This window comes from Erinaceus europaeus, chromosome 5, assembly GCF_950295315.1.
Source record: "Erinaceus europaeus chromosome 5, mEriEur2.1, whole genome shotgun sequence".
Classification (NCBI taxonomy): Eukaryota; Metazoa; Chordata; class Mammalia; order Eulipotyphla; family Erinaceidae; genus Erinaceus; species Erinaceus europaeus.
In genome coordinates this window covers 59345748-59634105 of record NC_080166.1, presented here as the reverse complement: position 1 = coordinate 59634105, position 288358 = coordinate 59345748, and the positions used below count along the sequence as shown (strand labels likewise).

Sequence of the window (288358 nt, the reverse complement as noted above, 5' to 3'; positions counted from 1 at the left end):
TACTGGCAAGATAAGAGTTGTGGGTTTGTTTTTTCCTGGGGTGGCAGGAGGGAGGGAAGTGTCACCTTGAAGTTCTACAAAGTATATACCTGACTTGCATCCTACTGAAAAGATGCTAGTTACCACACTATCCTAAGTTTAGGCTTATAAAAGTTCAGCAAGTGTTTCTTACAGGCAAACTTAGCATTGGAATGGTATCATTTCTGAAAGAATCCCATCTTATAGTTCCCTTTCCACTTGAAGATTCCACTTGAAGAATCAGCTATGTAACTCTGATCCCAAGACCCTCTGAGGAATCCTGAATATCACATGGAGAGGTTTTGGTTTTTTTTTTTTTAAGTCAGAATCTTGGCCCTACCCCAAATCTACTGAGTATTTGATATTCTCTTATCTCCTTTACTAGCTCATAAGAGACTATTAAAGGAAGCTCTCTGCCTCATACAGCTCTGGATCTTTCTCACACTGGCAGAGTACTTTGTACCTAATTTTTCTTGGTTAATAATGTTCTATGGGGCTATTTCAGATATGAAGTAAGTTCACAGTCTCAGACCATAAAAGGTCAATTATACTTGAAATAGTAGTGATGAATCCTCAGAAGCCAGGCAAAGTTATCGGTTATCAGAGACCTAAATTATAACATTATCTTGAAACCAGATACAAAAGCATAGGCCCACTTTTTTTTTTCTTTTCAAAAATCTGTGTGACAGTTTCCAATGGTGTAGACATTTTTTTTAAGTTAAGTATTTCTTTTTGTTGTCCTTTTTTTGTAGTTATTATTGTTGTTGATGTTGTCGTTGTTAGATAGGACAGAGAGAAATGAAGAGAGGAGGGGAAGACAGAAGGGGGAGAGAAAGAGAGACAACTGAAGACCTGCTTCACCGCTTGTGAAACGACTCCCCTGCAGATGGGGAGCCGGGGGCTGGAACCTGGATCCTTCCACTTGCCCTTGAGCTTTGTGCCACTTGGCTTAACCTGCTGTGCTACGGCCCAACCCCCAGCCTGTGGATATTCTAAGTACAAGAACATTATTTCCCAAGGGAATGGGGTGCACATGCTACCATGCACAAGGGCCTGAGTTCAAGCCCCTGGTCCACACCTGCAGGAAGGAAGTCATGGGGAAGAACTGCACCTGACAGGTGTCTTTCTCCCTCCACTGCATTTCTCTCTGTGAAAGAAAAAAGGGGGCCCAAAATGGGTTCCAAGAAACAGGGTAAAATCCTAAAAGCATCAAGCCTCAATGGTAACATTGATGTCAATAAATAAATAGTAAAGAGCATTATTTCCACATCCTGCCAGTAGTGAGTTCCTAAATAGAGAAAGTCGTTCAATAAATATTCACTGAAGAATGCTAGATGTGTGCAAAACTGACTGATGGATTTAGCAGTGGCAAAACATCTATCAGCAGGCTTACATAGTAGCATATGAGATAATTAAATAGTTATCTGATTATATTAAAATGAATTTTACAAAAGAGGTTCAGAGTGCAGTGAAGACATGGCAGGCAGGCTGGATGTAGTCTTAGCATCAAGGAAGCTACATTTGGACTGAGCTTTGAAGAACAGATATTAAATATGAGAAGACAAGACAGAACATATAAGCATAGAGCACAGTAAGTGAAAAGACCCTAGAGCCAGGGAAAAAGGGAAGAAAGAGAGAAAGAAAGATAGAAAAAAAGAAAGGAAGGAAGGAAGGAAGGAAAGAAGGAAGGAAGGAAGGAAGGAAGGAAGGAAGGGAGGAAGGAAGGAAGGAAGGGAGGAAAAAGGAAGGAAGGGAGAAAGAAAAGGTCCTTGGGCTGGGATGATAGCATGGTGTGAGGGGGTAGATAGCATAATGGTTATTCAAAGAGACTCTCATGCCTGAAGTTCCAAGTTCCAGGTTCAATCAACCCTAACCCTAACCCTAACCCTAACCCTAACCCTAACCCTAACCCTGCATAACCATAAACCAGAGCTGAGCAGTGCTGTAGTAAAGAAAAAACAGATCTTAAGGTAGTTATGCAAAAAGGCTTTTTTATGCCTCAGGCTCCAAAGTCCAGTCCCCAACACTACCATAAACCTGAGGTAAACAGTGCTTTGGAACAAAAAAAAAGGGGGGGGGTGAAAATGGGGGTAAGGTGGGGACATAAAGACAAAAAAGAGAAAAAGAAAGAAAGACAAAGAGAAAAAGAAAAAGAAAATAAAAAGAAGGACCTTGTGACTGAAGTTCAGACAGCAATCAGGTAAAAATGCAGCTGGGAATGGGGAAGAATGAAACCACCAAGAAGGCTATTAAAATCATCAAGATAGGGGTGACAGGCCGTAGCACACCTGGTTAAGCACACACACATTATAGTGTGCAAGGAGCCGGATTCAAGGCTCTGGTGCCCATCTACAGGGGGGAAAGCTTTGCAGGGCTGCACGTGTCTCTCTGTTTCTTTCTCTCACTATCTACCCTTCCCTCTCAATTTCTCTGTCTCTATCCAATAGTAAATAAAGAATTATTTTTTATTTTTTTTTCTCCTCAAAGATTATTGCTGGGCTTGGTGCCTGCACCATGAATCCACCACTCCTGGAGGCCATTTCCCCCCCCCCCCTTTTTGTTACCCTTGTTGTTGTAGCCTCCTTGTGGTTATTATTATTGCCATTGTTGATGTTGTTCGTTTATGGATAGGACAGAGAGAAATGGAGAGAGGAGGGGAAGACAGAGAGGGGGAGAGAAAGATAGACACCTGCAGACCTGCTTCACCGCCTGTGAAGCGACTCCCCTGCAGCTGGGGACCCGGGAGCTCATACCGGGATCCTTACGCTGGTCCCTGCGCTTTGCGCCACATGCACTTAACCCAATGCGCCACCGCCCGACCCCACAAAATGTTTTTTAAAAGTAGTCAAGATAGAAGATATTGTGTCAAGGGGTTGAGCCAAGATGGCGGATTGAAGACAACACCTGGCATATGCTCTAAAAGGAGGCAGCTTTAAACCTGGGAATTTCAGGTGAGGGCAGGATTCCCAGGCCAGTGGTGGAGGAAGTACGCAAGAGAGGTCAAGGTGGAACCAAAGCAGAGCCTTATAATCCACCCTGGGACTGGCACATGGAGGGTGAAAAAGGCAAAGAGGCACAGAGTTGTGACTTTTACTCTTTCCCTCTGCAACATGCCCCACCCAAGACCAACCCCCAGGACAGAGGGGTAAGGGAACCAGCTACAGACAAGGAGGCCCTCCTGTGGAGTTAATGTCATTACCAAGATTCCAGGCTCATGGTGAAGGGGGGTGGGGGGGCGGGGACACTTTCCCAAGCCAGGGACTTCCCTCACCTCTTTTTGTTGTTCTTGGAGGCTGAAACTCTGAGTGATTGACCTCCTGGATCATTTTCTGCCTCTGCTGGGGCTGTGAGAATAATCTCCTTAGGTTTTTCTCTTGGGTTAATTTACCTATCTTTCTTTCTTGAGATTGTTTCTTCTTGTAATTGCTTTTGCTTTGTTTACGAAGGTGGGGAGATTGTGTGCAGTCAATCTGGAATAGTTTAATTTCCAGACTGATTGTTAGGTATTTTTTCTTTTTCTTTTTCCTTCTTTTCTAACTTTCTTTTTGTCTTTCTTTCTTTCTTTTTTTCTTTTTTTTTTTTTTTTTTTTTGCTGTTGTCTGTATTCTGTTTTCTCTGGGTTGACCAAAATGAGTTATTGTTGTTTTTCCATTGATGGGTGATTAGATGAGCTCTATATTATGGGAAGAGATTGCTTTTCTTTCTCTCTTTTCTCTTTTCTCTTTTCTTTCCTTCCCTCCTCTCTGATGTGAAAAAATTTTTCCTTTTGCTTCTGTTTTGTCTGTATTCACTTGCATTCCTTTGTGAATTGTCTTGTGGAAGAAGTCTGATAAGGAGCCACAGGGTTAGTTCAATATGTCAGAGCATAGGATTAATAAGCCTCAAGCCACAGAGATTCCAGGTTCTGTCTCTAACATCTTCCTACGTCAGAGCTGGTCAGTGCTTTGGCATCTCCAATAAAAATTAAAAAATCCTTCGGGGGAGCAGCCAGTTGGTGGTACATCTTGTTAGTTGCACATATTGCGGTGTACAAAGACCCAGGTCCAACCCCCTGGTCCCCACCTGCAGGGGGAGAGCATCATGAGTGTGTGGCATAGGGCTGTAGGTGTCTCTCTGTCTCTCTCCCTCTCTATCTCCCCCTCCCTTCTCAATTTCTCCCTATCTCTATCCAACAATAAATAAAAATGAGTGCTTAGAAATATATATATATATATATATATTTGCCTCACACAACTCTGGATCCTTCTTACACCGACAGAGTACTTTTTAACTAATAGTTCTTAGCTAATAATATTCTATCAGGATATTTCAGATATGAACTAAATTCAAAATACATATGTTTATGTATGTATGCATTCACATATTTGTGTGTGTGTGTGTGTGTGTGTGTGTGTGTGTGTGTAGAAGTTGGGGAGGAAAATAAACTGGATCCCCGTGCTCTTTCTTGGGCTACTGGACCAGCCAAAGCAATTCACATTAGGAACACAGAGACTTGTCTGATTTGGGTGGTGGTGGTGGTGGAGTGAGGTAATAAAGCCATTGAAGTGATGACAATGTGAGAAATTATACGATAAGAGCTCTGCACCCTGTCCTGCTTGAGATGCTGCATAGATTCTATTCTCCAAAGGCCTCTCAGTAAATCTGCAAGATGCGCTGTTTATGCAAGCCCCAGGTTGCCAAGGAGAACAAAGAAGCACCAGGGAAGGGGACTGGATGAGTCACTGAGTCACAGAGCTAAGTAACTGTCAGAGTCACTCAGCCACTATATTCACCAGCACACCTGCAATAAGCTTGAGGTGTCAGCAAGCCATCTGAAAGGACTTATTCACCAGTAGAGATTCACAGTTCTGGAACGAGATTCACAGTTCTGGAACGAGATTCACAGTTCTGGAACGAGTCAAGGTCTGGATAGGATGCACTGTTAATGCAAGAGAACATAAGGTTGTACAGCAGAGATTTTTTAAAATTACTTTACTGGAGCTCAACCCTAGAGAACAAAAGGTAGGAAGGAAGGAAGGAAGGAAGGAAGGAAGGAAGGAAAGAAGGGAGGGAGGGAAGGAAGGAGGGAGGGAGGGAGAAAGGAAGGAAGGAAGGGAAAGGCAGGAAGAAAGGGGGGAAGGAAGGCAGGAAGGCAGAAAGAAAGAAAGAAAGAAAGAAAGAAAAAAAGAGAGAAAAAAGGAAAGGAATGCAGGAAGAAAGGAAGGAATGAAGAGAGGGAGGGAGGAAAAGAGGGAGGAGAGGGAGAGGGAGAGGGGAGGGGAAGGGAGAAGGAAAAAGAAAAAGGTGTTTGTGAGGATATGGTGAAAAAAAATCCTGTTGGGGGCCAGGTGGTGGCACACCTGGTTGAGCACACACAGTACAATGCACAAGGTCCCTGGATCAAGCCCCTGATTCCCACCTGCAGGGAAGCTTTGCAAGTGGTAAAGCAGAGCTGCAGGTATCTCTCTGTTTCTCTCCCTCTTTATCTCTCCCTTCCCTCTCAATTTCTCTCTGTCTCTATCCAATAATAAATACATACATAAATATATTTTTTAATCCTGTTATACTGTTGGGAGGAAGATAAATTGGCCCAATCCCTTTGTTAAACAGTCTCAAAATTCCACTGACATTTGGAAATGGTTGTCCAATGCCATCTGACAATTCCTCTCTAGGTATCTACCTCAAAGAACACAAGAAACTCATTTCTAAAGACATCCATATGTTCACTGAAGCCCTAATTGTATGAGCCCAAATTTGGAAGTCACAAAAATTCCCAAGGACAGGTGAGCAGTTAAGGAAAATGTGTAAATACACAATGAGACACTACTTCCTACCCTGCTGTAAGAAATGACCGAGTTGAGGGCCAGGCGGTAACACAGTGGATTAAGTGTACATGGCATGAAGCGCAAGGACCAAAGCAAGGCTCCTAGGTTCAAGCCTCTGGCTCCCCACCTGCATGGGGTGTCGCTTCACAAGTGGTGAAGCAGGTCTTTCTCTCCCCCTCTCTGTCTTCCTTTCCTCTATTTGGCTGTGTCCTATCCAACAACAACAGCAATGGCAATAATAACAACAGCAAGGGCAACAAAACAGGAAAAATGGCCTCCAGGAGCTGTGGATTTGTAGTGTAGGCACCAAGCCCCAGCAATAACCCTGGAGGCAAAAAGAAAAAAAAAAGAACAAAAAGAAATGACCAAGTCTCGTTTGCCACCATTTGGATGCAACTTGCAGGAACCCTGTTCAGTGAAAGGAACCAGATGGAGAAAGATGAATGCCCGATGATCTCATGTATAGGTGGTGAGACTGAAAAAGGAAACAGAGAAAGAACACAGCAATGATCTGTGACACAGATCCAAGGAGTCTAAAGATAAAGAGAAAGCACTGAGAACTCAGAGGTGGGGCCTGAGGAACCCAGTGTCCTATAGGGGAGAGAGGTAACAAGTTGATGCTAACACTCAGCACAGAGAGTTATGATATACACTTCACAGCAAAAATCTTAAAAATCAGTCTTCCCCTCCTATAAAGTGAAATTGATTTTTTAACATATTTATTTTCCCCTTCGTTCCCCTTATTGTTTTTTGTTGTTTTTATTGTTGTGTTGTTACTGATGTCATCTTTGTTAGATAGGACAGTGAGAAATAGAGAGAGGAGGGGAAGACAGAGGGGAGGAGAGAAAGACAGACACTTGGAGACCTGCTTCAGCACCCGTGAAGTGACTCCCCTGCAGGTGGGGATCCGGGGGCTGGAACCGGGATCCTTACTGCTCCTTGCACATTGCGCCACGTGTGCTTAACCTGCTGTACTACCACCCGACTCCCCAATGAAATTGATTTTCCACTTAAAATCTTAGATTACATAATTCATGGAGTGATAACTATATATATATATATATATATATATATATATATATATATATATATAGTCACTACTTTTTTTAGTCATTTAATAGTGATTGGCAAGATTGTAAGATTACAGGGGTACAATTCCACACGGTTCCCACCACCAGAGTTCCGTGTCCCATCCCTCTATTGGAAGCTTCCCTGCTTTTTATCCCTCTGGGCATATGGACCAAAATTCTTTATGGGGAGCAGAAATTAGGAGTTCTGGCTTCTGAAATTGCTCCTCCACTGCACATGGGTGTTGGCAGGTGGATTCCTACCTCCAGCCTGTTTCTATCTTTCCCTAGTGGGTTAGGGCTCTGGGGAGGTGAGGTTCCAGGACACATTGGTGAATCGTCTGCCCAGGGAAATCAGGATGGCATCATGGTAGCATCTGCAAATTGGTCGCTGAAAGGCAGTAAGAGGTAAAGCCAATTGTTAAATAAACAGGTATCCAAAGGTAGGAATAGAGTAGATTAAATTAGGTATCTTCCTATAGGAAGAAGCTAGGAAGTCTATTTTAGGTAATATTCCAAGGGACACATGACTAGTAATTCTTGCCTAAGCCTGATAGCTAATATGCAGGTGGACTAAAAGTATTATCTGGAAAGATGGTGTCAGAGTTGAGAATAGGACTAGAAATATTGAGGGGGCTAAATGCGTTACAGTGAAATAATTGACATCTACATACAGTTTCATTATGTACCAGGCCCTCTAAGTTTTCTTCCTCTCCTCCCTCCCCAGAGTCCTTTGCTCTGGTACAATACCCCATGTCCAGTCCATGTCTCACTCTGTGCTCTCCCTCCCTCCCCAGAGTCCTTTGCTCTGCTGCAATACCCCATGTCCAGTCCATGTCTCACCCTGTGCTCTCCCTCCCTCCCCAGAGTCCTTTGTTCTGGTGCAATACACCATGCCCAGTCCATGTGTCACTCGGTGTTCTCTCTTCCTCCCCAGAGTCCTTTGCTCTGGTGCAATACCCCATGTTCAGTCCATGTTTCACCCTGTGTTCTCCCTCCCTCTCCTGAGTTCTTTGTTTTGGTGCAGTATACCATGTCCAGTCCATGTTTCACTCTGTGCTCTCCCTCCCTGTCCCTATTTTACTAAGTCCTGCTAATGAGTGAGGTCACTTGGTATTCATCTTTCTCTTTTGGCTCATCTCACTCAACATGATGTCCTCAAGTTCCATCCAATGCAAAGAAGAAAACCTCATCATTTTTAACAGCTGAGTAGTATTCTATAACATGCATATATCAAGATTTTTTAGCCACTCATCTCATGTTGGACATCTGGGTTGCTTCCAAGTTCTGGCAATTACAAACTGCAGACACTACTTTTAAAAACTGTCCCCCCCCTTACACTCTCTGTCTAAGTGATCTCTGAAGACCATGATACAGCAACGCTGTCATGTAGTCATTCTTCCTGCCTTGCACAAGTGTGATGATGATGCAACTGTAATAGAACAGTGACTGTAAAGAGAGGTGAAAAGCTTCCACTCAGCATCCCAGAAGGGAGGTGGAGCAGTGGCAAGGAAAAAGTTCCATAATGAGGCAGTGTGTGACTTGACCAGCCTGGTTCTTAACGTTCAAATATTCAGAGTACTTAGATTCCTTTTATTAAGAAGATTGGGTATGTATTCTGCCTACTTCTCACCACATAAAGACTTAGAGGCATTTAGCCTGCACTGACTCATACCAGCCTATCTTGCTTGGACCTCTTATGGTAACATCAACCTTTCATGCAGGAGAAGCAAGTAGAGAGAGCAAGAGACTCTGCAGGAACCTCTTAAGTGCTTTTAAAGAAAACATTGCCATCTCAGTGTAGACACTCACTCTTTCAAAGTGGGGTTTTCCATTTGACTGTCCATTGAATGTTTACTCATAAGCATGTTAGAATTATAAGTTTTTGTCAAGTCCTAAAGTAATGCTAGGTCAGTGCCAACTATCCACCTAATGATATATTCTTGGATATAGGCATAGAAATTTAGAGAATAAGCATCTAGTAGCACAGCTATATACAAGATACTGGATACTGTACAGCAAACCATAACAAAAGGACTTTTCAAAGTTAACCCAATTAACAAATAATGTGATGATAACATTAACGATCGATTGTCATTTTTAACCCTAACTCAGCAGGAACCTCACATCTCCACTATAGAGCCCCTACTTCCCCCAGTCCTGGAACCCTTGGATAGGGCCCACTTTCCCGTATGCCTCTCCCAATCCATACCAAATAATATTGCATCCGCCGATCACAACCTAACCAACGCAACGATTGCCACCTCAAAATGCTTCACCTCAGACTGTGTCCAGAGACTTCACGTGTGGAATGACAACCCTTCAGCTTCATTACTCGGGTGAGACCTTTCCTTTTATAGTATACTCTAATTTCATCTCAGGTGGTTCACTTTCTAACAAAGTCCCATAACTTAGATATACACCAGTTTCTGTGAGAGAGAGCTTATATTCACACTTATCCATAAACTACTGCAAAATATATACCTGAAAGCATAAGTACACTAGAGTTTGCAGTGAGTACCTCCCTAACACTTCCTCTCCACTATTCCAAGCTTTGGGTCCATGATTGCTCAACAATTTGTTTGGCTTCGTATGTTAACTCTCTTTTCAATCACCAGGTTCCAGATGCCACCAGGATGCTGGCCAGGCTTCCCTGGATTGAAGACCCCACCAATGTGTCCTGGAGCTCAGCTTCCCCAGAGACACACCCTACTAGGGAAAGAGAGAGGCAAACTGGGAGTATGGACCGACCAGTCAACGCCCATGTTCAGCGGGGAAGCAATTACAGAAGCCAGACCTTCTACCTTCTGCAACCCTCAATGACCCTGGGTCCATGCTCCCAGAGGGATAGAGAATGGGAAAGCTATCAGGGGAGGGGGTGGGATATGGAGATTGGGTGGTGGGAATTGTGTGGAGTTGTACCCCTCCTACCCTATGGTTTTGTTAATTAATCCTCTCTTAAATAAAAAAAAAGAAAAAAAGAAATTTAGAGAATATCAGGTAATTTCTGAATGGCAAGGATTTTCCACGTGGAAGCAGAAATATTTAAAAAAAAAAAAAAGAAAGAAAAGGGGGGGACAGGGAAGGCCTCAGTCACTGAGAAAAACGGCCTTTTTCTTTTAACATACTATTATTTTCTTATTATTAATAACACATTATTAATTTCTTTATTATTATTAATAACACACTTTTAACACACTATTATTTTCTTTATTATTATTCCATTTGAAATGGAAACAGTCAGGGAAGGAAAAAGTAGAGGGACTGGAGAAACAAAAGAAGGAAAAGATTTATTCATCCTAGCACAATGACTATAGCCAGATTGAATCATTCTTCCTTGGAAAAAACATTCTAGAGTCCACACCCCAGACACACACACACACACACCTTGAAGGAAAAAAGAGAGTGGTTAACTTCTGTAAAAGTAATGCGTTCATCAAAACATTCATTATAGAAAAGATCAAAAAGGCTAACAAACACATGAAAAATTGCTCCAGGTCACTGATTGTCAGAGAAAATCAAATAAAGACAACATTGAGATACCACCTCACCCCTGTGAGAATGGCATACATCAAAAAGGACAGCAGCAACAAATGCTGGAGAGGCTGTGGGGACAAAGGAACCCTTCTGCACTGTTGGTGGGAATGTAAATTGGTACAGCCTCTGTGGGGAGCAGTCTGGAGAACTCTCACAAGGCTAGAAGTGGACCTATCCTTATGGCCCTGCAATTCCTTTCCTAGGGGTATACTCTCAGGACTCTGTAACATGCAACCAAAAAGATATGTGTACGCCTATGTTCTTAGCAGCACAATTCTTAATAGCTAAAACCTGGAAGCAACCCAGATGCCCAACAACAGATGAATGGCTGAGAAAGCTGTGGCATATATACACAATGGAATACTGTGCAGCAATGAAGAACAATGAGCCCACCTTCTCTGACCCATTTTGGATGGAACTAGAAGGAATTATGTTAAGTGAGCTAAGTCAGAAAGATAAAGATGGGTATGGGATGATCCCACTCATCAACAGAAGTTGAGAAAGAAGAACAAAAAAGGAAACTAAAAGCAGGATTTGACTGAATTTGGAGTAGGGCACCAAAGTAAAAACCTTGGGGTGAGGCTGGGTGTTTGGCTTTCTGGGATAGGGGTGGGGTGTGGTGGTGGATGGGATGGGACATAGTCTTTTGTGGTGGGAATGGTGTCCATGTACACTCCTATTAATTTGTACTCATATAAATCACTATTTAATTCATATGAAAGGGGAAAAAGTTGATTGTATGTCTCAAACTTTTTAATGCACATACCAAGTCTTTTTAAAACATAGGCTGAGTCTTTGATATGTTGACTCTTTTAAAAACCTAGACCAGGGAGAACAGAAGCAACCGGTGGCACAGCTATATACAAATAATATCAAAGGACATAAATTACGGTGATATTGTGTATGATACAGCAAATCCTAACCAAGGGGTTTTTCAAAGTTAACCAAATTGCCAAATAATGTGATTATAGCAATAACTATCTATTGCCTTCTTAAAACCTAAGACAGCAGGAACCTCCCACTTCCTCTATAGAGCCTATATTTCCCCAGTCCTGGAACCTCTACAGTGGGGCTCACTTTCCTGCATGCTTCTCTCAGTTCATACCAAATGATATCGCATCTGCTGATCCCAACCTAATCAACACAATGAATACCACCTCAGCATGCTTCACTTCAGACTGTGTCCAGAGATGTCAGGCATGAAATGTCAACCCTTCAGCCTCATTACTTGGGTGAGAACTTTCCTTTCATAGGATTCTCTAATTCCATTCCAGGTGGTTCACTTCCCAACAAAGTTTCAAAACCTAGATATAGACCAGGTCCTAAAAGACAGTGCAGATGTTCACATATATCCATAAATTAGGGCAAAATATATTCCTGAAAGCAAAAGTACACAATAGTCTGCAGTGAGTCAGTATGAAGTTCATAATGAAATAGTGTCTACTTAGACTTAGATACCCTCCTCACCTACTTCCTATTATACTTCCCTCACTCACTCCAAAGCTCACCTTATCAAAGCAAGGACTGCAAAAGCTGAATAAGGTCAAGAGACTGGCATACTTTAACAATGACTCTTTAGTCACTATCAGACCACCCCATCAGCTGGGGCCCTATTCAGGAAGTCCTGAGATTGTCTGACACTCATGATGGGCCAAGACCTCGAATAAATCCCTCTCTCCATTGTTACCAGTCATCTCTATCAGGAACAACAAAACAGGCCCCTTTGTGGATCCCCATAGGACCTTGCCCTCAACTGGATCAACAACAGTAGAGAATGTCCCATCCTCTGAAGGGAGGCTGGACAACATACTCTATGCTGCACCTGAGGAAGATGGGTCCTGATATTGGGGCAGCTTGGAATGTTCCTACTGATAACCACAGAATGTGAAGTCGTATCTACAGGGATGCAGAGGTCACATAGGCTCCTAAGCTGAATATGGGTCCTAGATCACATCAAATTGATGGAGTTTACAGTCAACAGTACTTTCCCATATCAGGGAGCTACTCTCTACCCAGATCCAGTTTTCTGGTCCTTTTTCAAGCCATGACATCATCTCCCTAGACAATACCTATGATCCACCTGAATATCAGATTTCAGGCTCAGGGGGAAAAAAAAGGAAAAAAATTAGTATAGCCACAGGCTCTTTGGAATATAACTAAAATATATCTACTAGTTATCTACAGAACAGAGACCCTCCCCCAACTCTTCATCTGCACTACTTTAGCCTTTAGGTTCATGATTAGTCAACAACTTGTTTGGCTTTCTATGTTAACTCTCTTTGCAGCCACCAGGTTCCAGATGCTACCATGATGCCAAGCAGACTTCCCTGGACAGACAACCCCAACAATGTGTCCTGGACCTCCGATTCCCCAGAACCCCATCCCACTAGGGAAAGAGAGAGACAGGCTAGGAGTGTGGATCGACCTGTCAAGGCCCATGTTCAGCAGGGAAGCAGTTACAGAAGCCAGACCTTCCACCTTCTGCATCCCACAATGGCCCTGGGTCCATACTCCCACAGGGATAAAGAATAGGAAAGCTATCAGGGGATGGGATGGGATACAGAGTTCTGGTGGTGGGAATTGTGTGGAGTTGTACCCCTCTTATCCTATGGTTTTGTCAGTGTTTCCTTTTTATAAATAAATAATAAAAAAAGAAAAAAGAAAAAAAAGTAATGCATTCATTACAAATTTTCCATAATACCTGGACATCGTTTAACATAGTTTAGTCCAATATATTCTGGAAGTTTGAAAAACTGTTCTATAAAAGTTGAGATCAACAATGTGGATCTATACTGGTTTCCATTATCAGAAACTATATACATTTGAAGTAACAATACTTGCTGAATACAGAGCAGCCAAAAAAAGAAAACAAATCCTGAGTTCATGGACTAAATTCTCAATTACAAACTTCAGAATCCCTACTTTCCTGCTTCTGAAGAACTCAGTTAAACAAAACAGAAATATAGTGGGGGCTGGTGGGGGTACACCCAGTTAAGCACACACATTGCCATGCACAAGGACCCTGGTTTGAGCTCCCTCTCCCCCACCTGCAAGGGGGGGGACTTTATAAGTTGTGAAGCAGGGCTGCGAGAGTCTCTTCCTCTTTACCTCTCTACCTTCCCCTCCCCTCTCAATTTCTATCTGTTGTATCAAATAAAATAAAGAAAAATGACTACCAGGAGCAGTGGATTTTTCATGAAGGCTTTATGCCCCAGTGATAACCATGGTGGTGGTAAAATTTTAAAAAAAGAGAGAGAGAGAGGAGGGGAAAAAGGAAACAGAAATTTGACAGGAACTATATGTGTTATTGACTTTTGTTTTTTTATTGAGGGTGTTCATGGTTGACAATGTATTAATGGACATGAGTTCATTTTTATGACCCCCCAAGTTCTCCCCCACTCCTCCCTCCCCAGTCTTCTGTTCTGATGCCATACACCTTATCTGGTCCACATTTCATGTGTACAGAACTGACTTTCAGTTAATGACTCACTCCCACTAATATGTAAACAACAGCAGAAATCACCACATCACACAGGTCCAAGATGGACTCCTCAGAATGACTAGTTTCCTTGCTGGAAGGTGATTAGGATGAAATTCCTGATCCTTTCAATTCTATGAGCAATTAGGCTTCTTGGATTAATCAAATGAAGGATTATCTTACAGCAGGGAGAAAAAAGGTTATTCAGGATCAATTTATTTTTTTTCAGGATCAATTTAATTTTAATAATAATTTTAAATGTCTTCTCTCCCTTAGTTGGTGTTGCAGAATATATTACAAATGCTTCATAAACCTCCCTTTTTTTTAAGCTTAAAATTTTTATTACCTTTATTTATTGGATTGAGGCAGCCAGAAATTGAGAAGGGAGGAGGAAGAGAGAGGGAAAGAGACAGAGAGACACCTTCAGCCCTGTTTCACCACTCACAAAACTTTCCCTCTGCAAGTAGGGACTGGGGGCTCAAACTTGGGTCCTTGTGCACTGTAAAATGTGCACTCAACCAGGTGCGCCACCACTTGGCCCCCTTATACCTCCTATTTTGTAGCCACCAATTGCCTTCAGTTCTAGATTTGGTCTCTTCCACTTCTGCCCCTTGTGCCTCACCAAGGGGCATTGGCTGTAGTTAAAGAATTATATTTCTAGAGCTCCTTTATCTTAAGTTCTGAGAACCCTGCAGAAAATATCCTTGTATACTTTCTACAGAAAAGGACAAGAGTAGCGGTGAATCACCGAAAAATATCCAAGAGTGGGTATAAATCACTCCATACCTCACCCCCTTTTTGCTGATGTAAAGTCCATTTCCATGGAAACAGGAATTAGAAATAGCAACCTGTGAGAAACATGGGGCTTATTGGAGCACATGAAAGTTTTCTTTTGGTTTCCAGCCAAGTCTTAAAAAAGCAAAACTTTGACTAATACCTACATGCTATTTTTATCACTTTTGAGAAGCAATGTTTGAATTATAGATTAAGGGAAAATCATCTTTTCCACTTAACAAGGCAATAAAAAAAACAACAGAAACTAATTTGGGAATTAGAGAGTATTATAAAATTTGAAACTCTTTCCTTGGCCATCCAAACAATTTTCTATCTCTACTCTGAAAAATGTGTGTGTGTGTGTGTGTGTGTGTGTGTGTGTGTGTGTGTGTGTGTGTGTGTGTTGTGTGGTAGTAAAATAATAATCTGTCTTTATTTGCAGATTTGTAAGCTAAATCCAGAGTTCTTTATTGATATCTGTCTCCAGGTATAAAGTCTCCAGTCTATTTCAGATTTCAGGCTCAGTAGAGGAAAAAAAAGCCTAGACCAAGTAGATTAGAAGCATCCAATAGCACAGCTATATACAAGATACTGGATACTGTACAGCAAACCATAACAAAAGGACTTTTCAAAGTTAACCCAATTAACAAATAATGTGATGATAACATTAACGATCGATTGTCATTTTTAACCCTAACTCAGCAGGAACCTCACATCTCCACTATAGAGCCCCTACTTCCCCCAGTCCTGGAACCCTTGGATAGGGCCCACTTTCCCGTATGCCTCTCCCAATCCAAACCAAATAATATTGCATCTGCTGATCACAACCTAACCAACACAACGATTGCCACCTCAAAATGCTTCACCTCAGACTGTGTCCAGAGACTTCACGTGTGGAATGACAACCCTTCAGCTTCATTACTCGGGTGAGACCTTTCCTTTTATAGTACACTCTAATTTCATCTCAGGTGGTTCACTTTCTAACAAAGTCCCATAACCTAGATATTCACCAGTTTCTGTGAGAGAGAGCTTATGTGCACACGTATCCATAAACTACTACAAAATATATACCTGAAAGCAGAAGTACACTAGAGTTTGTAGTGAGTACCTCCCTAACACTTCCTCTCCACTATTCCAAGCTTGGGATCCATGATTGCTCAACAATTTGTTTGGCTTCGTATGTTAACTTTCTTTTCAATCACCAGGTTCCAGATGCCACCAGGATGCTGGCCAGGCTTCCCTGGATTGAAGACCCCACCAATGTGTCCTGGAGCTCCACTTCCCCAGAGACACACCTTACTAGGGAAAGAGAGAGGCAGACTGGGAGTATGGATCGACCAGTCAATGCCCATGTTCAGCGGGGAAGCAATTACAGAAGCCAGACCTTCTACCTTCTGCAACCCTCAACGACCCTGGGTCTGTGCTCCCAGAGGGCTAGAGAATGGGAAAGCTATCATGGGAGGGGGTGGGTTATGGAGATTGGGTGGTGGGAATTGTGTGGAGTTGTACCCCTCCTACCTTATGTTTTTGTTCATTAATCCTTTCTTAAATAAAAAATTAAAAAAAAAAAACTAGTATAGCCACAGGCCCTTTGGAATATAACTAAAACATGCCTACTATCTGTCTACAAAACAGAGACCCTCCCCCAACTCTTCATCTGCACTATTCCAGCCTTTAGGTTCATAATTAGTCAACAATTTGTTTGGCTTTCTATGTTAACTCTCTTTTCAGCCATCAGGTTCCAGATGCTAGCATGATGCCGACCAGACTTCCCTGGACAGACAACCCCAACAATGTGTCCTGGAGCTCCGATTCCCCAGAGCCCCATCCCACTAGGGAGACAGGCAGGCTGGGGGTATGGATTTACCTGTCAGTGTCCATGTTCAGCAGGGAAGTAATTACAGAATCCAGACCTTCCACCTTCTGCATCCCACAATGACCTTGGGTCCATATTTGCAGATGTTTAAAGAATAGGGAAGCTATCAAGGGAGGGGATGGGATACAGAGTTCTGGTGGTGGGAATTGTGTGGAGTTGAACCCTCTTATCCTATGTTTTTTATCAGTGTTTCCTTTTTATAAATAAAATAAAAATAATAAATAAATAACAGAAAAATATAAAATGTGATTTAATAATGATTAAAAAGATTGTAAGACACAGGGATACAATTCCACACAGTACCCACCACCAGAGTTCTGTGTCCCATCCCCTCCACTGGAAGCTTTCTTATTCTTTATCTCTCTGGGAGTATGGGCCCAGGATCATTATGGGGTGCATAAAGTGGAAGGTCTGGCTTCTGTAACTGCTTCTCCACTGGACATGGATGTTGGCCGATGGATCCACACCCCCAGCCTGTTTCTATCTTTCCCTAGTGGGGCAGGGTCCTGGGGAGGGGAGGTTCCAGGACACATTGGTGAGGTCCTTTGCCCAGGGATCAAAGCTATTTTCATTCAAACAATAGTTTATTTTGCTATGGAGAGGCATCTCTTAATACTTTATTCTGTAAGTTAGATGCCTCCTTCCATTTGATTATTCAACTTTATTTAAGTATTAGTGATTTGCTAGTGGTTTATTAGATTGTAAGATGACAAGGGTATAGTTTTGTGCCCCCTTGGGCCATAACCAGCATAGTCATGCCAAAGTCTTAGAGACTCTTTTTTTAATAGGTAGGAAATTGCACACACACACACACACACACACACCCAAAAGATTCAACATGGGAAACTTTGGAATACTGAAAAGACCTGTGTTCAGGAAGAGTGTGCAGGTGTCTATCTTTCTCTCATCCTCTCTGTATTCCTATCTCAATTTCTCTCTGTCCTATCCAACAACAATAAGAGTGAAAGTTCTCTAGACTGCTCTCCAGAGGGGCTGGACAATTTACATTCCCAACAGCAGTGCAGAAGTGTTCTTTTGACTCTACAACCTCTCCAGCATTTGTTCCTGCTACCTTTTCTGATGTATGACATTCTCACAAGAGTGAAGTGAAGTGGTATCTCATTGTTGTCTTTATTTGCATTTCTCTGACAATCAAAGACTTGGAGCATTTTTTCATGTGTTTCTCAGCCTTTTGGATCTCTTCTGTGGTGAATATTCTCTCCATATCCACTCCCCATTTTTGGATGGGGTTATTTGTTTTCTTGTGGTTGAGTTTGGCAAGCTCTTTATATATTTTGGTTATTAAACTCTTGTCTGATGTACATGTAAAAGATCTTCTCCCATTCTGTGAGGGGTCTCTGTTTAAAATAATAATTTTTAAAAAGTTAATACCCAAAAACACTACAGGGATCCATGCTGTGACTATTGTCCATTTATCATTGGCTATAATTGCAAATTTGCTTGGATGTAGTTACCTTTCAACATACGTACCTACTAAAATGTATGTTTAGGGGTTGGAGTCAAGATAGAGACCTGAAAGCAGCAAGGAGACTCTCCCCCAAAATTGACTCATACCCTGGGAATTCTACGTGGAAACAGGGTATTCAGGCCTATAGGAGATAAAACTATAAATGAGGGGTCAAAAAAGGAATGTATGACTAAAATGGAAACACAGCAGTTGGACACTTTTCAGTCTTATGGGACTGTCCCTGTGATAGTATTATGCAGTAAAAGTTAATGAGGTCCCTGATTAAAAGGAGTCTGCTAGCTACTGATAATATCAGGGTTCTTGACTATTTTGTGTATTTTCCTCTTCAAATCAGAAAGTTTCATCAGTTCTCTGAAGAAAACCAGTTATAATTAAGACATGGGTATGTACTCTGAGCCATGTGCTATCTAAGCAATTTGCAATAATAACTAAATGAATCCTCAAGGCCATCTTCTGAAATCAATGTTATCTTCCTTTTAGAGCTGACAGCACTGAGCCCAAAAAGTGAAGTCACTTCCCCAGTCTCACCTGTTAAAAGAGGAAGCAGTTGAGATTCCAGTGCAAACCATTCTGTCTGCAGAACCTGGGGTTCTCTCAACCCTGTTACACTACTTTCTGCCAAAGGGTAGGCCTTCTCATTGTGTTTCTCTATACTGACAAAGGGCGACTCTGATTTTACTACAGAAGACATTAAGTTTCTGTGACCCCATCAGTTGTAAAAGGCCATAGACCTTTGAGAAACAGGAGTTAGTAATACAGGAGATGTTCTGCTTATCCTATAAATATGTGTTCAAACCAGGGCTCTGGTTTCTCCATTGCTGGCTGAGATGTGCATGGGCCAGAACAGAAGCTTCCAGAATCAAACAGAGTTACTGACTTGGTTCACTGCTGGGCGTTGGTCTAGCCCAACTTTGATTCTCAAAGCCACCTAAGTTTACTAGGTGTCAGGTGATTAAATCACCTTCGTGAGTCTTTTCTTTTACCCTCTCTTCTTAGAATAATTGCTAATTATTAATACTGCCCAGTTCACAGACTTGTTCTGAGAAATGAGAGCAAATACTAAAAAAAAAAAAAAAAAAAAAAAAAAAAAAAAAAAAAAACAAGCATAGCAAGCAAGAGGGAATCTATAAACATAGGTTCCTTTCCGCCACCATCTTTCAGGAGACCCTAATTCCTCTTTGTTTAGAATAGGACCCTGGAGATCAAGACTAACTCAGGCCATAGAGAAAATCCCCCCTTAAGAGTCTTGACTGATAGTCACAATACCACAGACCAAGTCCTGTCTAACTAGGAAGAATTACCCATCCCCTACACCTATGGACATCTAGTATTTGATAAGGGGGCCCAAAATATTAAATGGACAAAGGAGGCTCTCTTCAATAAATGGTGCTTGGAAAACTGGGTTGAAACATGCAGAAGAATGAAACTGACGCAATTCATCTCACCAGAAACAAAAGTCAACTCCAAATGGATCAAGGACCTGAATGTTAGACCAGTAACTATCAAATACTTAGAGGAAAACATTGGTGGAATACTTTCCCACCTAAACCTCAGGAACATCTTTGATGATTCAAACCCAATTGCAAGAAAGACTAAGACAAAAACAAATCAATGGGACTACATCAAATTGAAGAGTTTCTGCACAGCCAAAGAAACTATCACACATGTTCCATCCTCCGAAGGGAGGATGGACAACATACTCTATGCTACACATGAGGAAGATGGCTCCTGATACTGGGGCAGCTTGGAACATTCCTACCCATAACCACAGAATGTGAGCTCAGATCTATAGGGATGCAGAGGTCACATTGGCTCCTAGGCTGAATATGGGCCCCAGATCACATCAAATTGATGGGGTTTACAGTCAACAACATTCATATACCTCTCCCATATTTGGGAGCTACTCTCTTCCCAGATCCAGCTTTCTGGTCCTTTTTCCAGCCATGACATCATCTCCCCAGACAATAACTTGGATCCACCTGCATATCAGATTTCAGGCTCAAGGCAAAAAAAAAAAAAAAAAACTAGTATAGCCACAGGTCCTTTGGAATATAACTAAAATATGCCTACTATCTACCAAACAGAGACCCTCCCCCAATTCTTCATCTGCAGTACTCCAGCCTTTAGGTTCATGGTTAGTCAACTTGTTTGGCTTTATATGTTAACTCTCTTTGCAGCCACCAGGTTCCAGAAGCTAGCATAATGCCAACCAGACTTCCCTGGACAAACAACCCCACCAATGTGTCCTGGAGCTCTGATTCCCTAGAGCCCTTCCCCACTAGGGAAAGAGAAAGGCAGGCTAGGAGTATGGATCTACCAGTCAATGCCCATGTTCAGCGGGGAAGCAATTACAGAAGCCAGACCTTCCACCTTCTGCAGCCCACAATGACCCTGGGTCCATACTCCCAGAGGGATAAAGAATAGGAAAGCTCTCAGGGGAGGGGATGGGATTTGGAGTTCTGGTGGTGGGAATTGTGTGGAGTTGTACCCCTCTTATCCTACAGTTTAGTCAATGTTTCCTTTTTATAAATAAAAAATTTTTAAAAAGAAATTTATTCCATACTCCTAGAGGGGTAAATTATATGAGAAGTAAACCGGCTCCACCAGGACTGGAAGTGTTTGTCACCAGGACTCTTGTTTTTATACCATCACTTGAAAGGGAAGCAAACCTGGAAAACACCTGAGGAAGCCAGGCCCAGTTTTGCATATCTGAGAAAGGAGAGACAAATAGGCAAGACACTTGGAAGTAGTAATGGGTGTAGGGGTGACTTGGAAGGGAAGTGAAGGCAGGAATGTTGAAAATTGGGGCTGGGGAGGGCATATAGATATGGATATAGATATACAATTATAGAATCAGCCAACATCTATGACCCTGGGAGAACTACTGCAGTTTCCATTGGAGGGGATGGCACACAAAATGCTGATGGTGGGAACAGTGTGGACTTACACCCTTGTTATATTACAGTTTTGTAAATCAATATTAAGTCACTAATAAAAAGTTCAGACAAAAAAAACAGTATTTCTACATCCTAGAGTATGGTAGGAACTCTAGGTAGTTGTTCATGTCCTGTTGGCAGTGATTGTATAGTTCTTTTTGCCTGGGCTCTGTTCTTATTTACTGTGAGCAAGGACGCAGCTTACCACTTCACACATACTGACCATTGCATGGACCTGGGCCCCAACCTCTCTCCCCGAGAGCAGTCAGGACTGTGGTGGCAGCCGTGTGTCCACTGGTCACCTCAGCATGAGGAGAAGTGCATTATATCCCTCCCCATCTATCTGGTCCTTCTTCATTCTTTTTCTTATTCCTTTTTTTTCTCACTTTTTTTTGTCTTAAGGAAAGAGAGAGACAGACAGACCCTGTGGCACTGTTCAGCTCTGATTTTCTGATTTAGGGTGGTGTTGGAGATTGGTGTGTCAGACATGAAAGACTTTTTTATGTCCCCAGTCCCAATGCTAATTGACATAGTGACCTAGTCCCAGGTAACTCAATATACATGTTTATATTTATTCCCTGTGTCAGTAATCATGAACAACTGAAAACAACTCTAATATCCTCAATAAAGAAATGGTTAAACAGGGAGTCGAGCTGTAGCACAGCAGGTTAAGTGCAGGTGGCGCAAAGCACAAGGACAGGTGTAAGGATCCCAGTTGGAGCCTTGGCTCCCCACCTGCAGGGGAGTCTCTTCACAGGTGGTGAAGCAGGTCTGCAGGTGTCTATCTTTCTCTCCCCCTCTCTGTCTTCCCCCTCCTCTTTCCATTTTTCTGTCCTATCCAACAACGACGACAACAATAATAACTACAACAATAAAACAACAAGGGCAACAAAAGGGAATAAATAGATAAAAAATTAAAAGTTTATAAAAAAAGAAATGGTTAAACAAAAAAGGCACAATGAAACAGCATACAGCCGACAGGAGAAAGCCAGTAATGGCTCTGAAAGACATCCAAGATAAACCACTCAAGTGAAGAAGAGGGGGAAAAAAAGCCAGTCGCAAAGAAGACTATATAAGGTAAGTCTATTTTTATAAGTAGATATGCATACAAATATACACTCACCATAAGTACAATATGCACAGATAAATAGAGCTGTGAGGTGTGTGATCTTTGCATTGCCATGTATAGAGGGAAAATTGTAAGAATACCTTATAAATTAAAATTAAATTACAGGACACTTTTACTCTTTCGTGTGCTGATACCATAGCCTTCTTCTTACAAAAAAAAAAAAACAAAAACCCATAGTTTACTTTTTAAACAAAGAATTATGTCATCTTTTAATATAGCATACATGTTTTACCCTCCTTTTAGTCTCAAGACTTGCAGGAGTTAAATTATCTATTAAAGGTTTAAAAAAATACCTAGGATCATAGTGTCTTGCTTTATTTTATTTCATTTATTTAAAAATTCAAATTCACCAGCAGAGAATGAACATAATGTTCCTTCCACTCATGTGTCTCCATCCCCACATTCATATTAAGAAATCCAGAATTACTTTGCTGACATATTATTTCAGGATTTTTAGTGTCACCTTATTTAGTTGTTTAATTGGTCTTCTTAAAAATTTTTCTTTGTGACAGTGGGGTGGTAGCATCGGGTTAAGCGCATGTGGCATGAAGCAAGGACCGGTGTAAGGATCCTGGTTCAAGTCTAGGGCTCCCCACCTGCAGGGGAGTAGCTTCACAAGCGTTGAAGCAGGGCTGCAGGTGTCTTTCTCTCTCCCTCTCTGCCTTCCCCTCCTCTCTCCATTTCTCTCTGTCCTATCTAACCACGATGACATCAATAATAATAATAATAATAACTACAATAAAACAACAAGGGCAACAAAAGGAAATAAATAAATATTTTAAAAGAAGAAGAAGAAATTTTAATTATTCTTTGCTACACTATATGAAATACATGCATTTCCCGTTTACTTTTGGCACCCAACACTGCAGTGTTCCTGGTTAATGTTTGAATTATGCAATAACTCCAAGCAAATGAATTCACCACACAGCTGACAGCTTTTTGTGTCTAGTCTCTGCTTTCAAAAAATAATGTAATTTTTAAACAAAATTACAGGTCTGGTAAAGAACGATCAATTCATTTAATTCTCTGTGTAACTTTAATTTGTAAATGTGTGTGGTCGTTTCCCTCATATTAACATGAGTATCATCTTGTTAGATGCCAAGGGCTGGGAATAAGGAAGTATTTAGCAGGTGTATAAAGAGTTTTGGTCAGATTATGCAAGCTGGGTATATGGTTAGATTTTCTGTGCATGCAGTTTGGTATCTCGAAACAGCAGCACTGTGTTGAATGTCTGGACATCTGTCAGGAAGGTGGATCTGATATTAAGTGCTCTTACCACCACAACAACAACGATATGTTGTATTAACATAAAGAAGGCTGCAGGAAATTCTGTGACCAAAGATGTGTTTATGACATAGATTCTACCAATGACTTGACGGTTGCATACACTTAGCTTCAATTTCACCAAGCTGTACATGTTAAATATATAACAGTTGTACGTGTCAACCACACTTCAATCTATAGTTTAATAAAAATCAATTTTATTAAATGAAAATTTTTTAAAAATTCAATTTTAATAAAATTTAAAAATTTAAGTAGTATTCTCAGTTACTGTCAACAGGAGAAATTTTTATGTACTTCATTAAGTGATGTACTTTGATCTAAAACAAAAAAACCTGTTTGACGTATGATGGACCTAGACCTCGAATAAATCCCTCTCTCCATTGTTACTGGTCATCTCTATCAGGAACAAAATAATAGACCCCTTTGTGGTTCCCCATAGGACCTAGCCCTCAACTTGGATCAACAACAGTAGTGAATGTTCCATCCTTTGAAGGGAGGATGGACAACATACTCTATGCTAAACTTGAGGAAGATGGGTTCTGATATTGGGGCAGCTTGGAACATTCCTACTCATGGCCACAGAATGTGAGCTCAGACCTACAGGGATGCAGAGGTCACATAGGCTCCTAAACTGAATATGGGCGCCAGATCAGATCAAATCAGTGGGGTTTACAGTCAATAATATTTATACCCCTTTCCCATATTTGGGAGCTAGTCTCTTCCCTGATCCAGCTTTCTGATCCTTTTTCCAGCCATGACATCATCTCCCCAGACAATAACTTGGATCCACCTGCATATCAGATTTCAGGCTCAAGGGAGAAAAAAAAAAAAAACTAGTATAGCCACAGGTCCTTTGGAATATAACTAAAATATGCCTACTAGCTATCTACAAAAATGGAGGACCCCCCACCCCAACTCTTCATATTACAGCCTTTAGGTTTGTGATTAGTCAACAATTTCTTTGGCTTTATATGCTAACTCTCTTTTCAGCCACCAGGTTCTAGATGCTACCATGATGCCAACCAGACTTCCCTGGACAAACAACCCCACCAATGTGTCCTAGAGCTCCAATTCCCCAGAACTTTGCCTCACTAAGGAAAGAGAGAGGCAGGCTGGGAGTATGGATCTACCCATCAATGTCCATTTTCAGCAGGGAAGCAATTGCAGAAGCCAGACCTTCCACCTTCTGCATCCCACAATGGCCCTGGGTCCATACTCCCAGAGGGTTAAAGAATAGGAAAACTCTCAAGGGAGGGGATGGGATACAGAGTTCTGGTGGTGAGAATTATATGGAGTTGTACCCCCTCTTATCCTACTGTTTTGTCAGTGTTTCCTTTTTATAAATAAAATAAAATATAAGATAAAATACAAAAAATAAGCTGTTTGGAGGGTTTAATGATAAAAATACTAACTGGATAAAATCTAAGAGATGCAGACTCACTAATGAAAGCAAACATGTCTTTTAAGATGCTACCATAACACCATCCTGAGTTCCCTGGGCAGACAACCTAACCAATGTATATCCCAGAACCTTAATTCCCAAGAGTCCTACCCCAGGCTGGGGGTGTGGATCTACTTGCCAACACCCATGTCCAGCAGAGAAGCAATTACAGAAGCCAGAACTCCCACCTTCTGCTCCCCATAAGCAATTTGGGTCCATGCTCCCAGAAGGATAAAGAATAGGGAAGCTTCCAATGGAGGGGATGGGACAGGAAACTCTGGTGGTGGGGACTGTGTGGGAATATAGCCCTGTTATCTCACAATCTTGTTAATCATTATTAAGTCACTAATACAAAAAAAAAGACTCTACTGTAAACCATTAACCTTTAAATAAAACAAAAATGATAAATAAATAAATAAAATAAAACCAGCACCTCTCCCTGAGGAGTGAAGAATCTGTCCCTAACACTCAAACCTTCAAAGACCGGCTCCTGACAAGGACTCAAAAACACCTTGCTTTGCAAACTGACGGGTGATGGAACTTGGAGCTCAACTGACAGAGCTCAACATATACAACAGAGTGGTGTTCTCGTGTCTTTCTGTCTTTCTCTCTCTCTAGTAAGAAATATTTTATATAATATTTATTTATTTATCAGAGCATTGCTCAGCTCTGGTGAGGCTGAACCTGGGGCTCTGTAGCCTCAGGCTTAAAACTCTCTTTGCATAACTATTATTCTATCCCCCCCTACCCCCAAATACTATTTTTTTAATTTTTCAAAATCATTTTTATGTGATTAGTAGTTGTTGACAAGATTATAAGGTGACAAGGTATAATTTTGCACCACACCTAACACAAAGTTCTATGCCCCAACTCTCCCAAGGATAAACATTACAGTTCTCACAGTCTCAGAGACACTATGTTCACTTCTGGTTTCAAGCAAAAACAAACAAAACTTTTAACATGTGCACTCAACCTGGTGTGCCACCATCTGGTCCCTCAAACAAAACTTTTTTTAAAAATTTTTTTAATATTTATTTATTTTCCTTTTTGTTGCCCTTGTTTTATTGTTGTTGTAGTTATTATTGTTGTTGTTATTGATGTCATTGTTGTTGGATAGGACAGAGAGAAATGGAGAGAGGAGGGGAAGTCAGAGAGGAGGAGAGAAAGATAGACACCTGCAGGCCTGCTTCACCCCTTGTGAAGCGACTCCCCTGCAGGTGGGCAGCCGGGGGCTCAAACCAGGAGGGATATCTAGGCAGGCCCTTGTGCTTTGCACCATGTGCGCTTAACCTGCTGTGCTACCGCCCCACTCCCCCCCAAAAATTTTTATATTTATTTATTTTCCTTTTGTTGCCCTTGTTTTTTTATTGTTGTTGTAGTTATTATTGTTGTTATTGATGTCGTTGTTGTTGGATAGGACAGAGAGAAATGGAGAGTGGAAGCGAAGACAGAGAAGGGGAGAGAAAGACACCTGCAGACCTGCTTCACCCCTGCAGGTGTCTTTATGCCGGATCGTTATGCCGGTCCTTGTGCTTCACGGCATGTGGCTGAGAGACTTGTTCCCACATCATGCAGTTAAACAACTCATGGAAATCTGCCGGCTGACTATATCACAATGCCTCTATATTAACTTAAAGTTTAAGAAAATAATAATCTTTTCTTTCTTTTTAATATTTTATTTATTATTGGATTGAGACAGAGAAATTGAGAGGGAAGGGAGGATAGAAAGAGAGAGGGGGGGAGTCGGGCAATAGAGCAGCAGGCTAAGCTCACGTGACACCAAGCACAAGGACCAGCAGGAGGATGCCGGTTCCAGCCCCGCTCCCCACCTGAAGGGGAGTCGCTTCACAGGTGAAGCAGGTCTGCAGGTGTCTATCTTTCTCTCCCCCTCTCTGTCTTCCCCTCCTCTCTTCATTTCTCTCTGTCCTATTCAACAATGATGACATCAATAACAACAATAATAACTACAATGATAAAAATAACAAGGGCAACAAAATGGAATAAATAATTTTTTTAATAAAAAAAAAAAAAAAGAAAGAGGGGGGGGAAATACCTGCTTTCCTTCTGCAAGTGGGGACCAAGGGCTCGAACCTAGATCCTTGTGCACTGCAATGTGTGACCTTAACCAGGTGTACCACTGGGTGGCCCCTGTTCTCCTTTAAGTACTTCTTAATGAGAAAGAGAAAGAAGAGAGAGAACCGGAGTATCCGCCTGGCACATACATCTGCAGCCCTGCTTCACCACTTGTGAAGCTTCTCCTCTGCAATGTAAGGATCAGGGGATTGAACTCAGGCCCTTGTGAAATGTAATGTGTGGGCTTAACCAGATGTACCACTCTCTGGCCCCAGATTAAACTTTTCAAAGAGACTACAGATCAGAAATGGGAGGTGTGTGAGGGCTATAGCATAATGGTTATGCAAACAAGCTCTCATGCCTGAGGCTCCAAGGGTCCCAGGTTTAATCCCCCCAAAACACCTTAAGCCAGTGCTGAGCAGAGTTATGGTCTTTTTCTCTGTCTGTCTTTGTCTCTTTATCTCTCACTCATTAAAAAATATTTTTACAAGTTAAAAAGCAGGTACTTCTGGCACACTGATTTAGAAATTGCTTGACTTGGTTTTATATACTTTTATGACTTTATTTTATTTATTTTTTAAACTTTTAAAAAATATTTATTTATTCCCTTTTGTTGCCCTTGTTGTTTTATTGGTGCAGTTATTATTGTTGTTATTGATGATGGTGTTCTTGGATAAGACAGAGAGAAATGGAGAGAGGAGGGGAAGAGAAAGACACCTGCAGACCTACTTCACCACCTGTGAAGCGACCCCACTGTAGGTGGGGAGCCAGAGGCTCGAACCAGGATTCTTACGCAGGTCCTTGCACTTTGCACCACGTGTGCTTAACCCACTGGGCTACTGCCCGACTCCCATGACTTTATTTAAGAATATATAAATTTTATGTATCATTTGTTTACAGGGAGTTTCATGGAAAAACAAAATCTACATGGCTTTGTCTCACACCTTAGTGAACACAATAGTGGGTATAAATATACTGGTGAGTATGACCCCTGCTTGATAAAATGAGCAGAAGAGGCCAATGAAATACACAAATGAAACAGTCAAGCAAAAGCAGATATAGGTCAGTCAGACACATGCAGATACTGTTGGAAGCACTTCTGCTTGACGTGTCCACATAACATTTCGGCTGGGTAATGCTAGGTTCTAGATGTTAGATATGTGTGGGACAGAGGAATCTGTCAAAGAATGAAGAGAGACTTTATTTAAAAGCACACAAGTGGAAAAAGTCCTCACAATGGGCTTCCTTTACAGAAAGCAAGTGGGTTAAGTCTGTATGCCATCACACATGAATCTCTAGGCTTGACTCAGTGAACTCAAGCAGGAATAACAATTAGAGCACTGTGCAAAATAATGGCTTGCTGTGGCAATGATCATGTTCTGTCATTGAAGCAAAACTTACCTCCCTTCCTGGGAAGGGAACTTGGGCTATACAGAGTATGACTGACATCTTTGGCTACTATGTTTAGGCATAAGCAAATAAGGGCTAGGGGAGATAACATAATGGTTATGCAAAAAAGACTTTCCAGCCTGAGGCTCTGAAGTCCCAGGTTCAATCCCCAACACCACCATAAGCCAGAGTAGACCAGGACTCTGGTAAAATAATAGTAATAACAATAATAATAATTAGGCATAAGCCCTATTTCTATGTCTACTTCTGCAGTGTGCTTATTTAATCAAGGGAAACTAGAACAGGGCACACTGTAAAAAAGAATTTTACTCAGAATAAGCTTTTATTTTGAGGGTAAACAAAGCAGATAAATATCTATCAAGATAATTAATTCAGTACCTGGAATGAATGAAAGTACTCTCCATACAAACAAGAATAAATCCATAATGAAAGGAATATGTTGGAGATAAGATTGAAAACAAAAGAAAAATAATCTTTCTGTGCTACTGGAAAAATAATGAACTTATTTAGAAAAGACAGGATCTAAAATAAACTATAACTTAACATTAAGACAAAATCCATATGAAAATCACTTGTCAAGGTCAAAATCCAGCATAGGCATGTCTCCATGCCCATAAATTCTACTTCTGGGTGTATGGACAAGAAAAAAAATATATATACATATATAATGCTCATCAAATGATGTTTACAATAGCAGTTATAGCAGTACTGCAATAGAAAAAACATGCAATCCAAAAGTCCACTCAAGACTAGAGTGGATTAATAGTTTATCTGCCAATTAAGTACTTAATGTAGTAACAGTGAATTGGTTTTCTTACACACAACTAAAAGGACAAATCATGTGTATTCTGTATGATTTCATTATCCATTTATGTTAAGTTGAAAAATAAGTAAAATGTGGCTGGGTGGTGGCACACCCAATAGAGGGCATACATTATGATGCTTGGGGACCAGAGTTCAAGTCCCTACTCCTCACCTAGAGAGGGGGAAGCTTCACAAGCAGTGAAGCAGTGCTACATTTCAGGTTTCTCCATTCAGAACAGTGAAATCACACATATACAAATCCTCATGACACCACAAGAATGGAATAGGACAAAAAGAGAGCCATGGAAGAGAATAAAATAAAAAAAAAAAAAGATTCTTCTTTTTAAATGGAATATGAAGAAATAATAGACTGGTAACACAGGAAACAAAAAGATGAACAGAATGGGGTACTCACAGAGATGAAGAAAATAGAAGCCACAGCATGAGACAGAATCATCTTGAGCAGAAGAAAGGACATGACTTCCTATAGGTGAGGAGGAAAGGGCCAAAAGACCAGGGCAGCACTGCATCACTGGTAGTCTGGGAGGGAGGCTGCTAATACTCTCCCCAGATGAGTTCAGTGTTCTCAGTCAAGGGAAAGGCAGCCTCATCTCAGGTGGATGGGGTAAAAAGTTAATTTTATTCATAGATTTTTTTCAAGACTGAGAACTACTTTCTACCCTAATCCAACTTTCTTGCCCTATTCTTAATTCTAACACTATCTTCCCAGGCAATATGTTTGTCCACCTCCATGTTAGTTATCCAAGTCATAGGCCACTGGGGACATACCTGAATAGACTTTCTCATTTCTTTCCATTCTAAGATCCTTATTCTCATTTATTCTTTTCCTATGTTTTGTTCCTGTTCATTAATAATTTCATCCTGCTATGTATTTTATCGCCCTTAAGCCCACCAAGCTATAGATGTTGTCATGATTCCATCCTGTCTTCTGGGGCAGAAGACCTAATCAGTTGTTGGGAAATTGTGAGGATGTGGTTGAGCGTGGCAGAGCTTGACTTGAGGGGACATTCATCCTGTCAGTCTCTCTCTACTAAAAAGTCGAGCAAGGAGGGACACAACCCCCCAAGGTTTGCCTCATCTTATCAGACTCCCTGCCTCACAAAGCACCCTGCATTCCTGATACTATGGCCTGCCCCCTTATTATCTACATAATCATTGTTTTGCCTGAAAGATCCCCACCCATTTCATTCCTTTGATCTATCTTGTTTCTACCCTCAAGACCCTCCCTGCCTGCATGGTGTTATCAATGCTACCAGTTAAAACCCTTGCAACAGTTGCTAAGGAAGTTCCTACCTTTCCCAGCCCCTTATTCCTTTCTCTGCCCCTTTCCAAACTATGTCAAGCCATTTCTGTTTCCGACTTGCCACTTCCGGGTCCAACTCTTAAAAGCCTTGGCTCTATGATCAATAAAGAATTGAATCACCTTGCCACCACCAGCTCTATTCCTGGGTCATCTCTCTCCCATTTCTGAGTGAGTAGCAGCCCAGGCTGGCTCTGGTTATGATCTCTCCAGCCCAGAGAGTATGTGCCTGAGAAGAGGCACCCCCATGCTAGCCCAGCAATCAATATGTCCTGGAACCTCACCTCCCAGAGCCCTGCCCCACTAGGGAAAGACAGAAACAGGCTGGGGTTGTGGATCCACCTGCCAATGCCCATGTCCTGCAGAGAAGCAATTACAGAAGCCAAAACTCCCACTTTCTGCACCCCAGAAAGAATTTAGGTCTAGGAGGCCAGGTGGTGGCACACCTGGTTAAACACACACATTATAGTTTGCAAGGACCCAGGTTCAAGCCCCTGGTCCCTACCTGCAGGGGGAAAGCTTCACAAGTTGTGAAGCAGGGCTGCAGGTGTCTCTTGGTCTCTCTGTCTCTCTCCCTCTCTATCTCCCCTCTCCTCTCAATTCCTCTCTGTCTCTATCAAATAATAAATATATTTAAACAAAAAGAATTTGGGTTCATACTCCCAGAGGGGGAGAAATGTTAGATGACTACCAGAGGGCTCTGAACTACATCAGGTTCTGACGAGAGAAGAGGAAAAAAGAACAGACATTCAGAAGTACTAATAGGTGTAGGTGTGACTTAGAAAGAAAGAGAAGATGGGACCATGGGGAGAAAAAAAGGAATATATATATACAGTTATAGAAATAACAGACAACCCATATCTGTGACCTTAGGAGAACCACTGCAGTTTCCAGTGAAGGGAATGGGGACACAGGACTCTGGTGGTGGGAACAGTGTGGAATTCTACTCCTTTCATCTTATAATTTTTGTAGATCTTATAATTTTTGTAGATAACTATTAAGTTGATAATAAAATAAAATAAAATGTATAGAAAAGACAGTATCACTGACCAAGAGTGAAAGTGAAATTGGTAAGGTAGTAGGTATAGTGATATCAACTTACTGAGAACAAAGAGACAGAACGTAACCAGAGATATTATCCATAAATATGCTCATATGTGCACCTATACGTTGTGCCAAAGAATGTCAAGATTTCAAATGTGCTGCTTTGTAGTATCAACTTATAAACCCACACGATTATCACTGCCTAACAGTCCTTCCCCCCACACACACACACGCCACACCACCACCACCACCACCACCATAACCCAGAGCTGATCAGTGCTCTGGGGAAAAAAAGCATCAACAACAACTCAATTGATAGAGAATGAGAAATAGAGAGATACAGAGAAGGAGTGATACCTACAACACTGCCCTGCAGCTCATGAAGATGGCCCCGCCCAGCTGGAAGGAACATCCTCACACTTGGTAATTTGTGCTCTCTACTGGGTGAACTACCACCTAGTCCCTCTCTGAGTCATTCTTGCAAGGACTTTTTACAATTATTCTTAAAAATCCCAGCTACATAGATAAGACAAATAAATGAACCAAGTAAGGATCCAGGTTTAGGGGATTGTTTTGTTTCAACAAGGGTAGTAGAAAGGAAGAATTATTCGTGGTTTCAGATGACATAAATGGCAAAAAAAATTATTCCATATTTTTATTAATTTATTTATAAAATAAAAATATCGATAAGACAGTAAGATAAGAGGGGTACAATTCCACATAATTCCCATCACCAGAATTCTGTACCCCAGCCCCTCCTTTGAAAGCTTTTCTATTCTTTATCCCCCTGGGAGCCTGGATCCAGGATCATTTTAACCCATAAAGAAATGAATCTGGGTGGGGTAGATAACATAATGGTTATGCAAAGAGACTCTCATGCCTGAGGCTCCAAAGTACCAGGTTCAATCCCCATACCACCATAAGCCAGAGTTGAGTAGTGCTCTGGTTAAGAAAAAGAAAAAAAAAAAGAAGAGGGGAGTCAGGCGGGTTAAGAGCAGGTGGCACAAAGTGCAAGGACCTGCAGAAGGATCCCGGTTCCGGCCGGCCGGGGCTCCCCACCTGCAGGGGGAGTCGCTTCACAAGCAGTGAAGCAGGTCTGCAGGTGTCTTATCTTTCTCTCCCTCCCTCCGTCTTCCCCTCCTCTCTCCATTTCTCTCTGTCCTATCCAACAATGACAACATCAATAACAACAATAAAACAAGGGCAACAAATGAGAATAAATAAATAAAATAATAAAAGAAAGAAGCAAGAAATGAAATCAAGCTATGTAACTGGAAATTTCAAATTATGGCTGATTCTATTATAGGTGGTGAAGTGATGTCATTGGCAGTCTGTCTTTTTCTCTATTTTTTAATTCAGATTTCTACTTGGATAACTTCTTATTTAGGCTAATTCTTCCTGAAGAATTCAAGTGTCCAGAAGAGGACACTTGAATCTTAATTCATTTTTCCAGTAGGTATCTTTCCCCGTAAAAGCCATTTTCCCATTAACTTCAGAAATTATCACACCTTCTTGGTCTGCAGACCTATCTTTAAATCAATCACTGTAATGCAGAAAATGGAATGCTTTGATTGGCTGACCCAGAAAAGGAAATACTTTGATTGGCAAACCCAGAAAATGAGTACTTTGATTGGCCAGCCCAGAAAAAATGAATGCTTTAATGGGCTAACCCTGGAGCTAGTGGGTGGAGTCAGTTTCCCTCAAACCACTCCTGGCATTGCATGTGTCAGAGAGATGCTTCCTTTCTCTCTCCCTCTCCCTCTCCCTCTCCCTCTTGCACTCCCTCTCCCTTTCCCTCTCTATTTTAAAATCTTGCATAATGAAACATTTAGACATAGACCACTGCTTTGTCTAGTTATATGGTGTATAGTTAGTTATTTGTATGACAGCAGAAGTATATGTATAGCTTGGCATCAAAATTATTGTTGACACATTATTGATTCTCTGGGAAAAAACATATTTTTTACTTGGTAGCCCTGGGGACTAATATCTCCAGGGGCAGATGAAGATTTATAAATAAACTGATAATGGTCCTCTTTGCAAAATTAAAAATGTTGGCCAACTCCTGCTTGGGCAGCAGTCCAATTTGCATAATTCCATTTGATTTTCTAAGTTTCCCCTGGAGCTTCAGTGGAATAAGATGATCTCTTGCATTTGCATTTTGAAGGGGCTTAATTGTGCTGTGTGAAACAACTATCCCCCCCCCCACCCCCTCGCCAGCTGCTGTCTGAGAACTGGTTGATATTGGTGAATTTTCTGCTTATCCACAAATAAATATGGGAATTTTTCCAATCCAATGAATTATATTTGTGGGCTTATATAAACAAAATACTTAGGCTCCATGCACTGTCTTTTAACTGCAGAGAATATTCCCGAGGGGAACTTTGCTACAGCTCAGCTCAGCCAGAATTAATAGCCTTTTCAATAAAGGCTACTTAAGAAGGGGGTTGTGCTTAAAATGACACTTGACTGAAGAGTCAGATAACAGCATTGTGCGTAGGTTTCATTCCTCTTCTATCCACTACAGACTCTCATCTAATGTAGTGATCTCTAATATAAATCAATGGGTAGTTTGAACTGAAGAGCCTCTCAGTCTCCACACCTGCTAAATCCATAGCTACTGTCTGATAAAAACTTCCAGAAGTAACTCTTAGTCTAAGATTGGCCTGGTAATTAGACTACATAGACTTCAGCCAAAAAGCACTGCAAAACTTAACCAAGAGTCTCTCAGGTGATCTGAAATAGGAATTTTGAATGATGCCCATCATATTGGATGGTTGCCAGCAGTGCTATCTCACACGCTAGCGGAGGACATTTTTATCCACGCTGGATCAAGCACTGCACCAAGTGCACATGGGGTCTACCAGGGTGTAGTGAAGCAGTCACATGATCATCTAATCATCCGAATGAATATTTACATACATTGTAATGTATGTGATGTGGAGAAATAAAGCAGAATGTAATGAGGACCAGACCCAGTGTGGAAGATTTATCTGAAAGAAAAAAAAAAGGGGGGGTGAGGCTTAAGCTGAGGTGAGAACTGGAGGAGAAATAAAAACTATGAGCTGGGGGGTCGGGTGGTAGTGCAGTAGGTTCAGCACATGTGGCGCAAAGCTCAAGGACAGACAGAAGGATCCCGGTTCAAGCCCCCACTCCCCACCTGCAGGGGAGTCGCTTCACAGGCAGTGAAGCAGGTCTCCAGGTGTCTGTCTTTCTCTCCCCATCTCTGTCTTCCCCTCCTATCTCCATTTCTCTCTGTCCTATCCAACAACAACAACATCAATAACAATGATAATAATAACCACAATAATGGTAAAACAACCAGGGTAACAAAAAGAAAAAAAATGGCCTCCAGGAGCAGTGGATTCTGTTGTGTAGGCACTGAGCCCTGGCAATAACCCTGGAGGCAAAAAACAAACAAACAAACAAAACTATGAGTTGAAGAATAAGAGAAGAAAGAATGGGAGAGGAAATAAACCATTAGTAAGTAGTGTCACTACAATGTAGAGATTGAGGAAAACAGTAGAGTTCAGGCTAGAGATGCAGACCAGTGCAAAACCACAGATCTTGAGAATTATGTTCATGAGCTTGGTCTGTATCTAAAACAGCAATGAACCCTTGAAAGGATGAGTGGTAGGTATAGAGAGGAGAACACATACTCCCACCTTCTGCACCCCAAATAAGATTTTGAATCATACTGCCAGAGGGGGAGAAACACTGGAGGAAGATGACCAGAGGATTCTGAACTCCAACTTCCACCAGGGCCTGGAGAGCAAAGAGGAAAAAAAAAAATGGCATTTGCAAGTATTAATAGGTGTAGATGTGACACAGAAAGGAAGAAAAGGCAAGACCATAGGGAACATTTGGGCAAATATATATAAATACAGACAAATAGCTATAGAAATCATAGCCAACACATACCTGTGACCTTGGAAGAACCACTGCAATTTCCAATGGAGGGAAAGGGGCATACAACTCTGGTGGTGCAAACAGTGCAGAATTATACTCCTGTTAGCCCATAACTTTGTAAATCAATAACAAATCATGAATTAAAAAAAAAAGAAAAGAAATGAAATGAAATGAATAAACAAACAAATCAAAAAAAGGACAAAGCTTGGCCACTTCAAACCAGCAGTTGATAAAGCTGTGATTCAGCATGCTTCTACTGCCTGAGGATGTTTTGCTGAGTCTGCATCAAGGTTCAACTTGTTACCTGAACGGGAATTGGCACATTGCACCAAAGTAAAAGGCTCTGGGGTGGATGGGTGGGTGGGTGGGGGGGGGAGAATACAGGTCCAAGAAGGATGACAGAGGACCTAGTGGGCGTTGTATTGTTATATGGGAAACTGAGAAATGTGATGCATGTAGTTTGTAAGAGGAGGAAGAGTGGGGAGAGGGGGAAGAGGGGGAAGAAGAGGAAGGAAGGGGAAAAGGGGGAAGGAAGAAGGAGAAGAAGGGGGAGAAAAGGAAGAGGGACAGCATTGTATTTACTGTTGAATGTAAAACATTAATTTCCCAATAAAGAAATTAAAACATAAAAGAAACTTTAAAAAAAAAAAAAGTTCAACTTGGGAGTCAGATGGTGACACAGTGGGTTAAGTGCACGTGGTGCAAAGCGCAAGGACTGGCACAAGGATCCTGGTTCGAGCCCCAGGCTCCCCACCTGCAGGAGAGTTGTTTCACAAGCAGTGAAGCAGGTCTGCAGGTGTCTATCTTTCTCTCCTCTTCCCTGTCTTCCCCTCCTCTCTCCGTTTCTCTCTTTCCTATCCAACAACAATGACATCAATAACCACAACAATGTTAAACAACAAGGGCAACAAAAGAGAAAATAAATGAAATGTTTTTTTTTAAAAAAAAAAAAAGTTCAATTTGTTTTCCCACATCTTCACCTTCATTCCTAGATACTGACTTAACATTCTTTCCCCAAACTCCATCACAGCCTTTGAATACCCAATGGGAATAAATAAAGAAAAAAGAAAAGAAAAGAAAAAAAAATAATAAGAGTACTTGAACCAAATACTAGGAAGTACAAAGAAAAACCTGGCTAGTATATGGTGTCTTGGGAACCAAAATAAATACATGCTTTGTATAACAAAGATGGGACAAGAATGCTGGGAGAGAAGAAAAAGAAATTTCTGGGAAATGTCCATTGAATTCAAATCATGGAAATCACTGGTAACCTTAGTTACACCTGTTTTAGTCAGAGCTAGAAACAGCCACCACATTGGAGAAGGGTGGAGTGAGTCAGAGCTGTGTGTATGCATTCAGTAATTAGGACTTTTGAATTTTTTTTTTTAAAAATGGGAACAATAGAAAATATTTGGCAGAAGAATGTGACAGTAAAAATCATTTCAAAGGGGGCTGGGTGGTAGCGCAGTGGGTTAAGTGCACATGGTGTAAAGCCCAAGAACCAGCTTAGGGATCCCAGTTCGAGCCCCTAGTTCCCCACCTGCAGGGGAGTCGCTTCACAAGTGGTGAAGCAGGGCTGCAGGTATCTACCTTTCTCTCCCCCCTCTGTCTTCCCCTCCTCTCTCCATTTCTCTCCGTCCTATCCATCAATGACAACAATAACAACAACAACAATAATAACCACAACAATGATAAACAACAAGAGCAACAAAAGGAGAGAAATGGCCTCTAGGAGCAGTGGATTCGTAGTGCAGGCACCAAGCCCCAGCAATAACCCTGGAGGCACACAAAAAAATCATTTCAAGATGAAAGAGACATGAACACATCTAAATATAAGTTGAAAAAAAACCTGAGGATACATTTCATTAAAAAGAAAAAAAATAAGTGGAGATGGAGAGGAAACATCGATAATGAAAATTCTTCAGGTACCATGAGAGGATCCAAAACACAGATGGAGAGATTGACCTTAAATGAAAAGAATGCATTGCATATTTTAAAATAAGGAAAACTGTTGAGCCTGGGTGCAGATGGAACTCTGTGGACTTGGTAGCAGAAAACTGAAGGAGTTTCCATCTGATGCCTTCTATTTTCTTCAGGGAGTAGGAGGGAAAGTCATCTGCTGTGAATGAGGAGGAGTGAAGGATATTTGAGGCTTGAGTGAAGTGTCTAAAGCATCTGTAGAGAACAGGAAAGAAATTGCTATGGAAATATAAGAGAGAATCAGCAGGTTTAGAGGGTCCAATGTATTAACACAAATATGCCCTACCAGGTGACCTTTTTTTGTAGCTATGCCAGTCTGTTCAGTTGTAGACACAGAGAAGGCAAACAGACACATTCACTAGGTGCTAGGGTTGATTTAATTTTTTTTTTCTGATAATGAAGATGTACTTCAAAGACCAAGAAACAAAGTTATTGAGAGCAGTGGTTAGCATGACTTAACATGACAGACTGGGATTAAACCAAGTAGTAATGATGAAAGAATTTGAAAACAAGGAAAGTGGGTTGCTGGCGTATGGGAAGAAAATGAAGGAGCAAGCACATCAACACATCAATTCTTCACATCTAGAAATGCCTCTCCATACAGAATACAATCTATACCGAGTATATAGTGATGATCTGTACTTCCAACAGGCTCCCAGGCAATGTTGACATTATTGTCCTAAAAACTATGGGACCAGGTGGTGGTGTGCTCATGCTATAATGTGCAAGGACCCTGGCTCAAGCCACCCCCCCCCAGTCCCACCTGCAGGGAGAAGCTTCACAAGTGATCAAACAGGTCTGCAGGTATCTCTCTGTCTCTCTTCTTCTCCATCACCCATTCCCTCTCTATGCAACAAAGTTATTTGCATTTATATACTTTCTTTAAATTCGAGAGATACTCTCTGCCCTAATCTAGCCATCTAGTTTTATTCTCAACTCTAGCACCATCTTCTCAGACAATATATTTAGTCCACCTGAATGTTAACCATTAGAGCACTGGCTTATTGATACACGCCAGAAGCCTTAGAGGCCACCGTTTCAATTCTTTGCACCACCTTCTGCTGGAGCTGAGCAGTATTCTGAAAGCTCACTCTCTCTCATAATTAATAAATATGAATAACTGCTATGTCTACAAAAAATGATTTAATAAAGTGAATTATATGTATCTAATTATAACATTGTTTTAAAACTATTTTTTCTTAGTGAGTCACCAGACTTAGTACATAAAGTAGTTATATGTGACTATTAATAACATATTCTCAAGGACAAGTAGCAATACACTGGGTATTATAATAAAAAAATAACATGCAATATTTATTATTATTTTATCATTATATATTATTATTAGATATATTATCTAAGAATAGATCCAAAAAAAGATAAAATGGCAAAGGAATGAAATCTTTGAGAAGAGGAGAAAAGAAAGCAGATTAATTCTTGAGGAAAAGAAACAGAAATGGAGGCATAACACTCCCAGATCTCAAACTAGATTATAAGGCTATCATCATCAAAACAGCCTGGTACTGAAACAAAAATAGGCATACAGACCAATGGAACATAATCAAAAGCTTAGAACTAAACCCCATACCTATGGACATCTAATCTTTGATAAGTGGGCCCAAAGTATTAAATAGAGGAAGGACGTTCTCTTCAATCTGGGTTGAAATATGCAGAAGAATGAAACTGAACCACTTTATCTCACTAGAAACAAAAGTCAACTCCAAATGGAACAAAAACCTGCATGTAAGACCAGAAACTATCAAATACTTAGAGTAAAACATTGGTGGAACTCTTTCCCACCTAAACCTTAAGGACATCTTTGATGATTCAAATCCAATTGCAAGGAAGACTAAAACAAAAACAAATCAATGGGACTACATCAAATTGAAGAGCTTCTACAAAGCCAAAGAAACCATCACCCAAACAAAGAGACCCCTCACAGAATGGGAGAATAATTTCACATGCCATACATCACACAAGAGACTAATAACTAAAATATACAAAGAGCTCAGCAAACTTAGCAACAAAAAAGAAAATGACCCCATCCAAAAAATGGGCAGAGATATAAACAGAAAATTCACTACAGAGGAGATCCAAAAGGCTAGCAAACACATGAAAAATTGCTCCAGGTCACTGATTGTCAGAGAAATGCAAATAAAGACAACATTGAGATACCACCTCACCCCTGTGAGAATGGTATACATCAAAAAGGACAGCAGCAACAAATGCTGGAGAGGCTGTGGAGACAAAGGAACCATTCTGCACTGTTGGTGGGTATATAAGTTGGTCCAACCTCTGTGGAGAGCAGTCTGGAAGACCCTCACAAGGCTAGACATGGACCTTCCATATGACCCAGTAATTCCTCTCCTAGGGATATACCCCAAGGACTCCATAACACCCAACCAAAAAGATATGTTCATAGCAGCACAATTCCTAATAGCTAAATTCTGGAAGCAACCCAGGTGCTTAACAGCATATGAATGGCTAAGAAAGCTGTGGTATATATACACAATGGAATACTACACAGCTATTAAGAATATGAGCCTAACTTCTCTGACCCAGCTTGGATGGAGCTAGAAGGAATTATTTTTTTTTTAATTTTTTATTTAAGAAAGGATTAGTGAACAAAAGCATAAGGTAGGAGGGGTACAACTCCACACAATTCCCACCACCCGATCCCCATAACCCACTCCCTCCCATGGTAGCTTTCCCATTCTCTATCCCTCTGGGAGCATGGACCCAGGGTCGTTGAGGGTTGCAGAAGGTAGAAGGTCTGGCTTCTGTAGTTGCTTCCCCGCTGAACATGGGCGTTGACTGGTCGGTCCATATCCCCAGTCTGCCTCTCTCTTTCCCTAGTAGGGTGTGTCTCTGGGGAAGCTGAGCTCCAGGACACATTGGTGGGGTCTTCAATCCAGGGAAGCCTGGCCAGCATCCTGGTGGCATCTGGAACCTGGTGATTGAAAAGAGAGTTAACATATGAAGCCAAACAATTTGTTGAGCAATCATGGATCCCAAGCTTGGAATAGTGGAGAGGAAGTGTTAGGGAGGTACTCACTGCAAACTCTAGTGTAATCCTGCTTTCAGGTATATATTTTGCAGTAGTTTATGGATACGTGTGCACATAAGCTCTCTCTCACAGAAACTGGTGTATATCTAGGTTATGGGACTTTGTTAGAAAGTGAACTACCTGAGATGAAATTAGAGTGTACTATTAAAGGAAAGGTCTCACCCGAGTAATGAAGCTGAAGGGTTGTCATTCCACACGTGAAGTCTCTGGATACAGTCTGAGGTGAAGCATGTTGAGATGGCAATCGTTGCTTTGGTTAGGTTGTGATCGGCGGATGCAATATTATTTGGTTTGGATTGGGAGATGTATACGGGAAAGTGGGCCCTATCCAAGGGTTCCAGGACTGGGGGAAGTAGGGGCTCTATAGTGAAGATGTGAGGTTCCTGCTGTCTTAGGGTTCAAAAAGACAATCAATAGTTAATATTATCATCACATTATTTGTTAATTGGGTTAACTTTGAAAAGTCCCTTTGTTATGGTTTGCTGTACAGTACCCAGTATCTTGTATATAGCTGTGCTATTGGAAGCTTCTAATCTACTTGGTCTAGGCTTTTGAGAGAGTCCGTATATCAAATACATAGCCTATATATTAAAAAGATTCAGTTTGTGTTTTGAGAAACTTTGAGACATACAATTGATTTCCCCCTCTCATATTAATTAACTACTGATTTATATGTCTACATTTTGCTAGGAGTGTACATAAACACCATTCCCACCACCAAAGGACTGTGACCCATCCCTCCCGCCCACTCCCACCCCCCACTGGCCCAGGAAGCTACATGTCTACCCCTCACCACTGGGTTTTTACTTTGGTGCCCTACTTACAATTTGATCAGGTCCTGCTTTTAGTTTCCCTTTCAGATCTTCTAAGTCAGCTTCTGTTGATGAGTGGGATCATCCCATACTCATCTTTATCTTTCTGACTTAGTTCACTTAACATAATTCCTTCTAGCTCTGTCCAAGATGGGTCAGAGAAGGTGGGTTCATTGTTCTTCATAGCTGCATAGTATTCCATTGTGTATATATACCACAGCTTTCTCAGCCACTCATCTGGTGTTGGGCACCTGGGTTGCTTCCAGGTTTTAGCTATTATGAATTGTGCTGCTATGAACATAGGAGTACACACCTCTTTTTGGTTGGGTGTTATGGAGTCCTTGGGGTATAACCCCAGGAGAGGAATTATTGGGTCATATGGAAGGTCCATGTCTAGCCGCTAGAAGGAATTATTAAGTGAGCTAAGTCAGAAAGACAAAGACAAGTATGGAATGATCCCACTCATAAACAGAAGTTGAGAAAGAAGAACAGAAAGGGGAACTCAAAGCAGGATCTGACTGAGTTTGGAGTAGGGCACCAAAGTAAAAATCTCTGGGTGGAGGGTGAGGGTGGATGCTCAGCTTCACTGCAGGGTGGAGGGGGGGATTGGGACACAGTCCTTTGGTGGTGAGAATGGTGTTGATGTACACTCCTATTATCCTGTAGTCTCATAAACCACTATTTAATTAATATGAGAGGGGGAAAAACTGATTGAATGTCTCAAAAATTTTAATGCACAGACCATAGGCTGAGTATATGTTCCTTCAATCAGACTCAGTTTTAACAGTGTTATCAAATTGTTAATACATTTCTTTTTAAAAATTTTTATTTATAAAAAGTAAACACTGACAAAAAAAAAAAAACATAGGATAAGAGGGATGCAATCCTCCCCCCAACTCTTCATCTGCACTACTCCATCCTTTAGGTTCATGGTTAGTCAACAACTTGTTTGGCTTTATATTGTAACTCTCTTTTCTGACACCAGGTTCCAGATGCTAGCATGATGATAACCAGACTTCCCTGGACAGACAACCCCACCAATGTGTCCTGAAGCTCTGATTCCCCAGAACCCCACCCCACTAGGGAAAGAGAGAGGCAGGCTGGAAGTATGGATCGACCTGTCAAGGCCCATGTTCAGTGGGGAAGCAATTACAGAAGCCAGACCTTCAACCTTCTGCATCCCACAATGACCTTGAGTCCATACTCCCAGAGGGATAAAAAATAGGAAAGCTCTCAGGGGAGGGGAGGGGATTTGGAGTTCTGGTGGTAGGAATTGTGTGGAGTTGTACCCCTCTTATCCTATGGTTTTGTCAGTGTTTCCTTTTTGTAAATAAAAATTGGGAGGAAAAAGCAGATTACTTTCAGTGGAGTATAGGTTTTAAGAAGGAGTTCAGAAAGAGAGGAAAACAAACAAACTTGTGACCCAGGAGGTGGTACAATGGATGACATGATGTACCCTCAAGCACGAAATTCTAAATTCAATCCCAGAACCCCATGTTTTTTGGTGAAGTTCTAGTTCTAACAGCTCTCTTATTAACAATTTAAAAAAAAAATACTTGACCATATTAAAAAGAATTGCATCTTGCACACCATATAAAATTTTAAATCCCCAAAGTAAGGAATGAATGTAACAATTGGAAACTTAATCTGACACAAAGATCCATTGGTCTAAGCAGCCAGTCAGAGTTACAGCTGAATGTAATTATAACTCAACAGGTGGAAGTCAGAAAGTTATAGTCAACTCTTCCTGTGGAGATTTTTTATAGCCAGACCATTCCCAGCAAAGAGCGATATACGGGCCCTGGTCAAAATAAAAGGAAAGTCAATATTTTACATCTGTGTTTTTTTTCTCCTCTACAGTAAAACTGAAAAACAGAAATTGTTGCTACAGATAAAACACTGTTTGTCGCATAAGCTCTGCTTGGCCTCCATGTTTCCAATCAAATAATGGAACCATGAGTCACCCAGTGGACTGGTAGCTGACCAGCTCTTTTGTTCTGAGTAATTTTGGCATTTTGGAAAAAAATTATATGTGTGTGTGTGTGTGTGTGTGTGTGTGTGTGTGTGTGTGTATTAAAACTATCATTGTAATCATCGGCAAAATTTCATTACTAAAAAGGAGACTTCATGCCAGTTGCACAAAATTATAATGAAACCATGGTGAGAGAATGTAATCAGCTGGCAAGGGCTAAGCCACAGATGAAAGATTTCTTCATCAAATTTGGGTGTGAGTTTGACACTCGACAGGGAGTCTGTGTCTTCATTGGTCCGGTCTTTACTAAACAGAAGTGAATGTACGCAGGCCCTCCATTTTCTGACTTCCCAATAACATTTTCATTCACCAAATATTTCCTGGTCACCTGTGTTCTGTCAAGCTCTGTGCTATGTCCAGGGAGTGGGGCCAAGAACAAAGCAGATGCAGCACCAGCCAAGTCCAGGTTCACATTCCTGCCCGAATTCTCACTGCTGCTTTTGCCCACAGTACTCAAGGCACCAGCTCTCCCCACTCCCTGGAGTTTTCCCTCTCTCTCTCTTTCATCTCTCTCTTTCCTTTTTTCATATACCTACTGCCATGAATCTTTAGTCATCCTCTGTTCCAATATCTTCCCAGATAATATTTTTCTATTTTGTCTAGACAGCAAAACCATATAGATGGATATAGAGATGGATTACATGTGTGTTACTGAGGGCCAGGTCATATAGTCCTAACACTTTCCAAGTGTTAGCTAATGCAATCCTTTTAGCAGCCACTTGAGATAAAAACGCTCTTATTTTACTGATGTATAAGCCATGGTGTATACATACCATCTAGGAAAGTGACGGAATTGGGGAGACTGGCCAGTGGCCAAAGGCAGAATTTACATTGTATCTGCTGGAGCTGAATGATACTTTCAACTAATGCTCTCCCCCCTCCCCCCTTGTTTCCCTTTATCTTGTAAATTAAAAAAAACTTTATAAGAAAGTAATATAACTAGAATTTGAACCAAGGCAGGTAGATCATGCCCTAAACTGTCATCTCAGCCTATAGATGCAGATGTCTTTCTAATAATAGATAGCTCAGTCATGACTTTCTATGTAGTTTCATATTTTCTTCTCCTTAAATTGGAAACAGAGGGACGGGGGAGAGAGAAAGGGAGAGAGAGAAAAACATGAAAGAGACCCCGTATGGACCAACTTGCCAATGCCCATGCCCAGTGTAGAAGCAATTACAGAAGCCAGAACTCCCACCTTCTGCACCCCATAAAGAATGTTGGCCCATCCTTCCAGAAGGATAAAGAATAGGGAAGCTTCCAATGGAGGGGGTGGGACACAGAACTCTGGTGGTGGGAACTGTGTGGAATTGTACCCCTGTTATCTTACAATCTTGATAATCATTATTAAATCACTAATAAATGAGAAATACAACATATCATATGTTATATATTTGACTATTTGTAAATAAGAAAGAAGTTACTATTTGACAGAATTGATGTTAAAAATAACTTTTAAATGTTTACAATATAGTCTGAAGAATAAAGTTTCTACTTATTTAAAAGAGAGAAAGAGAAGAGAGAGAGAAGAAAGGAGAGAGAGAGACAGAGAAAGACTGAGACCCCAGCACTGAAATCTCCTTCACTGTGGTGGTGGCTGGGCTCAAACTTGGATTGTGCACATGGCAAAGCAACACACTAGACCAATGATCTATTTGCTGGCCTTATATTCCTATATTTTCTAATGACTGCCAAATTTTCTCTGCCTGAATTTTCACTGGCAACTCAGAATCAGAAATCAGCATCTCAGATCACTCCCTCCCTGCCCCATGCTTTAGACTCTATGTTAAGATCTCCTACAATAGCCTCTCACTAGTAACCTTCTCCCTACCCAGTAGTAACTGAAGAATGACATAAGACCATCTGAGAGATTCTGGGACTCTTTCCAGACGTCTGCAAGATCAAGATTACTTTTCTCATAATACTAGGATGTTATATGCCATATTCATTATGTTAGTATTTCCCTAGTGTTGCAGAAAAAAAAATCAGTCATCATAAAATTTTGAGAAACCTAACATGAATAAGACAGAAATAGCAAACTATACATGTTATTGCATCTTTCACCTCCATTATAAAAGCTTATCTTTGATGAAGTAGCAAAAAACACTGATTTTTCAAAATGTTGATTCGTGAGTGTATACCATTTGAGTAAAAGTAATCTGTTAAATGAATTGGTAAGTACATGTAAAACACTTCTACCCTACTGAAAAATGCTTGTTTCAGAGAAAATCAATTGTGTGACTATGTAAGTTGTACTCTGAATATTTAAAACAGTTTCCATAAAATATTAGAAAAACAGGGGGCCGGGTGGTGGCATATCTGGTTAAGTGCACATATTACCATGCAGAAGAACCTGGGTTCAAGCTCCAGCTCCCCACCTGCAGAAGAGAAGCTTCACAAGCAGTGAAGCAAGTCTGCAAGTGTCTCTCTTTCTCTCCCCCTCTTTACATCCCCCCCCTCTCAATTTCTTTCTGTCCTATCCAATAAATTAGGGAGAAAAAGTAGAATATTCATCCTAAATGGAACATTAGATACTGTGAACCCAATTTTGCTTACCAATAAGTATTGGTAAGCAAATAAGCAAAATACTGAGTTTCTATTCAGATTAGTGAGTACGCTAACAAACAAGATGTTTGCTATATTGTATACTGAAATACGTCAACATATGGAAGATTTACACTTAGGGATTTAATACTTTTCAAACTATATATATATGATGAAACAAAATGATGCATGAGTAAAAGATTGGCTCAAAATTCAAGACAAGCCAATGAATTCTGATGCAACACATCAGGTTTTGGATTCTACCTTATGATTAAGCCTCACGAATTGAGTGGTGAGATGTTCCTGTAAGGACTCGGGTTCAAGCCCCATTCCCCAACTGAAGGGGGAAAGCTTTGTAAGTGGTGAAGCAGAACTGCAGATGTCTGTCTGTCTGTCTCCCTCTCTATCTCTTCCTACCCTCTCTATTTCTGGCTATCTCTATCCAATAAATAAATAAAGATAATACAATTTTTTTTTAAAAATGCAGTCTCTGGTTTAAATCAGCTTGATATAAACGTGTGTGTGTGCGTGCGTGTGTGCGTGTGTGTGTGTGTGTGTGTGTGTGTGTGTGTGGTGTAACATTATAAAGGATTATCAGGTAGCCTGAGCTTCAAGTCTATCAGTAATGGCACAAGTCCATTGAAGCAGTAGCTAGGCTCCTCTGCATTCCCATCTTCCTAGACGAGGAAACTTAGGAAGCAGGTGTAACCAATGCAAAGTAAGAGCCCAGTGTGGCTTGCTGTGCTGTGAGCATCCTGTTATTTCATATCTGCTGCTAGCATCCTTAAAACTGTGATGGACTAATATGTTAGCTGGTGAGGTCAAAGGGCAGACTCCTTACAGGTCATGATGTACAATGAATGAGTGATGAGCAAGTCTCATCATGGGGTCAAGCAGTGGTGCACCTAACAGAGCACTAACAGGACCATGGACAAGGACCTGAGTTCAAGCCCCCGATCCTCACCTGCAGTGCTGCAGGTGCCTCTCCTTCTCTCTCCTTCTTTATCCCCCCCCTTCCCCTTTCAATTTTTCCCTGTGGAGATAGATAGACAGACATAGACGTAGACGTAGACGTAGACGTAGACAGACAGACATAGACGTAGACGTAGACGTAGACGTAGACGTAGACGTAGACGTAGACATAGACATAGACATATCTCCTCCTGGATCCACGAACTCATCATGCAAGCACTGACAGTCATAACTATAGCTGTGGTAACAAAAAAGAAAAAGAGGGAGTCGGGCTGTAGCGCAGCAGGTTAAGCGCAGGTGGCGCAAAGCACAAGGACCGGCATAAGGATCCCGGTTCGAACCCCGGCTCCCCACCTGCAGGGGAGTCACTTCACAGGCGGTGAAGCAGGTCTGCAGGTGTCTGTCTTTCTCTCCTCCTCTCTGTCTTCCCCTCCTCTCTCCATTTCTCTCTGTCCTATCCAACAACGACAACAACAATAATAACTACAACAATAAAAAAAAACAACAAGGGCAACAAAAGGGAATAAATAAAATAAATATTAAAAAAAAGAAAAAGATGTAGGCTGAGCTGGGCTGTGCCCCGTTGAGCACAAGTGTTACCATGTGCATGGATCTGGGTTTAAGCCCCCAGTCCCCATCTGCAAAGGGAAATCTTCATGAAAGGTGAAGTAGTGCTGCAGGTATCTATCTATCTGTCTGTCTGTCTGTCTATCATCTACCCATTTATCTATCTCTTCCCTCTTCCCTTTCCCTCTCTATTTCTGTCTCAAGCCAATAAAAAATAAATAAAAATATTAAAAAGTCAAGAGATCCAATTCAGCAGGGAAGCAATTAAAGAAGCCAGACCTTCCACCTTCTGCATCCCACAATGACCTTGGATCCATACTCCCAGAGAATTAAAGAATAGGAAAGCTATCAGGGGAGAGGATGGGATACAGAGTTCTGGTGGTAGGAACTGTATGGAGTTGTATCTCTTTTATCCTATGGTTTTGTCAGTGTTTCCAATAAAAAAATTTTTTTAAAATTTTAAAAATAAAGAAAAAATTAGTAAAGTTATTGACAATCTTTAGAAATAGATTTAAACAATTAGCACAGAATTGATCTATACAAGACCATTACCTACAGGCAATAGGCAGTTACTGAAGATATTTACCATTGAGTAAAATATTACAAAAGTCATCACCTTATTAAAATTAATTTGAGGGCAGGGGAAGGTAGCATAATGGTTATGCAAAAAGACTTCTCATGACTGAGGCTCTGAAGTCCTGGGTTCAACCCCCTACAACACCATAAGCCAGAGCTTATAATATATAATAATAATAATAATAATAATAATAATAATAATAATATGATAGATATCCCACCTGCCAGTATAGAATTGGAACTAAACCCAAATATCAACAGTCATGGCCAGAAAACACCTAGGGTCACCAACATTATCTTGGAAAAAATAGTAAAATAAATTTAAGAATTGAATATGATTTTAAAAAAAGAGCCCAAAAGGATTCAGTTTGCCTCACCCTGTGCCAGTCCTTATGAGAGCAGCCCTAGAGTAACCTAGGTTGGGTGGGGTAGGGATGCAGCTGGTAGAGTGCACATGTTATCATGCACAAGGACCTGTGTTCAAGCCCCCAGTCCCCACCTGCAGAGGGAAAGCTTCACAGATTGTGAAACAGGGCTACAGGTGTCTCTGTCTCTCTCCCTCTCTAGCTCCCCTTCCCATCTCAATTTCTCTCTGTCCTATCAAATAAAGGAAAAGGAAAGGTGGAAAAGGAGGAGGAGAAGGAAAAGAAGGAGGAGGAGGAGGAAGGGGAGAATGAAGAGGAGAAAGAGGAGGAGGAATAAGAGGGGGAAGAGGAGTAAGAGAAGGAAAGAGGAGAATGGGGAGGAAGAGGTGGGAGAGAAGAAAGAGGAAAAGGAGGAGGGAGGGTGGAGGAGGGGAAAATGAAGGAGGAGGAAGCGGGGAAAGAGAATGAGGAGGAAGGACCTAGTCACTTCTCCATGCCAAGGCAATGCAAGGGTTGGGAAGTGTAAGGACTGTGCCAGGAAATAATGGTTGGCAGAGTCTTCTGTAACCCTGTGATTGTATGTGAAGTACTTTTCCCCAGAGGAGGGAGCAGACAAGGAGGACAGCAGGCTTTGAAGTCAGAGCAATAGTGTCTGAACAGGGACTCTTCTGGTTTGGCTTTGGCATCCTTTACATTAGAAAGACATCAGGAGTTGGGCGGTAGCACGGCGCGGGTTAAGCGTAAAGGCCAGGCTTCCCTGGACTAAAGACCCCACCAATGTGTCCTGGAGCTCAGCTTCCCCAGAGACCCACCCTACTAGGGAAAGAGAGAGGCAGACTGGGAGTATGGACCTACCAGTCAACGCCCATGTTCAGCGGGGAAGCAATTACAGAAGCCAGATCTTCTACCTTCTGCAACCCTCAATGACCCTGGGTCCATGCTCCCAGAGGGATAGAGAATGGGAAAGCTATCAGGGGTGGGGGTGGGATATGGAGATTGGGTGGTGGGAATTGTGTGGAGTTGTACCCCTCCTACCCTATGGTTTTGTTAATTAATCCTTTCTTAAATACAAAAAATTAAAATAAAATTTAAAAAAAAGCGTAAAGGCCAAGCACCTGCGGAAGGATCCCCGTTCAAGAGCCTGGCTCCCCACCTGCAAGGGAGTCTCTTCGAAAGCGGTGAAGCAGGTCTGCAGGTGTCTATCTTTCTCTCCCCCTCTCCTTCTTCCCCTCCTCTCTCCATTTCTCTCTGTCCTATCCAACAACGACGACATTATCAACAACAACAATAATAACTGCAACAATTTAAAAAAGGGCAATAAAAGGGAAGAAATAAATAAATAAAAAGAAAGACATCTTAGAATTCAGGAAATAATTGAATCCAGTACAACGCTGGGCTTCACTGCTGTATTCATGGTTATACCTTGGTTTCGCTAATGAAACCTAGTCATCTCCTTCAAGAAAGGGACTGACTGACACAGGGTGTTTTCATTCACTTAGTGAATTCCTTTGATAACTATGTCCAGTCAGCCTTGGTTGCCACACTGGGAATTTGAAGACCCTTCTATGGTTCATGGCAGCTATAGTTTTAGGGAGTCTGTCACTGCCTGAAGCTCTTCCTCTTTGACTCAAAGCTAACACAGAACTTCTGCTCCCATGGAGGTGGCCCTCACATGATGCCTTTCTCTCCTCAGGCATTAACCCATTGTCACTCAACCACTGATCTCTGGCTCTCTGATGGTACTTGCCATGTTCCAAATATTTCTTTAGTTACGTTTATATCACATTCTAGCCATGGTCAGTTTTAAATGTAAAATGGAGAGGTGTATGTTTATTTTTTTTTTCTCAAGTAATCCTTTATTGAAGCATCTTCCTTTTTCAATTCTTAACTAGCTGGGCATTCCACAGCAACACTGTAGGTCTATGTTTATTCATTTTGGAGGGGTTGTTGGTTTTGGGGTTTAGGAAGAGGGTTTGCCTCCAGGGTTATTTGTGACTATGTAACAAATCCACTGCTCATGGTGGTCACATCTCTCTCTCTCTCTGTTTCTCTCTTTCTCTCTCTAGCACAGAGAGAAATTGACAGGGAATGGCTGAGATAGGGAGAGATAAAGAGAGACATCTGCAGCCCTGCTTCACTGCTTATGATACTTCCTTCTGCAGGTAGGCACAGGGGGCTTGAACCTGGGTCCTTGCACATGATAACATGTGCACTTAGCTCCAGTATTTAGTTTTTATTTAAAGCATTTGGTTAGGTGGTTTGATGTATCTAAGTTCACTAATGTTAGCATTCACATACATACAGAGAGAAGGAAAGAGAGAATGTGTGTGTGTGTGTGCGTGTGTGTGTGTGTGTGTGTGTGTGTGTGTGTGTGTGTGTGTGTAAAGGGGCCAGGTGATGGTGCACCTGGTTAAGCACACACATTACAATTCACAAGGACTGGGGTTCAAGCCCCTGGTCCCCACCTACAGAGGGAAATCTTCAGGAGTAGTGAAGCAGGGCTGCAGGTCTCTCTCTCTCTCTCTCTCTCTCTCTCTCTCTCTCTCAATCTCTCTCAATCTCTCTCTCTCTCTTTCCTTCTCCCTTCTCCATTTCTGTTTCTGTCCAATAAATAAATAATATTTGAAAAGAGAGAGAGTTAATATGGTGAAGAAAGTGAGGTCCTGAGAGCCTGAGAGATTAAAGAGTGTACCCAAGTGCATGGCTCATGTGGGTGCTGTGCAGCTAACATTCCATCCAGGTCAGTTCAACTTTCAGCAGTGACTAGAGGATCTTCCTACGTACATCATCACCTCCAAGTCCCTTCCTTAATTGTTAGACACTGGTGTTTCCTTTGCCAAGCATTAGCATGCATCTAGTCCAAGCAGAAGTATTCACTCCTAACACAATGACATTTTACCCTTCACACATTCAGCGTGGAATTTCCAAACATTCGTCATCCCCTGAACATGGCTCTACGTGTTTAGAGAAGTCCTTGTGAACACTTTGGACTGTCAATGACTAGGACAAGTTTGTCTTCTCATGAGACAGAGATGATTTTCTAAAATTATTTTCAGGGACACAATCATAACAAAGACTTTAGATGGTTGGGGGAAAAAAAGACTTCTTAAATTTTTTTTAATATATAAAATGGATTTTTCTCAAATGTTTTAAAAACCACCTTAGGTGAAGACAGAAATAAAAGTCCCTTTTAGTCAAGGGTATGAATAGGATGACATGAATAAGACCTGCCACCTGAAGTCTCAAGCACATCACTCCGGATCCAGCTCCTCTCTCTCTCTCTCTCTCTCTCTCTCTCTCTCTCTCTCTCTCTCTCTCTTTCTCATAGTTGTGTTGGTAAAGTCATCAAGAAAGGCCAAAGGGAAAAACAAAAAACTTAACTGAGTTATCTAAATCCAGTAGGAACCAATGAAGAGAATGGTGTGTTGGTGTCAGTTATCAGGATAATGGCAGAAAGAGAGCGGGAGAGCCAAGTGGTCTCATACAATGTTCTATTTTTATTATACCCCCGTGACTGTAGAATCATGTGACGTAAAACCCATTCGTTATCAAACAAGAAGATGCTTATACAACCTTAATTATAGGATAAATGGAATAAACATGATCTGAACCCAACAAGATTATATCATAGAGTAAAAAGCAATTCCCTATGTTCTCCATGGAGACTGGGAACCAAATGAGTTTTCAGACAGTAAATTGTACTGTTGTTTTCTTTTCTTTTCCTTCAACAAGCTGGAATGAACCAGCTGATGTCATTGGATGGAAAGAAGTTAAAAACAAAAGACAAAGAAATAGATTTAAATTGACATTCTTTTGACTTTGCCAGCTGCTGAAAAAAAAGGTCTTCCTTGTGGGGAAAGGTTCAGGTCTTGGAAGATGACGGCAGAGGAGGACCTAATGGGGGTTGTATTATTATGTGGAAATGTTATACATGTACAATTATATTTTATTGTCAACTATAAACCATTAATTCCCCCAAGAAATAAAAAAAGTCTTCCAAATAAACTAGAGGCAATTCATAGCCTAACAGTAATAGGAGGGAAGTCCTGTGATAGCTTAAAAAAAAATAACAGGGGTAGCAGAGTAGTACAGCAGAAGCATGCGGGGCCCATAAAAATTAACAGGATCTTACAAAAAATTGTAGGATTTGTTTTCCATTAGGCAAGTTATTTCCAAACCTTAGATATAAAATAAACACAAAGGAAGAGTATGATTCTGGACAAAAAGCATACAACATGAAAGAAATAGCCTTGCTACCGGGTGGTGGCGCACCTGCTTGAGTGCACATGTTACAGTGCTCAAGGGCCCAGGTTCAAACCCCCGTTCCCCACCTGCAGAGGGAAAGCTTTACAAGTGGTGAAGCAGTGCTGCAAGTGTCTCTCCTTCTCTCTGTCTCTCTATCTCCCCTACCCTCTCAATTTCTGGCTGTCTCTATCCAGTAAATAAAGATAATTTTTAAAAAAGAAAGGAAGGAAGGAAGGAAGGAAGGAAGGAAGGAAGGAAGGAAGGAAAGAAGGAAGGAAGGAAGAAATAGCCTTACTGCATATTTGACAGACAGGGAAAAAAATTCTCTGTTGTTAAAGCAATTTGCACCCTGCACATGGTCAGGCAGGGTGGGGTGGAGGGGATAACTGGAGCACTGGGAAAACATAGAATTAAATCGCTACAGACCACACGTTAATACATAAGGAAAGTGATGTTACAAGTTGTGTCAGACAGACCAATAAAGGGAGTGAGAAACTGGGTTGTCATTTGGAAAGAAAGTGTATTCTCTCCAGGTGCTAAATAAATTTTAGATGAGTAAATGATATAACACTGAATACTAAGATATAAAAGTAGAAATCATGGTAGATTTTTAAGTACATATGACCTTTAAGCATCTGGGAGACAGGGATCAAGCAATGGCACACCAGGTTAAACACACACATTACAGTGCACAAGGACGCAGGTTCAAGCCCCCAGTCCCCACCTGCAGGGGGAAAGCTTTGTGAATGGTGAAGCAGGTGTCTCTCAGTCTCTCTCCTTCTCTGTTTCCCATCTCACAACACTCACTGTCTCTATCCAATAATAAAATAAATAAAAATATTTTTGAAAGAGTCTGGGAGACTTCCTAATGTATTTTGAGCAAAATAGAAAAAATAAAAGCAAAATAGAGCAAATAAATATAACTTTAAGCAAGTTAAAAATAAGCTTGGAGGGAGTTGGGCAGTAGCACAACGGGTTAAGTGCACGTGGCACCAAGCACAAGGACCTGCGTAAGGATCCTGGTTCGAGCCCCCGGCTCCCCACCTGCAAGGGAATCCCTTCACAGGCAGTGAAGCAGGTTTGCAGGTGTCTGTCTTTCTCTTCCCTTCTCTGTTTTCCCCTCCTCTCTCCATTTCTCTCTGTCCTATCCAACAATGATAATAAAACAGCAAGGGCAGCAAAAGGGAATAAATAAAAATAAATAAATAAAATAAGCTTCGGTGGTGGTGTACCAAGTAGTGTGTACATGTTACCACAAGGACCCAGGTTCAAGCCCCCAGTCCCCACCTGTAGGGACTCTTCATAAGTAGTTAAGCCATGCTATGGGTCTATCTATCTCTCTCCCCTGATGCCTCCCTCTCCCCTTTCAATGTCTCTTTATCTCTATCCAAAAATGAAATAAAATGTATTAAGAAAAAAGTTTAAATTCTTCATAGCAAAAGACTTATCAGAAACAAGATGGAAACACAAATTAGAGATACGGAAAATGTAATTTCAGTATGTCACAAAGGGTTGTACTAAGCACTCCATTCAAACAGCAAAGCTATCCACCCAATGGGAAGAAGCAAAAAAGGGAAGGGCACAAAGAAGTCCCAGAGAAGGACATTGACAGAAGAGAATGTAAACAAACTCCACATAGAAGTACGAGCAGGAGAGATAGCATAATGATTCTACAAACAGACTCTCATATCTGAGGCTCCAAAGTCCCAGGTTCAACCCCCTGTGCTACCATATGCCAGAGCTGAACAAAAAAAAAAAATTCTTTTAACCTGTTTAACAGGCAAAGACCTAAAAGTTTGAATGCACACTCTGTTGGCAAATGTATGGGGAACAGGCGTTCTCTTGAGTGCATGTTGAATACAATTGTGGGTATTGATAAACCTTCTTCCTCATGTGAGCCAAGTCTCTCAAAGCTACAGGCATGGATTCCTTTTAGCTCCACAAAGGATGTAATGTAGATTTACTCACACATCCATGTGGACCATGAAAGCATATAGGTGTTCTTTTAATACTAGTCTTTGATACCACGAAAAGACAGGGTGTGTTCTCTGCTAAAATATATATATCCAACTCTAAGCTGGGTTCTAATTTTTTTTTTTTTTGGTCTCCAGGGTTATCTCTGGGGCTCAGTGCCTGCACCATGAATCACCACTCCTGGAGACCATTTTTTCCCCTTTTGTTGCCCCTGTTGTTTATCGTTGTTGTTCATTTCCCACGTCTACGCTCAACCGGACCTGCCAATATACGCAGATATCTTCACCCACCCTGTTCAACGCTTGATGTCTCGTCACCCAATCTGGTCCCCTGCGCCTACACTGAACTTCTCTGTTCCAGTCTCTTGGAAACAGAGCTGGCAGTCAGCTGAGGTAAAGAACAAACACCTCATCACAGACCCCTGCAAGCGTCAACCCGGCTTTGACCTAGCATGTTATGATTGGGCCCTCCTCAATCGCTATCAAACAGGCCATGGCCGGTGCGCCGCTATGTACCATCGCTGGGGAGCCAGAGACGACCCGAACTGCCCCTGCGGCTACAGACAGACTATGACCCACATAGTCAACGACTGCCACCTCTCCAGATTCAAAGGAGGTCTCGAAACTTTACATCAGGCTCAACCTGACGCTGTTGACTGGCTACGGAAGAAGGGCAAATGCTAGAAGAAGAAAAAGAAGTTGTTGTTATTATTATTGTTGCTATTACTGTCATTGTCATTGGATGGGACAGAGAGAAATGGAGAAAGGAGGGGAAGACAGAGGGAGAAAAAGATAGATACCTGCAGACCTGCTTCACCACCTGTGAAGTGACTCCCCTGCAGGTGGGGAGCCGGGAGCTCAAACCAGGATCCTTACACTGGTCCTTGTGCTTTGAACCATGTGCGCTTAACCCGCTGTGCTTACCACCCACCCGTTTCTATTTTTTTTAATATTTATTTATTTATTCCCTTTTGTTGCCCTTGTTTTTTTTTTTAATTGTTGTAGTTATTATTGATGTCCTCGTTGTTGGATAGGACAGAGAGAAATGGAAAGAGGAGGGGAAGACAGAGAGGGGGAGAGAAAGATAGACACCTGCAGACCTGCTTCACCGCCTGTGAAGCGACTCCCCTGCAGGGGGGAAGCCAGGGGCTCGAACTGGGATCCTTATGCTGGGCCTTGTGCTTTGCACCACGTGCGCTTAACCCGCTGTGCTACCACCCACCCCTGGTTCTATTTTTTTAACCAGAGCACTGCACAGTTCTGGATTATGGTGGTGCAGGGGGTTGAATCTGGAACTTCGGAGCCTCAGGCAAGAGAGCCTACTGGCATCATCTGTATTTCTCTGAATGAATGGTACCTATTTTTCTACCCTTATCACATCTTGTCTCCATGAATCTCCAAGCAAATAATACAAAAGATACTTTCTTTTTATTAGAACATTCAATATTTTAATGTATTTTCAGAAAAAAGGGGGAGGGGCCAGGTGGTGGTGCATCTGGCTAAGTGCACATTACAGTGCACAAGGACCCAGGTTCAAGTCCCTGGTCCCCACCTGCAGAGGAAAACTTCATACGTGGTGAAGCAGGGCTGCAGGTGTGTCTCTTTGGCTCTTCCCTTCTTTCTATCTCTCCCTCCCCTCCCAATTCCACTGTCTCTACCCAATAATAAAAATAAACAAATAAATAAGTTCAAAAAGAAGTTTTAAAGGACATTGGTTTGTTGATCTTTCTTAGCATAGGAATAAATATCAAGTCCACTGTAAGGAGTCATGTTTGCTTGATGATTTCTATGTTTCCTATTTGGGTGCGGCCCTGACCTAAAAAGACATAACTTCTTTTCTTTTTTTTTTTTGTATTATCTTTATTTATTGGATAGAGACAGCCAGAAATCAAAGAGTTGGAAGAGATAGAGGAGAGAGACAGAGAGACACCTGCAGCTGTGCTTCACCACTCACAAAGATTTCCCCCTGCAGGTGGAGACCAGGGGCTTGAATCCGGGTCCTTGTGCACTGTAATGTGTGTGCTCAACCAGGTGCACCACCACCACCACCCACATACACACTTTTTTTTAATATAAGACATAACTTCTTAACATCCTGTTATGATGACAGCAAATGAATAACCAACTAAAAAAGCCTCCTCCTCCTCCTTCTCCTCCTCCTGCAGAAACCACTTAGAATATTGGCTGAGGACACAGTGGAGATTCACTCATAAAGGACAGCTCCAAACTGCTCCCTTCAGCACATATCTATTGCACCAAAGCTTTATACACCATCTCCCTTACAACTACTTTCCAAGCCAAAAGAAAAAAAAAAAGGTTTTCCAAGTCTTTTACATTTGTAGGTTTTTCTCACTTTAGAGTACTGACACTGGAAGTAATAGAAGATTATCCTGGAAGCTTAAAATAAAATGTAGATGAATTACCGCTATTTATTAAAGTGCATATTGGGAATTTTAATGTCACGTGCCAATGTGAGGGGAGAAAAGCCTGTTTGAGAACTAAAAAGATTAGCTGAGAACTGAACTCTGAGGCAGGTATTTTTAGAAATCCTTGTGTTTCAATGTCAGCTTAAGAAACCAAGTCAAGTGTTTGTTTCTCAAAGCTGCTAAGCAACAAAGTGGATAAGATTTGGTTTCCAGTTGTTTAAAAGCAAAAAGACTGGGATAGCTCACCTGGTAAAACACAAACTTACCATGTATGAAGACCTGAGTTCAAGGCCCTGGCCACCACATGGGAATCCCTGAATCAGGGGAAGATTCATTAACAGTGGAGAAGTGTTGTGGCGTCTCTCTCTCTCTCTCTCTCTCTCTCTCACATCTCAATTTGACATCAGGAGGAAGAGAAGGCTCTGCAAAGCAATGGAGTCATACAGGCTTCAGTTCCTGTTGGCCAAGTTAACTAATTACATTTAAATTGATGAGAGCAAGTGAGAGACCAGTGAGGGCCAAGTGGTGGCCAGCTGGTTGAATGTACACATGACAGTGTGCAAGGAACCAGGTTCAAGCGCCCTGCTCCCTACTTGTAAAAGGAGAGCTTCACAAGTGGTGAAGCAGGGCTGCAGGTGTCTCTCTCCTTCTATTTCCCTCTCCCCTCTCAATTTCTCTCTGTCTCTGTCCAATTATATAAATAAATAAATATGGGGCCAGGTGGTGGCGCACCTGGTTGAGTGCACATGTTACAGTGCGCAAGGACCCAGGTTCAAGCCCCTGGTCCCCACCTGCAGGGAGAAAGCTTCACAAGTGGTGAAGTAGGGCTGCAGGTGTCTCTCTGTCTCCCTATCTCCCCTTCCTCCCAATTTCTGCCTGTCTCTATCCAAAAAATAAATAAAGATTAAAAAAAAAAATTTTTAAATAAATAAATATGCGGGAGTTGGGCGGTGGTACCATAGCGGGTTAAGCGCACATGGCACAAAGCGCAAGGACCGGCGTAGAGAAATAAATAAATAAATATATTAAAAAATAATTTAGAAAAAAAAAGAGATCTCCATGGATCAGGCTTTGGGTTCAATCTCTCACAAAACACAAGAGATGAGCAGAAGCAGAGCCGTGGAATTGCAGAGGTGATCCAGCAGTGCTAGAGGGTCTTGGTCAGTCGGTCCCTCTTTCCTAATAAAATAAAGTAGGTAAGGGAACAGCGTATATACCTCACATGCATGAATCCCTGGTGTGACTTCACACACGCACACGTGCACGCGCTTGCACGCAGACACGCACGCACACACCGAGGACCTGGAAGTTTTCATAGCTAGTTTTCATAGATAGTACACGGTACTTTCACACCTAAAGCAGTGGATTCATAGTGCAGGCACCCAGCCCCATCAATAACCCTGGAGGGGAAAAAGAAATCAAGAAAAGAAAACAAACAAAAAACATTTATATAAAGACCTAATACTTCAACCAAAGGAAATAATAGTTGTCACTAATAATGTATTATAATAAGGAATTTTTAACATAGCTTTTGTTGGGTCATCTGTTCTTCCTGAGCTAGTGTCTTGCACAAATACAATTTTACTCTCCTTGGACCATATAAAGAAAGTGTGAGAGAAAGAGAGAAAGCTGGGGAACCTCACAGTTTGATGAGGCTGTGAGCCTCCCATGAGACCAGGCTCACCCTGGGGCCACTCATGTGCCAAGGCCCTTGACCTAGATAGAGAGCTGTCTCTCCAGCACAGCTGATCTTTTTTTCATATAAAATTAGAATTTGGAAGAAATCAGGTTAAGTGAAATAACTCAGAAACAGAAGGATGAATATGGGATGATCTCACTCTCAGGCAGAAGTTGAAAAACAAGATCAGAAGAGAAAACACAAGTAGAACCTCAACTGGAATTGACGTGTTGCACCAAAGTAAAAGACTCTGGGGTGGGGCAGGGAAGAGAATATAGAGGACCTAGTGGGGGGTGCATTGTTATGTGGAAAACTAGGGAATGTTATGGATGTACAAACTATTGTATTTATTGTCAACTGTAAAACATTAATCCCCCAAGGAAAAAATAATTAATTAATTAAAAAGAAAAAAATAGAATTTGTCAAGGGCTGGCAGGCCACTCATCTGACAGGGCACACACTACATTGCAAGAGAACCTGGACTCAAGTCCCTGGCCACCACATACAAACGGGAAGCTTCATGAGTGGCAGAGCAGTGTTGTGCTGTCTGCCTCTGTGTCTGTCTCTTCCTCTCTATCAAAAAAAAAAGGGGGGAAGGGGGTAGTGTAGCAGTTAAGCGCATGTGGTGCAAAGCACAAGACATAAGGCATAAGGATCCCGCTTCGAGCCTCCAGCTCCCCACCTGCAAGGGAGTCCCTTCACAGGCGGTGAAGGTCTGCAGGTGTCTGTCTTTCTCTCCCCCTCCCTGTCTTCCCTCTTCTCTCCATTTCTCCCTGTCCTATCCAACAACCAATGATGACATCAACAATAATAAAAACAAGGGCAACAAAAAGTAAGTAAATAATTTTTTTTAAATCAGTAAATAGTAAGAGAGCAATATTCCTTGCAGAAACACCCCTGAGCAAAAACTCACCCAATTCGTTTTCTTCTTTTTTTTAAATACTTATTTATTTCTTTTTTGTTGCCCTTGTTCTTTTTATTGTTGTTTAATTGTTGTTGTTGTTGTTGTTATTGATGTCGTTGTTGGATAGGACAGAGAGAAATGGAGAGAGGAGGGGAAGACAGAGAAGGGGAGAGAAAGACAGACACCTGCAGACCTGCTTCACCGCCTGTGAAGCGACTCCCCTGCAGGTGGGGAGCGGGGGCTCGAACCGGGATCCATACGCTAGCCGCCCGACTCCTTGCCCAATTCTTTTTTAAAAAGCATTTTTTCCCACCCACGCCATACTAGACAACATGCATATATGTCCTGGTTCAAGGATACAGCTAACTTAGCATATAAATTGGAAATTGGAATGGGAAGTTTGGAATTTCTGAGTCTAGGTCGTAAAAGGTTAATGTTCCTTAAGTAGTTTTTCAGGACTTAGCTTTGTCTAAATGTACAGTCCCAGCTTCTCGGGGCTAGGCAGTGGCACAGTCCGTTGAGCACATGTTACCATATGCAGGACCTGCGTTCAAGCCCCCTGTAGAGGGGGAAGACTTCACAAGTGGTGGATGAGTACAGCAGAGGTCTCTCTTCTCTCTCCCCATTTCTTCCTTCTCTCCTGATTTCTGTCTCTCTGCCTCTCTCTCCAGTTTTCAAAATGTAAAATGCCAGCCTCTCTTCCCTCTCCCTTTCACTAACCCCCTCCTGCTTCACTCTCTTCTGGCCCCTTCCTACTCCTTTCCAGACTACTTTCCCAATAATTGCTTTCTTTCTACTAACTTGCTTTTGTTTTTTCGTTTTTATTGTTTAATCTCATTTATACTCTACATAACAGGTTGGAGGAATGGAATGTTCTGGGCTCCTTAGTGGTGAAAGAAACCCACTTTTCTCTCTTTCTCTCTCTCTCTCCCTTTCTTTCTTTCTTTCTTTCTTTCTTTCTCTCTTTCTTTCTTTCTTTCTTTTTAAACCAGAGAACTGATCAGCTCAGGCTTATGGGGGGGGGTGGTGTTGAACTTGGGAGCCTCAGGCTTAAGAGTCTCTTTGTATAACCATTATGCTATCTACCCGTAACCTCCTGCCCTCAAATTTATTTATTTATAGTATTGAATAATGACAGAAAAATTGAGAGGGGAGGGAGAGACAGAGAGGGAGAGAGACAGAGAGACACCTGCAGCCCTGCTACAGCAATCACAAAACTTTCACCCTGCAGGTGGAGACCAGGGGTTTGAACCAGGTCCTATAGTACTCACTATAATGTGAGTACATAACCAGGTGCACCACCACCTGCCCCCCTACCCTTCTCACTATATATACATACATATTATATAGGCATATATATGTATTCTCAAGCTAATGCTAGACTTAGAACTCAATAATAATAGTTATCTGACTCTTACCCACACATACATGTGTGTGTGTGTGCGTGTGCGTGTGCGTGTGCATGTGCGTGTGTGTGTGTACACTCACACACTTTAATCAGCAGGTATTCCTCCAGGTCCTGTCCTCCTCCCATTTTTTTATTTCTTGAGAATATAAACAAGTTCCATCCTCCCACCCTAAAACTCAGCCTACTGTTGCTCTTAGATCCATTTTTGGAATCTGGAAGATTACTTTCCTTCCTGTTTCTATCAGTTTCTATAAAGGGAATTCCCCCAAACACACACACACACACACACACACACACACACACACACACACACACTCCTCTCTCACACTCTCTGAACTTCTACCATAAGCTCTTTTTCTAAACTGTTTCTCAGCAACCACATTTCTGAATGATTTTCTGAATCAAAACCATCCTGGGTTTTCCATTTCCTGCTTGTCACCAATATATTTTGGGGAGCTTGCCCAGCTCCTACCCTCTCCTCTCAGCTGTTTATATCATACAACTTCATTCCTCCCTGACTAGCAACTGATTAGGTCAAAGAGGGGACATCATACTTTCAGGCTAGTCTGACCAGGCCTTCTACTTGAGAAACTGACTTAAGAGCTTCAGAAACTGGAAGTCAGCTCCAGCTAAGAAGGGCAGTACAGCCAGGGAGGAGGGTCACCATTATGATGTAATTGTGAAGTTGAGGAAGGCTCAGAAAGAGTCAGATTTCACAGTGGAAATAAAAGGAAAATAGCAGACATTCAGAAACATGCAGAGACATGAGGTTATGTGACAAGAGAAAGCAAAAAACAGGACCAAGAGCATAACAGAGAATAAATCTTTCTTAATTACTAACAGCTTTCCAGTACATGAAGCAACAGGTATATTTTCCTAGCCTGCATGCTTTAAGAGATCCCAGAACTCTTATTTTAAAACTCAGCTTGCTTTAAGCTAGCTTAACTGGGCCTTTATGTCCTATAATAAAAAGCAAAACCAAAATCCTAGTAATGATCTCTCTTATTCTCTTCCCTTCTCATTTTTTTATTTTCTTCTTTGATTCCTCTTACCCAAAATATTGTATCATCTGAATAATTTAGCTTTAAAAACTAGAACAATTAAAGAGTCAGAAACAAGCCAACAAGAGAATATAATTGATTATTTTTATCATAAGATGTTATATGTTCTAAATACAAAGGTATGGTTAATAGAATTGAAATGTATTACATAAAGAAGTCATTAACTAAACTGTTATATTCCATATAACTATTTGAACTCAGTTCATGTTTTGCAGGACATTCATTACATGTTGGCAGTATGTGAAATGAGTCATCAAACACTTTTCTCACAACAGCCATTCACAGTCAGCACTGTCAGTTCACTTTGTATAAGACAATCTGAGGGGATCTGAGCATGTGAGTAGCATCATGCTATCCAAGGGCATGTGACTGACAAGTTTAAAAGTCCAGACTGTCAGGTTGGGGGTAAGGATCCATCTGCCAATGCCCATTACAGAAGCCAGAACTTCCACCTTCTGCATCCCAAACAGAATTTTGGTCCATACTTTCAGAGGGGGAGAAATGTTAGGGGAAGATGACCAGAGGGCTCTGAACTCCAACCCATCAGGAACCAGAGAAAGAAGACAGAAAAGGACGGACAGTCGGAAGTAGTAACAGGTGTAGGTGCGAAGGTGAAAAGGAAGAGAAGATGGGACCATGGGGGAAAAATGGGCAAATCTATACAAATATAGACAGAGAGTTGTATAAATATTAGCCCATATCTGCAACCTTGGAAGAACTACTGCAGTTTCCAACAGAGGGAATGTGAGTACAGAACTCTGGTGGTAGAAACAGTGCAGAATTATATCTCTGTTGAGAACAGAAGCAACCAGTGGCATTACTCCATAAGACACAGCTATATACAAATAATATCAAAGGACATAAATTATAGTGATGTTGTGTATGAATCAGAAAATCCTAACAAAGGGATTTCCCCCCTTTTGTTTCCCTTGTTGTTTATCATTGTTATGGTTATTATTATTGTTGTAGTTATTGATGTCATTGTTGTTGGATAGGACAGAGAGAAATGGAGAGAGGAGGGGAAGACAAAGAGGGGGAGAGAAAGATAGACCCCTGTAGACCTGCTTCACCGCCTGTGAAGCGACCCCCCTGCAGGTGGGGAGCCGGGGGCTTGAACCGGGATCCTTATGCCAGTCCCTGCGCTTTGCACCATGTGCCCGACCCTCCTAACAAAGGGATTTTCAAAGTTAACCTAATTGCCAAATAATTTCATTACAGAAATAACTATCTATTGCCTTTTTAAACCCTAAGACAGCAAGAACCTCCTGCTTCCTCTATAAAGCCTATATTTCCCCCAGTCCTGGAACCTCTAGGGAAGGGCTCACTTTCCTGCATGCCTCTTTCAATTCATATCAAAGGATGTTGCATCTGCTGATCTCAACCTAACCACCTCAGCATACTTCACTTCAGACTGTGTCCAGAGATGTATGGCATGGAATGTCAACCCTTCACCCTCATTACTCGGGTGAGATTTTTCCTTTCATAGGATTTTCTAATTCATTCCAGGTGGTTAACTTCCTAACAAAGTCCCAAAATGTAGATACAGACCAGGTCTCATGAGATAGGGCATATGTTCACATGTATCCATAAATTAGGGCAAAATATATACCTGAAAGCAAAAGTGCACAATAGTCTGCAGTGAGTCAGTATATGCAGCAAGCAAGTAGAAAGACCTAAAAAGACACCAGAAAGTTCCTAATGAAAGTGTCTACTTAGAAGTAGATAACCTTCTTACCTACCTCCTATTACACTTCCCTCAGTCACTCCAAAGCTAAACTTATCAAAGTAAGGACTGCAAAAGCTGAATAAGGGCAAGAGTCTGGCATACTTTTAAGGATGACTCTTTAGTCACTACCAGGTTACCTCATCAGCTAGGACCCTAGTCAGAGAGTCCTGAGATTCCCAAACAAACAAGATGGGCCTAGACCTCGAATAAATCAGTCTCTCCATTGTTACCGGTCATCTCTATCAGGAACAACACAATAGACCCTTTTGTGGGCCCCCATAGGACCTTGCCCTCAACGTGGATAAACAATGGTAGGTAATGTTCCATCCTCTGAAGGGAGGCTGGACAACATACTCTATCTTCCATTTCAGGAAGATGGGTTCTGAAACTGGGGCAGGTTATAACATTGACCACAGAATGTAAGCTCAGATCTACAGGGATGCAGAGGTCACATAGGCTCCTAAGCTGAATATGGGCCCCAGATCACACCAAATCAGTGGGGTTTACAGTCAACAGCTTTCCTATATTTGGGAGCTAGTCTCTTCCCTGATCCAGATTTCTGGTCCTTTTTCCAGCCATGACATCATCTCCCTATACAATAACTTGGGTCCACCTGCATATCAGATTTCAGGCTCAGAGAAAAAAAAAGAAGAAGAAGAAAAAAAAAACTAGTATAGTCACAGGCCCTTTGGAATATAATTAAAATATGCCTACTAACTATTTACAAAACAGAGACACACCCCCAAAACCTTCATCTGCACTATTTCAGCTTTTACGTTCATGATTAGTCAATAATTTGTTTGGCTAACATATAGATGTTAACCCTTCTTTCAGCCACCTCCAGATGCTAGCATGATACCAACCTGACTTCCCTGGACAGACAGCCCCACCAATGTGTCCTGGAGCCCCGCTTCCTCAGAGTCCCACCCCACTAGGGAAAGAGAGAGGCAGCTGGGATTATGGATTGACCTGTCAATGCCCATGTTCAGTGGGGAAGCAATTACAGAAGCCAGATCTTCCACCTTCTGCACCCCATAATGACCCTGGGTTCATATTCCCAGAGGGTTAAAGAATAGGAAAGCTATCAGGGGAGGGGAGGGGATACAGAGTTCTGGTGATGGGAATTGTGTGGAGTTGTACCCCTCTTATCCTATGGTTTCTGTCAGTGTTTCCTTTTTATAAATCAAGATTTTGGGAGTCGGGCAGTAGTACAGCGGGTTAAGTGCACGTGGTGCAAAGTGCAAGGACCAGCATAAGGATCCCAGTTCCAGTCCCCGGCTCCCCACCTGCAGGGGAGTCGCTTCACAAGCGGTGAAGCAGGTCTACAGGTGTCTATCTTTCTCTCCCCCTCTCTGTCTTCCCCTCCTCTCTCCATTTCTCTCTGTCCTATCCAACAATGATGACATCAATAATAATTAGAACAATAAAACAACAAGGGCAACAAGAGGAATAAATAAATTAATTAATTAATTAAAAGTTGATAAATTAGAACAGAAAAGGAAAACACTAAGCAGAACTTGGACTGGGTTTGGTGTATTACATCACAGTAAAGGACTCTGAAGTGGGGAAAGGGGAAGCTGGGGACTTTCAGATCCTGGAGTATGATGGTGAAAGAGGACCTAGGCTAGGAGTGAGAGAGTTTTTTAGAAAACTGAGAAATTTTACCCATGTACCAACCCAATTAAAAAAAAAAGAAGAAGAATGTAGCAACTGTGTTCTCTTCAATAGAAAAGAAAGTGGGTGTTGCTTTGTTCCTTCCTCAGTGCTAATAGAGAATAGAAATCTCTCCCACATGGGAGTTGGGTGGCAGCACAGCGGGTTAAGCGCATGTGGCGTAAAGCACAAGGACCAGCATAAGGATGCCAGTTCAAGCCCCCGGCTCCCCACCTACAGGGGATTCGATTCACAAGTGGCGAAGCAGGTCTGTAGGTGTCTTTCTCTCCCCCTCTCTGGCTTCCCCTCCTCTCTCTATTTCTCTGTCCTATCCAACAACAGCAACATCAATAACAACAATAATGAAAAACAACAAGGGCAACAAAAGGGAAGATAAATAAATAAATAAATAAATAAGGGCCAGGTGGTGGTGCACCTGGTTGAATGTACATGTTACAGTATGCAAGGACCTGGGTTTGAGACCCTGGTCCTCACCTTCAGAGGGAAACAGTGTTGAAACAGGAGGAACAGGAAGGAGTGTTGAAACAGGACTATAGGAGTCTCTCTGTCTCTCTCCCTATCTTCCCATTCCTCTCAATTTCTGGCTGTCTTTATGCATTAAAAATAAAGATAATAAAATTAAAAAATAAATAAATAAATCTCTCCCACCTGTGGTGTATTTCACCAAAGTAGAGGACTCTGGGGAAAGAGGGAAAGGGTTCTGATGGAAGGGTTCTGGAGTCCTGGTGGTAGAAAAGAACCTGGGTCGCGGCCAGTGCCTTGCAGATGCTACTATGGGAAGGTGTGAGGTCAGAGGTCATGATTATGTGTCAGGAACTATGCTGTGAGCTTTTAAAAATATTTTTATTTTTTTTATTTATCAAAAGAAAACACTAACAAAAGCCATAGGATAAGAGGGGTACAAATCCACACAATTCCCACCACTAGAACTCCATATCCCATCCACTCCCCTGATAGCTTTCCTATTCTTTATCCCTCTGGGAGCATGGACCCAGGGTCATTGTGGGATGCAGAAGGTGGAAGGTCTGGCTTCTGTAATTGCTTTCCCTGCTGAACATGGGCATTGACTGGTCGATCCACACTCCCAGCCTGTCTCTCTCTTTCCCTAGTAAGGTGGGTCTCTAGGGAAGTGGAGCTCCAGGACACATTGGTGGGGTCGTCTGTCCAGGGAAGTCTGGTTGGCATCCTGCTGTCATCTGGAACCTGGTGGCTGAAAACAGACAAAAACCAAACATACAAAAACCAAACAAATTGTTGACCAATCATGGACCTAAAGGCTAGAATAGTGCAGATGAAGAGTTGGGGGGGGGGGGTCTCTGTTTTGTAGCTAGTTAGTAGGCCTATTTTAGTTATATTCCAAAGAGCCTGTGACTATTCTTTTTTTTTTTTTTTTTTTTTTTTGCCCCTGAGCCTGAAATCTGATATGCAGGTGGATCCTAGTTATTGTCTGGGGAGATGATGTCATGGCTGGAAAAAGCACCAGAAAGCTGGATCAGGAAAAAGAGTAGCTCCCTAATATGGGAAAGGGGTGTAAATATTGTTGACTGTAAATCCCATCGATTTGATGTGATCTGGGGCCCATATTCAGTTTAGGAGCCTATGTGACCTCTGCATCCCTGTAGATCTGAGCTGTGAGCTTTTAACCCACACACACCCAGTAAAGTGGAGGGGCGGGGAGAAGAAAACTGACATCATCAATACATCAGAGAACTGAACAAAGCAATTGTGTATGGAGAAATGCATTTCAGGGGGCCAGGCAATGGTTAAATACTCTCATTACAGAGTGCAAGGACCCAGGATCAAGGCCCTGGTCTCCACCTGCAGGAGGTGGAACCCGAGTCCTTGCAAAATGGTAATATGTGAGCTTAACCAGATGCACCACTGCCTGGCTTCCTGAATCAACAGGATTTGATGTAGACTTTACAAACTTCTTTGAATCTAATTTTGTATGTGATGTCAGATATCAAATCAGAGTCTCATGCATTTGCTCTGCTACTGAATCAACTCCCTATTTTTTTAATAAGTGACATACAGAGAGGAGAGATCCCATAACACTGTTTCACCATCCATGCAGCAACTGTGATGCCACTCAGTCACCCATGTGACTCTGGGGCTTGATTCAACCCAGGACTACAAGCATAGCAAAGCAGTCGCTCTACCGGGTGAGCTATTTCCTGACTCTTTATTTCAATAATTAACTTTTAGTGAGGGGCTAAGCTACAGAGAGAAAGATACAGATGACAAAAGCAAAGTATCTAGAGAGAGAATTGGGAAACTTAGAAACAGGCTGCCGGGGCCAGGTGGTGGCGCACCTGGTTAAGCGCACACATCACAGTGTGCAAGGGCCCAGGCTCAAGCCCCTCGTCCCCTCCTGCAGGGGGATAGCTTCACAAGTGGTGAGACAGGGTTGCAAGTGTCTCTCTGTCTCTCTCTCTCTATCTCCCTCTTTCCTCTCAATTTCTTACTGTCTCTATCTAATAAATAAAGATAATAAAAATTTACATTAAAAGATTTAAATAAAAAAAGAAAGAAACAGGCTGACAATGCCCACATCTAGTGGAGAAGTAATTACAGAAGCCAGAACTCCTACCCTCAAAACAACCTTGTTCCATACTCCCAGAGGGAGAGAAGTGATAGGAGGAAGAAGGTAAGAGGGCTCTGAACTCCAGCTCCAACAGCACCCAAAGAGAGAGAGAAGGAAAAGGAGAGGGACATACGGAGTTAGTTATGTTGTCATGAGTGGCTTGGAGGGGAAGAGAGGATTGAATCAGAAAAAAAGGGGCAACTATATATAAAAGTGGACAGATAGTTACAGAGATGATGGTTGGCCCATGTCTACAACCTTAGGGGAACTGTGGTGGACTTCAGTGGGGAGACTGAAGATTCATAACTCTGGTGGTGGGAATGGTGTGGATTCAAACCCCTGTTAACATGTAATTCTGTAATATAAAAGTAAATAAATATTTTTTTAAAAAAAGAAAGTTTTAAGAAGCTATGCAGAATCTTTTGGATTGATATTCTCTTTGGTTGATGTACGGGAATATTACCCTACATGGTTTGAACTGCAAACATCACTACAGTTGCCTAAGAATTCCTTTATTTATTTTTATTTATGTATTTATTCCCTTTTTGTTGCCCTTGTTGTTTTATTGCTGTAGTTATTATTGTTTTTGTTATTGATGTAGTTGTTGTTGGATAGGACAGAGAGAAATGGAGAGAGGAGGGGAAGACAGAGAGAGGGAGAGAAATATAGACTCCTGCAGACCTGCTTTACCGCCTGTGAACTGACTCCCCTTGCAGGTAAGGAGCCGGGGGCTCGAACTGGGATCCTTACACCAGTCCTTGCAATTTGTGCCTCCTGCGCTTAACCCGCAGCACTACCGTCTGACTCCCAAGAATTCCTTTTTGTTCCTTAGGTTGGGGGTGGGGGTTAATGGTTTCCAGTACAGTTATTGACACGTGAATAAAATTTCTCATCTCCCCATGATGGGTGTTTGCAAAACACTCTCACACTCAGCCTGGGTCCTCTTTCACCATCTTGCACCTGGACCCCAAAGCCCTCCTCATCACCAGCTCCAAAGTCCTTTATTTTGGTGCAATACACCAAACCCAGTCCAAGTTCTTTGTGTCTCCCCATCTGAGCCACATAATCTTTCCAACACTGATCTGTTATCACTTTGAATGGTATTTGTCACTGGGACCCTGTATACAGAAGTATAGTACTAACTCTCTGAAGATCTAGCTTTCTTTGGTCTCGCCAGCCTGTCTTCCTGATCTTTGCTTCACAAATGATCTTTGCCTTTTCCAGAAATGATAATTCCTTTTCGAAAGCACAGGCACTCTTCCTGGGGACAGAGAAAGTTCAGTTGGTAGAAAAATGGACTCTTTCAGTTGCTCTGCTTCCTAATCTGTGTGAGATTTCTCAGGGCCAAGTTCTTGTCACTGAGCTCCCTAGTACCAGTAACCCCAGGGAGAGGGGTCTCATATCCAGAGAGGTCAAGAGAAGCCCCCTGGCATCAGTTCACTTTCCTGAACTTCAGATCAATGTGCTGGTGTCACAGGGTACTCACATAGGCAAATCTTTGTTAGAAGACAGATTCATTTCTGTGTGAACCCACTCGCTGGAGAGTACCATTTTATTCTTTTTTTCCTTTTTCCTCAAAACTTTTTTTTTCTGTTCTTTTGAGAGAAAACCAGTTGATTACTTTTTGAATTCTTACTGCCTTGCTCTTTGCTTTCTTTCTATTAAGTGACTGTGACCTCTTCAAAATAGTCACTGACAGGATCCATGTAACAGGAATATTGTTTAAAATGTAAAGAAATAGTTTTTTTGTTTGTTGGGTTGGTTGTTTTGTTTTTTAGGAAATAGAAACAGAGGTGGAGAGTGAGAGTGAGAAAGGCCACAGCACCGAAGCTTCTTCCAGACGAGATTGGGTGTGTTCAGGGTGGTATGGCCATAGACCTGAAGCTTCTTTCAGTATGGTGGGGACTGAGCTCAAACCTGTGTCACACTCGTCTTGTGACAAAGTAGGGCATTATGCTAAGTGTAGCTAAGACTAGATAAAAATGTAGGTAAACTTACCAGGGATTTACCAGTCGTGTTTACCAGGAACCTGACTTGCTACACAGTGAGTGGAAATTTTACTTTGTAGTTGTCTGTGGCCCTCACATTTTTTTTATAAACTATTTGATCCATTTAATTTACTTATCTCTAACTATGCTTCAGGAATGGGCACTGCAGGAGAACATTATTAGTATATTTGGGTACTGTCTACATTGTCACAGAGAAATGATACTGTACTTATTTAAGGCCAGAATCCAAATATTCTGGAAAAGTTGAACCTCATAAATATAGAACAGCCTCACATTCTACACCAGTCACTACATAGCTGGGAAAGAATGCATCAGTTAAACAAAGAAATCAAACACATAGGGCCTGTTACATTTAAATATTTAAGTGCCATATTTTAAACAAATCATATTACTGTAGGCCAGAGAATTTTCAAGGCAAAATAAATAATTAAATAAAGTCTGAACCTTGTAGAGAACACCTTTTCCTCCTCCCTTCCCTGAGTTTTTGAACTTCACACAATAATGCCTTTCATTTCTGTACTTTTTGCAAATGTTTCAGCTTCTTAGAGGCTACATTGTTTCGTGAGGATAAACTGTAGGTTTCCCAGAGAGCTTCTCTCTCCCACACAGCTGCCCTGAGGGAGTAAGAGGCTTCTCTCACCCTTAAAAAAAAATGATCAAATAAGGACTGTTTCCCCCACCAATGATTTTAGGGCAAAGAGTCTCTAGCAAGTGCAAGCTTTCTCACCACAGATATCTTTTCTCTTTCCTGCCCTGGCATGTCCAAAGAGAAAGATTATTTAACATACACCAACTATGTTAGAAACAGCACCCCAGCAATGACACAGGAGAATCTAGAGTTTTAAACCCTAGGGAAGTCAATACACTGAACCCTCTTTGGAATTCTGCCACTAACAATTGGGAAGGCTCAATAAAAGTTACAACTTCCGTACTGACTCTTAAGACTGCCCCATTTGGGCCCCAAAATAGACAATGGCTGGCTACACAGTTCTCAGCATCCTGGTTCAAGTAAGGAGACAGATTGGTACCTATTCTTTGTTATTTTGCAGTTGCTATGGCAGAGAAGGAAGGGAAGACATATTTTTAATGCTGGAATGTCTCCTACCAGAGCTCCTTATTTTGTTCTTTGTATCTTTCAGAAACAGTTTTCACTGGACCTTAAAATCCTTCATGATTTTCTGCTATTGTTGTTGTTGTTTTCTTTTTCTTTTTAAATTGCTTGAAGCTGTCTATCTTCCAACATCCCAGGAAGAGTAGAACACTCCTTACTAAACATACAAGGAAATGGAGGACTGGATGCAGATAAGAAATAGAGATGAAAAGGATGAATAATATGTCCAAATTTTAATGAGCTCTTTAATTTGCAGTCTAAACTCCTCCTGGTCTTTCTCAGCTTCCTTTTCTTCCCATTAACTTTTCTTGCTACCTTACCATTTAAAAACAGAATAAGTAGATCAGATTAGACGAGGTTCTACTACAATATGAAAGACAATCTCAGTGGCTTAAGATAATAACACGTTTTCTTTTTTCACACAGTTCTTTTTTTTTTTTTTTTCCTTCACACACTGGAGATCTATTGATCATCTTTCAAGGGCTTTTTGCCCTGAGTTATCTCCTCCCTGGGAACCTGGTGTATGGAATACAGTCCCTCAGAAAGAAAGGCCCACAAGCAGATCTGATCTGCTTCTTGCCTTTGTTTGACCCAGGAACTGTGAAAATGATTCTTATTCTTCTGGTGCATGAAAATTATTATATAAACATGTATGCTAGAGTCCACATACAAAGTGTTAGGGTATAGCCAAGCTTGTTTGTGAAGCGTTGGTGGCTATTTTCACTCTAAACAGAGTCAAGCAGTTGCAACAGAAACCACATGGTCTACAAAGCCTGAAATGTCTTAAGATTTTCTCCTTCATATGTATTGACTCTTGAATGAGTATAAATGATCATTGCAACAGTCAAAGAAGACATGGAAACTCATACCTGACTCCTTGGAACTCTACCCAATAGACATAAACTTCTGTTCACCATTTACGACCCAAAGTCAATCACTTGGCTATGCGGAACTTTCTCTCCATTGTGACACCATCTTTCCAGACAATATTTTTAGTCCACCTGCATGTTAGCTATCAGGCTCAGGCAAAAATTAGTAAAGTCATGGACCCCTTGGAACATACCTAAAATAGACTTCCTAGCTTCTTCCCACACAAGGACTCCTAATTTCATCTGCTCTATTCCTGCCTTTGGGCACCTGTTTATTAAACAATTGTTCTGCTTTATATCTTACTGCCTTTTTGCCACCAAGTTGCAGATGCTACCATGAGGCCATCCTGACTTCCCTGGGCAGATGACCTCACCAATGTGTCCTGGAACCTCACTTCTCTAGAGCCCTGCCCCACTAGGGAAAGATAAAAACAGGCTTGGGGTATGGATCCACCTGCCAATGCTCATATCCAGCAGAGAAGTAATTACAGAATCCAGAACTCCCACCTTCTGCACCCCATAAACAATTTTGGCCCATACTATTAGAAGGATAAAGAATAGGGAAGCTTCCAGTGGAGGGGATGGGACATGGAGCTCTGGTGGTGGGAACTATGTAGAATTGTACCCAGGTTATCTTGCAATCTTGAGAATCATTACTAAATCACTAATAAAAAAAAAATTTTAAGTGTGGAGATGTGTAATTATATGATATTCTCAGGAAAATAAAAGCAAAAGAAATCTCATAACCAGCACTGATAACTATGAATTAAGAAAAAAAATTTCAAAAATGCTTCGTCATGTGGTAAATATTTTTTTTTAATTATCTTTATTGGATAGAGGCAGCCAGAAATATAGAGGGAAGGGGGAGATAGAAAACAAGAGAAAGAGACACCTGCAGCCCAGCTTCACCACTAGTAAAGCTTTCCTCCTGCAAGTGGGGATCAGGGGACCTAGGTCCTTGCACATTGTAACATGTGCACTCAACTAGGTGCACCATCACCCAGCCCCCACAAATAAATTCTCTATTTTACAAGTCATCTATCAATTTCCTTAGAAAAGATGATAAATTAGCAGTTTCTGCTTACATTCTTCAAGCCTAACACCAAAGATGCCAAGACATTAGATGGAAATTGAGAGATCTAATGTTTTGCACCAACGCTTAGAGATTAAAGTAAGGCAGCATTCAAATACAAAAGACTGAAATGTAGTGATGGGAGAGTCTGGCAAAGAGCTTTCTGATGACACGCATCTGTCTCCACCACAATGTGGCTTAACTGCCATGGCCCAGCTCTTTGTCAAAGTAAAATAGAGCCAGTCTAGAAGCAATGGAACCATAGCATCGGGAGAGCTCAGGAAGATAGTTAGGGTTAGGATGAAAAACTAAAGCAAGTAGATTAGACTCCAACCTAACTATTCCCTTCCCTACTAAGTTTCCTTTTCTGCCAAGCTTATAAGTACAGCCAAGGAAGCCAGGTCCTTTAAAAATTCTATGCTGGTAACTTGGACTGGAGTTGCTGTATTGCACCAAAGTAAAGAATTTAAAGACAGGTGCTGTCTTTGTTGATCTCACAGCAGCCTATGACACGGTCTGGCACCGTGGTCTCCTAGTCAAGATCTCAAGATGCCTGCCTCCATGGGTGGCCAACACTATATCGTTTCTTCTCCAAAACAGAAGATTCCAGGTGCATCTGGGTGACAAGTCTAGCAGATGGAGACTTGTCTCAAGTGGCCTCCCCCAGGGCTCTGTTCTGGCTCCTACGCTATTTAATATTTACATCAATGACCTTCCAGAAACTTCTTCAAGGAAGTTCATCTACGCCGATGACATCTGCTGTGCAACTCAGGCATCCAAGTTCGACATCCTCGAGGAAACACTCACGAAAGACATGTCTCTGATAGCTGATTACTGTAAAAAATGGCGACTAATCCCTAGCACTGCAAAAACGGTATCATCTGTTTTCCATCTACACCATGCCTCGGCCTCGCGTGAGCTTAATCTGCAGTTTGGCGATACGAGAATCCGGCATGAAGCCCAGCCAGTCTATCTTGGCGTTACTCTCGATCGCACCCTGTCATTTCACGAACATCTCATAAAAACTGCAGCAAAGGTGGGCGCGAGGAATCACATCATTGCAAGACTGGCCAGCTCCTCATGGGGCGCGAGCGCTTCCACACTACGATCATCATCTCTGGCATTATGCTATTCCACTGCAGAATACTGTGCCCCAGTATGGTTCCGTAGCCCCCATGTCCACTTGGTCGATTCCAAATTATATTCCTCCATGAGGATAATTTCTGGAACCATCCGTTCCACCCCGGTTCCATGGCTGCCAATTGTTAGCGACATCGCCCCGCCAGATATTCGTCGGGATGCGGCATCATCTAAATTCATTTCCCACGTCTACGCTCAACCGGACCTGCCAATATACGCAGATATCTTCACCCACCCTGTTCAACGCTTGACGTCTCGTCACCCAATCTGGTCCCCTACGCCTACACTGAACTTCTCTGTTCCAGTCTCTTGGAAAGAGAGCTGGCAGTCAGCTGAGGTAAAGAACAAGCACCTCATCACAGACCCCTGCAAGCGTCAACCCGGCTTTGACCTAGCATGTTATGATTGGGCCCTCCCCAATCGCTATGGAACAGGCCATGGCCGGTGTGCCGCTATGTTCCATCGCTGGGGAGCCAGAGACGACCCGAACTGCCCCTGCGGCTACAGACAGACTATGACCCACATAGTCAACGACTGCCACCTCTCCAGATTCAAAGGAGGTCTCGAAACTTTACATCAGGCTCAACCTGACGCTGTTGACTGGCTACGGAAGAAGGGCAAACGCTAGAAGAAGAAGAACCAAAGTAAAGGACTCTGGGGTTGGGTGAGGGGAGGGTTTGGGTCTTGGAACATGATGACAGAGGAGGACCTAGTGGGGGTTGTATTGTTATATGGAAATGTTATGCATGTACAAACTATTGTATTTTATTGTTGACTGAAAACCATTAATCCCCCAATAAAGTTTTTTTTTAATCCTATGCTGGGGTTGGGTGGTGGCGCACCTGGTTCAGTGCACATGTTACAATGCACAGATTCCTGGGTTCAAACTCCCCAGCCCCCACCTGCAGGGTGAAAGTTTCATGAGTGGTGAAGCAGGGCTGCAGGTATCTCTCTTGCTCCCCAGTCTCCTCTCAATTTCTCTCTGCCTCTGAGCAGATAAATAAACAAATAAATAAAATATTAAAATGGAAGAATGAGAAAACTGATCCAGGGGCAGTGGGGTGGAAGGTGGACACTGATAGGTGAAATCATACATTTGTGAGGCCCCAAAGCCATATTAAAAAATAATAAAATTATTCATGCCTGAGGTTCTGAAGTCTCAGGTTCTATTCCCCTATACCACTGTAAGCCAAAACTCATCAGTGCACTGGTAAATAATAATAATATAAATTTTTAGAAAAAAGAAGAGAAGTAATCCCAAACAACTGAAAGTTGGAAGAGTACTATAAGTAGGAATATACCACTCATATTAAAGAGAGAACAAAATTCATTTAAATTTAAAACTAGGATGCAAATGGAAATCTTGAATTAAGATGTATTTAATATGCTGAAATATTCACCAAAGACCTTAAAAAAACAAAATAACACGTGTAAATGATTTGGCATATCTCTGCTCACAAAATTTCAGTTTCTTTCTTGACTCTACAAAATTATTGCAAAAGGGGAGTCGGGTGGTAGCACAGCGGTTTAAGTGCAGGTGGTGCAAAGCACAAGGACCAGGGTGAGGATCCTGGTTCGAGCCTCCAGCTTCCCCACCTGCAGGGGAGTCACCTCACAAGCTATGAAGCAGGTCTGCAGGTGTCTATCTTTCTCTCCCCCTCTCTGTCTTCCCCTCCTCTCACCATTTCTCTCTGTCCTATCCAACAACGATGGCATCAATAACAACAACAATAATAACTACAACGATAAAAACAATAAGGGCCATAAAGGGAAAATAAATAAATATTAAAATTATTGCAAAAGAACTAAAATTCATTTTATTGTTAGAAAGCCAAATAAAAATACCCTCCCCAAATAGTCATTTGAGTTGATCTAAGAAGCAAGTATGTGATATATTTACTGCATATAAGCAGGAAAAACAATGTGCACAAAGAGTAGAACTTCATTACTTTTTTTTTTCAGGATTTCTTAGCATGAGAAAGAGAGAAGGCGATGAACTTTGTTCTTTTTTTAAATATTTCTTTTTTAATTATTTTTATTATTGGCTTTATTTATGTATTGGATAGAGATAGCTAGAAATCAAGCGAAAAGGGGTTAATAGAGAGAGAGGAGAGACAGAGAGAGACAGAAAGACACCTTCAGCACTGCTTCACTACTCATGAAGCTCTCCCCCTGCAGGTGGGGGCTGGGGGCTCAAACCTGGGTCCTTGCACACTGTAACATGTGCATTTAACCAGGTGTTCTACGGCCTGGCCCATAATTTTGTTGATTTCACTGAAAGTTCTCTATAAAATAACAAAAGCTAACATTATAGTTAATTATGAATATTTAGATACTATCATTGCTACATTTAATTTCAGTACTAGAAGTCCTACCAATATAATAAGGAAAAAAAATAGAAATGTGAGCTACAAAATAAGGACGAAATTGCTAAACTAGACTTAAAAATAACTACACACTTTCCACAAAAAAAAAAAACCCATAAAACTGTAAATATAGGTAGACTGGATGAAAGTAACTGGATGGAAAACATAGAAATGTAAATTATAAGCATGCGCTTAGAGAAACATAGTGATATCTGTCCAAACAGCCATCGAGATAAAGATTATTCACAGAGAAAATATCACATAACAACATCTCAACTCATCAGTAATGTGTCCTACTGACAAATGCTAATGGCAAGGCTTCTAAAATTATGAAATTTCAAACACTGACAAAACTAGTGGAAATATGTAGAAAGTCACAGTGGAAGTTTTAATATTCCTCTTTCAGCAAACAGAACACCTGTCAAAACACAGTGATTCAGTAAAAACAAAACAAAACAATCAAAAAAAAAAAAAACCCACAAAAGAATTAACTAAACAGTACTAACCTACTTAACATAAAGATATTTACACAATGCCCTACCCAACAAAAACAAACAACCACATTCTTCTCAAGTATACATGCTACACAGGTCAAAATAGAATATACTCTGAAAATTTAAACAAAACCTGGTAAATTTTAAAAATTTATTTATTTGTTTGTTTTTATTCGTGACCAGTGTGCTACATGTGCTGTTACCAGAGATTGAACCTGGGACTCGACGGCCTCAGGCATGCGTGTCCTGTGCTCTAGCACTGTTATGTCTCTAGACCACTTAATAAACTGCAGATAAGGGTAAAAAAAAATTGAAGTTCCAAATATACTATGCACTCTAGCCATAATAAGCACATTTAGAAATCAAGGATATATGGGAGTTGGGCGGTAGCGCAATGGGTTAAGCGCACATAGTCCGAAGCACAAGGACCTGCGTAAGGATCTGAGGAAGGATCTGTGTAAGGATGCCGGTTCGAGCCCCCAGCTCCCCACCTGCAGAGGAGTCGCTTCACAAGCGGTGAAGCAGGTCTGCTGGTGTCTATCTTTCTCTCCCCCTCTGTCTTCCCCTCCTCTATCCATTTCTCTCTGTCTTATCCAACAACGACATCAATAACAACAATAATAACTACAACAATAAAACAAGGACAAAAGGGAATAAATAAATAAATATTTTAAAAAAGAAATCAAGAATATATATATTTTATATATATACATATATATATTTAAAACCAAGATATTTAGAAGTTAGACATGTTTGAATAATTTATGTGTTGAGCCAGGGAGATAGTATAATGATGCTGCAAAAACATCAAGCAAACAAACAATCAAACAAACAAGCAAACAAAAAACACTTTCATGCCCCAGGTTCAATCCTCCGTATCACCACAGACCAGAGCTGAGCATTGCTCTAATCTCTCTATATATATATCTCTCTCTCACTGAAACAAAATATATTTTAAATAAATAAATCATGTTCATCAGTTAATTATAAGGGAAATAAAATATTTCAAAAATAATGCCAATCAAGAGGCCACATTTTGTGAGGTTTCAAGCAATCTGAAGGAAAATACTGTCTATCAAAACATTTTCAAAAGGAAACTATACAGCAGTCTATGTTTGTATTTTTAAAAAGTAGTAAAGGGGCCGGGCAATAACACAGCAGGTTAAGCGCATATGGCACAAAGTGTAAGGATGCCAGTTCAAACCCCAGCTCCTCACCTGCGGGGTGGGGGGTGGCTTTACAAGCGGTGAAGCAGGTCTGCAGGTATCTATCTTTCTCTCACCCTCTCTGTCTTCCCCTCCTCTCTCGATTTCTCACTATCTTATCTAAAAATAACAGCAATAACAATAACAACAACAAGGTCAACAAAAATGGGGAAAAATGGCCTCCAGGAGCAGTGGACTCATAGTGTGGGCATGAAACCCCAGCGATAATCCTGGAAGCAAAAAAAAAGTTGGAAGACTATATGGAGAGTCCTTAGACAAATGAAAATGAATGTACCTTACGATCCAGCAATACTACTCTTAGTCAGTTACCCAAAGGACATTCAAACACTAATTTGAAGGGACATATGCACCCCTATGTTCATAGCTGCATTGTTCACAGTAGCCAAAGAATTGAAGCAGCCTGCATGCCCATCATTAGGTGACTGGCTAAATACGTTATGGGATATATATTGCATGGAATACTACTCTGCAATCATTAAAGATGACATTGTGTCCTTTGGGACAAAATGAATGGGACTGGAGGTGATGATGTTTAGCAAAATAATTAGAGAGATGAAAGGCAACTACCAGATGGTTTCACTCATATGTGGAATCTGGAGAACTGATTCACGTGAACTTAAAAAAAAAAAAAGCAAGCAAAATGTAAGATTTGTAAGAGCTCTAGTGGTTCTTTTTGGGAGATGGGAGGGTGGAGATACAGAACTTTGATGGTGGGTATGGAACTATACACTGTAGTGTTGAAATCTTGTAACAAACTATTGATCACACACACACAAAGAATCATGAGCAGGATTACTTGGAGATTATACTGCCTTATATGAGGACAAAGTTACAATTTCAATCAAACTAGGGACAGGAAGACCCTGTGTCTTCTGTACTGGTGTACAAGTTTTGAAATACAAACACACTGCTGTGACATTGGCCATTTTCTATGAGAGAAATATTGCTTTCAGAAGTTTCCATGTGCCTAACTCACACTCAGGTGATTTCCACTAAATTTGCCTGGGTTTCCCTTTAAGACTCAAAACAAGTCCTATGTTCAGTCCCTGAATTTTATCCACTGCACCACCTCCCAGACCACACACTCCCTCAACAAGTTTATAGTTACTCTTCCCAGCAATATTATTTCACCTTCAACCCAAATGTGTGGAGGACACTAACATCCAGTGTTTGACAGATTTCATCTATCTTATAGAGCAAGGCACCCGTCTAGTATCCAGAGATTTCTTTTTCTTCTTCTGACACATTTTCTAACCTATGAAAACTGAGAAGAAAGAATAAAAATGTGTTTGGGTCCCTTGGAACATTCCCAAAATAGACTTCTTATCTTCTTCCCAAAGACCTCTAATTCCATCTGCTCTATTCCTACTTTCAGGTTCCTATTTATTAAACAAATTGTCCTGCCTTAAATCTTACTGCTTTTAACCACCAAGTTGCAGATGCTACCATGACTCCATCCTGACTTCCCTGGGTAGATGACTTCACCAATGTGTCTTGAAATTTCACCTCCCCAGAGCCCTGACCCACCAAGGGAAGTCAGAAACAGGTTAGGGGTATGGATCCACCTGCCAACATCCATGTTCAGCAGAGAAGCAGTTACAGAAACCAGAACTCCCACCTTCTGCATCCCATAAAAAATTTTGGTCCATACTCCCAGAGAGGGATAAAGAACATTAAAGCTTCCAGTGGAGGGGATAGGACACAGAACTCTGGTGGTGAGAACAGTACGAAATTGTACCCCTATTATCTTGTTTTTTAATTTTTTTATTTATGAAATGGAAACACTGACAAAAACCATAGGATAAGAGGGGTACAACTCCACACAATTCCCACCACCAGCACTCCATATTCCATCCCCCTCCCCTGATAGCTTTCCTATTCTTTAACCCTTTGGGATCATGGACCCAGGGTCATTGTGAGATGCAGAAGATGGAAGGTCTGGCTTCTGTAATTGCTTCCCCACTGAACATGGGTATTGACAGGTCGATCCATACTCCCAGCCTGTCTCTCTCTTTCCCTAGTGGGGCAGAGCTCTGGGGAAGTGGGGACACATTGGTAGGGTCGTCTGCCCAGGCAAGTCAGGTTAGCATCATGGTAGCATCTGGAACCTGGTGGCTGAAAAAGAGTTAAGATAGAAAGCAATTTGCAGAGCAAATTGTTGACTAATCATGAGCCTAAAGGATGGAATATTGCAGATGAAGATTTGGGGTCTCCATTTTGGAGAAAGCTAATAGGTCTATTTTAGGTATATTCTAAGGGGCCCATGACCCTACTAGTTTTTGCCTGCACCAGACTACTAATATGCAGGTGACCTAAGTTATTGTCTGGGGGGATGGTGTCATATTTGGAAAAAAGAACAGAAAGCTGGATCAGGGAAGAGAGTAGCTCCCAAATATGGGAAAAGTATATAAATATTGTTGACTGTAAACCCCATTGATTTGATTTGGGCCCATAGTCAGGAGCCTATGTGGCCTCTGCATCCCTGCAGGTCTGAGCTCATATTCTGTGGTCACAGTTAGGAACTGTACCCCTGTTATCTTATAATCTTGTTCATCATTATTAAATCACTGATAATTTTTTAATTTGTTCCTTGTGAATCAAGGATTGAGCGTGATTATCACCCTTACAGATAGATTCTCAAATAGAAATTTCTATTTTTTGTAAACATTCGAACACTCACTATGTAAATGTTCTCTATTATGCTTCTTTAATCTATGATTAGATGATTAAAGATTTTTTAAAAAAATAGATTTAAAAAAGAGTCATAAGGACCAGCAAAATAGCTCACTTGTACAGTGTGCTGCATTCCCAAGTGTGCCACCCAGGGTCAAGCCTGACCCCTATAGCATTGAAGGAAACTCACTGAAGGGAGGGAGGGTGGTGGTGGACCTGGTTGAACACACATGTTATAATGTACAGGGACCCAACTTTGAGCCCCTGGTCCCCACCTGAGGCGGGGGAAGCTTCATGAGTGGTGATGCAGGGCTGCAGGCGTCTCTATTTCTCTCCCTATTTCCCCCTTCCCTTTCAATAGCTGTCTCTAGCCAATAAATAAATAAAGATAATTTTAAAAAAATACGAAAAAGAAAGAAAGAAGAGTGGTTTGGGAGGTGGCGCAGTGGAGACAGAACTGGACTCTCAAGCATGAAGTCCTGAGTTCCATCCCTAGCAGCACATGCACCAGAGTGATGTCTGGGTTTTTTTCTCTCTCCTCCTCTTCTCTTTTTCATAAACAAACAAGTAAAATCTCAATAAAAATTAAAAAGTGTCACTAACATAATATCTATTAAGAAAGAAAGGAAGGAAAAAAGATAGAATGAGAGCACTAACTGGGTGCAAGGGAATGAAGGAGGGATAGAAAAAAATAGAAGATGGTAGTGGTGAACTCCTCATACAAGCACTGACCACCTCCAGCAATAACCCTGGGGACAAAAATAAATAAAACTACCAGTTAGAAAACAAATCATATCATATCATGCTTTATTAGGTTTCCCCCCCACACACACACACAATTTTATAGGAACAAGTAGCATGAACGATAATGGAGAAGTTTGTGTTAAAGAGAATTTAAAGTGTTATGAAAATGATATTCAGTCTTCACCATTACAGACTGCAAGGAGGTGATTGGTGTGTTAATACCATTTAATAGCTTTTCCTTTGTTAGAAAATCAAGCTAGTGTGTTCTGAAAACATTCCATTAAGCTATTCTTCCCAATCGGCCTTTGTTGGAAACAAACAAACAAAAGGAACAAGCCTAATAAGGTATACAAGGTTTCACTAGAAAACATTTGCCAAGCCTTCTAGCTATAGCAGAGTGAACACAGTTCATAACTGGGCACTGTAACAGTCCTCTTTGAAAAACACAACGGACTAGAAACTAGTATTTGCTTTGGATACAAGAGAAAGCATGTGCAATAATATTGCTTCAGCAAGAGTATCTCCATGTGACAGTATCAAATATGGAAGGAGTGACAAAGTATACTTTCAGCCTTTTCTAAAGGAAAAGGAAACGCTCATCTCGAGAAGAAAAAGACAGGCCCAAATGTAACTATTTCCATGCAAGTTTCTTCACCTCAAATAACCCAGGGTCAACTGTTTATACTGAAGCTGCAAGGCCCATCCATTCTACTCCAATCTGAGGTCTAACTTCCTCTAAACATTCTGTAGACAGAACTTTTGCTCATTTTCATTTGGCTCCCATAAACAATATGCAACCATCCAGGAGCCTTCAGCAACTTTAAACCAAGGCATCACTTGCTCTGGGGCAACAAGAGTCCTTAGTTCTATCTAGGAAGGGTCTCTAAGCAGCAGTCCAGTTGCAAAGGGAAATAGAAGTGGGCTCTTTAATTTTCTGATTTGAGTGGTGCTATACCTGGTTAAGCGCACAGGTTGCCATGTGGAAGGACCTGGGTTCAAGACCCCTGTCTCCACCTGTGGGGCGAAAAAGCTTCACAACTGGTGAAGCAGGACTGTAGGTGTCTCTCTGTCTCTCTCCCTCTCAGTCTCCCCCTTCCTCTCAATTTCTGGTTGTCTCCATGAAATAAGTAAAGATAATGAAAATAAATTTTGGTTAGAATATCAGTTAATTTGTGGTGTGTGTATATATATACACAATGGAATACTACTCAGTTATTAAAAATGGTGATTTCACCATTTTCAGCCAATCTTGGATGGACCTCGAAAAATTCATGTTAAGTGAAATAAGTCAGAAACAGAAGGATGAACATGGGATAAACTCACTCTCAGGCAGAAACTGAAAAACAAGATTAGAAGAGAAAACACAAGTAGAACCTGAACTAGAAATGGCATATTGCACCAAAGAAAAAGACTCTGGGGTGGGTGGGGGATGGGGTGGAGAATACAGGCCAAGAAGGATGACAGAGGACCTAGTGGGGGTTGTACTGTTATGTGGAAAACTGAGAAATGTTATGCATGTACAAACTATTGTATTTGCTGTTGAATGTAAAATATTCATTGCCTGATAGAGAAATTTTAAAAAAGAATACGAGTTAATGAAAATTGTTATTTATGATCCATTGTGGGCTACAAGACTGTAAGATTATAGGGTGTACTTTCACAAGGCACCCACCACCAAGATTCTGTATCCCCTATCTCCCACCTCCCAGAGATAACAGATAACCACCAGAGTTCTCACACAGTCTTAGAAACAGTTTGTTTGCTTCTGTATGAGTTTTTAAATACTGTGAAATCCCTCCCACATTTGGGCTAGGTGGTGGTGTACCTGGTTGAGCATACATGTTACCATACACAAGGACCTGGGTTCAAGCCTCTGATCCCCACCTGCAGGGAGGAAGTTCCACAAGTGGTGGAGCAGGGCTGCATGTGTCTCTTTTTCCCTCTTCTCTATCTCCCCCTCCTTCTCAATTTATTCATTTTTATTTTTATTTTCCCCTCTCAATTTCTATCTGTCTTTATCCAATAAATTAAAAAATGACATAAAGATATTTCTTTAAAAGGTAATAATCTAGTGATATGATTCTACCCTCATTTTCATTTAACTTTCATTTTAAAGACTTGAACAGATTCATCCTGAACAGCTTCTTTTTATTCTTGAATTTCATTTTCTTTATATTCTCTCACAGAGTCGTATGGTGTGTTTTATTCTGTTATTCATATATCAGTTGCCTCTATACTGTTTCTTTGTAATACATACAAATTGAAATTAACAGCTTCCCCCTATAATCACATCTACCCAAGAGCTGGATTAAAGGTCTTCTGGAAATCAGATGCACTATTATCAAATAATGAAGTTAGGGACCGGGCAAAGTGCGAAGCTCCAGGGCCAGCGTAAGGATTCTGGTTCGAGACCCCAGCTCCCCACCTGCAGGGGAGTGGCTTCACAGGCGGTGAAGCTGGTCTGCAGGTGTCTTTCTCTCCCCCCTCTTGTCTTCCCCTCCTGTCTCAATTTCTTTCTGTCCTATCTAACAATGATGACATAAATAGCAACAACAATAATAACTACTATGACAATAAAAAACAACAAGGGCAACAAAAAGGAAAAAAATAGCCTCCAGGAGCAGTGGATATGTAGTGCAGGCACCGAGCCCCAGTGATAACACTGGAGGCAAAAAAAAAAAAAAAAAAACTGCAATTATCACAGAGATTTGTTCAATTACAGTAAGTTAAGATCGGAGATCAGAGATCACAGGCTGCATTCAGTCAAATGGGAGAAGGGTAACTGAACAAAGAAAGGCATCAAAAGAAAAGTTCAATGACTCCTGATCATGCAATGTTCTCAAGTAGCTTGATTTTAGAAAGAATAAGACTAGGGACTGGGTGGTAGCACACCTGGCAGAGCATCCATGTTATCACGCACAAGGACCCAGGTTCAAGCCCCAGTCCCCACCTGCAGAGGGAAGCTTCACAATCAGTGAAGCCGAGCTTCAGGTGTCTCTCCTATCCCCCATTCCCTTCTCATGTCCTCTGTCCTATCCAGTAAATAAATGGAATATTTTTAAAAGAATAAGAGTAAATATTTAAGATGTGCAAATTCATTTTATTTTATTTTAAATGGTTTCTTTTTCTTTTTATTTGACAGGACACAGAGAAATGGGAGAGAGACTTAAAAAAAAAAAAAAAGGAAGAAAAGGAAGATAAATACCTGCAGCCTTGTGGTCCGGGAGGTGGTGCAGTGGCTAAGGCACGCATGAGGTCTCGAGTTCAATCCCCAGCAGCACATGTACCAGAGTGATGTCTAGTTCTTTCTCTCTCTACTATCTTTCTCATTGATAAATAAATAAAATCTTTTTTTTTAAAAATACCTGCAGCCTTGATTCATTGCCTGTGAAGTTTGTCCCTGCAGGTGAGGATCAGAAGTTTGAACTGAGGTCCTTATGCTTGGTGCTTTGTGCACTCAGTCAGATGCATGGTGACTCTCTTACTTTAGTCCAGCTGCCTATAGGGAAATCTTGTTTCACTCCAGGGATATCCTGTTTTCATTGAAACACCTTTGGGCTGGGTGAATTTACTTGAGGCTACATTCACATAGGAAGCATGTTCTTTTCATATAGTTTGTACCAATCAATTAAAAAAAAAGTTTTAGAATGGTGCTTTTATTGAACGTTGAAAAAAACTTACTTGAAAGCCTATTATTAGTCATATTTAGATTTGCTTTGGAGGCAGTTGGTAGAGACTAAGGAGGAGCTACAACTATCCTCTTGTGCCTCTAGCAGTGCATAGCCATCTTGTATCTCTGTTATGGTCTGGCCTAGAGAAATAACAGGTTCTCCCTGTTGTGATGCAGTATACCAGCTGACCTCGGCCTGGCTATAGAGCGCATTGCACAAACTCACAACGGATTGTGGCTAGACCGAATGGACTTAAAAGCACAGGCAGCCAGAAGTCAAGCCTTTCGGTCCCTGCTTTTCCTCCTGATCACACGAATCTCGACTGAGGTGACCTGTCTGCCATGGCTGCTTCTCTTGGGAACTGAACAAGTGTGTCTCAGCCAGTAAAGTCTAAGACTCCTCTGCCACTATATAAGTAACAAAGAGCCTATATCTCTGCTAATTGTTTATCTTGTGGGGCTGAAATCCATGGACTTTATGGGCCTAGTGTATTATTCTTAACCCCAGCTAATAACTGCTTATTTTATAGTACCTAAAATATATTTCATACTATTGTACCACGATAATAAAGCTTTGATTGTTTAAACCTGCTCCCAACCACCCACAGCAATGTCTATTATGCACCAAAGCCAAAGTCCTTTCTGTTAATTACACCATCTCCCAATTTTATCAGGACCAGAGAGAGAGAAGAGTTATAAAGGAAGGACATTAAGAAGTTGCAATAAGTGTAGGTGTGACTTTGAAAGGAAGAGAAGGCAGGGTTATAGGGGGGGAAATGGGCAAAAATATGTATAAATAGACAGTTATAGAAACAATAGTCAACCCATATCTGTGACCTTGGGAGAACTACTGCATTTTCCAATGGTGAGCATGGAGACACAGAACTCTGGTGGTGGGAATGGTGAGGAATTGTATCCCTGTTATTTTTAAATTTTGTAAATCCCTAACTACAATAATAAATGACAAAGAAATAATCATAAAGAATAAATAAATAATCATAAAGAATAAAGAAATAATTGGTTCTTTTTCTTTTTTTTAATTTATTTTTTTATTTAAGAAAGGATTAATTAACAAAACCATAGGGTAGGAGGGGTACAACTCCACACAATTACCACCACCCAATCTCCATATCCCACCCCCTCCCCCAATAGCTTTCCCATTCTCTAGCCCTCTGGGAGCATGGACCCAGGGTCATTGTGGGTTGCAGAAGGTAGAAGGTCTGGCTTCTGTAATTGCTTCCCCGCTGAACATGGACATTGACTGGTCAGTCCATACTCCCAGTCTGCCTCTCTCTTTCCCTGATAGGGTGGGTCTCTGGGGAAGCTGAGCTCCAGGGTACATTGGTGGGGTCTTCAGTCCAGGGAAGCCTGGCTGGCATCCTGATAGCATCTGGAACCTGGTGGCTGGAAAGCAAGTTAACATACAAAGCCAAACAAATTGTTGATCAATCATGGACCCAAAGGTTGGAATAGTGGAGAGGAAGTGTTGGGGGGGTACTCACTGCAAACTCTAGTGTACTTCTGCTTTCAGGTATATATTTTGCACTAGTTTATGGATACGTGTGAACATATGCTCTCTCTCACAGAACCTGGTCTATATCTAGGTTTTGGGACTTTGTTAGAAAGTGAACCACCTGGGATGGAATTAGAGAATACTATGAAAGGAAAGATCTCACCAGAGTAATGAAGCTGAAGGGCTGTCATTCCACACGTGAAGTCTCTGGAAACAGTCTGAAGCATGTTAAGGTGGCAATCATTGCAATTGGTTCTTTTTCCACCCTTCCTAAACTAATTCAACCTTTCCTTTCAAATTTGCTAAGCTCAGATTTTAGTCAGCTGAGATTGCTAATAGACCTCTCTAGGTAAAATTGTCTTCCCCTTCCACATCTGCTCACAATTGACTCAACTCAGTCTGAGACTATACCAATTTGGGAATTTTTCTTAAATGAAATAAAGAAGTAGCCAAAACACTGCAACATCCTGGTTCCCCCCCCCCCCCATTTCTGTGATTCTATAAGCATCAGGTTTGCTGTGGAAAGATTTTTATTTGTATAATAGTGGCAGTCCGCAGTTCTAGATGGTAATGTTTTTGTATCTACCACCTGACCACATGGTCAGTGTTCACTTTCAGTTTCCAGATTTCATATTTTTTGGCTATAAGTTCAGTTTCTATAATAAAAATAAACCAGAATAGCAATGGCTTAAGAAATAGCTTATTCTCGTGTAACAATCCAACTTGACCATTATTAAGTGGGCCAGCCTCTTGCCCTTATCCAACTTCTGTAGTCCTCTTTTAATTTGATGATCTGGGGTCAGCTAGGAACACCAAAGGAGACCACCTGGGACCGCAACAAGACAGGACTAGAACGACTTAAGGAACCCACCAAATCACTGATGAGTGCAAACACATATAGCTCGTGGACAAAGAGGAGCCTAGGGAGAGATTAAGTGGCTGGTAACAGTCTGGCAGTTGAGACACCACCTCCAGTCTGTTTCACCAACAAGGGGATGGCTGATGGGAGGAGAGGACTCCCCTGGGACTCACCAAATGCAACTGTGAGTCTCCATTGCTACTGCCTTCAGAATCTGGAGCAGCAGCAGAGAGGCCCTGTGCTGACACCATGGGACAGAGAACAAACGAGGAAACTCAGGAGAAGATCTATACTTTGGTGACCTAATGGTGGGGCTGTGAAAGTCTCTTTGCATAGCCACTGGGTGATTATCTCTGCCCCACCCTGCTTTATCTCTTGGTCAGGAGAACTGCCCCTGCAGCTACAGACAGATTATGACCCTCATAGTCAACGACTGCCACCTCTCCAGATTCAAAGGAGGTCTCGAAACTTTACATCAGGCTCAACCTGATGCTGTTGACTGGCTACGGAAGAAGGGCAAATGCTAGAAGAAGAAGGAGTCAGTGATTAAGCTAAGAAGCCTACTTATAGCTTAAAAGCCCTCAGGCTCCCATAGCCTACAGGGAAGAAAAAGAACAAAAGAGGCTTTTAAGCCACTGAGCTCCAACTCAGGGATTAAAATACTACTGAAACAGCTGTCAATTTCCACAACTGTGAACCCTTTAATTACCTCTCTTAATTTGATGATCTTAGATTTTTCTCTCAATTGTTCAGGCCTTGAGTACCATTTGCTGAGCCCAGCCAGAGTTAGGTTTTGGGGTATCTGTCTTCTTTGGGCCTTTCTGCTAGGCTGCCCAGATAATTTGGTCTAGATTCAATCAATTACAGAATTTATTATGCCTTCTTTAGAGACTTCAACCATTTTTAAGCACCTTGACTTTGAATTATATGATTGCCCCTTATTTATGGACATGTGTACACCTGTATCCAGTACCCTAAAAAAAAGGGAAAGCATAGAAACTTGTACTGGTCCCCAGGGTTAGCACTGAGACTCAACACCTACTCCCAGTGACCTTTTTGTTTTGACAGGGGGAGGGAGGGAGACCAGGAGGGAGTGGAGAGACTGCATTGCTCCATCACTCATTAAGTTTCCCCTCACCCACTTCACCCCCCACACACAGCCCACCCACACAGGTGGGACAGGTGGGGTGAGGAAACTACACTTAGGCCATTGTGCTTGGTAATATGTATGTTCTACCAACTGTGCCACCACCAGCCCTTTGTATGTTTCTTACAGATAAACGGAATCATCCTTAAAAAGAGATAATTCCTTTGTCTGTTGATGACAATGATAAAACAGACACCTGAGCTGTGAAGAAGTAATCCTAGAGGAGACAATTAGTGTGGCAAGAGAAAATGTAAGATATCACACTGCTATAATTGCTTTGAGTGCAGTGCTGTGTGCTGTCTGCATTTTTGCCAATTCTGCTGAAGCACCAGAAAATAAAAGCTGCCTCTCCAGGAATCTCAGCTGCTCTGCCTCAGCACAGAGGCAGGCATGGAGAAAATAAATATATAGACAACTGTGATGTAATGCAAGGCAATGCAATGTAAGAGAGTGGCAGAGTCATGAAATGAGAGGCAAAGTATCTGGGTAAGAGTCATGAAGGCTACCCAGTACAAGCGATGAACAAGTACAAGTCTGAACAGTGGAGGTGACCCACTCAGACTCTCATGGAAACAATGGCCTGGACTTCCTGGACAGTGGGTCTATTTCCCACAGCTTAAGTTTAACTGCATTTACTTCTTCGATAATTTTGATAAAGGTTGTCATAGTGACAATAATTTTCCCTTAGTTGTCATATATATATATGACATATATATAATATATATTATATATATATATTTCCCTTAGTTGTCACATATATCTATATATATACACACATATATATGTATATATGTATATCCTTTGGCCAATTGTATACAGTGTGTTTTTAAAGATTATAAAAGGGTGAAAATAATGCTGATGGGCCTCTCCAGGACACTGCCTTCACTGTAGAGCAGCAATGATAGGGACTGTTACACTTACCAAAGGGAGTCAAACTTCTCTGCCACTAGAGGAAGATGGGTCCTGAAATGAGTGCAGCCTAGAATTTTCCCATCTGTAACCATGGACTGTGAGCTCAGACTGACAGGGACTCAGAGGTTATAATCTTTAATAATATCTGACCCTGGGTCAGATCAATAGGGTTCACATTTAATTGTATTTATATACTTCTCTCATGTTTGGGAACTACTTTCTGCCCTAATACAGCTTTCTAGCTCTATTCTCAATGCTGACATCATCTTTCTTGACTATTTTTAGTCCACCTAGATGTTATTTATCAAGCTCAAGCAAAAATTACTAAAGTCATGGGCCCCTAAGAACATACCTAAAATAGACTTCCTCGCTCTCTCCATCCTAGGATCCCTGTTCTCATCTGCTCTATTTCTACTTTTTGATTGCTGTTTGTTTTTCAGTTTTATTGTTTTATCTTACTGTGTTTCTTGCCACCTTTCAGCCATCAGTTTGCAGATGCTACTATAATGCCATGGAATGTCTATGAGTGAAATTATCTCATATCCATCCTTCTCTTTCTGGCTGATCTCACTTCACAGTATTCCTTCAAGTTCCATCCAAGATGAGGTGAAGAAGGTGAATTCATCATTTTTCATAGCAGAGTAATATTTTGACCTCAGTCTCCCAACTGCCAGGGAGATGGGTGGACCCAGAGCGAGTTGACAGCTCTCCACAGAGGTTGAACCACTTTACATTCCCACCAACAACCCAGCAAGGCTTCTTTGTCCCCACAACAAGCATTGGTTGCTGCTATCATTTCTGATATGTGATATTCTCACAGGAGTGACGTGGTATCTTATTGTTGTCTTTTGTATTATTGTTGTTGTTACTGCTATTGTTGTTGGGTAGGACAGAGAGAAATTGAGAGAGAAGGGGAGACAGATAGACACCTGCAGACCTGCTTCACGACCTGTATGTGAGGAACCGGGGCTTGAACCTGGATTCTTCTGCTGTTCCATATGCTTTGTGCCATGTGCGCTAAACCCACGGCACTACCACCTAATCCCCTCTCATTGTTGTTTTTATTTACATTTCTTTGACCGTCAGTGACCTGGAGCATTATTTCATGTTTCTGATGGCTTTTTGGATCTCTTCTTTGGTGAATATTCTGTTCATATCCTGTCTCCATTTTTGGATGGGGATTCATTTTTCTGTTTCTGAGCTTGGTGAATTCTTTATATATTTTGGTTATTAGCCTCTTTCTTATTTTATTTTATTTTATTTATAAAAAGGAAACACTGACAAGAACCATAGGATAAGAGGGGTACAACTCCACACAATTCCCACCACCAGAACTCTGTATCCCATCCGTTCCCTTGATAGCTTTCCTATTCTTTAACCCTCTGGGAACATGGACCCAAAGTCATTGTGGGATGCAGAAGGTGGAAGGTCTGGCTTCTGAAATTGCTTCCCCACTGAACATGGGCATTGACAGGTCAATCCATACTCCCAGCCTGCCTCTCTCTCTTTCCCTAGTGGGTAGGGTTCTGGGGAATCAGAGCTCCAGGACACATTGGTGGGGTTGTCTGTCATGGGGAGTCTGGCTGGCATCATGCTAACATCTGGAACCTGGTGGTTGAAAAGATAGTTAGTATGCATATTTTAGTTATATTCCAAAGGGCCTGTGGCTATATTAGGGTTTTTTTCCCCCTTGAGCCTAATATCTGATATGCATGCAGGTGGATCCAAGTTATTGTCTGGGGAGATGATATCATAGCTGGAAAAAGGACCTGAAAACTAGATCAGGGAAGAGAGTAGCTCCCAAATACGGGAAAGGGGTATAAATATTGTTGGCTGTAAACCCCATTGATTTGATGTGATCTGGGGCCCATATTCAGTTTAGGAGCCTATGTGACCTCTGCATTCCTGTAGATCTGAACTCACATTCTGTGGTTATGAGTAGGAATGTTCCAAGCTGCCCCAATATCAGGACCCATCTTCCTCAGGTGTAACATAGAGTATGTTGTCCAGCCTCCAGTTATTAACCTCTTATCTGATGTATGGCATGTAAAGATCTCCCATTCTGTAAGGAGTCTCTTTATTTGGGTGGTGGTTTCTTTTGATGTGCAGAAACTTTTTAATTTTATGAAGTCCCATTGGTTTATTTTTGTTTTAGTCTTCCTTGCAAATGGATTCATATCATTAAAAATGCCTATAAAATTTAGATGGAAAAGAGTTCTGCCAATATTTTCCTCTAAATATTTATTAGTATCTGGTCTAACATGCAAGTCCTTTATCCATTTGGAATTGACTTTTATGTGTGATGAAATATAGTGGTTCAGTTTCATTCTTCTGCATGTGTCAACCCAATTTTCCCAACACCATTTGTTAAAGAGACTCTCCTTTCCCCATTTAATACACTGGGAACCTTTGTCAAAGATTAGATGTCCATAGGTGTAAAAGCTATGAGTAACTGTTTTATCAGAGGACACATTCATGAATGTTGAGTCTGCAAAACCAAAAGCAGTGCTTACTAAGAGTTGCAACACATTACAACTGTCTCGTGGATAAAGGATAAGAAAATAATGGTTGTATTCAAGGAAATGTAAGCTATGAAAAGTTGTTAGTTCTTGTGAGGCTAATAGGAAGTTTGATGTATTGAGTGTTAAAGTCTTTAGTGTCTGGAGAAGTCTCTGTAGACTTTAGGCTCACAGTTGAGACCTTTGGACTTCTACATGAATGTGTGGGTGGAGAAATGAACTTTGTCTCAATTACCTTCTTGATTTGGCTATAGAAACCTAGGAATCTAAAGTTATAAGCACACAGTACAGCTTATAATATACACCAGAGCTTCAAGAAGCCATGATTCATCTTCCTAGTATCACCAAATTAAGTAATGTAACTACTAACACCAAACGGAAACCCTTAATATGGTTAAAAGTACTATTTGTGGGCATGAATAGAGGCACAGCCGGTTGAGCACAGATATCATCATATGAAAAGAGCAGGATTCAAGTCTCTGGTCCCCACCTGCAGAGGGAAAGCTTCACAAGCTGTGGGGCAGTGTTGCAGGTGTCTTTCTTTCTCAATCACCCTCTCTCCCCCTTCTCTATTTCTCTAATCAAAAATAAAATTCTGTTTGAGATCAGATTCATGGTAATTGACCATTAGACCCAGGAAGATAATGATTCTATGGTAGAAATGACCAAACTGGGGAGATAGTATAATGGTTCTGTAAGAGACTCATGCTTGAGACTGAGGTCCCTGGTTAAATCCCCAGCACCACCATAAACAGAGCTGAACAGTGCTCTAGTGTTTCTCTCCCTCCCTCCTCCACTCCCTCCCTTCTCCCTTTCTTCTCTCTCTCTTTCTCTCTCTTCCTTTCTTTTTCTCTATACTTCTCTCACTAAAATAAATAAACATTTGTAAAAAGAAGAGGAAAGAAAGAAAGGAAGAATGCACCAAACTCTAGGAATATGATCATCAAAATAATCCCCAGCTCCTTTTTTGTATCAGTCTTCAAGAACTCCATCATTGACTAATTATTTCTGTTTTAGTTTTCAGTCCAAAATATTTTTTCTCAAAATCATATCTTCTTTTCTCTTCCTCTTCCTCCTCCTTCTTCTTTCTCTCTCTCTCTCTTTCTCATAACCAGAGCACTGCTCAGCTCTGGCTCATAGTGATGTGGGTAACTGAACCTGGGGACCTCAGAGCTTCAGGCATGAGAATCTGTTTGCAGAAACACTATGCTATCTACCCCCCCATCCTCTTCTCTCCTCCCTCCTTTTTTTTTTCTTCCCATCAGGGTTATTGCTAGGGCTCAGTGCCTGCATGTCAATTCCACCACTCCTAGCAGCCCTTTTATTCTTTCTTTTACTGATAGAGAAAAAGTGGACATGGAAAGATATGGAGAGAGAAAGAGAGACACCAGCAGCACTGCTCCATCACTAGTGAAGCTTCACCCCTGCAGGTAGGGACCAGATACTTGAGCCCAAGTATACATGTACATGTGTGAGTCCTATTGGGTGCCTCCCCACTTGGCCTTCATACTTTCTTTTCTAGCTGTGAATTGACGGTTCCAGCTCACTCTCTACAGAAAAGTGGAATTCCAGTGGCTGTCCTCCTCCATCGAGATAGATGTGCAGCATTTCTTCTCTTGGTCGTTGGCATTGGACTGACGCTTCTATGGAACTTGATGGTATACCTTTGGACACTCCCTTTACACTGCTGGACTTCTCAAGGACTGAATGCAGCAGTCCATGGACTTTGCAGCCAGCCATCTTGGGACTCTACAGCACCGAATAGCCCCTTCGCCTGGCAGGCCACAAGCCCCTTCACCTGGCAAGGACATACCCCCTTGCCTGTAGGCCCTGCTCATCAGAAGCAGGAAACACACCCCTTCACATACAGGCCCTACCCTCAGAGGCAGGAAATGCCCCCTCACTGCCAGGCCCTGCCCCTCAGAGGCAGGAAACACCCCTTCGCTATTAGGCCCCACCCTTTATACCCATCAGGCAGCCCCTCTCCACCCACCAGGCCTCTCTTCAGTCTCACACTGTCGCTTGCTACTCTTACTTATTGCTCCCTGTCTTATTCCAGTTCTTTTTTTAAGTACCTCCACGATATAGGTCTCTGTTCACCCCTACACTGCTATTCCTCTGACAGAAATGTAGTCTTTTACAGACCTTGACCCATTTATAAATGGCCATTTAGAAAGAGGGAGATGTCGGGAAATTGTGAGGATGTGGTTGAGCTTGGCAGGGCTTGAACTTGAGGAGTGTGTCAATCCTGTTAGTCTCTCTCTCTCTACCAAGAGGTTGAGCAAGAAGGGACAGTAGTAACCCCAAAGGTGTGCCTCATCCTATCACACTCCCTGCCTCACAAAGCACCCAATATTCCTGATACTATGGCCACTAGATAAAAAGAAAGGGGGATATGTCGGGCAGCCCCCCTGCTCTGCTCCATTGCTGATACTATGCTCTATTTACATAATCATTGCTTTGCCTGAGACCCGACCTGCCTGCAGGGTATTAATTAATCCCACCGGTTAAAACCTTCACCACAATTGCTATGGAAGTTTTCTACTTTCACGCTCTTTCCTTTTCTCCACCCCCTCTCCTAGCCATTTCCTTTTCCCACTTGCCACTGCCAGTTAAAGAAATATATAAAGGTGTTGTCTCTGGTCAATAAAGGCATTGTGTTCCCACTCCACCACGAGTTCCTGGTTTCTCTCCTGCGTCTCTGAGTAAGCAGCAGCCCAGGTTGGTTCCGGTCGAGTTCTCTCCAACTGAGAGAGCACATGCCCGGGCACCCATGAATGGACTGTGAAGTCACTTCAGTTAGTTGGAACTAGAAATTTCAATTGAATAGGTGGTAATAAAATAGAAGTGGGGAGTGGAAAAGAAGTTTGTGCTTAGTGAGTACCCCCGCCCCCAACGCTTCATCTGCACTATTCCAGCCTTTAGGTCCATGATTGTTCAACAATTTGTTTGGCTTTGTATGTTAACTCTCTTTTCAGCCACCAGGTTCCAGATGCTAGCAGGATGACTACCAGACTTCCCTGGACAGACAACCCCACCAGTGTGTCCTGGAGCCCCACTTCCCCAGAGTCCCAACCTACTAGGGAAAGAGAGAGGCAGGCTGGGAGTATAGATCAACCAGTCAATGCCCATGTTCAGCGGGGAAGCAATTACAGACACCAGACCTTCCACCTTCTGCATCTCACAATGACCTTGGCCCATACTCCCACAGGGATAAAGAATAGGAAAGCTATCAGGGGAGGGGTTGGGATGTGGAGTTCTGGTGGTGGGAACTGTGTGGAGTTGTACCCCTCTTATCCTATGGTTTCTTCAGTGTTTCCTTTTTATAAATAAATAAATAAAATAATTAATTAATTAATTAATTTTAAAAAGAATGTGCTTTCACTGCACACACATGTGTGTTGCAGGTGTAGAAATGCATGTGTATCTGTGTGTATTCTGGGTCCCAATATAAAATACAATTCCCCCTCTGGGAATCACAGCTTGTACAATGGATTCAGTCACAGATATAGACATAGACATAGATACACAAATATAGACAGATAAAAGAAATAGTTAACTCCTCCTAAAATACTATCATTAATTCCATTAATGGCTCCTGTCACTGTAAGATTTGTAGTTATCCATCAAATATAGCTGCAATCCCAATAACTATCTTTGGCAAAAATCTCTGGAGTAACTAAAAAGCAAAACAGCAAAAACATGTTACTCTAAGCCTAGAAAACAGACTTCAAACTTCAAGTTATACTTTTCCAAGCTTATCTGCTTATTTAAAATAAAAATTTATAAGGGCCAGGCGGTGGTGCACCTGGTTAAGTGCACATATAACAGTGCACAAGGACACGGGTTCAAGTCCCTGGTTCCCCACCTGCAGGGGGAAAGCTTCACAAGTGATGGAGTAGTGCTGCAGGTGTCTCTATCTCCCTCTTCCCTCTCAATTTTTCTCTGTTCCTATCCAATAATAAAGAAAGACAGAAAAATGTTAAAAACAACATTTTTAAAATGTCCCTAAAAAAAATGTCTAATTTAAAGAATGTCTAAGTTTCAGAGATTTTATTTATGTGTTTTAATTAGGGAGAGATACAGAGATAAAAATGTAGAGAGAGACCAGAGCTGCTCAGCTATAATTGTTGCTTTATTGCTAGGGCTTAGGGCCTCCACTGTGTCTGGTGGCCATTTTTTTTCTGTGCTAGGACAACGAGAGATTGATAAAGGAAGGGATATAGAGAGGGGAAGAGAAAGATGGATACTTGGAGCCCGGTTTCAACCTTTCAACCTTTCATGAAGCTTCCTGCAGGTGGGGAGCAGGGATTTAAACCTGGATCCTTAAGCATGTTAGCATCTGCACTTAACCAGGTGTGCCACCATCCATCCCCATCAGCTCTGGTTTATGACGGTGCAGGGGGATTGAACCTGAGACTTCAAAGCCTCAGGCACAAAAGCCTTTGGCAGAATCATTATGCTACCTCCCTACCTCTAAACTAAATTTTTTAAATGTATGATTCTATTCTATCCTATTCCATTTCATTCTTTTTTTTCCTGCCAACCCCAAACCTGATATCTATCATTCGCTTTCACCCAATTATAATAACAAATTTTATGCAAATGTTTCAAACACCTTACTTAGTCTAATAAAGGTTTTTTTTTTCCATTATCACAAGAATTCCCATTTAACAAAGAAAATGTAGATGAAATAAAAATCATGCCTAGTGTACAAACTTTTGCATTTACTGTTGAATGTGAAACATTAATTCCCCAATAAAGAAATTTTTAAAAAATCATGCCTAGGCTTAGCATTTAAATCAAATAATGAAGCTTTTTCTAAGCTCTGTAAGCTATCTTGCACTTTCAAAAGAGACTTACTTAAACTTTAAGATAAGAGTGTTTTGTTTTTATTTATTTACTTTAAATTTTATTAATGATGTAATATTGATTTACAAAATTACATGTCAACAGGGGTATAAATGCGCCCCATTCCCACGACCAGGGTTCTGAATCTTCAGTTGCCCCACTGCAAGCCACCACATGGGCCAGCCTTCATCTCTACAACTGTCTGTCTACATTTATACATAATTGTCCCATTTTTATTCCTGATCCAATCCTCTCTTCCAAGACATTCATAACAACATTACTACCTCCATATGTCCCTCTCCTTTTCCTCCTCTCTCTCTGGGTGCTGATGGAGCTGGAGTGCAGAGTCCTCTTATCCTCATCCTATCACTTCTCCCCCTCTGGGAGTATGGATCAAGGTTGTTTTTGGGGAGCAGAAGGTAGAAGTTCTGACTTCTGTAATTGTTTCTCCACTGGACATGGGTGCTGGCAGTTCGATCCATACCCCCAGCCTGTTTCTATATTTCCCTAGTAGACCAGAGCTCTGGAGGTGGGAGGATCTAGGAGACATTGGTGAGTTTGTCTGCCCAGAGAAGTCGGGTTGGGGTCATGGTAGCATCTGTAACTTGGTGTCTGGAAGGTGGCATGACCTAAGTTGAGACAAAATGGTTAGTGAACAAGAGCCAAAAAGTAGGCATAGAGCAGATGAGATTAGGGATCTTAGGGTAGAAGAAAGCTAGAAAGTCCATCTTGGGCATGTTCCTGGGGGCACACAATTATAGTAGTTTTGCTTGAGTTTGATAGCTAGCCTGAAGTGGGATAAAAAATAGTGTCTGGGGAGTTGGGTGGTAACGCAGCTGGTTAAGTGCATGCAGGTGGCGGTGGCGCAAAGTGCAAGGACCGGCGGAAAGATCCTGGTTCGAGCCCCCAGCTCCCCACCTGCAGCAGAGTCGCTACACAGGCAGTGAAGCAGGTCTGCAGGTGTCTATCTTTTTCTCTCCCTCTCTGTCTTCCCCTCCTCTCCATTTCTCTCTGTCCTGCCTAACAATGACAACATCAATAGCAACAACAGTAACTACAACAATAATAAAAAAAAAAAAAAGGGCAACAAAAGGGAGAATAAATTCTAAAAAAAATAGTGTCTGAGAAAATGGTATCAGAGTAAAGAGCTAGAAACTTGGATTAGGGCATGTTTTTATTTTTTTAATTATTTTTAAATATTTTTATTATCTTTATTTATTAGAGACAGCCAGAAATCGAGAGGGAAAGGGAAGATAGAGAGGGAGAGACAAAGAAACGCCTGCAGCCCTGCTTCACCACTTGCAAAGCTTTCCCCCAGCAGGTGGGGACTGGGGGCTCAAACCCAGATCCTTGCACACTGTAACATGGGCACTCAACCAGGTGTTTTCCTTATATATATTGGTCCATTGAATATCTTCTTTCAAAAAGATTCTGCCTGTCTTCCCCCATCTCCATTTTTCCCTGGGGTAGTTTGTCTTTTCATTGTTAAGTCTGGTGAGTTCTTTGTGCGTTTTGGTTATTATCAATCTATTCAATGTATGACACAAAGTTTACTCCCACTCTGTGATGAGTCTGTTTCTGTGGTGATTCCTTTCGCTGTGCAGAAGAAACAGGTAGTTCTTTTTTTATATATATATTTTTTTTCTTTTTTTTTATATATTTTAACCAAAAGTGAGTTGTAAAGTGTATACTGGACAGCTGCCTCAGTTTACTAGTACAAGGAATACTCATTTTAAGCTCACTGTAAACTCTTATTCATTAAGTCCCCTAGTTGATTTGTTTTATAAATCTTGCAACTTGCCACTACCTGGCCCTGATAAGAACATTTTTAGAAACATCATTATATAGACTTTTGTGTTTGATTTATTTTCTCTTTAAGTAACACAAGTATGCCTCCCAATAAAAAGAAAAAGCAAATGATGTAGCACTGCAGTGTCATCTTTTGTGCCATGTGTGCTTAACCCGCTGCGCTACCGCCCGACTCCCTGAAGTGTCATCTTTGGTGTTGGCAGAAATACCCGGCAATTTTTTTTTCCAGTGGTGGGTAGGACCGGAATTCCTTTTAAACAGAGTTTGACCAGCATAATCCTGCTCTGAGCCCAACACCCACATGTGCTGACCTTCCTCTTTTTCTGGCCAGACCCGGAGCAGAAAGAAATGAGAAAAGAATCCTTCCAGGGAGGCAGTTTGACCCTCCGCTCCCATTCAGGTCCAGCTGTAGTTCACGCTGTAGTTCACAGGGAGTCTTTTCACCCAGACAAGGTGTGGCGATGTGAGCTTGGCCCAGGGCCCCAGCTTTGTTATCTCATCTGCTTCACACACTCCCTGGACTCTCAAAGTCCTATCTCTGATTCATTCTCCATCCACCTGGAACCTAGAAGAGAAGGAGCTAGTAATTTGCATCTACATGTCACCACAGTTTCATCTAAACTTAAGTTATCTTACTCTGGTCCATAAACTCCTTCCTTCCTTCCTTCCTTCCTTCCTTCCTTCCTTCCTCCCTCCCTCCCTCCCTCCCTTCTTTCCTTCCTACCTCCCTCCCTTCCTCCCTCCCTCCCTCCCTTCTTTCCTTCCTCCTTCCTCCCTTCCTCCCTTCCTCCCTTCCTTCCTCCCTTATTTCCTCCCTCCCTCCCTCCCTTCCTTCCTTCCTTCCTTCCTCCCTCCTTCCTCCCTCCCTCCCTTCTTTCCTTCCTACCTCCCTCCCTTCCTCCCTCCCTCCCTCCCTTCTTTCCTTCCTCCTTCCTCCCTTCCTCCCTTCCTTCCTCCCTTATTTCCTCCCTCCCTTCCTTCCTTCCTTCCTTCCTCCCTCCCTTTTTCCCTCCCTCCCTCCCTTCTTTCCTTCCTACCTCCCTCCCTTCCTCCCTCCCTCCCTCCCTTCTTTCCTTCCTCCTTCCTCCCTTCCTCCCTTCCTCCCTTCCTTCCTCCCTTATTTCCTCCCTCCTTCCTCCCTTCCTCCCTTCCTTCCTCCCTTATTTCCTCCCTCCCTCCCTTCCTTCCTTCCTTCCTTCCTTCCTCCCTCCTTCCTCCCTCCCTCCCTTCTTTCCTTCCTACCTCCCTCCCTTCCTCCCTCCCTCCCTCCCTTCTTTCCTTCCTACCTCCCTCCCTTCCTCCCTCCCTCCCTTCTTTCCTTCCTCCTTCCTCCCTTCCTCCCTTCCTTCCTCCCTTCCTTCCTCCCTCCCTCCTTCCCTTCCTTCCTTCCATCCTCTCTCCCTTCCTTCCTCCTCCCTCCCTCCCTTCCTTCCTCTCTCCCTTCCTTCCTCCTCCCTCCCTTCCTTCCTCCCTCTGTCCCTCCATTCCTCCCTCCCTCCCTCCCTTCCTTCCTTCCTTTCTTCCTTCTTTCCTACCATCCTGCCTTCCTTCCTGCCTGCCTCCCTGCCTCTCTTCTTTTTTCCAAGAGGGTCTATTGCTTCAAGAAAATGGAAGCTGTCCTAGGCCACAACAGGACTGAGGTCTGGGATGTGAGTGAGGTGCCAAGGAGAGACAGCATAGGTGCACTCAAGAGGGCTGGGTGTAGGCGCACCCAGTAGAGCACACACATTCCAGTCATCCAGGTTAAATCCCTCGGTCCCCATCTGCAGGGGAGAGGCTTCAAAAGCAGTTTTCTCTTTCTCTCTCACTCTCTATTCTTCCCCTCACCCTGAGTTTCACTCTGTTTCAATGAAAAGCTAATAAATAAGTAAGTTAGTGGAAGCAGGAAATTTGTTGTGCAGGCATCTCCTTTGCCTCATTTTGGATGGAACTTGAAGGAATCATGTTAAGTGAAAGAAGAAAGGATGACTTTCTAAATATCATTATGTTATTGACTCTGAGTAGCCCTAACTTTTTTTTTTCTGTCCCAAACATGGGCTTGAGAATCAGATAAAGCAAAGTTAGAATCTCATCAAGATCCCTTGATCTCAGACAAATTATATATTTAGACGCCTCTATCCTCATTTTCTTTTTATTTTTTGTTAGTGATTTCATAATGATGAACAAATTTGTAAGACAATAGGGGTACAATTCCTTTTTATCTTTATTAATTTATTGGATAGAGGCAACCAAAAAATCAAGAGGTAAGGGGATAATAAGGGAAAAGACAGAGAGACACCTGCAACACTGCTTCACTACTCAAAAAGCTTTCTCCCTGCAGGTGGAGACTGGGGGCTCGAACCTCGGTCCTTGCAAATTGTATCATGTGTGCTCAGCCAGGTGTACCAGGTACCACCCAGCCCCTAGGGGTACAATTCCACACAGTTGCTAACACCAGAGTTCCCTGTCCCATCCCCTCCATTGGAAGCTTCCCTATTCTTTATCCTTCTGGGAATATGAACCAAAATTCTTTCTGAGGAGCAGAAGGTGGGAGTTCTGGCTTCTGTAATTGCTTCTCCACTGGACATGAGTGTTGGCAGGTGGATCCACACCCCCAGCCTGTTACTCTCTTTCCCTAGTCGGGCAGGGCTCTGGGAAAGTGAGGTTCCAGAAAACATTGATGAGGTCCTCTGCCCAGGGAAGTCAAGATGGCCTCATGGTAGCATCTGCAACTTGGTGACTAAGAGGTGGTAAGATATAAATCAGGACAAATTATTTAATAATAAAGAACCTAAAAGATAGAACCGATGAAACTAAGGGTCTACATGTGTGAAGAAGCTAAGAAGAATTACCATTCTTAATGGTAAAATAAACTTTTATATAATTTACATGAAATTGCACTGGGGAAAAAGCTACGGCTGACAAAACAGCTCACCTGGCTAGTGCACCTGTTTGTCTTGCCTGTACCAGCTCAGCTATTAGAGAAGCTTAGGTGGTGTGGTATCTTTTCCTCTCTCTGTCTCTCTCCCATTTTCTATCTGAGTTAGCCTAGAATACTGAAGCCATAAAGCAATGACAATGAGCAGTTCAGGTTTTAGATTTGACTTCAGGGAAAGAAAAAAACAAACAAACAAAAAACAACTGAAAGCAGGACTCAAATATCATTCACAGGATGTGGTCGCTATCTTTTCTTTGGGAAGACTCTATTTTTAGACCATTGACATCTCCCAGGGAACCAAATTTTCTTAGTCACATCCAGCAGGAAAAGAGAGAAGCCTGTCTTTCAAGCACATGAATATGGAGAGAAGCTTGTAGTATTGCCACTGTTTGAAAATATACCCGTTTAGGACCCATCAATGGGGATAGGAAATGGAATACACTGAGCATCTGAAGCTTCTTGGAAAATAGATTAGGGTACTCGGGGAATCCTTGAATATCCACACAGATACGATGGGCCTCGATTCCTCTCTTCATCATCACTGGTCATTTCCATCAGGAAATCATCACAAGCCCTCTTGTGAGCCTCTCCAGGACCTTGCCCTCACTGTAGAGCAGCAATGGTAGGGATTGCCTTACTGTCTGAAGGGAGGCTGGGTCAGCCTACTCTGCCACTCGAGGAAGACGGCTCCTGAAATGAGTGCAGCCTAGAATGTTCCCAGCTGTGACCATGGACTGTGAGCTCAGACTGACAGGGACTCAGAGGTCACACAGGCTCCTGTGCTGAATAGGAATACATAAGAGCCCCAATCAATGTCAGATTGATGGGGGTTAAAGTTAATGATATTTATATACTTTCCTCATGTTTGGGAGCTACTCTTTGCCTTAATCCAATTTTCTAGCTTTATTCTCAACTCTGACACCATCTTCCCAGACAATATTTTTAGTCCACCTGCATGTTAGCTATCAGGCTCAGGCAAAAATGACTAAAGCCATGGGCCTCTTGGAACATACCTAAAATAGACTTCTTCCTACACAAAGATCCTTAGTTTCACCTGCTTTTTTCTTGCCTCAGAGTTCTTGTTTATTAAATAATTTGCCATGCTTTATCTCTTACCGTCTTTCAGTCACCAAGTTGCAGATGCTACTGTCATTCCATCCTGACTTCCCTGAGCAGACGACATCATCAACATGACCTGGAACCTCACCCCAGAACCCTGCCCCACTAGGAAAAGACAGAAACAGGCTGGAGTTATGGACTCACCTGCCAACACCCATGTCCAGCAGAGAAGCAATTACAGAAGCCAGAGCTCCCACCTACTGCACCCCATAAAGAATTTTGAGCCATACTCCCAGAAGGATAAAGAATAGGGGATCTTCCTGATGGAGGGGGTGGGACAGGGAACTCTGGTGGTGGGAACTATGTGAAATTGTACCCCTGTTACCTTACAATCTGTTAATCATTACTAAATCACTAATAAATTTTTTTAAACCTGCCACTTATATTTTTTCACTCTATCCCCCCTCCTCTCCTACCACAAAAGCAAGTACTTCTACTGCAGGTTCTCACCATCTTTGTATAGAGGACTGTGGTTACCACCTTTATGGACCCCCTACTTTGAAATGCTCATCTCTGAAAACTATACTCATTGTAGTTCATCTGTGTTCCCCGTGACCACTCCATGACCACTCTCTCCTTAACATTGACAGTAGAGTACTGTGCTTTCTGGTTTACGTATCTGTCAACCTAACTGGAGACTCAGTGCCTCAAATGAGAGAGATACTCCTGAGGCCCTAACACAGTGCCATCATCATGGACCAAATCATCAAGCGCTTGCATACTTGAAGGTTAAGATAGGATGGATTGCACCTGCTTAAGTGCTCACATTACAGTGCACAAGGAAGGACCCAGGTTCAAGACCCTGTCCCCCACTTGCAGGGAGAAAAGTTTCATGAGTGGTTGAAATAGGGCTACAGGTGCCTCTCTGTCTCCCTCTCTATCTCCCCCTCTCCTCTCAATTTCTCTCTGTCTCTATCCAATAAATAAATAAAATATTTTTTAAAGAAAAAGAGTTTTGCAATAGACAAGACTTTTTTTTCCCCTGAGTTTGTTTACAGAATTCTCCTCCGCTAGAATCTTTTGCTGAGGTGGCACGACTTACCTTCATCATGACTTTGTCAGTGCTGTGCCCTGCAGTTCTAGAATAATGTATATTTTATCTCTGCAGAGGAAAAAAAAAACATTACAAACTCGGGCTGTCCCCCTTAATTATAATTACCGATAGCCTACTTTCCGCTATCATTTGAGAAGAGTTCCAGAATATCTTGAGGCATCCCTTGAAAAACTCGAGCATATTAACCTAACCTCGAACAAGTAAGCAGTTAAAAACTCTAGGCAGGCAGGTGGCTTTCTTACATTAAATACCCAGCACACTTTCTTGGGAATCTTTTCATTAATCAACTTGGTTATAGGTAATCATGTTGACTCACCTACCTCAATGGCACTTTGATTATGTAAGATAATTCACATTCTAATCATGTTTCTAGGTTACCGTGTGTTTTTCTGTGTTTTGGCTATGATATGTGACCTGCTTTAACTATTCAGACAAGAGAAATTATGTAATAGGTTTAGAGGTGTGTAGCTGACAGTAACATTGTTCAGATGAATCTTTGATAGGTTCATATTCTCATAATGAGAACTCATTTTGTACTGTGTCTTCTTGATCTGATCTGCAGGAAAGTTTACTTGACAATAAAGAATCTTCATTATTTTCAAAGAGAAACATCTATTAATATTGATACATGCTTAACCCTTTCTTAAAGAAAATTTACCTTTCTTTTTAAAAAAAGATAAATGCCATATTGAAGAAGGGTTCTTTTTTTTTAGTTTTTTATTTATGTCCAGAGACTTCACGTGTGGAATGACAACCCTTCAGCTTCATTACTCTGGTGAGACCTTTCCTTTCATAGTATACTCTAATTTCATCTCAGGTGGTTCACTTTCTAACAAAGTCCCAAAACCTAGATATACACCAGTTTCTGTGAGAGAGAGCATATATTCACATGTATCCACAAACCAGTGCAAAATATATACCTGAAAGCAGAAGTACACTAGAGTTTGCAGTGAGTACCTCCCTAACACTTCCTCTCCACTATTCCAACCTTTGGGTCCATGATTGCTCAACAATTTGTTTGGCTTCGTATGTTAACTCTCTTTTCAGTCACCAGGTTCCAGATGCCATCAGGATGCCGGCCAGACTTCCCTGGATTGAAGACCCCACCAATGTGTCCTGGAGCTCAGCTTCCCCAGAGACCCAACCTACTAGGGAAAGAGAGAGGCAGACTGGGAGTATGGACCTACCAGTCAACGCCCATGTTCAGTGGGGAAGCAATTACAGAAGCCAGACCTTCTACCTTCTGCTACCCACAATGACCCTGGGTCCATGCTCCCAGAGGGCTAGAGAATGGGAAAGCTATCAGGGGAGGGGGTGGGATATGGAGATTGGGTGCTGGGAATTGTGTGGAGTTGTACCCCTCCTACCCTACGGTTTTGTTAATTAATCCTTTCTTAAATAAAAAAAAAAAAAAGAAACATTGACAAAACCATAGGATAAAAGGGGTACAACTTCGCACAATACCCACCATCAGACCTCCATATCCCATCCCCTCCCCTGATGGCTTTCCTATTCTTTAACCCTCTGGGAGCATGGACCCAAAGTCATAGTTGGCTGCAGAAGGTGGAAGGTCTGGCTTCTGTAATTGCTTCCCCGCTGAACATAGGCATTAACTGGTTGATCCATACTCCCAGCCTGTCTCTCTCTTTCCCTAGTGGGGAAGGGCTCTGGGGAAGCGGAACTCCAGCACACATTGGTGGGGTTGTCTGTCCAGGAAAATCTGGTCACATCCTGCTAGCTAATCTGGAAACTGGTGGCTGAAAAGAGAGTAAACATACAAAGCCAAACAAATTGTTGAACAATCATGGACCTAAAGACTGGAATATTGCAGATGAAGTGTTGGGTGTGTCCTCCATTTTGTAGATAGCTAGTAGGCATATTTTAGTTATATTTCTTTCTTTTTTTTTTTTTTACACAAAGGACTGAAGTGCACAGTTTTGATTTATTGTAACATCAGGGAGATAGACATTTTGGGACTATTTTTATATGGGAAGACTATAGTTTTGGTTATTTATTTGTTTTTTAAATCTTTTTATTTATAAAAAGGAAACATTGACAAAACAATAGGATAAGAGGGGTACAACTTTGTACAATTCCCACCACCAGACCTCCGTATCCCATTCCCTTCCCTGATAGCTTTCCTAAGGAAAGATAGAAACAGGCTGGGAGTATGGATTGACCTGTCAACACCCATGCTCAGCAGAGAAGCAGTTACAGAAGCCAGACCTTCCACCTTCTGCACCCCATAATGACCTTGGGTCCATGCTCCCAGAGGGATAAAGAACAGGAATGCTTCCAGTGGAGGGGATGGGATATGAAACTCTGGTGGTGGGAATTGTGTGGAATTTTACCCCTGTTACCCTATGGTTTTGTTGATATTTTTCTATTTTTTCTACCTGTAACTTGGTGTTTGGAACGTGTATTTCCTTTGCTTCCTGCTTTCTTGTGGGACTTGTTTCAGTAGTTCTTGTAAGGTGGGGTTGGTTGTGGCAAGTCCCTTTAGTTCTTGAATATTTGAGAAAATCTTTATTTCTCCCTCATTTTGGAGGATAATTTTGCAGGATACAATATTCGTGGCTGGAATTCCCTCTCCTTTAGAACTTTGAATATGTCATTCCACTCTCTCCTGGCCTCTAGAGTTTGTGAAGAGAAATCTGATGAAAGTCCTATAGCTCTGCCTTTGTATGTAACTTCTTTCCTTTCCCTAGCAGCCAGCAACATTTTTTCCTTGTCGTTGACTTTTGATAGTTTTGCAATAATGTGCCTTGGGGTTGGTCTTTTTGTATTTATAAATCTGGGTGATCGTTCTGCCTCCTGAATGAGAATGTTCTGATGGTTTCCTGAGTGAGGGAAGTTCTCAGCTAAAATTGCTCTGAAAATGAACTCTGGGTGTTTGGCCTTGTCCTCCCCCTCAGATATACCTATCACTCTTATATCTGATCTTTTGATGGAGTCTGCAATTTCACAGAGAGTTGTTTCAATCTTTCCAAATCATTCCTCTCCCTCATCTTTGAATTGAAAGAGTGGCCTGGCCTTATCTTCTAGATTGGAGATTATTTCTTCTGAATGTGTGGATCTACTTGCTAAGCCTTCCACCCTTCCACCTGGACATGGGTTGCAGTTTGGGTGTCTTTTACTTCTTGGGGTTCTGACTGAAGTTTTTCTTTAAAGATCTGAAGATTCTTGGTGAACACTACTTATAAGTTCCTCTCTTGTATGTTTGAATTCCATAGTAGCATTCTCTTTTAATTCCTGCTTAAATTCTTGGGGAGTCCTCATAATGAGCTTTCTGTAGTCTGTCTCTGAGAGTCTCTGTAAGTCTGTAATTCCTCAGATTTCCTGTTTCCTTTCTGTCTGACTGATACGGCATGGTTGGCTATTTAGTTCTGTTTCTCTGCTTGTGCATTTTTTGTGCTGGTTATTGATGGCCAGCAGGTGGTGCTATTGTGATCACTAGGTTTCTCTTGTTTGTATCACCTGTGGTATGGGGAGGTGGGTAGTTGCTTTGGGCTGTCTTGTGGTCACAAATGGCCTGTTTTATGTTGTGTCCTTGTCTTAAATTCAGAAGGCTGAACTACCCCCCCTCCCGTCAAAGACTGAGAGGTTTTTTTTTAATATTTATTTATTTATTTATTCCCTTTTGTTGCCCTTGTTGTTTTATTGTTGTAGTTATTGTTTTGGACAGGACAGAGAGAAATGGAGAGAGGAGGAGAAGACAGAGAGGGAGAGAGAAAGACAGACACCTGAAGACCTGCTTCACCACCTGTGAAACGAGCCCCTGCTGGTGGGGAGCCAGGGGCTCAAACTGGGGTCCTTAAGCCAGTATTTGTGCTTTGCACCACCTGTGCTTAACCTGCTGCACTACTGCCCCGACCCTCCTGAGAGGTTTTAAGCTCGGCTCTTTTCGTTCAGCACTAGGAACAATGTTGCTTGCTGCGCTTAAAGTGAAATCACCAAAATGGCGCGGCTCAGGGCCTGCGCCACCCAGAGTTCTGATTGGAATTTGCTGTTTTTCAACCTGGGCCTGGGCCTCTTTTTGCTCCAACCATATGCGAGCCCCCACCTGGAACTGTAGAACTTTCAGCTGTAGATTACCACTTCAGCTGGGTTTCTTTTTGTATTTATTTGTTGTTTTGGGAGAGGCAATTTGGTCCCAGTTATGCCATGGCCACACCTCCCAGAAGTCCTATGTGCACTTTTATACATGCATGTATTACATATAGTTCAATTTTAAAAGCTTACTTTTAAAATGTAGATCATATAACAAAATTAATAGGTCTAAAAGTTAACAGGTATCTGAAATAATGACAGTTCTGAAGTATTAATTTTAAAAGATTAAACTCAATATTCATTTTTCTGTATTTATTTTTATAGAGAGACAGAGAGAGATTGAGTGGCCAAGGACAGAGGGAGAGATGTTGTGACCCTAACAGGAGTTTGGGACTGTTAGCATATGAATGACATCAACATGAGGTGGGACACACAGAGAAGGGAAGGTATAAAAGCACAGGACTTGAAGCAGGTCGCTCTCTTTAACTGCTGCTTCTTCTCCTGGTCAGAAGCATCTCAGTAGAGATGCTCCAAGTATCCACCATGGCTACTTCTCCTGGGAACTGAACACGTTCTCTGCTAGCTGTATCATTTACAGGTCCTGTTTGGACCCATGCTGAAACCCCTTTCATCTGTGAATTCCTCACAAGAATACGAGCTGAAGCATGGGTTGCAGCAGTCCAACACACTGATAGCCACCCAGGAGCCACTTGAACTTGGGGACACCTCTGTAAATCTCTGTTCTTAGCTCCCCTGAGTGATGGACCGTCTCTGGGTTAGACATAGGTACTAGAACACAGGTCTTCAGGCTAACAGGGCCTTGTCTGATATCCAGTTATTGCACCTGCACTCTGGGGTGAAGGCAGAACTTGCGGGGGTAACCCTAGAATCACTGACAATTTGCTTATTTCTCCTATGCTCATACAGACTGTACATATTGTCCATGTCTATAATCAAAAGTGGGGAATTGTTGTGACCCCAATAGGAGTTTGGGACTATTAGCATATGAATGATGTCAGCCTGAGGCTGGGATTTGGAGCAGCTGAGCCTCTTTTTGGCCGCTGCTTCTTCTCCTGGTCAGAAGCATCTTGGCAGAGGTGCTCCAGGTATCCGCCATGGCTACTTCTCCTGGGAACTGAACACATGTGACTCTGCCAGCCGGTAAACTTTTAAGACCCCTCTACAGCCATGAGCAAACTATACCTCAGCTGATAATTGTTTATCTTATAGAACTAAACATTTGATAACTATGCTCGGACTTTATGGACCCAGCATATTCTTAACCCCTGATGAAAATTGCTTATTTTGCCTTTTACCTGTTTCACGCTAATAAAACCTCCTATTGTTTAAACCTGTTCTCAACTCTCTGCTGTGAATCCTTTTATGTACCACAGCTCCTCAAACCCCCCTTTTAAGTTAAAATAGCAACAGAGAGAGAGACTTGTAGCATTGCTTCACTACTCCTGAAGATTCCTTCCTGCAAGTGGGGACAGTGAGCTTGAACCCAGATGTGCATGTGTGTGTATGTATGTGTATGTGTGTGTATGTGTGTGTGCGCACGCGCACTCTACCAGATGAGTTACAACCCAGCATTTGCAACATTTTGATTCATAAAACAAGCTCACTCATTGAGTCATAGGAAGGAATGTATGTTTCAGTTTGTTTAATATAAGTTTACAATATTGAAAGTTTCTAAAAGTACAGTTTCACTACCATAAGTGTGTGTGTGTGTGTGTGTGTGTGTGTGTGTGTGTGTGTGTGTGTGTGTGTACAGGTTATTTATTTATTTATTTATTTCACCAAGGTTATGACTGGGGCTCAACTCCAGAAAAATAGTGGCAATTTTCCCTTTTTCCCCCCTTCTCTTAGTTCCTTTCTAATAGAGACAGAGAGAAATTGAGAGGGAAGGTGGTCATATAGAAGCAGAGAGACACCTGCAGTACTGTTCCATTGCTTATGAAGCTCCTCCCCCTCACCCAAGTAGGAAGGTGGGGTTTGAAATTGGGTCTTTGTCCCTGGGTCCATGCTCCCAGAGGGATAGAGAATGGGACAGCTATCAGGGGAGGGGATAGGATGTGGAGACGGGGTGGTGGGAATTGTGTGGAGTTGTACCCCTCCTACCCTATGGTTTTGTTAATTTATCCTTTCTTAAATAAAAAATAAATTTAAAAAAAAATTGGGTCTTTGTGAAGGTAGTGTGTGCTGTGCTGCAACCAGCTGGCCCCTGGAAAGCCTATTTCTAAGGATGTTCTATGTTGTACTAGAATATTTACAAGTTAATGTTGGATATTCCATGTGTCCCCCTTTTTTTTTTTTGCCTCCAGGGTTATTTCTAGGGCTTCGTGCCTGCACCACAAATCCACTGCTCCTGGAGGCTATTTTTTTCTCTTTTGTTGCCCTTGTTGTTTTGTCATTGTTGTGGTTATTATTGTTGTTATTGATGTTGTTGTTGTTGTTGGATAGGACAGAGAGAAATGGAGAGAGGAGGGGAAGACAGAGAAAGGGAGAGAAAGATAGACACCTGCAGACCTGCTTCACCGCCTGTGAAGCGACTTCCCATGCAGGTGGGGAGCCGGGGGCAACCATGTCATTTTTTTAAATTTCTTTATTGGGAATTAATGTTTTACATTTAACAGTAAATACAATAGTTTGTACATGCATAACATTTCCCAGTTTTCCATATAACCATGTGTCACTTTTAAGCCACCTGATCTAATAAGTTCTGAACATTGATCATTTTATGTTTGTACATGCTTTATGAGATGCACAACACTAAATTGAAGTTATAGCAGAGTTTTGCCTCTAGAAATATGTACCTTGAAACCTGGTCTTTCTGATTTGAAACTGTACAGTGGCAACTACGAATACATATTGTTAAGTGTGTGTGTGTGTGTGTGTGTGTGTGTGTGTGTGTGTGTGTGTGTGTGTGTGTGTAAAATGAAAGCGAGTGAAAGGCCAGCTTTTCTTCCTTTCTTTCTTTCTTTCTCTCTTTTTACTAATGAGTCAGAGTTGTTGGGGCAGTAGAATTAACATTCCTATCTCACTGATAGGAAACAAGTTCACATGCCAATGGGTGTGTGTGTTGATACTGGTTCCACCTTCACCCAAAATATATAATTTTGAATTCGTTTTCCCACTAGATACAGTCATGAATCTTTTTACTTTCTTTTTTCAGTAACAAGTGATTGTTTGCAGCTGGCCTTCAGTGTTTCTGCTACAAAGGTGAATGAGAATACCATAATTTGGGGCTGAAAATCATAAACACTAGCTACCAGAGCAAATACATGTAGGTGGCAGGTTTTTCTTGACAAATACAGTGCTTTTTAAAGTTATTTGATTCATAGTACTAGAGGGTTTGCAGATTTATTTGAAAGCAGACATTTGATGTTTCCATTAAGAAAAGACCTGAAAATATTTGTCTCTCATCCTTCCCAGAACTAAGCTGATGGCAGCCACTTCCTTTAGCCTGGTAGGACTCTTCAGTCCAAGAACTGCCTTCATGCCACACAGTCCTGCTGCCTGATTCATCATTATCACATCTGCCTGGCTTCGGTGGACACTGGAGGCTGCCAGGCCCCATCTCCATAGAATCTAATTGAATCATCTAGTAAAATGCCTCTGTTCCCTTCCACCTTCCAGTGGCGGGGATATTGGTATCTTAACTAAAGTATTCTGCAGATCAGCTTTCAAAATAATCCTTTGTAAGCGCCTTTTGATCTTTTCAACAAAAACAAAGCAAAAAAAAAAAGTTGTTTTAAAAACCTGCAATTCAAGTCTTTCTGCTGATTATCAAGGTTGGGTGTGTGTGTGTGTGTGTGTGTGTGTGTGTGTGTGTGTGTGTGTGTTGTTTTTTAATGTATTTTGGTAAATTCTCCATTACATTACCCCTTTTTGAGGAAAGCTGTTTTCATGATAGTTAATAAATAATATCCTAGTGAACAAAATATACAGAGTCCCATAGAAGTTGTACAAGATCAAAGTCTTCAGCCATTACTAGCTATTGTTTCTGTGTGGCTATTGATACTCTCTTTCATTATTTATTATTATTTTATTATTCTTGTTATTTCCACCAGAGCACTACTTAGCTCTGGTTTATGGTGGTGCAGGGGACTGAACCTTGATCTTGTAGCCTCAGGCATGAGAGTCTCTTTGCATAACTATCTACCCACTGCCCCCCTTTTACTCTTTAAAATATATTTTCAAGCAAGATTTGAGGTCTTTCTTTAAAGTGAATAGGAGAGAGTTCTCTGTGCTCAAAATGTTGGGAGAAATATAAAGAAAAAAAATAGTGGCAGTGACATTAGGTGTCATTATTTTCACTACACGTTTGTTCTAGTCAAACATCAGATCCAGGAAACATTAAGTCTATATTTTCCATGATAAGCTAACACTCAGAAACTTTCAATCTGCTGAAAACACATATTGTCCAAGTTATGCCTAGAGACATTGCATTAAAGCTGACTTAAGAATGTAGGTTTTTACCTGCAGGGGAAAGAAGCTTCCAGATCCGTTGGAGCAGTGCTGTGGGTGTTTCTCCTCTCTCTTCTCCTCCATCTCCTTCTTCACTATCCCTCTGTCCTTCACCATCGATCAAAAAGAAAGGGAAAAAAGGGTGGGTGCCCCTGGGATGATGGTGGACCCATGCAGGACTGAGCTCCGTTTCCTTATTTAAAAACACAAAACAACAAAAAGAATACAGTTTTTCTTTTTTTCTTTTTGTTTATTTATTTATTTTTAAGAATATAGTTTTTCATGGGAGAACTGAAGCATCCTTATCTGTTGTTAGTGGATGTAACCTGCTGTGTTTAAATGGGAAGTATTCAATTTTTTCCTTATCAGATGCCAGTGATTAACCTCCACTTTTTTTTTATGATTTCTTCATATTTATTTGGTATTCACAGAAAAAGAGTAACAGGTTTATATGCCGGCATGAATATTTAAATAAGTTTATTTTACCAAAATGAATCATTTTTCTCTAGAACTTGTATAATGGTTTAAAACTATAGTAGCATTAAGTTAAACATTAAACTTTGTCTTGAGAAACTATTATCCTGTTTCTGCATAAGGGTAAGTTGGCTTGGGAGAGGAAAACAGCATACCTCTCTGTGCCAAGAAAAGCTTTTGCAACAATATGAGAAATTGACCGTTTCTTGTCTCCCTCTTCCTACGGAGAGGGTACCACCCACCTGCCTTCAGCAGCCTTCAGTTATTCAGCAGGGGGAGGGCTGAATGTGGAATCTTCTAGTCCCCCTCCCCCAGGGCCCGCTTGCATTTTGTGTCTGGCATGCTGCACTGTGAGTGGGCTGTAGATTGTGGCCAAGAACAGAATAATTTATTCATTCTTTATAAGGAACTGAATCTATGAGGAGACTCTCACCAGCTGAGTCAATAGGCTAAGGACAGAGAGTGCTGCTTACATTGTATCTAATTTAAATGTTTCGGTCACACCAAAGCATCCCAGTTCTCCTATATTGTATTCTTCTATTTTTTTTTCCAGTGCTATTAGCTATTCTTTTTCTTTCTTTCTCTTTCCCGCTCCCTTTCTCCCTTCTCCCCCACCCTCTTTCTTTTTCTTTCTTTCTTTCTTTCTTTCTTTCTTTTTTTTTTTTTTTTTTTGCTACCAGGGTCATTGTTGGTGCTTGATGTCAGTATAACAGTTCCACCACTCTTGTCCATTTTCTCTTCCTTTCCTCCCTTCCTTCCTTCTTTCTTCCCTTCATTTTTTCCTTTATTTTCTTGTAGAGACATAGAGAAATGTGAAGAGAGGGAAAACACCCACGCACTGCTCCACTTCTGTAGCACACCCACCCCACTCCACCCCTGTGCAGGTGAGGGGACTGGGAATTTGAACCCAGAGCCTCATATATAGTAATGTATGTACTCTACCGGATGCACCACTGCCTGACCCCTAGCTAATCTTTTTTTTCTCTCTCTCTCCAGGGTTCTCACGGGTGCTGGGTGCCTGCACTACAAATCCACTGCTCCTGGAGGCCATCTTTTTCCTGTTGTTGTTGTTGCTGCTGCTGCTGCTGCTGCTGTTAGATAGGACACAGAAATGGAGAGAGGAGGGGAAGACAGAGAGGGGGAGAGAAAGACAGACACCTGCAGACGTGCTTCAGCCCCTGCAGGTGGGAAACCGGGGGTTCAAACTGGGATCCTTACGCCAGTCCTTGCGCTTGCACTATGTGCACTTAGCCCAGTGCACCACTGCCCGACCCCTCCAGTAAGATATTTAAATTGACATCTCTAAATTGTATGAGGACTGTTATTAAATTATTACTTCACAAGTAGACAAAGAAAATGGCATAGCTTGAAAAGATGGGGGACTGGTGGGTGTTTCTGGGAGCAGCAAGGGTGGAGTTGCCAGTGGCAAAAAACTGGGCAGCTCTGCTCAGAACTATGCTGCCTGGCAGCTCTGAGAGGGTGAGCCAGCATGTTTTCTCCCTCCAAAAACAAGGTGTAGCTACTGGGCCCTCTCTGACTTTCTTTCCTCCAGACCAAGGAAAGCTGCTTTTGCTTTATTCTCTCCGTGTGGTAAAGAACGAACAAATCACATGTTCTTCCAGTTCAACCAAGTTCAAAATATGCTTGAATCAAAGTAATGTTTAATGGCATTTGCTAAATCTAGAATATCATGGCAATGCCACAGCATCAACAAGATTTTAATCTAGTTAATAGTCTAAAGGAAAACATTGTTTTAAAAACCAGTGTTAGAGAGGTGGCTCAACCAGCTGAGCACACACATTGCCATGTGCAAGGACTCAGGTTCAAGCCCCTAGTCCCCTCCTGCAGGAGGAAGCTTCATGAGCAATGAAACAGTACTGTAGATCTCTCTATCTCCCCCATCTCTCTTTCCCTTTATCTATCTCTGTCTCTCTCTCTCTAGCTCCCCACCCCTCTCAATTTCTCTTTTAATATTTTTAAAAATATTTTAATTGTCTTTATTTATTTGCTTATTGGATAGAGATGGCCAGAAATTGAGAGGGGAGGGGGTGATAAACAGAAAGAGAAACAGAAAGACACACCTGTAGCCCTGCTTCACTACTTGCAAAGCTTTCCCCCTGTTAGGTGGGGGCTGGGAGCTCAAACCTGGATCCTTACACGTTGTGACAAGTGTGCTCAACTAGGTATGCCACCATCCACCACCGTTACCCAACTTCTTTCTGTCCTATCACAGAGAAAGGAAACATAAATAACTTATAAAAATAAATATTAGAGATTAATGTAAGATTAAGACAGCATAGTAGTTCTATAAAAAGCCTTTCATTTTTAATTATCTTTCTTTATTAGACAGAGACTGCTAGAAATCAAGAGGGAAGGGGGAGATGAAGAGGAAGAGGGAGAGAGGCAGAGAGATACCTACAGCTCTGCTTCACCACTCCCAAAGCTTTCCACCTGCAGGTGGGAACCAGGGACTTGAACCTGGGTCTTTACGCATTGTAACATGTGCGCTCAACCATATATATGCCTTTTAACAATTAACATCTCTTTCTGGCATGAAGAAACTTGTTCTTTTCTCCTAAAGTGTCTAGTCTATTAAATGTAGGTTAAACACTTTTGGTGTAAACACTTCATAGCAGGAGACCTGTGTTGTGTAGTCTGTGGGCTAGTACTTGGACACACTTCACCTGGTAGATCACACCTGTTAAGACGCACAAAGACCAAGGTTCAAGTCCCCAACCCCCATTTGCAAGAATAAAGCTTCATAAGTTCTGGAATAATGTTACAGGTGTCTCTCCTTCTGTCTCTGCATCTCTCTCTCTCTCTCTCTCTCTCTCTCTCTCTCCAGTCTTGCTCTGTCTTTCACCCTCTACCAAAGAAAAAGAGAAAAAGGGAGTTGGGCAATAGCGCAGCGAGTTAAGCACAGGTAGCGCAAAGCACAAGGACCAGAGTAAGGATCCTGGTCTGAGCCCCCAGCTCCTCACCAGCAGGGGATTCACTTCACACTCGCCCTCTCTGTCTTCCCTTCCTCTCTCCATTTCTCCCTGTCCTATCCAACAACAACGACATCAATAACAACAACAATAAAACAACAAGGGCAACAAAATAAAAAATTTTTAAAAAGAGAGAGAGAAAGAAAGAAAGATAAGTGGCCACCAAGAAAAAAATGGAATCAAGAGGCCATGTGGTGGCACACCTGGTTAAGCCCACACATTATGCTACACAAGGACCCCAGTTCAAGGGGGAAAGCTTCATCAGTAGTGAAGCAGGACTGCAGATGCCTCTCTATCTCCTTCTCCCCTCTCAATTTCTGTCTCTATAAAATATTAAATAAATAAAAATTAAAAAAAGAGAAAAGTGGAGACATGTAGACACAGAACTTCAGCCATACCCTGGTGGAAATAAATAAGTAAATAGTAAAACACACCATAGGAACACTATAGTTCTGTGAACACTGGGAATCAAATGGTCTCAGTCTATTAGTGAAACTTGGTTTAACAGTTCTGTTAAGTCTCATCCTTTGAAAAGATAAAGTTTCTTTCCTCCTACCCTTTACAATGAACAAATATTCTGTAAGATGATACTTAAATATTTTTAAAATTTCATTTATTTTTATTATTATATAGAGACATAGAGAAATTGAGAGGGGAAGGGGAGACAGAGAGGAAAGAGAGGGGAAGAGACAGAGACAAGTGCAGCTCTGCTTCACCACTGACAAAGCTTTCCCCCTGCAGGTAGGAACAGGAGGCTTAAACCTTGCACATTCTAACCTGTGTACTCAACCAGGTGCACCACCACCTGGCCTCAGCTATTCAATTTTTACATTTAGCATCACCATCTATAGCTATAAATCAACCTTAAGATGAGTATCTAGATCTGAAACTATCTTCATCTGAGCTCTGAGGAGCTTGACAAAGTAACTTATCCCTTTTTTCCCCCCAGATTGATTACATGTGAAATGTAGTTTGATGTGAGGAAAAGATGAGAGACAGAGACAAGCCAAGGCCCCACAGGTCATGCTGGGGATCAAAGCAGAAACCTCAGATATGGAAGTTCAGTGTTTTCCCAGCTAGGCCCTTTGCCCAAACATCACAATTTATTCATCTCTATATAACCAGCACCAAGGTCTCCAGCTATGTCATGATGATAGTTTATCATCCTGACTTGCCTGTGCAGAGGACCTCACCAATGTGTCCTGGAACCCCACCTCCCCAGAAGCCCTGCCCCTTTAGGGAAAGACAGAAACAGGCTGGGGGTGTGGATCCACCTCCCAATACCCAGGTCCAGCAGAGAAGCAATTACAGAAGCCAGAATTCCTATCTTCTACACCCCATGAAGATCTTTGGTCCATCCTCCCAGAGGGATAAAGGACAGTGGAGCTTACAATGGAGAGGACGGGACATGGAAATCTGGTGGTGGGAACTGTGCGGAATTATACCCCTGTTATTTTTGCAATCTTGTTAATCATTATTAAATCACCTTAAAAGCGATAAAATAGGGGGGTGGGCGGTAACACAGCGGGTTAAGCACACATGGCACCAAGCTCAAGGACCGGTGTAAGGATCCCGATTCCAGCCTCCAGCTCCCCACCTGCAAGGGGACCACCTCACAAGTGGTGAAGCAAGTCTGCAGGTGTCTATCTTTCTCTCACCCTCTCTGTCTTCCTCTCCTCTCTCCATTTCTCTCTGTCCTATCCAACAATAATGACATCAATAACAACAACAATAATAACCACAACAATGATAAAACAACAAGGGCAACAAAAGGGAAAAAACAGCATCCAGGAGCAATGGATTCATAGTGCAGGCATCAAGCCCCAGTGATAACCCTGGAGGCAAAAATAAGTAAATAAATAAATTTAAAAAGAGAGATAAAATATTTTTTCCTTAAATAAGCAAGCTCTCAAATCTTTGCCACTAGTGCATTCACTCAGGAAGGGGTCAAAAGCTATGACCCAAGGCCAGGTGGGAGCATACCTGGTTAAGCGCACATATTACAATGCACAAGGACCTGGGTTCAAGCCCCCAAGTCCCTACCTGCTGAGGGAAAGCTTCACAAGTGGTAAAGCAGGGCTGTCTCTCTCCCTCTCTATCTCTCCCTACCCTCTTGATTTATGGCTGTCTTTGTCCAATAAATAAAGATAATAAAAATAAAAGAAGAAAAAGAAGACAGAGGGAGTCAGGCGTAGCGCAGCAGGTTAAGCATACATGGCGCAAAGCTCAAGGACAGGCTTAAGGATCCTGGTTCTAGACCCCGACTCCCCACCTGCAGGGGAGTCGTTTCACAGGCGGTGAAGCAGGTCTGCAGGTATCTATCTTTCTCTCTCCCTCTCTGTCTTCCCGTCCTCTCTCCATTTCTCTCTGTCCTATCCAAAAACGATGACATCAATAACAACAACAATAATAACTACAACAATAAAAACAAGGGCAACAAAAGGGAAAATAAATTAATATATTTTTTTAAAATCTTTAAAAAAAAGAACAAGAAGACAGAAAGAAAGAAAGAAAGAAAGAAAGAAAGAAAGAAAGAAAGAAAGAAAAGGAGGAAGAAAGGAAGAAAGAAAGAAAGGAAAGGAGGAAGGAAGAAAGAAAGAGAGGGAAGGAGGGAGAAACTTCCCTAGAGAAAGTAAGAGGAAGAATTTCTTACCCTTTCATTACTGGGCATTGAATGGGATAAATTTATAGTTACTATTCTCTATATTTATGTTACTGGACCAATGTTCTGTATAAATAACCATCATCATTAATACTAAAAGTATTTAATGTGTCAGATAGCAGTTTATCGTCAACTACCCGAAGACACACTGTAGAAAACAAAGTTGATCAAATACTCCAGTTCTGTTCACTGCGATATGGAAATGCTGACTGTGCGGCAGAACATGAGAGCAATTGCCAGTAGCACATGAAAAATGTCGGTCCCTAGAGCTATCTGTGACACTTTGGTGCCTTTCCCCCTCTCTGTCTCTTTTCCTGTCCCTCTCTCTCTCTCTCTCTCTCTCTCTCTCTCTGAATGAAAAAGTAATCTAGGGTGGTAAAATATATGTGACGTCCGGGCTGCACAAGGAAAACAACAGTGAGCTGAGCTGTCAGGGCCTTGGGGAGGAAAGTTGGTGACAGGGCCTTTGCCTTGCATGAGGCCCTGGGTTCAGTCCTTGCATGGCCAGGAAGAACAGTAGGTGGATCAGAGCATTGGTCTTTCTGTCTCTCCTAAAAAGAAGTAGAAAATCAGACAGGGGGAAGTCAGGCGTTAGCACACGTGGTGCAAAACGCAAGGACTGACTTAAGGATCCCGGTTCGAGGCCCTGGCTCCCCACCTGCAGGGGAGTTGCTTCACAAGCGGTGAAGCAGGTCTGCAGGTGTCTGTCTTTCTCTCCCCTCTCTGTGTTCCCCTTCTCTCTCCATTTCTCTCTGTCAGATCCAACAATGATGACATCAACAATAGCAATAATAACTATAACAACAATTTTTTTAAAAGGGCAATAAAAGGAAAAATAAATAAAATTAAAAAATGAAAATCAGACAGGGAGCTAGGTCGGTAGGGGGGACACCTGTTGTGCATATATCAGGCCCTGGATTTGACTCTATGTCACACTTGAAAAAAAAAACATGAAAGTCCTTTTGCATAACCATTGTGCCATCTCCCCAACCCTCATTCATTTTTTTATGCCTAGCAGAGCAATCGCAGGGGTCAAATCCAGGGTCAGACATGTAAAACTTGCACTCGTCTGATGAACTAAACACTGCTAATTGTATTAAAAAAGACACTATAGCTCAATGCAAAGAAGCCAAAGAGAAAGTTTGGTGAAACAAAATAGCAAAAGGACAAACCTGATGCAATAAATTCCCAAGGGGACAGAATGATGTGTTTCTAGTATAGATCTCTGTGTCTTAGTCTTGAGCTAGTGGTGTAGCCCTCTTCACTTAAAACACTGGATGTGGAGAGTCAGGCGGTGCTGTACCTGACTGAGTGCACATGTTACCATGTTCAGGGATCAGGGTTCAAGCCGCCTGTCCCCACCTTCAGGAGGGAAGCTTCACAAGTGGTGTAGCAGGGCTGCGGGTGTCTCTTATTCTCTATCTATCTCTTTTTCTCTCTCCCTTCCCTCTCAATTTCTGTCTGTCTCCTTCAGACAAAAGAACTGGGAAAAAATGACCACTGGGAAAAGTGGATTCACCAAGTAGGCACCAAGCCCCAGCAAATACTGGAGGTAGAAGATGGATATCAGAAAGACGAGGAGAGAGAGAGGAAATATTTGTTCTCTGAGCAAGGAAGCAAAGTGGCTTTCTGGAAGGGAAGCTGGTAAGGAGTATAGGAGCATCAAAGTTGAAACATGGAGGGAAGTGGTTTTACAGCATAATGGTTATGCAAAGAGACTCATGCCTAAGGCAACAAGATCCCAGGTTCAATCCCCTTACACCACTATAAACCACAGCTGAGCAGTGTTCTGGTAAAAAGAAGAAGAGGAAGTTGAAACACAAGAAAAGGGCTGAATTATAAAGAATTGTGAATGTTTACTATAGTTAGCAAAGGGGATGGAAGGCAGCTACATTGAGGTATAAAATCAGAATGTCAACAAACATTGGGAGGGCAGGGAAACAGCATAATGGTTCTTTCATGAAAGACTTTCATGCCTGAGACTCTGAAGTCTCAGGTTCAATCCCCTGCACCACTATAAACCAGAGCTAAGCAGTGCACCAGTGTGTGTTCCTTTGATTAAAATAAGTAAAATATACTTTTAAAAAGAAAAACAGGGGCCAGGTGGTTTCACACTTGCTTGGGCATACATGTTACAGTGTGCAAGGACCCAGGTTCTAGCCCCTGGTCCCCACCTGAAGGGGAGGAAAGCTTTGCAAGTGGTGAAGCAGTGTTGCAGGTATCTCTTTATCTCTCCCTGTCACCCTCTTCCCTCTCAATTTCTGACTGTCTCAATCTAAAAAATAAAGATAATTTAAAAAGAAGGAGGAGGAGGAGGGGGAGGAGGAGTGAAGGAGGAGAAGGAGAAGAAAAGACATTGTGGATGAAACAAACTGGATGACAAATGGAAGTGGTAATGATGCCGGCACTTGCTCTCAGTCAGGAAGAATCGTGCCTCCATGCCCTCTCCTCCTTAGTCACCATATACCTCATTAGAGCTCTCTAGTTTACCTATGTGCTTATAGAGCATATGTTCACTATCTTTGTGTCCCCAGCACCTGGTTAGAGGTCCTGCCTTGTTGTAAACACACAACCAATGGGTGAATTGAACTTGAGACCTAAATCAAGTGACCAATCTCCTACAGATCATAATCTGAAAAAAAAAAATGTTATCAAATGTTTATTTTCTGTGGAGAAAGTGGTTTTAGAGGGAGAATCACAGGTTTAACAGACAAAAATGTGTGAATCCAATGTTTCTGAAAAGTGGTAAGCTCTAGGGGGTGGGGGAGAGATAGCATAAAGGTTATGCAAAGAGACTCTCATGCCTGAGGCTCTGAACTCCCAGGTTCAATCCCCCTCTCCACCATAAACCAGAGATGAGCAGTGCTCTGGTTTAAAAATAAAATATAGGGAGTCGGGCGGTAGCACAGTGGGTTAAGCGCATGTGGCATAAAGCTCAAGGACCGGCATGAGGATCCTGGTTCCAGCCCCCAGCTCCCCACCTATAAGGGAGTCGTTTCACAGGCAGTGAAGCAGGTCTGCAGGTGTCTGTCTTTCTCTCCTCCTCTCTGTCTTCCCCTCCTCTCTCCATTTCTCTCTGTCCTATCCAACAATGATGATATCAATAACAATAATAATAACTACAACAAGGGCAACAAAAGGGAATAAATATTAATATTAATAATAATAATATACAAATTAAAAATAAAATTTTTAAAGTTAATAAATTGAGAGCCGGGCATTGGTGCTCCAGAGTACATATATTACCATACACAAGGATCCAGGTTCAAGACTCTAGTCCCCACCTGCAGGGGGATATCTTCACGAGTGGTAAAGCAGGGCTGCAGGTGTCTCTCTGTGTCTCCCTCTCTACCTTCTCCTCCCTCTCAAGTTTTCTGTGTTCTATCAAATAAAATACAGTTTTAAAAGACTATTTTATATAAAATAAAAATAAAATAAAAAGCAAAACTAGAATATTAATACTTTGCATTGTGAGTTCTTGCATCTTACTTATGGAAAGACAAGACTGGAAGCAAAACTTTTTTGGACAAGAGTTGCCGCACTGTTGCTTTTTGTTGAAGGTAGCTGCACTTCCTCATAAGATAGTCATCAGATTCTGTCAGACTGTCTTATTGTGCAATGCCAAGGTTAGCTGGGCAATGACTTTCAAACATGAAAAAGGGCTCACTGGAGAATGGCAGAACTGCCATCATTTGAAATGTTTGTTTCACTTCTCATGACCTATCTAAAAATACTTAAAGCTTAATATGGACGGCCAGCAACACTGTTGAAAGGTTCATGTCTTCTGTTGACTCAAAGGCAAACTACGATTAAGCATAATAAATATTTATCTACTTAGGATAGGGCCTAGTGAAAAAGAATTGATTCAAATCTGACCTTTTTTTTTTTAGAAGTTGCAAAGAAAACTGAAGTAGAGATTCAAGAAAATTATCTGGCAGGAAGGAAACAAAAGTATACTCTAGGGAGGAAGCAGTGTCTTGGGCAAGGTTTCCAACTGCCCTGGTACAGAGGAGGAGTTCATTAGATTTTAAGTAGCTAACGGCTGGGTTTACCAGTGGAAGGGTGGGAGACATGGAGGTTAAAGGCCTGAAAAAATCATTTTAATTCAACAAAGTCTCCCCAACCCTGTGCTAATAGATGGGATTTCTTTTAGTTATTGTTGTTTGCTTGATTAAATATATATATATATACATACATATATACATAATTTTATTAGTGACTTAATATTGACTTACAAAATTATAAGACAATAGGGGTACACTGAGCACTGTTCCTACCACCAGAGTTCTGTGTCCCCAGTCCTTCCACTGGAAGCTACAGCAGTTCTTCCAAGATTGCAGATATGGGTTAAATATTATTTCTACAACTGTCTGTCTATATTTGTATGTATTTGCCCTTTTTTTTTTTTTGTATGGTCCAATCTTCTTTTCCTTTCCAAGTTACATATACACCTATAACTACATCCAAATGTCCCTTCTTTTTTCCTCTTCTGTCTCCGGGTCCTGATGCAGTTGGAGTTCAGAGCCTTCTAGTCATTTTTCCCCTAATGTCCCCCCCCCCCCAAATACACACACTGGTAGTATGGAGCAAAATTCTTTATGGGGTGCAGAAGGTGGGAGTTCTGGCTGCTGTAATTGCTACTCCGCTAGACATGGGTGTTGGCAGGTGGGTCCATACCCCCAGCCTGTTTCTGTCTTTCCCTAGTGTGGTGGGGCTCTAGAGAGGTCATCTGCCCAGGGAAGTCAGGATGGAAGTATATAGGATTTCTAAGAGTTAAATATCAATGATAGGGTCTGTCTCTGAATCATTCCCTTCCAGGTCTTTAGAAAAAGACTGTGCTTCATCCAGAATATCAGAGTCCTAATTAGTTCATTCATCCTACCTCTCCCATGGTTACTTTTGCTTCATATGAGCAGATCAGGATCTAAAGTGTTGGTTGGAATGTTAGATTGTTCCCCCTTAGCCAAAGCTCATTCATCTCCAACGAGGCTAGAAAAATGTTTGCTACCTCGACTACACTGCAGTTCACTGTATTCCCTTGCGTTGAGGTTTAGAACTAAAGGGTGAACTTAGTTTTACTTTATTTGACCATTATTTATTTTGCATTTTCCTGCTATAGAAGATTTGGTAGAGGGATGTTGAAGATGGAATTGAATATTTGTGTCCTGTCTAAAACAACCAAAACATGCATCTTGGACAACTGATGCTTGCTTTTTATTTGGAATATGTCTTCCTCACTGCTGGTTTGAGGGTATAATGTGACAATAATAATAATAATAATAATCGCTCTCTTTTTTTTTTCCTTCTCCACTAAACTGTTAATTTCCTAAACTTCAGGGCTATTTGAGACCTACTTTGTATTCCTAGGGTGTAACACGGAACCAGGCATATAGCAAGTACTCAGATGTTGATTGAGAGGCCCTATTCGTCCAGTGATGGTTGTGTAATTAGAATTTCTTTCTTTCTCCCAGAGCTGGGAACAAAGCTGCAATGACCTACTGCTACTTTGAGATCTCGACTATCAGGGAAAATTGGGATAATCAAACCGCAAGAGTTCTAGCCAATGTCCAAACTGTCCCAAATGGCTTTTGTAAAACCCTAGGGCCGTATGGAACAATGCGTGGAATACCAATTACAAGGGTTCTAATATCAGCTCTACTACTTATCTACTAACTGTGGGAATGCTCCAGGTCCTTCATTTCCTCTTAAGTTTGTTAAGGGGATTGTGTTAAATCATCTCTGCATTCCCCACCAGCATTCATAGCCCCACTCCGTCTAGCTTGTAGTCCTTCCTACCACACACAATGCTAGAATCTGCACTTTGCATTTCTTAGTGGGATGTGGATACAAGTTGCTCCAGGCTCTCTACTACAACTTTTTGTGTTTTTAAATCAAACCTGGCATTGTTTTAGATGTTACGTTTAAAACTAAAATTGAGATGAATCTAAGTATCTTCAGGGAAGATGGCATTTCCCTTTACCCAGCACAGACATAAAACGCTGTGAGAAAAATCACAAAACTGTATAGTGTGTGTGTGTGTGTGTGTGTGTGTGTGTGTGTGTGTGTGTGTGTGTGTGTGTGTGTGTGTGGAAAATCTGGGTTGAGCTCAGGAGACAGCTTAATGGTTATGCAAAACAATGGTTCGTTGCCTGAGGCTCTGAGCTCCCACGTTCAATCCACAGCACCCAAAAGCAGAGCTGAGCAGTGCCCTGATCTAAATCAATCAGGATTGGCTGACTAACTGCCTTTAATTTCAGGGGGTGGGTATTTGTTTTAAGTTACTGACACTGGTACTTCAAGAAAAACGCAATAGGACATAACTTACTAGCAACTGATAAGTAAAAAAAAAACAACAAAAAAACTAATTTTATTGTTATAACATAATTTATTCCCTCAAAGAACATATTGAAGCATTTCTTTTGCATTTATTTATATGCTTTCTAGTATTTTATTTATTTATTAGGTAAAGACAGAAATTGAGAGAGAAAGAGGAGATAGAAATGAAGAGACATCTATAGCAGTGCTCTGGAAAGGGAGGGAGGGAGAGGGGGGAGGGGAGGGGAGGCGGTGGCAGCACAAATGGTTGAGAACAAATGTTACAATGTGCAGGGACCCAGGTTCAAGCCTCCCAACCCTCACTTGCTGGGAGGAAGCTGCTGGAGGCTCCCTCTCTCTCTCTCTCTCTCTCTCTCCCTCTCTCTCTCTCTCTCTCTTTCTCACTCTCCCTTTCCCTCTCCCCCCTCCTTTTCCCTCTTAGTTTTTCTCTATCCTATCAAATCAAATAAATTTATGAAAGAAGGGAGTCGGGCTGTAGCACAGCGGGTTAAGCGCAGGTGGCGCAAAGCACAAGGACCGGTATAAGGATCCCCGTTCCAACCCCGGCTCCCCACCTGCAGGGGAGTCGCTTCACAGGCGGTGAAGCAGGTCTGCAGGTGTCTATCTTTCTCTCCTCCTCTCTGTCTTCCCCTCCTCTCTCCATTTCTCTCTGTCCTATCCAACAACAACAACAACAATAATAACTACAACAATAAAACAGCAAGGGCAACAAAAGGAAATAAATAAATATTTTAAAAAATTACGAAAGAAAAGTAACTTAAGTCAAAGAAAGCTTCGTTTACATTTGAAGATCTCCTTCCAGACGCTGCCTTTGCAGGGAAATGGCCTTGTTGTGTGGTACACTCACACAGTTACTTCATTGTCTACACAGTGTGGCACATGATTTCTCTCCAAGCAAGAGATCCCTGAGAGAGCAAGAGACAGGTTCTTATGACATCAAGACCTTGGTCAGAAAGTCACATTCTATCATTTCTTTAGTATCTTCTTTGTGACACTGTTGAGGCCTTCCCATGTGAGTGTGAATTACACTTGGTCAAGTCCAGGAAGTGAGGCTTATCAGTGACCATCTTGGAGCTGGTCTCTCCCACCCTTCACTGCCTCATAAGACAGCACTAACAGAAGCTGAATTTAATACTTCTAAAAAAGCTAATGATTAGAGCAAAAGGTGACCTTTGAGAACCTACTTGTTTTCTTTACAAGTTTTCTTTCTTTTCTTAGTTCACCACCAGGGTCTCAAACATGCACTGCAAAATCACTTAGCTGCCTTCCTCAGACAAATGTTCTCATTCTGTCCTGAGAGAAAAAGATGGAGAGGCAGACCTAGAGTGACCACTGCACCATCTGTGTTGTTCCTGTTGAGGGACAAGCTACCGCCAGAAAATAGGAAGGAGTAGTTACAGGTGTGTCTTGGAAAGGTGGAGGAACGGCTTGGGTTATTTAAAAAAAAAAAAAGCTAGACCTTTGGCCCCAGCTTTATTTTCCTAAGAGCCCAAAGTCTAGTTGGTAAGATTTAGGGGACTCCGGGTTGCTTACTAAAACTGAAAATGTCTTCAGGCTTACAAGTGGCCATGACACTGAGTTGAAGTCAGTGCCACGGTCAGAACCAGTTTAGGGGGCCAGGAGTTTGCAGTTGGAGTGGCCACTCCCTAGTGTCCCAGCTGGATAAACAGCTCAGGGACAAAGAAATGGTTTCTGGCTGGCCTGTCTCTATCAGAAAACAGAAGGAAAAGGGCAACCAGATGTTGTAGATTCATTGTGGTAGCATCAGGCCCAGCAATGGTGGTAATAATAAGAAAATAAAGATCCTTTTTTTTAAAAAAAATTTATTTATGTATTCCCTTTTGTTGCCCTTGCTGTTTTATTGTTGTAGTCATTATTGATGTTGTTGTTGTTGGATAGGACAGAGAGAAATAGAGAGAGGAGGGGAAGACAGAGAGGGGGAGAGAAAGATAGACACCTGCAGACCTACTTTACCACCTCTGAAGCGACTCCCCTGAAGGTGGTGAGCTGGGGCTCAAACTGGGATCCTTACGCAGGTCCTTGCGCTTTGTACCACCTGTGCTTAACCGGCCTGATTCCCCTAAAGATCCTTTTATTTGGGGGGAAAATAAAACTAGACCTTTGAGCTCTCTCACTCTCTGCCTGGGGACCATCATGTAAGTGTTAACTTGGCCTCTCTCTCTCTCTCTCTCTCTCTCTCACTTCCTCTCATGCCCTAACATGTGAATGTTCTCAATTTTCCCAAATAAAAGTTTAAAGTACTTGAGTAACCATGTTCTCTCCTCAATTCTTTGTTGAGATGATGCGTGGTGAAATTTTTAATGTTAGGGGAACAAATGCCAGCTTTCCCTGTCCCCCCATAACATTCCCACATGGTGATAGAGTTCAGCAACAAGGTCTTACACATGGTGAGATGCAGGCCCAGCTGGGAAAATTATTTTCCAGTCCCTTCTCAAAATGTTTCAAGAGAAGAGTCAATTATATTGGACTGAAATATATGAACTTGCAACCATGGGGGAGAAAAAAGGGGAGAAAAATCAGACATAAACAAACTTTGTGGCTTTAAAACTTTGTAAGAACTCTGATGGTTATCCTGGGAAGATGGGGGCACAGAACTTTGGTGGTGGGTGTGCTATGGAATTGTGCCCTGAAATCTCATAATTTTTTTTTTTTTGTGACTCATAGTTTTCAGTATACAAGTCTTTCACTTCTTTGGTTAGGTTTACTCCTAGATATTTTATTGTTTTTGTTGCTATAGTAAAAGGAATTGATTTCTGGATTTCAATTTCTTCTAACTTAGTGTTTGCATAGAGGAATGCCACTGACTTTTGAATGTTAATTTTATAGCCTGACACCTTACTGTATTGCCTGATGATTTCCAAAAGCTTCTTGCTAGATTCCTTAGGTTTTTCCATGTATACTATCATGTAATCTGCAAATAAGGAGAGTTTGACTTCTTCTCTTCCAATCTGTATCCCTTGAATTCCTTGCTCCTGCCTGATTGCTATGGCAAGAACTTCCAACACTATGTTGAATAGTAATGGTGATAGTGGGCAGCCCTGTCTAGTACCTGATCTGAAATCTTATAATTTTGGAAACCACTCTTGATCACAAACAAAAAAGAAAATGGGGTAGGGGGAGGGGCTAGCCCACTGAGTTAGGTGCACATAGTACCAAGGACAAGGACCAGAGCAAGGATTCCAGTTCAAGCCCTCTGCCCCCCACCTGCGGTGAAGCAGGTCTGTGGATGTCTATCTTTATTTCCCCCTCGATATCTTCCCCTCCTCTCTCAATTTCTCTGTCATATCCAACAATAACAATAGCAATAATAGCATCATCAACAACAATAACAACAACAGCAATAACAATGGAAAAAAGATGGCCACTAGCAGAAATGGATTCGTAGTGCAGGCACCAAGCCCAGCAATAACTCTGGAGGCAAACAGAAAGGAAAAAGAAAACGTCTTGAAAAAAAAAAATTATATTGAAAATTACTGGGGGTGGGGGTGGGGGTGGGCTGGGCGGTAGCACAGCAGGTTAAGCACACATGGTGCAAAGCACAAGGACTGGCTTAAAGATCCCAGTTCAAGCCCCAGCTCCTCACCTGCAGGGGGTTCGCTTCCCAAACAGTAAAGCAGGTCTGCAAGTGTCTACTTTTCTCACCTCCTCTCTGTTTTCCCCTCCTCTCTCAATTTTTCTCTGTCCTATCCAATAACAACAGCAGCTATAACAACAATAAAAATAACAACCACAATAAGGGCAACAACAAGGGCAACAAAATGGGAAAAATAGACTCCAGGAGCAGTGGATTCTCGTGCTGGCACCAAACCCCAGCAATAACCCTGGAGGCAAAAATAATAATAATAATTAAATAAATAAATTTTTAAAAAAGAAAAAGAAAAGAATAATTACTGGGTGTTTTCTTTTATCTATCTATCTATCTATCTATCTATCTATCTATCTATCTATCTATGTTAACCAGAGCAGTGCTCAGTCTGGCTTATGGTGGTACTGGAGATTGAACCTAGGACTTTGGAGCCCCAGGCAAGAAAGTCTTTTTGTATAACCATTATGCTATCTCCCCCACCCCTATAATTACTATTATAACAGGCAAAAGGTCACCTGACTCTAAAAGTGACATTATGAGTAAGTGGTCCATTTCCCTGGCTATGATATTGACAGTTTTCATCTAGTGTGCCCCCTCTCTCTCTTTAGTGAGGCCTATTTTACCTCTAGCCAATTTCTCTCTTTTCATGTACACTTCAATGAGTTTCTATAAGTGTATACACTTATGGCATTCCCACCATAATCAAGACGTTGACTATTCACAGAGCTCTGAAATGTTCATACTCTTTTTCTGTGTCCTGGACCTCTTTACCCAAGCTGGAAGAAACACTTGTCTTTCAGATTAAGTTGATAACATACCAGAAATCTTTACAATAGAGAAATTTACAGTCTGTCAACATTCAGTTCCAAAAAAAAAAGTAAACAGAACTCAACTATGATAGAAATCTTGAAGACAGAGAAAGTTAAAAAGTGGCACAGTAAAAACATGACACTACTATAAAAATGCCAGACCAAGGCTATATGGCCAGATCTTCAAGCTTTCTCTCACTGTGTGAGCTAATCTGATGCTGCAGCTACATTCCCCGTACTAGGGGATTAGAGCCACAGCGGGCTTTACGAAAATAAACTGAGGAATGACCTTCTTACCTGTCTCAGTTTTCTTTATAAGTTATGCTAAAAGACAGTGTCCATTAGCTGATGGACTGCTTCAGATGTAATTTAGAACAAAGGCATCTTCATTCACAACTCAACTGTATTTTTTTTGTGTGTGTATACATATATGTTATACATGAACAATAAATATATGTGAATATAGATGTAATCTTTTTGTTTGTGTGTGTTTTTTCTATTTTATTGCATCAGACAGAGAGAAACTGAGAGGAGAAGAGGAGACAGAGAGGCAGAAAGATAGACCTGCTTTGCTGCTTGTGAAGTCCCCGCTGCAGGTGGGGAATATAATCTTAAGAATAAGAACCCTTGGGAGTCAGGCGGTAGCACAGCAGGTTAAGTGCACATGGCGCAAAGCAAGGACCAGTATAACAATACCTGTTCAATCCCTGGGCTCCCCACCTGCAGGGGAGTCGCTTCACAAGTGGTGAAGCAGGTCTGCAGGTGTCTTACCTTTCTCCTCCTCTCTGTCTTCCCCTCCTCTCTCCATTTCTCTCTGACCTATCCAACAACGATGACAATAATAAATACAACAATAAAACAACAAGGGCAATGAAAGAGAATAAATAAATAAATATAATAATAATATTTATGTATTTATTTATGCTTCTCAGTACATCTTCTTTTACAAGCATATATGTGAATGAAGCTTCTTTATTCTTGGCTGCCCAGATAACTATGTAATAGATACTTCAAAGGCATGAAAAGAATGTCACTTGAATACTCATTGGCTAGATTCAGAAGTCCTCAACTTCATGCAAATTTGCTTATCGCTTATATATGAATTTCTATCTTTTCTCCTCTTTTCTTTAGTTTATTGCCACTAGGGTTAACACTGAAGGATGAATACACTGCTCCTCATAGTCATTTCTTCTTTATTTGATTTTATCTTATCTCATTTTATTTTATTTTACTGAGAGAAGTTGAGAGGAGCATGGGAGAGAAAGAGAGAGCGAGACCTGCAGCCCTGCTTCACCACTCGTAAAGCTTCCTCTCACAGGTAGAAGTAGACACTGAGAGCTTGAACCCAGGTCCTTGCACATGGTAAGGTGTGTGCTCAACTGAGTAAGTTACCACCCAGTCCCCTATTTTTTTTTTACCATTTCAAAAACTCGTCAACATCAGGATACTATATTCATACACCTCCAGGAGTTTAGGACAGATCCTGTAATCTCTACATTACTACCACACTAAGAACACAACCGCAAATAAGTCTTCCTACCTTCTGAAAGTCAATCAATATTAAAGCATATCTGGTAATCAATAGTAACTTTTTCCTAAGCCAGAACCTTATCAAAATTAATATGTTTGATTCTACTGTTACATTTTTTAAGGGTCCTTTAATCTAATAGGACTTTTTTTTTCTAATTTTTTTTTTTTTTTTTTTTTTTTTTTTTTGGTCTCCAGGGTTATTGCTGGGGCTTGGTGCCTGCACTATGAATCCACTGCTCCTGGAGGCTGTTTCTTTCCCTTTTGTTACCCTTGTTGTTTATCGTTGTTATTGTTGGCTAGGACAGACAGAAATTGAGAGGGGAAGGAAAGACAGAGAAGGGGAGAGAAAAATAGATACCTGTAGACCTGCTTCACTGCCTGTGAAGAGATCCCCCTGCAGGTGGGGAGCCAGGGGCTCGAACTGGGATCCTTACACTGCTCCTTGAGCTTTGCTTCATGTGCACTTAACCTGCTGCGCTACCGCCTCCCCCAGGACTTTTTTTTTCATTGATTTAATAATGATCGACAAGACCATAGGATAAGAGGGGTACAATTCGACACAATTCCCACCACAAGAGTTTCACATCTCATCCCCTCCATTGGAACCTTCCCTATTCTTTATCCGTCTGGGAGTATGGACCAAATTCTTTATGGGGTGCTGAAGGTGGGAGGCTTGGCTAGTGTAATTGCTTCTCCACTGGACATGGATGTTGGCAGGTGGATCCACACCCCCAGCCTGTTTCTATCTTTCCCTGGTGGGGCAGGGCTCTGGGGAGGTGAGATTCCAGGACACATTGGTGAAGTCGTCTGCCCAAGGAAGTCAGGTTGGCGTCCTGGTAGCATCTGCAACTTGGTGGCTGAAAAAGCAGTGAGATATAAAGCAGAACAGATTGTTTAGTAACCAGGAACCTAAAGGTAAGAATATAGCAGATGATATTTGAGTCTCCATTTTGGAAAAAGCTAAGAAATTTATTTTAGGTATGTTCCAAGGGACCCATGACTTTACCAATTTTTGCCTGAGCTTGACAGCTAACATGCAGGTGGGCCAAAGGTATTGTCTGGGGAGATGGTGTCATATCCCCAGAAGTAGGACTAGAAAGTTGGATCAGGGCAGATATAGGAAATATAGGAAAAATATATAAATACCGTCAACTGTAGTATTAGGACTTTTTTTTTCTTTGTATTTCCTTTTTTTTTTTTTTTGTCTGATGGGATATCATCTTCCTTCCTTTACCTTTCTTTCTTTCCCTCTTTCTTTCTTTCTTTCTTTCTCTCTTTCTTTCTCTTCTTATTTCTCTTCTTCGAGTAACATTAGTATACTTCACTAGACATGTTTCAGTACCGCCTTTTTCACGCCTCCTCAAAAGTCACTTATCACACCACACCCTTCACCACCATGGATTAGCATCCCTCCACCCTTGGTGGTTTCCACATCCTCCCTCGATGGTAACCTCAATTATATGGCCTGACTTTAAGTTTGGCTTTGTTTGTTCCCCTGATTTGTTACTTTATATCATATATATATATATATATATATATATATATATATATATATATATCCTGTCATCCCATATCCTTTTATCTAAAATATCCTCACCTCTACATTTTTTATATTTTTTTATATTTATTTATTTTCCCTTTTGTTGCCCTTGTTGTTTTTCTTTTATTGTTGTTGTAGTTATTGTTGTTGTTGGATAGGACAGAGAGAAATGGAGAGAGGAGGGGAAGACAGAGAGGGGGAGAGAAATATAGACACCTGCAGACCTGCTTCACCACCTATGAAACTACTCCCCTGCAGGTGGGGAGCCGGAGCCTTGAACCGGGATCCTTACAAAGGTCTTTGCACTTTGTGCCACCTGCACTTAACCCACTGAGCTACCGCCCAATTCCCTCACCTCTACATTTTTACATTTACTTTCCTTTTAAGTAGGTCAGTTGTCCTATACACTAATCCTAAATGTTGTTCCCCCCCCCCTTTTTTGAGATGATTTTTATTTTCATGAGCTAGAAAGCAGAGCACTGCTCAGTCCTGACATTTAGTGGTGTCGGGGAGTAAATTTGGGGCTTGGGGGTTTCAGACATGCAAGTATGGTGCACTTTACTGCAATGCCAGCACTCCCTTTTCTTTCTGATTAAATCCTTTTTCTTTTTCATGTTATTGCCACTCCAGTTGTCACTGGGGCTCTGTGCCAACACTATGAATCCACTGCTCCCAGTGGCCATTCCCCCTCTCCCCTTTTTTTTTCTATTTTATTTGATAGGACAGAGAGAGATTGAGAGGGCTTAGAGAAGGAGAGAGAGAGAGAGAAAGAGAACCATAGATACCTGCAGACCTGCTTCACCTGAAGTGCCCCCATCCCACATTATAAGTGGGGAGTGGAGGCTCAAACCCAGATTCTTGCACATGGTAATGAATGTTCGCCACCAGGTGCACCACTGCCCAACAGCCTCTGTTTAATTGCTTCCTGTGTCATTTGATGTGTTCTTTTACCCAGTGTGAGTGTGTGTGTGTGTGTGTGTGTGTGTGTGTGTGTGTGTGTGTGTGTGTGTGTATGTATGCACCTGGGCCAGAGCCCTTGCAGACTTTTTTTTTTCCCCTTCTAATTTCAGATGCAGGCAAAGAGGAGAGAAAGAAGAGACCACACAGCATCGTTCCACCATTGATAAAGCTCATTCATGTAGCTTGAGACTTCAGTTTCTCACCATGTGGGCATCTCCATAAGACTGCTTCTGTGTCCTCACAATTGCCTGCGTCACACAGGTGACTCAAGCATGACGGACTGGCAGAGCCAGGAAAAGAGCTCACCTGGGCAGTGACACTGGCTTAGTCATGCACATGACCCAGGCTTCAGTCCAGGCCCCACAGCAGGGGAGGAAGTTTTATTGCTGTGGTGCCTCCTTAATCTCCCTCTCTCTCTCTCTCTCTCTGTCTCTCTCTCTCATGAACCCAGAGCTTTGAAGCCCCAGTGACAGAGGCAAAAAGTAGATAGATAGATAGATAGATAGATAGATAGATAGATAGATAGGAAGAAAACAAAACTGAATCAGTATGTCCTTAATCATTCCTCCTTGGAAATGACAGATCACTGGTCACACAGAGAACGGATGAGAGGACAGCATAACGGTTCTGCAAAAGACTTGCATGCCTGAGGCTCTGAAGTTCTAAGCTGAATCCCGAGCACCACCATCAGTCAAAGCTGAACAGGGGTTTGGTCTCTCTCTTTCTCTTTCTCTCTCTGCTAATAGATATATGGAGTGCATGGTGTCAATGTGAGAACACCACATAGGGTATGAGTGCCAGGGTGTCACATCACTGGGGACATTCTTGGAATTCTGTCACTACCGTTAATGTAAGAATTACTATTTGGTCATGGGAACTAAGAATATTTTATCACAACCTCCATATTTATGATCTTGACTATATTCTTTATTGCTTATCTTAAATTTGTGTTTTGTTTTAATTTTTTAAAATCTCTATTTATTTATTGCAGACAGCCAGAAATTGAGAGGAAGGGGAGATAAAGAGGGAGAGAGAAAGAGAGACACCTGCAGCACTGCTTTACCACTTGTGAAGCTTTCCCCCTGTAGGTAGGGATTAGGGGCTTGAACCTGGGTCCTTGTGCACTGTAACATGTGCTCTCAACCAGGTGCACCACCACTCAGCCCTGTTGTTTGTTTGGTTTTTTTACCAGAACAATGCTCAGCTCTGACTTATAGTGGTGCCAAGGATTGAAGTTGGAACCTTGGGACCTCAGGCAGGAACGTCTGTTCAATATACTTTCAACCAAGAGCAGTGAATTCTTGGAGGGATGAAAACAGAGAGAGAAAGAGAGAGAGGGAGAGAGAGAGAGAGAGGAGAAAAGAAAAGAAAAGAAAGAGAAGAGAAGAGAAGAGAAGAGAAGAGAAGAGAAGAGAAGAGAAGAGAAGAGAAGAGAAAAGGAAGAAAGGAAGGAAGAAGACGTAATTAATGGGATCAGGTCAGGTGGTGGTGCACCTGGTTGAACTCACAGAGTGTGCAAGGAGCCAGGTTCAAGTGCACGGACCAGTGCAAGAATCAGAATTTGAGCTCCAGCTCCCCATTTGCAGCGGGGACAAGCAGTAGGGCAGGTCTTCAGGTGTCTATCTTTCTCCCTATCTCCCCATCCTCTCTCTCAATTTCTCTCTGTCGTATCTAATGTAAAAAAAAAAATGTACGGATTTCATTGTTGACTTTCAACCATTAATCCCCCAATAAAGAAAGGAAATTAATGAATTAATCAATTAGTTAAACTAATAATAATAATAAAGAAAAAATTGGCCTCCAAGAGCAGTGGATTTGTAGTGCCGGCATGGAGCACCAGTGACAGCCCTGGAGGGAAAAATAAATAAATAAATAAATAAATAAATAAATAAATAAATAAATATAACAGGATATAACCGAAGACATCTAATATCATTTTTGTTCTTAAATGTATGTATTATAAGAGGCAGAATGAGAAAGAGAGAGAGACATAGAGAGAGCCAGAGCACTGTCCAGCTAGGCTTATGGTAGTACCAGGGATTGAACCTGGGACCTCTGGGGTCTCAGGCATACAAGATGATGCTCTAACAGATTGGATTATCTCCTATTTACTTACTTACTTACTTACTTTTTTCCTTTGCTACCAGAGTTGTCACTGCAACTCAATGCCTATATGATAACTATCATTTCTGGTGACCTTCCTTCCTTCCTTCCTTCCTTTCTTTCTTTTTGATAGAGAATGAGAGGCAAAAAAAGAAAGGGAGAGGAAAGGAGAGAGGAGAGAGAGAGAGAGGAGAGGGAGAGGGAGAGGGAGAGGGAGAGGGAGAGGGAGAGGGAGAGGGAGAGGGAGAGGGAGAGGGAGAGAGAGAGATATGCTTGCAACACTGCTCCACTGCTTATGAAACTTCCCACCTGTGGATGGAGTCCAGGAGCTTCAACCTGGGTCTTCACACATGGTTATGTGCACTCTATTGAGTGAATCACTACCTTGACCTCAAATTTAAAAAAAAATTACTAGTGACTTAATAATGGTTTACTACCTTATAAGATTACAGGGGTATAATTTCATACCTCTCTTACTATCCAAATTCTGTGCTCCCCTCTGATAAATATTGTATTTCTCACATGATTTCAGTCTGTGAGACCCTGAACAGAGAACTCAGCTAAAATGTTTCAGACTCCTGACTCCAGAATGAAGGTGTGAAATTGTGTATTGTCTTTAAGATGCTAAGTTTGTGAATATTTGTTATGCTCCAAGAGAAAATTGTCACTCATAGGTAGTTCATTTTTTTATGTGCAACCAAGAATCCTGACCAGTTTATATGTCTACTCAAGGCCCCCAAATTTGGGATAGTTCTAAGGCTCTGTGTAATGAAATGGGCATTTTCTTGTCACTTACAGGAAAACCGGAACACTACTTTTCATAGAAGATGGGAGGAATGCCAGATGGGTGACACTATACAGAGAGAGAGAATTGAGAGACAGGGTACAGAAGTGGCAAGCCTGAGACTCCTAGACTCCTGACTTTATACTTTCTCCTATTTTGTATAAAGTAAATTAAATACATATTTAGCACAGCAAACAAAAATTAAAGATAGATACCTACTTCATTTAACTATTTGCATATTCATTGCATGTATTTTTACAAAGAAATTCACTAACTGGTTATTTACATATTAGTTTACATCTATTTTTCTCTCCTTAATGATTTAGCATTAATTTTCCTTTTTTAAAAAAATTTGTATTTATTTATTATTGGATAGAGACAGAGAGAAATTGAGAGGGGAGGGGGAGATAGAGAGGGAGAGGGACCTGCAGCCCTGCTTCATCACTCAGGAAGCTTTTCCCCTGAAGGTGGGGACCAGGGGCTTGAACCTGGGTCTTTGTGCACTGTAACATGTGCACTTGACCAGGTGCAACACTGACTGGCCCCCTTAATTTTGCTTTTCTAATCACATGTCTCCTCTGTCTTAATAGTGGTGTTCCAGGTTTTCATTTACTTGTTATCTTTAAGTCATGATGATGGGGTACAAACAAATGTTGTCTCTTGGTTTCCCCCAGGACCTGTGAGGTCATTTCGTCTAGACAGATCATTTAGCTGAATGTAATGGGTGACAAACCTATAGGACAAGCCTAATACTCCAAGATGCAATCATAGGGGACAAGTGGGAAAAGGAAGAAGGCAGCAGGACACACACACATCTCTTGGGTTCTTTCTACAACTCTAGCTGCCATGGAAACTAGTCTCCCAAACAGAAAAGGCCTTGACCCTTATGGTCCAGTTATGTGAGAACTGGGGTGGTTTGTCATAGCACTGCAATCTTTTCAGTTCTTGAGAGTTTTTCTTTTATTTTGCTTTATGATAGAGGATAGACAGACCATTCACAGTACTGAAGCTTTCTCCAATGCAATGAAAGTAACTGCCCCGGGACTGCCCCACTCAGTAAAAGGGGAGCTGAATCAGCCTACGTTGCCACTCGAGGTAGAAATGAGTGCAGTTTACAATATTCCAAGCTGTGGCCATGGACTTCAAGCTGAGACTGACAGGGATTCAGAGGTCAAAAAAGCCCTAGGTCAGATCAATGGGGTTTATAGTAAATGGTATTTGTATACTTTCCACATGTTTGGGAGCTAGTCTCTGCTCTAATCCAACTTTTTAGCCCTATTCTCAACTCTGACACCATCTTCCCAGACAAGATTTTTAGCTTACCTGCATGTTATAGCTGTCAGGCTCAGGCAAAAATTACTAAAGGCATAGGCCCTTTGGAACATATCTAAAATAGACTTCATAGCTTCTTCCCACATGAAGACCCCTAATTTCATCTGCTCTATTGCTACCTTTGGGTCCCTATTTATTGAACAGTTTGTCCTGCTTTATGTCTTACCTTCTTTCAGTCACCAAGTTGCAGATGCTACCATGATTCTATCCTAATTTCCCTGGAAAGACAACACCAATGTATCCTAGAACCTCAGCTTTCCAGAGCCCTGCCCCACTGAGGAAAGATAGAAACAGGTTGGGGATGTGGATCCACCTGCCAATGTCCAGCAGAGAAGCAATTACAGAAGCCAGAACTACCACCTTCTACACACCATAAAGAATTTTGGCCTGTACTCCCAGAGGGATCATAAAGTGGGTGTGTTTTTTTGTTTGTTTTTTTGGTTTGTTTTTTTTACTGTAATCGGAAGTATGTGAGGAGGGTATGTAAGTCTAAGTGGACACTATTTCATTATGAACTTGATACTGACTCACTACAAACTATTGTGTATTTTTGCTTTCAGGTATATATTTTGCCCTAATTTATGGATACATGTGAACATATGCTCTATCTTAGGGGACCTGGCCTATATCTAGGTTTTGGGACTTTGTTAGGAAGTGAACCTCCTGGAATGGAATTAGAGAATACCATGAAAGGAAAGGTCTCATCCCACTCGAGTGAGGAGGGTGAAGGGTTGGCAATCCATGCCTGACGTCTCTGTGCACAGTCTGAGGTGAAGCATGCTGAGATAGTACTCATTGAATTGATTAGGTTGGAATCAGCAGATGCAATATCATTTGGCCTGACTTGAGAGAAGCATGCAGGGAACCCCACCCCAGAGGTTCCAGGATTGGTAGAAACATAGGCTCTATAGACAAAGGGGGAGATTCCTGTTGTCTTAGGGTTTAAGAAGACAATAGATAGTTATTGCAATAATCACATTGTTTGGCAATTGGGTTAACTTTGAAAAAGTGGGGGTTGTTTTAAGTGTGACATTTGTGGTACTTTATTTTTGTTTTTTTTTCCCCTGTGGAGCCAGGGCCTCACACATGTGCAATTTTGGTTCTCCATGTTGCTTTTTCATTCAGAGAGAGAGAGAGAAAGACAGACAGACAGACAGACACACACACACACACACACATAGAGAGAGAGACAGGAAGAGAGAGAGAGGGGAGAAAGAGAAACACCAGAGTTACCTTACTTCCCATGTGGTGTCAGGACTTAAAGCTAGTTGAACTACACAGGTAGTAAGGCACACAGTGAGCTATCCCTGCAGTTCACTGGTGGAAATGATTTTTATGGAACTAACAGAGAAATAACAACATGTCAGCCATATGGAATACCCTTTTACTCGTGTATTGAATACAAATCTTACCTGAGATAATATTTCCAACATCTTTTTTTTTTTTTTTACCAGAGCATTGTTCAGCTCTGGCTTATGGAGGTGCAGGGGATTGAACCTGGGACTTTAGAGCATCAGGCATGAAAGTCTCTTTGTATAACCATTATACTATCTACCCCTACCCCCAACATTTTTTGAAAATTTTTTTATATTTATTTATTTTCCCTTTTGTTGCCCTTGTTATTTTTTTGTTGTTGTAACTGATGCCGTTGTTGTTGGATAGGACAGAGATAAATGGAGAGAGGAGGGGAAGACAGAGTGGGGGAAAGAAAGACAGACACCTGCAGACCTGCTTCACTGTCTGTGAGGTGACTCCCCTGCAGGTGGGGAGCCAGGGGCTCGAACCGGGATCCTGAGTTGGTCCTTGAGCTTTGCACCACATGCACTTAACCTGCTGCGCTACTGCCAAACTTTCTTCCCAACATTTTTCATGATGAGCTCAATGTCAGCCTTTATACGTGACTAGAACATGAGAGGATCTCCTGAATCAGTCATTCTCTGTGACCTGTTACAAATCGTGCTGTTATGAATACAGTTGTCCATAGATCTCTTTGGATAAGTATTTTTGTTTCCTTTGGATAAATGCCCGACAGAAAAATTGTTAGGTCGTTCGCTAAAGCCACTTGAAAAAAATTTTTTATTATCTTTATTTGATAAAGAGAGCCAGAAATCAAGAAGGAAAGGGGTGATAGAGAGGGAGAGAGGCAGAGAGACACCTGCAGCCCTGCTTCACCACTTGCAAAGCTTTCCCCCTGCGGGTGGGGACCAGGGCCTTTAACCCGGGTCCTCGCTCACTGTAATGTGCACGCTCAACCAGATGCGCCACCATCTGGCCCCTCCACAGCCATTTCTAATGCTGTAAGAAATCTCTAGACCTGCTCGCCACCTGCAGGGAGTCACTTCACAGGTGGTGAAGCAGGTCTGCAGGTGTCTATCTTTCTCTCGCCCTCTGTCTTCCCCTCCTTTCTCCATTTCTCTCTGTCTATCCAACAATGATGACATCAATAACAATGATGACATCAATAACAACAATAATAACAACAACAATAAAAAACAAGGGCAACAAAAGGGAATAATAAAAAAAAGAAATCTCTAGACGATCTTCCACAGGGGTTGGACCAATGTCCATTCCCACCAGCAGTGTAGAAGGGCTCCTTCGTCCTTTTGCAGTCTCTCTCAAGTTGCTGTTACTGTCCTTTCTGCTGTGTGACATTCTCACAGGTCTAAAGTGGAATCTCCTTGCTGTTTTCATCTGCATTTCTCTCATGATCAGTGACTTTGAGCATTTCTTCACTTCTATTGGCCTGCTGGATCCCTAGTAGAGGTTCTGTTCATGTCCTATCTCCTTCTGTTCATGTCCTATCTCCGTTTCTTAGAGGGATTGTTTGCATTGTTGTTGCTGAGCTTAGTGAGCTCTTTCATCTAGTCTAGTTATTAACCCTTCATTGTATGGCATATACAGATCTCCCATTCTTCAAGGCACCTTTCTGTCTTAACGATGGTTGCTTTTGCTGTGCAGAATAGATTGTATTTGTAATCACACGAATCCCAGCCATACAGGCTTTGCCTGCACAACTTAACTACTCCTTAAACTCTAACTTAACTAATACCACTACTTTGTTTTTTTAAGAAATCTTTTTATGTTTTATTAGTAACTTAATATCGATTCACAAGATTGTAAGGGGTATGATTGTCATAGGGGTACAGTTACACACAGTTCCCACCACCAGAGTTCTGTGTTCCATCCCCTCCATTGGAAGCTTCCCTATTCTTTTTTTTAATATTTATTTATTTATTTTCCCTTTTGTTGCCCTTGTCATTTTATTGTTGTAGTTATTGTTGTTGTTGTTATTGACGTCGTCGTTGTTGGGTAGGGCAGAGAGAAATGGAGAGAGGTGGGGAAGACAGAGAGGGGGAGAGAAAGATAGACACCTGCAGACCTGCTTCACCGCCTGTGAAGCGACTCCCCTGCAGTTGGGGAGCCAAGGGCTCGAACTGGGATCTTCACCCCGGTCCTTGCGCTTTGTGCCACGTGCTGTGCTCTTAACCCGCTGCGCTACCGCCTGACTCCCTGGAAGCTTCCCTATTCTTTATCCCTCTGGGAGTATGGACCAAAACTCTTTATTGGGTGCAGAGAATAGAAGGTCTGGCTTCTATAATTGCTTCTCTACTGGACATGAGTATTGGCAGGTGGGTCCACACCCCCAGCCTGTTTCTATCTTTCTTTAGTGGGGAAGGGCTCTGGAGAGGGGAGGCTCTAGGACACATTGGTGAAGTCATCTGCCCAGGGAAGTCAGGATGGTATCATGGTAGTGTCTCCAGCTTGGTGGCAGAGGATGTGGTGCTTCTGTGGATGTTTTCAGCTGTAGTTGATGAAGTTTGTTAAGTCTGACAGTTATAGATATTTGTTGCTTTCTATCCACCCTTATTCCACAGCCACTACTGGAAGCCCCCCATTACTTTGTATATTAGAAATTCCATGTATAAATTCTGGGGTGGGGGAGGAGCAGATCTTCAGATCATAACACAGCTTTTTCAGGCTAGTGGGAGCCCTAATCAAGATCCCAGCATCTCTGATGCAGCATCCAGCCAGTCATTCCCCAAGATCTGACTCCCTGCGTGCTTCCAGGGATCAGGGAGCAAACTCCTACTATCCAGACTTCTCTCTGGTTCTTTGAGCCTAGACATCACTATTTTAAATGAAATCATCCTTTCTCATGCCCGTTTTCATGAACTGGAATTATCTCTTTGCTCAGTTCCTCCTTCTCCATTCAAAAATAAGAATAACATATATTATGAACTAATTTGCTTTTTAAGTGAGAGTAACTTAGAAAATATTCCTGTTAGTGCTATACAAATGTAAGCTCAACAAATTCCTAGTCACTGCCACTAGTCCTAAATGCTTACTCCATAGAAATTTCGGAAATGACCATTTAAAGTTAAGCAGCAAAGTGTTTTGTGTCCTTTAAAAAAATTATCTCTTGAGGTGCACCTGGTTGAACCCATGTTATAATGCGCAAGGACTCAGGTTCGAGCTCCTGGTGTCTACCTAAAGGGGGCAGGTGAAGTAGTACTGCAGCTCTCTCTCTCTCTCTCTCTCTCTCTCTCTATCTATCTATCCTTTTGCTTTCTCAGTGTCTCTCTGTCTTTATCCAATGCATAATAAATTAATCAATTAATACATTTTTTTTTTTTGCCACCAGGGTTATCACAGAGGCTCAGTGCCTGCACTACAAAGCCACCACTCCTGGAAGCAGGGCTTTTTGTTTTGTTTTGTTTTCATTTTTGCTGTTGTTGTTGTTGTTGCTGTTGTTGGATAGGACAGAGAGAAATTGAGAGAGAAGTGGAAGACAGAGAGAGAGAAAGACACCTGCAGACCTGTTTCACCACTTGTGAAGTGACCCCCCACACACAGGTGGGGAGCCGGGGGATCCTTACCCCGGTCACTGCACTTCACGTCATGTGCGCTTAACCCACTGTGCCATTACCCGGCTCATAAATAAATTCATTTTTAATTTCTTATTGCCACCAGGCTTATAGCTGGGGCTCAATACCTGCAATATGAATCTATCACATCTGGCTGCCACTTTTTCCTTTTGTTTTTCCTCTATCTATCTATTATTAGGACAGATAGAAATTGAGAGAGGAAGGGAAGATGGAGAGGGAGATAGATAGACACCTGCAGACCTGCTTCATCACTCTAAAGCTTTACCCACGCAGGTGGGGAGCAGGGGCTCAAACCCAGGTCCCTGCACATAGTAATGTGTACACTTAATCACCCAACCCCCAAAGAAATTATTTAAAAAATGTATCTCTTAGGACTGGGTGATAGCACCCAGGGTAGAACAAATATGCTGCAACATGCAAGGACATGGGTTCAAGCCCCCAGTCCTCACCTATACGAGTAAGACTCTCTTTTTCTTCTTCTTCCCATCAATATGTCTGCCTGTCTCTATGGAATACATAAATACATTTATCTATTTACATAAGAGAGAATGTGAGTGAGCCAGAAAAGTGCTCAGCTTAAGCACATGGTGTTGCTGTGGATAAAACCTGGGGCTTCAGTTGTGCAAGTACAAGTCTGCCACTCAAATGTGGGGCTATTTCTCCAGTTCAGGAAGCAAAGTGTTTTAAAAACAACTCCCTTTCTTCCTTTTTCTTTCATACCACAGCCATCCCCTAAGGCAAGGAAGCAGAGTTGCTATCAGCTTAAATGAGAGGCAGCGAAGAGGCAAATACGAGAAAACAAACTTCAAAGACTTTTTCTCATAAACATTATTCAGTTAATCTTGAAACAATTGCAGGTCCCCGAAGAGAGGCTGGGTCAGCCTACTTTGCCACTCAAAGAAGGAAGACGGTCCTGAAATGAGAGCAGCCTAGAATGTTCCCAGCTGTGAACATGGAGCTCAGACTGACAGGGACTCAGAGGTCACACCGGCTCCTGTGCTGAATAGGAATAGATATGGGCCCTAGGTTAGATCGATGTCATAAACAGGTAATGCTATTTATATACTTTCCCCATTTTGGGGAGCTACTCTCTGCCCTAATCCAGATTTTTAGTCCTATTCTCAAATCTGACACCATCTTCCCAGACAATACTTTTAGTCCACTTGCATGTTAGCTATCAGGCTCAGGTAAGAATTACTAAAGTCATGGGCCACTTGGAACGTACCTAAAATAGACTTCCTACCTTCTTCCCACAAAAAGACCCTAATTTCATCTGCTCTATTCCTACCTTGGGGTGCCTGTTTATTGAACAATTTGTCCTGCTTTATATCTTACCCTAATTGCTTTCCTTTCCTTTTTTTAACCAGATCTCTATTCAGCTGTGGCCTATGATGTTGTCAGGGCTTGAACCTGGGACCTTGAATCCTGCACTATGAAATATATATATGGAAAGAGAGAGAGAGAGACTGAGACTGTTTCACCATTTTTGAAGCTTCCCCTCTGCAGGTGGGTACTGGGGGGCTTGAATCAGGATCCTTGAGCACTGTAGTGCTTAGTGCTTAGTGGGGTGTACCACCACAGGCCCCTATAAGAATCTTTTTACATAACCATTATACTATCTCCCCTAGTCCTCAGTTTTTTTTCTTTTTCATAATGTGAGCACAGGTTTTGAGCTCAGGTCCTTGAGAGGCCACCTAACTAAAATAGCTTTTGTTTTCAACTGGAAATATGTTCTATTCAGGAAGTGACGAGTTTCCTTTTAAAACAAGTCTATTCAACTGTCTTCAAAATCATTTTTTAAAAAAAATCCTCTGTGTGATTCTTCACTCTGGCAAAATAATAAGAAGAAAAAATTGAGAAATACTAATTTAAGTGATTGGTGTTAGTGACACTGTGATGTTCTGCCAGTGACCACTGCACAGGTGTGGAGTCATGTGTACTGAGGTGGGTTATCTCTTTCAAACTCTGCCTACAGTTTGGGTCCTTGCCAGACCTCCATGTGGTCTTCAGTATACAGAGACCAGAGACCAGAGGCTCTTAGTGGAGACCGTAGTCATAGTAACTGTGCTAGGGTTTGGCTCCCCACATCAAGCCAGGTGGAGTAGACATTCTACCCAGAAGAGTTTAAAAGCAAGCTAGTTTTCTTAGAGCAGTGGAAGGAACCATTGGGTCTGCCAGTGAGGCTGACTTAGTAGCAAGGGAAGGAGTTTAATCCAGAAATCAAGATTGGTCTAAACATTGTCTGAAGCAATTTAGGCTGATACCAGGCTAAAGTTATACACCAACACAGGCAGTTTTTGTGGACATTACTTTCTCTAGTTGTTTTGCTAATAATGAACTTGTGAGCACAGTATTATATCATGCTAGACTCCTAGGTTGGCTAGGTGATGGTACATGAAAACAAACAAACAAAAAAAAGAAGTAGCTTAGAAAAATATATAAGCACTGCATGTGAGCATGTAAAATAAATTTGACAATTAAGGGAAAAGGGAGGGACATTTGGATGTAGTAATAGGTGTAGGTGCGACTTGGAAAAGAAGAGAAGATGGGACCTTAAAAATGGGCAAATCTATACAAATACAGACAGACAGTTGTAAAAATAATAGTCAACCCATATCTGTGACCTTGCAAGAAGTGCTATAGCTTCCAATGAAGGGAATGGGGACACAGAACTCTGGTGGTGGGAACAGTGTGGAGTTGTACCCCTGTTAGCTTGTCATTTCGTAGATCACTATTAAGTCACTATTTAAAAATAATAAAATAAAATAAAACAATTGATATTCTCCAACCTGATTATAATTCACACGCAGAACAATGGTTATTAGGATATCTGTAATTACACTTTGAAAAAAATATTTACAGATCCTTTCCTGGTAATCTTCTGATTACAATAAAGGAAGTCCCCAAACATGATTAATGGTCTCCCGTGGCAATTTTCAAAATATTAATTTTCAAATCAATTGCAGTTTCACTTGAATTCGATATCAAGGCTTAGTTTGCTTTAAAGGAGCAGAAAAAGAATCTTCATAGCTCAATTCTAGATTAGAGGTCATTAGGAAATTAAAATATTTACATTTTAATTTCCTCTGCTTTGACAGATTCCTCATTCATTCAGTTATTAAGGAAATAAGAAGTGATTGGCTTTGCTATTTTTTTTCCTAATTAAGTCTAATCAATTCTGAAATTAGCCACAGAGTGTGTGTGTAGATATATACATATATGCCTAAAACTGTAGAACTGGTAGTCGTTGGAGAGTACTTTCAATGAGATTAGAAGTTGCTAGCTAAATTCAGTGAATTTGTGTACACTAATAGCCCAGGGCTTCCCCCTCCCCCAACTAGTAGTCATTGCCTACTAATATTTATTACTCTCATTTTCTTATTTATTTATTTTTTTTACCAGAGCATTGCTCAGCTCTACTTTATGGTGGTGCTGGGGATTGAACCTGTGACTTTTGAGCCTCAGGCAGGAGAGTCTCTTTGCAATAATCACTATACTAAGTCCCTGCCCCTTAAGTCAAGTTTGCATTCTGAAGTAAATGCTTGAATCCAAAATAACAGTTCCCACCAAACTCCTGACCAGATGAGAACTTGAAATATTTATCTAAATTCCAGACCATGTTTAAGAGCTACCAAGTAGACCAGAGCATTCTTGGGGAAACAGTAAAGGCAAGTTGTCAGTTTTTCTAGGTAGACTAAGGAGCTGACAAAGCAATCTTCACACTCCTTTCTTTTATTCTAAGAGCTGTATTATGATGTTCTTAAAATGCATACAAAGCCGCATTTCAATGCTGACTTCAAGCACCTAACACCATCATACTACTTGATGGTCTGATATAACCTTTGATGCCTTTTGTGTGTGTCCTTCTATTTCTACAATACTTTTGGAGGAAATAGTCACTTTTTAAAAAAAATATTTATTTATTTTCCCCTTTGTTGCCCTTGTTGTCTTTTTATTGTTGTTGTAGTTATTATTGTTGTCGTTATTGATGTCATCGTTGTTGGATAGGGCAGAGAGAAATGGAGAGAGGAGGGGAAGACAGAGTGGGGGAGAGAAAGATAGACACCTGCAGACCTGCTTCACTGCCTGTGAAGCGACTCCCCTGCAGGTGGGGAGCCGGAGTTCGAACCGGGATCCTTCTGCCGGCCCTTGTGCTTTGCGCCACCTGCGCTTAACCCGCTGCGCTACAGCCCGACTCCCCCCCCCCCCCCCCCCCGCTTTTTTTTTTTTTTAACTTCAACTCTGAAGGTGACTTAAGTGTCACTGTCCTCAATGTACCCAGAGTCTGGAAGAATGAGCCGGTCATCCTCAATATGGATCCATCCAGACTGAACCTTCCTGGGGGGAGGTGGCACAGTGGATAAAGCGTTAGGCTCTCAAGCAAGAGATCCCGAGTTCCCTCCCCGGCAGCACGTGTACCGTGGAGTAATGTCTGGTTCTTACTCTCTCTCCTTCTATCGTTGTTCTTATGAATAAATCAATAAATAAAACCTTGAGACAAAAAAAAAAAATTCTTTCTGGCCTCCTTCTGAAAGCATCCGGGTCTTTGCAAAGCGATGGAGCAGGAAGCAGAAATCCCTTAAAAGGAAAGGATGAATATGGGCTGGTCCCACTCCTGGACAGAAGTCGAAAAAACATAAGCACAGAAGGGGAAACACAAAGCAGAACTTGAACTGGCTTTGGGGTACTGCAGCAAAGTAAAGGACTCTGGGGTGGGTGGGGGTGAGGGCTCATGTCCTGGAACGTGGTGGCAGAGGAGGGCCTAGTGGGGGCTACAGTGTGATGTGCACAACTGGGAAACGTGACACATGGACCAGCCACTGTATTCTACGGTCGACTGTAAACCATGAATCCCCCCAATAAAGAAAAAGAAAAAAAATAATAAAATGCCAGGCCCAGCCTCGGGGGAGCACTCACACCCAAGGGGGCAAGTGGACCCAGTCGGCGTGCAGAAAGGACAGACAGACAGAACCAGGAGGAAAGACAAGTGTCTAGTGGGGGGGGGGCAGTCAGGAAGCCCCCACCCCAGGGTGGGGCTGTCATTGGCTGGGCGCCCCAGACCCAAGGCCCAGAGGAAGTTCCGCCTCCGGGAGGACGGTCCGCCCCGCTCCCCGGCTCCGCCCTTCCAGGACCGCCGCAGCCCCCGGAGCCCCCGCGGGCCGGGCCACGCCCGCTTCCCTCCGGTGGCCGCACTGCGCGGGAGCGCTCTTCCTGGGGCGGGTGGAGGCCAGGGCGCATGCGCATGCGCCGCCGCGCGCCGGGCACCTCCCTGCGGGAATCTCGCGAAGTTACGTGACGGTCGGGAGGGCGTGTCCGCGCGCGCGTGTGAGAGAGAGAGAGAGAGAGAGAGAGAGAGAAGGCCGCTTGTCCGCGCGCGCCGCCCCAGTGCGCTGTGGGATACTGGAAGTCTAGAGCGTGTCCTCCGGCCGGCCGGCGCTGCCCCCGCCGCCGCCCCCCTCGCGATAAGAGAGCCGGCGGCAGGAGAGGGGATGAAGATGGCGGACGCGAAGCAGAAGCGGAACGAGCAGCTCAAGCGCTGGATCGGCTCCGAGACGGACCTGGAGCCGCCGGTGGTGAAGCGCCAGAAGACCAAGGTGAAGTTCGACGATGGCGCCGTCTTCCTGGCCGCCTGCTCCAGCGGCGACACGGACGAGGTGCTCCGCCTGCTGCACCGCGGCGCCGACATCAACTACGCCAATGTGGACGGGCTCACCGCCCTGCACCAGGTCGGCGGGGAGTGGGGGCGGGAGTGGGGCCTTGGCTGTTCTGGGGGGGCGGTGGGAGACCCCTGAGGCCGGGACTGGGGAACCCCGGGCTGGGATCGGGAGTGGGGCACCCCGGGCTGGTGTCCTGGGGGCGGGAATGGGGGACCCCCGGCTGGTTTCTGGGGGCGGGAATGGGGGACCCCGGCTGGTGTTGGGAGTGGGGGACCCCGGCTAGTTTCTGGGGTCGGGAATGGGGGATTCCGGGCTGGTGTCCTGGGGTCGGGAGTGGGGGACCCCCGGCTGGTTTCTGGGGTCGGGAGTGGGGGATCCCTGGCTGGTGTCCTGGGGGCAGGTTTCTAGGGGGGCTGGAGTGGGGGACCCCGGGCTGGTGTTGGGAGTGGGGGACCCCCGGCTGGTTTCTGGGGCCGGGAATGGGGAACCCCCGGTTGGTGTCCTGGGGCTGGGAGTGGGGGACCCCCGGCTGGTTTCTGGGGTCGGGAGTGGGGGACCCCCGGCTGGTTTCTGGGGTCGGGAGTGGGGGACCCCCGGCTGGTTTCTGGGGTCGGGAGTGGGGGACCCCCGGCTGGTTTCTGGGGTCGGGAGTGGGGGACCCCCGGCTGGTTTCTGGGGTCGGGAGTGGGGGACCCCCGGCTGGTTTCTGGGGTCGGGAGTGGGGGACCCCTGGCTGGTGTGGGGGGGGCGGCCGTGCTGCCCTTGGCCCCGGGTGTCAGCTCCCCCCGCACACCCTGGAGACAGGGCGGAGGGTGCGGACCCGGAGGGGCGCCCAGGCTGTTGCACTTCTGTTTCATTTTCATTTATTTTATTTTATTTCATTTTATTTTATTTTTGTTATGAGTGTTTGAAGGGCCTGCTCACAATCGACGAGCAGAGCCCAGTGCCCCGAGCGAGCGAGCGAGTGAACGATTTCCTGTTTTCTCCTTTTATTGCTCCGGGTCTGAGGGGTGGGGTGCAGGTGGGCGGCCGGGGCTCTGCCGAGGGGTACAGGCACCCGGCTCCCTGCCGCAGTGTCAGGGCCTGGGGTGTCCCCGGGCACTCTGCTCCGACAGCTTTTTTTTTTTTTTTTTTTGGTTTGTTTTCTTTTTGCAAAGCTGAGTTTTGTTTTTGTTTTTTGGGGGGGGGTGCGCAAGAGAAGAGCTGACCACCCACTTCTCTCAAAATGGATGCTTTGTGCACGTTAAAGTTTTATAGTGGTCTGATTGGGATCTCTCGGCGTTCTCCAAATAAGGAGAAACCATTGGCAATCCAGAGATACTGTTGCTGTGCCTTGCACGGGCCAGAAAGCAAAACAGCATCACGTAAATGTTCTATAATTTTAAAAAGAATTTCTTTTCTTTTCTTTTCTTTTTTTTTTTCTTTTAAAGGGGTGGGTATAGGTGACAAGATAGAGGCAGGCCACATTTTCTAAGTGGGAGTTCAGCTTCACAGCAGTCGGTTCCCCTTCTGATGGGAAGACCGGCTGCCTGTCTCCAGATTGCCTGGGCTGTTAGGTGTAGGAATTTTAGATTTGTTGTGACTAATACTGTCACAGCGAGGTGTCTGGGAGGTGGAATGATGGCATTTGACTTCTGTGCTTGTACGTTGCATAGAGAGGGTGTGTGTGTGTGTGTGTGTGCTTTCCTTTTACTGTTTCCTGTTTAGAGAATGACACATTGCTTTTTTTTAAAAAAAAAAAAGCTTTATTTAATTGAATCCTCATATCAAATTTGGCGTCTAGCCTTTGTTCACAAACGAGTGGATGACTTGAAATGACTGACAGACTGCAGGACAAGTCTGGAATTGGGCAAGGCAGAAAGCTGTGGATTCCAAAAACAGGGTTTCGAAAAGGAGACCACAGCATTAAAGGGATACTGACAACAGGAAAGATGAATCTTTTCAATTTCCTTTCGTTGTGACTGGCATAGTTTGACAGTGGGCTGATTCTGAAAGTCAGTTATGGTATGTCTGAGCTCAGGATACCACAACTTGAGAATTTTTACATAAATGTGTTTTATTAAAACTATCAACTAGAAGTTCTGGAGGAAGCAGGTTGTGTTGGCTTTGGATGATAAGGAACATTTCTGATACTTCTATTAAGATAGTATTCACTTAAGGGAGAAGAGAAAACACATGTAACAGACTTACCTCTTCATGTCATTTTTTTTTAACCCTCTCAGTGATGTAGGATTTATCAGACTCACAAGTATCTTCTTGATCAACTGAATTTAGTGGGTAGTTTGGCATTTTATAGGTGTAATGTTGATTGGGTATTTGTGTAAGCTGACAAGTGCTTAATAAGCAGAAGTTTCCAAGTTTGTGTCTACCATTTGCATAGTGCCTTTTAATAATGTCTGTGTCTTTTATAAGTCGCTGATGTCAAAGTCTTTAAAATAGCAAGCATTAATGTTTTTATTGTTTTCTCCGCTTTCATTTCTCATTTTTCAACTTGTATTTTTTTCCCCCATTGTGACTGAAAACAAGTTCACTTTGGACAAATGCAAGACAACAGATAGTAAAAAATGATAAAAGTTTTTGAAATTAAAAATCACAAGAGACTTAAAAAATTTTCACAAGTCTTTTGAATGTAGCTTGTTAAAAATACTTAAAATCATAAAGCCTGAAATAACTTTCTGATTTGTTTAGTAGTCCTTTAACCTCTCGAAAGATCAGAGTACCTGAAGTATTTTAGCAGTTTAATTATTGTTAGTCTTTTAAAAAACTCATTTACTATTTTTCATTTTTGAAAGTGTCTCAAATTTGATTGTTGGGAGAAAAGCTAGAGGAACTTCACAACCTGCAGTTTTTGTTTTTTTAATTTAACACTTTATTTACCATTTTTAACACAAGTAACTTGTATTTAAACGTATTGATTGGTTGAGTATTTTCAAGAAGTTAGAAATGATAACTCAGTGTCCAATTTCTTTTATATAGAAATGTGGCATCAAGTAGAAGAGAAAATGTGTTTCTTGTTAGATTTACATCTTGGCCACTATAGAGTAGCTTTCCCTCACCCCTCCCCAAACTAGAAAATCGATCTGAATGATAACTGAAGTGGTAGAACAAAGTTTTTTTTTTTCTGGGCCGGCTAACTAGCTCATTGGGGTCGTGTGCCTGTGTGTGCCTGTGTGTGTGTGTGTGTGTGTGTGTGTGTGTGTGTGTGTGTGTGTGTGTGTGTGTTCCAGATTGGAACCCCAGCACTTGAAAGGAAGCTTCAGTGTCTTTCACGCCCTCTGCCCCTCTGCCTCAATCTTGAAAATAAAGAGAGAGCAGACTTCGGATTTTTCTGGAGCTGAAATCTGGAGAGTATATGATCATGTTAATGAGCTCTTAGAGTTTGATGTGCTGTCTTGTGTTAGCATACTTAATGGACAGAGGTTAGGCAAGTAATGGAGCTTTCTGCAGAATGCTGGTGATGTTGATTCTTGACACTAGTGTGCATGGAGCACAGGACTGAGATTGCTTCCAGCGGGTTTGAGTTTATTTGGCCTTTTGATTTACCTTAAAACCTTATCTACTTCCACCCGTGCCAGTGAGATCCAGGTCAGTTTCCAGCTCTCACATTTCTGCAGCACTCCAGTGTTCGTTTTTTTTTTTTTTTTCCTGATGAGGTATTGCTGTAACATCAAGGTAAAAATAAAAGTAGAGGCCCTCTACCTTGACTCTGGAGTAGCAGCTTATATTTGTGATTTCTTTGAAGTGTTCTCATTCAGACACGAATGTTGATATTTGTAATTCAGCTTTACAGTCTAATTACCGTGTGTGTGTGTGTGTGTGTGTGTGTGTGTGTGTGTGTGTGTGTGTATGTTACACCTCTAGACTTACATCATATTTTAATTTGCATATTAGTATTATTTCATTTGTTAGGGAGGGAATTTCTTTAATGCCAACCTGAAATGGGAACTTAGATTTTTGATTCATTCAAACCTACTCAGTTCACTGATCGCTGTCTGTCACTAATCTATAGATCCGACTTCAAAGCTTAATTACTGTCTGCCCCTCGGTCTGTATATACTCAGTACACATGCCTGCCTTTCCATCAGTTCATGAGTTTGCCAGTCCCATTATCAAATTACTATACCTAGAGTATAGTAATTAATTGTTTACTTTGCCTCTGTTCTTTCACTGTTCCAGCCTAGTGTTCATATTACCGTGAGATTAGTATTTTTCTTGTTTAGTGTATCATTAATATTAATTTTTGAACACTACCACTTTTGTCATTCTGTCCTTTAAATGTAGACTTAAAGCATTTTACCATTGAACTTAAACCTCTTAAGTTTCCTATGTCATACTCTTTTATTTTTTTACTTCCATGCCATGCTTTTTCATTCTTTGCCAGTCAAAATCCTAGTCGTCCTTCAGGGTTCAATCTGATTGTTACGCAGAAGGCATCTTTCTGTCCTGCACTGAGTACTATTATGGTGGAGAAGCGATTTCCTCTGGGGTGCTTAGAACACATTTCTGATCCTGCTAAAAACACTGTACCCAGCCTTCCATTTTTGTGTTTCTGTGACCTTGCACATAGTAGACTCTCTCCAAAGATTTATTAGACTATTTTTTACCTTGTATATTTAAAGTTTTACATTTGCTTGTATGTTATGAGATGAATCTTTGAAACCTTCCCATTCAGATTTTTATTCTTGCCTGTGGTAGGATGTGTAGTAGCACTTTTATAAAACAAGTGAGACACTCTTGAACTTTTAACTCCCCTCCTATCAGTAAAAGAAATATTTTTGTGCTGTCTCTGAAGTGCTTCATCTTCTCAGCCAAGCCCTTTTCTCTGAATCTTCTAGTGAAATGCATCTCTTCTGAAAAAGATTCTAATAAGCCTCCTTAAAGTGTCTTCCAACCAGAAGGAAGAGACAGAAAACCACTGATAGTCTCTTGTTAAAGAATCGTTTGTTTTATAGGAGAAATCTACTGAAATTGAATTCTTGAAGCATCTGTTGGGTCACTTAAAATAACATCAAAGTGTTTTGAACAATGTGCGGTCTAGATTTTTTTCTCTACATAGTTTTTGGGTTAGAAAAACCATAATACCTATGCTAGTAGTCCACCTTTTTTTTTTTTTTTGGATTGGTATCATCCTAAAATTCATCTGAAAAGAAATCTAAACAAGCAGTAAAACTTGTGGCCCCAGACAGGCCCCTCACTTCCTGCAAATAAAGGGCTGCAGTAGCCATTTGTGGGGTGTGCTGCTGGGGCACTGGAGTCCGCACTGCCGTTTGTATAATATCTTTTCTGCATTTGTGGCCGTTGTGCTTCCTGGCAACCGTTTTGCGGTCTGCCTTGGAAGTGTCATAACCCAGACCATCTTTCGTGCACTTGACTATAGGCTGTGACTGCGCACCTTCGGCTGTAGCCAGGTGGAGCCTCTAGGTGGGAGAGAGGAAATGATGTGTTTGCATCACCCTCTGGTAGCACATCTTACAAGTTGTGGTCACAAAAGAAAGGTGCCTTAAAAACTCTAGTTAAAAGATTATTTTTTAAAATGTTTATTATTGAATAGGTACAGAGAGAAATTGAGAGGCAAGGGAGAGAGACAGAGAGACACCTATAGCCCTGCTTCACCACTCAATGAAGCATCCGTCCCCTCTGCAGGCGGGGACTGGGGGCTTGAACCTGGGTCCTTGTAGACTGTAGTGTGTGCACTTAGCCAAGTGCGCCACTGCCTGGCCTCTTAGATGATTATTAAAAGGCAACTATTTAGAAACCCTTTATGGTGTGTGTGGGGGGGGGAGTGGTGGAGGGGGGCGCACATAGAGTGAAACCTAGTTCTATACCTGCTTTGTAACATCCTACCTGTGGATACTTTCCAGACTTTTTTTAGGCTAATTGGGTCCAAAGGTAAAAAAGTAGTAATAGTCTCAAATTCCAGTCATTTAAATTGATGATCTATGCTGTTGCAAGTTGCCCTGCCAACCACTGGAGCATCAGATGAAGCCCCTACTATAGAAATTTTTTCTCCATCTATTTTTACTTTACATAGCTAGCATGTCTTTGAAGAGCTTTCCAGAATAGAAATGAAAACAGTGCTGTATCTGAGTTAGCCTCAGAATAGCTGCCGATGTTTAGGAATCACCTAGGTTGTTTTTGACCGGCCATGATATGAAGAATATTTAGGGTCCGGGTGGTGGTCACCCTGTTAAGTGCACATATCACTATGCACAGCTCCCCCCCCACACCTGTAGCAGAGATGCTTTGTGAATGGTAAAGCAGATTGGTGGTGCCTATCTCTTTCTGTGTGTGTGTGTGTGTGTGTGTGTGTGTGTGTGTGTGTGTGTGTGTGTGTGTGAGTGTGTGAGATTTAAGTGTTATTAGTGACTAAATATTGATACCATAACGGGTACAACTTCACGCTGTTGCCACCATCAGAGTTCTGTCTCCCCATTCCCTCCATTGGAAGCTACAGCAGTTTCCCCAAGATTGCAGATAAGAGTTGCTTATTATTTCTATAACTGTGTGTATGCATATTCCCTATGGTCCTGCCCTTTCTTCCTTTTTTATTTATGACACTAGATATTTATTTATTTATTTAAGAAAGGATTAATTAACAAAACCATAGGGTAGGAGGGGTACAACTCCACACAATTCCCACCACCCAATCTCCATATCCCACCCCCTCCCCTGATAGCTTTCCCATTCTCCATCCCTCTGGGAGCATGGACCCAGGGTCATTGTGGGTTTCTTCCTTTCTTTTTAAAAATTTTTAAAATTATTTTTATTTACTTACTGGATAGAAACAGAAATAAAGAGAGAAGGGGGTGATAGGGAGAGAGAGAGAGAGACACCTGCAGCACTGCTTCACCACTGGCAAAGCTTTCCTCCCGTGGTTGGGGGTGGGGGAGAGGGCTTGAACCTAGGTCCTTGCAGTTGTAACACACGTGCTCAATCAGGTGTACCACCACCTGTCCTGCCCTAAATCACACCTACACCTATTTGTACCAAATGTCCTTTTTTCTTCTTTTCTCTCTCTTGGTCCTGATGGAATCTGGTCATCTTCCCCTATAATTTTCTTCCTCTGAGAGCATGGGCCAAAATTCTTTATGGGGTGTAGAAGGTGGGAGTTCTGGCTTCTGTAATTGCTTCTCTGCTGGACATGGGTGTTGGCAGGTGGATCCACACTCCAAGCCTGCTTCTGTCTTTCCCTAGTGGGGCAGGGCTCTGGGGAGGAGAGGTTCCAGGACACATTGGTGAGGTCCTCTGCCCTGAAAGGTCAGGATGGGATCAGAGTAGTGTCTGCAACTTGGTGGCTGAAAGGGTGTAAGATACAAAGCAGGACAAAATAATTAATGAACAGGAACCAAAAAGTTCTCTCTCCCTATCTCCCCTCCCCTCCCCTCTCAATTTCTCTCTGTCCTATCAAGTATGACAGAAAGGAGGAGGAAAAAAAAAAGGTAAGTTGTCTGCTAGTGCCAGTGGATTGGTAATGCCAGCCCAGAGGCCTGGCTACCTTGGTGGAAATAAAAAAAAAAAATTAAATAAACAAAAAAACAATAGAGAAAGAAGAATATTTGATCGAATGCATAGTTAGGGAGGTTGTAAAAGAAGTCACAAAAACAAGTTTGTTTTTGAGAGCTGGGGATTTATTATTTAAATATTTTCCTTTTTCCTACAGCAGTTCATACTGTCCCTGTAGACACTTAGTATTACTTATTTGCAGCAAATACTTTATGTATATGTCTTTATACACACATTTAACTCTCTCAAATAGTGTTTTTAAGATGGATTTTTTTAAGAGGGGAGGGCAGGGAGGGAGCTGCTTAGTCTGGTGTCCGTGGTGGTGGGGATCCAGACTGGGGCCTCTGGCACGCCAGCTCTGTGCTCCACCATTGAGCTGTCTCCCCCACCTTGGTGCCTTTAGCTGTTTGTTTGCTGTGTGTGTGGTAAGGGACCTCACACATTCGGGAATTAGCTACTTTTTAATTCAGAGAGTGAGAGATTACAGCTGTGGAGCTTTGCCATAGCACCTCTCATGTGCTGGTAGGACTTGAGTGTGGTTTGTACACACAGCTAAGCAAGTACCCTACCCTGTGAGCTGTGTCTCCCATCCACATTTAGCCCTGAATGAAAAGAAGTGCTTCTTAGGCAAACTTATGCTAGGCTTTTTTTTTTTTTTAAGGGAGCCACTTTTATCTTACCATTATCATTTGGTTTGATCTGCTGAAATTCACTTCTGAACAGTGGTTACTGGCTTTTATATTTAACATTTGAAACTTGAACTGCCAGTAAAGCTAACTTAGTTAATTTCTGAACTAGTAAAATCAACCTCTAAGGTTAGTCACACTCGATTTTAATTGAAAATATTTTGATGGTAGGACTATCCCAGTTAGAAGAATACTTCCATTCCATAAGTCTTTTTTTTTTTTTTTTACAAATTCTAGCCAAAGTCTATTTCAGGTCTTAATTTGGAAAAGGCATCTTTTTCCCTTGTCAGTAATACATGAGAGGGCTGTTCAAAATATGATCGATCCACTTGTTGCTGACCAAATCATTAATCCATAGAATATTTCACTTCCTTGACTGATAAAATTTTTTTTAATTTGATATAAAATTTTTAAATGCCTAAAACAACATCTTAATTTTAACTTGGTCATACTAAGACAGCAACAGAGACACACTTGATCATCTTCTGTCTTCATCTTTTTATAAGGACAAAGGAATAGTAACAGCAAAAATAATAATAATAACAGCAAAAAGCCAGAGTAATACAGGACACTAGGGATTCATCTGTCAATCTGTAAAGTCACTGCTGTCCTCATGACAGATGCTCGTTGTGTTTTCTTTCATGCAGGTTGAGAACGTAGCTGAGGGTGCACAGATCTTGTAGCTCAATCTGCCATGTTTTCCTTTTGGACTGAGGTGGGACGGGGAGATAGTACCTGAAAAGATGATTTCAGAGATGGGGGAGAGCTTTCTGTAGGAACTACTGGTTTCTTGCCGTTAACTTCCACAGGGCTTTGTGCATGTCATCTTCCTCTGGAGTGTGTTTCCCAGCTTATTTATATTAAAGTCAGAGCTCCGAGTACAAAGTGTAGACTTGTATCACCACTTGGGCACATTAAGGTTTTTTTTTCTGGCTTTCTGTTTAAAGCCTACGCTTGGCACTCGCACAGCGCCTGCCACTGTTAGTATATCTTATCTGCGGATAAAGTAGTGGATTCCTTCAGTGGGCACTTGGAGTCATTGTCTTTTCAATCTGCTTTGGCATCTGCGTTTTATTTTAGCAGGTGCATGCTGAATGTTTACTGATTTAAAGAAATTATAGACTAATTTTGTGAAGAGCAGAGTTCATAGAAAACAAAATACTGACTGGCAGTTTGTCGTCAGCAAACATTAAACGTATTTTTAAAAGAGGAGAGGCTTTATAACAGTGACCTGTATAGCATAAAAAGAAAAGGTAGCAATTTCTATAATAAAAATTTACAGTATCTTAGTTTTATTTTTTTATTATTTTTTTAGATTTATTTATTTTCCCTTTTGTTGCCCTTGTTGTTTAACATTGTTGTGGTTATTGTTATTGATGTCATTGTTGTTGGATAGGACAGAGAGAAATGGAGAGAGGAGGGGAAGACAGAGAGGGGGAGAGAAACACAGACACCTGCAGACCTGCTTCACCACCTGTGAAGAGACTCCCCTGCAGGTAGGGAGCCGGGGGCTTGAACCGGATCCTTAAGCTGGTCCTTGCGCTTTGCACCACTTTGCACCACATGCGCTTAACCCGCTGCGCCACCGCCCGACTCCCAGTTATTTTTAAATGGAATACATTCTTGGTTACTGATGTAGTTAGCTTTTTGCTCAGTTCATGTAATCTGCTTTAAAAATCAGATCTTTCCAGCGAATCATTCGATGTTGGAGAATTCCTTGCATACTGGCATTAGGTTCATATGTATGTTCTAATTATTTTAATCATATTTTTGCACGTTCATTATGGTTCCCTGTAAATCACTGTTTTCTTAACTAACTTGTATTTGGGTTGTTTATTTTTTCATCTTTGTGCTGGCTAACCATAAAAAGACAAACTCGAGCTCTGTTACTGTTGTAAGTTCTTACTCGACTCCAGTGCTCTTTCATGGGTGGCGACATTCCACTTTGTCATGTGTTTAGCCATTTTTGAAATGGCATTCAGTAGAAAGCAGGGAAAGAAAGGAAGGCATTCCTCAGCTGTCACCTTGACAGTAATCGTTGAGTTTAGTGTGTGTGGAGGGTGAGGTGTTCTGCACAAGAGCTTCACTTAGTTAAGAATATTATTTGCACTTCATTACTAACTCTTACTTATTACATCAAAAGATGTAATAAATAATAGGACTTGTTCTCTAACAAAGAAAATGTCTTAGATAACCAGGTCATAGCAAATCTGTGCAAATGAGAAATTTTGTAAGATATGGACTAAGACTGTTTTAGAAATTAACCATCTTGGAAAGCATATTTTACTGGGCTAACTGGTCAAACACACCAGTTACCTTTACTTTGTTCTAAGCATTCTGCTCTGCATAGATTGCTGTTAGCTTTTAAGATGATTTAAAAGTGTCATAAACTTTTTCCAGTATTTATACTTCTGTGTGGAACATTTCTAGAGGTTTTTGTTGGTGGTGGTGGCTTGCTGATGTTTGTTTTACCTTCAGCTCCATGGCATGCTTTTAAAATCTTGAGCGTAGTTTTTAAATTTTGAAGATGATAGTGATCTGGAGAAATGGGCAATAAGTCAGCTAGGTCCTGTGGATAATTAGGACTCATGAACATGCTTCTTTTCTGCTGGTGAAAATTCCTTCGGTGCACTTTGTTTAGGCTGTTTGCTTTAATCGTCTGTACTCCACAGATGAGTGATGCCACCCAGTAGTTGTCCTTCACCCCTTTACTTCTTCTAGCGTTTGCCTTTCTTCCGTAGCCAGTCAACAGGTCAGGTTGAAAGCTGTCAGGAGCTGCTTGTTGCTGGCTTTGAAAGTGACTGGGATCCATGTGGATTCAGTCGGCTAGGAAGGATCGTCAGTTTCCCCAATGAATGGGTACTCACGGGATGCACCACGAGAAGGTCGATCCAATGCATCTCACCCCTTTACTTCTTCTTCTAGCGTTTGCCACCCCTTTACTGATTTCACCCAGCAAGTTCACCCCCAGTCCCATGCATTTTGTTCTAGATGACACAGTCTCACTCTTTTTTTTTTTCTTTGAGTTTTTATTTATAAAATGGGAACACTGACAAAACCATAGCATAAGACGGGTACAACTCCACAGAATTCCTGCCACGGGAACTCATCCCCTCCCCTGATAGCTTTCCTATTCTTTATACCCTCTGGGAGCATGGACCCAGGGTCATTGTGGGATGCAGAAGGTGGAATGTCTGGCTTCTGTAATTGCTTCCCTGGTGAACATGAGCATTGGCAGTTCGATCCATACTCCCAGCCTGTCTCTCTCTTTCCCTAGTGGGGAGGCTGGGCTCACTTTTTGATTGCAAGTAGTTGAGTTCCATCGGTTACATATATCCCACAAAGTCCTTATCAGCTCATCTGGCCTCGGGCAATAGGTCTCCATACTCCAGCTATTGTAAATAGAACAACCTTGAACATAGGGGTTCAGATGTCCTTTCAGGCTTCCATGCTTTTTGGATAGATGACTAAAATAAATGAACTTGCAAAACAACAACAAAAGAAAGCAAACAGAGAATGGTAACCATATTGACTTGGTGAGAACTGTGGTAATTGGGGGTAGGGGAGCACAGAACTTTGAGGGGTGTGGCGACTTACTGTGGCATGCATGGGTGTGAAATTATACTTCTTACTCTTTAAGTTTATGTATTTATTTATTTATTTATTTATTTATTTATTTATTTATTTATTTACCAGACCTCTGCTCAGTTCTGCCTTACTGATGCTGGGGATTGAGCCTGGGACATTGGAGCCTCAGGCAAGAAAGTGTTTTTGCATAATTGTGCAGTCCTGTTCCCCCTCCCCCATCTCTCTCCCTCACTTCCCTCCCATTAAGTCTTTTCAAAGAAGAGAAAAAAACATAATGAGGAATTGCTTCAGAGCCACTAAAATAGCTGCAGTAAAAACAGATAATGAAGTATTGCTAGCTATGGAGAAATTGAAACACACATACTCTGTTGGTGATGGTGTAAAATGGCAGATTTGAATCTTTAATTACTTAGCTCTGTGTTTCAAGTCGGATGAGTGATACTGGGCATTTGTTAGATTTGTTTTTAAATTTAGTTTGTCATTGAATACATAAGAGAGTTTCACATGAGACAGAAATAGAGAGAGAAAGAGAGAGCAGAACACCACTCTAATACATGCAGTGCCAGGCCAAGCCATGCTAGGAAGATCTGGCTTGAAAGTCCATTACTCCACCAGTCAAGCTACTTCCCCAGGTCACTATTATTTATTCCTTTAAAAGCAGCATTACTTGTAAGAGTCAAATAGTGGGGACATCATAAATGTCTTGCCAGTTAGTGAGTGGGTAGATGAAATATACATTTTGTTACTCTAGTTAGTGGAGTATCATTCTGCAATAGAGAAGGCACTGATACTTGCTGTTAATATCAGTGAATCTATTTATTTACTTATTTTTATTATTTTTTATTTTTATCAGAGCACAGCTCAGCTCTGGCTTTGGTGGTGCAGAGAATTGAACCTGGGACTTTGGAGCCTCAGGCACAAGAGTCTCTTTGCATAACCAGTATGCAATGTACTCTCACCCAATATCAATGAATCTTAAAACATGCTGTTGAAAAGAGTCCAGGCACCAAGACCATAGTGTGTGCATCCATGTAGGTGGAGTATCTGGCAGAGACAGGTATCAGATGAGTGCTAGGATGGAGGTGGGACTGGGTGTATCAATGGTTATGTGCAAACAGCGATCATGCTGAGTGTGTCAAGTTCAATCCCCAGTGCCCCAGAGCTGAGCGTGCTCTGGTAAAAACTACTAAAACTGCAGGTGTTTCCATGCAGTACACTGTACCAGACTCGAGCCTCCAGGACTGCATGGAAGTACTCTGTACAGCACCAAAGGGAAGCTCCTTGAATGGTGGAATGGTTGTTAATCTTTCCGTCACCCTTTGTGTACTAGCCTGTGCCACCTTGCCCCAACAGTGGCCTGGGATTGGACTGAGCACTGGTTCCGAAGGCCGAGAATGAAATAGGGTTTTGCTTCTCTGCCTAAAAACGCATTCAGAATGCTGAGCTAACTTGTGCTTTTCAGCTAGGAACGAGGAGCTTCTAAGTAAAGCAGATTTACTTATGGTGTCACAGGGGAGAGTAGAGGATGTGTTCTTAGGGTAAAATTGCAAGATCCGTTATTTAAGAACTTGAGAAGAGTTCACTAGATGCCTGTTTGAATTTTCTGAAAGTATGTTGACCTGTCTTTATTCTTTACTTTCAGTTTTGATGTGTTTGGTGAAGTTGTGTGAGGGCAGTGTTGCATATCCACTACAGCATGATGTTTTTGTTTGTTTGTTTTTAGTAAAAGACTTTTTAGGTCTTTGTGGTCAATGTGATAAAGCTCCGGCATGATCAGCAGGATTAAATGGATTTATCATGGGATGAACTGCTATGGACAAGGGACCTTGCTAGTTAGTTAATTACTCATGGTCAGCCCAGGTGGGAGGTTCAGGTAGCAGTCTCAGTGGTCAGAGTGGTTTTTGTATCTTTAATCTTGACCCCACCCTAGTCAGCATTTTAGTAGATAATAGTAGCTAAAACTATAGAAACTGAAAGCTTTCAATAAGCACAAAATAGATTTTAAACAATAATAAGAAAAGACAAAAAACCCTGGTGACAAGCTTTGCACTAAAATATTGAGTACGATTGGTAAAGATCATCGTTGACAAACGTGAGGAAAAGGTTACTGAAAATGGATAGCTTCCGTGGATGACAACAACATAGCAAGGAGATTTCAAACCATACTTAATTTAGTGTAGGATTTAGATTTGCTCAGATAATACTTATTTTTTAATGGGTGTGGATGGCAATCAGAGTAGCACACTTGCACATGTGTTGCTGGGGTGTGAACTCAGGGTCTCAGGCCTGAGAATCCTACACCTTAGCCAGTACGCTACCTCCCAGGCTCCTGTTGACTTTGGGTTAATGCGTATATTATTCTGTACTGTGGAGTCGGGTCAGAACTGTGGATAACTCACCAGTCTTAGACTTGTCCACTGTTTCCAATCTAAACCTTTTTAAATTATTTAAGTATGTAGCCTCTCTGTTAGGAATTTAGAGCTGGGAAAGGTCTTACAATTTTGCAGGTGAATTTTATTTTGCAAGTCAAGGAAGTGAGGTTCAGAGAATTTAAGCATTTTCAGTTTTTATAGCAGTGCCAGAGTGTGAACCCAGGATACTGCACGCGTGTATCCCACTAAGCGGCTTACCCAGACCAGTTTTTTACCTGTAGAGAGGCAGAGAGAGTGGGGTGACAACATCATGGAGTTTCATCTTTGCTTTGTTATTCTTAGTGATATCCCTGGTACTCCCCATGCCGCGAATGATCACCAGCCTTCTCAGGCAGGCCCCTCAAGCGCCTTTTGATTACCCACCCCGGGGTATGCCTTCAGTTCTGCAAAGAAAGCAGACCTGCATCCCAGTTCTTTTTCTAGAGTTGTTGGCAGGTTTACATATAATGCTACAAGTGCGTTCTTTTATAGGTCTTGAACTCTGCTGCCCCCAACCACCAGTTCTTTCCTTCATTTATCCATTTACTTATTGAGAGAGAAAAAGAGGGAAGGAGAAAAACAGCGGCCATGCTGACATACATGATGCAGGGATCAAACCCAGGACGCCATGCCCCGCCCCTACCCATTGAACCACTTCCCAGGCAAACCAAACATTTCCCTCTGAGTCCCTTGAAAAAAGGAGGCAGTTTTCAATGTTCCAACCTTACCCATAGTGTTAAGACTACCTACTAGTGTAAAAATGGTAGAAGGACCTTTTGCACACAGTAAGTTAGGCTTCTTTCTTTGAAGAAAGAAAAACAAAACAAAACAAACAGACAAACAAAAAAAACCTGGCACTTGTCTAAATAAAGTAGCCTGCTAAAAAATTCTAGACATAGCTCAGGCATTTGGCTTTCTGCAGTGAATGAGGAAGGATGAGTGTACAGTTGAAGTTCTCACTGTTTCTGATAAACCCACTTTATTAGATGCCAGCAGCTCCCAAGACTTCTAGCCTGGGGGGGACCCTCCTTCACGTGTAAGACCTGACGCTGCTCCAGTGATGGGACTGGGCTGCATGCGTCATGTCCTGCTGAGGATATTACACTATAGACTTTTGAAATTTCTTTGAAAGAATTCAAGCAAAGCGAAATCTCTTCCATGTTATTCCTTGCAGCAGCTATGAATCTGTTTGAATCTTTGTCTGTTTATTACCTAGTAGTAGTTGGATGCCGAGTTAGAATTTGAACCCAGGGGCCTCATACTCCAACTTTTCCCCATTCATGTGGCTCTGGGATGGAATCCAGAGCCCCTAATCCAGAACCCCTTTTTAACTTTAATGTGGAAAAAAAAAAAAGTATGGTTGGGGAGGTGCTCAGTGAGTAAGAGTGCAGGACTTGGGTATGTAAAGCCCTGGGTTCGATTCTGGTACTGTATGTGCTGGAAGAGTGTCCCGGTGTGTCTGTCTCTCTCATAAAGTAGATGATTTAAAACAGAATAGGTCCAGGAGGCAGCTTATCCAGGAGGGCATGTGTCTCGTCACATGTGGTGCCTGGGTTTGAGCCCTGACACCAAGGAAGCACCAGTCTTCTGGTGTTTCTCCTTGCTTTTTAAGAAAAGCAAGTAAAAGGTTCAACTCTAATGAATGTCAAGATTTATCATAAAGCCACAGGAACTAAGACAGTGAGCTATTAGTGCAGTTAGGCAGTAAACTAATGGATCAGAACAGTGCCCAGAAAACAGACCTAGAGAGAGGTAAATGCTTGATTTATGATAAATGTGACATAAGAATTGGAGGGCCCAATTATCCATATAGAAAAAGAGGTTATCTTTTTTAAAGATAATTTTCTTGGGTTATGATCTTTATGGTACAATTTTTCATCGCCACCCGGTAGGTGTCTGCATGACACTGTCCCCCTCAGCTTTCCTCCCCTCACGCAGCAGGACCACAGTGGCCTCTCTACCCCTCCTTTCCCCTCTCCCCCCAGAGGCCTTTGGTACAACACACCCTCATACTCGAGTGCCACCTCCTTACGTTTTGTCTTGCTGTCTTTGTTTCTTAAGTTCTACCTATAAGTAAGACCACCCTGTATTTGTCCTTCTCTTTATCTCATTTGACATGATTCCTTCAAGCTCTATCCAAGATGAGGTAAAGGAGATAACTTCATTATTTTTAACAGTGGAATAGTGTTCCCGTGCATCTCTCTGCTGTAATTTGCTCAGCCACTCGCCTGACATTGAGCATCTGAGTTGCTGTAGGAATACATAGATCTGGATAGGTGTTTTTTGTTGCCTGTGGATAAATTCCTAGGAGAGAAAGTACTAGGTCTTAAGGTAGTTCCTTTTCTGGTGTTCTGAGAAATCTTCAGACTATTTGCACAGAGGCTGGACTTTCTATTTATATTCCCACTGGCAGTGTACAAGGGTCCCTTCTCCCCCCCCCCACACACACATCCTTGCCAACATTTGTAATGTATGGAATTCTCACACGAGTATAAAAGTGGTATACAATTGTTGTCTTTATATGGAAGAAGAGTTCATCTTGCTGTCCACTATGCACAAAACCAACTCAGAATAGACTGAATTTATATGTGGCATATATAACTAAATATTTTAGAGTCACAAGAGGATATGTTTGTAACCTTGGGTAGAGAAAAATTGTTTAAACAGGACTCAAATCATTAGCCTTAAGCAACTGGTTAATTGGACTAATTCATCAGTGTGAAGAGTGTCTGTTCACGGTATTTTTTTTTTCTTTTTTTAAAAAAATTTTTATTTATAAAAAGGAAACACTGACTAAACCATAGGATAAGAGGGGTACAACTTTACATAATTCCTGCCACCAGAACTCTGTATCCCCTCTCCTCCCCTGATAGCTTTCCTATTCTTTAACCCTCTGGGAGTATGGACCCAAGGTCATTGTGGGGTGCAGAAGGTGGAAGGTCTGGCTTCTGTAATTGCTTCCCTGCTTCTTCTTCTAGCGTTTGCCCTTCTTCCGTAGCCAGTCAACAGCGTCAGGTTGAGCCTGATGTAAAGTTTTGAGACCTCCTTTGAATCTGGAGAGGTGGCAGTCGTTGACTATGTGGGTCATAGTCTGTCTGTAGCCGCAGGGGCCGTTCGGGTCGTCTCTGGCTCCCCAGCGGTGGAACATAGCGGCGCACCGGCCATGGCCTGATCGATACACATGGGCGAGTCTTAAATCTTTGTGCCTCTTCTCTTTTAATGATTAAGTGAGCTTCTTTTGAAACTTAAATTACCTTATTGGGAAGAATAATGATTTACAAGTTAGTAGTCACATGAATGCAACTTCTTTTTTTTTTTTTATCTACAATTCCCGCCGCCCAATCTCCATATCCCACCCCCTCCCCCGATAGCTTTCCCATTCTCTATCCCTCTGGGAGCATGGACCCAGGGTCATTGTGGGTTGCAGAAGGTAGAAGGTCTGGCTTCTGTAATTGCTTCCTCGCTGTTCACGGTATTTGAGGTGTGAACTGACAGCGGGGCAGATGGCTGTCTCAGTGTGATGTAATGCACTTGCTCTGGTGTGTTTACGCATACGACAAGTAGCCAGTGGCCCAGGAGGTAACGCTGTGGATAGATTTAGACACGTGGTCCTAGGGTGCTGTTCTTTCTCTCCGCCTCATCCTCCTTCTCCTCTTACTTACATAATTGTTGTCTCCTCCAGCCTCAATGGATTCATTTTTAAAATGAGAGATGATTCTCTTATCCTAGTTGGTGACTGAAGCATCAGAGTGTCACTAGCAAATATTTGTTGAGTACGTGGTATGTACTGAGAACTCGGGAGCTAAATAAGACAAGCCTTTGCTCTTGTTAGTCATATAAACAATGCAAATCATGATAAATATTGTAGATGAGAAGTGCAATACATGTAGCAATACAAAAATGAATTGTCACAGCAAAATGTATTATGAATTTGAATAAGATTCCTGTGAAAATGATGGCTGAACTGGAGAGTGGATGTCGGGTGATTTGGTAAAAGCGTTGGTGGAGAGCCAGGTCCATGTTTGCAGGTGAGGAGAGAGGTGCTTACTAACGGAAACTATAGAGACCCCTGTATGCTTCATAGATGTAAGCTGTACAGGTCTGTGTTGAAGTCACAAAGTGATGCATCTGGAAGCCATAGGAATAACAGCCACTAGCTACATTTCTGATTTGGTAGTTGCATGTGTGCATGGGAGCCTCAAGCAGGAAGGAGAGTCTCTTTGCATAACCGTTATCCTATGTACTCGTTTCATTTCCCAGCCTGGTACCCATTTTTAAAGACTTCTTCCTCTTTTTTTTAAATATTATCTATTGGTTAGAGACAGAAAACTGAGTGGGGTGGGAGAGATAGAGAGACACCTGCAGCCCTCCTTCACTCACAAAGATTTCCCCTTGCAGGCGGGGGCTAGGATCTTGAACCTGGGTCTTTGTGGATTACAATAGGGTGGTCAACCATGTACACCACTACCTGCCCCCCCCATTAAGTAGGGAACTGCATAGTGAAATGGACTAGATTGAAAGTATTTTTTTCATATAGGGTTTATATGAAATTTTTAATTTTTTGTATGTATGTATTTTAAGAAGGAGACATTAGCAAAACCGTAGGATAAGAGGGTACAAATCCACACAGTTTCCACCACCAGATCTGTATATCCCATCCCTCCCCTGATAGCTTTCCCATTCTTTATCCCTCTGAGAGTATGGACCCAAGGTCATTGTAGGTTGCAGAAGGTACAAGATCTGGCTTCTGTAATTGCTTCCCCGCTGAACATGGGCGTTGACTGGTCGACCCCACACCCCCATCCTGCCTCTCTCTTTTCCTAGTAGGGTGGGTCTCTGGGGAAGCGGAGTTCTAGGACACATTGGTGGGGTCCTCAGTCCAGGGAAGTCTGGTTGGCATCATGCTGGCATCTGGAACCTGGTGGCTGAAAAGAGAGTTAACATACAAAGCCAAACAAATTGTTGAATAATTATGGACCTAAAGGCTGGAATAGTGCAGATGAAGTGTTGAGGGGCGGTGTACTCCCTGCAGGCTCTTGTGTACTTCTGCTTTCAGGTATATATTTTGCCCTAGTTTCTGGATACATGTGAACATATGCTCTATCTCAGGGGACCTGGTCTATATCTAGGTTTTGGAACTTTGTTAGGAAATGAACCACCTGGAATGGAATTAGAGAATCCTATGAAAGGAGTTTTTTTTTTTTTTTTTTTAACATTTTGTACAGTCCATACACAGTTCGGAGGGAAAAAAAAAAACCAAAGTAATCCCAGGAGAATGTACTTTGAAATGTACCTTTAGGAGTTCATTCTAATTAGATGTCATAGTCACCCCATTCCATTCTTGGTCTTTCAGGTTCACACAGGCCTTTTTCTCATATGATAAACTCCTGCTCTCACCCAAATGATAATATGACTTGCAGCCTGTTTACAAAAGTGGTTCTTTGCATTTTCCTAATAAAAACTGGAGGGTGTTAAAGAGTGTTACGATACAGAACTTTAGGTCACAATGGAATTGTCTCAAAATAGTTATATGTGTAAATATTCTTATTGTTCCATAATACCAGTGAGGAAAGTGAGCTGTAGTTGTGAATACAAGATCCCAGTAAAGTTTGTAACTTACAGAGCTGTGAATTGAATCTGAGTAGTTTAACGCAAAGCATTCACTGAAAACTATTATAGTGCCTCTCTCTAGATTGCTTGAACCACCAGATTCTATCTCTGTGGTATCTTCAGGAGTTCTGGGATTTAGGGCAATTATCTCAGAAAGCTGTACTGAAGGGGAATTCCAAGATACTGCCTAGATGCAGGCAGGGAACACCACATTTTGTTTTTCACCAACAAAATACTCTGCTGTCCTAGTCCTGCTGTTGATGATGGTGAGTGCTCCTGGACAGAGGGTTATGGGTTATTTGTGAGGGGGCGGGGGATAATGACTTACAGGCCAGCGCAAAGGTGGGTGCACGCTAGTCCATCACCATCTTGAGTCTTCTTCCACCACGACACCCCCCCCCCCATATATACTATGGCTTTTAAATGAGCAGCCTCTGATCCTAAAATGCCTTTATGTGAAAAAAGCTAACTCTGAACATGTGGCGTGAGTATCATGGATCAAGGGCCACAAGTCTGTCAGTATGTTACGTTTCCCTTAAGCTCTTTAAGAACGCGTCTGTTTCATTTTCATTTTACATGCATGACACCACCTACTTGCTTTTCTGCTAGTTTCTGCTTCTACATCAGTTTTTCCATGATGAAAGACTTGTTTGTTTTTATTGGATGGTCTGACTCCAAATTTAGAACTTCTACGTTTTACAGAACAGTGGATGATAGGGTGATAAGATGAAATGGCTCCACACAAGTAATGCCCAGTTTCAGTAGAAAATTCAAAGACATCTGGATTTTTTTTTCCGGTTTGTTTGTTTTAATCTATTATTAACCGCTCTCTTCCTATTTTGGAATAGAAGAGAAATTAGAACCTAGTTTAGGTATGGCATGACTGTTCTCATAGATACAAATACTATCTGCTCAAAGCATCTAAAGTTACATGCAGACTGGATCACCTTTTATTTTATTTTATTTTTTTTTTACTTTGAAGCACTTTATACTTATTCATTTACTCCCCTTTTTTGCCCTTGTTTTATTATTCTTGTAGTTGTCGTTGTTATTGATGTCATTGTTGTTAGATAGGACAGAGAGAAATGGGGGGGAGACAAAGAGGGGGAGACATAGACACCTGCAGACCTGCCTCACCGCCTGTGAAGCAACTCCCCTGCAGGTGGGGAGCCGGGGGCTCGAACCGGGATCCGTACACCGGTCCTTTCGCTTTGCGCCACGTGCACTTAACCCGCTGCGCTACCACCTGACTCCCTACTTTGAAGCACTTTAATATTTGTTGATTTCTTGCCCTTATACATAGGGGAAATGATTTTTCATTTTTTATAAGACAAGGGAATTTAATAATAAAATGTTCCCAAGTTAACCTGGTTCAGTATTCTATTGAAAATAGAAGGGAATTTTCACAAAAGATCCTGTTGACTTGCTGTGCAAAACACTAAAATTTAACATAGTTGAAAGAAAAAAAATCTACTTCAGAAATTCACTAAAGCAAGAAAACTGAGTGCAACTTAGGCCAGTAATGGAAATCACTCCATTCCACAAAAGCTATTTTACATTCCGTAAAGTCCAGCTAGCATTCGTTGCTAGAAAGTAGATTTATTTCTGTGTACAGTGATAAAGTTAGGTTACGCCCACCATTGGCGATAATGGGCGTTGGTAGAATGAACTTCCATCCTGAAGGCTTTTACTGCTGCGGACCAGTTTGTATTCATCCCTTCTCATCAGGATATACTATGTTTCTTGTGTGTGTGTTATTTGTTTTCTTTAACTTGGTGATTTTTTTGTTAGCTAAATATATTTATACATTTACCTGCCCCCTTCCTTTGATGGTAATTGTAGAATTCAGTTTTATGTCTGCCATTATCTTTGAAGATGAAGGTATGTTTACCTAAACTACAAATCATGCCCCAGCGAGTCCCAGTAGAAGCAAGAAATAATTGGGATTTTTCTTAATCTGAGGGAAATTTATTAAAAGCCTTTTTCATTTCATTTTAAACATTTTTACAAGAGCTTTCTCTTATTTATTTTCCCTCTTGTTGCCCTTGTTGTTTTCTTGTTGTAGTTACTACTGATGTCGTCGTGGTTGGATAGGACAGAGAGAAATGGAGAGAGGAGGGGAAGACAGAGAGGGGGAGAGAAAGATAGGCACCTGCAGACCTGCTTCACCGCTTGTGAAGCGACTTCCCTGCAGGTGGGGAGCCAGGGGCTCGAACCGGGGTCCTTAGGATCCTTACGCCGGTCCTTGCGCTTTGCGCCATGTGCGCTTAACCCACTGTGCTACCGACCGACTCCCAAGAGCTCTCTTTTCTATGGCAACTATGTTTTTCCAACCTGCCTTTCCTTGCTACTGAGGAGATACTGAACAGACTGAGTGGGAGGAGCCAGAGTCATTTGCTCTATTATTTGTCTAATAGTAAAATGCATTTTAAGCATGTGTGGTGAGAGACTTGTTGAAGTAATTCATGAAGTGCATAGTGAACAGTGAAAGCACGGTGATCTCATTTATATTTTGCCTGCTAGAGACTGAAATATTTTAGCTTTCTTTAAACATGTATTTTATGTGTATACGTGTGTGTATGTGTGTATGTGTAATATATATGGAGGGAGAGAGAAGAAACAGCAGTATTTATCATGTTCTGTTTTCTGCTTTTCTACTTAGTTTTATACAGTGCTGGGCACCAGTGCACGGGCGGTATCAGGATCTAACCAGGGCCTCACACATTGAAGGCATGCACCCTGCTGCTGCTGAGTCACCTGCCCAGACCTTACACATATTGATCTTGATGCACTTGCTCTATACAAAACTTCGGGAAAATTTTCTGGAAAAAAAAATAAATAAAATCACTGTGGTTCCTTTACTCTGCTATAATTTTTTTCTGCATTTCTCATCTTTCATAAGTGTTTCTAGGTTGTAAATTTAGATCTCTTTCTTCCCCTCTCTCTCTGTCTTCCTGATTCTTACTGGGAGAAACTTCACTGCCCTGAGGCAGCTCTCCCCTCCCCCCTCAGAGTGAGGAAAAGCTACCAGGACACTGAAGCATCCCCAGTGCATTGTGGGCCAGTCTTGAACCTAGGTCATATATTTGACAAAGCAGCCATCCTATCCTGGTAAGCTTTCTTGCCATCCTGATAGATTTTTTTTTTTAATTTGTATTTATTAAATGGAAATATTGACAAGACTGTAGGATAGGAGGGGTCCTGGTCGATCTTTATTTTTTAACTCATTTTTATATTAACAGAATTGCATGTCAACAGGGGTTTGAATTCACACCATTTCTACCACCAGAGTTCTTAATCTTCAGTCTCCCCACTGCAGTCCACCACAGTTCCTCTGAGATTGTAGACATGGGCCAACCATCTTCTCTATAACTGTTCACATTTATACATATTTGCCCCTTCTTTTTCTGATTCACTCCTCTCTTCCCCTCTATGCCCCTCATAACATCGTAGCTACCTCCACATGTCCCTCTCCTTTTCCTCCTCTCTCTCTGGGTGCTGATGGAGCTGGAGTGCAGAGTCCTCTTATCTTCATCCTATCACTTCTTCCCCGCTGGGAGTATGGATCAAGGTTGTTTATGGGGAGCAGAAGGTAGGAGTTCTGGCTTCTGTAGCTGCTTCTCCACTGAGCATGGGCGTTGAACACAGGTTGATTCATTTTCCCAGCCTGTTTCCTGATAGATTTTTTTTTTTTTAAATCTCATTTGTTTTTAAATAGAGACAAAGAGAAACCTGTGGGGGCAGGGACATATGCCTATAACACTGCTTCATGGCTAGTGAAGTTCCCCCTGCAGGTGGGGACCTCACTTCTCATATAGCTAATTTTTGTTAATTTTTACCATTGAAAGTGTTAAATATTATAATTAATATAATATAATATTAAATTTATGGGTAAGAGCTGGGTTGATAGTGTAGTTAGTGATGGCAAAAGACTTCCATGCCCAAGGCACCAAAGATCCCAGGTGAAGCGGCTGGCAGCACTGTAAGCTGGAGTAAACTGACATGCATACATCAACGAAGGAAATTAAATGCTTATTTCCTGTGCAACTTATTGCAACTTAATTTCTTGACTTTCAGTATCTAATGAAAATTGTGATATAATTGATAATTCATAGTTATGAATCTGTAATCCACTAGTCAGTCATTTATTCCTTCATGTAATGCATATTTGTATGTTTGCTCTAGTATTCATAATTTGATCAGAATTTTATTTTTTAACATTTATTTATTTATTTTTCTTTCTATTTTACTTGATAGAACAGAGAAAAAATTGAGAGAGGAGAAGAGAGAGAAAGACAGACACCAATTGGCCTGCACCACTGTTCATGAAGCAGGGGCTCAAACCTAGGTCCTTTCACGTAGTAGCATGTGTGTCAGTGGGGTGCACCTGGCCCCCTATTTTTTTTTTTTTTTAATCAGAGCACTGCCCAACTCTGGCTTATAGTGGTGCAGGGGCTTGAACCTGGGACTTTGGAGCCTTAGGCATGAGAGTCTTTATGTATAACCATGATGCTGTCTACACCCACCCAATTTACTTTGGATAAAGACTATACAGGTAGGGGCCAGGAGCTCAGACCAGGGTCCTTGCACACTGTACTAGGTGCATGGCCACCTGGCCCTGGTCAGCATTTTAATAATGTCAGAGAATTTGTGCTGGATAGGTGACTCAGCAGGTAGAACACAGGAATCGCTTGTCTGACATCTTCATGTTGGTTGCCTGAAGCATATCTACCAGAGCTATTTTCTCTTCCTCAAAATAAATAAACTGTGGACAGAAAATTATTCTGTGAAAGTAGATTACTTCTATTAATGTAGACTCTCAAAACAAAGTCTTTGGGGTCCACATAGAGGAGCAGGTAAGCCGTGTGCTGTAAGCATTGCCAGGTTACTCTGAAGGGCCACAGCAACGGAGAATCTGTTGTGTTGTAGCCTCCCTGATCTGTACAGGTCAGTGGTGCTTCTCAGTCAAGCGTACAGATCATCTACAGGACACACACTTATTACAGGTGTAAAAGAGTGTCTTATTGATATCAATGAATTGTACTTATAACTTTAGTGCATTTTCTACAGAAAATATTTGATCCAAAAATCAGAAGTTAAAGTACAAACAGTAGTGAGAGCAAAACTTCTACACACACAACATGTTTAGTTGGAAAAAACTGTGAGTCCATGTGTAATACAATGCAGAAAAGTAAAGTAGCTAGAAAGAACACTGCTTCTGTGCCTTGTGTCCAGATCTTTTCTGTGCCGTTTATTCTCAGTCCTTACTTAACCCTTTGGGCTTATTTCCCAATTTGTAAATTGTAAATGAGTTAAACTTGGAAAGTATTTGCCAGGAAAGGCATGGAAGAAGATTTGGGGTATATATTTGTATGACTTCCCGCAGAAGAGACAAAAATGGGGAGAAGGGAATAAAGGGTAAGATGCTCAAATAGGATATTTGAACAGATTATTATTATTTATTATTTTACAACATTTCCTTATGTAGCACTAGCTTTCATTTGTTATCATTAGTTTATCTAGTGGAATTTTCTATTTTACTTATATTAGAAGGTTTGCACACAGACCCTTGCAGAATGACTTGTAAAAAAATATTAAATTTATCAAGCTGGAAAATAACAGCTATAGTAAAACATGAATAAAATAAGTGAGGAGGGAGTCGGGCTGTAGCACAGCGGGTTAAGCGCAGGTGGCGCTAAGCACAAGGACCCGCATAAGGATCCTGGTTCAAGCCCTGGCTCCCCACCTGCAGGGGGGTCGCTTCACAAGCGGTGAAACAGGTCTGCAGGTGTCTATCTTTCTCTCCCCCTCTCTGTCTTCCCCTCCTCTCTCCATTTCTCTCTGTCCTATCCAACAACAATGACAACAATAATAACTACAACAATAAAACAACAAGGGCAACAAAAGGGAATAAATAAATAAATAAAATAAATATTTAAAAAAGTGAGAAAAGATTATTTTAGTAACATGGCAGCTGGACGATTAGCCAAGCCATCTGCGAACTAAATGGCAGTATAATGTGTTAAAGTAGACTTTCACACATGAACTTTGCTATTTTAATGGCTTTGTCTAAACTTGACTTTGGTCTCTGTATTTACTTCACACAAGGTGAAAGGTGCTCAGTGGATGCTGAAAAGCAAATCCTTCCATTTTCACCTTTATCTCTCTTTTACTTTTACACCACACACCTTTTTGCCCTTATAAGCCCCAGTCACAGAGAGCTATTGTCTTTCAAAAAATTGGAAATAGAGAAAGTAGAATCTGCAGATACTTCCAAGTTCATTACTGCAACCAGCAGCTTAATAAAAATGCTTGTTGTAGGTGTTTAAGAAATAAGGGAGGGGTTGTGGGGGGGGCCTAATGGCCATGCAAAAGGACTTTCAAGCCTGAGGTCATGCCAAAGTCCTGAGTTCAGTCCCGAACACCACCAGAAGCTAGAGCTGAGATGGGGTGTCTGGGTGGGGAAGGAGAAAAAGGAGTGGTCAAGTTCTCAGGTCAGATACGGAAGTTGCCACCTGAATGGAAAGGGAGCTCATATTTGAGTGGTTATTTTGTTTCAGAGCACAAATAGAAAGTACCCAGCTTTGAGTTTATAGTCTGTTAGGGGATACATTCAGACTAGAATGTATCTGAAATTGCTCTGGTCATTTAACTAGTTAAATGGCATCTTTGTATTTCTAGTCCAGCTAAACTGGGAAGAACTTTTACATAAAAGTGTTCTGTGTGTGATATAAATAGGTTTTCAGGGGGATTGTGATAGGGAGAAGGAGGACACAGTTACTAAGGAGAGGAGCATGGATTAGGTAGACAATGACAGCTGTGTACTATAATTTTACTTAAAATTTTTTTATTGTTATCTTTATTTATTGGATAGAGACAGTGAGAAATTGAGAGGGAAGGGGGTGATAAAGAGGGAGAGAGACAGAAAAACACATGCAGTCCTGCTTTACCACTCACAGAGCTTTCCCCCTGCAGGTAGGGAGCAGGGGCTTGAACCTCAATCCTTGGGCACTGTAACATGTGTGCTCAACCAGGTGCGCCACCACCTGGCCCCCCATTTTACCTTTTTTTTTTTTTTAAAAGAAGTATACACTATGTATAAAGCTGCAGCTGTAAGAAGTTTCATTGTTCATTACTTAAGCTCATTGTCATTAACTTAAAAGGCACATTTATGGACGTCTGTATGTTTGCTTTTGTTCAGTCAACTATAGCTGTAAGCACTAGTCTAAAGCTTCTTCCAGTGCAGTGGACATCAAGTCACACACATGGCAGAAGCAGGCACCTTCACAAGGGAGTCATCTTACTGAGAATGCCTCCATCATATTAATGATGGGAGTGAACATTTGTGTAAAGCATCATTAGGGTTTCATCATTTTCCCACCCATTTGAGTGGTATTCTACTATATATAAGTTGATATTTTGATATATAGATAGATATCACAATTTTCTTAGCCACTCATCTGTTTCTGGGCATCCGGTTGTTTCCAGGTTTGAATCATACAGCCATGATCACAGGTGTTTATAGATCTATTTGAATAGGTGCATGTGTATTCTTTGAGTCTGGGAGAGAGGTTGATGAATTTTAGGGTAGATTCATTTCTAGTGTTCTGAGGTGTCTCCACTGTTCTGTAAGGGTTGGGTTAATCCGAATTCCTACCAGCAGTCTAGAAACGTTCCTTTTCCCCCACATCCTCACCAGCTCTTGCTATTTCTGTCTTTTCCAAAGTATGACACTCCCACAGGGGTAAAGTGGTACCTTACTGTCTTTGTTTGCATTTCTCCAGTATGATAACCAGTGACTTTGAGCGTTTTTCTTTTATTATAGTTTATCTTTGTCTCTTTTAACATGAGAGATACCAGAGTATCAGCTCTGATTTATAGTTGTGCTGGGGATTGAACCTGGGACCTCAGAACCTTAAGTTTGAGAGTCCTTTTTTATAATTATTACGCTGTCCACCCTGCCCAAGCATTTTATTATACTCCTATTTATGGTGTTATAGTGAGCCAAATCAACATGGCTTCCTGAATTTTCTAGCATTTCTTTACAGTATTTACACAGGAGCTCAGAAAAATATCTAGATGAGTACTCAGTCGAGTGTATTTGTGAAAGCTCCGTGGACTTGTGTCTGGGGGGAGGTGAAGCATTGGCAGAGTGCTGCCTTCAGTGCTTGAGGCCCTGACTTCAAACTTGGGCCTAGCACCACATGGAATGGTACAGCAGTGCTCTGAATGTCTCTGGTCCTCTTGTTCCACATTTAAGGTCTAATCTCTTCCTCCTCCTTCCCTCTCTCTCTTGGTTCAAAGTTTCAAAAATTGTGAGGAATGCAGGGTAATGAATGAATAAATGAAACGGGACGTAGACAAAAAGTAGACTGAGAATTGGAGAGGGTCAGGAAGTCACATAAAAAGAGATTTGGTCGTGGTCCAGGAGGTGGCGCAGTGGCTAAGGCACTAGACTCTCAAGCATGAGGTCCTGAGTTCAATCCCTGGCAGCACATGTACCAGAGTGATGTCTGGTTCTTTCTCTCTCTTATCTTTCTCATTAATAAATAAATAAAATCTTAAAAAAAAAAAAAGAGATTTGGTCAAAGTAGAGGAATTTGAGATTTCTCAGCTCTTAGAGGACACGTCTTGCATGGAGATGCATTTGGAAGCTATGCTTTTCTTCTGTAGTCACAGAAAGCAGAAGTTTAGAACACATTTTTAAAACTTCTTAATCTCAGGAGTCGGGTGGATAGCGCAAAGGGTTAAGTTCACATGGCACCAAGTGCAAGGACTGGTGTAAAGATCCCGGTTCGAGCCCCAGGCTCCGCACCTGCACCTACAGGGGTTGTCACTTCACAGGCGGTGAAGCAGGTCTGCAGGTGTCTACCTTTCTCTCCCCCTCTGTCTTCTCCTCCTCTCTCCATTTTTCTCTGTCCTATCCAACAGCGACGACATCAGTAACAATAACAACAACAATGAAAAACAACAAGGGCAACAAAAGGGAAAATAAATAAATTAATTAAAAAATTAAAAATAGGGAGTCGGGCGGTAGCGCAGCAGGTTAAGTGCAGGTGGCTTAAAGCTCAAGGACCGGCGTAAGGATCCCGGTTCCAGCCCCCGGCTCCCCACCTGCAGGGGAGTCGCTTCACAGGCAGTGAAGCAGGTCTGCAGGTGTCTACCTTTCTCTCCCCCTCTCTGTCTTCCCCTCCTCTCTCCATTTCTCTCCGTCCTATCGAACAACGACAACATCAATAATAACTACAACCATAAAAGGCAACAAAGGGGAATAAATAGATAAATAAATAAATATTTTAAAAAATTCTTAATCTCCATCTTGACAAAAATATTTTGGTTTGGTTTTTTTCCTTTGTTTTGTTGTGCACAATTCAGCTCTGGTTGATGGTTATGCTGGGGAATTGAATCTGGAGCCTCAGGCATGAAAGGCCTTTTACAGAAGCACTCTCCCTAGCCCCAGATGTGTTATTTCCTGAGTCTTGATTGTGAAGATGATCTAAAATATATGAAGATAAGTAGGTAGATTGGTGTTTAGATAGATGGCAACCTCACAATTCAGAACGCCATTTCTTAGATTCATTTACATACATTTGCTTTCTTTCATGCTGGAGTTGATGCCAGATGCACCAGATTTCACTGTCAGACACAAAGGAGGAAAGGTCAGGATGGATGTAGTGAAGATGGCATGTTTGCAGTATTGGGGGCAATTCCCATCTGAATAACATCACAGTTTATGGACTAAGGAAAATGGTGGCAATAAAATGCCTAAATTTTTTTAAATATTTATTTATTCTCTTTTGCTGCCCTTGTTTTATTGTTGTCGTCGTTGTCATTGTTGGATAGGACAGAGAGAAATGGAGAGAGGAGGGAAGACGGGGAGAGAAAGACACCTGCAGACTTGCTTCACCGCTTGTGAAGCGACTCTCCTGTAGGTAGGGAGCTGGCGGCTCGAACCAGGATCCTTCTGCCGGTCCTTGCGCTTTGTGCCATGTGCGCTTAACCTGCTGCGCTATCGCCTGACCCCCTAAAATGCCTAAATTTTATTTATATAAGTACTTTCATTCTTTTTTTCTTTTCATCCTTTTTTTTTAAATTTGTCATCCTTTTTTGTACTTCATGAGTCTTTTAACAAATTTTCTCCCCTTTTAAGAAAATTGTTTTAGCGACTGTAAACCATTAATCCCCCAGTAACGAAATTTAAAATAAAAAAATTGTTTTAGCCTTCATAACTTTCCCTTTTTATTAGTAATTTAATACTGATTAAAAAATTACAATATAACAGGATATGATTCCTCACCTACCCCACCACCAGAGTTCCATGTCCCCATTCCCTCCATTGGAAATTGTAGTTCTCCCAAGGTAACAGATATGGGTTGACTATGTATTGGGCCTCCCCCCCCTCCCCCCGTGGTCCTGCCTTTCCTTCATTTCCTATAACCATTAGTACTTCCAAATGTCCTTCCCTTTTTCCTTTTCTCTGGGTCCTGATGAAATTGAGATTCAGAGCCCTCTGGTCATCTCCCTTTAACATTTCTTCCTGTCTGTGAGTATGGACCAGAATTCTTTATGGGGTGTAGGAGATGGGAGTTCTGGCTTCTGTAATTGCTTCTCCACTGGACATGGGTGTGGGCAGGTCAACCTATATTATATCCCCAGCCTGCTTCTGTCTTTTCCCTAGTGAGGTAGGGCTCTGAAGGGATGAGGTTCTGGGACACATTGGTGAGTTCATCTGTCCAGGGAAGTCCAGATAGAATCATGATAGCATCTACAACTTGGTAGCTGAAAGGCAGTAAGATACAAAGCAGGACAAAACATGTTTAATAAACAGGGACTAAAAGGTAAAGATAGAGCAGATGAGAATAGAAATCTTAGGGTGGAAAAAAGGTAGGAAATCTATTTTAGGTATATATATATATTCCTAAGGGCCCATGACTTTAGTAATTTTTGCTTTAACTTGATAGCTAACATGCAGGTAGAGTAAAAATAGTCAGGGAAGATAGTATCAGAATTGAGAATAGGGCTAGAAAGCTGGATCAGGGCAGAGAGTAGCTCCCAAACTTGAAGAAAGTATGTAATTACAATTAACTGTTTACCCCATCGACCTGACCCAGGGCCCATATTTATTCCTATTTAGCACAGGAGCCTGTGTGACCTCTGAATCCCTGTCAGTCTGAGCTCACAGTTCATGGTCACAGCTGGGAACATTCTAGGCTGCTCTCATTTCAGGACTTGTCTTCCCTACGTGGCAGAGTAGACTGACCCAGCCTCGCTTTGGTGAGTATGGCAGGCTGTGCCATTGCTGCTCTACAGTGAGGGCGAGGTCCTGGAGAGGCCCACAAGAGGGCTTGTGATAATGGAAATGACCAAGTGATGGTAAAGAAAGAGATATACCAGAGGTAGATTATATTTTCTGTGGGAATCCAAGGATTATCTGACTAGAGCCCCAGATGATGGGTTGATCTGGTAGTGACCAAAAAAAGCTATAATTAACTGAGCTGATCTCTTGCCCTTTTTCAGCTTGTCTAGTCCTCTCTTTGTCTGATAAGCTTAGACTTTCACCACTGGGTGAAAGTATTACATGTCATTTCTTGTATCCAGACTGGTATTGGGTCTGTGGGGTCTGGCCTTACGTTAGAGAGGAGATACACCAAGGACTTCAGTGGGGTCTAAGTTAACCTTAAGTTTAACTGCATTTACTTGTTTGATGATTCTAATGAGTGTTGTCATGGGGATAGTAATAGTCTTTTTATATATATATATTTGCCAGTATCTCTCTTGGCCAGTTGTATACAGTGTTTCTTCTAAAGATTATTAAGGGGTGACAGTAATGCCGATGCTGTCAAAAGAGATAAGGTGACAGATTTTACTTTCTTTTAATTCCCAGAAAGTTTAATCAATCACATTAATGAAAATATCAAAGAAATTTGCATTGGTGTGTGGGAGCAGATATCTACTTGTCATGTTGCAAATAAGACATTATTTGCTGTTCCCATCATTGACAAGCTGCTACAGAAAGGGCAGTCGCATTGAATCTTAATTCAACAGGGGCACACCCCATAGACTTCTTGCAGACTGCTGTGGGGCACCCTCTAGTGAAGTGTCATCACTAGCTTCTCCGTGGTTAACTGGAAATGACTTGCGCTCATCTGATTCGTAGAGATGCCCATCTACGTGAGCTGACACAGCAAAATGAAGATCTGCTCATTCATCTGCACTTGGTACCTCAGTCTGACCTTCATGGGCACTGGTCTCATGAGTTAGCTGAATAGCATCGTAGTTCTCCAAGTATTGGGGTCGTTCTTCAGGGCTCATTGACACAGATTCTTCAAGGAGTTTTTTCAAGGTTGATCCTGACTCGAAGTGCATCTTATCTTTATGGTTGGCAGCAGCATGGATCAGCCCAGTTGTCCCACAGGCTTTGCCGATTGTCAGTTTCATGAATATACTGACAATGTAACATCCTGTCCCTGAGATTTTATTTGATTTTGATTTTTTTTCCCCTACTCTTCTGAATACTTAATACTTTTCTGTAATAGGGAAGAGAAGTAACACCTATTTCAGTGTCGCGGGGTTTGAGTACGGCCTAGACCTTTCCATCCATGGGAATCCCAGTGCCATATATGGTCAAGACTTAGCTTTTGGACTCAGTGAAATGCAAGGCAGCACTCCAAAAGAAAAGAAGGGAAAAAATAACAGGCTGGCTTTCACTTTGTCTTAGTGTTCTACTTTTATTACCACAGTAGCAAAATCATAAGAACCTTGTGTGCATTGGGAGTCTGTCTAAGTAGTGGAAGGAATTCCTTTTGTGGCAGTAGTTTTATGCTAGAACGCTAATGTTATTTTAGTAAAAACTACATGGTGTTGGTTATGTAATTTAATTTTTTAAAGAGTAACTTATAAAGCAGTTCTTTTTTTGATCTCAGTATGCAGGAAATGGAGGAACTCGTGTCTGCATATGATACAATTAGGAGGCATAGGATTCTTTAATGGCAGGAAGTAACAGAAGAAAGTGAAAGTGAAATTATTGCTTGGACTTTGTCCTACCTTGAAACTCCTACCTGAGTAGGGCAAGCAGCTATAGAAAGGTAGGAACATCCATGAACAACAGGCTCGAAGGGTTACTAAAACTGATTTATTTCTACACTGGTATCACTTTCTTTAGGCCTAGTCATCTTTTTTGCTTTGAAGAATATAATTTTTTTTCACAGTATCCATGAATATCACTCATTTGTACATTTAACTCTAACTACATTACAGATTTCTGTCTCTGTAACCAGGGTAAATCATTCTTATAAGTTACTCCATTGTTCAGTATTTGATTGCTGTTTAATGTTTTCTAGGTACATTGTTATGAATGCATAATGGCAAGTTGTCTCCAGTTTTCTTACTGGCAGAGTGAAAGAGAGGAAGGGAGATAACTGGAGAAATAGCATAAGCCAGAACTGACAAGTGCTGTGGTTAAAAAGAGAGGGAAAAAATTATATTTTAAATCAATGTTAAAAAAAAAATACTCAGCTCAGGCTAATGGTGCCGTGGGGGATTGAACTTGGCACCTTTGGAGTCTCAGGCGCGAGAGTCTTTTTTGCATAACCATTATGCTATCCACCCCATGCTAAAAAAAAAAAAAAAAAAAGACTTTAATAGTTAGAAAATGTCTTGCAAACCAGGGCATAGCTCACTAGGGTAGTGTGCTGCTTTGCCATGTTTGTGGCGCAGGTTCCAGTCTTCAGGGAGGCTTCAGTGCTGTGCCCTGTGCCCATCTCTGCACCCCTCATTCTTTTCTATATAAATATATAGGTGTGATTCGTCTTTTTTTGCTTTGGCTTTTTCTTTGTTTATTGGATAGAGACAGCCAGAAACCGAGAGGGTAGGGAAAGATAAGAGAGGGAGAGACACCTGCAGCCCTGCTTTACCACTTGCAAAGCTTTTCCCCTGCAGGTGGCGACTGGGGACTAGAACCCGGTTCCTTGCGTATTGTGACGTGTACACTCAACCAGGTGCACCAACCACCCAGGCCGTGCCCCATCTCCCCCCATATCTCTTTCTACCAGAGAGAGAGAGAGAGAGGAGATGTGCAGCCCTGCTTTACCAGTCATGAAGCTTCCCCCCCTGCAGGTGGGGACCAGGGGCTTAAACCTGGGTCTTTGTACATGGTAGCATGTACACTCAACCCAGAGTGTCAATAGCTTTGAATCTGAGTGTGATCATAGCTTTGAATGTGTGGAAATGGAGAGATAGCTCTACATTTAGATGATTCTTAGCTATAAAGGACTATCTGCTGACGTTTAAGAAGAATTAGAATAAGGAGAAAGACATAATAGAGAGTAGGCAAAAAGGAACTAGTTTACCTAAAAACTGAAACAGTAAAGGCTGGTATAAGTCCCTTCGGTGTTCCTTAGAAGCTTGACAGTGCTTAAATTGACTACCTCACGTAGTCCGTGGTTGAGGAGTGTGGCTGTGTTTAAGAGTCTCCTATGGGAGACTCACACTACTGAGGGGACTTTGGTCTCATCTCAGGGCTGAAAGGTTGAGGAGGGTGTCACCCGCCGGTGGAGAGCCACTTCCTTGCTCACTTGTGTGGTTATGGGCAGTTCTCTTATCTTTGCCACATGTCAAAACAGGGCAGCTACCTGATACTGCAGATTGTGAGGTTGTGTGTGATCCACGAGAAAGTGCCTGCTCAGAGGAAAGCCAGCGTTGAAATAATAATAGCAACAACCTCATTTCAAAAGCAGTATTCCATCTTGTTACCTCAGTTTGCTAAGAGGCAAATGACACAGTCTTGCCCACATACAGGGAAAAGAGCGTATGTGGCGGTTCACGACCGTGAGACAAATACCATTAATACTTTGCCCACCCTTCTTTTCTTTTTCAATACTCATTGTTACTCCTCCATGAAGCCCCCCTGGCGTGCTGTTCTCGTGCAGTGCCAAGCCTCTTAACTGGGTATGCAAGGAATGCATATTCTGCTCTCTGCTGCCAGTCTAGCTCCCAGTCCTCTGTTCAGCTCTTTATAATTTTGAGCTAGTCTTTGTAGAATATAGATGGCTGAAATACATGAACTTGCAAAAAGGAAAGAAGGAGGGAGGGAGGGAAGGAAGGAGGAAAGAAAGAGGAAGGAAGTCTTCCTAAGACTTTGTAACTAAATTGGTTGCGGTGGGAGCCACAGAACTACAGTGGTGGGCTTGTTGGGAAACTGTACCCTGTAACCTTGTCATCCTGTAAGTCACCGATACATAACTAACAGGAAGTATAAATCCATTATGAACGAGGCACCACGTCTGCATGCTAAAAAATATAATATGTGTACATTGGATGATGGTTGTCTGTTAGGTTGCTGGAGAAGTCACAGTGCACTTTTGCATAGAAAACACGCCGTGAAACCTTTTAAAATCGTGATGAGATCTTTGTTACAAAGGTCACATATACACTATTTTAATTAAGTATTAAGTTAGTTTTTGCTTTACCTTGCCAAAAGAAAACAGCTGGACTAGAAGTAATGGCCAGATAGATTTAAAAAAAAAAAAAAAGCAAATAGCATTCCATTAAGATTAAGAGAGTAGCTGGTGAATACTTTGCATTGGAATTTTAAAACTGTACTCCAGTTACAAGGAGATTGTCTCCTGACTTGGAAATAGCAGGAAATTGGCGTTCACCCATTATTGCTTTTCTCCTTGTATTTCCTATTGGGAGCATTCATAGATATGTTCCTTTTTATTTACATATTTGGAATCTTTTTATCTCTATTTATTGAATAGAGATAGCCAAGAATTGAGAGGGAAGAGAGTGATAGAGAGACAGAGAGACACCTGCAACACTGCTTCACCACTTGCAGAACTTTCCTCCTGCATGTGGGGACCAGGGTTTGAACCCTGGTCCTTGTGCATTATAATGTGTGTGCTCAACCAGGTGTGCCACCTGCGCCTCACCCCCTCCCATTTGCTACTTTAACTGGCTATATTTTGTTTTAACTAGGAGTCACTATTTTACTTTGATGGTGCGTTTTAGTCAGTATGTTATTAGGGTTGAGAAATAGCACCAGGGGCGTCAGGTTTGATTCCCAGCACCACTGTAAGGCCAGAGCTCACAGTGCTTTCTTGTGCCTTCTTCCACATTGCACCACCCTCTGTCGGGTTTTTTGCATCACTGCAGGTTTTTCTTCCCTCCCCGATCTTCCTTCTTCTTTTCCCCTTTCATTTTATTTCTTCTCTTTTTCTTTCCCTCTTTCCTTTTTCTTACTTTTACCAGAGCACTACTCAGCTCTAGTTTGTGGTGGTACAGGGGATTGAACCTGGGACTTTGGAACTTCAGGCATAAGAGTCTCTTTGCAGAACCATGATGCTATCTACCCCACCCGGACTGTTTCTTTATTAACACATTGTTGTATTGAAGTGACTTGGCAATTTTCTCCTTTACCTGCTTATCTTCTAATTTGATTATAGATATCCTGAGACCTGGGCTAAGGAGAAACTAGCATTTTATTTTGATTCATTCTACAAGTGTTTGATTTTTTTTCTTTTAAGTTATTATTATTATTTTATTCTAATGAGAGATACAGGTCAGAGCAGTGCTCAGCTCTGGATTATGGTGCTGCGGTGGATTGAGCTTCAGGCAGGAAAAACTTTTGTGCAACCATCATGCTATCTCCCCAGCCCTGTACATGTGTTTACTACGTACTTGGTATATAGTAGGAACTGTATATAAAGGACACAACATTCCTAAAAGATTTTTTTTTTTTTTTTACTATAGGAGAAATGCTTTCCCCTTACTTAGCCCTTGAATTAAATTGTTGGCTTTCAAAGATCTAGATTTAACTTATTACTTGGTAGATCTTTTATCAGTAAGAAAATAACATTTTTTTCTGATACAAGTAAATAGAGCTGGGGGGGACCAATAGCATGATGATTATGCAAAGAGATTCATGCCTGAGGCTCCAAAGTCCCAGGTTCAATCCCCTGCACCACAAGCCAGAACCAAGCAGTGCTTTGGTTTAAAAAAAAAAATTTTTTTTTAATCCAAGAAAATAAAGCTTGCATTTTGGTCTTTGAACACTCTGGTTTCCAGTTTTGGCATTCTCATTCAGTGCTTAATTACTTGGTGAAAATTGAATGTTTTAAGTAATACTAAGTATTTTTCTCACCCATAGGAAACATTTTAGAAGAGGGAAGCCTCAAACATTTTTAACTGACTCCCCTCCCCATTTCTTTTCTTTCTTTCTTTTTTTATTTTTTTATAAAAAGGAAACACTGACAAAACCACAGGATAAGAGGGGTACAACTCCACACAATTCCCACCACCAGAACGTATCCCCTCCGCTCCCTTGATAGTTTTCCTATTCTTTAACCCTCTGGGAGTATGGACCCAGGGTCATTATGGGGTGCAGAAGATGGAAGGTCTGGCTTCTGTAATTGCTTCCCGCTGAACATGGCCATTGACAGGTCGATCCATACTCCCTGCCTGCCTCTCTCTTTCCCTAGTGGGGCAGGGTTCTGCAGAACTGGACCTCAAGGACATATTGGTGGGGTTGTCTGTCCAGGGAAGTCTGGTTGGCATCATGCGTGCATCTGGAACCTGACCGGTAACAATGGAGAGAGGGATTTATTCGAGGTCTTGGCCCATCATGTCTGTTTAAGAATCTCAGGACTCCCCGAATAGGGCCCAGCTGATGAGGTAGCTTGGTAGTGACGTAAGAGTCATCGTTAAAGTATGCCAGTCTCTTGCCCTTATTCAGCTTTTGCAGTCCTTGCTTTGATAAGGTTAGCTTTGGAGTGAGTGAGGGAAATAGGTGAGGAGGGTATCTAAGTCTAAGTAGACAGTATTATGAACATTATGAACTTTATACTGACTCACTGCAAACTATTGTGTACTTTTGCTTTCAGGTATATATTTTGCCCTAATTTATGGATACATGTGAACATATGCTCTGTCTCACAGGACCTGGTCTATATATAGGTTTTGGGACTTTGTTAGGAAGTGAAACCACCTGGAATGGAATTAGAGAATCCTATGAAAGGAAAGGTGTCACCCAAGTAATGAGGCTGAAGGGTTGACATTCCACACGTGACATCTCTGGACACAGTCTGAAGTGAAGCACACTGAGGTGGCACTTGTTGTGTTGATTAGGTTGGGATCGGTGGATGCAATATTACTTGGTATGAATTGAGAAAAGCATGCAGGAAAGTGAGCCCCACCCTAGAGGTTCCAGGACTGGGGGAAATATAGACTCTATAGAGAAAGTGGGAGGTTCCTGCTATCTTAGGGTTTAAGAAAGCAATAGATAGTTATTGCTATATTCATATTATTTGGCAATTGGGTTAACTTTGAAATATCCCTTTATTAGGATTTGCTATATCATACACAACATCACTGTAATGTATGTCCTTTGACATTATTTGTATATAGCTGTGTCACCAGTTGCTTCTGTTCTTCTTGTTCTAAGCTTTTTAGAAAGTCAACATTTAAAAGACTCAGCCTATAGTCTGTGCATTAAACAGTTTGAGACAGGGCAGAGGGTAGATAGCATAATGGTTATGCAAATAGACTGTCATGCCTGAGGTTCCAAAGTCTCAGGTTCAATCCCCTGCACCTCCATAAGCCAGAGCTGAACAGTGCTCTGGTAAAAAAAAAAGTTTGAGACATTCAGTCAGTATTTCCCCTCTCAGATTAATTAAATAGTGATTTATATGACTACAAATTAATAGTAATGTACATAAACACCATTCCCACCACCAAAAGACTCTGTCCTATCCCAGCCCCCATCCCATGAAGCTGAACATCCACTCTCACCCTCAACCCAGAGTTTTTACTTTGGTGACCTACTCAAAATTCAGTCAAATCCTACTTTGAGTTTCCCTTTCTGTTCTTCTTTCTCAACTTCTTTTTATGAGTGGGATCATCCCATACTGGTCTTTACCTTTCTGCTCACTTAACATAATTCCTTCTAGCTCCATCGAAGATGGGTCAGAGAAGATGGGTTCATTGTCCTTCATAGCTGCACTGCATTCCATTGTGTATATATACCACAGCTTTCTCAGCCACTCATATGTTGTTGGGCACCTGGATTGCTTCCAAGTTTTAACTATTATGAATTGTGCTGCTATGAACATAGGCGTACACATATCTTTTTGGTTGGGTGTTACGGAGTCCTTAGGGTATATCCATAGAAGAGGAATTACTGGGTCATATGGAAGGTCCATGTCTAGCCTAGTGAGAATTCTCCAGACTGCTCTCCACAGAGGTTGACCAATTTACATTCCCACGAGCAGTGCAGAAGGGTTCCTTTGTCCTCACAGCCTCTCTAGCTTTTCTTGCTGCTGTCCTTTTTGATGTATGCCATTCTCACAGGGGTGAGGTGGTAGGTATCTCAGTGTTGTCTTCATTTGCATTTCTCTGACAGTCAGTGACCTGGAGCAATTTTTCATGTTTGTTAGCCTTTTGGATCTCTTCTTTATTGAATGTTCTGTTCATATCCTCTGCCCATTTTTGGATAGGGTCATTTGCTTTTTTGTTGCAAAGTTTACTGAGTTCTTTGGATATTTTGGTTATTAGTCTCTTGTCTGATGTATGGCATGTGAAGATCTTCTCCCATTCTGTGAGGGGTCTCTTTGTTTGTGTGATAGTTTCTTTGGCTGTGCAGAAGCTTTTCAATTTGATGTAGTCCCATTGGTTTGTTTCTGCTTTTGTCTTTCTTGCAACTGGATTTGTATCATCAAAGATCTCCTTGAGGTTTAGGTGGGAAAGTGTTCCACCAATGTTTTCCTCTAGTATTTGATAATTTCTGGTCTGAAATCCATGTCCTTGATTTAATTGGAGTTGATTTTTTTATCTGGTGAGATAAGATGGTTTAGTTTCATTCTTCTGCATGTTTCAACCCAGTTTTCCCAGTGTCATTTATTGAAGAGAGCCTCCTTCCTCCATTTAATACTTTGGGTCCCCTTATCAAAGATTAGATGTCCATAGGTGTGGGTGTTTAGTTCTGGGCTTTCAGTTCTGGTCCACTGGTCTGTGTGCCTATTTTTGTTCCAGTACCAGGCTGTTTTGATGATGATGGCCTTATAATCTAGTTTGAGTTCTGGGAGTGTGTTGCCTCCATTTCTGTTTCTTTTCCTCAAGATTGTTTTGGCAATTCTAGGTGATTTCTGGTTCCAGATAAATGATCGTAGTTTTTGTTCTATTCTCTTAAAGAAGCTCTGTGGAACTTTGATGGGTATCACATTAAATTTGTATATGGCTCTGGGGAGAATATTCATTTTGATGATATTAATTCTTCCAATCCATGAGCATGGGATGTCTTTTCGTTTCTTGTTATCATTTTCTATTTCCTTGAACAATGGCTCATATTTTTCAGTATACAAGTCTTTCAGTTCTTTGGTCAGGTTCACTCCTAGATATTTTATTTGTTTTGCTGCAACAGTGAATGGGAGTAATTTCTGGATGTCCTCTTCTTTGGGTTTAGTGTTTGCATAAAGAAATGCCACTGATTTTTGTACATTGATTTTTGTAGCCTGACACCTTGCTATATTGCTTAGTAACTTCCAGTAGTTTTCTGCTGGATTCTTTAGGTTTTTCTATGTATAGTATCATATCATCTGCAAATAGTGAGAGCTTGACTTCTTCCCTTCCAATCTGTATTCTTTTGATTTCTTTCTTGCCTGATTGCTATGGCACGAACTTCCAATACTGTGTTGAAGAGTAATGGTGATAATGGATAGCCCTGTGTAGTCCCTGAATTGAGGAGGAATGCTTTCAGCTTCTGTCCATTTAGTATGATGTTGGTTGTAGGTTTGCTATATTTGGACTCCACTATCTTACGGAATTTTCCATCTATCCCCATTTTTTGTAGTGTTTGAGCTTGAATGGGTGTTGAATTTTGTCAAAGGCTTTCTCTGCATCTAATGAGATAATCATGTGGTTTTGGTTTTGCTTTTATTGATGTGGTGAATGACACTGATTGTTGTACATATGTTGAACCAGTCTTGCATTCCTTGGATAAATCCCACTTGGTCTTGATGAACAGTCTTTTTGATATACTGCTGTATTCAGTTGGCCAGGATCTTGTTTAATATTTTGGCATCTGTGTTCATCAGAGATATTTGGTCTATAGTTTTCCTTTTTTTGTTGTGTCCCTACCTGCTTTTGGTATCAGGGTTATACTGACTTCATAGAAAGTGGAAGGGAGTGTTCCTGTTTCTTCGATCTTGTGGAAGAGCTTTAGAAATATAAGTATTAACTGTTGCCTGAAGGTTTTGTAGAATTTGTTTGTAAAGCCATCTGGTCCAGGACTTTTGTTGTTGGGAAGCTTCTTAACAACTGTTTCGGTTTCTTTGTCTGTGATTGATGCATTTAGGTTTTGTAATTCTTCTTTGTTCAGTTTTGGAAGGGCATATGTTTCTAGGAATTCTTCCATTTCTTCCAGATTCTCTAGCTTCTCTAGAAGTTTTGAATGATTTTCTGGATTTCTGTGGTGTCAGTCATGCTATCTCCTCTATCATTTACAATTCTTTTTTTTTTAATTTTTTTTAATATTTATTTATTCCCTTTTGTTGCCCTTGTTGTTTTATTATTGTAGTTATTGTTGTTGTTGTCATTGTTGGATAGGACAGAGAGAAATGGAGAGAGGAGGAGAAGACAGAGAGGGGAGAGAAAGATAGACACCTGCAGACCTGCTTCACCGCTTGTGAAGCGACTCCCCTGCAGGTGAGGAGCCGGGGTTCGAACCGGGATCCTTACACCAGTCCTTGTGCTTTGCGCCACCTGCGCTTAACCCGCTGCACTACAGCCCGACTCCCTGCTTTTTTTACTTAATTTTTTTATTTATAAAAAGGAAACACTGACTAAACCATATCATTTACAATTCTATTTATTTGAGTCTTCCCCCCCACCCCCTTTTTTTTTTGTGAATCTGGGTAGGGGTTTGTCAATCTTGTTTAATTTTTCAAAGAACCAACATTTGGCTTCATTGATCTTTTGTGTGGTTCTCTTATTTTCGATGTTGTTTATTTCTTCTCTAATTTTAGTGATTTCTGCCCTTCTTTTTGCTTTAGGGTTCCTTTGTTCCTCTCCTCTATGTCTGTAAGGTGTGCGGTAAGCTTATTTATTTGAGCTTTTTCTTGCTCTCTAATGTGTGATTGTATGGTTATGAGTTTCCCTCTCAGTACTGCTTTAGCTGTGTCCCAAATATTTTGATAGCTTGTGTCTTCATTTTTATTTGTTTCCAGGAACATTTGAATTTCTTGTTTGAGTGCCTATCTGATCCTGTGGTTCTTAAGTAGCATGTTGTTGAGTTTCCGGATTTTGTGGCTTTTAGTAATTTTATGTTTTTAATTTTATGTATAGTAATTTTATGTTGTTGAATGTTAGCTTTACTCCACTGTGGTCTGAGAAGATACTTGGGATGATTTCAATGCTCTTGAGTTTGTTGATACTGTCTTTGTGGCCTAACATATGGTCTATCCTTGAGGTTGTGCTGTATGGATTTGAAAAGAATGTGTATTCCAGTTTTTGGAGGTGAAGAATTCTGAAAATGTCCAGGAGGTCTAGTCTGTCCATCTCTTCATTTAATTTTCTTGTTTCTTTGTTGATTCTCTGCTTCGTTGATCTAAGTGTGAGAGTGGGGTGTTGAAGACGACTCCCACTATTATTGTATTACTATTGATACATTTTGGTAGTTCTTTCAGTAAGTGTTTGATATATTTAGATCATCCCTCTTTGGGTGCGTAGATGTTAATAATTGTTAAATCTTCTTGATCAATTGATCCTCTAGTCAGTATGTAATGGCCTTACCTATCTTTTATGACTTTATTTAATTTAATTTTTTATATTTATTTGTTTTCCCTGTTGTTGCCCTTATTTTCTTTTTATTGTTGTTGTTGTTGATGATGTCGTCATCATTGTTGGATAGGACAGAGAGAAATGGAGAGAGGAGGGGAAGACAGAGGGGGGAGAGAAAGAGAGACACCTGCAGACCTGCTTCACCGCCTGTGAAGCAACTCCCCTGCAGATGGGGAGCCGGGGGCTTGAACCGGGATCCTTATGCCGGTCCTTGTGCTTTTCGCCATGCGCTACTTTATTTAAAGTCTGTTGTGTCAGAGATGAGAATGGCTGTTCCTGCCTTTCTTTGTGGTCCATTAGCCTGTATGATAGTTTTCCATCCTTTCACTTTTAAGTCTGTGTTTGTCTTGTTGGGCCAGGTGGTATTCTTGCAAGCAGCATATGGTTGGGTTGTGTTTTCTGATCCATCCTCCCACTCTGTGCCTTTTAATGGGTGAGTTTAAGCCATTGACATTTATTGATACTATGCATTTATTGTATTGTGGTGCCATTATTCAACAGTTTTTTATTTGCTCTGATATATGGCAAGTATTATGATGTTCTTGTTTATAAGAGGTCTTTTAGAACCTCTTTTCAGGGCAGGCTTGGTGATGGTTGCCTCCTTTACCTGTTACCTGTCTGAGAAGGTTTTGATCCCTCCATCTAGTTTGAATGAAAGGATATACTATCCTTGGTTGAAACCCTTTTTCATTGAGGGCTCAATAGATATCTTGCCATTCTCTTCTGGCTTTTAGAGTTTGAGTGGAAAAGTCTGCTTATAGTCTTATGGGTTTTCCTCTGTATGTGACTTTTTGTTTTTCTCTTGCAGCCTTTAGGATCCTTTCTTTATCCTTACTTCTTTTCATTGTAATTATGATGTGTCTTAGGGTCTTTAGGTCTGGGTTGATTCTGTTTAGGACTCTCTGGGGCTCTTGAATCTTAATGTCCTTTCTGTTGTTTAGAGCCGGAAAGTTTTCTTCTGTTATTTCCTCTAGAATGTTTACTTCCCCTTCCTCTTTTTCTTCCTCTAGTAGGCCAATTATATGAATGTTACTTCTTTTGAGATCATCCCATATGTCTCTATTGTTGTTTTCAGTGTCTCTCAATCTCTTTTTGAGCTCTTTTACCTCTTTCTTAGTTTTCTCTAGCTCATCCTCTGTCTGGTTAATTCTCTTTTCTGCTTCCGTTAATCTGCATTCTCTCCCCTCAGCTTCTTTCTTCAGTTCAGTTATAGTATTAGCTTGTTCTGCTAATTGGCTTTTTAGCTCAGCTATTTCAGCTTTCACTTCTCTAATTACCTCAAGGTAGTTAGTATTTTCCTTGAGGGTTTCATCCCTTGTTTCCCTAATTCTGATAGCCCTTTCCTCCATAGTTCTCTTCATTTCTATGATTATTAGGTTTATTATTGCTTGCATACTTTCCTTATCTATGGTTAATTTTTTTTATTTAAATCAAGAACAAATAAAACTGCTACCACAATGAATCAGGACAGGAACCCAGAAGAAACTGCAAATCAGTCAGATGTATGATTTTTGTGTGGATATGTCTTTATTTTTTAATCTAAATGTCGTACTCATATGGCAAGGATAGAAACAAAAGTTAAATTCAGTAGGTGAGCTCTTAAAACTGTCTGCCCATCTATTTTCCAGTCCAAATGCATGACCAGGATATTTCTGTTTTCATTCTTCAGTATAAGACTATTGACTGGGGTTCCTCATTGTTTTTCTAGTAGAAGTCTTCGGCACATGTCCAAATTAAGTTTTATTTAAAACAGAGAAAAAACTAACTTAAAGATTTCCAGTTGAATTTCTCTTTAAGTATTTTCACCAAACATCTACATTTGCATGAATGCTCGGTGTGGAGATTGTTTTTCTAGTGTAATCACAAATTCTCTTCCCATCAGTGGAACAGAACTGACTTTTCCTTAGAGTCATAAAGCATCTTGAGTCATTGCAAATCAAGAGAGTGCATGTATTTAGATAAATTGTCTATTGCTCATCAATAATTGTGTCGCTAATTTGACACTATTTCAGCTAACTGCAATTGCAGTTAGTGTGGGATGTTGTAATCACACTTAAACAGTGAAATTTTCTCTGTAACCGGGGCCTTGCACATGTGTGACTACCATTTGAGCCCTTCCCCCATTCAGACTGAGAGGCAGAGAGGGAAAGACAAGACAGCGCAGTGCTGGAGCTGCCTTTGTGATGCCAAAGCTCTGTACTGTCTCTCCGGCCCCAACTAGAGCTTTTGCTTTACTCTTCCCGAGTCATATATAATTTGTTGAATGAACTTGGATACAGTGTTTACATACAAAATTAGTTTGAAGGAGGTTCTTAATCCTGGCGATTTGTTAGTGCTTCCTGAAATTATTTATGTTCTTAGAAATCACAGGATGACATTTTTACCATAAGTGGTACTAAAAGAAATGCTTGGCAACGCTCCATTTCTCTTTTTTAAAGTTCACAGAGGGATGAGAAAATGTGTGTGTGGCGAGGGAGATGATACTCTTTTAAAGAAAAATTTAAGTGGGGGTGGTTAGGTAATTTACCAGTGTACCTGACCAGTGCACCTGGCAGAACTGGGTACTCCTGACAGTCTTGCTCCAGACTGCTCTTAACAAGAAGCAAACAGTTGATTTCAAATACTATTGTTTGGTGATTGTGATTTTATACAGCTGAATCACATAGTTACTACGCATGTGTTTCTATCCCTTCTAGGAATAAAATTTAATGGCTATTAAGCCCCATCCAAAACCTGATTTTAAGTAATAGACTGTCTACTTTTTAAGTCAACAACATATAACCCCTTTATTCAACTTTTTTTTTTCTCTTCCTGGTCCCCTTTATTCAACTCTTACTATTTTTAGATTTCTCAGCCTTTTCCTTAAAATGTGTGTGAAAAGAAACTAGATCCCCTTTGCTATAAAATTGAGATATTTTATGTACTTGAACTAGACTGTTAAGTTGGTTGGCAGCTCAGAATGACAAAGCTGCCTGTTGGCTGAAATCAAGTACCTCAGGAGTCCTCACAGAGGTGAGGATACACAATTGGTGATTGCTCTGGACATACATCTAAGAGAACCAGAAGATGAACTTTTGGGAGGTCATTTGAGTTGTTCTGCTTCCCGCCATCTATGGTTCATTAAACGGACCATATTTAGTCAGCTATTTTAAGGAAGTCATATGTCTCCTAATGTGCTGCCTTGTGTTAACTTCTGATTCTCTTAGCAATAATATTTTTATGGGAATGACTTTGGCCAGGCTCTTGTATATGCTTTATAATGTTTGAGAAAACGTCTCTGAATACTTTACACCACAAACAGAAGACTCCTGTAATTTGTATCTTGTGACAATGGTTTTAACATCTCATCCTTACTCAAACCTTTCAGAAGCTTATACTGTCAGACTAGTGTAACTAAGCTTGTGTCACTTACTGTACAAGGTACCTTGGCCTTTAAAGACAGAGACAAGCAAGTTTACCATTTGCTACTTTAGGTGTTTTAGCATTTCTTAAGGTACGCTAACTTAAAAATAGCACACCAGATTCTGTGCTTGAGTCCCCAGAGCTCCTAGGTTCAATCCCCATATACCACCGAGAATTAGAGCTAAACAGTACTCAAACCCTGTCTGCCTGTCTCCTTAAAGTAAATAAATCTGCAAAAAACATTTAACATTTTAAATCAAAACAAACTCTGTTTCTCTGATGGGAAATAGCTACTCCTGTATATCCTCCCAGCCCACCCCCAAAGAGCCAGCACAATCTTAGTACAGAAAAACTAAGAATCATTGATTGTCCCAGGAACTGAGCCTGAGACCCCTCACATTGAAGTCCTGTGTTCTACTGCTTCACTGTCTCTCAGCCCTCAGTCACCACGTGATGTTCAGGAAAACACCGTGAATGCTCTTCTCTTCCAGTTAGAAGATACTGATAGGAATTAATCTTATTATTTATAGAGTAGTCCCTTACTATTGATGGTACTTCCTGAACAGTGTAATGTTCCTTGTCTTATTACCTCAATGCAGTTATCGCCCAAGTGGATGGCTTTTTGTTTGTTTGTTTGTTTGTTTTTATCACATTCTCAAAATTGTAAGCCTGCACATCCAGCTGGCCCCTGGATACACCTGATCAGAAAAGCATATATCTGTAGGTTCACCACGGGTGCTGCTAAGACCTCTCTTTCCCCAGACTGCTTCATGACCCTGTGACTTCTACTTTCCTGTTTGACCTCTTTGCCCTCCTTGTCCAGCATCAGGTCTTGTGGCTTCTCTTATTTCTTTTAATAGGAAGCCATTCTGAGTGACTGCTGTTGTTCTGTTGGAACTCTTGCTTTCAGTAACTTTTCAGAACTGTTTTTCTGGTCATGTCATTTATCTAATCAAAAACCCTGAATAGTTTTTGTTTGTTTGTTTGTTTGTTTGTTTTTCAAATCTCTTCTGAAACTCTTTTTTAAGTGTTTTGACTCACTGTTACTGGTGGGCATGTGAGAAGTTTGCTTGGTGTGTAACAGATGGAAGACCCACGTTATCTTTGTGTTCTGTTTAGCTTTAGCTGCCTAATCTTACTCTGTGCTTACAGGTACAGGTACAGGTACAGGTACAGGTACACTGGGTGACTTGTTTGGTCCATGCACCAGTAAGTCATAGCACAACTGCTCAGTGAAGTTGTTTCTACTTAGAATGCCAGTAATGACAGTTCCTGTCATCATCCTGCTGTCCTCTCTCTCTCTTTCTCTCTCCTACACACACACACACACACACACACACACACACACCTTTAATGTGATTCTTTGATGTCACCGATGGCATATTAGTGTTGTTTGGAGATTGATTTATTGATGGGGTGGGGAGAGAAGAGAAGCACAGCATCATTCTGGTGAAGTAGGTGCTGGGGATCAAACTTGGGACCTCATGCTTGAGAGTGCAGTGCTTTAGCCACTTCCCAGGTTTCAGGTGCATGTGCACGTCAAGCACCTATTTTTCAAATTCAGTTTGGTTCTTTGGCCAGTTTGATTCTCATATAATCAAGATAGTAGCAGACCAACTTAGTACTCGTAAACGCAGCAAAATAAGGAAATTGTTCTGTTAATGCATTGGAAGTGTTGATTCTAACTTTGTCTAATTATCCTTTCTGTCTTACCGTTAGGCTTGCATTGATGACAATGTGGAAATGGTGAAGTTTCTGGTGGAAAATGGAGCAAATATTAATCAACCTGATAACGAAGGCTGGATACCACTGCATGCAGCTGCTTCTTGTGGATATCTTGATATTGCAGAGTAAGTCAGTTCTGTGTTTTCTTGACCCACATGCCCTAGGGTTAGAAACCTAGTGTTCCTATCAGTGTGAAGTGAGTGGAGCCCTTAAGTCTGAAAACTGCTCTTACTGGGAAAGACGAGTAGTCTCTGGAATCCCGTTATTTATTGATAAGTCTTCCACTCTTATCTCCCACCCCCACCCCCTTTGGATTTTGGAAGATTGTATTAGTACAAATAATAATGCATATCCCCCCCTTTTTTTTTGCATGCATGTCAAATTGTATTAATCTATTCAAGGATGGTATTTAATGGCCTAGCATATTCTCATATAATTATGAATTGTTCCTCAATTCATAGCTTGCTGTCAGATAATTTTGTCTTTCTTTCCCCCTCATTTCGCTGTAGGGAGTGTGATGTATAGCTTTCCAACTCCATTTATGTTTGCTTAGTTTTTATTAATATTTTTTCTAAAAACATGCATCTCTTTGAAAGGACAATAACATTGTTCTGATAATGTTCTCTCTATAGATTTGATGTCAGCTGGGATGCCATTACAAGTAACAGTACCCAGTTTTAAAGGAACTCAAGAAGATTTACTTAGCTTCTTTTTGTAAAAGAAACTTTCTTTTTACAAAAGATACAAGAATCTGTCTTTTGGTTACCTCTAGTCTGTTTTATAGGAAAGGCAATGTATTCTGTTCTGTACTGATATTCTTAATAGTAAGTTGTTCCACTAGTTTTTTGTTTGTTTAGGTTTAAGTCATTTTAGGAGTGCAAGCTTATGAAATACATTTCATGTATTTCAATTCACTGCAGTCATTATCCTTATTGACTGGCATATTATATGCCATGTTTGGTCATCAAGACTATTAAGTTGCTTTGGAAGTCTTCATGTTGGCTTCTAACTCTTTAGGACATAACCAAATAAAGTGATCTCTAAAAGCTTCCTTGCTCTTGAGCTTACATGATGTTCCAGATTCAACTTTTATTATTTATTTATTTTAACTTTCTGGTTATCGTTCTTTATTGGATATAGACAGCCAGAAATTGAGAAGGGAGGGGGACAGACAGACACCTGCAGCTCTGCTTCCAATCACGAAGCTTTCTGCCTGCAACTGGGGGCCAGAGACTTTGAACCCTGGTCCTTGTGTATTGTAACATGTGTGCTCAACCAGGTGCACCACCACCTGGCCCTTCTTTTTTATTTATATATTTTTGTCTTGAGTCTAGAGTTGTTACTTCTTCATATGCTACAATTTCGTAACTTTTGAGCTTGGTCATTGTTTCCCATTGAAATTGAGCACTGGCGGCTGGGTGGTAGTGCAGCGGCATGAAGCTCAAGGACTGGCATAAGGATCCCAGTTCTAGCCCCCAGATCCCCACCTGTGGTGGGGAGGGGTCACTTCACGGGCAGTGAGGCAGGTCTGCAGGTGTCTATCTTTCTCTCCCCCTCTCTGTCTTCCCCTCCTCTCCATTTCTGTCTGTCCTACCCAACAACAACAATAACTATGACAACAATAACAGCAACAAGGGCAGCAAAATGGGGGAAAAAGGCCTTTAGGAGCAGTGGATTTCGTAGTGCAGACAGAGCCCGAATGATAACTCTGGAGGCCAAAAAAAAAAGAAAGAAAGAAAAGAAAAGAAATAGAGCACCATGGTGATTTTAAACTGTTTGTGGCAGCACCAACAATGAAATGATTTTTGAGTGAGTGCAAGCTCTCCCTTGCCCCCCCCCCCGTGTGTGTGTGTGTGTGTGTGTGTGTGTGTGTGTGTGTGTGTGTGTGTGTGTTTCAGAATGGGGAGAACATTTTCAGAGTGTGCTCCCATGCCTTGTTTCTCAGCAGAGCACCAGTACCTCAGCACCAGTCCACTGACCCCCCCCCCCCATTCCCAGACACTCCCTCACTGCCAGGCACCCTTGATAACCTCAGTCGTACAGTTGGAGATGAATGGCTTATCTTCATTGGATTTTGCTTGTTTCCTTGGTTTGTTTCTTTATTTCCTCCACAAGAGAGACCATTCAGTATTTTCCTTTTATATAAGTTCCTTTTTTTTTTTTTTTTTTTTTGCAAGACTAGCTTGGTGTTAGTGAGTCCTTTAATAGCTGATTGTCTGAAAAGCACCAGCTTCTCTTTCAAACCCAACTGATAACCTAGCTGGTGTTCTGCACAAGTCTTCTCCATGCACTGCTTCGAGACTGTTACTTACAGAGTTTCTGTAGAGAAATCAGCTGCTAGTCTCACAGGTGGGGCGGGGGCGGGGCAGGGGAGGGGGCTTGGTTCCTTACAGGTGACTTCCTTTCTCTTCTTGCCTTCAATGCTCTCCTTCTCTTTGACTTTCACTCTGGGGCTTAGTCAGCTTAGATTTGGAATCATTTTTTCTCAGAGCTCCTAAGCTTTCTGAATTTGTGGTTGTGGCTCCTTCAATTTGGGAAAATTTGCTGAGACTATTTCTTCAAATAAGAATTTTCTTTTTCTTTACCCTTCTCTCTCTCTTTTCCTTCTGACAATGTTTGATTTCTGAAGTCATTCCTTTCTTGTGTGACATTTGATTTGTGTTCTAAATTGTCCCTAATCATGTGTTTGTGAATATCATATGAATCTGAATCCTTATTACAAATTTACTAGGTTTGAGTCTAATTTATAGAAATTTTTTTTCATGACAGATAAATTATTGGGCTGTTGGATAAGTCATGACTTTTCTGACAAACCAATGTACTATAATACATATGCAAAATGCACTTTAAAGCTAAAATAAATTCTCTTCTAAAGTTTGGTGGGGGTTTTGTTGTGAGGGAAGTAAGGTTTCCAAGACAGTTGTCTTCACAGAGCTGCAGGTTCTCCCTCCCCTTTCTGTAATGGACGTGTGCACTCCACCAGTGTCCCTCCCTCACACCCATCCCAGTGTCCTTCTTCCTGCTGCAGCAGGCCACATCTAGTCCAAGTTTCATCCTGTGCTTTCTCATTCCTTTGCATCTTAAGTTCCTCCTGTAAGTAATATCACCTAGTATTTGCCCTTCTTCTGTCTAATCTCACTTAATATGACCCGTTCAAGTTCCATCCAAGATGAAACAAAGGAAGTGATTTCATCGTTAATAGTTGAGTTGTAGTCGTGTGCGTGTGTGTGTTACAGTCTGTATATGGCTTTGGGAAAGAATCATGTTAATGATGTTATTTCTTCTAATTCATAAGCATGGAATGTCCTGCCACTTCTTTCTTCCTATCTTTTTATTTCCTTCAGTGGTGACTCATAATTTTTGGTACAAAAAGTCTTTCCACCTCCCTTGTTAATTAAGTTTGTTTCTGTGTGTCTGATTGTTTTTGCTGCTTTTTATAAAAAGGGTCAATTTCTGTATTTCTTCTAGTTTTCTGTTTGCCTAGAGGAATGCCACTGATTGGTCAGTAACTTTAACTTATTTGAATAACTAATTTTAGTCTTTTTTTTTTTGTAAATCATAGGAAATTTTACATTACTTAAAAGTATATTTAAATAATAAAACTTAAATGATTTATTTCATTAGTATTTTGGGAATGTTAGTATTCTGATCAGTACTTATATATGTTTTGGTTGGATTTTTGTTGTTGTTTGTATGTGTTTTTAATTTCATCACCCCGTTCTTTTCTTGACTTCTGTTTTAGATATTAAAGGATATGTTTACTTGAACAGCTTTAATTTTGCCATGAAAGTTTCCATAGTAGAGGAAATTGGCCCTGTATTATACTTGCATTATAATTTCATTGTACCTAGAATAGAATATTTTATTTTCTTGTTTGATGTGGTTTTAAGGATACGCTTGTTGAGGATTTCATATTATAAAATGGTGATGGTTTAATATTCAATAATAATGCATCCATGGTCTTCCCTAGTCACTTAAAGAGTTAGCTAGTTAAGGGTATGATAACTTTAAAATATTTGTATTGCCTTATTTATGGCTTGACTTTTCTTCTCCATTGTGCCGATTATTCTTTAAACATAATTCTCAGGATTTTTCTTGACTAACCCATCAAAATATATTTAGTATTTAACTTTCATCACTTCTTTTATTTCTACCTTATCTTGGATTTTTGTTTTCCACTGTAATTGTTTATAATTATTGCACAACTCTTTTTTTAATCTTTTTTTTAAATTTACTTATTAATATTATTTTGGTTTATTTAGAGACAGAGAGCTTGAGAGGCGAGGGGGAAATAGAATGAGACAGAGAGCTACCTAGAGCACTGTTACTTTTACACACACACACACACACACACACACACACACACACACACACACACACACACACACACACACACCCAGGGTGGGGACTGGGGCATTGAACTTGAGCCTCCAGCATGGTGATCTGTGCACTGTACTAGGTGAGTCTTTCTGTCTGGAAGTAGAGAAACAAAAGTCCTTCAAGAACAAAGGAGCCGCATAGATGTGGGTCCTAGTAATGACACCGGTTTGGGAGCAACAGTGCCTATGTTGTACAGTACATTGTACAATTGAAAATTGTGGTGTCAAGGTAAATATATAGATGGAACTTTTACTAAATAAATGTGGGTTTTCAGGATTTAGTGCATGACTAAAGAAAACTCAAATCATGGTCTGGGGGAAATTTAAGAGAAATAGCCAATTCTGAAGATGTGCTTTTGAGATCTCCTATTTTTAAGTTGACTTTAAGAAGAAAATTTTAAATACTTCCCCCTGTTTTGAAGTTTTTTTTTTTTAAGCAAATAACAATCCAGGTGTCTATAGACAGCCAGAAAATTAAAGCTGTTTTTCAGAAGTCAGCCCATTCTTCTCATAAATATTAGCTTTTCCTCCTATTTAAATGATTTAAAGCACAACTGTGAGACATGATGTCAGAAGTTAAGAAAAACGTTTGGCAGGGTTTCTGGATTACCAACACATGTACTGGTAACATGAATTATATGCAAAAAGAATGCTTCCACCTTTGGGGTTTTGACAGATCAAAAGTTATTTTTTAAAGGTAATACTAGAAACTATAATCTGTTGATGATTAAAAATGGGAGAGGGTGTGCCCCACTTCTGGAAAGATAAAATAGGTTGTGCTTTGTCCTCTTCATCCTACAAAGCACAATTGAAAACCCTGATGCTACTTACAAAACATAAGATGCTGAAGGGGGGCGGGCAGCACTTTAATTTAGGATTGAAAAAAATCCAGTAATTAACATAAGTGAAAATTCAACTGGAAGGCTCTATAACAGGACTGATGGCATAGAAGAATTAGTGAATTGAGAGATAGGACAGTAGAAATTACTGAATCTGAACAACAGAGGGGAAAATAGGTTAAAATAAAAAGCGCAGAACCCAGAGGACGGTAAGAGCTAACATTGGGGGCTCTGGAGTCTTAGAAAAAGGGCGGGGCAGAGGGTGTAAGAAGAGCATGGAAGGGATGGTCAGCAGTGGTTCAAAGTTACGAGAAGAGAGAAATCTACAAATTTAAGCAGAGTGGCAACTCTTAAACACGGTAATACAAAGCCGGCCGCACCAAGACATTCTGTCTATCATTAAGACCCTTGGCAGATCATCGAGTGCCACCAGAGGCCGTGGGCTCAGGGTGACATGACACCTGTCGAGTGCCGGAAGAAGAGGGCTTTCTGAATGCACTCACTCGCTGAATGATGTGATGTGCCCGGTCTGCCGCACACAGCCCAGGTGGGAACCTGTTCTCAGCCGCAACGGAGAACGGTGGTGCGGTGGGGTCTTTGCTCCTTGGCCTGCCCCCCACCCTGTCTGTCTCTTTCTCTGTCTCTCTCTCTCTCCTGTCTGAGAAAAGTAGCCCAGAGTGGCAAGGCCCTGGCAAAGAATGGAAAGGGAAGAAGGGGAAGGGTGGTAGCTCTCACAGACCAGAGAGAGTTCACTGGGCAGCTCCCATGCCTTCCTGTGGAGATGTGAGCAGCTCTGAGGTGTGGTATCGCGCCCTGTCTCACTTTCTGAATGAAAAAGTGACCCAGGAGTGATAAAATCACACACAAGTGAAGCCCAAGCTCTGAATGAAAAAAGGAAAGCCTTCAAGGGTCTCAAGTCAGAGTGCTTATTGGTGTTTTCAATGTGATGATGATGTTCAACTATTCTTAATTGTGGTATAGGGAGTCGGGCGGTAGCATAGCTGGTTAAGGATCCTGGGTCAAGCCCCCGGCTCCCCACCTGCAGGAGGGTCGCTCCACAAATGGTGAAGCAGGTCTGCAGGTGTCTGTCTGTCTCTCCCTCTCTCTGTCTCCCCATCTCTAGATTTCTCTCTGTCCTATCCAACAACGACATCAATAACAGCAATAATAACTACAACAATAAAACAACAAGGGCAACAAAAGGGAATAAACAAATAAATATTAAATAAAATAAAATAAATCGTGGTCTAGAAGAACTTAAAACTTAATGTGATAAAACACATTTGTTTCTCTCGGTGAAACAAATTGAGTTTTGCAGTGCCGGAACTCCTCCCACCAAATGCAGATTCCCGGCATCCAGTCCTCACTAGCTACCTTTCAGCTTATGTGCCTATGAGTCGAATGGGTCAGACAGGATTTGTTATTTTGTAACTGATTTATTTTGCCTAGCAAAGTGGTCTTGAACTTTGTCTATGTGAAACTTCCTCTTTTAAAAATTTTTATTATTTTTAAAAAGATGTATTCATTTTCGCTCTTGTATAGCTTTTTAAATTTTATTTGTTTATTTAGAATAGAGACAGAAGTTGAATAAGAAGAGTGAAATGGAGAGGGAGAAAGAGACACACCTGCATCGTTGGTTCACTGTTCCCTTGCAAACTATATTGTGTGTGTTCAAACCAGAAAACCACTACCTGAGCCCTTTATTTACTTATGAGAAAGGAGAAGAAAGTCTTTGACTTTCGTTAAGGAAATAAAGATGGAGCGGGGAAGCAATTACAGAAGCCAGACCTTCCACCTTCTGCACCCCATAATGACCCTGGGTCCATACTCCCAGGGAGGTTAGAAAATAGGAAAGCTATCAGGGGAGATGGGATACAGAGTTATGGTGGTGGGAATTGTACCCCTCTTATCCTATGGTCTTGTTGGTGTTTCCATTTTATAAATAAATTAATTAAAATTTAAAAAAATTAAATAAAGATGGGGCTCCAGGTGGTAGTACACCTGGTTAAGTGCTCACATTACAGTGTACAAGGACCCAGGTTCAAGCCCCTGGTACCCACCTGCAGGGGGAAAGCTTCACAAGTGGTAAAGCAGTGCTGCAGGTGTCTCTGTCTCTATCCAATAATAAAATGAATATATAAAAATTTTTAAAAGCTATAAAAAAGAGAAAATATGTCCTGTAGAAAGTTAAAAGTTAGAACTCTGAAGTATTTAAAAAAAAAAAAAACTCATCTGAGAAGTGGCCATTCTTTTAATTTGTAATCTCGTGATTTTTAAAAAATATTTATTTATTCCCTTTTGTTGCCTGTTGTTTCCTTGTTGTAGTTATTATTATTGATGTTATTGATGTCATCGTCATTGTTGGATAGGACAGGGAGAAATGGATAGAGATGGGGGAGAGAAAGATAGACACCTGCAGACCTGTTTCACTGCCTTTGAAGCAACTCCCCTGCAGGTGGGAAGCCCGGGGGCTCGAAATGGGATCCTTATGCTGGTCCTTGTGCTTTGCACCACATGCGCTTGACCCGCTGTGCTACTGCCCGGCTCCCCCTGTGATTTTTTTTTTCTTTCCAAGAAATCCAAGAATATATTTTTTCTAATTAGCATCATGTGAATTGCTTGTACCCTGGCCTTCTATTTCCTTGACTTTCTTTTTATCTTTTTAATGTATTCTAGTCATGTTCTCACTATATCTAGGGTACCTAAAAGTGGACTTACAGCCCGTGTTTGTTTACAGTCACCTTAAACACTGCTTTCAAAATGTGATGGTTTTGCATGGTGTGGTGACAAAATTTGAATTTTCTTTTTTTTATAATTTATTTCTTTATTGGGGAATTAATGTTTTACATTCAACAGTAAATACAATAGTTTGTACATGCATAACATTCCCCAGTTTCCCATTTAAGATACAACCTCCACTATTGTCATTTATCATCCTTCATGGACCTGTATTCTCTCCATCCACCCACCCCAGAGTCTTTTACTTTGGTACAATACGCCAATTCCATTTCAGGTTCTACTTGTGTTTTCTTTTCTGATCTTGTTTTTCAACTTCTGCCTAAGAGTGAGATCATCCCATACTCATCCTTCTGTTTCTGACTTATTTCACTCAACATGATTTTTTCAAGGTCCATCCAAGATTGACTGAAAACGGTGAAGACACCATTTTTTACAGCTGAGTAGTATTCCATTGTGTATATATATCACAACTTGCTCAGCCACTCATCTGTTGTTGGACACCTGGGTTGTTTCCAGGTTTTGGCTATTACAAATTGTGCTGCCAAAAACATATGTGTACACAGACCTTTTTGGATGGATGTGTTGGGTTCCTTAGGATATATCCCCAGGAGAGAAATTGCAGGATCATAGGGTAGGTCCATTTCTAGCCTTCTGAGAGTTCTCCAGACTGTTCTCCACAGAGGTTGGACCAATTTGCATTCCCACCAGCAGTGTAGGAGGGTTCCTTTGACCCCACACCCTCTCCAGCATTTGCTGCTGTTTCCTTTTCTGATGTATGACATTCTCACAGGAGTGAAGTGATATCTCATTGTTGTCTTTATTTGCATTTCTCTGACACTCAGAGACTTGGAGCATTTTTTCATGTGTTTCTCAGCCTTTTGGATCTCTTCTGTGGTGAATATTCTGTCCAACGCCTCCCCTCATTTTTGGATGGGGTTATTTGTTGTCTTGTTGTTGAGTCTGGCAAGCTCTTTATATATGTTGGTTATTAAACTCTTATCTGATGTATGGCATGTAAAGATCTTCTCCCATTCTGTGAGGGGTCTCTTGGTTTGGGTAGTAGTTTCTTTTGCTGTGAAGAAGCTTTTTAATTTGATGTGGTCCCATAGGTTTATACTTGCCTTAGTCTTCTTTGTAATTGGATTCGTTTCATTGAAAATGTCTTTAAAATTTATGCAGAAAAGAGTTCTGCCAATATTTTCCTCTAAGTATCTGATAGTTTGTGGTCTAACATCCAAGTCCTTGATCCACTTGGAATTTACTTTTGTATTTGGTGAAATACAGTGATTCAGTTTCATTCTTCTGTATGTTTCAACCCATTTTCTCCAACACCATTTGTTGAAGAGACTCTGCTTTCCCCATTTAATAGTCTGGGCCCCTTTGTCAAAGATTAGATGTCCATAGGTGTGGGGCCTCATTTCTGGGCTCTCAGTTCTATTCCACTGGTCAGTGTGTCTGTTCTTGTTCCAGTACCAAGCAGTTTTGATGACAATGGCCCTATAATACAGTTTGAGATCTGGGAGTGTGATGCCTCGGGTTCTGTTCTTTTTTCTCAAGATTGTTTTGGCAATTCTAGGTCTTTTCTGGTTCCAGATAAACATCTATTCTCCTAAAAAATGTGCTTGGGATCTTGATGGGGATTACATTAAATTTATAGATGGCTCTGGGTAATATATTCATTTTGATGATGTTAATTCTTCCAACCCATGAACATGGAATATCTTTCCACTTCTTTGTGTCTTTTTCAATTTCTTTGAGTGACTCATAATTTTCAGTATACAAGTCTTTCACTTCCTTGGTTAGATTTACTCCTAGATATTTTATTGTTTTTGTTGCTATAGTAAAAGGAATTGATTTCTGGATTTCAATTTCTTCTGACTTAGTGTTTGCATAGAGGAATGCCACTGACTTTTGAATGTTAATTTTATAGCCTGACACCTTACTGTATTACCTGATGATTTCCAAAAGCTTCTTGCTGGATTCTTTAGGTTTTTCTATGTATACTATCATGTCATCTGCAAATAAGGAGAGTTTGACTTCTTCTCTTCCAATCTGTATCCCTTTAATTCCTTGCTCCTGCCTGATTGCTGTGGCAAGAACTTCCAACACTATGTTGAATAGTAATGGTGATAGTGGGCAGCCCTATCTAGTACCTGATCTGAGTGGAAATGCTTCCAGTTTTTCACCTTTGAGTATGATGTTGGCTGTAGGTTTGCTATATATAGACTCCACTATCTTCAGGAATTTTCCATCTATTCCCATTTTTTGTAGTGTTTTGATCATAAAGATATGTTGTATTTTGTCAAAGCCTTTCTATGCATCTTTTGATATGACCATGTTATTTTTGGTATTGTTTTTGTTGATGTGGTGGATCACATTGATTGATTTATGTATATTAAACCAACCTTGCATGCCTGGGAGAAACCCCACTTGGTCATGATGAACAATCTTTTTGATATACTACTGTATCCAGTTGGTTAGAATTTTGTTTAATATTTTCGCATCTATGTTCATCAGAGATATTGGTCTGTAGTTTTCTTTTTTGGTTGTGTCCCTGTCTTCTTTTGGTATCAGGCTGATGTTGGCTTCATAGAAGCTGGCAGGGAGTATTCCAGTGTCTTCAATCTTATGGAAGACTTTTAAAAGTAGAGGTATTAGTCCTTCTTTGAAGGTTTTGTAGAATTCATTTGTAAAACCATGTGGTCCAGGACTTTTATTTTTGGGGAGATTTTTGATAACTGTTTCAATTTCATTAGCTGTGATGGGCCTGTTCATGTTATCCACTTCCTCTTTACTTAGTTTTGGAAGTTGGTAGGTATCTAGGAAATCATTCATTTCTTCCAGGTTCTCTAGCTTGGTGGCAGATAGTTGTTCATAGAAGCCTCGCATGATATGTTGAATTTCTGTAGTGTCTGTTGTGATATCTCCTCTTTCATTTAGTATCCGATTTATTTGGGTCTTCTCCCTTTTTTGTTTTGTGAGTCTGGCTAAAGGTTTGTCGATTTTGTTTACTCTTTCGAAGAACCAACATTTGCTTTCGTTGATCTTTTGTATGGTTTTCCTATTCTCAATGTTAATTATTTCTGCCCTAACTTTAGTGATTTCTGGCCTTCTGGTTGCTTTAGGGTTCCTTTGTTCTTCTTCTTCTAGGTCTTTAAGATGTGCAATCAGGCTGTTTATTTGTGCTTTTTCTTGTTTCCTAATGTGTGCTTGTATAGCTATGAACTTCCCTCTTAGGACTGCTTTAGCTGTGTCCCAAATATTTTGTTAGCTTGTGTCTTCATTTTCATTGAACTCTCGAAACATTTTGATTTCTTCTTTGATTTCCTCTTTGACCCAGAAGTTGTTAAGAAGTGTACTGTTGAGCTTCCACATTTTGGGACTCTTAATAATCTTTTGTTGATTGTTAAGTGTTAGTTTAATTCCACTGTGGTCTGAGAAGATGCTTGGGATGATTTCAATGCTCTTGAATTGGCTGAGGCTGTCTTTGTGGCCTAATATATGGTCTATCCTTGAGAATGACCCATGTGGATTTGAGTAAAATGTGTATTCCAGTTTCTTGGGATGAATGACTCTGAAAATGTCCAATAGTTCCAGTTTATCTATCTCTTCATTTAGCTCCCTTATGTCTTTATTGATTTTCTGCCTGGATGATCTGTTAAGTTGAGAGAGTGGGGTGTTGAAGTCCCCTACTATGATTGTGTTGCTGTTAATATATTGCTGTAGCTCTTTCAGTAGAAGTTTGATGTATTTAGATGGCTTCTCATTGGGTGCATAGATGTTAATAATTGTTAAGTCCTCTTGATTGACTGATCCTCTGAGCATTAAGTAGTGTCAATTCCTATCTTTTTTAATCTTATCTATTTTAAAGTCTATCGTGTCAGATATGAGAATAGCTGTTCCTGCCCTTTTTTGTGGGCCATTGGTTTGTATGATAGTTTTCCATCCTTTAACTTTAAGTCTGTGTTTGTCTTGTTGAGTTAGGTGGGTTTCCTGTAGATAGCATATTGTTGGGTTGTGTTTTCTGATCCGTCTTCCTACTCTGTGTCTTTTAATAGGTGAATTCAGGCCATTGACATTTATTGATATCAAAGATTGAAGCTATTTTAACGCCATTCTTGTAAGGTTTTAGAGTATTTTGATATATGTCCTATTTGTGGTGGTCTAATTTTTATAGGAGACCTTTCAGAACTTCTTTCAGGGCAGGCTTGGTGATAGTTGATTCCTTCGACTGTTGCTTTTCTGAGAAGCTTTTGATGCCTCCATCTAGTCTGAATGACAGTCTGGCAGGATATAGTATTCTTGGTTGAAAGCCTTTCACATTGAGCACTCGATAGATATCTTGCCATTCTCTTCTGGCCTGTAGTGTTTGTATGGAGAAGTCTGCTGCTAATCTTATGGGTTTTCCTTTGTAGGTGACTCTTTGTTTTTCTCTTGCAGCCTTGAGGATCCTTTCTTTATCCTTATTCCTTTCCATTCTAAGTATGACATGTCTTGGTGTCTTTAGGTCTGGGTTAATTCTGTTTGGGACCCTCTGGGCTTCTTGAATCTTTATGTCTTTGATGTTGTCTAGACTAGAGAAGTTTTCAGCTATTATGGCCTGGAAAATGCTTTCTTCCTCTCCTTCTCTTTCTTCCTCTGGTATGCCAATAATGCGTATATTGTTTCTTTTGAAGTCATCCCATAGGACTCTGTTGTTGTTTTCAGCATCTCTTAATCTCTTTTTGAGATCTCTTACTTCTTTTTTAGTTGTCTCTAATTCATCCTCAATCTTGCTAATTCTGTCTTCAGCCTCATAGATTCTATTCTCTCTACCCTCTACTGTTTTCTGTAGTTCATCTATTTTGTTGCCCTGCTCTCATACTGTTTTAGCTTGTTCAGCTGGTTGCATTCTTAGCTCAGCGATTTCAGGTTTCAGCTCTCTAATAACCATGAGATAATTAGTATTTTCTTCCATATTCTCATTTGTTGTTTCTGTATTTCTGATTATAATTTTTTCAAATTCTTTACTCACTCCTGTTATTATTTCCTCAGCTAATGTTTGGATGTTGAACTTGTTATTTTGTGCTTCACCCTCTGGAGGACTTTTAGCTGGGCTCTTGTCTTGGTTCGATTCTCCAATATTTCTTCTTGTTGTTTTAACCATTTTATATATTATGTTATGAGTTCCCTTTATCAGTACTTTTCAAATTATTGATCACTATTACCTGGATTGACTTGTGTCTAAGTAAGTTAATTAAAGGGTTCACAGTGGTGGAAGTTAACAGTTGTTTCAATAGTATTTAAATCTCTGAGTTGGAGCTCAGTGGTTTAAAAGCCTCTTTTTTTTTCTTCCCTGTAGGCTATGGGAGCCTGAGCGCTTTTAAACTATCACTAGGCTTCAGCTTAATCACTGACTCCTGACCAAGAGATAAAGCAGGGTGTGGCAGACATAATCCAGTGGTTATGCAAAGAGACTTTCACAGCCCCTCAGCTATGCCACCGAGGTATAGGTCTTCTCCTGAGTTTCCTGGCTAGATCTCTGTCCCCTGGTGTCCCTCCCTGTCGCTGCTCCAGATTCTGAGGGTAGTAGCAATGGAGACTCAGAGTTGCACTTGGTGAGTCTCTGGGGAGTCCTCTCCTCCCTTCAGCTGTCCCCTTGTTGGTGGAGCAGACTGGAGGTGGTGTCTCAACTGATAAACTGCTGAACTGTTAGCAGTCACTTAATCTCTCCTTAGGCTCCTCTCTCCTCTCTGTCATCAGCCACATGTGTTTGTACTTACCGGTGATTTAGAGGGTTCCTGTGGTCATTCTAGTCCTGTCTTGTTTCGGTCCCGGGTGGTCTCCTTTGGTATTCCTAGTTGATCCGGGAGAGAGGAGAGGAGAGAAAGCGATCTGCTGCTCGTAGCTCCACCTCCGGAAGTCAAAATTTGAATTTTCTTTGTAGATATCAATTGCATTAACCCTCACACAACCCTGCCAGTTAGTGTATAAACCAGGTTTCAAGTGTTTTGTTAATGAATATCCACAGCTGTCAAGCGTCACTTAGGAACAGAACCCACAGTTTGCCTGTTTCTGTCCAGACGGCCTTTGAGTAGCAGCTTTTTTTCGCTTTTGTTTTAATGAGAGACAGAGACCTGAGCACCTCCTCACCATTTATGAGATCCCTTAATTTCATCTCTTTTGTTTTTATGTACTGCCAGGAATTGCATAGCCTCTCATTCATGCGAGGCATGTTGAGTCAGCTCCCCAGCCCATCGGGTTACCTTTTTTCCTTCTATTTGATGAGATGGAGAAAGATTAAGAGATGAGGGGGAGATAGGAAGGGAGAGCAAAAGACCAGCACCCACAGCACCACTTCACTGCTCCCAAAGCTTGCTCCTGCAGGTTGGGACGAAGGACTTGAACCCGGGTCTTTGTGCATGGTGATGTGTGTGCTCAGCCAAACTGTGCCATGCACTGCCCCTGAATGAACTTTTGATATTGTTCATAGTAGAGGGGATTAAAGAAATAGCATTATATATTTAACATGTGTAAAATTTCTCCTTGCATATGACGTTTCTGGATGCAGAAGAGATGTATACATTGCTTGTACGCGGGCACAGAGTTCTGGCTCTGTGGTTGCTCTCAACCCGCCTTCCTGCCAGCACATTTGGAAATGGACTCTTTTTAGTTTCTTAACATCCTTCCTGTTCACATGCATTTGAGATGATTTGACTTTGACCTGGAATTTCCTTGAAGTTGCTTCCATGGACTTCCCTCTACTGCAAACACTGCAGCTCCTATGAGATAACCCTTGATGCTTACGCTCCTGGTGGAAGTGGCCAGTGGTGGTGGAGAGAGGGCTCTGTAGAGGTCTAGGCCCATCTTATCTGGCGGTGTTTGTGTGTCCCAAGATTCCCTGACTAGGGCCCCTGAGGATGGGGTGGTCTGGTGTTGACCAAAAGCGAGCATTTCTGATGCCTTCTTTAGGCCCTTAGTCAGTCTGAAGTCCTGTCACAGAGGACTGTTAGGCACTTTTTGTTTTGAGGTGTGTGTTTGCCCCTTGCTTATGGATGAATGTACTCTTCTCTGTATAGACATTTTATACGATTTTTCAATTTTTTTTATTTATTCAGTTTATTATTGGATAGAGACAGAGATACCTGCAGCACTGCTTCACCACTTGTGAAGCATTCCCCCTGCAGGTGGGTACCAGGGGCTTGAACCTGGGTCCTTGTACACTGTAATGTGAGCACTTAACCAGCTATGCCACCACCTGGGGCCCCATCTTTATTTCTTTATTTTTTTTATTTTAATTAATTAATTTATAAAATAGAAACACCAACAAGACCATAGGATGAGAGGGGTACAATCCCCACTACCAGAACTCTGTATCCCATCTTCTCCCCTGATTTATGCTTCGCCTTTGTGTGGCCCAGGTTGAGCCCAGCTCCAACTTAGCGAAGGAAGCTTTGGTATTGTGATCTTGTTTACTTCTCTGCCTCCATCTTGCAATGCATACCCATCCAGATAAAGACATATAATATACTGTACAGACATGCTTATTGACAAACGGAAAACAAGGGGGCCATGTGGTGGTTAAGCACATGTTACCGTGTGTAAGGAAGCTTTATGAATGGTGAAGCAAGTACTATAGGTGTATTTCTCTCTTCCTTTCCATCTCCCCTTCCTCTCTCAATTTCTCTCTGTCCTATCCAGTAAAAGAAGGCAGGCAGGCTGCCTGGAGTGGTAGATTCTTTATGCTGGCACCAAGGCAGCCAGCTATGGCCATGGTGGCAATTTTAAAAAAAATTTCCTGGAATTTTCTTGAAGATGCTTCCATGGACCTGATTTTATATAACCTTTTAAATTTGGTAAAACACAGAATATTACAATGAATTTCTCAGTGCGATGACAATATGGAAAAAGTATTTTCCACAGGTCTATTAGAAGTAGGAAATCACTGAGTTTTGCTCTGCACCATTAGTTCTCTCATTCATCTGTCTGTTACACTGAGTCAAGAAGTTCAGTTTATTCTTTTTTTTTTTTTTTTGCCTCCAGGGTTATTGCTGGTGCTCGGTGCCTGCACCATGAATCCATTGCTCCTGGAGGCCATGCGCCCCCCCCCCCCCCTTGTTGCCCTTGTTGTAGCCTTGTGGTTATTGTTGTTGATGATATTGTTCATTGTTGGATAGGACAGAGAGAAATGAAGAGAGGCAGGGAAGACAGAGACGGGGGAGAGAAAGACAGACACCTGCAGACCTGCTTCACTGCCTGTGTAGCGACTCCCCTACAGGTGGGGGGCTGGGAGCTCGAACCGGGATCCTTCCGTCGGTCCTTGCGCTTTGCGCCATGTGCGCTTAACCTGCTGCGCTACCGCCCGACCCCCGAAGTTCAGTTTATTCTAGACAGCTTCTTAACCCTTGCTTATGTCCCAGTGATTTTTCTAGTATTTCTGTATATCACTAAGATTCATTTATTTTCTCCATCAAATTATCAAATTCAAACGTAATACACACACACACACACACTTTTTAAAAAATGTAACCAGTTCATTTTTCAGCTTGGACTTATGGTGGGGATGGGATCTGGGACCTCACAGCTGTAGGCAGAGATAGAGAATGACAGAAACATTGAATCCTTTCCTCATCTAAGACTGGTTTTTCTGTTTTTATTTCAGAAAACTGTCTTATAGGAGTATCAAAGCTTTATATTCTTACAGACTCTAAACTCTGAGAGCAAGCAAAGTTCATATTTCTTTTTTCTTATTGTATTTTGGCTACGTAACAGTGCTGAGTCCTTTAACTACCATCCCAATAGACCATAGGCTGGGCGTCTTTAACACCAGACATTGGTTTCTCAGAGTTTTAGAGACTAGAGAGCCCAGGCCTGAAAGATCGAGGGCAGTGGTGGAGCAGTGCCATGGCCTTGCTCTTCTGTGTCCCCTTTTCCTGCCTTCTCTTTCTCAGTGACCAGAGTCATTGCTCAGCCTTGGTGCCTGCATAGAACTACTATTCCCCGGGAGTCGGGCGGTGGCGCAGCAGGTTAAGCACACGTGGTGCAAAGCACAAAGAATGGCGTAAGGATCCTGGTTTGAGCCCCCGGCTCCCCACCTACAGGGGAGTTGCTTCACAGGCGATGAAACAGATCTGCAAGCGTCTTGTCTTTCTCTCCCCTTTTCTGTCTTCTCCTTTTTTCCCCCATTTCTCTCTGTCCTATCCAACGACAGCAACAACAACAACAATAATAATAGCCACAATAATGATAAAACAACAAAGGCAGCAAATGCAGATAAAATGGCCTGCAGGGAATCTGGAGGTGGCGTAGCGGGTTAAGCGCACGTGGTGCAAAGCGTAAGGATCCCGGTTCAAGCTTCCGGCTCTCCACCTGCAAGGGAGTCACTTCACAGGTGGTGAAGCAGGTCTGCAGGTATCTCTCTTTCTCTCCCTCTCTCAGTCTTCCCCATCTCTCTCCATTTCTCTCTGTGCTATCCAACAACAACGACATCAATAACCACAACAATGTTAAACAACAAGGGCAACAAAAGGGAAAATAAATAAACATTTTTAAAAATTAAAAAAAAAGAATTACTATTCCCAGCCACTGCTGCCGCCTCTTCTTCCCTCTTTCCCCCTTTCTTTATAGAGATGAAAGAGAGACAGAAGCAGAGTCCCCTACACCACTGCTTTTCTACTTGTGAAGCTTCCCTCCCCTGGCAGGTGGGGTCCTGGGGCTTGAAGCCTGGTCACTGGTGCTCACCCGTGGTGTTTCTTCCCTCTGGCTGTGCATCTAGCTTGGTTTCAGTGATAGCTGCACTGCTCAGCCGTCTCCTCTTCATTTTGCAGGTTTTTAATCGGCCAAGGAGCACATGTAGGCGCTGTCAACAGTGAAGGGGACACTCCTTTAGATATTGCTGAGGAGGAGGCGATGGAAGAACTACTGCAAAATGAAGTGAACCGACAAGGTAATAAACACAACGCGAATGAGACTGAGTGAGTACTCACGAACCATGCTGTGCCTGTTGGGTGCACCAGAGTTGTCTGCGCTGTCTCCTCCCTCCTTAGGTCAGGCTCAGTGTGCCTTTTGTTTTTTTCTCCTTTTAAGGTTTATTTATTGGATTTGATAGGACAGAGAGGAATTGCAAGGAGATGAGGAGATAAGGAAGGAGAAAGAATGAGACGCACCTGCACCCCTGCCTGACAGCTCTTGAAGCTCCCCTCCACGGGCCGGGACCGAAGGCTTGAACCTCGGTCCTTGCGCGTGGCAGTGGGTACACTCAACCAAGCACGCCACCTTCCGGGCCTTTCAGTCTTTCTTCCTAAATGACAAGCCCTGCTGATGAGCAGGGAGATAGATTGTGTGTGTGTGTGTGTGTGTGTGTGTGTGTGTGTGTGTGAGAGAGAGAGAGAGAGAGAGAGAGAGAGAGAGAAAGAGAGAGGGACAACAAAAAGGCTTTGACGGAGTATGTGACACTTGGCAGTTTCAGTGAAGGGACTGAAAAATAGTCAGAACTAGAGGAAGATCAGCCGCCAAACTGTGTGTCTGGGCAGAAAGGTGTCTTTCTCAGCTCCCACATTCAGCTTCTGATGCCACCACAAGCCAGAGCTGAGTGCAGCTCTGGTCTCGGTCTCTCTTATAAAGATGAGTAAATATTTAAAATGCTACTGTCAGCGCCATTCTGATAATACATTTGAGTCTCAGCTGCACATTTCCTTTTTTTTTTTTAATTGGGGGATCAGTGGTTTACAGTAAATATAGTTGTTGATACAAGGGTAACATTTCTCAATTTTCTGTGAGACACTTTTACCCCTAATGCTGCTCTTGCTCTTCACCACCATGCCAACCCTCCCATCCCCTCCCTCAAAGTCCTTTGCTATGGGACAGTACAACAGCTACACACTTTTAGTATTTTTTTTAAAGCTTAAAAAGGTGTCACGGTGGTTTAGTCAGGCATAAAGTTACATGTTAGCAAGAACCTTGAAATTGAGTCATAAAAGGGAATGGAAAGTGTACCAGACAAATGGGACATATCACAGACTTAAACAGCATGGTAGAAACTGTCTCACTGATGAAAGTGACAGTAAGATGAATGTGAGAGAGGTGAGGGAGAGAAGCATCTGAGCGTAGGAAATGACGCACTAAGAGAGGGCCCAGCAGGTGCAAGGTGGAAACATCGCACGGGATATTCAGGGTTGAAACAGGTAGTCACAGGTGACAGAGGCTGGAACAGAGGAAGTTGCAGAAGGACAGAAAAAAGGAGAGGGTAAGTGGAGTGATGAGAAGGGGTGGTGTTTTGGATACATTTTAAAGAGTTGCCATGGAATAGAGTATTGTTCAGCATTAAAAAGGACCTTCTGAGGGGGCCAGGTGTTAGATCAGTGGGTTAAGCCCACATGGCATGGTACGTAAGGATCCTGGTTCAAGACCTTGGCTCCCCACCTATAAGGGGGTCGCTTCGCAAGCAGTGAAGCAAATCTGCAGGTGACTGTCTTTCTCTCCCTACTCTGACTTCCCCTCTTCTCATGTTTTCTGTGTTCTATCCAACAACAACAGCAATAACAACAACAAGGGCAGCAAAAATGAGAAAAATCATGGCCTCCAGGAGCCGTGGATCCGTACGTAGTGCAGGCACCAAGCCCCAGTGATAACCCTGGAGGCAAAAAAATAAAAGGACCTTGTGATACGCACTGTATCCTGGGTCAACCTTGAGAAGATTCCATTGTGCCTGCTGTATGATTGCTCTTATTGAGGCGCCTCCAGAAGCAGTCAGGTTCATGCAGTGAGAAAGTGGAATGCTGGCTGTCAGAGCGGGCAAGAGGTGGGGTGGGGTCTGGTTTAATGGCTGCAGTCTTTTTGGCTTTGCATGATTAAAAATGTTCTCATCTTGATTGTATTTAACTCTGTTGAAAGCATATATTTAAAAATTGTTACCGAGGGTACCAGAAGACAGCTAATCCAGTAGGCCGTATTCTTTAGCAAATGTAACCCAGTTTCAATCCCAGACATCCCATAAGAGTTCCCAGCTCTGAGGGAAGCTGTGGTGCAATGGCTGGGAATGGTGAGATGCCATGTGGAATAGGTCCTGGAACCACAACAACAGTAAAATGATTATTTCAGTAGTAGTTTCGGTGTGTGTGTGTGTGTGTGTGTGTGGTGTGTGTGTTTTACTACAATTAAAATTAATATGTGTAGAAAAAGGTGGGGTGGGGGTATGGACCTTCCAATACCCATGTCCATCAGAGAAGCAATTACAAAAGCCAGAAATCCCACCTTCTGCTCCCCATAAAGACCCTGGGTCCATCTCAGAGGGATAAAGAATAGGGAAGTTTCTAGTGGAGGGGATGTGGGATATGGAACTCTGGTTGTGGGAACTGTGTGGAATTGTACCCCTATTATCTTACAGTCTTAATAATCATTATTAAATCACTAATAAAAGTTATCATCTATAAATAAGCATACTGTGTAAGACTTTCACTACATTCAATGATTCTTTTTGTTTGTTTGTTTGTTTTGTTATTTTTGTTTTTACCAGAGCACTGATCAACTCTGGCATAGGGTAGTGCAGGGGACTGAACCTGGGACTTTAGAGCCTCAGGCATGAGAGTCTCTTTGCATATCCATTATGCTATCTAACCCCACCCTTTAAACATGTTTTTTTGTTTGTTTGTTTGACATTCAATGATTCTTAAGTAATTATTAAGTAGTTGTTTTTAGAGGAGAACTATAGGACAGAAGGGAGAATGAATTGGTATGAGATACTGGTTAATAGGATTGACTTCCAGTCAAAGTATGCTTCCTCAGAGAACAGAATCTAAGCCCCTTGGAAAGAAATTATTATTTCTTGTAATTGGGGAAAATGTATCATGACTACTCATTTTGTAAGGCCTGAAGCTTTAAAAATGCTGGTAAGAGAATGGAGAAGAGATAGAGAATGGGAAGGCTATCAGGGGAGGGGGTGGGATGTGGAGATCGGGTTATGGGAATTGTGCAGAATTGTACCCCTCTCATTCTATGGTTTTGTTAATGTCCCCTTTCTTAAATAAATTAAAAAAAAAAGAAAGAAAGAAAGAAAGGCTGTAGGAATGTCAACTTTGCAAAACAATACGAATGCCTCTCAGAGAATTCAAAACATTACTACCATACCCCTTAGTAATTCTCCTCGAGGCCTAGCTGAAGAATATAAAACACTCTATGCAAGAGGCCAGGCAGTAGCACACCCGGAAGAGCACACACATTACCAAGCTGGAGAACCCTAGTTCAAGCATCCTGGTTCCCACCTGCAAGGGCTTAGCTTCACAAGTGGTGGGACAACGATATAATGTCTCTTCTTGTCTCCCGCATCCTCCCCTTCCCCTCATTCTTCACTTCTGTCTATCATTTAAAAAGAAGAAAGCTAAAAAAAGAAAACTGTATGTTGGGGCTAGGTGGTGGTGCACCTGGTAGAAGGTACGTGTCACCTGTGTGAGGACCTGGTAGAGATCCCCCTTCCCCCTTCCTTCTCTACCTCTGCCCCCCTTGGCTCACCGTCTATCAAAAGACAAAGGGGAGGCAACTAGGATCAGTGGAGTTGTTGTGCAGGCCCCAGGCCCCGGCTATAACCCCGGTGCCAGATTCAGTCCATCAGCCTATGTGTAAGTCACCGCAGTATTGCTAGCACTATTTGCCAAAGCCCATGTGGGGTCAGCTCGTGACTAATGGCATACACGTGGAGTGAGGATACATCTGCACCATGGGATACTGTTCAGGTCTGAAGAAGATAAAAGAGTGCCCCTTGAGACAGTGTAGGTGAAATGGACGGGATTAGATGATTTCCTGCAGAACCAAGTCGAGTCTAAGCAAGGGTGCTTTGGAAAAGTGGAAGGATATAAGAGGCTTTGGTAGAGCCCACATACTGCTATGTATCTAGACCCAGGTTCGTGCCCTGGGCAGCCACAGAGGAGCTTCCCACATGGGGGAAGCTTCACAAGTGGGCAGGACAGTGCTGTATGGTATGGCTTTCTCTCCCACCCACCTCCCCTCTCTGCTTGTCTCTTGCTTCTATCTAGAGGAAAATAAAAAAAAGGAAAAATGGCTTCCGTAAAAGCTAGAGTTACATCAGTACTGAGCCTCAAGGGTGACAGTAGCAGCCAAAAGAAAGAGCTAGAGGTTACGTTTTTGATGGAGGTGGAGGGGGGGGGGTGCATACAACAGGGAAAAAGTTAAATCATTCCTCAAAACTTAAAGCCTTTTACCACTCAACAAACTTGAAGTTGTGGTGGGGGAGGGGAGAATCCTAGGCATTAAGACTGATGTAAATATTTAGACACCTAACCAGAATTGAGGCTTTGTGACAGATGGTTGGTTACATTGCCTGGAACGTATGGAGAAGTGGGGCACACACTTAAGTACTTATGAACTGGAACCTAGATAACCACACAGAAGAGCTTTTAACGCTATGTTTTCGACAGGCATTTTGAAGTAGTAGGATCTTCAACAGTTGAGGAAGCTGAAAGACTCACCACAAAACCCCCCAGCCTAGAAAGTAGAGTCCTTTATCTGTTCATCTTGTCTGGATGAATCCCAGCTTACAGTTTTCCATTAAACAGTGGAAACATCATCAAATCTGCTTGTACTGCTACTTACCTATTAATATCTAGCAAGCTAGCAGTTCTTTTTTTTTCTTTTCTATTTTATTTGACAGAACAGAGATAATTTGAGAAGAGGGAGGGATGGAGGGAGGGAGAGAGAGAGAGAGAGAGAGAGAGAGAGATACCGAGATACCTGCAGACCTGTTTTACTGCTCTTGAAGCAGACCCCCTTCAGATGGGGAGCCGGGGGCTTGATCTTTCTGCACAGTGATACATACGCTCAGCTGGGTGCACCACCACCACCTGGCCACTAATAGGTAGCAGTAGAAATACACTGAACATATTTTGCTTTTGGTCCCCTTGTATATAAGAGGAAAGTGTTAGGCTGAATATGAATGTCCAATAGATATTTGAGTGCTGGTTATTAAAAATATATATATATATATAATCTTTGTTCTTTAGGACTATATAGTCTTGCTTCAGTGACAGATACATAAACAGACTTCATAATGCTGTGTGCTGTGTCTTAAAATATGAAGAGGAATCGATTGTCACAGGTAACAGAAAACGATGATGACTTAGCTCCTTGTCAGAGTGATGCCAGTGGAGAGAAAGTTTGCTTGGCAGAGAAGGGGGTAGTGAACGGAAAAGGTACATTTGGCCAGCACTTGTAACATGTACCAGGAAAGGAATTGGCCGTGTCATTTGGAGACTGTCTTAGACCTGGGACAGAGAGACTGTCAGGATGCAGTCAGTTAATAGGAGTTGGAGATCAGGGTCGGTGGCTGCCTCGGTGCCTGCGGAACTCCTGTGGCCGTCCCTCTGCCACACCCACCTTCCCCCCCACACCCACCTACAACTGTCACTACTACTATACAGAGGTGCGGTCTCTCTTTATGCTTTTTATTAAGAAACATCGCCTCATCAGGATGGGCGATGGTGTGGGGGGGGAGAACCAAACTTTCACCCCCGCCCCACCCCCCCATGCCAGCACACTTAGCCCAAAATGAAGTTAAAGGTTTCTGTCAGAGTTTGGGGGGAATAAAGGTCAGTTGAAACTTCCTACTGAGCTGAGGTTTGGTTTTTTTTTTTTTTAATATTTATTTATTTTCCCTTTTATTGCCCTTGTTTTTTATTGTTGTTGTAGTTATCTTTGTTGTTATCAATGTTGTCATTTTTAGATAGGACTGAGAGAAATGGAGAAAGGAGGGGAAGACAGAGATGGGGAGAGAAAGACACCTGCAGACCTGCTTCACCTCCTGTGAAGCGACCCCCCTGCAAGTGAGGAGCCGGGGGCTCGAACCAGGATCCTTATGCCGGTCCTTGCACTTTGCACCACATGCGTTTAACCCACTGTGCTACCACCCGACTCCCTGAGCTGAGAGTTTTTCACATACAATTATATAGTCAGTGGACATCTGTTAAATACTGCTGCACTGGCCAGCAGTTAGGGCTTAAATTTTAAAGCGTATGAAGTGCTTTCACGTACATGATTTAGTTTGATCCTTAACGTCTGAAGGAAGAAAATGTTACATCCTGGATCCAATAAAATCTGATGACCAAGGGCCGGGGGTGGCGCACCTGGTTGTGCACACATGTTACAGCGTGCAAGGATCCGGGTTCAAACCCCCAGTCCCCCTGCAAGGAGAAAGCTTTGCAAGTGGTGAAGCAGGGCTGCAGGTGTCTCTCTGTCTCTTTCCCTCTCTACCACTCCCTCCCCCTCTCAATTTCAGGCTGTTTCTACCCAATAAATAAATAAAAATGATCACTAAAAAAAAAACAACTTGAGTCTGATGGTCTCAGCTTTACACAGGAGGCCACTGTAGCCTGAAGAAGCAAATGGAAGTCCTCTGAGTGAAGCAGTTACTCTATGACAGAGCCAGGTCTTTGCAGGTGTTTTTTTGTTTGTTTGTTTTTTGTTTTTTGTTTTTTTGCTACATTCTCCCACTGCACTTCCCCAAACCAGTAAAAGGCAACTCCATCTTGTCCAGGAGTGCTGCTTTTTACCTTTGTGAACCTTCCACTTATAAAATAAAAACCAAGTCCTCCCGACAGACCTGAGCAAGCAGAGATTCCAGGGAGAGCAATTTCTCAAGGGTCACGTGTGCTAATAGTCCATTTAACTCGTTACTGAAAATGAAGCTCTTGCTGTTGTTATTGGTTTTGTTCCTTTTATTTGATAGAGACCAAAAGAAATCAGGAAGGGAGGAAAGAGAAAGAGGCATGGTGGCAGCACTGCTTCACCACTCATAAAACTTTCCTCTGCAGGTGGGGGCCAGGGGCTTGGTCCTAGAGCCTGGCACTTGGTGACATGTATGGTCTACTGGGTGTGCCATCCACAGGCCCCCAAATAGGTCTTTTTCTTTTTTAATGGCTTCATTTACTTATTTTGGGTAGAGACAGAAACTGAGAGGGAAGGGGGGGAGGTAAAAGGGGAGAGACAGAAACACCTGTAGCCTTGCTTCAACACTTATAAAGCTTCCCTCTCTGCAGGTGTGGGCCAGGAACTTGAACCCTAAGTCCTTCTGCATGGTAACATTTGTGCTTAATCAGGTGCACCACCACCCGGCCCCAATAGGGTTTTTTGGTTCTTTTTTTTTTTTTTTTTTTTTTTTAATTTCTTTATTATCTTTACTTATTGGCTAGAGACAGCGAGAAATCGAGAGGGGAGGGAGTGGTAGAAAGGGAGAGACACCTGCAGCCCTGCTTCATCACTCCCAAAGCTTTCCCCCTGCAGGTGGGGACCAGGGGCTTGAACCCGGGTTCTTGAACATTGTAACATGTGTGTTCAAACAGATGTACCACCACCCCCTTTTTTTTTAAGTTGAGGAAATTGAGAATCGTAAAAGGCAATAATTATTAAGTCATAGAACTTAAGATATTAAAAACGAGAGTGATCACTTCATGTATGGATCGACCTGTCAATGCCCATGTTCAGCGGGGAAGCAAGACCTTCCACCTTCTGCAACCCACAATGACCTTGGGCCCATACTCCCAGAGGGATAAAGAATAGGAAAGCTATCAGGGGAGGGGATGGGATACGGAGTTCTGGTGGTGGGAATTGTGTGGAGTTGTACCCCTCTTATCCTATGGTTTTGCCAGTGTTTCCTTTTTATAAATAAATAAATAAGAAGAACGAAATAAATCAGTCTGAGAAAAGCACCATTCAAAAAAAAAAAAAAAAGGTTATTCTAACCTAATGTGATTGCAGCTTTGTAACGCACTTTATGGACCTTGAGAGCTTGTTTGGAGGTTCTAGCAGGGGAGCACAACTACTCACATACCTTCAACCAAAGACCGGTCCGTCTCTATTGGGGGAAGGCCATCCACTTTGACCGAGCACTCAACTTCAGGAGGGACTCACATGGAGCGGTGAGGGAAGAAGGGGATACCCGCCTAGCCAGCCAGATCAGCCGAATCAAGCCTGGCGATCAGTGGGGTGACAGATGTCACAGCCAGATCACCCTCACATCCTGTAACGTACTTTATGAATAGCCCTAGAAGGCCCCTTAATTAAGACAGACTGGTAATCTTTTGGCTGGAAATGTATTACTTGCTTGTTTTATTTTCCTGAGAATGTTTTACAAGCCAGTCATCACGTAGTGTGGTTTCTCACCTGCCCATGGTAGTGTCCACACACCACCATCCCTCTACCAAACTAGCTGTCCCTCCAATGCTGTTCACTGGGTCTCCGTTGCCTCCCTGATGCCCTTGTGTCTTTGACCTCGCTGGGACACAGCAGGCAGGGTGGGGGCATGAGGAGAGTGGGCTTTCCCTTGTCTCTTAAGTTCCACCTATAGATGAGGTCACCTGACACTCATTCTCCTCCTAGCTGTCCTCACTTACTTAGCACGACACTTTCAAGTTACAGCCAAGATCAGGCCAAGGAGATGACACCATTGTTTTAACTGCTGAGTAGTGCTCCACTGTGTATGTCGACCACAACATCACCAGCCACATATCTGCTGGACATCTGAGTTGCTTCCCAGTTTGTGCTGTTACAAATTGTACTGCTATAAACATAGATGTGCAGAAATCTCAGTTAATTTTGTATTGATATTTATGACTTCTTTATTATTGGATAGACAGAAATTGGGGGGAGATAGAGAGGGAAAGAGACAGAGAGACACCTGCAGCCCTGCTTCTCCACTCGTGAAGCTTTTCCCCTGCAGGTGAGGACCGGGGGCCTTGAACCTGGGTCCTTGCACACTGTAATGTGTGCACTTAACCAGGTGCGCCACCCCCAGTTGCAGAAATCTTTTGAATAGGTGTTTTTGTTTCCTTTGGATAGATCCCCAGGAGAGAAATTGCTGGGTCCTATGGTGGGTCTATTTCTGATGTTCTGAGAAGCCCCTAGATTCCACCCACCCATCATTTGCACTTTTTTTTTTTTTTTTTTGGATAGGACAGAAACTATAAAACATTAATCTCGGGACAAGGTGGCGGTGCACCTGGCTAAGCACTAACGTTACAGTGTGCAAGGATACAGGTTCAAACCCCTAGTCCCCACCTGCAGGGGGAAAGCTTTGCAAGTGGTAAAGCAAGGCTGCAGGTGTCTCTCTGTCTCTCTCCCTCTCCATCTTCCCCACCCCTCTCAATTTCTCTCTGTCTCTATCCAACAATAAATAAAAAAAATATTTTTTAAAAAACTGTTAATCTCCGAATAAAGAAAAATATTTTTTAAAGGGTATTTGATAGAGGAGGAGAGAGCAGACACTTGTAGAACTTGCTTCCCTGCTCGGGAAGCTTCCCTGCCACAGGTCAAGAGCAGAGGCTTCTTCACCAGATGTGGTGACCCACCTCCCCTTAGCGATACTTTAAAAATGAAGATTATGGTAGGTTCTGCTCATTGTATATATAGTGTATGCATGTTGAAATAAATTCTGTTCGGGAAATTACATCACAAGTTTCTTTCATATGTGGTAACAGGTGTTACAATCTCCAGCTTGAAGATGACTTTCTTCGGCTTGTGTAGTATTGCAATTTAAAATATCATTTTTGGGGTGCCAGGCTATGGCACACCTGGTTAAATGCACACATCACAGTGCGCTAGGACCCAGGTTCAGTCCTCAGGTCTGTAGGTATCTTATCTCTTTACCCCCCCCATCCTGTCAGTGTCTCTCTGTCCTACCTAATAAAAATTAGAAAGAAGGAAGAAAAGTAATAAGGAAAAGGTGGCCACCAGGAGCAGGGGATTCATAGACCTGTTAATGATTCCCAGAAATAACCCTGGTGGCTATAAAAAGAAACAAAATAAAATAATTTTCAGAGAGCAAGGATCTTGACACCTGGGTTATGGGCAAGGTGTGGTAACACAATCTGGAGAGTGAACAGTGTACCCCTAAAACACACACAGTCTATAAATCATTGTTACTCTGGTTTAAAAAAAAAGTTTTTTTCTATTGTAGTTTTTTAAAACAGCTTCAGTTGAACAGCTTAGTCATGTCTTAAATAAATGGTGACTTGCCCAGCAGGCAAGATAAGGATGTGATCTAAGTCTAGGATAACAGTCTGCACAGCAACACAGACAGATGGTTCTCTTGGACTCTGTCTAGAGTTCTCGATGATTGGTACACAGGGTGATGATAAGAGGAGAAAGACTGAGATTTAACATGCATGGAGCTTGAATCATGAGCGGCTTCGTCACCTCCGCACCAGAGCTTGGGTTTTGTCCTTTAGAAAGTGAGTAGCCGTTCATTGGCAAGCCATGAAAGGTCATCTTTTTTTATTTTAAATTTCTTTATTGGGGTATTAATGTTTTACATTCGACAGTAAATACAATAGTTTGTACATGCATAGCATTTCCCAGTTTTCCATATAACTACAACTCACACTAGGTCCTCTGTCATCCTTCTTGGACCTGTAGTCTCCCCCCACCCCCCACCCCCCACCCCCCACCCCAGAGTCTTTTACTTTGGTGCAATATGCCAATTCCAGTTCAGGTTCTAGTGTTTTCTCTTCTGATCTTGTTTTTCAACGTCTGCCTGAGAGTGAGATCATCCCATATTCATCCTTCTGTTTCTGACTTATTTCACTTAACACGAATTTTTCAAGGTCCATCCAAGATGGGCTGCAAACGGTGAAGTCACCATTTTTCATAGCTGAGTAGTATTCCATTGTGTATATAGACCACAACTTGCTCAGCCACTCATCTGTTGTTGGACACCTGGGTTGCTTCCAGGTTTTGGCTATTACAAATTGTGCCGCTAAGAACATGTGTACACAGATCTCTTTTGATGGACTGTTGGGTTCCTTAGGATCTATCCCCAGGAGAGGAATTGCAGGATCTTAGGGTAGGTCCATTTCTAGCCTTCTGAGACTTCTCCAGACAGTTATCCACAGAGGTTGGACCAATTTACATTCCCACCAGCAGAAGAGGTCATCTTTTTATATAGAAAACACACACACACACACACACACACACACAAAACAGCCTGGCAGTAGTATAGAACACAAGGGTGGGGGAATGCTTTGGATATTTATGACATGATTCATGGGCCATACAAAATGATTCACTTAAAAAATTACACTTGATGCTTCTGGCTGGGTGTTATGCACTCCTGGTTTAGGGAATGAATACGAAGGGGCTGAGGCTGAGCGAGTTAAGGCCCCAATAGTGATAAGAAAACATAAACCAACTGAGACCTGTCTAGGGTACCAGGAAGACACAACCAGCAAGTCTATGAGGTGGCAGCTCAGACACTGGTTGGTAATTGAGTGAGGAATCGATGGAGGTATAAACGAACCACAGGTATCTGTCTCCCAGGTTGCTGTGTGAGTAGTAATATCTAATGGTATTTCGTACAGAAAGTGTAGGACTGGCTTCAGACAGGTTTGCTAAAGAAAATGGAGTTGTGAGAGTTTACCTGAGAGTGTACCTGTCATGCTAGATACACAGCCCCCTGGGCACTGGAGGAAGGTTCCGTGTTGTGCGGCCTCCCCCCGTCCTCTTCTCTACCTGTCTGAGAGTGGTGAGCTCTTCTGACAAGATGCTGACATTGGATTCCTCATCTTGATCTCTTCTGTGTTCTCCAGGGTCTGATCTCCACTAGCTAGGAAACATATCAGTAGAAGAAAGAACTTTATGTGTCTTTTTAGGGTATTTCAGACTTCACATTTCCAAATTGGAAGTTTTTGTTTGTTTGTTTTTCCCCAGCTACTTGGGTAGGAAGCTTGGATTCATCCTTGACTTCTTTTCTTCAGCTCCACACTGATAGCAGATTCTGTGAGTGCACTTTAAAGACTTTTCTTCAGCTCCACACTGATAGCAGATTCTGTGAGTGCACTTTAAAGACTCCCAAGTGTTCACACACACACACACACACACACACACACACACACACACACACACACACACACACACGCTTCTACCCTAATTCAGATTGTTATTATAGGAGCCTTGAATTTGGTACCTCACTGTATACTTGTAGTTTTAAGTGATCGTCTGAAGTCAAGTCACATTATGTCACCATGCTCATTTTCCCCTCTGCACTATGAGACACACTTGCCTTCCTCTAAAAACAAGATTCCAAACAGACTTTGACCTCAGAGCCAGCTGCTACTCTTGCCGAGGGTGTTCTCCTAAGCTGTGACTGCCATCCAGTTTCCTTCTTGACAAAACATCACCTGATGAAAGAGACTGTTCTGGGAGTCGGGCAATAGTGCAGCAGGTTAAGCGTACGTGGCACAAAGCACAAGGACTGGCATAAGGATCCCGGTTCAAGCCCCCTGGCTCCCCCCCTGCAGGGGAGTCGCTTCACAAGTGGTGAAGCAGGTCTGCAGATGTCTATCTCTCCCCCATCTCTCTCCATTTCTCTCTGTCCTATCCAACAACGATGACATCAATAACAATAATAACTACAACAATTAAAAAAAGAAGACTGTTCTTCATCATCCTGTGAAAAGCCACCGTTTCCTACTGCTCTCTCGTCCTTTCCCCTCACTTTACTCTCTTCACGCGTGTATCATCTTCCACCACATGACAAGCTCACTCTAATGTCCCTCTCACCTAATAAAGTACTTGACATATAGTAGGAACATGTTGAATTAATAAGTAAAAAAAAAGAGGGGGTCGGGTGGTGGTGCAGTGGGTTAAGCGCACGTGGCGCAAAGCGCAGGGACCGGCGTAAGGATCCCAGTTCAAGCCCCCGGCTCCCCACCTGCAGGGGAGTTGCTTCACAGGCGGTGAAGCAGGTCTGCAGGTGTCTATCTTTCTCTCCCCTTCTCTGTCTTCCCCATCTCTCTCCATTTCTCTCTGTCCTATCCAACAACGAATTGCGTCAACAAGGGCAATAATAATAATAACCACAACGAAGCTACAACAAGGGCAACAAAAGGGGGGAAAAAATGGCCTCCAGGAGCGGTGGATTCATGGTGCAGGCACCGAGCCCAGCAATAACCCTGGAGGAGGGGAAAAAAAAACCAAAAAAAAAACCAATGACTAGGGGGCTGTGGATGGATACCTAGGTACAAATTATATCAAAAATCTTAGCCAAAGAATCACTTGCTTCCATGTTTGTGTCGGTGTTCATGTGTATGTGTGTGACTCACTTCTTAGTTCATCCATCGTGCAGTTAGGAACATTTACTGACTTTGTCTCAAGTACTCATCCTTGACTGTAGTGCAGTGTGGCTACAAGCCAAGAAAAAGTAGTGGCTTTCCCTTTAGTAAGCTGAAGACCTTCCAGAGGAAGGCAGACGGCAGTGCATTGTACTGTTTAGATGAACAGTTGTTGAAGCCATACGAGATCGCTCAGGGATTTCAGAGTTCTCTTTTTTGTTTTTAGTACCATGAATTCTCTGAAGGTAAGAATTAGGTTGGCCTGTTTCTTTTTCGAGGTTTCCTCACATCTCCTGACCTAGCACAGTGCAAAAGCTTTTAAATGAAGATCTGTGTAACTTAGTAAGATAGTCAAACCAATATTAATGTGCTAGAAAAAGAATTTGGTAGGTAAGTTTTGTTTGTTTTGTTTTTTTGGTCTATTTTTTTCTTAGTGATTTGATTGATACTGATTTACAAAATTGCAAGCTACCAGGAGTATAGTTTGACACAACACTTACCATCAGAGCTCTGTGTTCACCCTGACCACAGAAATCTAAGAAATAGTTTAGTTGGTGTTTGATTGTTTCTGTTTTTGCGTCACAAGCTTAATATGCTTTAGTTTCCACATAAGAATGTAATCATCTGGTAGCTGTCTTTCTTCTCTTTATATATTTCACTAAGAATAATCACCTCCAGTCCCATTCATTTTGCCCCAGAGGCTAAAATACCAGCTTTTTTTTTTTTTTTTTTAGCTGTGGAATATTATTCGATTGAACTTGTATCCCATTGCTTCTTTACTTACTCATCTGTCCTCGGGCATTTAAGTTGCTTCCATGTGTTGGCTATTGTTAGCAGTGTAGCTATGAACACAGGGCTACCTATATTTCTTCTAATTAGTGTATTCACCTCCTTGGATAGATGCCTAGGAGTGAGACTGGTGAGTCATAAGGTATTTCTGTTTTCATTTGCCTAAGGGTTCTCCATGCAGTTTTCCACAGGGACACATCAGTTTATATGCTGACCAATGGCGTGCCCCCGTTCTTCTCTACAGAAGAGAATTTTTCTCTGCACGCTCAGGAACACTTACATCTCTTGTTTTGTTGACTTAGGTCATTGTGATTCTTAATTGGTTTTTCTTTTAATAGGTGATGTGGAATTTTTTTTTTTTCTCTTATGACTGTATCATGACTTCATGACGTTTTTCACGACTCTGTCTTCTTTGGAGAACTGCTTATTCAGATCTTTTGCCTGTGGATTTTTTCTTTGTTTGGGTTTTGTTGTTGTTTGTTTAGCTGTGTGATTGCTTTATCTTTGATATCAGTCCCTTGTCAGATGTATGATATACACACATTATCTCCCACTTCTTGGGTTGCCTTTTTATCTTTGTGGAGTTTTCTTTCTAAGTGTAGAAACCATTTATAATCTGCTGGGGTCCCATTTATTTATTTTGTTTGCTTTTTAGTTGTTTTTATTTTTACTGTTTCAGTTTCCTTTGCCCGTGAGGCTAAGTCTCCAAATACCTCTTTGATGTTGAAGTGCTGAAGTGTTTCTTCTATGTATTTTCACACCTGGTATCTGGGTCTTTAATCCTATTTGAGTTCCTTTTAGTGCCTGATAAGGGCACTTAAATTCTAGATGACTGTAGGACCCCCCCCCCCAAGTATAAAACTTACACATATATTGTACAACTATGTATACCTACTAGGCTAGAAGGACAAAGAACTGTGTTTTGTTTTTTTTTAACTTTTCAATCTTTATTTGTTGGATAGAGACAGCCAGAAATCAAGAGGGAAGGGGATGATAGAGAGGGAGAGAGACAGAGAGACACCTGCAGCACTGCTCCACCACTTGCAAAGCTTTCCCCCTGCAGGTGGAGACCGGGGGCTCGACCCAGGTCCTTGTTCACTGTGATATGTGCGTTCAACCAGGTGCACCACCATCCAGCCCCAATGTTTTTTTTTTTTTTTTAAGAAGATAGAAATTTACAATTTTTTTTCGTCAAAAAGAAACACCGACAAAACCATAGGATAAGAGGGGTACAACTCCACACAGTTCCCACCACCAGAGCTCTGTATCCCATCTCCTGCCCTGATAGCTTTCCTATTCTTTAACCCTCTGGGAGTATGGACCCAATGGTCATTGTGGGATGCAGAAGGTAAAAGGTCCGGCTTCTGTAATTGCTTCCCTGCTGAACATGGGCATTGACAGGTCGATCCATACTCCCAGCCTGCCTCTCTCTTCCCCTAGTGGGGAAGGGCTCTGAGGAGGTGGGGCTCCAGGACACATTGGTACTGTTGTCTGTCCAGGGAAGTCTGGTTGGCATCATGCTAGCATCTGGAACCTGGTGGCTGAAAAGAGAGTTAACATACAAAGCCAAACAGATTGTTGATCAATCATGGACCTAAAGGCTGGAATAGTGTAGGTGAAAAGTTGGGGGGGGGGTCCTCTATTTTGTAGATAGCTAGTAGGCATATTTTAGTTATATTCCAAAGGGCCTGTATTACAACTTTTTAAAATGTTTTTAAGGGATTTATTTGTTGCAAAGGAAAGAAAGTGAGGTGGAAGGGAGAGAGCTAGCACAGCTAGCTTGACTCAGCTCTGGAGTAAGGTGGTGAATGCTGGGTTTGGAACTTGGACCTTTAGGGCCTCGGGCTTGTGGCCATTACTCACTCAGCAAGCTGAGCTATCCATCTGACCCGTAAATATTTTATAGATGAAGGAAGAATTCACCTTGGGAGATACTGGGTAACCAGAGAAGATAAAAAGAACAAAGTCAAAATAATATTATGGGACAGAAGCTGGTAAAACATGAAGCATTTCCAATATCCTTTATTTAATAAGCTTGCCATCAGCAGCCACTTTAACTTTATATTTGCTACCAGAACATTCTCTGTAGAGAAACAACTAGAGAGCTTGTTTTTTTAATCCTGCTAGGAGTTGACATAGAAGCAGCTCGAAAGGAAGAAGAGCGGATCATGCTGAGAGACGCCAGGCAGTGGCTGAACAGCGGTCACATCAGTGACGTCCGGCACGCCAAGTCCGGAGGCACAGCGCTCCACGTGGCTGCTGCTAAAGGCTACACAGAAGTTTTAAAGTAAGTCCTGCTTTCCAGTCATTTTTCTGCTTTAGTTTATTTTCCACTTTTCATTGCCCCCCTCCTTTTAAACAAGTTTCTCTATCTTTTTTTATATATTTATTTATTCCCTTTTTATTTATTTATATATTTATTTATGCCCTTGTTGTTTTATTGTTGTAGTTATTATTGATGGCGTCATTGTTGGATAGGACAGAGAGAAATGGAGAGAGGAGGGGAAGACAGAGAGGGGAGAGAAAGACAGACACCTGCAGACCTGCTTCACCGCCTGTGAAGCTACTCCCCTGCAGGTGGGGAGCCAGGGGATCGAACTGGGATCCTTACACCAGTCCTTGTGCTTTGCGCCACATGCGCTTAACCCACTGCGCTACCTCCCGACTCCCTCATTGGCCCTTTTTTTAAGCTACCTGCAAACACTGTGAAAAAGTTTCTACAAGTTCCTAATTGTCTATTTATGGGGTAAAAAAGAGAAAGTTGCTTCCAATGTTGTTGCTTTATTTCTAAAGCTATTTCACTCCAGTTTTTTTTTTTCCTTTTCTTTTATTTCATTTTTTTCTTTTTTCTTTCTATTTTATTTGATAGGACAGAGAGAAACTGAGAGGGAGGCGGCAGATAGAAAGGGAGAAAGAAAGGTAGAAATAGGCTGGGAGTATGAATCAATCTGCCAATGCCCATGTCCAATGGAGAAGCAGTTCCAGAAGCCAGACCTCCCACCTCCTGCCTCCCTAATGATCCTGGGTCCATGTTCCCAGAGAGATAAAGATTAGGAAAGCTTCCAGTGGAGGGGATGGGATACGGAACTCTAGTGGTGGGAAGTGTACGGAATTGTATCTTTCTTATCCTATGGTGGTCTTGTCGATCATTATTCAAATCAATAAAATTGAAAAAACAAAACCATGAAAGAAAAGAAAGAAAGACCTGCAGACTTGTAGGTGCAGGGGGCCGCTAAGGTCTCAGACCCAGGTCCTCATGATCGGCCATTTGTGCCTTCATCTAGGTGTGCCACCAGCTGGCCCCTTATCTCTGTTGTTTTCTTCAGTCGTAATTTCCCACTAAGTTGAACATAAGTGTCAGCCAACCACTCTGTGTCACCTCCTGGACTAGGAAATTATCACTGAGTCATACTGAAGTTTCTGTGTTGACTGACGTAGTTACTAAGAATAAGAGTTACGTTGTATGTGAACATACTGAACTCTGAAAGGTTGATTCTTCCTGAATTCTTTCAGTGACTTGAACCTTTTTCTAGACTAGTCCAGTTAGCTTTTAAGATCAGAGTCCTTGTCCTCCACCTTTTTCTCTCCAAGAACTTTTCAGTCACCCAAATCCCATTAGTGAATTATTTTTAAAGGGAGAGTTGCAAATGTCAGAAAGTATTGCATACAGTCACATTGGTAAACATTGGTCCTGGGAGCTGTGTTTTCTCTGCCTACGAGCAGTGATCGTTCTGGGTTGGTTCCCAGCGTTATTCATCATGAGGTTATTTCGCCTGTTAAAGTCCATGAAAATTCTTATGGATTTGTAAACCAGAGTCAAGTCAGCAACAAAACATTTTAAGTAAATAACAGACTCTTTGCTACTATGTAGGAAAAAAAGTTTCTCCATGGGGATCAGGGTATATTTTAGACTTATCCACTAAGCATACAACGTCATTCATCTTCTAACACCTTTTAACCTAAGCTTAATTTCATTATTTTTATTATTCGTTTTTATAGCCAACGGGGCTATCCCTGGGGCTTGGTGCCAACACTACAGATCCACTGCTCCCCATGGCCATTTTTTCTTTTTCTTTTTCTTTTTTTTTCCTTTCTATTTTACTGGTTAAGACAAAGAGAAATTGAGAAAGGAGAGAGAGACCTGCAGACCTGTTTCACCACTCCTGAAGCTTCCCCCCTGCAGATGGTGTGCAGGGGCTTACATGCAGGTCCTTGCAGGAATACATGCACTTAACCAGATGCAGCACTGCCCAGCCCTCTGATTTCTTATTACCTACTCTTGTTTCTATCTAGATACCTCACTCACCATCTCTTCAACCTGGACGCAAATTCTTTTCAATTCTGAGTCACTTCACGGTTCTTAGTCCTGTAGAAGACAGGTGTTCATCCTCTCATAATAAGTGCAAATAAAGCTACAGTGAATTACCTTTTTTTTTGTCTATCATATTAGTAGAGATGAAAATATTTCAAGGCTGGAGAAGGTTACTGTTGGAAGTATAAATAATCGAACAAATTGCATTAAGGTTACAGGTTGGTTTTTTATTTTTTTAAATATTTATTTATTCCCTTTTATTATCCTTGTTTTATTGTTGTTGTTATTGATGTCATCGTTATTAGACAAGGCAGAGAGAAATGGAGAGAGGAGGGGAAGACAGAGATGAGGAGAGAAAGATAGACACCTGCAGACCTGCTTCACCACTTATAAAGTGACTCCCCTGCAGAAGGGAGCCAGGATCCTTATGCTGGTCCTTAGCTTTGTGCCACATGTGCTCAACCCGTTATGCTACCACCTGAATCCCCAGGGTTTATTTATTTATTTAGCAGTTCAACCTATAGGATTTTTTAAATGAATATTCCTACATAGGAATAAAGGTATGTATTGACAGCATATAGTGTGAAAGCAGTTGAATAAATTATGATACATATTTTAATTAGAATAATCTGCAGCAAATAAAGCACCGTATAGATGTAGAAAGAATCGAACGTGGGAGTTGGGCGGTAGCACAGTGGGTTAAGCACACGTGGCGCAAAGCTCAAGGACCTGGTAAGTATCCCGGTTCGAGCCCTGGCCTCCCACCTGCAGGGGAGTCACTTCACAGGCAGTGAAGCAGGTCTGCAGGTGTCTCTCTTTCTCTCCCCCTCTCTGTCTTCCCCTCCTCTCTCCATTTTTCTCTGTCCTGTCCAACGACGACATCAATAACAACAATAAAACAAGGGCAAGAAAAATAAATAAATATTTTTAAAAAGAAAGAAATGAAATGAACGCACGCATACATACATACTCTGGGTGTAATACACCTACCTGTTCATCAGTGTTTTCAGTCTGTGGCTCTTAAATGCTGGTCTCTGGGTGGTGTGAGAGGCCATGATTTGAGAGGGACAGCCTCTCAGTATGCTACCTTGTTCTATAATAGGACTGGGTTGGAGGTGGGACTTTTTAAAATTTAATTATTTTTTGACAAGTTCTTGAGATAATTCGATTATGTGGCAAGAATTGGAAACAGCTGTTTTGTATCTGATACGGAAATAGAGAGTCAGGTCTTGGAACAAATGAAGGGTTATGAATTAGTTATCATGCCACCCCCTATAGGTAAAAAGAAGCCCTTCTCAAGTTCAGCATCTTGGAGAGTAAGGTAAAGGCCGACCGTATTCATGAGCTGTGTGTGTGGAGCTGTGCTATGTGCAATTTATAGACCCAGTGTCTGCCCTCTGTGAGTTTACTTCTAAAGAAAATAAAGATTGATCTCAGCATACAGGTAGAAGGGCATACTAACATGGATTTATGCAGTTCTTTCTAGTCCTGTTTTTCTAGCTTTGTTGATTGGAACATCTGCTTTTTATTGCTGCAGAAACGTAGCCTCAACCCCTGTGAAGTATTTGTTTTGCTTTGTTTTGTTCCTAACAGTTAGATTGCCTTTTTCTAAGAAAATGTACTAAGGTAGATGATTTAAAAAAAAAAGAGAGAGAAAACAAATAAAAATAAAAATCCATGAAGCTTTGGCAAACCAGTTCCTCAGTTGTTAAGGCACCAAATAATCTCAGAAAATAGTTTGTTTAATCCTAGTTTATTTTAGAACACACACATTTGTTTAGCTTTAGATGACAGATCATCTGGACATCTGAACACATGGCTGAATAAATTGGGTTAACATACAGATTGAGCCAGTAGTCTTTTATCTCATGTTGGAAAAAAAAAATCACATAATTTGCTGCAAAAGTTTACAAGTCTGACTAGAATTAAGCAGTGTCACCAAAACCATAGGACTTAGAGCCACTGGAAGAAGTTGAAGTAGAAGGCACTGCTATGGCAGTAGTTCAGGACCAGTGTTTGCGGAGAAGTGTCTCATTTCCCCCAGTCAACTCACGGAGGAGAGAGACCCTTTGAACAGTGGAAAAGTATATACAGCAAACCTTGGTTAACTTGCATGCTATAAAGCTTATGTTTGCTCTGGTCTAGATATGAACAAACAGCTGTCTAACTCAGCATCATTTCTCTAGACTTTTAATACAGGCAGGCTATGATGTTAACGTCAAGGACTATGATGGCTGGACTCCTCTTCACGCCGCGGCTCACTGGGGTAAAGAAGAAGCTTGTCGCATCTTAGTGGACAATCTGTGTGACATGGAGATGGTCAACAAAGTGGTAGGCTTTTCCAGAGTTCTTGCCGTACTCAAGCTGTTAGAAGTGCAGGTGGTCTCAGGTGCTATAAGGATATCAATTGCAGTGAGCCTCATTGATGCCACACACCATTTTGTCAACCATTTATTCATTTTTCATTAACTCCGTAAGTCTTTTTCAGCAGTCCGTGAGGTTGGGTGTGGCCTTAATCTGCAGACTGTTGCTCTTTAAGTAACTATGCCCGCATGCATGTAGAGTCATCTGGGCACTTAACACTGATAATACATTTTTTTTTCCTTCATACAGGAGGGGGGGAAATTGTATCTCTGTGCATGCTTGTTCTATCACTGTATTTGTGAGTTACAGCATTGATCAGTGTGTCCCCGATTCTCGTTGGCTAGTAGTCTCTACTAACTTGGTACTGTAGGGTGGGTTTTTGTTTGCTTTTTGTAACATGGGGAATAGGTTTTTCTAGCAGGTAGAAAAAACAGTAACACTGATAAGGATTTATGCCAGATGGTTACCACTGAGATATAATGTCTAGCTTTCCAACAGCAGGTGAGAAAATCAGTAGCTTAGTGAACTACTACATGATTGGCTTAATAGCACTTAATAAAATAGAGGTAAGGAAAGGACAATTGTCACTTAAGTGTTTTTTCACAAAATCATCCACAGATTCAAATTATTAAGTTTCTTACTGGATTAGATTTTTCCCCCCTCCCCTGTTAACCTTTCAGATGCCATCAGTACTCCTGCTAGTTCCCTCTCATTCCTTTTTGAAAGCAGTTGGTCAGGGTCATCTGGGAAGTTTCAGAGCTCAAAACATTCTTCTCTAGTGAGCTTAATTACCTTGAATTCCTGCTAAATATTCTGTATGTGTTGCATTTAGGACACTTAGCAGAGTCCTAAAATGATCTCATTTTTATTCAGATGGAGGTGCCTAGTTGTAGTGTATTCATTAGCAGGGGTGCTGGTGCGGCTTACTCTAGTAACTGCAGTTTCTGAGAATCCGAAAAGGGAAGAGAGCTTCTCATAGATAAGTGGTTGGAAGTTTAGGATAGCAGTATAAATAGATGTGTGCCTAGCTGACATACAGACAAAAACACTGAACGGCTTTGCACACAAGTGTTATATAACCAAAGCAAGAAAGTCATAGAAAGCAATGAAAGTTTTTTAGGCAAGTCAAGAATAAATATGTTTAACACCGATCCACGAACAAGTTACAGATTAGCTCTTCTCTGATATAGAAACTTCTCTGGCAGTGCTGGGGCCCTGGTGCATGGTGACGAGAAAGGGCCTGAGCTGGGGGAAGAGAATGTTTTTACGGAGACTCATGCTGAGATGAGAGATTCTGTCCCTGTATCACACCTATACCCAATAAGAATCATGGAAAAATTATTTTGATTTTTAAAAAGAGAAGAACCTTCCCTCGTAGTTATAATGTCCCTGAAGATGTAGCGACTGCCCGCAGTCTCCTGGCCTTTGCTTTCCATGCGTGTGTCCCAAATAGTGCCCCGCCTTTGGGAAGCAAGTGTCCACTTCCTCCCTATGTGAGCAGTTCAGTGATATTTACCTTCAGATAAGGACTAGAGAAAAGCTTATTAAGTTGAGCTTGCTGTTGTTTAAAGGCTATCTCACTTGTTAGCTATTCTATATGCAATGTATTTATTACATAATACTAAGTTCTTCCTAGTCATGTTATTGTAGTGAAGCGCAGACAGTGTGCTATTTTATCATTGTTCTTTATTTGTTAATATCTGTCATCCTGTGTGATAGTCATAGTTATACTGTCATAGTTGTATTCAAGGAGAAAGACCTACACAGAAGATAATTGTGCAAGCTTCATCCTTTTGAAAGAACAGAATTTATTTTCAGAGCTCTTGCTGATTCAGAAACAACTGGAGAAGTCAAGTGATTTTCATAAAACCCTTATTATTGTTTCTCTTTGTTCAGCGAAGTCCCTGTGCACTTTTTCCTTAGGCTGTGATTGCTCTAGTTTTATTTTCCTCAGTCGCTAGCTCACTCAGTAGAGTACACACATTACCAAGCCCAAGGACCCAAGTTCAGGCTGTATGTGTCTCTGCTTTTTGTCTCACTCCCTTTCTCTGCCTCTCGCCCTCTTATTAATAAATAAACAAAATATTTTAATTATAAAAATCAGTGTTCATGGAGGCCAGGTGGTAGCGCACTGCCTTAAGCGCACATGGCGTGAAGCCTGTGCTGTCTCCTGGTATTCTCTTAAACAGTGAGATTTGAAGAAGACATTGTTCAAATGTGAGGATTTTCACTCTGTATTCCAAGGGCCTTTGATTCATAAATGCAAACATTTATTAATTTGTTTTAATTCTCATGACCAGAGCACTGTTCAGCTTTAGCTTACGGTAAGCTCTGGTCCCCCACCATGAATAAATAAATCTTAAATAGAAAGGATTATATTCTGCAGTAGGTCTTCTACTTTTTAATTTTTTTCATTTTAATAATTTGGGCTGTGTTCATAGACTATCACTATTGTCATTGGCTACATTTCATTTTATTTATTTTTTTCCTTTATTGGAGGATTAATGTTTTACAGTCCACAGTAAATACACTAGTTTGTACATGCATAACATTTCCCAGTTTTCCACGTAACAACACAACCCCCACTAGTTCCTCTGCAGTAGCTGCATTTTAAAACAGCATGTTATTTTTCTTGTCCAGTCAAAGCAGAGTAGTTTTTGTTGTTGTTGTTGTTTGCTTGTTTTTAACCAAAGCGCTGCTCTGCTCTGGTTTATGGTGGTGCAGGGGATTGAACCTGGAACTTCAGAGCCTCAGGCATGAGAGTCTCTTTGAATAACCATTATACTATTTACCCCCACTCAGATTAGTCTTAATTGTGTTAATCTGTCTGTACTTACCTTGTCATTTGATACCTTCAGAACTTAAAGATTAAATATGTTCTACTAAATTTACCTTAAAATTTATGTCAAAGAAATGCATCTTAAACTATATAAGTTGTTTGGATGAGGGGTTGAGCAGAAGAACACATGTACCATGTGCAGTAACTTGGGAAGTTCAACTTCCCAGTCCCCACCTGCAAGGGAGAGGCTTCAGGAGGGACAGAGCAGTGCAGCAGGTATCTGTCCTCTCTGTTTTTCTCATTTTTTTTCTCTCTTATCTATCAGGACAGAAAGGGAAAAAAAAAAAAAAAATTGCTGCCAGGAACAGTGGAGTCATTCAGTCCCCAGGCCTCAGAGGCAATCCTGGTGTCAAAAAATTTAAAATAGGTTAAAAGCACAAAAGTTAAAAAAAAAAAAAATTAAAAACAACAACGAAAAGTAACATGGGCAACAAAAGGGAAAATAAATAAATATAAAAAATTTTAAAAACACAAAAGTTTTCAGAGAAACTCTTTTACAGGTAAAAAAAAATACAATTTAGGGTGATGTGTTACAGAAAATGCAACAACTTATACCATAGGAAATATAAAAATCTGTCGGCACATGAGTGAATGGAAGTATTTTTAAACATTTAGAGATTAAATTTTAAAGTATATTTACTATCTTTTTAATTCACTACAAATTATAGGTTTAATTGTATTGTTTTAATATTTTGTTTATTGGATAGAGAAAGAGAGTACTCAAAGGGAATGGGAAGATAGAGAGGAGAGAGAGAGACAGACAGACAGACACTTCAGCACTGTTTCACCAAACGAGAAGGTTCCCTCCTGCAGGTAAGGACTAGGGGCTTGAACCCGGGTTCTTGTGCACTGTATATGTACACTCAGTCAGGTACACTGCCACCTGGCCCCTGTGACATAGATTTCAAACAAAGATTTGTATTTTGTTTATTAAGAGACTTGGTTGAGGTCCAGCTGTGTTACACCCAGATGAACACATGTGTTACCATGTATAAGGATCTGGGTTCAGGCTACTGGTCCCCACCTAATGGTGGGAAGCTTCACAAGCAGTGAAGTGATGCTACCCATGTCTCTGTTTCTCTGTCTCCTCCTCTCTTCAACAAATGACTGTGGGGACCAGTGGATTTGCCATGCAGCCCTAACCTCAGCATTAATTCTGGTGGTGGTAGAAGAGAGAGAGCGAGAAAGAGAGACAGAGAGAGAGAGAAAGAGAGACAGAGAGAATTGTGAAGAGAGGGAGACCAGATCATTGCTTGGTTTTGGCATATGGCAAGTACCATCTGGAGTTTAGTGTGGGACCTCAGGCCTGCAAGCCCTGTGCTCTAGCACTGAAATATATATACCCCCCCTTGCTTCCTAATGCAGTATTATAATAATTAGCTGGTATTTTTACTTTCGTAGCTACATTAGAATGAATAATGAAGCTGCTTGTGCTACTACTAGTAGAAGATTTTGTTATTTTTCTGTAAAGACAATGGAGCAGTGGAGATAGGTTCTATTCCAACTTCCATTACTGGCATGACTAGGGAAAATACTGTGTACTGAAAGGGTTAAAGAGTTATTGCATGGCTCAGTAATTCCATCTATGACTATACCTAAGAAAATGTAAACAAATGTTCACGCAAACGTCTGTGCTTGACTTTTCAGTTCAGTATTATTCATTATAAATGGCCGGAGGGGTGGGGGGGGGCAACAGAAAGCAAAAAAATTGTTCCTCAGTTCATGAACAGAGCAGCCAGATGTCTTTCTGTGGGATGGCATTTTATTCAGCAGTAACAAGAAACGGAGTTGTGGCGCTGCTGTGGCGTGAATGAGTCTCGAACTGAATCCAGAGTGGGGGATCATAGCACAGCTGCAGTGACAGACCTATGATCACCTTGTGCTGGGGGCATAGGAAATGAGGAAGTGAGAACCAGTATGCCAGTTCTGTGGGGACTAAGAAAAACCTGCCAGAATGGATTGCAGTTACAGTTGGGAAACTGAATTACAGAAACTGTTCAGTTGTGTGCTTACAGTGTGGGCAGTTTGCTGTACCTGTTACACCTTCATAAATCCATTACAAGGCAGAGGGAGGTTCTCTTTAAGCATTCTTTATACATCTTCTCTATATTGGGTTTCCTGAGTACTATAAAATACTGCCTAATTTCTGTCAAATACTGATTTGCTAAGACGTTTTGTAACTTACTGACTTTGTGTCATCACCACCCTTTCTCTCCTACCTAGGGCCAAACAGCCTTTGACGTAGCAGATGAAGACATTTTAGGCTATTTAGAAGAGTTGCAAAAGAAGCAGAATCTGGTATGTCTAGTGACGGTCTAAACTGTCTCTACCTTAATAAGGTTTTTAGTAGCTTCTGAATTCAGAAAAAAATCATGGGAGCGCGGCGGATTAAGCGCACGTCGCGCAAAGCACAAGGACTGGTGGAAGGATCCCAGTTTGAGCCCCTTGCTCCCCACCTGCAGGGGAGTCACTTCACAGCTGGTGAAGCAGGTCTGCAGGTGTCTATCTTTCTCTCCCCCTCTCTGTCTTCCCCTCTTCTATCCATTTTTCTCTGTCCTATCCCAACAACGACAACATCAATAACAACAACAAAATAACTACAACACTAAAACAACAAGGGCAACAAAAGGGAATAAGTAAATAGATATTTTTTTTTAAAAAAATTTTAAATCCTTGAAAAATTTCCTGTATTTGCCTTTACATTATTCCTAGCAGTCAAGCTAAATGACACTGGGTGGGGGGGGGGGGTGGCATTTAACTTTTGTGTTGTTTATTCCTTGTTTTGTTTTTTGGCCACCAGGGTTATTGCTGGGACTCAGTGCCAGAACTATGAATCCACTGTTCCCAGCAGCCCCCCTTCCCCCCCTTTCTTTCATTTGATAAGACAAAGCAAAATTATGATAGAGAGGAAGAGAGAGCGAGATACCTGCAGATTTGCTTTTGAAACATTTCCCTGCAGGTGGGGGGGGTGGGGGGCCGGATGGAACCCAGGCCCTTGCACACTATAATATGTGCGCTCAGCCTGGTGTGCCACCACTTGGCCCCTATTCCTTTTTTTTTTTTTAATGTATTCTGTGAGAGTGAGAGGGAGAGAGAGACCTGAGCATGGTTGTATCTGTATCACATGGGGTGCTAGGCTTCCAGCCTAAAACCTCGTGTATATAAAGAATGTACTTCACCGGCAGCTGTCTCCCTGCAGCAAGTCCCATTTCTTTAGCCTCCCCTTGACTAAAGCAAATACTTGTATAGTTCTATGTTCTCAAGAAGAACATTCTTATAATTCCTTAAGAAAGTTGGCTTAAAGGAAATAGACTAGCATTTCAGTCGTAGATGATAAGCAGTGTGTAGCAAGGAAGCAGACTTCTGAGTAAAGCATCAGATATCTTAGGTGACTAATGAACCCTGAATTTTTAGCGAATTAAAATTAGAGTGACCTAAAAATCTTTGTAGTCCTGCAGGGAGCTTTGTAATGGTCCAGTCATTCTTACCAAAGCCCTTTCCAAGTAAAACTTCAGCCTTTTTATTTGTTTTGTTTCAATTTCTATTTGAAAAGTGCCTGCTATTTTAACTTGTGTTTCACTTGTCTTTTACTACTTTAATAATTGCATTTTCCTTTTTATAACTTGTGAAGCTGCATAGTGAAAAACGGGAGAAGAAATCTCCTCTAATTGAGTCAACAGCCAATATAGACAATAATCAGTCACAGAAGACCTTTAAAAAGTAAGTAAAATAATAAAGTAGATTTTACTACTGTGATGAATGACTTGGTGCGGTGGCTACAGGCACGCTCGTTAGACTTTGTGAATATTAATGTCCTTACACTTCGAGTACATATAATCATTTGGAGTTTGTTTTCCTTCGACAGCAAAGAGACACTGATTATTGAGACAGAGAAAAATGCATCCCGTATTGACTCTCTAGAACAAGAAAAGGTTGATGATGAGGAAGAAGGAAAGAAAGATGAGTCTAGCTGCTCTAGCGAAGAAGACGAAGAAGATGACTCCGAGTCAGAAGCGGAAACAGGTGAGGCTGGAAGAATAAGACTCATCATTAGAATTTTGATGCCCTAAAATGATGATGGGATAAGGCTTTCATTTTTGAAATTCCGTACCAGTTTCTTGAGGCGAGCCTGTTACTGTTGTGAATTTCCTTCATAACTGCTTTTGCAGCACCCCATAGGATTGGTACCCCCTGCCCCTTATTATTTACTATTGGAGAGAGACAGAAAAATTGAGAGGGATTGAGGGAGAGAGAGAGACCTGCAGGTGGGGACCAGAGCCTAAACCTGGGTCCTTGCACACTGTAATGTGTGTGCTTAACCAGATGTGCCACCGCCTGGCTCCTGGCAGCTGCTCTCATTTTCATAGTTCTCCAGATATGTTTTAATTTCTCTTGTGCTATCCTCATAGACACAGGTGTTATGCAGAAGCATGTTATATATGTCCACATCTTTGTGGTCTTCCTGTTTTTCTTTTTGTGGTTGACTTCTAGCCTTGTATCATCATGGTATGAAAAAATGGCTTTTTATGGTTTCGGTTCTCATATAGTTAGGCTAGTTTTCTGTCTCAGTATATGGCTAGTCCTAGGGAATACTCCCTGTGCACATGAGAAGCAAATGTATTCTCTTATTAAAGGGCAGAATATGCAGTATATTTCTGTTATGTCCATCTCATATCTAGCTTCAGCTAAAGCCAGTTCTTTGTTGATTGTTTGTTTGTTTGTTTGTTTGTTTGTTTGTTTTTGGTCCTGGTGATCTGTCTCATGCCTTAAAATTTGTTAAGATTTCCTGCTAAAGTGGTCCGGGAGGTGGCGCAGTGAGTAAAGCATCAGACTCTCAAGCATGAGGTCCTGAGTTCAGTCCCCAGCAGCACATGTACCAGAGTGATACCTGGTTCTTTCTCTCTCTCTCCTCTTATCTTTCTCACTAATAAATAAATAAAATCTTTAAAAAAGAAAAAAAAAAAGATTTCCTGCTAAAAAAAAAGAGGTAGGGGTGGTAGAAAAGAGGCCATCAGGAGTGGTGGATTTGTAGTGCAGGCACTCAGCCCCAGTGATAGCCCTGATGGCAAAAAAAGAAAAGAAAAGAAAAGAAAAGATTTCCTGCTATGTTGTGTTGCTGTCAGTGTATCTCTTGATCAGTTAGGACTTTCCTTGCATGTTTGGATGCTTCCTTATTGGCTGCCTAGACATCAATGACACTTCTGTCTTCTTGGATTGATCCTTTGATCGCTATGTGTCCCTCCTTGCCCCTGACGGCTTTTTTTTTTTCTTCTTTTCTTTTCTGAGAAGCCATTCTGTCTGATAAGAGAGCAGAGCAGTTCCTGCCCTTTTTTCTGTTACTGACTTGAGAGGAGGGAGTACCTTGCTTCACCCTTTCATTCCTCAGTCTCTATTCTATTTTAGATGTAAGTTTCTTGGAAACACAGAACCAGTGGGGCTTATGTCTTTTTTTTTTTTTTAAGTTGTTACCAGGGTTCTCACTAGGGCTTGATGACTACACAAGAAATCCATTGCTTCCAGTGGATTTTTTTTTTCCTCCTCTGATAGACATAGAAATTGTGAGGAAAAGGGTAGAGAGAGAGAGACAGAGAGAGACCTGCAGTACTGCTTCAGCACTCATAAAGATAAAATCTACTCAGAGATCCTTCTGAAGTCCATACTTATAATGCTGCTTCCCCTAAAAATAAAAGGTGAGGGGACTGGCAGGTGGCTGTCCACCTGGTAGAGCGTATGTGCTACCTACCGCATGTGAGGACTGGTTCTGAGCCCCGCCCCCGCAGAGGGGCACCTGCAGGGCACTAAGCCTCACAGGTGGGGAAGTGGTGTTGCAGTGTCTTTCTTTCTCCCCTTCCTAAAAGGGGTAACACATGGTGGTCAGGAGACGTGGAGACACGCAGGTACTTTGTTGGCAACAAAGAAAGAGCCGTTGCTCAGCAGATAGGGTGATAGGGTGTGCCCAGGTGATGCATTTGAGATGTCTCTGTTTTCTTTAAGGTTACTAGAACTCCAAGTTAAATGTTTTCCTGTTAAGCGTGATGAAGTTGCAAGATATGTAAGTGGCTGGATTCTATTCAGAGGTCTCAGTATTTTCTTTCTTGTTGTCACATTGCTGGCTGCTTGAGTCCGCATATTGCCTCCTCAAGACAGCTGTATAGATTCAGTCGAGAGCTATAGCAGCAGTTTTGTCATTGGCAATTACATTTTGTTTGTACGACGTGCCTCAGACTGTTTCTCCTTAGAGGAGTAAGTTACATGAGAACAAACACGCGCGGTCTGGTGACTAGATTGAAACAAGACTAGAATGTCTGTGTTGGTGATTTCTTCGTGTCAGATTGGTTTTCCATGAAAGCAGTGCTAATATGGATGCTACCTAACAACTGTTTGAAGCCTCAGGCTTTGTGTAATAATGGTGTTGATGCCCAGGAGCACTTCAGATAAATCTGTGCTAGTTTAGTTCTCACTTATTTTACAAACTACAAGATGAAGCGATAGGGAGTTGGGCGGTAGCGCAGCGGGTTAAGTGCATGTGTCGCCAAGCGCAAGGAATGGCAGAAGGATCCGGGTTTGAGCCCCCGGCTCCTCACCTGCAGGGGAGTCACTTCACAGGCGGTGAAGCAGGTCTGCAGGTATCTGTCTCTCTTTCCCCCTCTCTGTCTTCCCCTCCACTCTCCATTTCTCTCTGTCCTATCCAACAACAGCAACAATGACAATAATAGTAACCACAACAATGATGGAACAACAAGAGCAACAAAAGGGGGGGGGGTGGTCTCCAGGAGCTGTGGATTCGTGGTGCAGGCACTGAGCCCCGGCAGTAACCCTGGGGCCAAAAAAAAAAAAAATGTGATAAATTTATACTGAGTCAGAGACATTGTAAGTATGTGACTTGTTTTAGATTTATTTATGACAAAGAACCAGAGCATCACTCTGGCATGTGTGATGCCAAGGATCAAGGTTGGCATTTCCTGCTTGAGAGTCCAGAGCGTTGTTCTACCTCCTGGGCCTTTTCTGTAGCTAATCTTCTCTCTGTGAGACATGTTTTTAGTGCCCACCCTAAAAACAGTAGTGAAAGATATCATTACAAATGAAGCAGACATGTTCAAGAAAGTCAGGACTAGCAGCCAGATTTCCTAGGTCACGTGTCAACTCTTTTCCCTCTCTTCTAGTAAAATTCAAGAACTGGAAGTCTGAGCATCTCTCAGACTTGTGAAAAAATATTTTATCTATTTTCTTATTTCAATCATCTTATGCTATTCATTAGTTAGTGCTAGCAGCGAGGAGCTACTTAAAACAAAAGATTTCAGATTCAGATCATTTGTGCCACTAATGAATGAGTCCCCTGACCTTTCCAGATGGAAGTGTCTACTGGTGAAAGAAGAAATAGACGTAATAGATGATCTGGATAGGAGTTGAGACCATTGGATGAATGTGACTAGGACTACTTGTCATCAGAGTACATTGTATTAGTTCATTCCCCATTTGGAGTTTGAGTTTACCAGTCACTCTTGGGCTCCTTGCTGAAATTGTCTCAGTGTCCCCTGAAGCATTGTTCTGTGATGATTTTGTTCTTCCTTTCAGCAACAGTGGATTGTGCCAGGAAAATGTGACTCTGTCTCCAGGCTCAGTCCTGCCTAACTGCCATTGGTTCCTTCCCTGTCTTTTAATACTGTCGAGTCTTAATCACGCTGTATTTGGCAAGCCTGAGAAAGCATGGAGCCTGGAGTCAGATGGGACAATTTGCAAACTCTTTGCACAGTTATTTCCTTGGAAAACTACTTGATATAAAATAACTTGCTGAATTTCCTCTCAATTTATCAAGCTAATTTTTTAATTAAATTATTATTTAGTTATTAGTATCCTTTCTCATAAATTAGATGAAACTAGGAACTCAACCAAAAGCTCTAATTTTCTTCCAAATAATAGCTTTTAAATTTCAGTGGTAGTTGGGGAAAAAGAATAATTTTGTTTCTAGAGTAAGTTAGATGGCTGGCAGCTAAGACATGTTCATTTTTTTCCCATTTTTTAAAAATTTTATTTATTTTCCCTTTTGTTGCCCTTGTTGTTTAACATTGTTGATGGTTGTTATTGATGTCGTTGTTGCTGGATAGGACAGAGAGAAATGGAGAGAGATGGGGAAGACAGAGAGGAGGAGAAAAAGATAGACACCTGCAAACCTGCTTCACCATGAAGCTTGTGAAGCGACTCCCCTGCAGGTGAGGAGCCGGGGGCTCGAACCGGGATCCTTACTCCATTTCTTGCACTTTGCACCACGTGCACTTAACCCGGTGCACCACCGCCCAACTCCCAGCATGTTCATCTGTAATGCAAGCAGATATTTTTGAATATATAGATTTTCCTACTACAAAACACATGTCCATCGGGCAGGGGATGGTTCACTGAGTACAGCATACGTTTTACCATGCTCAGGGTGCTGGCCTATTGGAGCACCTTCCAGGGAGAAGCTTCACAAGCAGCAGAATGGTGCTGCTGGGTCTTTCTTCATCCCTCTGTCTCTCATCCTCTATCTGGAGGAGGGAGATTAAACCAGGAGAAAATGGGGGGGAAAAAGATTTCATCTTTATCGTTTCTTTTACTAGCATGCGAGCAGTTAAGATGTGCTGTCCTGTTACTGGTATATTCCTGGTATGTGGAGTTAGAGACATTTGTTGAGGCAAGTAGATTGTTTTCTAGGAAGCTGATCTAATTACTTTATCCATGATATAATCTGAACTTATCTTTGTTTAGCTTTTGCTGAATGAACACTAAGAATTAATTTTGTTAGACTGAGTTAGTCTCATCCATTTTATCTGAAGAGTTGTAGTTGTGACTTAAGTGTACCAGTTCAGCCTGGTCTTTTTTTTTTTTTTTTAATCTTGCTTTGAGTTATGCTTCTCAGACCCTGTTACTATAAATATATCATAACATTTCCATAGTCATAAAGAGGACTGAATGAGGTGCTGCAAATTGGGAGTTTACAACTGCTGTATTAAATAAGCGTAGGAGATAGCATAATGTCTATGCACAGGACTCGAATGCCTGAGGCTTCCAATTCCCTGGTTTAATTCCCTGCACCACAATAAGCCAGAGTTGAGCACTGCTTTGTTTAAAAAAAAAAAAAAAAAAGATTAAGTATATTTCAATAGTGTCTACTTATATAAAGTATAACAGTATTACATAATGTTAGCATGAGGTTGAAAATTCCCTTGGGAAATTGGCCAAAAGGAGAAAGTGTAATGAAATTGGGTATCTAATCGGGGTTTTAAAACGTCACAGTTCCTCCCAAATTATAGACTGCTTGGTGCTACCTACCCCATGTTTAGACCAAAGAATGTACTACTGCTGTAGACGCAATGACCTTTATTTGCATTTGACTGTCGTTTTGCTGAAAATCAACCTGGTTTACATGTTCAACCACAGTCTTCATTTTCTTCTTTAAAAAAAAAAAAACAGCACTTTATTTGATAGAACAGAGAATAATAGAGAGGAAGGAAGAAAGAGATACCTGTAGCACTGCTTCACCACTCATGAAGCTTTCTTCTCCCTGCACAGGGGACCGAGAGCTTGAACCTGGTTTCTTGTGCCTAGTAATACAAGCACTTAGCCAGGTGCATCACCACCCGGCCCCCAGTTTTCTTTTTTTTTTTTTTCTACCACTATTTGGTTTGTACAAATCTTGATGAGATTCTCTCATGTCAGTATTACTAATCTTTGAATTAACAGAATGTAAAACATATTTTTTTCCCCCAGCCATTAAAAACCAGATTCATATAGAATCTTGACTCTTGGGCCTTTAAGATAGCTCACCTAGAGAGGGTGTGATTTGGGGGCATCTATTTCTTTCTCTCTCTGTCTCTTTCTTTCTGAAAAAGTTAGCCTGGTGCAGTGAAATCCTGAGGATTATCCCCCGCCCCCCAAAAAAGAAAAGAATCTTGAATCTTCGTGTTGCTGTTCTTTTTTAATAGATAAGACAAGACCCGTGGCTTCTGTAACTAATGTCAGTACTGCAAGTACACCAGCAGCTCCTGTAGCTGTGACACCTACTGTCTCGTCTGGCCAGGCAACTCCCACGTCACCTGTTAAAAAGGTAAGCCAGAACCGCTTAAGGACTCAGATTCCCTCTGAACCAGATCACACTCAAAAGATAACTTGGCAGTTAAGTGTTAAGAAAAAAATGGCAGGAAGATCAAATTCTCCACAGGAATTTCATGGTAGTTTCTATTATTTCTGTTGACCGTTTGAGAAACTCAACATTTCACATCCCTTATCTCTCTCAAGTAAGAGTACATTTTGATGACTTCACACATGTGTAAGTTAAGCACAGAAAGCAGTCCCAGCTCAATACAAAGCCAGCAAGTGTAGTATGCCAGTCTGAGACGAAATGCTCCCGAATGATTCATTTCTTTCTTTTCTTGCTCTCTTCTCCATTCTTCATACCTGTTTTTTTTTTTGTTGTTGTTGTTGTTGTTTGCCTTTTAACCAGAGCACACTACTTTGCTTTGGCTTATGGCAGTGTGGGGGATTGAACCTAGGACTTGAGAGCCTCAGGCATGAAAGTCTCTTTGCATAACCATTATGCTATACCCCCACCCCTCCATACCTGTTTGATCTCACAAATATTTTCTACTAGTGTGTTGAGGTGTTAGAGACTCCCCTGCAACTCGAGAACTGGCCCTTCTGTTAATTCAAATCAAAGATTAAAAGTTGGGGGCCAGGAGGTGGCACACCTAGTTAAACACATCACAGTGTGCAAGGATCCAGGATCAAGTCCCTGCTCCCCGCCTGCAGGGGGGGACACTTCCCGGGGGGGCGGGTGGTGAAGCAGGTCTGACCTGCAGGTGTCTCTCTTGTCTCTCTCCCTATCTTCCCTCCCCTCCCTCTCAATTTCTCTCTGTCTCTAGCTAATAATAAATAACAATAATAAAAAGACTTAAAGTCTAAGAATTTCTTTGGTTTTTGTGGTTATCTACTAGTCTTCTTTTCAACACTTTGTTTCACGTGCCTTATTTCTCTCTATACACAAATACACACTTGTCTTTTGCCAAATCATGTAGAAGTAACCGCAATTATTACAGCAGCATATCCTTTTAAAGTACTTCAGTGTGTGTGTCTGCTAAATACAAAGGCATTCTTGAATTGTTTTCACAATGAAGTGATCAGACCTAAGGCAGTAATGTGGGCATGTTAATCTCCTACCGGTGTCTTTTTTAGCTTTGATTCCCCGTCCAGTCAGGGACTGCCCATTGTACTCAGGAGCTCCAAGGAAGAGAGTCATGAAAACTTAATTTAGACTTTTATCTAACATCATTTTCTTTGTGCCAATCTGAAGGCTGATTTTTGTTTCTGATGTATTTCTGTCAGGTGGCCAAAACATGAGAGTCTTTTCAATCATCAATTAGAGAATTCAGCAATAACCCTTCTCTGTAGCTCTTCCCCGGGGAAGCCACCATGGAGAGTGTTAGTGCTAAGCATGTCATTTCACCAATACACAGTGTGATTTTACAAGGGAGCCATGAAGTTATTTTAGGGGGCCTGGTGGCGGCGCACCTGGTTGAGCACACACATTACAGAACACAAGGACCCCGGTTCGAACCCCCGGTCCCCACGTGCAGGGGGAAAGCTTCACAAGTGGTGAAGCAGGACTGCAGGACTCTGTCTCTCTCTCCCCTCTCCATTTCTGACTATCTCTAATAAATAAATAAAGATAATAAAAAGAATTTTTTAAAAGTTATTTTACCTTCTCTACTGTAGAATTTAACATTCTCAGAATAGTAAGAACTGGTGTTCATATGATCATACATGTATATGCTTCAAAATGAAATTTCCTAAAAGCAGAGGAAATTTTTCAGCAGAGCATACAATGCCATTTCTGCAGACACATAAAATGCCATAGTTCCTATCACCATGAGCTGCTTAAGCAAAAGTTATTCTAGAATTCCTGTGCGGTGTCTTCAGTTAACATTATTATACTTTTGTTTCAAGTATTTGCCTCAGATTGATGGCTGTAAATTTCTCAGTTTATGCCAACTGCCCTGACTGGAAGGAAGCAGATATTCAAAAATAACTCTTCTATTGGGGGCCGGGGGCCAAGAACTACTTCACTGTAAGAATTCTTACTCAGAATTACTTCTGAGTCTGTAGTGAATGGACCTACCAGCAGCCATTTGTTTTTGTAACTGACATACTTAAAAATTCTGCTTTAGTCTTCATTTCAAGCATCATAACTTCCTTAGAAGATTGCTTCAGTATTTGTATTAATGCTTTCTGATCAAGTGTCACTCAGAGCGTTTAACCACGATGTACAAGGAAATTAAAGAACTATTTTTAATGGGTTGAGCAGTTTATTATTTATTATTTTTAATGGGTTGTCTTGTCAAAACAGTGTGACTCTTGAAGGCTGTTACTAAAGGGGACTGGATGGTGGCACATCCAAATGTCACATATACATAGAGACCCAGGTTCAAGCCCCCAGTTCCTACCTCCAGCAGGAAAGCTTCACAAGTGGTGAAGCAGTACTGTAGCTGTCAGCCTCTCTCTTTCCCCCTACCTCATAGTTTCTGTCTCCAATAAATTAAAAAAGATACTTAAACAAAAACTATACATAGCAAAAGTACTATAAAATAATCTGTTCATATGTTTAGTTTTGATTTTGCATAATTGTAGTGTTAAAAGTTTATTTCAAGATGTTTCCTGTGAATTAGAGGCCCAGTGGTTACAATTTTTCTCAGATAATTGGTTTTCTTCCCTTTTTTGAAATTGATTGTTTTGCAGTATTCTGTGACTTTGTGAGAATAGCTTCACATGTGTGTGTATATGTGTATACAACTCAGTACACCCAACAACAGGGTTCCTATGCCACTCAAGTGAATTGTTAATTTGTAAATGCATTTAATTTGTGATAATAGAATTAGAACTTTTGAGATAGATCTTGTGCAATGGGTAGGTAGCATTTCAACTAACAGAAGGATGTTGAAAGGGAAAGGAGAAATCCGTTATAAACAAAATGGCAACAGTGTGGAGCATTTTTGCTAGAAAATGAATTCTCTAGTCAAACAGGAAAAGTTGATCCAGACTGTGCATTTCTTAATGTCTGCCTTAGCGATTTAAGAATTTGAATGAATTTAGAAGAGACTGGAACTCAACCACGAAAGGGTTATGTCTAAGGTATTTGTGGCATCAGTGAACAGGGTGTATTTGAGTGAGAGAGAGGCTAGTTGAGAGAAGACATAATAGGAAGCCATTGAAGTCGCCCAGGTGGATGAGACTATGAACAATTGGCAGCATTCTTGAAAGGAGGAGACTTAAGAGACATGACTCCTAATTTACAGATGGAGAGAGATAACAGAACTTGGTAACATGACTACCGAGTGTTTTTGATTTGCTTTGGTTTTTGCCAGTTACGTACCTGCATGACGAATCCACTGCTTCATCGGCCATTTTTTCCCTTTTGGTTCTTCTCCTCCTCCTCCTCCTCCTCCTCCTCCTCCTCCTCCTCCTCCTCCTCCTCCTCCTCCTCCTCCTCCTCCTCCTCCTCCTCTTTCTCCTTCCTCTTTCATTTGACGTGATAGGACAGAGAGAAATTTAGAAAGGAAACACCTGCAGATCTGCTTTACCGATGGTGAAGCATCCCCCTTGCAGGTGGGGAGTGGCGACTTGAACCCGGGTCCTTCCGCATGATGATGTGTACACTCAACCAGGTACGCTATCACCCAGCCCCCATGACTAGGAAATTGTAAACACTGGGGATTGGAAAGAGTGTTGGTGCCTCTAACAAGTAGGGAACTGAGAGTGAGTAAGGTAAAGATGTTTTCTATTACACATGTTCAGTTCTAGTTCTAGTTCCAGATTATAATTTGTTCTAAGTAGGTCATTCTGCAAATAAATAGAAATTCAGGACAGGGACTTCTAAGTCATGCTTAGCTCAGTTTAACAACTTTGAAAATAAGCTAACTGTAATATTAGTTGTTAGCTCAAGACTCCACTTCCCACTCTAAGGGATAGAAAATGGAAAGAGAAGATGAAAGAGGCAAGAAGACATGCCTGAAGTGCTTGTGTTGCAAGAGAAAGTTACTAGGAATAAAAAGACCAAGAAAAGAGAATGTCAAAAGAGTAGTAAAAACAAGATAATGTCCTGTCAAAAAATCCAGGGCAGGGAGCCGGGCAGTGGCACACCGGTTAAGTGCACCTAGTACTGAGAGCAAGGACCTGCACAAGGACCCAGGTTCAAACCCCCGGCTCCCCACCTGCAGCATGGTCACTTGACAAGAGGCGAAGCAGGTCTGCAGATGTCTTATCTGTCTCTCTCCTTCCCCTCTCAATTTCTCTCTGTTCTGCCAAATAAAAGATAACAAAACTGAAAGCAAGCAAAACAATATCTACAGTGGCACACTTAGTTTGGGGCCTGGCACTGGCAGATGTCTGTTAGAAGTCAGCCTCAGTCGTGGTGTATAAGTATTATTGTAGTATTTGCCCTCAGTTTCATCACAGAGGAGTGACATTTGGGGAGGTTCTAGAAGAAGGCTTGACAAGCTCTGGTCTATAGACCAGTGTTGGCCCACTGCCTGTTTTTGTGAAGCCCATGAGTTAATAATATGCTTTCAACATTTTTAAGTGGTGGAAAAGGGGGGTGTAAAGAGAAAGAAGTATTGGAGACATTTCATTTTTTTAAATCTTTTCTATTTTACTTATTATTGGGTAGAGACAGAGAAACTGAGAGGTGAAGGAAGAGGTAGAGAGGGAGAGAGACACCTGCAGCCCTGCTTTACCACTCATGAAGCTTTGCCCCTACAGGTGGGGGGCCGGGGGCGTGAACCCAGGTCCTTGTGCACTGTGATTTGTGCGCTTAACCAGGTGCGCCGCTGCCTGGCCCCGAGACATTCAGTATCCCTAATAAGTGTTTATTGGAACACAGTTGCACTCATTCACTTCTGTCTCACCTGTGATTGCTAGTATATCACAATATCATTGAGGAGTGAACCCAACAGAAAGTCTCTGGTCCGCAACCCCTATATAAAATTTATGGTCTGGCCTTTTGCCTGCTCTGTTCTAGAGTTCTGTGACATTAAACCCAGAAATATTTCCGTGTCTATTATTACTTAAAATCTTACAAGGCACCCAAACTCTTTGTCAGTGCGAGCCCCTAGTATTTTACTAATGTTTCCCACAGTACCTACCACATGACTAAAATAAATGCCTGTTTGTTTCACTTACTGATTACTTGGGTCCAACAGGTTGTTAATGGTAGTTTGTGTTGTTTCGTGCCCAACAGATGTCACTGTTCTCCGGGACCCTTCCATATTACTGTGGTGTTCTGTCCTGCTCCTGTGCACATTCCAGAAACTAGAACATGCACTTACATCTTGTGTCTTTTGTAAGCCCCTTTGATGGGAATTAATTCCTGGAAGTACTAGAACTATCTTATAAGTTCCCCCCCCCAGGAAGTAATTTCTGGTGTCGTGTATACTTAAACACATAGTGTGATTGTAATGTGACATTAGTAGTGATAAATACTTTTATATTTACATAGTATAAATGTTTAGTGTAAAAAATAACTCTAGTAATGCGATGTTTATGTCAGACTTGGACAAGAAGCATAAAATACTTTGAAAAATGATCAAGTTCTTGCCACAGCTGGTTAGCTGCTGTGTCTGCCTGTCTGTATTTAACTGCAGTGAATATTTAAACTTCGAAGTAGATTGAACTAAATAGCTGTTCCATTTTCAGGGCTCTAGGGGATAACTATCTGTACAAAAATTATTTTTTCAGTTTTATTTGCTACAAAAAACTGTCAATTTAAGACTCAGTTATGACTGGATAAAATACTATAGGTAGAAAATGCTTTGTGATGATTATGTGCCTTTAATTTTTAACCAAAGTACATAAATCAATAAAAACCTGGTTCTCTTGAAGTAGCTGGTTCCCTCACACAATCCCCAGCATCTGCTCTGTGCCTTTAACTGCTTTAGAAGTTAGTCAGGTTTTCACATTCTCTTGTGTTAAACCTCTTCTTTTCCCTGTGACTTTTCAATGACTGCCCAGTTGCTGGATGTTAATTTATCATAAAGCTCGGGAAAAGAAAAGAAAAGGGGAATCGGGCAGTAGCACAGCAGGTAAAGCACAGGTGGGGCAAAGCCCAAGGACAGGCGTAAGGATCCCAGTTCGAGCCCCGGTTCCCCATCTGCAGGGGAGTCGCTTCACAGGCAGTGAAATAGGTCTGCAGGTGTCTGTCTTTCTCTCCCCCTCTCTGTCTTCCCCTCCTCTCTCATTTCTCTCTGTCCTATCCAACAACAACAACAATAACTACAACAATAAAACAACAAGGGCAACAAAAAGGAATAAATAAATAAAAATTTAGGGAGTCGGGCGGTGGCGCAAAGTGCAAGGACCGGCGGAAGGATCCTGGTTCGAGCCCCGGATTCCACCTGCAGGGGAGTCGCTTCACAGGCGGTGAAGCAGGTCTGCAGGTGTCTGTCTTTCTCTCCCCCTCTCTGTCTTCCCCTCCTCTCTCCATTTCTCTCTGTCCTATCCAACAATGACGACATCAATAACAACAACAATAATAACTACAACAACAATAAAAAACAAGGGCAACAAAAGGGAAAATTAATATTTTTAAAATTTTTTTTGATTCTTTAAAGAAAGGAAAAGTGGGATTTTTATTTCTTTTGCTCTTAACTTCCCTTTTCTGTTTTCATGCTTTCAATCTTGATCTCTTTACCTGTCTGATTTTAATTGGCTTCAGTATGATTTCATTGCTGCTCTCATGCCTATCGTGGAATCAATAGATCCTGCATCATGGAGGCAGGGCTTGCGCAAAACTGGCATTGTTCTTGTGCCCAGTAAGGGCGAAACATCTATGGTGAGGCATGGCTGTGTGCAAGGGTTTATACTAGGTGACAGCATAACAAGTCTAATACAAGTACTGGCTCCAAACATGCATGTTTCTAAGTTCCTGTCTCGTGCTCATTACTGTCCTCTATATCTGCATCATCATGTTTCTGTTTTCTATAAAGCGTGCAGTGTTTTCTTAACCTAATGTAGAAAGGTAGTTCATTCCTTTCAGATCTTTGCATTTTTTACTAAGACATTAACCTAAAAGTGTTTTCTCCTGCAACCATTAACTATGACTATAGACATGTCGTCTGTAAACTTTTCATTTCCAGCTTAAAAAACAGGTCGTTTTTGATGATTCTTTTTCTTTCTTTCTTTTTCTTTTTTCTTTTTTCTTTCTTTTTTTTTTTTTTTTTTTTGCTTGAAATATAAAAATCAAACAGTTTCCGACCTCCACTACTAAAATTTCTCCCAAAGAAGAAGAGAGGAAAGATGAGTCTCCTGCATCATGGAGGTTAGGACTCAGAAAGACTGGCAGTTACGGCGCACTGGCCGAAATCACAGCATCTAAAGAGGCACAGAAAGAAAAAGACATGACAGGTGTCATGCGTTCTGCATCAAGCCCCAGGCTTTCCTCCTCTTTGGATAACAAAGAAAAGGTAATCTATTTCACAACTGGATGTCTATAAAACCTGTTAACGATTGGTTTTTCAGAACCCGCAGCAATCTCAAATGCTCTGCCCTGTATTGACTTTCGTTGTGACGTAGTCACGTCACACAGTGCAAATACACCGCTCCTGAACACACATCTCTATTGGATTCTGTGCATGGGAAAGCAGAGGAAGCACTCACCCAGAAGAAAATGTTGAGACCCGAATAGAGGAACACCTCGCCGTGGCTGAGAACGCAGCCGGGAAGCTGTGTCACAGCCTCTAAAGATTAGGAGCACTTTATGCAGAAAGGTGCTCCATAGAAGATCTGTTTACCCAGTGCCTGTAGTTTCTTTAACTACTGTTGGGTCTGATTGTTTGGGGGAAGGTGTTTGTTTGTTTGTTTTATTGTTTTGTTGTTGTTTTGCCAGAGTGCTGCTCAGTTCTGTCTTGTTGTGTTGGGGGTTGAACCTGGGACCTTTGCTGCCTCAGGTTTTTTGCATAACCATTATGATATCTCTCCAGTCCTCTGGTATATCGTAAGCACCTTTATCTTAGTGAATAATTTTACTGAGTATATTTCAATAGGCAGTGTACAATAGCATCAGATAGACTGTACTACAATTCATTCAGTGATATAGATGTTTTGGGATTCCCCCCCCCCCCCCCCAGTGCTTGGCCTTCTTTTACTTTCCCTATCTAAATGGTTTTCTTTATTTAGGCTTGTTTCAGTATCTCAGAAATCCAGAAATGGAATTTCTTTTGTTTGTATGTGTACACACACACACACACACACACACACACAGCCTTTTTTTTCCCCAAGTGCTTTGTGCAAATATATCAGATACCATTGTCTCTTCATTGCTCAACTAGATTTGATGATTATTTTTTGTTTTCAATATTACAGTATTATATTTTAAAGCATAAAATAGCAAGATTACAGGTGAATTAATTATATTGAGTTTTTTTTTTCCCCCTCTGAAGTTTAGTATATTTTAGCTAAAGTAATTTCTTACAGAATGTTAGGAAAAGGCATTAAATGTGAAGGATTTTTGATGGCAATCTGTCACCATGCACATACTGGCATCCGCTTTCCCCTCTGTTACATAGGAAAAAGATAGCAAAGGAACTCGCCTCGCCTATGTCGCCCCTACAATACCAAGACGGCTGGCCAGCACGTCTGACATTGAAGAAAAAGAAAACAGGTGTGTCCATTTCATTTGCTTTCTGTACTGCAAAATATTGAATAGTACTGCCTAACTTGGAAATTGATCCATGAGCATTGTTGCCACTGTTTGGAATATGGATCACGCTGAGAGGTGGAAGGCATTCCTGCAAAAACATCCAAGTCCTTCATACTGGATAGAACACACTAGACGTGTTCATAAAATGAACCCCCGAAAAGGCACCCCGACTGAGACAGTGAAAGGATGTGGGTGGCAGAGGAGAGCACAGACTCAGACCTGCCTCCGGAGCGCTCGGAGCAATGAAGAGGGAGACAGGCCCTTCAGCACTGCAGTCACTTTGTCCTGTTTTTCATCAAATGAAAATGAAGCTTAAGTTTTTTGTTTTTTGGGATTTTTTTTTGCCAACGGGTTGATGCTGGAGCTCAGTGCTGGCACTAGGAATCCACTGCTCCTGGTGGCCATTATTTCCTTTTCTTTTTTTCCCTTTTTCCTTTCCTTCCTTCCTTTTATTAGATAGGACAGAAAGAAACAGAGGGGACAGAGCAAAAGAGAAACCCCTGCAGACCTGCTTCACCACTCCTGAAGCCTCCCCACTGCAGATCAGGTGGAGAGCAGGGGCTCAAACCCGGCCTGTTAGCAGGCATGCTACTGCCTAGCCCCCAGCTTAAAATCCTTTAGATATAATTATGGTTGTGTTCCAACGCTTATATTTTTGTGTCTTTTTAAATTTTTATTTATTAGATAGAGACAGAGAAATTGAGAGGGACACAGATACCTGCAGCCCTGCTTCACCACTTGTGAAGCTTTCCCCCTACAGGTGAGGACCCAGTCCTTGCACACTATAATGTGTGTGCTTAACCAGGTTCTCCAGTACCTGGACCCCTTTTTGTGTCTTTTTTTAACCTGACGTTTCATACAAGTCATATATTAACATGTATCTTCATCGGTGTGTAATATTACATGGAGTAGACTTGACAGGGTTGACAGGGTAAGAATGTTCCCCGGTATGTAGCACTCCACAGTCTGGGTCTGCTGAGGTTCTGGTAACTATGTCTCCTCCTCATGCTATAGACTTTGAAATTCCCAGATATTCCATTTCTATTTCGACTAATGTTTATCATTGTACAGTTTATTAACCCCATTCTAAAATTACCTACCAGAATCTGAAGGATTTTCTTTTCACAGAGACTCTTTAAGTTTGCGAACAAGTAGTTCTTACACAAGAAGGAAATGGGAAGATGACCTCAAAAAGAATAGTTCAGTCAATGAAGGCTCAACTTACCACAGAAGGTAATGATGCAGTTCTTAAGTAGCTTTCATGTATACTTTCATAAATATATAAGACAGCTTGGAGCTTTCAGTAGAGTATCTTAAAAGAAAATAGGTATCTTTACTGTGCAACTATGCTTTCTTGTTTATAGACTTGTTTATATAAAGGCACTATTTATTAGAAGTGAAAAGTTGCTCCTACTTTTTGCCTCCCTCTTCTATATTTAATTAATTTGGATATACTGTGAAATATATCCACTTCTTAAACTGTATCTGCTCAATATTGGGTGACCCAGAAGTCTGTGCATCTCTTGATCTCAGAGCTGTGAAATGCTTTACATTGGGATGTTGCTAATGACATCCTGGAGGCAAGGGGTTTGGGGATACAAGCCATCTCTCTGCTATATAGAACCAAAAAGGAGCATAAAAGATGAATGAGTGTAAAATAGCCAAAAATCATTTCTCATCATTGAATACAATTTTGTCTAGGAATAACAAAATAACAAAATTGTAAATTTCTCTTAGTAAAATCAAACCACTGTTTTTCCTGACCCAGACTCTTACAGTCTGAAATAATCCTAGGCATGGGAAGTTTCAGGTCGAATCATAAATTTTGCTGAGAAAGCAGGGTAGGCAGTTAAATGATACACTACCAAATTAGTGCTCTATCTAGACTCCAGCAAGTTGTAGATGCAACTCTTGGTGCTGGAGCTGGTGGTGTATTTAGGAACACAGCTTCATAGGTTTTTCCCAGCCGTGTGACTCTGTGTAAAGTATAGACATTGACTATAGACTCACATACAAACACATCCTCTATAGATATGACTCTTTCCTTTAGTTACTCCTTTGGTAGAAGACAAGATGATTTGATTAGTTCTAGTGTTCCAAGCACCACATCAACACCAACAGTTACCTCTGCAGCTGGGCTTCAGAAAAGCCTGCTCCCCAGCTCAAGCACTCCTACAAAGATTGCAGCGGGCTCTTCCTCAGCAGGCACACAAAGCAGGTGAGTCGCTGAGAACCTTCTGTGTCCAGGCCTGCTGTGCGCTTCTGTGTGTGCATGCCTTCTTGTTTAGGAGATTGTGGGGCTCTGGGTTTTTTTCCCCACTCTTTCCGTGTTAAAATTAACATCTGTGCAAAAATTGGTTCCCCAAGAGACAATTATGCATGTCCGGGAAAAATTTAAGTTCCCGAATTATTATTTCGCAGCTTAAAATTTTACAGTTCTTTCTGATGGCTCTGGGTGAGCTTTTTTTTTTTTTTTTTTTGATCCGTAGTTCAAACAATGTCTCTCCTTGTGTTTTTAAAAAATCCATCCCTGTTGTCATGTTTCCAGCTGCTAGAAGGTGCTTTCTTTGTTTAGCTGTTCTCCTTTTCTCTTTTTGTGTTGCTGCTTATGGCGCTGTAGTACCTCAAATCGTTTGTGGGCTGAGGATAGTACTGAGAAGGAAAAGGACAGTGTCCCCACGGCAGTGACCATTCCCGTTGCTCCAACTGTTGTAAACGCTGCGGCCTCTACCACAACCCTGACTACTACTACTGCCGGCACTGTCTCCTCTACGTCAGAGGTCAGGGAGAGACGCAGGTGTGTAAAGGTCCTGGCCGGACTGCCCGTATCCCTTGCCCCGTGATGAAAACTGTCTGCTCTGTTACGTGTGTTTAATCTTGATTAATTGGTGGCCATCACTTCAGTAAGGTGATACATGGAAAAACTCTCAGCTCAGAGCTGTGTAAACTGATATGACTTAGCCAATAGAGGTCACATGACAAACTTTTTCATTCTTATTGTTTCCTCCCATTACTATGAAACTTGATGGGTGTTAAGATTTTTGTTTTGTTTTGTTTTGTTATGGTTGTTGTTATTTGGGGGAATTTCATTTTGAGATTTTCTTGGTGAGGAAAGGATTTTGTGTACTTTTTTTTTTTTTGCTGGGACTTCACCACCTCTAGTTAGCTTTCTGAGACAGACACGGGGGGGGGGGGGGGGTGGAGAAACACTACAGGAGGCCCAGGTTCCTGTATTTTATGAGGACAGGGCTAAACCCTGGGTTGTACACATGGTAAAGTAGGCCCCTCCAAATGAGCCAACTTGCAGGCCTTTTTTTTTTTTTTTCTCCTTTTCTTTTCCTTCTCTTCTCTTCTTTTCTGGTAGTCAGTAGGAGAAAGGGAGTAACACCTGCCGCTTGTGAAGCTACCTCTTTGTAAGCAGGGACCAGGCACAATTCCCTGTTCCTAGCACATGACCACATATTTGTTTTATGAGGTGAGCCACAGCCTGGTCACTGTGTACATTTAATTTTTTTAATTTATTTTCCCTTTTGTTGCCCTTGTTTTTTTTTTTTTTTTTTTGTTATTGATGTCATCATCATTAGATAGGACAGAGAGAAATGGAGAGGGGGGAGAGAAAGAGAAAGACAGACACCTACAGACCTGCTTCACCGCCTGTGAAGCGACTCCCCTGCAAATGGGGAGCTGGGGGCTTGAACTGGGATCCTTATTCTGGTCCTTGCGCTTTGCGCCATGTGGGCTTAACCCGCTGCGCTACTGCCCAGCTCCCCACTGTGTACATTTTTTTTTCCCCGTGCTTAAATATAAGCACTGCTTGCTCACTTCTCTCTGCTGCTACCAGTTTGTATGGAGTCATAATCGTGAAAAGAAACTTACTAAAATTAAGTATTTGAAGATAATGCTATGATAGAGCTAGAGTCTACTAGCACAAGAAGCAAAACGTGTCTACTGACATTTTTCCTGCTCCACAATGATAGACATTTTGTTTGTGTCACCTTGTTACAATGATGCTTGCCAGTAATATAAATGCTTGTGTTTTGCTTTGTGTCTAATAATCGTTTGCAGTTTTGAATACATTGTTGCCCTTTTTTGTTCGTCTTTTAATTAAATTTCATCAAGGGTTTCCAAATGTGTATGGTTGAAAAAATTGTCCCGGAAATATTTCTATCTTGACTTAATAATATATCGTGGATGAGAAACATAAGTCAGTACATGTAGTCATACCTTTGCATACATAGATATGTATTGTACTTATCACGTGTACTTTAGGGAAACATGTAGATACACTGTGTACACTATTAGCTCCTACGCCCTCCTTGAATTTTTCTGCCTTCCTTGATCAGGCAGAGATGAGGATTTATAACAGGATTGATTTTTTTTTCCAGTATAATTTGATTGACTTACCAGAATATGAATAGTGTAAATAAACATTTTAGCTGGTAAATGGCAGTGGACTAAGATGCATGCAGACAGTAATTTGTACTCATTAAAAGAGTAAGCCTGGGGAGTCAGGCGGTAGTGCAGCGGGTTAAGCGCATGTGGCGCAAAGCGCAAGGACTGGCATAAGGATTCCTGTTCCAGTCCTCGGCTCCCAACCTGTACGGGAGTTGCTTCACAAGCGGTGAAGCAGGTCTGCAGGTGTCTATCTTTCTCTCCCTCTCTGTCTTCCCTTCCTCTCTCCATTTCTCTCTGTCCTATCCAACAATGACAACAACAATAATAACTACAACAATACAAAAACAACAAAGGCAACAAAAGGGTGTAAGTAAATATTTAAATATATATATTAAAAAAAAAAAGTAAGTCTGACTTTAAAAGTGACAACCTTTGCATTGCACCAAAAGCAGAAAGTGAGCAAGACTACTATGAAGCAAAATTCTATTCTGTATATAATCAGAGGGGAGAGGCCTGTCTATTCTATTCTGTATGTAGTCAGAGGGGAGAGGCCTCGTGTTCCAGGGCAGTGACGGTTCAGTGGACAGGCACAGGATTTGCCAGCATGAGCTCCTGTGTTTACTCTCCAGCCCTGCATCTACTAGACGGACGCTCTGGTGCCCTCTCTACCACTTTTGCTCGTTAATACAGTTAGAAGTAAATACAGGTTTGGTATAATCACATGAGATGTAATGAGGAAGGTGGCAATGGAAGATGGGGCAGAAAGTCCCACACCTGAGGAACTAGAGCTCCGAGTTCAATCCCCAGCTGCACCAGCAGGCAGAGTTCAGCAGCACTCAGATAGAAAGGATCGAATTCCAGTACTTTGTGCTCATGTTTACCTGCAGAGCAGCCCATGAAGTGCTGCTAGCATGCTGCTATCTCTCTCTCTCTCTCTCTCTCTCTCTCTCTCTCTCTCTCTCTCTCACTCTCCTTTCAGTTTCTGTCTTATCCAAAAAAGTAGAGCAAAAAAAAAAAAAGAGGAGGAACATTAAGGGCAACACAGTGTAGTCCTTGGACTCAGTTTGGTGTATCTCACCAAAGTAAAGTGGGGGGGCTTTCAATTTCACCATAGGAGGGCATGTGAGGAGACACTTTGATACTCCTATTAACTTACACTCTTAGAAGTCACTACTGATTCAACATGCCAGGGCAAAATACACTCAATATTTCAAGTTCTCTAACTACCTTCATTTCAGTCTGAGTATATATTTCTCTAGCCTAAGCATTTAATGTTTCAAATTTGTAAAGATTCAATTCTGACTTTGGGCTTAAAGCAGTTAAGCAGTTCTAGATAATATAAATTGTTTTCTTTGTCAAAGAAAGAAAAAGAGAGAGAGAGAAAGAAAGCGGAGGGGAGATAGGCATAAAGGTTATACAAACAGACTCTCATGCCTGAAGCTCCAAAGTCCCAGGTTCAGTCCCCTACACCACCATAAGCCAGAGCTGAACAGTGCTCTGGTTAAAAAAATAAAATAATAAAATAAAATAAGAAAGAAAGAACCAAACCCCTGATGGAAAAAAAAAAAAATGAGAGCATAGTGTGACTTGAACAGTATGAAATAAATAATGAATTATTCTAGCTTTAGAAAGACCTTTTTTTTTTTTTTTTTTTTTATCTTTAATGGTGTAGAAGGAACCATGTTCAAGGACCCATTTCTGAGCCCCCAGCTCCTGCATGGAAAGGAAGAGCTTCATGAGCACTAAAATAGTGCTGCAGAGATCTTTCCGCTAGTTCTCTTTGCCCTCTTGATCTTTTCCATCCTGTCAAATAAAAGATAATGAATAGATATTTTTAAAACAATATCAGGTAAGAAAGGTAAATTTGAGTGGATGGATGGATGGATAGAGAAAGAAAAGAGAGGGATGAGTGGAAACTAGAGAGTTTTGCGAAAGCTAAGGAGTTTTAAGATGAGCTTAGGACATTAAAGTACATGGGGGGAATAAATTAGAATAAATTTTGAAGTTTTTTATGAGCATACAAATAGAGTTCATTGTGAACCAAGGTATGATGTCTGCTAAAATCGCCAGTAATAAATGCACAGTGTTAGGGAGTCGGGCGGTAGCGCAGTGGGTTAAGCACACGTGGTACAAAGCTCAAGGACCCGCGTAAGGATCCCGGTTCCAGGCTCCAGCTCCCCACCTGCAGGGGAGTCGCTTCACAGGCGGTGAAGCGGGTCTGCAGGTGTCTTTCTAGCCCCCTCTCAGTCTTCCCCTACTCTCTCCATTTCTCTCTGTCCTATCCAACAACGACAACATCAACAACAATAGTAACTACAACAACAAAAACAACAAGGGCAACAAAAGAGAATAAATAAATATTTAATAAATGCACACTGTCAAGAATGTTAGACAGTGCTGCTTGCTAATCAGTGTTCCCATAGCAGAATATTGCCTTTCATGCCTGATAGTTACAAGCGTCTAGAGGAAGTCTATTACATAATTGAGGAAGCAAAAAAAAAACCTGTTGTTTTGGAGACCCTGAGAAAAGTTGTATGGTAATATGAGTAGTTCTCATCTAAAAAGAAATTATGATATTATTGCATTAATTGAGTTTCAGACCAAGTGTAGCTGTGTTCTGAACACTCTTGTTTATTTATTTTTTCTTTTGAAGAGCTGGGGTCCTTTGAATACATGATTTTCCTACTCTGGGCCTCTTTTTGAGGGGGGAGAAGAGAGAGAGGCAGAGACCATCTCAGCAAAACCTCCTGAGTGCTATAGCTCCTTCCATGTGATTTGCACCTGGGCCAGGCCTTGCTTGGTGAGCTGTCTCCCTGGCCCTGAACACTCTTATAGCCCGTTAAAGTGCCAAGCTTGTGTGTGTTATTCACACATCCGTATGTAATTGCATTCACAGGTACTGTTTCTCCAGCTAATACATTGTACTTACTATTATAGATCATACCTCACTCCTGTTAGAGATGAAGAGTCTGAATCCCAAAGAAAAGCAAGATCCAGGCAAGCAAGACAGTCGAGAAGATCGACACAGGTATGTCTGTTGTGTATAATGTGTGAAATTTCAAAATGTATTGCCTTTTCTGTTTCTATAAAAATTGTGCATACCAGTATATAATGTAAATCTGAAAAGGTAAAAGTTGCCTTAGTAAACCCTCCATAGCCTTTTATGTATAAGGTTACACCATCAGTATTTTATTAGTGATTTAATAATGATTGACAAGACTGTGGGATAAGAGGGATGCAGTTCCACACAGTTCCCACCACCAGAGTTCCGCGTCCCATCCCCCTCCATTGGAAGCTTCCCTGTTTATCCCTCTGGGAGGATGGACCCAAATTCTTTATGGGGAGCAGAAGGTGGGAGGTCTGGCTTCTGTAACTGCTTCTCTGCTAGACATGGGTGTTGGCAGGTAAATCCACACCCCCAGCCTGTTTCTTTTTTTAATATTTATTAATTTTTTAAATATTTATTCCCTTTTCTTGCTCTTGTTGTTTTATTGTTGTAGTCATTATTATTATTGATGTCATCATTGTTGTTGGATAGGACAGAGAGAGGAAGGGAAGGCAGAGAGGGGGAGAGAAAAATAGACACCTGCAGACCTGTTTTACCATTTGTGAAGCAACCCCCTGCAGGTGGGGAGCTGAGGGCTCAAACCGGGATCCTTACACCAATCCTTGTGCTTTGCGCCCCCAGCCTGTTTCTATCTTTCCCTAGTGGGGCAGGGCTCTGGAGAGCACTATCAGTTTTTTATCTGCTATATCTTTTATTCCTAAAATGATTACTGTCATAGGATGAATTTTATTTGCTATTATTCTGGATACTATAATCAGTCATACATGAGATTACTAATTATTAGAGAATGATGATATTTGGGTTTGGATCTAATGAGTCTGTTAGATATAGCAGTGTGCAAGTAGGAGACAAAAATCACTTGGGCTAGTCATCTCCTTTCCTTCTCCTCCTCGTCCCTCTCATCGTTCCTTTGACAACCTTTTGAGTAGTCCCTTCCTTACTTTAAAGAGCTTGTAGACCTTACAGTTCACTCACATTACGACCTGAACTACTTAGTAGGATCTTAACACTTTTTTTCTGACTTGGTTATTATATTTCTTGATGTCAGCATTGTTCTTTAAAATTGTTTCCTTATTAAAAGGGTCTAAATTATTTCTTAAAGTGTCATAAAAACAGATATGTAAGCACTGTGTATATTGACTTTCTCTTCTCTGAACTACTGGGGAATACTTAACACATATTAATATGGCTTCTCTGTCCCCTGTTATTTTGTTAATTTTCAAAATAATTTCAGAGATAACTTCTTAAGATATTTTTAAAACTTTCTTAGCACCTATCATTGTGCTTACTCTTGATGATGCTCCATAGAGTGAAAAAAATTTTTTTCACTCTGCAAATCAACTTCAAACATGTACATTTAATCCCTAGCACAGTCATATGTATCTGATTATTAAATGCTTCTTTAAAGTGAGTTTCTGTGTACCTCATAATTAGATTGATCATTTTTGAATACAGGGAGTGACATTAACTGATCTTCAGGAAGCGGAAAAAACAATAGGACGAAGTCGTTCTATCAGAACCAGAGAACCAGAAAATGAAGAAAAAGAAAAAGAGGAAAAAGAAAAGCAGGATAAAGAGAAGCAGGAAGAAAAGAAGGAGTCAGAATTATCTAGAGAAGATGAATTAAAACAGAAATACTCCAGAACGTATGATGAGGTAGTATACGAATGATAGTGCTACATCAGATGGAATTTGTCTTTTAATGTCATGTCATGAAGTGGCATATTAAATTTAATTTAATTTGATGGAATATATGTCTGCAAGCCATATACAGAGTACGTAAAAGAACGTTTAGCTGGAAATCTGAATTATGTTGACATGGAGTCAGAAGAGAATCTTCCCTCAGAAGCAACTTGAAGTGTCCCATACGTGTGTGTTTTTACTGCATTTACTGATTCAGGTGGGCTTTATGTTTCAGACCTGCCAGCGTTACAGGCCAGTGTCGACTTCCAGTGTGACCACTCCATCCTCTTCGCTTTCCACCATGAGCAGCTCTCTCTACACATCGAGTCAGCTAAGCAGACCAAACAGTCTCATAGGGATAACTTCTGGCTACTCCAGAGGCTTAACAAAAGAAAATGAACGAGGTAAGACCAGACTTTCATTGCTTTCTTCAAATGTCCCTTGTTATAGTTGACACTCCCAATAGGAAAGTAGAAAATAAAAATTCAAATTACATGGTCTGGCATTGGTACATGTATCTTTATGCCTTAAAATTTTACAAGATCTGTGTGTTCACCACCTGAGACAGTACAGTGTAGATTTGGTAGGTGACTCTTTCTAAGTGCAATTTCCAGTGCTGTCAGTGATTTAGTAATGGTTAACGAGATTGTAAAGTAACGGGTACAATTCCACACAGCTCCCACAGTGGTTTTATTTCTTGCTGATTATGTTGGACTTGTCTTTCAGAAATGTGTGTGTGTGTGTGTGTGATTATTTTAAGCCATAATAACTTAATATAATTTCTTTGCTAATATGAATTGTGCCATTTTATTGAGAAATAGATTTTTCATCTAAACCTGAACATACTGATACTGTTATCATTTCTTATCTATGAGCTTCCTACTTAAATTCTGATGTGCTCTCTCTGTAAATCAGGTGAGCATAAAATGTCTCCTAGTCATAGATATTTACATCTTCAAAGCAAAACCCCAAAGTCGTCGGCACCGCAATATCATTCATTCTAGGGGCAAGCATCAGAATGTTCAGTTTCTCTAGTTTGGTCATTGAGCTGTTTCAGTTCTCATTAACCACTGAATGTGGTTTTAAATATGGTCACATTTTAAGATGTCGAGCAAATGTCGAGGCCTATGGATACTTGCACCAAAGTTCGAGTATCTTCCTTCTGTGTGAATGTGTAAGCTTTGCTTGCTCTGAATGTCCACATTTCGACCACTGACTGGAGCCAGGGAGTAGCTCCCTCTCCCCGTGCCCTCTCAGAACGCTCTCCTGGTGTTTGTCACCCATTTGTGTAGCCTGGATTTCCCAGCCATTATGGCTAGGCATTGGAGTTAGAGATTTCTGCTTTAAGCCAGTTTCAAAGACTTTTTTTTTTTTTTAATGATACAGCCACTTTTTTTTTTAATTTATTTCCCTTTTCTTGTTGCCCTTGTTTTTTTTTATTGTTGTTGTAGGTATTGTTGTTATTGATGTCGTCGTTGTTAGATAGGACAGAGAGAAATAGAGAGAGGAAAGGAAGACAGAGGGGGAGAGAAAGACAGACACCTGCAGACCTGCTTCACCGCCTGTGAAGCGACTCCCCTGCAGGTGGGGAGCCAGGGGCTCGACCCGGGATCCTTCCGCCAGTCCTTGTGCTTTGTGCCATGTGTGCTTAACCCACTGCGCTACCGCCCGACTCCTTCAAAGACCATTTTTTAAAAACTCCTCCTGCTGATAAAACTGCTCACCTTGCTAGTGCGCTGCTTTACCACATGTGGCTCAGGTTCAAATCCAGCCTCCATCATACGGAAGGAGACCTAGGTGCTGTGACCTCTCTGTCTGTCTGGAAAAGTAAAAATATTAATAATGATTCTCAGTACTTTTTAGGTTTTATTTTGGTGTCACTCTTTGCTAATGGCACAGAAGTCTTTTAAAAAACAATTTCTAATATTACTTTTTTTTCCATATATATGGAAGTGTATTCAAAGGCCCTTCATGTGTGATGCTAAAGCTATTTTCATTTTTTACTTTCTTAAACTGTTTTTAAATGGTTTCTTTATCTGAATAGTTTTATCTCTGGGTAGAGACAGATCAAGAGGGGAGTGGGAAGATAGAGAGACACCTACAGCCCTGCTTCACTACTTGTGAAGCTTTCCCCTGCAGGTGGGGGCTGGGGGCTTGTACATTGTAGCCTGTGCACTCAACCAGGTACGCCACCACTTGGCCCTGCTATGTTCGTTTTTTATACGGATTTGATTTTAATAGCTTAGATATTCCTTCCAGGACAAAGGGTTTTCTCAGCTGTTGTGTATAAATAAGTAAAATGAATACTGCTATATGTGTTGTACTGCTGAATGAAAACTGGGATTAGCAGAAGCATACACTTAACAAATCTGGCTGGTGCTTACCAGCTCATCTGCCATTAAGATTTTTTTTCTTTTAATTTAAATGCTAACTTTGCATGTGGTATCTGTCTCCCTAATAATTACTTGAACCCCAGCTTCAAAGAACTTAGTTGTTTTCTATTTAACACATATTAGCAAGTGTGCCTTCAGAGAAAATGTTTTGTTTCAAGTACTAGGGAAGTGAAAGCGTTAAATTAGTTCATGTTTTGACCCTGAAGAAGATATTGAATGAAGATACGATGTTTAAACTAAGTGTCATAGGATCACTGGAAGATACACATGTGCTTGAGTAGGGAATTTTAGAGGACTTCACATAAGATGTTGGCTTAGATTTGTCTAACTTATTTTAAAATCTGTCCATTCACTGTATTCCTTGACAGAGGGGGAGAAGAAAGAAGAGGAAAAAGAAGGAGAAGACAAATCCCAGTCAAAATCAGTCAGAGAACGACGGAGGCCAAGAGAGAAAAGAAGATCTACAGGAGTTTCATTCTGGACACAAGATGTAAGAGCTCATTAAAATATTATAACTATCTGGAGGCTGAGCAGTGGCGCTCAACCTGGTTGAGCGCACACACTACAGTGCACAAGGACCCAGGTTCAAGCTCCTGGTTCCACCTGCTGGAGGGAAACTTGATGAGTGGTGAAATAAGGCTGCAGATGCCTCTCTATCTCCCTCTCCCCTCTCAATTTCCGTGTCTATCCAAAATAAACATAACTATTTAATAGTATGTCTAATATTTCCCAAGTATATACTAATAATTTTATATGCCTCAGACTCATATTCTTCAGGTTCTTTGAATCAAGTTAATAATCAGAAGTTAACAACTTTGCTTTTTAATAATACTTACAAGCAAGAGTATCCTCACGTTAGGAAGAGTGATGATTATGACCTTGTGTGATCAACATGTTTTGATTGTTTAGTGACTAACTCTTCCCCCTAACATTTCTTCCCCAACTGGGAGTATGGACCAAAATTCTTTGTGGGGTGCAGAAGGTGGAAGATCTGGCTTCCTTAATTGCTTCTCCGTTGGACATGGACGTTGGCAGGTCAATGCTTACCCCCCCAGATCAGGCAAATTTGTTTTAAAACTATTTTATACTCATACTATTACTTTTTCAGTACTGTGGGACATTTCTCATTTTTAAATTTTCAGTTCCTGTATTTCTCCCACAAAACTGCAATACTTTTCAAATAGTAGGTTCATGGTATAAACTTGACATGTCAGTAAATAAATACTACAAGTGCCAGTCGCTTCACATGTTATTTTTGGCAGGTACCAAAATGATAGCTTATACAAAGATTCTCTCTAATTCTTAGAACCATTCTGTTTGTACCTTATTTGTACCTTATAGATGAGGTAGCTGTGTCTCAAGAAATGTTTCAATAAACTTTCCCTAAGTCACATAGCTGCAAATCGATTTCAGTATGAAAATAGGTCATTCCAGTTTTCATGCCTGTCGTGTTTTTATAGTGAGCCTGAGTCCGGTGCTTGAATACAAATGTTAACCCTTTAAGATTCGTTGAGATGGTGAAAGCCACCTAATGTAATGTCCCTGTAATCCTGTATTCTAGGCTTTGTGCCTCACTGAGACCTTGATTCTCATTCTCTCTGTGGCTTTCTACCAGAGCACTGCTCAGCTCTGGTTTATGCTGGTGCAGGGAAGTAAACCTGGGATTTTGCAGCCTCAGGCTAGAAAGTCCCTTTGCATCACCATTATGCTGTCTATCTTTACCCAGACAAACCATCTTAATGCAATAAAACAGTTACATAAATTGTGGACAAGTTTACAGAATCCAGCTTTCCTTGCATAGGACAGTGAATTTCTCACTTTTACTGCCTTGTTTCAGCTGAAAAACTAAGCAATATTTATATTTCCTGTGGAAGCAAGCACATGAATGTGTCTGCACTATAAAGTGGGCTTTCTTCTTCTTCATACAAAGTCTCCAACCTCTTTATCCCTAACTTGAATTTATCTCTTCGTAAACTAAATTGTCAGTCTGTCACCACCAAGCAGATTTCCTCTACACAAGATAGAAAATTCTCAAATAAAAAATTGATTTTCCCTTTAATTCATGTCCTGGAAGATTATGTTGTTGGTTTTGTTTGTTTTCTCTCTTTTTAAAAAATAATTAGAGCCACCCTAAAGTGTCTAAATAGCCAGAAGTTTGAAATTGATGACTTCTTGTCTAAAACCGATGATCTATTTTAGAGTGATGAAAATGAACAAGAACAGCAGTCAGATACAGAAGAAGGATCCAATAAGAAAGAAACTCAGGTAAGAGGTTTTGCTTTTTTATATATTTAGAAATGTTTGTACTTCTTAAAGGATTGCTTGTGTTATGGATAAATGCTAATTTTACTCATGAAAGACTGTATATACTACACTGAAAGTAGATTATCAGTGACTTTCTGAAGTGAAGGCTAGCAGGACTAGACTGAGGCAAAAAGAACGTTTTAGAGGCAGTGGTAATAGTCTGGATCTTGACTGGGGTATTGGCATTATGAGTCTACACAGCTGTCAAAACTCGTCAAACTGTATACTATTGAGTGGGTGTAGTTTATTTTATCTAAATTAATCTTTGAAATTGAAAAGAGTGAACAACAAAAATAAGGGTAGTGTCTTGCCAGAACAGAAGTATCTAAAAGCTACTCAGAAGAAAGAAGAAATGGATGTCGTATCAGACTCAGATTCTAGTTTTATAAATGTCAGGGTTGTGTTCTTGAGAACACAGTGGTATCTTTGTAACTTTGTTTAAAAATCTTATGTCTTTAATGGACTTTTATATTCATTATCACAACTGATCTTCCAAAAATTCTACTGAAAAAACTTTCTCCCCCCCCCCCCCGCCTCAGCATTGATTTAGAAAACAAAACAAGGCAAGCTTGAGTGACTGACTTAAGACTTTAGCTTTGCTATCTAAAGATGCAAGTTCCTTCTCACTGGGCCTTCCTCACCTCTGAATCCTCGGGGTCTGTTTTGTTCTGTTTTGTTTTGTTTTGAACCACCAAAGCACGGCTTAGCTCTGGTTTCCAGTGGTGCGGAGGAACCACAGTACTGAATCTCTCCAGTGTGGTGGGGACTGTGCTGGAAACTGACAGACAGTGCAGACAGACTCCCTTCCGGGTGAGCGATCTCACCATCCACTCCACAGCATCTTCTTCAGTGGATGAGAACTCTGTTCCCAACAATAAATGAACTATATTCTGTTTTGAGAGTATGTATCACCAACTCTTACTCTCTGTGAACAAGTTTGAGCAGCAAAGTTCTTCTGTGTGTTTCCTCAAAGACCGTTTTGTCACCTCGCCTCTCCTCAGCTCTACTACATGGTGTGGAATTTGTAGAATTGAGCCAGCGGGCAGTATCGTCTCTGTACCAATCTGCAGTCATTCTGTTCTAAAACTTCCTTCTAAGAGCAGCATTGCATCAAGACATAATAAAATACCTTATTTCCTTAATAGTGTGAGCACATGTCTAATGTGCTAAATTGTTCTGTCAGTAAAGTTTCTAGTGTATTTCATGAGATAGGAGAAATTAGCATGTTCATGTTTGTTTTTCTCTTCCTTTCTAGACGGATTCCATTTCTAGGTATGTTTTTTTGTTTGATTGTGTGTTTGCTGGCCATTTTCACATAGCTGGCTTTTCTGTCTTTAAAATTATAACAGCTTTTCCTGTGTTACTTCACCAGTAACATTAGAGTATGATCTTTCATTTAGCTACTCAGGATAGTCTGTATCCCTGAAAAATCACAAGATGCTATTCTGGATTGACAGCTGAGTCTCCAGGTTACCTTTGAATCTAACTTTCTACTTCTCTTGCTCACTATTAACCGAACCTTTGTAAAAGAATGAACACATTTCTACATACTTTATGTTTCTATTGAATTGAAAGCAGTAGTATTTATCAGTAAAAGGTAGCCTGAAGTCAGAAACAGACAATGAGAGAATTGTTTTTACTTTAAAAATTGTGTTGTCTTCCGTAGGGCAATTTGGATAGACCATAGCTTGTCAAATTAAAATATTACTAATACCAGAGCACACGTGATAGACCACTTATAAAAGTATGACCAATTAAATCATAATATGCCGACCAGTTAATTAACTTGTAAAAGCCATTCTCTAATTCCAGAGCTGTTGGTGTGTTAAAAATAATGTATGTTAAGTTTTAAATCATATAACTGAGCATGGCATAACATCTTTTTTTTTATTCCTATGTATCAAAATATTGAAACCCTTCCTGACAAAAAGAAAAATAATAGTGTTAAAAATAAGTTCCAAGGTGAAGACAGAGCTCACCGGAGAGAGCACATTCCTTGCCACGTAGCTCCAGGTTCAGACCCCTGTACCACAAGGGAGGTACTTTGGCAACAGAGGAAGCTCTGGTGTTGTGGTATTTCTCCTCCTCTCTGCCTCTAAAGGAAAAAATGCAACCCAGAAAAGTGAATCTCACATGCATAAGGCCCTGACTCAACCAAAGAAATACATAATTCCCATTTTTTCTATTCTCTTTTTCTCCTTTTATTATATTCTATTATAGAAGTTAGATGAAGTAAGATGTTAACTTGGAGTATGAAATTAATCTCAAGAGGCATGTTGATGCACGCTATGAAAGCAGTATGTAGATATTTTGACTTCTAATTTGTCTTTTGAAGATATGAAACCAGTTCCACTTCGACTGGTGAGCGGTCTGATTCCTCGCTGGGCCGCTCAGGATCATACAGTTACTTAGAGGAGAGAAAGCCTTACAGCAGCAGACTAGAGAAGGACGTGTCGACTGACTTTAAAAAGGTATTTGGCATTCACAGCTGTGCGTCACGGAGCCTTACCTTACGTGTGGGGTGTTATTCCTAGAAGGAAATGTGAGGTCAACACCTTGACAGAACTCCCCCTAATCTTCAGTTTTTGCCAGTGAATGGTTAGGTACAGTGTATGTAGCTAGAGTCTTGTTTGTTTCTAAGGAGTTGTTAAGTGTCTCAGTCCAGATGTGATTAAGCTGAAATGGAGCAGCAGGGGGACGGGGTGAAAGAGGGCTTGCACACAAACAAACACAGTTTTATATATATATATATATATATATTTTAAGTAGTCTTTTTTTATATAGTTTATCACCTTTTGTTACCCTTGTTGTTTTATTGTTGCAGTTATTATTGTTGTTGTTGATGTTGTTCATTGTTGAATAAGACAAGAAAGAAATGGAGAGAGGAGGGGAAGACAGGGGGAGAGAAAGATAGACACCTGCAGACCTGCTTCACCACCTGTGAAGCGACTCCCCTGCAGGTGGGGAGGCGGGGGCTCAAACCAGGATCCTTACACCAGTCCTTACACTTTGTGCCACCTGCACTTAACCCACTACGCTATCGCCTGACTCCCTTATATATTTGTTAATGATATAAAGCAACTTAACAAAGAATATATCTTTTCTTTAGAGAAAATAGGTGTTTTTGTTTGTTTGTTTTGTTTTTTCTGTGTAACAGAATCTTGAGGCAGTTCAAGTACAGTTGAGCATTAAAGCTGGAAATATCTAAGGGATAAGTCTGGGCCAATCAGCAGTATGGGATCTGTCACTGCTCTCAAGTCCCTAGATAGGTGACAATCATTCCAACTGTCCACTTTCTCACAAGCCAAATTAGCAAGACTAGAAAGGGGGGGTGTCACTCCCCATAAGGTTCGGTCACTCACTGAGTAAAGAATTGCATGCTGGACCGTGCGGAACAGGTTTCTGCTGTCCTTCCCAACAGCAGTGCAGATGGAGCTGGCGTCCCTGCTCTTGCTGACTTCCTCCAGGGAGTCAGAGAGCAGACCCTGTCACACTAGAGAATGTGTGTTTTAGAAATTAAGGCAGCTGTCATGAGGTGAAGAAACCATTTTCTAAAGAAGGTCCTGGCAGGACCTGGGAGTAGGCTTACGAAGCAGTCCCTCCATTAGTAATGAGCCGGTCAGAGTGAGGAGGAATGGAAAGCACATGCGCCTGCAAGCTGCTGGGAAGATGATGTGTTCAAGTAAAAAAAAGAATGCTCAGTGAGACCTAACAAAGCAGAAGGAGCGTGTGAAAGGGCAGTAACAAGTGTGGGTTGGGACCCGACTGTGCATGGCCTGATCCTGTCTTGAGGATGTCCTCCTAGCTGAGAAAGTTGGGGAGCTCGTCTATTCAAGGATTTTTAATGTGTGAGAATTAAGACACTGATTACCACTTAAAAATAATGAAATTCCCATTTTGAAAACTTGGTTTTTCCTACTACAAATAAAATAGATTAGAAGGAGGTCAGGAGCACACCTTAAGAGATATCAAAGAGGCATCTGTCTGTGTTGGTAGCAGAGATTAGGGAAAAAGAGTAGAGATATTCAGGAGTTCAAAAAAAAATCCACTTTCTTTTTCTAATACTAATAAAAATGACGTATTACTGTAGGTGAGTATTCATCTGAGCAGCTGAGAAACTGCAGGGGAGTAATAGATCCGCAGAAAGCTCACAGATCCCAGTGGAACCTTCATACTAACTGTAGCTACTGAGTACGTAGGCCATACCATGTCTCTCTTGCAGTTAAGGATTTCTTTCTTTCTTTTTTCCTTTCCTTTTTTTTTTTTTTTTTTTTTTAAGTATTTTATTTGTGAAAGAGAGGGAGAGACCAAAGCACTTTTCAGCTCTGACTTATGGTGGTACTAGGACTTGAGTCTCGTACCTTAGAGCCTCAAGCATGAGAGTCTTTTTTCTTTTTTTAATTTTTTATTTATAAAAAGGAAACATTGACTACACCATAGAATAAGAGTGGTACAACTCCACACAACTCCCACCACCAGAATTCTGCATCTCATCCCCTCCCCTGATAGCTTTCCTATTCTTTAACCCTCTGGGAGTATGGACCCAAGGTCATTGTGGGATGCAGAAGGTGGAAGGTCTGGCTTCTGTAATTGCTTCCCCACTGAACATGGGCATTGACAGGTTGATCCATACTCCCAGCCTGTCTCTCTCTTTCCCTAATGGGGAAGGGCTCTGAGGAAGTGGATCTCCAGGACACATTGGTGGGTTTGTCTGTCCAGGGAAGTCTAGTCACATCCTGCTAGCATCTGGAACCCGGTGGCTAAAAAGAGAGTTAACATACAAAGCCAAACAAATTGTCGACCAATCATGAACCTAAAGGCTGGAATAATGCAGATGAAGAGTTTGGGGTCTTCTATTTTGTAGATAGCTAGTAGGTATATTTTAGTTAAATTCCAAAGGGCCTGTGCCTATACTAGGGTTTTTTTAATTGTTGTTTTTGTTTTCTTTTTTCCCCTGAGCCTGAAACTTGATATGCAGGTGGATCCAAGTTATTGTCTGGGAAGAAGATGTCATGGCTAGAAAAAGGACCAGAAAGCTGGATCAGGGAAGAGAGTAGCTCCCTAATATGGGAAAGGGGTATAAATATTGTTGACTGTAAACCCCATCGATTTGATGTCATCTGGGGCCCATATTCAGCTTAGGAGCCTATGTAACCTCTGCATCCCTGTAGATCTGAGCTCACATTTTGTGGTCATGAGTAGGAACATTCCAAGTTGCCCCAGTATGGACCCATCTTCCTCAGGTGTAGCATAGAGTATGTTGTCCATCCTCCCTTCGGAGGATGAACATTCTCTACCATTGTTGATCCAAAGGCGTGAGAGTCTTTTACATAAATATAATGCTGTCTCCCAGCCCAATAGATGATCTTTTATCATGTTGATAATAAAGTGTTAATTTAATGGAAGCCAAAAAGCCACATTTGTTCAGTGAAGTCATAAATCTTTTTTTTTTATATTTATTTTCCCTTTTGTTGCCATTGTTGTTTTGTAGTTGTAGTTACTATTGTTGATGTCGTCGTTGTTGGATAGGACAGAGAGAAATCGAGAGATGGGGAAGACGGGGAAAGAAAGACACCTGCAGACCTGCTTCACCACCTGTGAAGCAACTCCCCTGCAGGTGGGGAGCCGGGGGCTCGAACCAGGATCCTTACACCGGTCCTTGTGCTTTGCGCCACGTGCGCTTAACCCGCTGCTCTACCACCCGACTCCCAGAGTCATAAATCTTAAGTACTGAAATGTTTAAAGTCTTATATGGGACAGATATAACTGCATAACCAAAAAATGCTGCCTTGCAGCCACAAAGCAATAAAATATCTTTGCGTTTTTAATTGCTCGTATGTTGAATAATCTGTTTTTAATATTGTAATGATGGGAAATGTTAAAAATTTGAGGATAATCCAAGGTAATTTATTTTTCTACCCCAATTTTTATAGCTTTATGAAAAAATCCTAGCTGAAAATGAAAAGCTAAAAGTTCAGCTGCATGACACAAACATGGAACTGACAGATCTTAAATTGCAGTTGGAAAAAGCCACCCAGGTTTGTACCTTTTTTTTTTTCCTCTCTGCTACTCTGTTCTAACTTACAGTACCATATAGTCTGCAATGCAGTGTTCCTTAATGGTTCATCTAAGCATAAATTTTACTACTAATAGCAGCTTGTTAGTAAAGCTTCAGGATAGCATTGTTCACTGTGTTTTACTTTTTTCAAAAAGGTAAATTCAAAAGTATAGAAGTAATATCGCCTTCTACTCACATCAGGAAACCAAAGACATAGCTCTCACTTAGGTAGTGGGCCTGCAGTGCCCCAGCACCACATGGAGGTGCTATGGAGACAGAGCAAGTGTCAGAGAGAGAGAAAGAGAGAGAGAGAGAGAGAGAGTGTGTGTGTGTGTGTTTTTCAATGTCTTAGCCCAGTCACCTTTCTCCCTGTGTAGGTGCTATGGGGACAGAGCAAGTGTCAGAGAGAGAGAGAGAGGGAGAGAGAGGGAGAGAGAGAGTGTGTGTGTGTGTGTTTTCAATGTCTTAGCCCAGTCACCTTTCTCCCTGTGTAGGTGCTATGGGGACAGAGCAAGTGTGAGAGAGAGAGAGAGAGAGAGAGAGAGAGAGAGAGAGAGAGAGTGTGTGTGTGTGTGTGTGTGTGTGTGTGTGTGTGTTGTCAATGTCTCAGTCACCTTTCTCCCTGTGTCATTTCAAAAGGAAGGAAATAGGCCAGTTTACTCAGAAAACTGGTTTCTGAGTTTTGTTTTATCAAGTATCAATTCACCAGCTGTACTAGCTGTGGATTTGACAGTTTTGCCTAGAATATTTGCCAAAAATATTAGCTGGAGTTCATATTTTCCTATTAGAAATTAACATGAATTATAACATTGCTTTTAAAATATTCCTATATGAAGAATATCCACAATTAATACTTATATTTTTGGGTAGATAGCTTAATGGTTCTGCAAAGAGACTCATACCTGAGGTTCCAAAGTCCTAAGTTCAATCCCCCGTTCCACCACAAACAAAGCTGAGCAGTGCTGTGGTTTAAAAAAAAAAAAAACTATATTTTTCCATCCATTATTTTAAGTTATAAGTGATGTTGTTCTAGCTATTGCTTAATTACTCCAAGTACTTTTCAGTGTCTCTTAAACATGTTTCAGTCCTTCAAGCATATTTAGAACTTACTTACAGAGCCTCAAATAGCTACTAGCCCTGGTTTTATATTTCTGTCAATTAAAATACAGTTTTTTAAATTTTTTTCTATATTTATTTTCCATTTTGTTGCCCTTGTTTTTTATTGTTGTTGTTATTATTGATGTCATCATTGTTACTTAGGACAGAGAGAAATGGAGAGAGGAGGGGAAGACAGAGGGGGAAAGAAAGACAGACACTGCAGACCTGCTTCACCACCTGTGAAGCGACTCCCTTGCAGATAGGAAGCCAGGGGCTGGAACCAGATCCTTACACGTGCCACGTACACTTAACCTGCTGTGCTACCACCCAACTCCCTTAAAAAAAAAATTAAAAACCGTTATCTGAAACAGTCTGATACTAGGAATTCTGGCTTTAATTTTTTTTTATTTCTTTATTGGGGGAATTAATTTTTTATATTCAACAGTAAATACAATAGTTTGTACATTCTCCAGTTCCCAGTTTCCCATATAACAGTACAACCCCCACTAGAATTCTGGTTTTAATTTTTAACAGGAAGCAGCTGGAACATAACATACTTTTTTAAAAATAGTATGTACAAAACTGTTTTAAATAATAGAGGAAAAAAAGACTACTTAGAATGATTAGATCTTTTAAGTTTTAAATACCTTACCAGGCAGAAGAATTTGTAAAATAAGAATCAAGACTGGAGAGGTAGCATGTTTATGCAGAAAGACTTTCATACCTGTGGCACCAAAGGCTCCAGAGTCAAACCCCAGAACCACCAGAAGCCAGAATTCAGCAGAGTAGTGGAAAGAAAAACTGAGGGAAGGAAGGAAGGAGGAAGAAAAGAAAAGAAAGAGGTAGTGAGGGGGGAAAGAAAGGGGAGGGGATCAAAAGCTAATTTAGTCACATTTCTTGAGGTTATAACAGACGTAGATGCTGGAAAGACGGCAAAAGAGAAATAAATTTAAGGACAAATTTTATTTACCATATTAAACAGTGAAATTGTGCTTAACCTGTGATACTAAGGGAATCATTTTCTTTGTCTCATTCTCAGAGTTTTATCAACTTGGAGTTGGTCACATAGTATAGGAAGATGAAATGAAATATCTGAACTCACAAGAAGAAGAAAAACTAATTTGTGATTGATGCAATTAATTTAAGATAGAATGCCTTAGATACTACAGTGGGTATGAGCCCTAGAGAGACAGTGGTCTGTGGCAACCATCATTTTTTAAAAATTTATTTATTTATTTACTTAATCCCTTTTATTGCCCTTGTTATAATTATTGGTGTCATCATTGTTGGATAGGACAGAGAGAAATAGAGGAAAGGAAGAAAGAGAAATAGAGAGGGGAAAGGAAGAAAGAGAGGGGGAGAGAAAGATAAACACCTACAGACCTGCTTCACCGCCTGTGAAGTGACTCCCTTGCAGGTGGGGAGCCGGGGCCTCAAACCAGCATCCTTATGCCAGTCCTTGCACTTTGCACCACCTGCACTTAACCCGCTGCGCTACCGCCTGACTCTCAGCAACCATCATTTCTAAGCACTTCTGTAACTGTTAGTAGGGGCCTTGCTCTCTCTTCATACTGTGCAAGGGGACTGTATACAGTCATTATGCCGTCTCTGACTTCTCTCATCTCTTTGTGTTTCTTACTTTTTTGCAGAGACAAGAAAGGTTTGCTGATAGGTCACTATTGGAAATGGAAAAAAGGGTAAGTGTCTGTCTTTATCTTCTTAAATAAGTAAGCATTTCCCCACACACACACATACACCTTTTGTAAGCAGTGCAAGTGGGATCTTTTTGTTTGGTTGCCATTACTACTAGTAGTAGTGGCTTAATGCAGATTTACACAATTATAAGATAACAGGGCTGTAATTCTGCACTGTTCCCACCACCAGAGTTCTGTGTCCCCATCCTCTCCATTGGAAGCTACAATAGTTCTCCCAAGGTTGCAGCTATATATGGGTTGACTATTATTTCTACACGTATTTGTTTGTATATATCCCCCCCCCCCCCCGCCGCCATGGTCCTCTCCCCTTTCCCTTCTAAGTCACACCTATTCCTATGACTGCTTCTGAACATCCTTCATTTCTTCCTCTTCTCTCTCTGGGTCCTCAAGGAGCTGGTGTTGAGAGACCTGATCATCTTTCTCCTACTTCTCCATCTCTGGGACTGTGGACCAAAATTCATTTTGGGGTGCAGAAGTTATTTCCTTTTTTTTTTTTTTTTTATGAGTGGTTATGCCATGTTACTCTTTTAATAGATTTAAAACAAAACTATGTTTGCTTGACTTTAAAATGTACACATTGTGATAGCAAGTATGGTATTTTTAAATTATCTCTGACTTCTGTGGTGATATTAAAATATTTCTATCAGATATGCACTGAGTTTTACTTCTTTAAAAATTTGCTAATATCAAAAATTATGCTCTTGATAAGTACATGCAAAGGTGTCAAACATTAGAAATTGCCTGGCAGCTTCAGAGTTCTGCTGTGAGTTTCATTGAGTAGAAAGGAACTATTCGGCATAGTGCTCTTGTTTTGCTTTCTACTAAAATATAAAAATCCTGAAGGAACCTAGTAAGATTGAAATACACGGGAAGTGGTCACCTTGCCACTGGAGGAAATTGTCTATTTGGAACAACTAACAGACCTAGGCTCTGTTACTTTGAAAAATGCAATGGTATTGTGAGTTTCTCACAACTGTATTATTAGCTAGAAGAGTGTGTTCAGAGAAAACATTGCTGTCCATGCAATAATGTTGAGCCTGCTAATGAGAGAACATATGTACTTATAAGTCAATGAGTTGTACTCCATTAATCCTTTAATCACAAACCCTATAAACAATTACAGAAGATGTACCACTTTACTAAATGTCAGCAATTAATTATTAATCTGGGAAGAATGTCTTAGAAATGCATTCAGTATGATTAAACTAAAATCAAATGGTTTGTGTCTGAAAGGTGACCAGCAGGAGTCAGTACCTTCTGGGCGGTATGACCTAACCAGAGTTTGACGGCATATTAATGACTGCTGCTTGCTTCCTGCATAGCACCCAGAACTCACTGTCACTGTTGAAAGAGAGCACAGCAGAACACGGCAGTACTGTGCGGTCTGCTGCCTTGGCCTGGCCCTCTGGAACTAGAGAGTCGGCAGCAAGTGCTGCAGTTGCTGCTTTCTTAGTCACTGCGTTCATGCTGAACACGGTAGCGGTCAGAATCCAAAGCTGCCACGTAAAGTCGGTTGGATGAGTTAATGACTAGTGAACATTCGGAGTGGAGACGAGCTTCACTTAGATTCTTTGAAAAACTTGTTTGAAAGTGCACATAATAGCAGCATGTTTGCTCCTTGCTTTTCTGCTTCTATCACTAGAGTTACATGAACTGCATCTTCATGTGATTTTTTTTTTTTTTTGCTTTATATAAATCCTCAGCTTGAGTATTGGTTTACTCTAGCCCTAAATCTTACATAAAGTCTGAGAAGTTTGAACATGCTGTGTAGTATCTTAGTAGAAAGTTAAAGCTCCAAAGAAAGAGCTCATAGCCTAATAAGGGCCTTCATGTTTTTCTCTCTCCGAGTTTGGAAAGCTCTTCCACATGTCACTGGCACCACATCTTTTTTCCTACACTGCTCTGATTTGATTTTTTTTTCAAGTGTCACTTTCACAATTTAGAAGAGAATTTAAGAATATAACAAATATATGATTAATATTGGTATCTTACATCGATCTAGGAACGAAGAGCACTAGAAAGAAGAATATCTGAAATGGAAGAAGAGCTCAAAGTAAGTGTCAAACCCTGTTACATTTAAGATAGTGCACTTTATGAGTCTAAATTATATAGTAGGTTGTAGGCATTGTGTTCAGATCAATTGTTTGCAAAACTTCTGTCTGCAGTTTATGGGCTATCTGTATCTTGTGCCTCTTTCCACCTCCCCTGTCCCCTAGGTTCTAAAATGAGCTTAGAGAATATTCAAAATTGGGGGCCAGACGTTGGTTGGTGCACCTGGTTAAGCCCACACATTACAGTGCGCAAGGACCCAGGTTCATGGCCCTGGTCCCCATCTGCAGAGGGAAGATTTCACGAGTGGTGAAGCAGGGTTGCAGGTGTCTCTCTGTCTCTCCATACCTTTCAATTTCTCTTTATTTAAAGCTCAAGTCTTCCTGATACCAAATTTTATGATATTTTTTAAAAGAGAATTTAAACAGTAATCTGTGCAATTTGGGCTTGATCAGCAAAATAACTCATTTAGGAGGTTGCCTGCCTTGCCAAATATGCCCACACCACCACTACACACACACACACACACACACACACACACACACACACACACACACACACACACACACACACACACACACACACACACACACGCGCCCCTGCAGTCCCCCTGGGAGTACTGCAATACTGAGGAGATTTCAGTGATCTCTCCATCTGTCTCTCTCTCTCTGTGTGTGTGTGTGTGTGTGTGTGTGTGTGTGTGTGTGTGTGTGTCTGAAACTCTAGCATGGCGCCCCAAAGGCATTGGGGTTTGTTATCTTCACATGTTTGTATACTTGTATTTCTTGGGGTGCACATGGTAGGGGAGGGGATCAGTGTAAAATTTTCTCCCTTAAAAATAAAGGGCATTAGAGAAGTGGAAGGTCAGGTTCTCTGCTTTGGAACTTATAGGCAATACCTGTGGAAATAATTAGCTTGGTTTGAGTATTGAACTATTTTGTAGCTAGTAGAAAAATTTGCAGTTCATCAGTTACCTCTCAACACTTTGTCTCATATAATGTTCTCTGTCATGAGATAATGTCCCCATATAATTAGAATTTCAGGGTGTTTTATTATTGAATTATTTGGTTTCCTATTAGAACATTATAATTTAATGATGTTGGATTTTTGTTTTTGTCTTTATTTCTGTACTTTGTCTGATAGAGATTTTTGGAACTATAATGCTTATTATCTTTGTGACTCTTATAGAATACCCCTATTAAACAATTTTTCTGCTACTCATTTTTTTTTCTGTTTCTTTTTACTCTGATTCATGCAGAACCTGCAACAAGCAGAGCAAATTCAGATCCTGAGAGAGTTAAATGAACAACTACTGACTGAGAATAGGGCCTTGACGAGAGCATTAGCCAAACACCCAAGGCTCTACAGGCAACTGCAGCCTGTGAACCTGTAATTTAGTTCCATCATTTCTTCTCGGTAGAGCCAGGCAGGTGTTTTTGTGTTAGTATGTGTGTCCTGAGCTCACTTTTACAAATTGATGTCATTGTGCCTGGGGCTTGTTGTATAATTGTTTGATTCTGCGTGGCTTCTCAGAGTATTAGTGTCACTGATTTTTATACTACTACTTAAAAGCTACAACAAATTGAAGGAGTGAGTCAGGAGATCAAATAAGAGACTTGTCTGCACTTTTGCAGTTTTTACACATTTTTGGCTTCACAAATATTCTAGGGCTTAAAATGCAATAGTCAGGCTTCTATTTGCAAAGCTTTTGCAACATTTTTTGGCTCTACAGTTATGTTAGGGCTTACACTAATGATGAAGGGAAAATGAATAAAATGCATGTGCCTGTCCCCTTCTCTGTTTTGCTTGTGCTGGCTAATGTCAAGTCTGTCAAACAAGAAATTCCCTTTTGGCTTCACGATTTCTTTGAGCAGAAAGGCGAAGATTGAACACACCTTATGGGGTGCGGAGGGTGGGCCCGGAAGGGCCGCAGTCATTTCGTTCTGACCCTAAACGTGCATTATATCTGCTTCTCAAAATGACAGAATTTTTTTTAATATATTTATTTATTTTCCTTTTGTTGCCCTTGTTTTTATTTTTTATTGTACTTATTGATGTCGTCATTGTTAGGACAGAGAGAAATGGAGAGAGGAAGGTAAGACAGAGGGGGAGAGGAAGATAGACACCTGCAGACCTGCTTCACTGCCTGTGAAGTGACTCCCCTGCAGGTGGGGAGGCGGGGGCTCGAACCAGGATCCTTAAGGCAGTCCTTGTGCTTCAAGCACAGGCTTAACCCGCTGTGCTTCTGCCCTACTCTCAAAGTGACAGCATTTTTATTCAGAACCTTCTTGATTAACATTCATTGTCCTGATTTTTATTTGTTTTAAACCAGAGCACTGCTCATTCTGGTTTACGTGGATTGAACCTGGGACCTTCAAGCTCAGCCATGATTTTTGCGTAACCACGAGGCTACTCTCTAAGCCTATTTTTTTTAGATCTATTTTTATTTTGTTTAGTATTTTTAATGAGAGATAGACACAGAAAAGACCAGAGCACTGATAAGCTGTGGCATACGACAAGAATGGGGATTGAACCTGGGAGCTCTGAGGCTCAGGCGTGAAAGTTTGTTTTTTTTCCAGAACCATTATGCTGTCACTCCAGCTTTACCCTAGTCATTATATTTTATGGGATACTGTAGGTGTATCCTAATATAAAACTTGCAAACATTCTGAATGGAGATAAGAATTGATTGGTTCCACATAAAATTAAGCTTTCTTGTCAAGATTTTACTTAGAACAGCATTACAGAAAGAAGTTTTGCTTTTTTATTTTAAAGATTTTGTTAAAGCTTTATTTGATGGGCAGGGGTAGATAGCATAATGGTTATGCAAACACTGTCGTGCCTGAGGCTTCAAAGTCCAAGCTTCAATATCCCCTGCACCACCATAAACCAAAGCTGATCAGTGCTCTAGTTTAAAAAAAAAAAAAAGCTTTTTATTTGCTACAGGACAGAGAGAGATTTAGAGGGGAGGGTGGTAGAGAGAGAGAGCAAGAGACAGAGACACCTGCAATTTCTGTCAGTGTCATTTCCTGCCTGTGTGATACCAGACTCAAACCAAGCCTACTGTTTTTCCAGCTCTCAAAGAATATCTTAGTGTCTGGGGCTGGGTGGTGGCACACCTGGTTGCATACACGTTACAGTGTGCAAAGGACCCAGGTTCAAGCCCCCAGTCCCCACCTGTAGGGCGAAAGTTTACAAGTGGTGAAGCACGTCTGCAGGTGTCTCTCTGTCTCTCTATCATTCCCCTTGATTTCTGACTGTCTCTATCCAATAAATAAATAAAGATAATTTTAAAAAATTAAAGATACAAACCAAATATATATATGTACATATATATATACGCACACACACATACATATATATCTTAGTACCCAAAATATAAACTATTACATTCCCTAGCAACTCGGCAGAAAATATATAATTTACATCATTCAGAGTGGAGATAACAGCTAACTTTTAAGATTTCCTGCCTGTGCTTCAAATAAAGCCAGAACATTGATTTCTCTGTCCTGAGGGTATAAGAGTAACTTTGTTTACTACTTGGACCTACAAAGTACTATACACTGGTTCTAATAATAGTAATAATTGTTTTGTTACCCCTGGTATTTATTTATCTTTGTTAATGATTTAATAATGGTGTACATGATCTTAAGATTATGGGCGAATTGTTCCACACCCTCACCCGCCACCATAGTTCTTTGCTCTGCTTGCCCCTAAGATAGCTACTATAGTTTTGGTTTCAGTTTTTTTTAAGATTTTATTTATTAATGAGAAAGATAGGAGGAGAGAGAAAGAGCCAGACATCAGTCTGGTATATGTGCTGTCAGGGATTGACCTCAGGACCTCGTGCTTGAGAGTCCAGTGCCTTATCCACTTTGCCACCTCCTGGGCCTCACCACTATAGATGTTACTAAGTATTAGTGGTGGCTTGGCTTGACCTAGCACGTTATGATTGGGCCCTCCTCAATCACTATCGAACAGGCCATGGCCGGTGTGCCGCTATGTTCCATCGCTGGGGGGCCAGAGATGACCCGAACTGCCCTGCGGCTACAGACAGACTATGACCCACATAGTCAACGACTGCCACCTCTCCAGATTCAAAGGAGGTCTCGAAACTTTACATCAGGCTCAACCTGTCGCTGTTGACTGGCTACGGAAGAAGGGCAAACGCTAGAAGAAGAAGTGGTGGCTTGGGCAAACGCTAGAAGAAGTGGTGGCTTGACAGTGCTATCTTTGATCAGACATTTTACTAGGCACGTAAACTTAATACTATAGATGAATCCTTCAAGGAGTCTTTCTAATTTAGAACACATCTAACTATGAAAGCTTTCCCAAAACAGACTGGTTTTCTCATGGAATTATATAGTAAAACATTACTTTCTGAGGTAGATTGTAAATAAAGCAAAAAGCCTTCATTGAGGTGCTTGCAGGAACTCTTGGACACCAGTTATGATCTAACAAACCAAAAAAAAAAAAAAAAGGCTTCTTTTTCATGGCTGCTCTAATATGGTATGCTTTCTGAATGTCCACATCAGATGTGGACATTCCAGTTAATAACTCTGGGAAAATAAACCTGTCACTCCATCATGTGCTGAACTAATTAGCTTCACCATTTTTTCCCTTTCCTAGTATATGTTTTAGACATCAGAAATATATATATGACCAGTCTTGTTTATGTGTCTTATGGTGAAATATAACATTCATTGAAAGTAGTATGTCATTCTTTTACTAGAATAAATCTTTTCCATTTTTCCCCCCTATAGATGTTGCCAGACCTAAAAGCAGACAACCAGAGGCTAAAGGATGAAAATGGGGCCTTGATCAGAGTTATAAGCAAACTTTCCAAATGAAAAAAAGAAAAGAAAGAAGAGAGAAAGAGAAAAAAAAAAAAAAAAAAAAAAAGCAGCAAGTAATGGAATTGCACCTGTCAGTAGCCCAGTGGACCATAATGGGCAGTCAGTGGAAGTCTGGGAAGAATCCTTGCAGACTGTCATTTCCCGATATCCTGCCAAATGCCCTCTTATCTAGGACTTGTTTCATTAATTTTTTTTCTTGTATCAAGACCATTGTTTGATGTTATTACAGCTGCTGAGAAGATTTTTTTTTTTTTTCTAAAAGACTGAGAAAACTTGTTTACAGACCCAGCATATAAGGAAAGTGTTCAAGGCCAGCTATGCCTCCGATATTGAACCAGTAAGCCTTAGTTGTACATAAGTACTTTGTGTCAACAAACAAACAACCTTCAGCTCCCACAGAAGACAGTTATCCAGCATTTTTTGATGTGCCACAGTTTCCAGTTGTTTTTTTTTTATATTTAATATATATATATATTTTTTTTTTTGCTTTACATTTAAGTTTGAGTTTGTTTTGTTTTTATTTTTTCTTCTAACTCTTCATGTGGCAGATTTGTCTGTTTTCACAGCTTTCTCCTACAGGGGAAAAAAAAAGGCGCAAAAAAAAAAAAACCACTTAACTCTTCTGAGATCATTGCTAATGCTATGTTGTCTCCCACTGGGACCTAAGTGGCCTGGTGGAACATTGGCTTTCACTGTTTGTGCAATATGCATTTATTTCCTATATAAATGCTTTAACGTCCAAGGAGATTAGTTTCTTTTAAGCCCTGTTTCCTGCCTTCATTGGTCACTTTTGTTTTCATTTTGTTCTTTTCTTACTGTAGCATAATAAGACGTTAGGGTCTGTAACCTTCACATTCATTTTAGCAGGTACTGAGTGACGTTGTATATATAGATACTTGTTTTGATTTTTTTTTTTTTTTAGAACATCACATGGCATGCTTGACTGTGTTTTTATTTCAAATGTCTGTTATTGCAAAGTAGGCGACTCCATAATAGTGTTAAAAAACAAAATTTGCAAACAAATGTGCGAAGAGACTTTAACGGTAACACATTGTGTGGGGAGCTGTCTTTACAAAAGTTTTCTACTGTAAAGTGCTTTTACTTTTATTTTCAGTTTTTGTTTGATAGTTTTCAACCATAATGAAAGTGGCATAGATAATTGCTTCACATTTCACATCCCTGTATTTATCTGAGTGCTGTCTAGAACTGTTGTGTTAGCCAAAGTAATGCTATGAAATCATTTGCAGACTTTACCTGAGTTATGTTAAATGCACTGTTACTGCCATGTGAAGAGGCATTGACTTTGATACCACCACCATCATGTTCAGACCATTTTGTACATTTCAGTGGCCTTTTTAAAAGAAAAAAGAAAAACCCAGTACACGTAGTGAAGATGGCTTTGATTTGGACAAACAGCCTTTATATTTTCATTAAACCATGTGAGGAAAAAAAGAATTACATCTTTCTGGCACATAACTGTCTCAACCACTGAACAGTTTAGCCATTTGAATAAAGTGTACATTGTAAAGCTTATAGTAGCTAACTGTATTATTGACTGTATTGTATATTATATTAAATGTGAATTTGTACCCCTTCGTTTTAAAAGGTCATTGTGTTCTACTGCCTATTTTCAGTTACTTTGAGTTTGGAAAAAGGGTTTTTTGGTAAGCGGGACTGTTAAGTCCTCTCTTTTGATTGGTTTTATGAAGATGTAAGGTTTATGCTCTTATACTACCAAGCTCAGGATTCATGCTTTTTTAAAGGTACAAGGATAGTTGTGGGAACTTTGATTTTTTTTTTGGGGGGGGGGGTTATATTCGAACTGTATGAATGGTGGATCTGAATATGGAGAATCTCCGTGGTGTTGGATGGACATGAGTCTACAGATGACTGATGAGGTTGAGTGACTGAGACCTGTCCCGGGTGCACAACAGTTAGGCACGCAAAGGGTTCTGCTTGTGAAGTTTGGATGCCTGTGAAGAATGATGATTAGATACATGTTTCTAATATTTTAGTGTTTTGTACTTAGGTTATTTATTCTTTGTATCTAAAACTGAACAGCTACTGTGCTCTATTGATTTTATTGGTCGTACTGAGCAGACCTTGTTTCTGCATGAAACCCGTCGCAAAACCCACTATTTTGGAAATAAAAATGTATTTTGACATATACAAATAAAATAAATAAAACTATTTTAAAGGTGTGGATTTCACTGAAAACATTTTAAATTTTGTTCTGAGATACTTAAATTTTTGCATGGGTATTTTTTCACTTAACTGCTTAATTTGGATTTCAATTGGAATAATTTTGAAGTTGTAATACTGTGATAGTTTGCACATGCACATCTGTAATTATGATCTGTGTACCAGTTTGGACAAATGTTTATATATTTTACATAAAGTTGTCTGTATGCAGAATCTGAGAACTAGTTTTTTAATGATAAGTGGGTAAAAAAATAACAACTGAATTTCAAGATAGTTTTGTGGTACAAAATTTTATTTACATAAGCACTTGGTGGCTCTTTAATTAAATTGTGCTTTTTGTACAAACATGGGCTTTGGGGATACCTAATAAAGAAAATTATTTATTGAAATGTAAAATATTAAATATTCTTCAACCGAGATTTTTTCCCCAAAAAGTTCAACCCCATTCGCCTATTATATCTGACAGT

The 288358-nt window shown here is 41.4% G+C and overlaps 1 protein-coding gene and 1 long non-coding RNA gene across 6 annotated transcripts in view; both read left to right on the top strand.

The window, feature by feature from the left end:
- LOC132538615 (uncharacterized) overlaps nucleotides 1–125752 on the top strand; it is a 720469-nt gene extending 594717 nt beyond the window's left edge. For both annotated transcript variants that reach the window (XR_009549958.1, XR_009549957.1), the window contains exon 4: nucleotides 125506–125752. This is a non-coding gene — a long non-coding RNA (uncharacterized LOC132538615). The remainder of the gene's footprint in view (nucleotides 1–125505) is intronic.
- Nucleotides 125753–147905: 22153 nt separating this feature from the next.
- PPP1R12A (protein phosphatase 1 regulatory subunit 12A) lies at nucleotides 147906–287879 on the top strand. Of its 4 annotated transcripts, XM_060191361.1 has the most exons (26): nucleotides 147906–148319; nucleotides 196000–196130; nucleotides 213769–213887; nucleotides 229966–230125; nucleotides 234337–234481; nucleotides 239577–239651; nucleotides 240985–241073; nucleotides 241219–241376; nucleotides 247313–247434; nucleotides 254621–254836; nucleotides 255938–256032; nucleotides 257200–257304; nucleotides 258122–258289; nucleotides 258692–258868; nucleotides 263404–263494; nucleotides 264989–265189; nucleotides 265452–265620; nucleotides 267978–268099; nucleotides 269809–269874; nucleotides 271169–271185; nucleotides 272249–272384; nucleotides 275847–275951; nucleotides 278719–278766; nucleotides 280018–280048; nucleotides 280787–280837; nucleotides 285597–287879. In XM_060191361.1, exons 1-25 carry the CDS (start codon nucleotides 148083–148085, stop codon nucleotides 280816–280818), a joined length of 3015 nt encoding a protein of 1004 aa, XP_060047344.1. In that variant the 5' UTR covers nucleotides 147906–148082; the 3' UTR covers nucleotides 280819–280837; nucleotides 285597–287879. The 4 variants fall into 4 exon arrangements, with proteins under 4 accessions (XP_060047344.1, XP_060047343.1, XP_060047345.1 ...); XM_060191360.1 differs by lacking the exon at nucleotides 280018–280048 and having other exon boundaries at nucleotides 258158–258289; XM_007525650.3 differs by lacking the exon at nucleotides 280018–280048 and having other exon boundaries at nucleotides 147907–148319.
- The last annotated feature ends 479 nt before the right edge of the window (nucleotides 287880–288358 follow it).

Coding starts and splice junctions, on each gene's coding strand:
- PPP1R12A (XM_007525650.3), top strand. CDS start 148,083: ATGAAGATGGCGGACGCGAAGCAGAAGCGGAACGAGCAGCTCAAGCGC. Junction 247,435..254,620: donor CCACGTCACCTGTTAAAAAG/GTAAGCCAGAAC, acceptor AAAATCAAACAG/TTTCCGACCTCCACTACTAA. Junction 258,290..258,691: donor TCAGCAGGCACACAAAGCAG/GTGAGTCGCTGA, acceptor ATGGCGCTGTAG/TACCTCAAATCGTTTGTGGG.